This window comes from Lithobates pipiens, unplaced genomic scaffold (genome assembly GCF_037356315.1).
Source record: "Lithobates pipiens isolate NorthernLeopardFrog02 unplaced genomic scaffold, aLitPip1_a1.2 Scaffold_1, whole genome shotgun sequence".
Taxonomy (NCBI): Eukaryota; Metazoa; Chordata; class Amphibia; order Anura; family Ranidae; genus Lithobates; species Lithobates pipiens.
Genome location: NW_027507685.1, coordinates 170,699,206 through 170,987,563, shown reverse-complemented (window position 1 = coordinate 170,987,563; position 288,358 = coordinate 170,699,206). Strand labels below are relative to the sequence as shown.

Below are 288,358 nucleotides of genomic sequence, written 5' to 3'. Positions count from 1 at the left end.
GTGTTTCTCCAATTTTCTCCAAGGTTGTATCTATAGCCGTAGCACACCATGCAACTGTTAAGGGGCCTAGTAGCATAGGTGGCCCAGTTCTGTCTGCCAGTAACAATACCATTTGGCATATCTAATAGCAGTCAGTCACATTCACCTGGACTTGTTCTGTAATGTTGAAGACATTTTGTAGCTTAACAAACCAAAGAAGTGGTTTGGAGAAGCTTTGAAACATCGTCAGCATCACATAGTTACGTAGTTGGTGATGAGTTTGAAAAAAGACACCAGTTCATCCAGTTCAACCTGTCTGTATGTGTTTATATCAATAGTACATCGTATACCCCTGTATGTTGTGGTCTGAGAGTAAAGAACCCTCTACGCAGTTTAAGGTTAAACCACTTCTCTTCCAGTTTAACCACTTTCAGACCGGACCATTTTGCTGGTAAATGACCAGAGGTCTTTTTACACTTTGGCACTGCGCTGCTTTAACTGGTAATTGCGCGGTCATGCAATGTTGTACCCAAACAAAATTTGCGTCCTTTTCTTCCCACAAATAGAGCTTTCTTTTGATGGTATTTGATTGCCTCTGCGATTTTTATTTTTTGCGATATAAACGTAAAAAGACCGCAAATTTTGAAAAAAAATGATATTTTCTACTTTTTGTTATTAGAAAAATCCAATAAACTCAATTTTAGTCATACATTTAGGCCAAAATGTATTCAGCCACATGTCTTTGGTAAAAAAAAAGTCAATAATTGTATATTTATTGGTTTGCGCAAAAGTTGTCACATCTACAAACTAAGGTACGTTTTCTGGAATTTACGCAGCTTTTAGTTTACGACTGTCTATCTCATTTCTTGAGGTGCTAAAATGACAGGGCAGTACAAAACCCCCCCAAATGACCCCATTTTGGAAAGTAGACCCCCTAAGGAAATTGATAAGAGGCATGTTGAGCCCATTGAATATTTTATTTTTTTGCCTCAAGCGATTGAATAATGACAAAAAAAAAATTTTTTTTTTTTTTTTACACAAAGTTGTCACTAAATGATATATTGCTCACACATGCTATGGGCGTATGTGAAATGACACCCCAAAATAAATTCTGCTGCTTCTCCTGAGTACGGGGATACCACATATGTGGGACTTTTTGGGAGCCTAGCCGCGTACAGGGCCCCGAAAACCAAGCACCGCCTTCAGGCTTTCTAAGGGCGTAAATTTTTGATTTCACGCCTCACTACCTATTACAGTTTTGAAGGCCATAAAATGCCAAGATGGCACAAAACCCCCACAAATGACCCCATTTTAGAAAGTAGACACCCCAAGCTATTTGCTGAGAGGCATGTTGAGTCCATGGAATATTTTATATTTTGCCACAAGTTGCGGGAAAATTACAAACTTTTTTTTTTTTTTTTTTTTTTCACAAAGTTGTCACTAAATGATATATTGCTCATGCATGCCATGGGCATATGTGAAATGACACCCCAAAATAAATTCTGCTGCTTCTCCTGAGTACGGGGATACCACATATGTGGGACTTTTTGGGAGCCTAGCCGCGTACGGGGCCCCGAAAACCAAGCACCGCCTTCAGGCTTTCTAAGGGCGTAATTTTTTGAGTTCACTTCTCACTACCTATTACAGTTTTGAAGGCCATAAAATGCCAAGATGGCACAAAACCCCCACAAATGACCCCATTTTAGAAAGTAGACACCCCAAGCTATTTGCTGAGAGGCATGTTGAGTCCATGGAATATTTTATATTTTGCCACAAGTTGCGGGAAAATTACAAACTTTTTTTTTTTTTCACAAAGTTGTCACTAAATGATATATTGCTCACGCATGCCATGGGCATATGTGAAATGACACCCCAAAATAAATTCTGCTGCTTCTCCTGAGTACGGGGATACCACATATGTGGGACTTTTTGGGAGCCTAGCCGCGTACGGGGCCCCAAAAACCAAGCACCGCCTTCAGGCTTTCTAAGGGCGTTACAGTTTTGAAGGCCATAAAATGCCAAGATGGCACAAACCCCCCCCCCCAAATGACCCCATTTTAGAAAGTAGACACCCCTAAATTTAGGGGTACACTAGTGAGACTAGGTAATAAATGGCGGGTGCCCTGAAACTATAAAAAAATAACTAACCAACCAGCGTCACCTGTAACAGTTATATGGTGATCACTGGTGAAAGGGTTAACTAGGGGGCAATCAGGGGGCTTTATGCGGTAGTATATGGGGGTCCCTGGCGCTATAAAAAGCTGCGGCGAACCTAAATACCTACCTGCCTAACTAGCGTCACCTGTGACACTAATACAGCGATCAGAAAAACGATCGCTTATTAGGCTGGGTTCACACTGGAGCGATGCGGGAACGCCACGAATGCGCGGCGGGTTCCCGCATCGCATGCCTCCCGGCGGCAGTTCACACTGCCCTATGCGAACTGCTGGGAGTGTCAGTGAAATGTTAATGACACCCCCAGATCAGTTCGCATATCGCAGTGCGATCTGCAAACTTGGATCGCATGGTGTGAACACCCATGCGATCCGATTCTGCTGCGGACCAAAAAAAGGGTCCCGTGCGAGTTTGCGGCGGGTGCGGCGGGTGCGACACGAATTCAGCCATACTATCTGTATAGCTGAACTCGAATCGCACAGAGATCGGATGTGATTTGCACTGCAGTGCGGTGCGAATCACATCCGTTCTCATAAACCGCTGCAATGTGAACCCAGCCTTAGTGACACTGGCGACGGGGGGTGATCACGGGGTTAAACCTTTATTGGGGGGGTTAGGGGGGTACCTTAGAACTAAAGGGGGCTAACCCTAACTGCCCTAACAGTTATTAGTCACAAATGACACCTGCCGGGTGATCAGGGGGTTAAACCTTTATTAGGTAATAAATGGCGGGTGCCCTGAAACTATAAAAAAATAACTAACCAACCAGCGTCACCTGTAACAGTTATATGGTGATCACTGGTGAAAGGGTTAACTAGGGGGCAATCAGGGGGCTTTATGCGGTAGTATATGGGGGTCCCTAGCGCTATAAAAAGCTGCGGCGAACCTAAATACCTACCTGCCTAACTAGCGTCACCTGTGACACTAATACGGCGATCAGAAAAATGATCGCTTATTAGGCTGGGTTCACACTGGAGCGATGCGGAAACGCCGCGAATCCGCGGCGGGTTCCCGCATCGCATGCCTCCCGGCGGCAGTTCACACTGCCCTATGCGAACTGCTGGGAGTGTCAGTGAAATGTTACTGACACCCCCAGATCAGTTCGCATATCGCAGTGCGATCTGCAAACTCGGATCGCATGGTGTGAACACCCATGCGATCCGATTCTGCTGCGGGCCAAAAAAAGGGTCCCGTGCGAATTTGCGGCGGGTGCGGCGGGTGCGGCGAATGGCTGAACTCGAATCGCACAGAGATCGGATGTGATTTGCACTGCAGTGCGGTGCGAATCACATTCGTTCTCATAAACCGCTGCAATGTGAACCCAGCCTTAGTGACACTGGCGACGGGGGGTGATCACGGGGTTAAACCTTTATTGGGGGGGTTAGGGGGGTACATTAGAACTAAAGGGGGCTAACCCTAACTGCCCTAACAGTTATTACAGTCACAAATGACACCAATGCAAAAAAAAAAAAAAAAAAAAAAAAATGACATTGGTGTCACTGTGACTGGGGGGCAGGGGTAATTGGGGGGGTGATCGGGGGGTAAAGGGGGGGTGTGAGTGTGCCTGGCATGTTCTACTGTGTGTGGGATGTGTTGGTGCAACTCACTGATCCGCTCTCCTCCGTGTCGGAACGAAAAATACCGACACGGAGGAGAGAATACATCACTTCCTCTCCTGTGTTTACATTACAGGAGAGGAAGTGATGTCACCGGGGATTTCCATTCGTCGGGAGCGATCGCGAGGGGGTGGCCATGAATGAATGGCCGTCCCCTCGTCCGGGATCGCTCCTGAACGAAAACCGACCGCCGCAGGCACCGGGCGGGGGCCCGATCGGGCCCCCGACCCGCGGGAGGCAAAGCACGTACATGTACGTGCTTATGCCTGCCCGTGCCATTCTGCCGACGTACATCGGCGTGAGGCGGTCGGCAAGTGGTTAAGTGAATGGCCGCGTGTCTTTTTAAATTCCCTTTCACAGAATAGTTTTTACCCTATGTTGGGGTTCACCAGTATGGTGTTTCCTCCAGTCCCTTTATTAGCTTTGTTGCCCTTCTCAGGACCCTATCCAGTTCCAGCACATCCTTCCTGAGGAGTGGTGCCTAGAAATTGACAACATACGTAAGACAAGGCTGGTCCAGAGTCTTGTAGAGTGGAAGAATTATTGTTTTATCTCTGGAGTGAATCCTCTTTTTAATGCATGCCAATATTCTGTTGGCTTTGCTTGCAGCAGCTTGGCATTGCATGCCATTGCTGAGCCTGTCATCTACTAAGACCCCCAGGTCCTTTTCAGTCCTGGATTACCCCAGAGGTTTACCCCCCTAGTGAGTAACTTGCGTTTGTATTTGTGGCACCCAAAAGCATTACCTTACATTTTTCAACATTAAACCTCATTTGCCATGTAGTTGCCCACCACATTAATTTGTTCAGATCTTCTTGCAAGGTTTCCACATCCTGCGGAGAAGTTATTACCCTGCTTAGCTTAGTATTGTCTGCAAATACAGAGATTGAACTGTTTACCCCATCCTTCAGGTCCTTTATGAGCAAATTAAATAGGATTGGTCCCAGCACAGAACCCTGTGGGACCCCACTACCCACCTCTGACCATTTTGAGTACTGCCCATTTATCACCACCCTATGAACTCCCCCTTATAGCCAGTTTTCAATCCCGGTACTCGCCTATGGTCCATGCCTACATATCTTTGTTTGTACAGTAAACATTTGGGGGGAACTGTATTGAATGCCTTTAAAATATCCAGATACACCACATCTACAGGCCTTCCTGTATCCAGAAGGCAGCTCACTTCTTCATAGAAGGTTAAGAGATTGGTCTGGCAAGAACGATTCTTCATGAATTCATTCTGATTACTGCTAATGATACTGTTTTCATTCCTAAAATCTTGTATAAAGTCCCTTATCATCACCAACAAGAGCTTGCAGCTATTGATATTAGGCTAAGTGGCCTGTAGTTCCCAGGGATATGTCTTGGCCCTTTTTTAAATATTGGTGCCATGTTGGCTTTTCTCCAATCAGCTGCATCTAATTCTCATGTCACGACATTGTGACCGGCTCTCTATGGAAGCAGTTCACACATCTTTTGTAGTGATTCCGGAGTCCTGTTTGTCTCCTGGTCTCTTTCAGGTCCGAATTCGGCTGAAATCAGACCCGAAATGGTAAATGGTGATGCACCAGACCCCTGCTGTGAGCTCCATTCTGTGGTGGGAACTTAGCCTAAGGGTGCTTTCTGTGTCATGTTATTACAATTAAAATTACAGTCTTGGTTACTGTATACCCCTGTTTCCTTTGTGAAGACTGAGAAGAAAAATATATTCAAAACCTTTGCCTTCTCGCACAGAACACGTAAAGTTGAATTTGACAAACTACCACTAGATATACCATGGCCTAGATGAATGAGAAACTTCACAGGCAATACCATACCATTTGGCAAATCTATTTGGACAAATTGAACTTGTATATAGTTTGTGAACCTCTATAAAATGCTGTGAAAGCAAATTGGAGAGACTACCTTGAGATGGAGAGCAGAGGAAGGAGGCCACATTATATAGTTATGCCTCTGGTTATCCCAACACTTATTAAAAAATAAAGTCACATTGCAATGAGAATGCATACTTACCACCTCCATTCTTATAGCATAGATAAGGAAACCGCCACACATTGCCTAGTCCAACGGCAAACCCTATACAGGACATCATGAAATCCAAAGGCATGGCCCACGTCTCTCGATCTGGAGGGGCTTTAGTGCTCTTGGTTCCTTCATCATTCAGCCCAAAGCTGGGATCATGGTCTCTCTTTAGACTTAGTTCTTTTGAGGCATTACTACAATACGTATCCTCCAAGTTTACTTTATAACTAATAGTTTGCACCTCCATCTTGCTCTTCCCCATCTTGAAAGACACTGATGTTATCTGGAAAGGTGGCTTGTTATGAATGAATGGTTGTATTGTCACAGCAAGTTTTCCTTGTTTTTAAATAAATACCAATACTTGGCAGGGAATGCCTATTACCACACAGTGTATTGGAGCATGTTGTAATAGAGCTGGTGTCGTTCCAATTCAAGGTTGGTCAGGTACAGTACATTTTTTTCTGAACTGACGTGTGTAGGTCCAAGATGTGCTGCTACTGCTTCTACAAATATATCCTGGGACATGCGAGGAGAAGATGATCCGACACAGCTGAATGGGATTGTTGACCAACCTGTCATTTAAAGGATCGCCTGTGGGAGGTCTGCAAAGATCCACAGCCAATACGTACCTCCTAGTCACATTTCAACAAGCACTGGCCCCAAGAATAGTTCTGTAGGCAAGTAGACTATGCTGTATGAATAGACTAATTATCTTGGGTTAATCAACATACAATAGTGCCCATGCAGTGCAATTTAACATAAACAAACTGGGGGTGACTGTTTTGTGTCAACGAGACAATCACAATTTTCAACAAAATACGCATAAGGAAGGATAATTACAATTTTTTTTTCTTATTTAAAAAAATTGGGGAGATTTCAGCATTTTTTTTTTTAAAAACAATCTCAAATTTCTTTGGAATCAATGAAGAAAGGGACATTCATTTTCATTTATTTTTTTCTACAATTTGGGAGATCACTTAAAAAAGTGGAAAAAGTAAAATACAAAATGTTAGTAGGCGAGCCTACACCTATACCTATAGATTTTAAGAATGGCTGTAAGTTGAAGTGGTTGGTTGGCCTTGTGAAAGAGGACCCACTGACGTGTGTAAAGATGACAATAGATGGAACGAAACCGGACGAAATTCTATCCATCTATGGGCAGGCTGATTGTACTGATTGAAGATTTATCATAGGTGGAGGAAATTTTGAATGGGGGGCGGGACTTGTGCTTGAAAAGGTGATATGATAGAGGGTGGAAGAAGTCGTGCTAGAAGAGGACATTTTTGTTGGGGGTATTTATGCTTGAAAATATGATATGGTAGAGGGGGGGGGAAGGAATTTGTGCTAGAAGAGGACATTTTTTGGGGGAGATTTGTGCTATTATGGATGATTGGGGGGTAATCGTGCTAGGACGGGAATTTTGTGTGTGTGTGTGTGTGTGTGTGTGGGGGGGGGGTGGTATTTGTGCTGGGATGGAGAACTGGGGGAGGGAAATTTGAAGTGGGGGGCCTTTGAGGGGCAAAATATTTATCATAGGTGGAGTAAACTTTGAGGGGGGGGGATTTTTGCTTGAAAAGGTGAAATGGTAGAGGGGCAAAAGAATTTGTGCTAGAAAAGGATTTTTTTTTGGGGGGGGGGGATTTGTGCTTGAAAAGGTGATATGTTAGAGAGGGGGGAGGAATTTGTGGAGAGGACATTTTTGGAGGAGGATTTGGGCTATTATGGATGATTGGGGGGTGATCGTGCTAGGAGGAGAATTTTGGGTGGGAATTTGTGCTAGGAAGTGGAATTGGGGGAGGGGAATTTGTACTGGGAGGGGATTTGAGGGGCAAAAGATCTATCATAGGTTGAGGAAATTTTGGGGGGGAGGGGGGGTTTGTGCTGAGCGTTTAAGGAGAGAGAGTATTTTGAGTGGGAAGAGGGCGGGGGGGAGGCAAAGATTTGTGTATGTAGATTGGTTCTCAATTTTTATGGGAGTGCGTGATTTTTGCTGACACATAATGCTGATACATCTTGGGAAGGGAGGGGGTGCAATTTGGTATGTTCTCCCTTTGTTCTAAATGACCTTGTCCCGGCACTGTGTGTGATCATCCATTTGTACCTCCAATGCTTAGCAGCCCAACTAAAATGGGTATAAACACAACTATTAATTGTAAGGGCTCATTCAAACCCACCCCATTGGTCAGTGCTGCCCAATGCTGTCCAATATAGCAAAGTGTGCTAAAAAAAAAAAAAAATAGGGCAACAAAAGGGGAGCTGTAATTATTTTTTGTGCCCTATTCAAAGTATAAAAAGACACATTTTTGGGTCTAGATGTACTTTAAATTGGTGATGATGCAAAGGTGAGAAGCTGCCAGTACATGGCGTTATTGTTCTATTAAATTTACTCCAGGTGCAGACAATGACTGGCTCCCGCCTGTGTTATTTGTACTGTCCGCTCATTGTTCTGTCCATGGAATTCATTACAGATAAGCATGAGGAATCGTTATTTGATTGCAAAACTATTGATCATAGTAAAAGCCAGTCATAGGTTTCAATGTACTGGAGGGCAGAAGACAGATTGGGGATTAATCCTGGCTCCAAGCCTATCTTTACTAAACGGAGTTATTGAGTGAAAAAGATTAACCCGTGCTTACCATAGAGACTCATTTATCTGTTTGCTTAGTGTACATTGATGGAGTAATGTATTGTCCGGGAGAAATTTTCAGACTCAGAAACACATACAGTTAGTCCCCTACATACAAACCTTCAAGTTGCGAAAATCCTAAAGATACGAACATAGGTTTGCATGTCAAATTGTGAGTTAGTTCATATTTCTGTTGGTTCTGTGTACTTTGCTGTATACAGTACTGTATATATATATATTTCAGCCTTTTTTCCCATATATTACTTGTGTGAAATGTGTTATAAACCTATTACAGTAATCTATTGGGACAATTGTGTTGGTTGGATACTTGGGCTTACTTTGTTGGACTTGCAAACAAATTCAATGTAGGAACGTGCTCTCGGAGCGGAACTTGTTCGTATGTAGGAGACTTACTGTACAGTCAACTTATACAGTATGTTTGTATGTTTTAGAATTGTGCTTCACTGGACACAGCCCTTTGACCAGCCCTTGGGGAACCAGTCCTCCCACTGATGCCAAAAATGGGCTACTATTCCTCCTATTGACACTAATGATGATACACAATTCCACCCATTGAGACTAATGACAGCACAATATTTCTCCCATTGACATAAATGATAGGGTAGTATTCCTCCCACTGACACCAACAATGGAGCATTATTCCTCCCACTGATATGAGTGATGCGGAACTATTCCTCTCATTGACACGAATGACTGGACACTATTCCTCCCACTGGTACCATTGATAGGGCACTATTTCTCTCATTGACACCAATGATGGAACACTTTTCCTTCCACTGACACCAATGATGGAGCACTATTTCTTCCACCGACACCAAAAAAGGCACTATTTATTTTACTGACAGCAATAATGGTGCACTATTTCTCCTACTGACACCAAAGATCCTTCTACTGACACCAATGATGGGGCACTATTCCTCCCACTGATACAAATAACTGGTCACTATTTTCAAATATGGAACACTATTCCTCTTGTTGATACTAATGGTGGGACACTATTCCTTTCAGTGACACCAATGGTAGGGTGCTATTAGCTCTACTAACTGGGCACTCTTTTGCCACGAACACACGACCAGAATATTCGACGGACTAGGTCCGACAGTCTTTCTGATGGATTTTGCAGCGGAGGCCCGCCAGACTTTCAAACAAACAGACTTGCCCACACACGATCACTCCAAAAGTCAGACGGATTCGAGCATGATGACGTACGACCGGACTAGAATAAGAAAGTTTATATCCAGTAGCCAATAGCTGCCCTAGTGTCGGTTTTCGTCCATCGGACTAGCATACAGAAGTACGGATTTTTCGACCGAACTCGAGTACGTCGGAAAGATTTGAAACATGTTTTATTTCTAGGTCCATCTGACTTTTGTGAAAAAAAGTCAGCTGGATCCTACACCCGACGGATTCATTCTGTCGGACCTAGTCCGTCGAAAAGTCCGGTCGTGTGTATGCGGCATTTCTCTCACAAATTCCAATAAAAGGGCACTATTCCTTACCTTGACACCAATGATGGAGCACTATTCCTTCCTTTGGCACCAATGATGGAGCACTATTCCTTCCTTTGACACCAATGATGGAGCACTATTACTTCCACTGATACCATAAGAAAGTAAACTGTAAGGGCAGGGATTGAGTAGTTGTAAGAATATAGTAATGAACCAATAGAAATAGAAATGAACCAATAGAAAGATAAAAATAAAAGTAACAATAAAAGTCCATTAGTCCGTTAAAGGATCAGTCCTTAACCCTTTCGTGACTAAGCCTATTTTTGGAATTTGGTGTTTACAAGTTAAAATCCATATTTTTTGCTAGAAAATTACTTGGAACCCCCAAACATTATATATATTTTTTTAGCAGAGACTCTAGAGAATAAAACGGCGATCGTTGCAATATTTTATGTCACACAGTATTTGCGCAGCGGTGTTTTAAACGCAACTTTTTGGGAAAAGGGACACTTTCATGAATAAAAAAAAAAAAAAACAGTAAAATTAGCCCAATTTTTTTGCGTAATGTGAAAGATAATGTTACGCCGAGTAAATAGATACCAAACATGTCACACTTTATAATTGCGCGCACTTGTGGATTGACGACAAAGTACGGTACTTAAAAATCTCAATAGGCGACGCTTTAAAAATTTTTTACGGTTACCAGGTTAGCGTTACAGAGGAAGAATTATTGCTCTCGCTCTGACGATCGCGGCGATACCTCACATGTGTGATTTGAACACCATTTACATACGCGGGCGCGACTTCCGTATGCGTTTTCTTTGCTTCGCGAGCTCGCGGGGACGGCGGGCGCTTTAAAAAATTTTTTTTATTTTTTATTTATTTTATTTATTTTCAAATGACTAAATTGTTTTTAAAAAATAAATAAAAAATGGATCACTTTTTTTGCTGTCACAAGGAATGTAAACATCCCTTGTGACAGTAATAGGTGGTGACAGGTACTCTTTATGGAGGGATCGGGGGTCTAAAAGACCCCCCACCCCTCCTTTACACTTCAATGTATTCAGATCGCCGAAAACGGCGATTCTGAATACCGGATATTTTTTTAAAACCGGCGCCATTGGCAGCCGAGTAAACGGGAAGTGACGTCATGACGTCGCTTCCGTGTTTACGATGAGGAGACTGGAACGAAGCCGATTACGGCTTCATTCCAGTCCCTGCCCAGCAGCCGGAGGCAGCGGAATTTGAATCGGTGCTCCCGATCGAGCGGGAGCACCGGTAACAGCGGCGGGAGGCGGCGGGAGGGGGGGACGTCCACTCCCGCTCCTCGGGCATAACAGCCGAGCGGCTTTTAGCCGCATTGGTTGTTATGCCTGGATAGCCAATCGCCTGCTGAAAAAAACGGTACCGGGGTGATGCCTGCAGGTGCGGGCATCATCCCGGTATACCCCCCGGAAGCCGAGTACGCACATCTGCGTACGCTCGGCGGGAAGGGGTTAAAATGAATGGCGGCAGCTATCCTCAGAGAAAGCCAGCTCTGTGAACAGACAAGGAAGAAGGGAAAACACAGGAAGCGCCACACGAGTGTAGTATTTAAGCAAAGTTTTAATCACAAAGTAAATGTAACACTCACAAGAAGTAAAGGAATGTTAAGCTCATCTGCTCATCTTTGATCAGACAGATGAGCTTGACATTCATTTACTTCTTGTGAGTGTTACATTTACTTTGCAATGAAAACTTTGCTTAAATACTACACTGAGTTGGCGCTTCCTGTGTTTTCCCTTCCTCCTTCCATTGATACCAACAATGGGGCACTATTCCTCCCACTGACACCAATGATGGGGCACCATTCCTTCCACTGACACCAATGATGGGGCACCATTCCTTCCACTGACACCAAAAATAGGGCACTATTTTTTATCTACTAACACAAATGATGGGCACTATTCCTCCTACAAATAACTGGTCGCTATTTTCAACAATGGGACACTAATCAGAGTAAGGAAAAGGATGGTTGGCATTTAGGATGACATCCAAAAAATGGTATTCCTTTAAAAACAGCCTACGCAATTTGGACATTAGTCCTTAGTCATGGTCCTAAAGTAGGGTGTTTTTACAGCATTGTACATGCCTTTTCGATAAAGGAATACCATTTTTTGGATGACATCCTGAGGGCTGAACATCCCTTTCCTTACTCTGGTAAGTTGGAGGTATCGGCAACCTAGAGGTCTGAGCACCGGGTGGAGCTGCTATGTGGGAGGTTATAGTGCCTATTTTTCCCTGTTTTCCCTTAATGGGACATTAATTCTCCCGTTGATACTAATGGTGGGGCACTATTCCTCTCAATGACACCATTGGTAGGGTGCAATTAGTTCTACTAACAACAACAATGGGGCACTCTTTCTCTCACTTTTCTCCAATAATAGGGCACCAAAGATACTGTAGGTCAGCAATGGCAGCCTCCATAAACCTTCCATGGCAGGTCTACTTTAAACACCAGCGGTTTCTAGTGTTTTTTTCTACTTTCTAAAAGTTCTAATAGATAACAAAGGTTAAAAAATACACTTTTAGCCCTTGTACACACGGTCGGTGATTCCGTCAGAATGTTTCCTATCGGACCGTTTTGTCGGATATTCCGACTGTGTGTGGTCTGCATCGGACTGTTTCCGTCGGAATATCCGACGGACCAATTTTTCCAACTTGCCGGTAAAATTTTCCGACAAAATGCTCCGATCGGACATACTCCGATCATGTGTAGCCTACTCCGACTGACAAGGTGCCACGCATGCTCAGATCAAATTCCTAGACCAAAGCTATTGGCTACTAGCCTGAACGTAGTCCCGTCATAACGAAATAACGTCATCACGTTATGTACAATCGGATTTTCCGACAACTTAGTCCAACCGTGTGTATGCAACATCACTTCCGGACCTCTTCCGGAATGAATCCGTCTGAATTACTGATTTGGTTGTCGGAATCTCCGACTGTGTGTACAAAGGCTAAGAGGAATGGTGTTTAAAGCAGAAGTAAACCCATCCATAAAACAGTTTCATTTCCGGGGCATGCCAGAAATGTAACAATCCCGTTGGTTGTGATCTCAATCAAACTGTTAAACCATCCAATGGCTGGTGTCATGACTGATCACATGTGCGGCATCATGGTAAAGATGGCAGCTTCCTTGGCTGAAAACGATAGGGGAGTTTACTTCCACTTTAAAGCTGCCCATAGATAGTCTCTGCATATGCCTCAGCAAGCATTTTCAAAATCATTAATGTTGGGCTCAGCTGAGCAGTTATGATTCTGCTAAGCAGTGTGTTGGAGGGGGAGTAACATAGAAAGATGCTACTGATGTGGCCTTATAGCTGAGTAGTCACAAATAACAATAAATAATCATGTTTATGCTATGCAGAATGGTAGAGGAATGGTGATGTAGGCTGATGATACTGGTGCAGACTTGTCGGAGGCAAAACTAGGGATTGGAACAGATTCAGAAAACCTTTCCAACTGTTTCCCTCATAAGTGGTCATCAGATGGACATCTTGCTAACTATCAGAGATGGATTAAGGTTGAATGTCAACCAAGGCAAGGTAATAGCTCCCCCCCCCCCCCAATCCCTTAAACTGACATTGGTAAGGATTATATTAGTGAAGCCGCCATTTGTACTGCTTGACCTTATCAGATACCATCTCCCTATCAGTGCTGTACCTCCTCCCTTGCGAAGTAAAAGGCTGGCGCAGAGCTTTAACAATTTGCATCTCACTGGTTAACTTTAGAGAACTAAGGTTGTAGCCAGGCCCTCTGGACATTTATCTGCCCTTGGTTTCTACCTGGGTGATCTTTTGATGATTCACCTCTTCTACCCATAGGGAGGAGGCTCTAGATCCACTCAAAATCAGCCAAATACATCTACTGTCATCTCATATCCTGCTTGGAGAACACAATGGCTCCGCTGGAGGGATTCCCCTGTCAACACTGTCCGTGTTGATAGGGAAATAGAGCAATTTTGGGTTGCAGGAAAGAACATTGCTCTGTCTACGGGCGGCCTTAGTTTGACATTAGTTTGACATTATTAATCCATGATGCCTATGCCTAAGAATTCCCCTTCATTGAGGAGGAATTGTCCACTGAAGTCTACTGAGAAACAGACACTTCCAGGAGTGACAATCTGCTGTGTCCTCCCTGTGAGCTCAATGGTTCTTCCCACTGACCACCTCACTAGGGTACACAGCATGCACTTTCATAGGTTGCTGTCAGTGGCATGTTGTAGTTATTTGCTCTGAAAATGCAGCATATACAGTGCCTTGAAAAGTATTCATACCCCTTGAAATTTTCCAAATTTTGTCATGTTACAATTGAAAAACGTAAATGTATTTTATTGTGATAGACCAACACAAAGTGGCACATATAGTAATTGTAAAGTGGAAGGACAATGGTTTTCAAATTTGTTTACAAATAAATATGTGAAAAGTGTGGCGTGCATTTGTATTCAGCCCCCTTTACTCTGATACCCTAAACCAAAATCTAGTGGAATCCATTGCCTTCAGAAGTCACCTAATTAGTAAATTGTGCAATGGCACTGTCTATGGCTGGATTTACACAGGAAGTTGTAGATGGGGTAGACCACTGAAGTGTAACCTGGGGTAATCCTGGTATCTTCCGATGCTAAATATTTAAGCAATTGAAGGAAACTAGGGGTAACTATCTACTACCATGAGTAGGGAGGGGAAGGGAGCATAGGTAACCAACTTGGGAACTTGGGGATAAATAGAGGAGAATGGAGGTGATCCCATGGGTGGGCCTGGTTAGGACAGAGGTATGTGGGAAGGGTGGAAAGGTAGGGGGAAGGCAAAGGAATTAGGAAATGAGGATAGCCCACGGCCATACCTTAGATGGGGGGGGGGGGGGGTGGTGTGCGTTGGCAAGGGGGAGTGAAGGAGAGTTGGGGAAGTTAGGTTGAGGTGGGGAAAAGACAAAGAGAGGGCCAGAAGGTGAAAAAGTAGGTGGATGAAGGAGTAATTTAGGTGCTGTTTAGCGCAGAGCATATCAGGGCAGGGTTAGACAAAGTTGGACTGGAGAGAAAGTGTTTGCACTGTTCAGTAAAGAGAAATCTACTTAAATAAGCTCTGTCCTCACCCAAGATGGCCAAAAAAGTCACAAGGGGCCCCAGCGTCCAATTGAATAGGTGATCTCTTAGTTCTCACAAGATGATCTTTTAAGTTCTCACAACTTTCTTCCCCTTCTGTATACAGTTTAGTACCCCTACAGTGGGGAGTACAGACTGCATCTGCCTACACACACGTCATGTCAACCCGTACCAAAGTCATGATATTGCAATGCCTCTGTTGTTTTTCATTTCTTTCAGTAAACCTGTCTCTATGGTCATGACCATATTCAATTTCACAGTAGTTCTCTGTGTGCTTATGTGGTATTCCTCCCCTACTCTAAAAGACATGCAGGTAAGTCAACTGGCTTCCATCAAAAATGGCCCTAGTATGTGTATGTATGCATGTGTGTTAGTGATCAGAGACTGTAAGCTCCTTGAGGGCAGTGACTGATGTGAACTTACAATATATAAAGTGTTGAAAAAACTGTTGGTTCTATATAAATATCTGAAATAAATAAACTACTGTCCGACTCCAAACCATAAAGAATGAAGCTGCAGAGGGCCACTTGTTCCTGAATGATAGGATGAAGACTGATGAGAGAATGGTGTTCAGTATGAAAGGACCCCAGATAAGGACGTCTGTAAATTTGACACTTCCCTTTATATTCAGTGTTTTCGTCTTCATAGTAATTAGAAATTGTGAATTGGTAACAAGAAAATGCTAATTTGTATGTGCTTTTGTGCATTTCATTCATGAAGTCTTATCCATCCTAAAACAATGCTGTAATTAAATCATGAAAATCACATTTATTTCCATATAAGATTTGGTGAAGGGTGTTGGAGGTGCATGACACTTTACCTAGGGCTCATTGTCATAGATAAGCATCAAAAGTTTGTCTATGTATACTTTTTTTTTTTTTTCCTTGAGCAAGGCTTGATCTCTGCTTAATTTGCATAGGTCTTGGGCTTTGGCAGCAATTTAACTGGTAAGATAGACTGGTTGGCTGGAGGCCACATAGGCTTTGACGTAGGGTTCCATGGCTACCAGGGATGGCACATGTAGTGATGGTGGACTAGAATGGTAGTATTGTGTGTTTTCCCAGTCATTCATCACCTATAGTTATGTCCCTTAAATCTAAGTGACCATCATCATATTTGTGAGCCCAACCTAATGGATTGTGGGACTAATAGTTTTTCTGACCAGCGATTCCATTGCATAGCCATACACCGGGACTACACATCCCAGGGATTCTTGCTACCATGCAGGGGACTTCTGGGAGAAACTATAAAGGAGCCAGGAGATCCACCCCAAGCTCTCTTCTTCCTGGGCCTTGTGTAATGCACACCTCTCCGTGATGGGGGAGAGAGAAGTTGCGGCCTACCACGTGGTGTTCAAGGGATTCCAGTCTGGCCTCGGAGAGCCTAACCCTGTTTGCTGTTCGTCAGATATCTACACGGCACCAACTCAGCAGCTCGACACCACGTTTGTCCACACTCTGAGGGTCTTCGCTGGCGTGCTTCATTGATGGATGTCTCTTCCCAGGTCCTTGTCTGCAAGGCATCTAGTTTGGTCCAGTCGTTGATGAGAGGGCAATAGCCCATCTTCTGCAATCTTTCCCTGGTGACTTTATTGGAACACTGTGTACAGACACCTTTACCTTGGGAACACTTTACTGCACTTCCATTTGAACACTGTACATAGACACCTTTACCTACAACCATTTCAAGGAGTACTATTACCCTGTTTAAGGCAGTCAGTCTGTTAATATAACGCTGTGCCTTATTGGATATAATTTAATGAGCTCCAACTGTGAAGACCTGCACCTTGGAAGTTGCTGTTACTATTTAAAGGGCCTTACACTATCCTTATTCTGTCTGATCTCTCATTAGGATTAAAAGTTTGAAGAGGCAGGCCTGGGGTTCCCCTTTAGAGTGTAACTACCTGCATTAAACACTTAACCCTTTATTGTCCTACAGGCCATTCTTCAGGTGGTATCTCACTGTACATTATGCATATTGTATCTTCATATTGTTAAACTGTTCTTAAGCTCTTTTTGGAGAATTCCTCTATAGAGTCTGGGCTGTTATTCAGAACTTGATCTATTGCCCTCCTTTGTAAATTAATATTACTTTGCTACTCCAGAAAAAGCTGAGCTAATATAAACATATTGATCTGTGTGACATGTCATTTAAAGGTGCTTGTGGAAACATGTCTGAACCCAGAGTGTCAGGTGGGTTGGAAGGTTTACAGGGTCATGGTGATGCAGATGAGCAGGTAAATCCAAGCAGTCCTCAAGGGGACCGTGCTACACACATAGTGGCTATTTTAAAGTTATTCTGCCCATTGCTACCTGTAGATTCAAAGAGCCTTTTGGAAATTTCCTATACTGCACTTCTTTTATATAAATCTCTTATTATCTTTCTTTTGTGTACAGACTTCAAGTGGGCTACCCTCACAGGGGAGAACTCCTTGAGTTGAAAACAACGTAAGGGTTGAGCATAGGGAAACAAAAAAAATTACCCTAGGCTCACATAGCAATCCACATCTTTCCAGAGTTGGTTTAGATTTGTTTTTTCATGGGCTAGGGTATAAATCGTGGAGGTGAAAATGGTCGAAGTGGCTTTTGGGTTGGGTCCTGGATAGGGTGTTAACAGCTCATATCCACAACTGTTATGGGGTCTTCCAACCAAACAACTGTTGCAAGGTCCCAGGCCTCCTTCAGTCTAATGAGAACCTCCAGAGCCAAGAGCTGCTGATGTCCTTCCATATAGAGTGGATTGTAAGGCATTTTGGGTGTAGTGTAAAGTAGATTCATGGGTGCCAGACACTTCTTTAATGCAAAGAGATTTTATTTCTCTTGAACAGAATCTTGAGAGAGAGGGTTAGGGCCATGATACCCTTAGGCAGTTGCAATGTTAATTTGGCACACTCCGAGACTTCTAATGCCAGATATGATCAGATTATCCAGTGGACTTAGTCTGGTGGACAAACTGCCGGAAAGTCCGCCGGACTTTCCGAACGAGCGGACCTGCCCACACACAACCGGACTTTTTCCGGCGTACCGAAATGAACGGACTTGCTGTTCATTTTGAAGACGGCTCCAGGTAGTTGGGACTAGCGAAGGAAGTCAATGTCGCCGTCGAAGGCGGCGAGATTGACACGTCACTGGCCCCGTCACCTGGTATGGACGTAAAGGGGAAGCCCTACGCTGAAAAAACGGCGTGGGGGTCCCCCCAAGGTCCATATCAGACCCTTATCCGAGCACACAGCCCAGCTGGTCAGGAAAGGGGGTGGGGTCGAGCGAGTGGCCCCCCCTCCTGAGCCGTTCCAGGCCATGTGCCCTCAACATGGGGGGGTGCTTTGGGGAAGGGGGGCCGTGCAGAAGAAGACCCCCGGGCGGCGACGAAGAAGAAAGCCGGGCTCCTCCGCTAGTAAAATAGCTAGCAGTGAAGATAGTGGAGGAGTCCATCAAGAAGACCCCCCAAGACGGAAGAAGACCCCGGAGCTGTGCAATAAATTATTTTAAACCCTTGTGTGGTGTTTTTTTTACATTATTTTCACCAGGTGAATGGGTAGGGGTACATTGTACCCCGTACTCATTCACATAGGGTGGGGGGCTGGTATCTGGGGGCCCCCTTATTAAAGAGGGCTCCCAGATTCTGATAGGCCCCCCGCCCGCAGACCCCGACAACCAACAGCCAGGGTTGTCGGGAAGAGGCCCTTGTCCTCATCAACCTGGGGACAAGGTGCTTTGGGGTGGGGGGGGCCGCATGGTCCCAAAGCACCCCCCCATGTTGAGGGCACGCAGCCTGGTACAGCTCAGGAGGGGGGGCGCTCGCTCGTCCCCACCCCCTTTCCTGACCAGCCGGGCTGCGTGATCGGATAAGGGTCTGATATGGACCGTGGGGGGGGACCCCCACGCCCTTTTTTTGGCGTAGGGCTTCCCCTTTAAGTTCATACCAGGTCACATGGGCAGGGTAAACGGGGTGGGGTCAGGGGTGGAACCAATGGGGCGGGAAAATGAGGTTTCTCTTAGGGTGTCAAAAATCCTTGCACCAGCCCTGGGCAGAAGAGAAAAGTGCAGCAATTCTAGACTTAGGGTGAAATCATTTGATCCCTAACAATGAGCCAAGGTAACTACACCTGGCAGGTAAATTTAGGTGCAACCCTGCCTAAACATCCAGGTGCTACACAACTATGAGCACATAGTGTTTTAGCAGTGTATAGTGGCAGGAAATTTTAGAGGCTTTTAGTGGCAGGAAAAAAAAACACTGTATGTGCGTCCAGGAGCAGCAGAGTTAGGGCAGAAAATATGGTTGACTCTACTAAAAGCTGATAGAAGCTGCCAAAAGCGTCTAAACGCTAGTGCTTGAGCATTAAATAATTTCAATGGTTAAATGATTTATAATGGCCAATGAAATGAATTACTGCCTAAGCTCTTGATGCTTGTAAAATCTTATAAAAGTTTTGGAAACGTTTTCTGCTGGCTTCTAGGAGAGTTAAAAAAAATGTCCTGTGTTCATGAGGCATTAGGGGTGATATTCTTGCCAATGGCCACCAAAGTAAGGAGCATTCTTCCCACTGACCAGTGGCATCGCTAGGGGGTGGCTTTTGCGGCTATAACCCCAAATCTGGGGCCCATAGCCCTGAGTCTCTGCAGGGGTCCCCAAGGGGAGGGGAGGCTCTCTGGGGACCCTGATGCAAGGGGGAGGCTCTCTGTTGACCCTGATGTAAGGGGGGCTCTCTAGGGACCCTGATTTAAGTGGGGGGCTCTCTGGGGATATATACACACACGTATATTACTATATATACATGTGTATGCCCACCCAAGCGTATTACTTTCTTTACTATGTTGCTATGGGCTCTAGCCCCAGATCTTTTGTAGACCTAGCAATGCCCCTGCCATTGACCACTAATAAATTGGTTTTACCAAGCTTCCTCAAGACCTAAACATTTTTTCAAGGGCTCATCTGGGGTAAAAAGTTTGAGACATAGAGAGAGAAATACTCTCACTTCCTATTGTGCTAATGGGACAGGAAATTAAGGCAAATCTGTCTAAAAAAAAACAGACGGCAACATAAATAAACTTAAGGGGTCTTAACCCTTCCCTACACTAACCAAAACTCAGAAGAAAAGGTTTTGGCTTTACAGATATATTTTAAGTATTATTTTTTGGTGTAGAAGGGTTGCAACATATTGCTGCTGTGAATACAGCAAGTAAGTTAAATGAGGAGGTCCACCAATGCCACCAGCAATATTTATCACCATGTAGACACATGTACCGAATTTCTTCTGATTCTCAAAGTGTCCTTCTTTCCTAAAGTTGGGGGGGTTTGCTGGCTCGGTAGATTACTATTCTTTATTTCAACGGTGTATTTAGCCATCTGGCTTCAGATTTATGGTCTTCATCTCCTTGCATACACTGGTTCACTTCTGTGTCTTCTGTGCTGGCGTGCTTCGACATTGAGGTTACTCTCAAAAGCAGAGCTTGGTCATTCACAAGGCAACTCAGGTAGGAACCTAGGACTTGGGGAATGTCTAGGGGGCCAGCTACAGCCTTCAAGGGAGGCACGGAAACGCAGGCTAGACGGAGGTGCAGGGCTGGCATGACCAATGCAAGGTAGCCCCTATAGGGTTAACTTTTAGAGAGAACAAGGAAGGGGTGGAGCGGTAGGAAAGGAAGGGAGGGCGGAGCAGTATATAAAAGGGGGGAGGAGCAAAAGCAGCAAGCGTGGGGTCACAAGTTGGAAGTTGGGCTGCGGTGAGGACGCTGAGTGCAGGCACAGGACGGAGCGGCGGTAATCGCGGGCCGGAACGGGTGGGTTTTTTCCGCGGGTGGGTTTGTGCTGGACTTGTGGTGCGATGGAGGACGTGGCTGACCTGCTGGAGCGGCTCCGCGCGGCGGCGGGGACACGCGGGACAGACTGGCTGCAGGCGCAGGTAGCGGCCATTACGCGGGAAGCGGCGGGGGGGCCTGTTGCACGGGGGATGTCACACCACGCGCTCGGCGGTCCAGGCCACCTGAGCGCTTCTCGCCTGGCCCCTCCACCAGAGCCCAGCACCCTCACAGGAGCCCGATAGCGGACCCGCCGCCCCCCGCCAAACGGTCTTCAGCGGGGACTCGGGGGGGGGGGGGGGGGTCCGGGCGGAATCCTATCCGTGGGCGGGGCTCGGGGAGCGGGGGGTTGGAGCCAGATGTCACCCCCTCCCCACTGGCGCGGTCAGGCGATGGACAGAGCACGGTTCCCCTTGCTGCCGCGGTGCTGCCGCCGCAGGGGGAGACCCGGCGGAGGAGACACAGTGCCACACCTGCGCGTCAGCTACCAGATGCTGCGGGCAGGTCGGGGAGGAGCGGAAGTGGAGCCGTGCGGGTGGACAGGGGCAGGCCTACGGGGCCCGCACAGGGATGCAGTGCGGGCGCCTTGCTCAGCAGGAGGGACGGTCGGGCCTATGACGACGGCAGAGCATCTACCAGCACCGCTGACGCACCCCCGGGCCGCCCCACGACCGGAGGGTCTGCTACACCTATGCTATCCACGGCAGATGTGCGTTCCGAAGGAGAACTGTCGGGTTCAGAAGAGGAGGTCCTTGGTCGGGTAGAGGCTGCGGGAGCATCCGGAGGGACGGCTGACGGGAGGAGACCCACGCAGCCAGGTAAGGGGCTTAATTTTACTGCTACTGCTTTGCCTGATGCTTTGGGGTGTATGTCGGGGGCGGCTGGGAGCGCGGCGTGGGGCCGCGCGGGCGGTGCCGCTGGAGGCGGGCGGTCTGCCCGCCTCCGGCGGGACCCAGGAATCGTTGCAGGCGTTGTTGGGTGGTTTGAAGGATCTGCTGCAGAGGTTTGCTGACGGGGCTTCCGGGGGACCCCCGCAGGTTGCGCCCTGGGTGGGGGGCCTGGGGGCGGGGTCGGGTTTGAGTTCCCTTCCGGGGGGCGGGGTGTCCCGCGGGGGGCCTCGCAGGGGCCAAGGTTTGGGGCGGGCCCGGGGCAGGCGGCGCTAGGGTCGCTGGGTTTAGGCTCCCAATCAGTGGTTCCGGTGCAGGCGTCTGGGAGTGTGGCGGTGGAGGTAAGTTCTCAACAGGGGACGACGGTGGCTGGGGCGTCATCGGTAAGTATGGGGGACGACAAGGCGGCGAAGGAGGCTGCGGCTCGGGTCGATTTGGTTCGGCTTGCGGACGCGGCTAAGTGTGAGGTTTATGTCTGTTACGAAGGGCCCTTGGGTGCACATCTCAAGCAGGAGGTGCGGGATAAGATAAAGAAGGGTGAGTATGTGGAGATCTTTTCGTTGCTCCCCTTGGAGAAGTTCAATTTGGATAGGGTCAAGCCTGATGACTCTAAGAAAGACGATGAGGAAAAGAGGCGGTATCGGCTGATACCGCGGACTTTCCCTAATTGGCTGCAGGTGTTTGCCATTCTGGCTAGTGTGATTGGCGAGACGGCGCCGGAGCATTGCTCGGCCCTGTTTTGTTACATGGACGCCTTCGGGGAAGCGCATAGGGTGTATGGGGGTACGGCTTGGCTGCGCTATGACGAGCAGTTTCGGCAGCGGAGGGCAGTGCGGCCTGATATTCGGTGGGATCACAAGGATATCAGTCTTTGGATGCGATTGATGGCGTCGGCGCGGACGCCTTCGCAGTTTTTTCAGGGGGGGGCCGGGGGAACCCCCGCCTCAGGACTTCCGGGCGGAATAAAAAAAGGGGGTGTGCTGGCAGTTTAACGAAGGGGCCTGCAAGTTCGGGGGGTCCTGTTGATTTAAACATGCGGGTTCCGGTTGCGGCGGCAATCACTCACTCTCCCGTTGTTTTAAAAAAGGCAAGCGTGCCGGGGAACCTGCGGTCAAGAGGGACAACCCCGGTGAGGATGGAAAGGATGCGGCCTTTTCTAAATAGGTACCCGGACAAGGGGGCTGCGCGGGTGCTGGGGGAGGGGTTCGCTGTGGGTTTTCGGATTCCATGTTCCTTGCGGGTGGTTCCTCCGGTGGCCAAGATGTTGCGGTCCGCCTTGCGGAATCCGGGGGTGGTCAGCGAGAAATTGGCGAAGAAGGTTTCGTTAGGGAGGATGTGTGGCCCGTTCAAGGAACAACCGTTGCTGGATTTGGTGGTGTCTCCGTTGGGGGTGGTGCCTAAGAAGGAGCCTAACAAGTTCCGGCTTATCCATCATCTGTCCTTTCCAAAAGGGGGTTCCGTGAACGACGCCATAGACCCGGAGGCCTGCACAGTGTCATACACGTCGTTTGACGCGGCTGTGGGTTGGGTGCGGCATTACGGGAAAGGGGCCCTTATGGCGAAGTCTGACATCGAGGCGGCGTTTCGGCTGTTGCCAGTGCACCCGGAGAGCTTTTGGCTATTGGGGTGTTGTTGGCAGGACCTGTTTTACGTGGACCAGTGCTTGCCCATGGGCTGTTCCGTGTCCTGTGCCTTGTTTGAACTGTTTAGTTCATTCTTGGAATGGGTGGTGCGCGATGTGTCGGGCTGGGCGTCAGTGATTCATTACCTGGATGACTTTCTCGTCGTGGGCCCCCCGTCTTCCAATGTGTGTGCGATCCTTTTGGCCACGTTGCAGCACATTGCGGAACGATTTGGCTGCCTACAAGACGGAAGGGCCTGCCACGGTTTTGAGTTTTTTGGGCATTGAGATAGACACGGATGTCATGGAATGCCGCTTGCCGGTGGAAAAAGTCGACGGACTGAAACGGGATCTGCGGGAGTTGGTCGGCATGCGGAAAGTGCAACTGAGGAAGTTACAGTCGGTCCTGGGTAAGTTGAATTTTGCTTGCCGGATCGATCCGATGGGTCGGGTTTTTTGCCAACGGCATGTCGGCGGCTACGGCGGGAACGCAGGTTCCGACCCACTTCATTCGGTTAACTAGGGAACTTAGGGAGGACTTGCGGATTTGGCAGACTTTTTTGGAAGGCTTCAATGGACGGTCGGTGTGGATGAAGGGGCCGGTGAGTAATTTTGACGTGGAATTGGTGACGGATGCGGCAGGGTCCATGGGCTATGGGGCCTTTTTTCAGGGACAATGGAGCGCGGAGGCCTGGCCCCGGACGTGGGTGGAGGCGGGGTATACAAAGAACCTAGTGCTGCTGGAATTGTTTCCAGTGGTGCTGGCACTGGAGCTCTGGGGTGGGCCGTGCCGGGATCTGAAGATCAGGTTGCACTGCGACAACATGGGCGTGGTACAGGTGATCAATCGGATGTCGGCGTCTTCGCAACCGGTGATCCGGCTGCTGCGCCATCTGGTGCTGCGGTGTTTGCAGGCGAACATATTTTTGTATGCCGTCCATATCCCGGGGGTGGACAATAACGTTGCCGATGCCTTATCTCGATTCCAGTGGGAGAGGTTTCGGGCTTTGGCTCCGGATGCGGCGAGAGAGGGGATCCCCTGCCCAGGGTGGCTCTGGGAGGTTGCGTTGGAATCGCCACAGAATGGATCAGGAGGTCGGTGAGCAGTGCGACCTGGGCGGCATACAGTAAGGTGTGGAGGGAATGGCTGGATTTTACACGGCTGGCGGACGCTGAGCTGGGGGGGGGGGTGGGGATCAGGGGCTGTTGGTGTTGTGTTTTGTTTCTAAGGTCATGGAACACGCGGGGTCAGTGGCTTCGATTGAACGTAAGCTTGCGGCGCTGGCCTTTTGGTTTAAGTTGCGGGGGAGGTGGATCACACCAAGGGTTTTTGGGTCAAGCAGGCGGTCAAGGGGTACAAGAAGGGCAATCCGCGGAATGATATGAGGAGGCCGGTGACCTTCCATGTCTTGCAGGTCATTTGCGATCGCTTGGGAGAACAGTGCACTTCCAGCTATGAAGTGCGGTTGTTCCGAGCGGCCTTTTCATTGGCGTTCTTTGGGGCTTTTCGGGTGGGGGAGTTGGTTAGTCCGGCAAAGACCGTTGGGGGAGGCCTGTTGGGTCAGGATGTGACCCTGGGGGCCGATAGGGTGCTTTTGCGGCTGCGTAGGTCCAAGACGGACCAAACGGGGAAGGGGGTGGACATATGGTTGTTTGCTTTGCCAGGATTGGGGTTATGCCCGGTGCGGGTGGTCTCAGAGTTTCTGGGGGTTAGACCTCACGGGGTGGGCCCTTTACTGGTGCATCGGGACGGGACTTTTTTATCCCGTTTTCAATTTGTGGCCGTGTTTCGGAAGTGTTTGCGGGCGGGGGGTTTGGATTGCTCGCAGTTCGCCTCCCACTCCTTCCGCATCGGGGCAGCCACTGAGGCGGCCAGGTGCGGGTTGGACGAGGCGGTAGTCAAGAGGATTGGGCGCTGGGAATCACGGAGGTTTAGGTCGTACGTGAGGCCACATTTGATGTAGGTGGAGTTCAGGGTTTTTTGGTTCGTGTTTTACAAGTGGGGGGGGACGGATGTTTTTGGGCTGGACGGGGGGACACAGACGGGTGTTGCGCAGTTGCTTTAGTATTTTGTCTTTTCCTTTCAGATGGAGGTCCTTTCAGATGGAGGTCGCGAACGCCTCGTCTGCTATGGCCAATTTTATACTCCAAACTCCGGTGTGGTCTATTTATTGGGAAAGGGGGAAGGTAAAATGGGAATGGTAAAGGTATGGGTAGTGAAAGGGAATATTTACGGAAGGGGTAATTACCGAATGCATAGGTCATGTTCCTGCAGTAAACCAAGGGGATAAGGCATTTGGTCAAAGCTGTGCACCAGCTTGTCACTTCATAAGGGAAGATGTACTTGTAGACAATTGGTGCACGATGAGCCCAAGCTCAGCACTATGGGTGAAAGCAGGAGAGGCAGCTTCCCTTGGGTGAAGTGCCTTTATGTATGTGGGGGGACAGCACAATAATACAGCCACTAGTGCACATTGAACTAACCTGAGCGACCACCCTCACCCCTTCCATACTTTACTGACTTGCTGCCTGGGGCCTGCCAGAGGGTAAGGTTCATTGTTTGCACCAGTGGTGTATTTAAGGAAGTGTAGGTCTGCATCGGATACCAGCACTTTCAGAGTGCAAACCAGCTGCCTGACAATTTTTTTTGTTCACTTTGCGCTTGTCGGACAGGCAGAAGTGGCGCTGTAATGCTAGTATCATAGATCCCAGTTTCAGAAGATGACCAGGTGCCAATTTCAGGAGAAGGGGTGCACAATTTGGCACTGGATGACTTTCTGCTGGTACAAGTTGTGCTCCTCTTTAAATACTATAACCTCAGAGGTTTGTTAGAGAACCTTAGTGAACAAACAGCATCATGAAGGCCAAGGAACACACCAGACAGGCAGGGCTGGACTGGGACAAAAATTTGGCCCTGGACTTCATCCAGACCGGCCCACTCCAATTTTGCAAACACGCACAAAAACAGTATGCTGCGCACTTGCACGAGAGTGACGTCATCACGGCCCGGCTAGACACATAGCAGGAGTATGCAAACTCAGAAGCCGACAGCACACTGCTGGTGATCTTTTTTTTTCCACTCTCCTCTAAGGGGATCGGATGCGTACGGACCGTCTGTCCGTGTTCATCCGATCCGCTCTGCAGACGGATAGAAAAATAGGATTTTCCTCCGTCTGCAGAATCGGACTGTTGCGGAGGCGGAGGAAATCGGGTGTCTGCGGATGTTCATGTGTGAAAGGGGCCTAACACAAACCCTCAGATAAATTGAATATATAGCAAAGGATGTGATGCTAACCAAAATAACATAAAAAAAAATCCATTTGGTGCAAATAATGATTCAAATAATACAAAAAATCCAACATAGCTAAAAGTACATCAAACGTGTCAATTAATATTGAAATGTGCATAAAAAAATTTTTCAGCAAAAAATTCATATATAAACCATGCTTATAATTAAAACCATTTTATCCAAACTATGTCCTTGGTATTAAAGTGCAAAAAGAGTGCAAAAAAAAGGGGGGGTTTTAATAAGCATTTTTTATATATGATTTTTTTTTGCTGAAAATATTTTTATGCACATTTTAATATTAATTGACAGTTTTGGTGAACTTTTAGCTATGTTGGATTTTGCATATTATTTTAACCATTATTTTCACCAAATGGATTTTTTATGTTATTTTATTTAGCACCACATCATATATATATATATAGAATATGGCTGTGTGTATGATATATATATGTATATATATATATATATATATATATATATATATATATATATATATATATATATATATATATATATATATATATCATACACACAGCTATATTCTATATACAGCTATATATATATATATATATATATATATATATAGCCATGTGCTATATACAGTATTCAATGGGCCGGCCGGTTACCTGGATGGGTTCCTGCAGCACCGCCATCCTCCAGGCTCCCTCGTCTGCTCCGGGGACTTCTCTGCCTGTCGGCTGCTCTCACGGCGGCCCCCGGCTCATTTAAACTCACAGCGTCCGTTACCGCGGGGGCCGCCGGAGATAGCCGAGTTTTGTTCGCTGAAGCGCTGTCGGAGAGGAGCAGGGCGGGGGAAGCCGAGCGGTGGCGGAAAAGGACGACTGTGGGCCGGAGGTGGCCGAAGATGTGTGCAATACTAGTGTTATGAGAGCACCGAGTGGGGGCGGAAAGAGCCGAAGTGCGCCGCGCTCGGAAGTACAGCGGTGCTCAAATGAATGGCTGTGCGAGTAGCGCAGCCATTCATTTGGCTAGGCTGTCACTGAACCCGGCCCACTGAGCCATCGGCCCATCAGGAATCTCCCGGTAGTCCCGATGGCCAGTACATGCCTAAAAACAGGTAAGGGGTAAAGTTGTGGAGATGTTTAAAGCAGGGTTAGGTTAGAAAAAAAATATCCTTTGAACATCTCACAGAGCATTTTCAATCTACCATCCGAAAATGGAAAGAGTATGGCACAACTGCAAACCTACCAAGACATGGCCGTCCACCTAAACTGACAGGCCGGGCAAAGGAGAGCATTCATCCAAGAAGGAGCCCATGGTAACTCTGGAAGCATTGCAAAGATCCACAGCTCAGGTGGGAGAATCTGTCCACAGGGCAACTATGAGGTCGTGTACGCCACAAATCTGGCCTTTATGGAAAAGTGGCAAGAAGGAAGCCAATGTTGAAAGAAAGCCATAAGAAGTCCCATTTGCAGTTTGTGAGAAGCCATGTGGGGGACACAGCAAACACGCGGAAGAAGGTGCTCTGGTCAGATGAGATCAAAATCCAACTTTTTGTCCTAAAAGCAAAACGCTATGTGTGGCGGAAAACGCTATGGCGCTATGTGTGGCGGAAAACTAACACTGCACATTACTTTGGAGACACCATTCCCACCGTGAAACATGGTGGTGGCAGCATCATGTTGTAGTGATGATTTTCTTCAGCGGGGACAGGGAAGCTGGTCAGAGTTGATGGGAAGATGGATGGAGCCAAATACAGGGAAATCTTAGAAGAAAACCTCTTTTCTTAGAAGAAAACCCGAGTCTGCAAAAGACTTGAGACTGGGGCAAGGGTTCACCTTCCAACAGGACCTCAACCCTGAACATACAACCAGAGCTACAATGGAATAGTTTTGATCAAAGCATATTAATGTGTTACAATGGCCTAGTCAAAAGTGCAGACCTAAATCCAATTGAGAAGCTGTGGTAAGACTTGAAAATTTCTGTTCACAGACGCTCTCCTGTCCTGACTGGCTGGGAGGAGTAGCAGCAACACAATAACGAATGTTGATTTTCCAATGTCACAATTTTCTGGGCTCAGGGTGCAGTGCTCTGCCCCTGAGCCCAACCTTTTTGAAGCCAATTAGAGCCCCAGGCTCTAATCACTTCCTTAAAAAAATAAAATCTTGTAGAAATCTAAGTGTCCAGCACCCCGCATGGAGATTAGGAGCTGGCACATGGAGATTAGGGAGGTGGCTCCCCTTATGGACTGGCCACCGCTGACTTTGAGCAATGCTGACTTTATCACTCAAGGGATAGCAGCAGCACGCAGTCTCAGGGATCTGTCACCGCAGTCTGTACTCCCTAATGCATACATCCCAAACGTCCTGCATTTGCCGGGACTGTCCCGGGATATGATATAAGTCCCAGTGATTTAAGACTGAGTTCTGGAGTGGAGCACAGTGCCGGGACAAGTTCCAGCACTTGGCTCCAGTTGCTTGTCTGACAGAGGCAAGCTAGAATGGGCACTGGTTGCCTCTACCCCGAAACTTGTGCAAGGTGTATGGAGTACCACACACTGCGATCCAGTATTTGTATTGCAGCCAACATCTTCCCACTGGCTGCCTGTCAAAGTAACTTATTGTGACAGAAAGTGGGCAAGGAGGTGTTGGCTGCAATACAAACATTGGATCGCGGTGTGTAGTACCCCATACACCCGGTAGAAGTAGACAGGGCAGAGGCAACCAGTGCCCATGAAACGCACTGCATATGATCAGACTGAAGGAGAGAATTTCTTCCCTGCAACCTTGATTCCCCCATCAACACAGACAGCATTTACAGTTGAATCCCTCCTGTGGAGCCATTGTGTTCTCCGGGCGGGGGAAGCTGTCCCTGTAGGAAGAACAACATGATTATTGCTAGTGGCTATCAAAGCCGCTAGCAATAATCGCATGGGAAATCCGACAGGCTGGTTGTACCGAAGTTGATAGATTGATCAACTTGGGTACTTTCAGCCTGCCCATACATGGTTCTAATCTCAGCTGGTTCCTACTGAACCGGCTGAGATTCGAGCCGTCTATAGCTGGTTTAACTAAATTTACCCAACCTAGCACCTATTTAGGAGGGTGCTCCAACAAGAATGCTGGTTCTGCATTGTACATGATGACCTCAGAGTGCACTCAATGGACAGAGCGATTAATTTTGAGAAAAATTCAAAACTACTTGCATGACAGCTGGTCATGCATTATAAATGATAGCATCAATGTGTGACTGATAGACACTGAAGAGAAGAGGCTTTGGGGAACCCGTGGCATGGAGAGGAGCCTGCAATCAGGGATAGGGTAAATTAAACTGCATTTACAGGTTCCCTAAACAAAAACAAGAATTCAACCCTTGCAGTGTGCAGATAGCCCAATTGCAGGCGTAGTTTTCATTTTTTTCAGGAGTTCAGGGCTCCATCCATTGGTCACACTCAAAAACGTAAATGTACAGTGCATCTGGAAAGTATCCACAGTGCACACAGTTCACTTTTTCCACATTTTGTTATATTACAGCTTTATTCTAAAATGGATTAAATTCATTATTTTCCTCAAAATTCTACAAACAATACCCCATGATGACAACATGAAAGAAGTTTGTTTGAAATCTTTGCAAATTTACTAAAAATAAAAAAGGAAAAAATCCCATGTACATAATAAGTACAGAAGTTGCTCTAAACGTTGGTGAAGCACCTTTGGCACCAATTACAGTCTCAAGTCTTTTTGAGTATGATGCTCCAAAATTGACACACCTATTTTTGGCCATTTTCTTACATTCATCTTTGTGGGACCTCTCAAGTTCTGTCAGGTTGGATGGGGAGCGTTGGTGCACAGCCATTTTCAGATCTCTCCAGAGATGTTCAATCGGGTTCAAGTCTGGGCTCTGGCTGGACCACTCAAGGACATTCACAGAGTTGTCTCGTAGCCACTCCTTTGTTATCTTGGCTGTGTGCTTAGGGTCATTGTCCTGTTGGAAGATGTTTCTTCGCCCCAGTCTGAGGTCCAAAGTGCTCTGGAGCAGGTTTTCATCAAGGATTTCTCTGTACATTGCTGAATTCATCTTTCCCTCGACCCTGACTAGTTTTCCAGTTCCTGCTGCTGAAAAACATCTCCACAGCATGATGTTGCCACCACCATGCTTTACTGTAGGGATGGCATAATTGACCAGGTGATGAGGTGTGTCTGGTTTCTTCCAGACATGATGCTTTCCATTCAGTCCAAAGAGTTCAATCTTTGTTTCAACAGACAAGAGAATTGTATTTCCTATGATCTGAGAGTCCTTCAGGTGCCTTTTGGCAAACTCCAGGCATGCTCTTTTTACTGAGGAGTTGCTTCTGTCTGGCCAATCTACTATATTAGTGAAGTGATGCAGAGATGGGTGTTCTTCTGGAAGGTTCTCCACAGAGAAAAGCTGGATCTCCCTGACTAAGGCCCTTCTACCCCGATCGCTCATTTCGGCCAGGTGGCCTGCTCTAGGAAGAGTTGAGATGGTTCCAAACTTCTTCCACTTACGGATGATGGAGCCCACTGTGCTCATTCGGAACCTCAATGCTGCAGAAATGTTTCTCTACCCTTCCCCAGATCTGTGCCTCCATACAATTCTGTCTCGGAGATCTACAGACAATTCCTTGGACTTCATGGCTTGGTTTGTGCTCTGACATGCCCTGTTACCTGTGGGACCTTATATAGACAGGTGTGTGCCTTTCCAAATCATGTCCAATCAACTGAAGTTACCATAGGTGGACTCCAATCAAGTTGTAAAAACATCTCAAGGATAATCAGTGGAAACAGGACGCACCTGAGCTCAATTTGAGTGTCATGGCAAAGGCTGTGAATACTTATGTACATGGGATTTTTTTCCATTTTTTATTTTTAATAAATTTGCAAAGATTTCAAACAAACTTATTTCACGTTGTCGTTATGGGGGATTGTTTGTAGGATTTTAAGGGAAATAATGAATTTAATCAATTTTGGAATACGACCGCAAAATAACAAAATGTGGAAAAAGTGAATACTTTCCGTATGCACTGTACAATGCAGGACCTGTAGTTCTGCATTGTAAGTAAGAAGAAAAAAGGCCCGGTCCACAATCCAGAGCGCTGGAGGGAAAAGAAGGGATTGCCAGCTGTTGGGTCAATGAGCGGTAAGGTAAGTAAAACTGCTTTTAATGGTAGCTTAGACAAGAATGAGCATTTGTCCCTTGCAATGTAGGGACGGGGTGGCCCGAGGGGGCGGCCCCTGAGGTTGGAAGCCCCACTGCAAGGGCAGTTTTACATTTCTTCCAGAGTTTAGCCTTAAGATAGTTCTGAAAAATCCTGTTCTAGAAGCTTCTTTCCGACACGCAGGGGTGTGTAGTAAAATCTCCTTCATCCATATAGCAGCTTCATTATTCACCACCGGGGACCAAAAAAAAAAATGGAGAGATGATGTGCGATGGAAATTTGATGAATCGCCTCAGTATTATCTTCCAATAAATCCATATAATTCCAGTTAAAGAGCATTTAACATACACCCGGCATACTTCCATGCATTGTATATTTATAGTATATAATATATATATGTACATGTGTATTTCATTTTTTCATTAAGTTGGTCGAATGCCGCAAAGCATCCCCCTGCATGCTAATAACTTCGCTGTCTGTTTTTTTTTTTCCTCTGCAGAAAAACACTGCGCTTTCCACCAGTTCATCAGACGTGAGAAGAATGAGATGAATTTGAAGCCCAGTGCATTTCTGATCCATGTTCAGTCCTAGTATAGCGTGTAAAGTGGAGAAGCGCCGCCCTCTACTGGGCAGACTGAGGAACCACACCCAACGTTCCAGACTGGGATGGCAGTGAGCGATGAGCTATGGATTTGCTGCATTGTGCGTTGGGTAGAGTCGCTAACAATTTAAATTTAAAAAAAACTCTCCTAGAAGGAATTGCTATAGAGCCTGGATGTCATTCAGAGCTAAAGTCTGCACAGCGATCTGCAGATTTCCTCCCAACTTTTCAGAGTGAGGGACGTCTTTAATCACAAAGTATATTGGTAAAGGTCAAAACCACTGCCGTGCCCCCGGTTGCATGGACTGTGGTGAATTAATGCGCAACAAATGACTGGTTAAGGGCCCATTCACACACGAAACGACGCATTTCTGCATACGTATTGGTGCACGTTCGAATCACATTTATATATGTGTTTTTTTCCTAGGCGTATTTAGGGGCTTATCTGCCATTTCCTTTGAGGTCACTTACTTCTTTTCGTTCCTTCGCTACTTTGCATTTACACGCATTTTCATGTTAAGGATCCATACACATGAAATGATTGGTTCTACTGGTCTCCGAGCAAAACATGAGGAATTGTCCTACCTATCCTTGTCCATTCAAGGGTTCAACGTTCCTACAAAAAAAAATCAAAAAATGATACCTCAGAGGTGGAATTAAAGGTTTCAGGCAGTACGATATTTTTTATAGGTTACATAATGCATCTGAGCATCAGACCCCAAAGGAGGAAATCTAAAGTTTAATTAATTACAAAGGAGAGATTTGGGTTTCAAAGGAGGGACGGTCCCTCAGCCTAAATGAAGGGCACTTTGGAGCTACCAAGTCTAGTTTCCAAACCCCACTGGCATAATCTCTACACCTTAGGCTGGCCATAGACAGTTGGAATCCCGGCTGGTTCAGCAGGACCCAGCCAAGACACGAGCCGCGTATTGGCGGGCTGAATGTACGAAGGTGGTCGATTAATCAACTTGGGTACAACCAGCCTGCCGGATTTATTTAGGTACCTTATTATTAGCTAGCTATTATCGTTTGCTTCAGATTGTAGAAGGACGATTCTTTAAAATGAATTCCAATAATTTTCAAAGCCAATAGGTTGTCCTAGAGATTCAAGTATTCTTTACATTTGCTTCAACTTTAACACATATTTAAAACTCCTACCGCTTCAACTTGCATTTTTGATGTTTTAATGAAGCTTGGCAACTTCCCTGTGTGTGCTGATTTTCTGTTTGTTTTACATTAGTACCCCCCGTTCAGCAGATTCCCAGCTCATTAGTACCCCTGTTCAGCAGATCCCCAACTTATTAGTACCCATGTTCAGCAGATTTCCAGCTCATTATTACCCCCCGTTCAACAGATTCCAGCTCATTAGTACCCCGTGTTCAGCAGATCCTCAGCTCATTAGTACCCCTGTTCAGCAGATCCCCAACTCATTAGTACCCCTGTTCTGTGGGGTATCATTTTTGAAGCAAAGCAAATGCAATGTTTGACCAGGACTGAAAACTTTCAATTATATTTATTGACATAAGCTTTGATTGGCATTCAAAGTGCTTTAAAAAAGCATGTCCAGTGCTACGTTTTGAAGCAAGTGTCAACCAGGCCCCATTCACACTCTTCAATTTTGAATTGGGGGCATTCCAAAAGGTGCCACTTGAAGTCTCCATCGGAGGGGGTGGCAGAAAGTGTCTGCAAATAGACTGCAGGAGATAAGCAGCTTTAGGATGTACAGTGCCCTGAAATGTATTCCTACCCTTTGAAATTTTCTACATTTTGTCATGTTACATCCAAAAACGTAAATGTATTTTATTGGGATTTTATGTGATAGACCAACACGTGGCACAGTGGCACATAATTGTGAAGTGGAAGAAAAATTATAAATGTTTTTCCAATTTTTTTACAAATAAATATCTGAAAAGTGTGGCATGCATTTGTATTCAGATCCCTTTACTTTGATACCCCTAACTAAAATCTAGTGGAACCAATTGTCTTCAGAAGTCACCTAATTAATAGAGTCCACCTGTGTGTAATTTAATCTCAGTATAAATGCAGCTGTTCTGTGAAGCCCTCAGAGGTTTGTTAGAGAACCTTAGTGAACAAACAGCATCATGAAGGCCAAGTAACACACCAGACAGGTCAGGGATAAAAGTTGTGGAGAAGGTTAAAGCAGGGTTAGGTTATAAATAATATCCCAAGTTTTGAACATCTCATGAAGCACTGTTCAAGCCATCATCCGTAAATGTAAAGAGTATGGCACAACTGCAAACCTACCAAGACATGGTCAACTATTAGTCGTGCTCTCCACAAATCTGGCCTTTATGGAAAAGTGGCAAGAAGAAAGTCATTGTTGAAAGAGAAGCCATAAGAAGTCCTATTTGCAGTTTGAGAGAAGTCATGTGGGGGACACGGCAAACATGTGGAAGAAGGAGCTCTGGTCAGATGAGACCAAAATTGAACTTTGTGGTCTAAAAGCAAAATGCTATGTGTGGTAGAAAACTAACACTGCACATTACTTTGAACACACCATCCCCACCATGAAACATGGTGGTGGCAGCATCATATTGTGGGGATGCTTTTCTTCAGCAGGGACAAGAAAGCTGGTCAGAGTTGATGGGAAGATGGATGGAGCCAAATACAGGACAATCTTATGCTGTGTACACACGACCGGACTTTCTGGCAAAAAAGGTCAGATGGTCTTCCTGACGGAGTTCCGTCAGACTTTCAACGGAGTTACGACAGACTTCCAACCAAATGGACTTGCCCACACATGAATGGACCAAAGTCTGTTAGTTTAGAACACGATGACGTATGACGGGACTACAAAAGGAAGTTCAGTAACCAGTAGCCAATAGCTGTATTTGTAGTCGTATTTGGTCAGTTGGACCAGCATACAGACGAACGGTTTTCCCGATAGAAATTGATTCCGTCTGACAGATTTGAAACATGTTCTATTTCTAGGTCCATCTGAATTTTTGAAGAAAAAAGTCAGATGAAGCCCACACACGATAGTAATAGCTGACAGAATGATTCCGTCTGACCTTTTCTGATGGAAAGTTTGGTCGTGTGTACGCGGCATTAGAAGAAAACCTGTTAGAGTCTACAAAAGACTAGAGACTGGGACGGAGGTTCACCTTCCAGCAGGACAACAACCCCAAACACACAGCCAGAGCTACAATGGAATGATTTAGATTAAAGCATATTCATGTGTTAGAATGGCCCAGTCAAAGTCCAGACCTAAATCCAATTGAGAGTCTGTGACAGGACTTGAAAATTGCTGTTCACAGACGCTCTTTATCCAATCTGACAGAGCTTGAGATATTTTGCAAAGAAGAATGGGCAGAAATGTCCCTCTCTAGATGGGCAAAGCTGGTAGAGACACCCCCAAAAAGACTTGGAGCTGTAATTGGAGTGAAAGGGGGTTCTACAAAGTATTGACTCAGGGGGGCGCCATACAGATGTACCCCACACTTTTCACATCTTTATTTATAGAAAATGTTGAAAACCATTTATCATTTTCCTTTATGTGCCACTTTGTGTCGGTCGATCACATAAAATCCCAATAAAATACATTTACGTTGTTGGTTGTAACATGACAAAATGTGGAAAACATCAAGGGGTATGAAAACTTTCTCAAGGCACTGTAACAAAGGATGAAAAAAGAAGGTGATTTTTTTTTTTTTTACAGCAAATTAAATACCATTGAGTTAAAATAATAATAAATTTTTTCGCTGCGATTATAGTCTGACAACCCAACTCCCGTTTCACAAGGCTTTATCTGCATCCCTTGGGCCTTTTATTGTTTCATTAATTAAAGAGATGTGAATATGTATTATCACCGGGAAGGCTGCTCACGCTTCATTTCATTCTGCACATGGCACTGGTGAGCACACGCTGGCACTGTCAGGTCACCCACGTTCCCCTCCGCCTGCTTTATTTTGCTGGAAGGAGCCAGGCAATGACGTCAGGGCATCTCCTGACCTGTTTTCCTGCACCCGCCTCTCCCTGCAACCTGCCAGCCTCATTCATCTTTCAAGGCAGCGATTCATGTTTAATGCCCTCTTTAGAGCCAGGATACAGCCGAGCGACGCTTTGCCAATAATATCTTCGGCAAGGTCTCGCCATCTTGTAGGACGCAATTGGCGTACGGTGTTCCCCACATCTCTCAGCTCAGGCTCTAAAGCAGCCGTCATGACAGGTGTCACTCAATGTGTACCCGGCAAACCTTCACCGCATAAAACACCGCCGCTTGACATTTAAACCCACCCAGGAGACGCAGCCTACTCCCGGAGTCACCCTGATTTGCACCCTGGAGGCAGATCGTTCCTTCTCATGGGGTCAGAACCCCCTTTTACATCAGAGTCCACCTTAGGAATGCCCCTTTAAATCAAAATTCCCATAATAGTCCTTCATTACATCATGATCCCCATCCGAGCCCCCCTTTACATCACAGTCCCCTTATACATCACCTTATATTACCTATCAGAACCTTGGGTCTCTGTCAGAGCTGCCTTACATCTCAGGCCACCTTAGGAATCCTTCCTGATATCAGAGTCCTCATTAGAGCCCCCGTTAAACCAACCTGCCTTAGAAGTCCCTTCTTACATCAGGGTCCCGAATGAAGTCCCCCCTTACATCTGGGTCCCCATTAGAGCCTTGAGTTCACCTTAGGAGTCCCCCTTCACTAGAGTTCTCATCAGAGCCATCCTTACATCAGGGTCCCCATAAGAGTCCTCCTTACATCAAAGTCCACCTTAGGAGTGCCCCTTTAAATCAGGGTTCTCCTTACATCAAAGTCCACCTTAGGAGTGCCCCTTTAAATCAGGGTCCCCATCAGGGTTCTCCTTACATCAAAGTCCATCTTAGGAGTGCCCCTTTAAATCAGGGTCCCCATCAGAGTTCTCCTTACATCAAAGTCCACCTTAGGAGTGCCCCTTTAAATCAGAGTCCCCATCAGGGTCCTCCTTACATCAAAGTCCACCTTAGGAGTGCCCCTTTAAATCAGGGTCCCCATTAGAGTCCTCCTTACATCAAAGTCCACCTTAGGAGTGCCCCTTTAAATCAGGATCCCCATCAGGGTTCTCCTTACATCAAAGTCCACCTTAGGAGTGCCCCTTTAAATCAGAGTCCCCATCAGGGTCCTCCTTACATCAAAGTCCACCTTAGGAGTGCCCCTTTAAATCAGGGTCCCCATTAGAGTCCTCCTTACATCAAAGTCCACCTTAGGAGTGCCCCTTTAAATCAGGGTCCCCATCAGGGTTCTCCTTACTTTAAAGTCCACCTTAGGAGTGCCCCTTTAAATCAGGGTCCCCATCAGGGTTCTCCTTACATCAAAGTCCACCTTAGGAGTGCCCTTTTAAATCAGGGTCCCCATCAGAGTCCTCCTTACATCAAAGTCCACCTTAGGAGTGCCCCTTTAAATCAGGGTCCCCATCAGGGTTCTCCTTACATCAAAGTCCACCTTAGGAGTGCCCTTTTAAATCAGGGTCCCCATCAGAGTCCTCCTTACATCAAAGTCCACCTTAGGAGTGCCCCTTTAAATCAGGGTCCCCATCAGGGTTCTCCTTACATCAAAGTCCACCTTAGGAGTGCCCCTTTAAATCAGAGTCCCCATCAGGGTCCTCCTTACATCAAAGTCCACCTTAGGAGTGCCCCTTTAAATCAGGGTCCCCATTAGAGTCCTCCTTACATCAAAGTCCACCTTAGGAGTGCCCCTTTAAATCAGGGTCCCCATCAGGGTTCTCCTTACATCAAAGTCCACCTTAGGAGTGCCCTTTTAAATCAGGGTCCCCATCAGAGTCCTCCTTACATCAAAGTCCACCTTAGGAGTGCCCCTTTAAATCAGGGTCCCCATCAGAGTTCTCCTTACATCAAAGTCCACCTTAGGAGTGCCCCTTTAAATCAGAGTCCCCATCAGGGTCCTCCTTACATCAAAGTCCACCTTAGGAGTGCCCCTTTAAATCAGGGTCCCCATTAGAGTCCTCCTTACATCAAAGTCCACCTTAGGAGTGCCCCTTTAAATCAGGGTCCCCATCAGGGTTCTCCTTACATCAAAGTCCACCTTAGGAGTGCCCCTTTAAATCAGAGTCCCCATCAGGGTCCTCCTTACATCAAAGTCCACCTTAGGAGTGCCCCTTTAAATCAGGGTGCCCATTAGAGTCCTCCTTACATCAAAGTCCACCTTAGGAGTGCCCCTTTAAATCAGGGTCCCCATCAGGGTTCTCCTTACTTTAAAGTCCACCTTAGGAGTGCCCCTTTAAATCAGGGTCCCCATCAGGGTTCTCCTTACATCAAAGTCCACCTTAGGAGTGCCCTTTTAAATCAGGGTCCCCATCAGAGTCCTCCTTACATCAAAGTCCACCTTAGGAGTGCCCCTTTAAATCAGGGTCCCCATCAGGGTTCTCCTTACATCAAAGTCCACCTTAGGAGTGCCCCTTTAAATCAGGGTCCCCATCAGCGTTCTCCTTACATCAAAGTCCACCTTAGGAGTGCCCTTTTAAATCAGGGTCCCCATCAGAGTCCTCCTTACATCAAAGTCCACCCTAGGAGTGCCCCTTTAAATCAGGGTCCCCATCAGAGTTCTCCTTACATCAAAGTCCACCTTAGGAGTGCCCCTTTAAATCAGAGTCCCCATCAGGGTCCTCCTTACATCAAAGTCCACCTTAGGAGTGCCCCTTTAAATCAGGGTCCCCATTAGAGTCCTCCTTCCATCAAAGTCCACCTTAGGAGTGCCCCTTTAAATCAGGGTCCCCATCAGGGTTCTCCTTACATCAAAGTCCACCTTAGGAGTGCCCCTTTAAATCAGGGTCCCCATCAGGTTTCTCCTTACATCAAAGTCCACCTTAGGAGTGCCCCTTTAAATCAGGGTGCCCATTAGAGTCCTCCTTACATCAAAGTCCACCTTAGGAGTGCCCCTTTAAATCAGGGTCCCCATCAGGGTTCTCCTTACTTTAAAGTCCACCTTAGGAGTGCCCCTTTAAATCAGGGTCCCCATCAGGGTTCTCCTTACATCAAAGTCCACCTTAGGAGTGCCCTTTTAAATCAGGGTCCCCATCAGAGTCCTCCTTACATCAAAGTCCACCTTAGGAGTGCCCCTTTAAATCAGGGTCCCCATCAGGGTTCTCCTTACATCAAAGTCCACCTTAGGAGTGCCCCTTTAAATCAGGGTCCCCATCAGCGTTCTCCTTACATCAAAGTCCACCTTAGGAGTGCCCCTTTAAATCAGGGTCCCCATCAGCGTTCTCCTTACATCAAAGTCCACCTTAGGAGTGCCCTTTTAAATCAGGGTCCCCATCAGAGTCCTCCTTACATCAAAGTCCACCCTAGGAGTGCCCCTTTAAATCAGGGTCCCCATCAGAGTTCTCCTTACATCAAAGTCCACCTTAGGAGTGCCCCTTTAAATCAGAGTCCCCATCAGGGTCATCCTTACATCAAAGTCCACCTTAGGAGTGCCCCTTTAAATCAGGGTCCCCATTAGAGTCCTCCTTCCATCAAAGTCCACCTTAGGAGTGCCCCTTTAAATCAGGGTCCCCATCAGGGTTCTCCTTACATCAAAGTCCACCTTAGGAGTGCCCCTTTAAATCAGGGTCCCCATCAGGTTTCTCCTTACATCAAAGTCCACCTTAGGAGTGCCCCTTTAAATCAGGGTGCCCATTAGAGTCCTCCTTACATCAAAGTCCACCTTAGGAGTGCCCCTTTAAATCAGGGTCCCCATCAGGGTTCTCCTTACTTTAAAGTCCACCTTAGGAGTGCCCCTTTAAATCAGGGTCCCCATCAGGGTTCTCCTTACATCAAAGTCCACCTTAGGAGTGCCCTTTTAAATCAGGGTCCCCATCAGAGTCCTCCTTACATCAAAGTCCACCTTAGGAGTGCCCCTTTAAATCAGGGTCCCCATCAGGGTTCTCCTTACATCAAAGTCCACCTTAGGAGTGCCCCTTTAAATCAGGGTCCCCATCAGCGTTCTCCTTACATCAAAGTCCACCTTAGGAGTGCCCCTTTAAATCAGGGTCCCCATCAGCGTTCTCCTTACATAAAGTCCACCTTAGGAGTGCCCTTTTAAATCAGGGTCCCCATCAGAGTCCTCCTTACATCAAAGTCCACCCTAGGAGTGCCCCTTTAAATCAGGGTCCCCATCAGAGTTCTCCTTACATCAAAGTCCACCTTAGGAGTGCCCCTTTAAATCAGAGTCCCCATCAGGGTCCTCCTTACATCAAAGTCCACCTTAGGAGTGCCCCTTTAAATCAGGGTCCCCATTAGAGTCCTCCTTCCATCAAAGTCCACCTTAGGAGTGCCCCTTTAAATCAGGGTCCCCATCAGGGTTCTCCTTACATCAAAGTCCACCTTAGGAGTGCCCTTTTAAATCAGGGTCCCCATCAGAGTCCTCCTTACATCAAAGTCCACCTTAGGAGTGCCCCTTTAAATCAGGGTCCCCATCAGGGTTCTCCTTACATCAAAGTCCACCTTAGGAGTGCCCTTTTAAATCAGGGTCCCCATCAGAGTCCTCCTTACATCAAAGTCCACCTTAGGAGTGCCCCTTTAAATCAGGGTCCCCATCAGGGTTCTCCTTACATCAAAGTCCACCTTAGGAGTGCCCCTTTAAATCAGAGTCCCCATCAGGGTCCTCCTTACATCAAAGTCCACCTTAGGAGTGCCCCTTTAAATCAGGGTCCCCATTAGAGTCCTCCTTACATCAAAGTCCACCTTAGGAGTGCCCCTTTAAATCAGGGTCCCCATCAGGGTTCTCCTTACATCAAAGTCCACCTTAGGAGTGCCCTTTTAAATCAGGGTCCCCATCAGAGTCCTCCTTACATCAAAGTCCACCTTAGGAGTGCCCCTTTAAATCAGGGTCCCCATCAGAGTTCTCCTTACATCAAAGTCCACCTTAGGAGTGCCCCTTTAAATCAGAGTCCCCATCAGGGTCCTCCTTACATCAAAGTCCACCTTAGGAGTGCCCCTTTAAATCAGGGTCCCCATTAGAGTCCTCCTTACATCAAAGTCCACCTTAGGAGTGCCCCTTTAAATCAGGGTCCCCATCAGGGTTCTCCTTACATCAAAGTCCACCTTAGGAGTGCCCCTTTAAATCAGAGTCCCCATCAGGGTCCTCCTTACATCAAAGTCCACCTTAGGAGTGCCCCTTTAAATCAGGGTGCCCATTAGAGTCCTCCTTACATCAAAGTCCACCTTAGGAGTGCCCCTTTAAATCAGGGTCCCCATCAGGGTTCTCCTTACTTTAAAGTCCACCTTAGGAGTGCCCCTTTAAATCAGGGTCCCCATCAGGGTTCTCCTTACATCAAAGTCCACCTTAGGAGTGCCCTTTTAAATCAGGGTCCCCATCAGAGTCCTCCTTACATCAAAGTCCACCTTAGGAGTGCCCCTTTAAATCAGGGTCCCCATCAGGGTTCTCCTTACATCAAAGTCCACCTTAGGAGTGCCCCTTTAAATCAGGGTCCCCATCAGCGTTCTCCTTACATCAAAGTCCACCTTAGGAGTGCCCTTTTAAATCAGGGTCCCCATCAGAGTCCTCCTTACATCAAAGTCCACCCTAGGAGTGCCCCTTTAAATCAGGGTCCCCATCAGAGTTCTCCTTACATCAAAGTCCACCTTAGGAGTGCCCCTTTAAATCAGAGTCCCCATCAGGGTCCTCCTTACATCAAAGTCCACCTTAGGAGTGCCCCTTTAAATCAGGGTCCCCATTAGAGTCCTCCTTCCATCAAAGTCCACCTTAGGAGTGCCCCTTTAAATCAGGGTCCCCATCAGGGTTCTCCTTACATCAAAGTCCACCTTAGGAGTGCCCCTTTAAATCAGGGTCCCCATCAGGTTTCTCCTTACATCAAAGTCCACCTTAGGAGTGCCCCTTTAAATCAGGGTGCCCATTAGAGTCCTCCTTACATCAAAGTCCACCTTAGGAGTGCCCCTTTAAATCAGGGTCCCCATCAGGGTTCTCCTTACTTTAAAGTCCACCTTAGGAGTGCCCCTTTAAATCAGGGTCCCCATCAGGGTTCTCCTTACATCAAAGTCCACCTTAGGAGTGCCCTTTTAAATCAGGGTCCCCATCAGAGTCCTCCTTACATCAAAGTCCACCTTAGGAGTGCCCCTTTAAATCAGGGTCCCCATCAGGGTTCTCCTTACATCAAAGTCCACCTTAGGAGTGCCCCTTTAAATCAGGGTCCCCATCAGCGTTCTCCTTACATCAAAGTCCACCTTAGGAGTGCCCCTTTAAATCAGGGTCCCCATCAGCGTTCTCCTTACATCAAAGTCCACCTTAGGAGTGCCCTTTTAAATCAGGGTCCCCATCAGAGTCCTCCTTACATCAAAGTCCACCCTAGGAGTGCCCCTTTAAATCAGGGTCCCCATCAGAGTTCTCCTTACATCAAAGTCCACCTTAGGAGTGCCCCTTTAAATCAGAGTCCCCATCAGGGTCCTCCTTACATCAAAGTCCACCTTAGGAGTGCCCCTTTAAATCAGGGTCCCCATTAGAGTCCTCCTTCCATCAAAGTCCACCTTAGGAGTGCCCCTTTAAATCAGGGTCCCCATCAGGGTTCTCCTTACATCAAAGTCCACCTTAGGAGTGCCCCTTTAAATCAGGGTCCCCATCAGGTTTCTCCTTACATCAAAGTCCACCTTAGGAGTGCCCCTTTAAATCAGGGTGCCCATTAGAGTCCTCCTTACATCAAAGTCCACCTTAGGAGTGCCCCTTTAAATCAGGGTCCCCATCAGGGTTCTCCTTACTTTAAAGTCCACCTTAGGAGTGCCCCTTTAAATCAGGGTCCCCATCAGGGTTCTCCTTACATCAAAGTCCACCTTAGGAGTGCCCTTTTAAATCAGGGTCCCCATCAGAGTCCTCCTTACATCAAAGTCCACCTTAGGAGTGCCCCTTTAAATCAGGGTCCCCATCAGGGTTCTCCTTACATCAAAGTCCACCTTAGGAGTGCCCCTTTAAATCAGGGTCCCCATCAGCGTTCTCCTTACATCAAAGTCCACCTTAGGAGTGCCCCTTTAAATCAGGGTCCCCATCAGCGTTCTCCTTACATCAAAGTCCACCTTAGGAGTGCCCTTTTAAATCAGGGTCCCCATCAGAGTCCTCCTTACATCAAAGTCCACCCTAGGAGTGCCCCTTTAAATCAGGGTCCCCATCAGAGTTCTCCTTACATCAAAGTCCACCTTAGGAGTGCCCCTTTAAATCAGAGTCCCCATCAGGGTCCTCCTTACATCAAAGTCCACCTTAGGAGTGCCCCTTTAAATCAGGGTCCCCATTAGAGTCCTCCTTCCATCAAAGTCCACCTTAGGAGTGCCCCTTTAAATCAGGGTCCCCATCAGGGTTCTCCTTACATCAAAGTCCACCTTAGGAGTGCCCCTTTAAATCAGGGTCCCCATCAGGTTTCTCCTTACATCAAAGTCCACCTTAGGAGTGCCCCTTTAAATTAGGGTGCCCATTAGAGTCCTCCTTACATCAAAGTCCACCTTAGGAGTGCCCCTTTAAATCAGGGTCCCCATCAGGGTTCTCCTTACTTTAAAGTCCACCTTAGGAGTGCCCCTTTAAATCAGGGTCCCCATCAGGGTTCTCCTTACATCAAAGTCCACCTTAGGAGTGCCCTTTTAAATCAGGGTCCCCATCAGAGTCCTCCTTACATCAAAGTCCACCTTAGGAGTGCCCCTTTAAATCAGGGTCCCCATCAGGGTTCTCCTTACATCAAAGTCCACCTTAGGAGTGCCCCTTTAAATCAGGGTCCCCATCAGCGTTCTCCTTACATCAAAGTCCACCTTAGGAGTGCCCTTTTAAATCAGGGTCCCCATCAGAGTCCTCCTTACATCAAAGTCCACCCTAGGAGTGCCCCTTTAAATCAGGGTCCCCATCAGGTTTCTCCTTACATCAAAGTCCACCTTAGGAGTGCCCCTTTAAATCAGAGTCCCCATCAGGGTCCTCCTTACATCAAAGTCCACCTTAGGAGTGCCCCTTTAAATCAGGGTCCCCATTAGAGTCCTCCTTCCATCAAAGTCCACCTTAGGAGTGCCCCTTTAAATCAGGGTCCCCATCAGGGTTCTCCTTACATCAAAGTCCACCTTAGGAGTGCCCCTTTAAATCAGGGTCCCCATCAGGGTTCTCCTTACATCAAAGTCCACCTTAGGAGTGCCCCTTTCAATCAGAGTCCCCATCAGAGTTCTCCTTACATCAAAGTCCACCTTAGGAGCCCCTTCTTACAACAGGGTCCCAACTGAAGTCTCCCCATACATCTGGGTCCCCATCAGAGTCCCAGGTTCACCTTATGCCGCGTACACACGAGCGGACTTTTCAACATCCAAAGTCCGAAGGACCGAGTCCGTCAGACTATCCGATCGTGTGTGGGCTGCAACGGACTTTTGATTCACCAAAGTCTGACGGACTTTAGAATATGGAACATGCTTCAAATTTTCCCGAAGGAACTCCGCCGGACCCGGTCCCCTTCGAAAACTCCGCTCGTGTGTATGCTACTCCGACGGACTAAAACCGACGCTAGGGCAGCTATTGGCTACTGGCTATGAACTTCCTTATTCGAGTCGGGTCGTACGTCATCACGTTCGAATCCGTCGGAGTTTAGTGTGATCGTGTGTGGCCAAGTCCGCTCGGCCGAAAAGTCTGTCAGAACTCCGTCGGAATTCCAGCAGAACTCCGACGGAACTCCTTCGGAAGTCTGTCGGACATAAGTCCTCTCGTGTGTACGGGGCTTTAGGAGTACCCCCTTACATCAGCATTACCATCACAGCCATCCTTACATCAAGGGTCCCCATCAGAGTCCTTCTTACATCAGTCCACCTTAGACGTGTCCCTTTACATCAGAATCCCCATAAGCCCCTGTACACACGGTCGGAGATTTCGACAACCAAATCCGTCGGATTTTGTCCGTCGGATCTTGTCCGAAACTGTTGCATACACACGGTCGGACTAAGTTGTCGAAAAATCCGATCATTCAGAACGTGATGATGTAATTTCGTTACGATGGGACTACATTCAGGGTAGTAGCCAATAGCTTTGATGTAGGAATTTAATCTGAGCATGCGTGGCACTTGGTCCGATCAAAATTCTCTACACATGATCGGAGTATGTCCGATCGAACCAGTTGGTCGGAAAATATTTCCAACAAGTTGGAAAATTGGGTCCGACGGATATTCCGACGGAATCAGTCCGATGCATACCACGCACAGTCGGATTATCCGACGACACGGTCCGATAGGACACATTCCGACGGATTCTCCGACCGTGTGTACAAGGGCTTAGAGTCCTTCCTTACATCAGTGTACATTTTTGGAGTCACCCTCGCATCAGATTCACTATCAGAACCTCCCTTACATCAGTGTACTTTAGGAATCCTTCCTGACGTCTTATTTATTCCTGAGACCCCATTAGAGCCCACCCTTAAATCAGGGTCCTCACCCGAGCCTCCCCTTATATCAGAATCTGCCTTGGGAGTCTCCTCTTACATAAGGATTCCCATCAGAGCCAATCTTACATAAGGGTATTTATCAGAGCCCGCCTTACATAAGGTCCCCTATCAGAGCCCGCCTTATGTAAGGATCCCCCATCAGAGCTCGCCCTGCATAAGGATCCCCCATCAGAGCCTGCCTTACATAAGGGTCTCTATCAGAGCCCGCCTTACATAAATAAGGACCCCTATCAGAGCTCGCCTTACATAAGGACCCCTATCAGAGCCCGCCTTACATAAGGATCCCCCATCAGAGCCTGCCTTACATAATGTCTCATTACAGACCCCTTACATCATAGTCTGCCATAGGAGCCCCCCCTTACATCAGAATCCCCATAAGAGTCCCTCCTTACATCAGAGTACATCTTTAAAGTCTCCTTACATCAGAGTATCCACCAGCATCCCCCTAACATCAGGTTCCCTCTCACATTACCTCCCTTACATAGGCCAACCCATCAGAGTCCGCTCCCATATTAGGGTCCCCATCCAAAGCCTCTTTACATCAGGGTCCCCATCAGAGCCCACCCCTTACATGACAGTCCACCTTAGGAGTTCCCCCTTACATCATCATACTATCAACATCCCCCTTCAATTAGGTTCCCTATCAGGAACCTCCCTTACAATGAGGTCCCTATCAGAGCCCCCTCCCGCATCAAGGCCCTCAACAGAGTCAATCTTACATCAGGGTCCCCATCAGAGATCTCTTACATCACAGTCAATATTAGGAGTCCCGTTACATTAGAGCCCCCTCCTTACATCAGAGTCCCCATCACCTTAAATCACAATCTTCATTAGAGTCTTCCTTATATAAGAGCCTTCCCTGTGCTGTCCCACCTAAATGTATGCTTTCTATTGTTGTATTAGACAGTATCTAGTAATTAATGTTCTGTTATATGCTGACATCTAGTGGCAGTTCAGCACCATTACAATTTTTTTCATCTTTTGCTTTGGTTTCCCTCTCTGTTCCCCCCTCCTGTTTAGTGCTAGTTAGTTCATTCCTAGAAATTTTTGAATGTTCCCCCTGGTCTGTGACCAGAAAACAATAAAAGCTCCAAGCAATTGTCTTATAGTGCTCCGGTGACTTGCATTAAGTATGAGTGCCAGCTTTGAGAGAGCCTGTCTCAGCTCCGTATACACAAATAAAGGAAGGATGGAACTCCGCACTGCCAAGAAAACAACCCAGGTGTAAGGAAAGTGTAAGCGGCTTCAGCCCGACTTCTACCAGAGTACACCTCCGATGCGTTTCAACTTCTGTGTCTTATTGAGGAGTTAAGCTGCCTGTGGATGACGCCAAGTCAGCAGGTGACCATATTGTCCAGGCGGACTCGGTCTAAGGAAGCATGTTAATACCAACAAGAGAGGATGGAGGACTTGTGAATTAAGATTGATGACTAAAGCGATCAGCTGCAGCAGATTCACAGTGAGGGGATTTTAATAGATTATGGAATTTTTTTTAACTCCTTCATCCCCTCTCCTCTCCTGCACATCTTGTCTCCGTCCTACCTCTCTATGTGACCTGTATGTTATTGCCTTCACCCCACTTATCCTTCACAATAACCCCCTCATCTCCACCCTCAACTTCATCCTCCCACTGCCTGTGACCTATACATTAACCCTTTCACCTCCTTCTCCCTGTGTGTATGACCTGTCCATTAATATATCCACCAATAACAAGCTCCATGATTTAACCAACTCAATACCAATATGTTTCTTCATTAAAAAAAAAAAAAACTGTGGCAAAAATGAGATCACCTTGGGTAATTTTGGGGGTGTTTATACTTCACTGGCATTTTTATTAAGTATATTTTATAGCAAAAAAAGAAGGGGCAACAGGTTTCTTTTCAAAATGTTCAATCTCTATTAAGTATATAGTATAGAAAAAAAAAGGCAGTGTTTATTAAATACCATCGCTCTATCTGTCGCACAAAACATTTATTTGGGTACGGGTACAGTATTGCATGACGGAATGATTGTCAGTCCAGCTATCACAGCACTGAAAGCTGGTAATGAAGGGGTATATACATGTAGCACCTCCTAGCATTGCTAGGGATTTTTGTTTAGTGTAGGTCAATTTGTGCAGGCTTGGCTAGCAGCCTAGCCTGTCTGTGTTGTACCTGGGTTGGGCAGAGATCCAGGGAGAGCTGGATGACTCACATCACTGAGACCTTCCCCCTATTTCTAGAATGTGCTGGAACCTTCTAGAAAGATGGTAGGGGAGTTAAGGTGGAGCTGCCTGGAGTAGGGCCCTGGCCAATCTCCAACTTGGATGGCAGGGGGCTGGCCCCCTCAAATACCCAGTGTCAGCCCAGCTGGGGAGGAGAGTTTGGTTGGAAGCTGGAGATGGAGTGTTAGGCTGTTGTGGCCTTTGGGGGGAGCTCCAAGGTGACCTTGGGCTTGGGTTCAGGTGTTGATGGACCTTCCCAAAACCCACAGAGGTGCCCTGGCCAGGAGGCACTGGAAGCAAAGACAGGACAGCAGGAGAATACTGCCAGGCAAGTGTCCAGGAGGAACAGGAAGAGCCAAGAGGGCCGGTGAGTGACACACAGTCGGAAGTACTGGGAGGCACGCCTGGGAGGACTGGGATGCAGCAGTGTGGGATGGGTGTAGAACCAGTCAGAACTGTGGTGGCAAGGGCAGTGGAAAGGGGTAGCTGCAGCCAGGAAGGCTGGCAGGGCCGGAAGAGGTACTGGGAGCAGTAGCCACATTTAGGACAGCTAGCACTAAAGACTTCCGTTTTGCTACACCATAGGAGCCTAGGGTTGCCACTCTTTCTTCAAACCAAACCCGAACACTTTAGCGGCGCACAGTATACTTTTTTTGTTTAGTATACACTATAGGATTGTAACAGACTTGGACAGTGGCGGCTGGGTAGGGATGGCTGCGGGTTGCCCCCCCCCCCGCTTCGGTCAGTCGGGGCTCTTATCCCAATCCATGGCAGGCATCACAGCGGCGGGCATCCTTCCCCTGCTCGACGGCTTCTGTCTCCTCCCTCCTCCTCGGTGGCCAATCGGAATCCTTCTCCTTTCGGCCAATTGGGAAACGAGTCTCAGACCCGCTTCCTGATTAGTGAAGAGGAAATTCAGTGTGAGAATATTCATTCATTCATTCGCTATTCTCACACAACTGGGTGGGCTCGGTTTGCATTCTCTGCGCCCCGAGACCACCTTATTGTGAAGCCTATTAGAGCCTCTGGTGCTTAAAAAAAAACACCCCCCCCATAGGAATTTATGCATCTGGCATCCTGCAAGGGGCCAGATGCATGGATGGGGGCGGCGCCCATGTGCACTTAATGGATGGGCCACCCCTGGACCTAGGACACCTTTGGGCACTCCAAATAGAATAGTATTGCACATAGAGCCCCCTTTCCCTCCTGTCAAGTCTTGTTCTGAGCCACATTCCTGCCTGAATAACGTTTCCGGGTTTCAGGTGGACTGAAACCCAGACACATAATTCAAAACCCAGACTGTCTGGGTGAATCCCAGACAGGTGGCAACCATATAGGGGCAAACAGTCCCTGCCTGCAAAGGGCATTTGCTTTGGGTCTGACAGAGCCAGTGTCAGATCCCCACATCAGTGCTAGGTAGTGATAGTCTACAAGCAAGTGTATGTGCTGGAGGTTGAGGGGAAGAGATTATATATACTGGAGTGTATATAGTTAAGTCCATACAAATTCCTTCAATCAAGTGGGCATCTCATATGCACCCATCCAAGTTCTATTCCCCTAAAAAGAAAACAAAAAAAAACAAAGACTGCTTCTTTACTCTGTGTGACTGGAAATGCGTGTGCATGGCTTTGCAAGGTGGGAGATAAATCACATTCACTGGTGGTCCCTATGGGGGTAGCGCTACATACAGGCTGGTACTCAAGCAGTTAAATGGTGCGGCTCCACTTTGTAAGCCAAGGCATAAACTTTCCGCTGGCATACGGCTGCTGTGCCAAGCCTCAGTGTGTCAGAGCCGGCCTGCAGAGGGCTTATAGCTGCCGGTGACACAAGCATCTGTGTATTGGCAGGGGTCTTCCCAAATCATCACCGGCATGGCACAGGTCTAGCAGATGGCATGCAATGGCTACCCACGGGATCTCATTACACACTAGCGTCTTCTACTTTTGGAATTTTTTTTTTAATTGGGCATTCGACGGCAATGCTACAAAACTCCCCTAATGTGAAGATATTGGAAACAAATGCAGTGTGTAGTTACAATATTAGGAGTATGATGAGCCTATAAGGGAAATAACATTTTTGGTGAAATACAGTCATGAAAGCTTTATTGAGGTTTCTACTAATGATATGCGTTATGCACTGCACTTACGCTGATCAGCCATAACATTATGATCACCCACCTTAACCCATTGAGGCTTGGACTCCACTTGTCCTCTAAAGGTATGCTGTGGTCTTTGGCACCAAGCTGTCAGTAGCAGATCCTTTAAGTCCTGTAAGTTGTGAGGTAAGGCCTCCATGGATCACACTTATTATCCCACAGATGCTTGATTTGATTAAAATCTGGAAAATATAGAGATAATCCGAACAATTCAAATGCATTGTGTTCCTGAAACCATTCTTGAAGTCATCAGACAAGGCCCCCTTCTCACATTTCTCCGTGGTCCAATTCTCATGCTCACATGCCGATTGTAGGCACTTTTGGCTGTGGACAGGAGTTGACACCTCAAACATTGTTGGATTCCTCAATAGTGATGGACGAACTTCCGACGGGACGTTTCGCGAACGCGAAACGCGAACGGACACAAACGTTCGCGAAAACGACCGTTCGCCGCGGGCTCCATTGACTTCAATGGGAGGCGAATTTCGCAAACCTTTAGGTCGAATTTGCGGCCACGGGGTAATTATTAGGGGGTAGCACGTAGTCCCACCACCTGGACAATAGCATAATACATGTATGAGGTGAATTTGGGATCGATAACTACAAGCATTTTTTTTTTATTTGGGAAATTGTTCTGACAATTCAGGACTATGGAGCTAATGAAGGCAATGGAGGAGAGGGAAGGTCAGGGACCAGGGTAGGCAAACAAGAGGGTGCAGGAGATACAGAGCACTGACAGCAGCACCGTAATACAGAGCACTGACATCAGCACCGTGACATACAGCGCTGACAGCAGCTCCGTGACATACAGCGCTGACAGCAGCTCCGTGACATACAGCGCTGACAGCAGCTCCGTGACATACAGCGCTGACAGCAGCTCCGTGACATACAGCGCTGACAGCAGCACCGTGACATACAGCGCTGACAGCAGCTCCGTGACATACAGCGCTGACAGCAGCTCCGTGACATACAGCGCTGACAGCAGCTCCGTGACATACAGCGCTGACAGCAGCACCGTGACATACAGCGCTGACAGCAGCTCCGTGACATACAGCGCTGACAGCAGCTCCGTGACATACAGCGCTGACAGCAGCTCCGTGACATACAGCGCTGACAGCAGCACCGTGACATACAGCGCTGACAGCAGCTCCGTGACATACAGCGCTGACAGCAGCTCCGTGACATACAGCGCTGACAGCAGCTCCGTGACATACAGCGCTGACAGCAGCTCCGTGACATACAGCGCTGACAGCAGCACCGTAAGCAGCCCCAGGAGGAAGTCAGCACAGCACAGGGATGGTGTGATCCCCTCATAATAAGAACCCCCAGGAGGAAGTCAGCACAGCACAGGGATGGTGGGAGCCCCTCATAATAAGAACCCCCAGGAGGAAGTCAGCACAGCACAGGGATGGTGGGAGCCCCTCATAATAAGAACACCCAGGAGGAAGTCAGCACAGCACAGGGATGGTGGGAACCCCTCATAATAAGCAGCCCCAGTAGAAATATGACACCGCTCAACCTCTTCAAAGAGGAGGGTAGGGGCATATAGTACGGTGTGCTTTTTTGGGTCAGGGAAGTGAGCCAAATGAATTAAGAAGGTCTGTGTGCTTGATTCCAAAAATTGTTTATAGACATATACATGGTCTACTGATCACATGTGTTGAATTCCTCCGAGATCCATGCCTCATTCATTTTTAGAAATGTGAGGTAGTTAACACTGTCGTGAGCTAGGCGAGTACGCTTATCGGTCACAATCCCCCCTGCTGCGCTGAACGTCCTTTCGGACAGGACACTGGATGAGGGGCAAGCCAACAGTTCGATTGCAAATTGGGCAAGCTCTGGCCAGAGGTCAAGCCTGCCCACCCAGTAGTCTAGGGGTTCATCACTCCTCAGAGCGTCCACATCGGCCGTTAACCCAATGTAGTCGGACACCTGACGGTCTAGGCGTTCCCTGATGCTGGATCCGGATGACACCTGTCGATGGGTCGGCTGAAAGAATGACCTCATATCCGAAGTCACCAACACATCTTCAAACCGGCCTCTTCTTGCAGGCGCTGTTGGATTGGTACCCGCAAATCCTTCTCTGGGAGTGGGAATTGCTCCTCTGCCAGCGCACGCAAAAGCAGAATGCAGCATTTCTCGAAGCAAGGCCTGGAAGTGCTGCATTCTGACAGCCCTCTGCGACGGCGGTAACATTTCCGCCATTTTGTGTTTGTACCGGGGATCTAAGTACGTTGCCACCCAGTACTGGTCCTTGACCCTCATGCTTTTTATACGGGGGTCCCTATTAAAACACTGGAGCATGAAGGCCCCCATTTGCACTCAAGCGGAAGGTATGTGGTGGTGGTGGTGTTGTTGGTGGTAGTGTCTTTGGGGGTGCACATAGCAGAGAGTGAAGAAGAGGGTGCAGATCGAGAGGATGAGGAGGGTGCAGAAGAATAAGGCTGAGTGAGCCACTCAACCAAGTCTGGTGCGTCCTTTAAAGTAATTGAACGCACCTTCTGCAACTTCCCACTTTGGCTCAAGGCTGTTGCTCCTGCCCTACCCCTACCACCCCTGCGGAAGGGCCTGCCTCTTCCTCTGCCTGTCATTTTTTAAATCACCCTGTGACAAAACTCTTAGTCCCTATACCGCTGAAGGACTGCTGCAGTATAGGGCAGCGGTCAGCAGTAGTGCACGTCAACCCTATGTATTGTGGACCGATAGCGGTCCTTACAGAACAGCAGACTGTACTGCACTCAGGCCTATGTACCGTAGCACCCTATACCAAGTTACCAGTCCTTATAAGAACTTTTGTGGACCAAGCAGGTTGTGTGTTAGTGATTAGCAGACTGTACGTCAGTCCCTATACCAATGAAGGACTGCTGCAGTATAGGGCAGCGGTCAGCAGTAGTGCACGTCAACCCTATGTATTGTGGACCGATAGCGGTCCTTACAGAACAGCAGACTGTACTGCACTCAGGCCTATGTACCGTAGCACCCTATACCAAGTTACCAGTCCTTATAAAAACTTTTGTGGACCAAGCAGGTTGTGTGTTAGTGATTAGCAGACTGTACGTCAGTCCCTATACCAATGAAGGACTGCTGCAGTATAGGGCAGCGGTCAGCAGTAGTGCACGGCAACCCTATGTATTGTGGACCGATAGCGGTCCTTACAGAACAGCAGACTGTACTGCACTCAGGCCTATGTACCGTAGCACCCTATACCAAGTTACCAGTCCTTATAAAAACTTTTGTGGACCAAGCAGGTTGTGTGTTAGTGATTAGCAGACTGTACGTCAGTCCCTATACCAATGAAGGACTGCTGCAGTATAGGGCAGCGGTCAGCAGTAGTGCACGGCAACCCTATGTATTGTGGACCGATAGCGGTCCTTACAGAACAGCAGACTGTACTGCACTCAGGCCTATGTACCGTAGCACCCTATACCAAGTTACCAGTCCTTATAAAAACTTTTGTGGACCAAGCAGGTTGTGTGTTAGTGATTAGCAGACTGTACGTCAGTCCCTATACCAATGAAGGACTGCTGCAGTATAGGGCAGCGGTCAGCAGTAGTGCACGGCAACCCTATGTATTGTGGACCGATAGCGGTCCTTACAGAACAGCAGACTGTACTGCACTCAGGCCTATGTACCGTAGCACCCTATACCAAGTTACCAGTCCTTATAAAAACTTTTGTGGACCAAGCAGGTTGTGTGTTAGTGATTAGCAGACTGTACGTCAGTCCCTATACCAATGAAGGACTGCTGCAGTATAGGGCAGCGGTCAGCAGTAGTGCACGGCAACCCTATGTATTGTGGACCGATAGCGGTCCTTACAGAACAGCAGACTGTACTGCACTCAGGCCTATGTACCGTAGCACCCTATACCAAGTTACCAGTCCTTATAAGAACTTTTGTGGACCAAGCAGGTTGTGTGTTAGTGTTTAGCAGACTGTGCGTCAGTCCCTATACCGCTGAAGGACTGCTGCAGTATAGGGCAGCGGTCAGCAGTAGTGCACGGCAACCCTATGTATTGTGGACCGATAGCGGTCCTTACAGAACAGCAGACTGTAACGCACTCAGGCCTATGTACCGTAGCACCCTATACCAAGTTACCAGTCCTTATAAGAACTTTTGTGGACCAAGCAGGTTGTGTGTTAGTGATTAGCAGACTGTACGTCAGTCCCTATACCAATGAAGGACTGCTGCAGTATAGGGCAGCGGTCAGCAGTAGTGCACGGCAACCCTATGTATTGTGGACCGATAGCGGTCCTTACAGAACAGCAGACTGTAACGCACTCAGGCCTATGTACCGTAGCACCCTATACCAAGTTACCAGTCCTTATAAGAACTTTTGTGGACCAAGCAGGTTGTGTGTTAGTGATTAGCAGACTGTACGTCAGTCCCTATACCAATGAAGGACTGCTGCAGTATAGGGCAGCGGTCAGCAGTAGTGCACGGCAACCCTATGTATTGTGGACCGATAGCGGTCCTTACAGAACAGCAGACTGTACTGCACTCAGGCCTATGTACCGTAGCACCCTATACCAAGTTACCAGTCCTTATAAGAACTTTTGTGGACCAAGCAGGTTGTGTGTTAGTGTTTAGCAGACTGTGCGTCAGTCCCTATACCGCTGAAGGACTGCTGCAGTATAGGGCAGCGGTCAGCAGTAGTGCACGGCAACCCTATGTATTGTGGACCGATAGCGGTCCTTACAGAACAGCAGACTGTACTGCACTCAGGCCTATGTACCGTAGCACCCTATACCAAGTTACCAGTCCTTATAAGAACTTTTGTGGACCAAGCAGGTTGTGTGTTAGTGATTAGCAGACTGTACGTCAGTCCCTATACCAATGAAGGACTGCTGCAGTATAGGGCAGCGGTCAGCAGTAGTGCACGGCAACCCTATGTATTGTGGACCGATAGCGGTCCTTACAGAACAGCAGACTGTAACGCACTCAGGCCTATGTACCGTAGCACCCTATACCAAGTTACCAGTCCTTATAAGAACTTTTGTGGACCAAGCAGGTTGTGTATTAGTGTTTAGCAGACTGTGCGTCAGTCCCTATACCGCTGAAGGACTGCTGCAGTATAGGGCAGCGGTCAGCAGTAGTGCACGGCAACCCTATCTATTGTGGACCGATAGCGGTCCTTACAGAACAGCAGACTGTACCGCACCCAAGCCTATGTACCGTAGCACCCTAGACAGACCAAGTTACCAGTCCTGATAAAGAGCTTTGTGGAACAAGTGAGTTGTGAATGATTAGCAGACTGCAGCAGAAGGGCAGCAGTCAAGTATAATATTCTTTCTATATTTGGAAGAAAGAATATTATACGTGTACAAGCCTATTACCGTACCACTGATACCAGTCCTGAAAAGAACCTTTGTGGAACTAATAGTAACAGCAAGTCTTTAAAATTATCCTCACTGCCTGACACACTGCTTCCTGCCTGTCCCTATACAAATTGGCAAAAAAGAGTAGGCTGGAACGATTAGCTGGAACAGCTCTTTTGTGGACCTGATAGTAACAGCTAATGATGATGATGATGATGATGATGAAGAAAGACTAATCTGGCTGAGCTGTCCCTAAAATAGCAGCATACAGCGCTCTGTCCCTTTATCTAAACTGACAAAAGAAACTCAGGCTGCTGACCTAACACCTATACCAGTCCTGAAAAGAACTTTTGTGTACCAAATAGCTAGCGTTTTCTCTGTCCCTACTCCACACAGGATCCTTTCCCTACAGTGACAGAAGAAAGAATGTAAAATGGCCACCGGATCGGGTGTATTTATAGGTTAGGGGGAATGTCCAAGTGTCCATGAGCTGTCATGTCTCAATTGGTTGTCCTGTAACACATGATAAACGTGTCACGAAAGGTTAAAGTTCTTGTATACATTAAACACGTAAGTCCGCCGGGGCGAACGACGGAAAAAGGCGTTCGAACCCGCGGACGGCGAAAGTCGGAAATTCGCCGCGAAACGACCGCCGGGCGAACCGTTCGGCCATCACTATTCCTCAAACCATTCTTGAATTTATCAGACTAGGCCACCTTCTCATATTGCTCCGTGGTCCAGTTCTCATGCTCACATGACGATTTTAGGCACTTTTGACTGTGGACATCACTCAACACCTTAAATATTGTTGTATTCCTCAAATTCCTTCATTCTTGAATTCATCAGACTAGGCCACCTTCTTCCATTGCTCTGTGGTCATTTCTGGTGTACACGTGCCCATTGTAGGGCTCTTTTTGCTGTGGACATGGGTCAGCACGGGTCAGCATGGACACCCGGCTACGCAGCCCCATACACAACAAACTGAGATGCTCTCTGCGTTCTGACACCTTTCTATCGGTACCAGCATTAACTTGACTGTAGAAGCGTAAAGGTCTAGGGATAAAGCCAACCATTAACATCAGCACAACCCCTTGCCCCCCCCCCCCCCATATAAGAAACCACACTTACAACTGTTAAGTTGGAAAAAAGGGGCAAGGCCACAGCTTTATTACATTTTCCAACACAGAATATGTAAACACTTTAAACCAGTGCCAGTCACAGTTGTACTGTGAGCACACTTTAGCATTAACCAGTCAAATTCCAAAGGGGGGCCTGTCCTTACCATAAGTGTTGGACAGACAGCCTAATTCCAAATATTCATTAAGGGCATAGCCCATTACAGCAACTTTTAATAGTGGCAAGGTAAAAAAGACACGACAGACCATCCAAAAGAGGGGCGGGAGGGTGGGCAGCTTGTCTAGCACATGTTCTTCAAAAAAGGCCCAGAATTCCCTGGGGGGGGGGCAGTCCTTTTTATTGAGCTCTGCACTTCCACCAATCCTTGTTTGCCACTTCTATACCAACACTCCCAGCTCCTAGCCATGCCCCCATCAGTCAAGGCTCTCTTTCTCTAAAGGGGCTCAAGAGGCCTTCATTTTCAGCAATTTGAGCTATAGTAGCTTTTCTATTGAATTAGATTACACAGGCCAGCCTTAGCTCCACACATGCATCAATGAGCCTTGGCTTCCCATGACTCTTGAACATCCCACCAGAGCTGCTGTTTTGGAGTTTCACTGACCCAGTCATCTAGCCCAGGGGTCATCAGACTTTCTAAACAAAAGGGCAACTTACTGTCCTTTAGACTTTGGGGGGGGGGGCAGGGGGAACTGTTGCCAGCAGGAATAGGAATTTTATTCCAGCATTATTGGGAGTAAACTGTGTTCCATCTTTGGTACTAGTGGCGGGATATTGCACAATGTTGGTGTCACTGGGCAGAATAGTGTCTCGTATCAGCTGGAGGAATAGTGCCTCAAAGGCTGGATAAAGGCAAGTGAAAGGCTGTATTTGGCCTCCAGGCTGCAGTTTGGAGACCATTGGTCTAGCCATTATAATTTGGCCCTTCTCAGTTTCGTTTAAATCCTTACATTTACCCATTTTTTTCACTTATAGCACCCTAACTTCAGTGACAACATGTTCATTTACTGCCCAAAATATCCCAACCACTTTCAGGTGCCATTGTAACAAGTTAAATAATGTTATTCGCTTTACCTGTTAGTGGTTATAACGTTATGGTTAATCGGTCTATATCTGAACCCCAAAACAACAATGTAATACATTGCAGCTTACCAGTCCTTAAATGTGGTGGCTGCATTAGTTTACCTCTTTCAGACTAGGAACATTTTCAGCAACTACAGAAAATACCTTGCCAATCCTAATGGTGACCATACACGGCTCGATAAATGATTGTTTTCTTTTCCGATTAATCTCTCCTGATAGGAATAATTCATGTATAGTTGCCAACCCATTGAATCGATATGTCGCACGGCGGGGGGAGGGGGTTTGGGGGGAGGAGAATTTGTACAATAGTTAAAATATGATTGTGAATTAAGATCAAAGGTTATTGAACACACCAGGAACCAGCCAAAATTTGCTCTGTGGGTGCCAACCTGCCTGACCTCCTTCGAATGAAGAATCAAAGAAGCCAGACAGAAAATTGCGGGCTGAACAGTGCCTGTATCCAGCTAGATGGTCAGGTACATTGACAGCCAGAAGAATACAAGAGCCATAACGGGAGATTCCTCCATCCCTGCTGTTTAGCGTGGATAGAGGAATCAGTTGGACTTTTTAAAGGGATGAAAAAAATCTATGCATGCATGGCCAGCTTTAGGCTCCAGTGTTGGATGAAGGTTAGCCAGGTGGATGACGTCACCGCCATTCCCCTTCCTCCAAGACGTAGTGATTGGCTGCTCAACCTAGAAAGGTGACATTGTCTCTTTAAAGAGTTTTAAAACTCTCTGGCATCCCCAGAATTTAAAGGCTTTTTGTTAGAATAAAAACTTGTAAACACTTATAATCACTTATAATCCATGGAATGTTTACAGAGACACATCTACAAGTAGAGGATTATCCGGCTGCAAGAGGGGATAGGCTGGTGCTTGAAAAAATCTTGTGTCCTTAGATTTGGAAATGAGAAATGTTTGAATGAACATTTATCACATGAGTTACTTCTAAGCAAGATTCTGATTCACCACCAACAATGGGGATGTTGGCCAAGGGCACCTCCCAGGTGATCCTACAACAGGACCACAGGGATGCCAACCAGCACTTCGAGTTCCTCATTAGAAGTGCTGTATAACGGGCCTATCCCGAGGGCTTAGCTGCTTGGACCACTACCTTACACAATAGTGTTCTGTAGGCAACCTCTTCTCCTCAACCTCTGCCCTAAGTGCCTCTGGCCCTATATTTTAAAGTATTAAGCTAGCCCCACCCAAAGTATCCACCAAAGGCAGGGGTTTCCCTAAAAGGGATACTAACCCCTGCTTACATACTGTTGGTGCCACAAATTGTTCAGTTACAAGACCAAATACCCCCCCAGTATCTGGCCACTTGTCAGGGTTGGCTTAGCCCTTCCTTCTCTGGGCTGGCTACTCAGCTGTCAGCTAATTGCCAGCGCTCATCTCTCTCCACAGTCACCAGCTGTTCCTGATCATGCTTGTCTGACCTGCCTACTTAAAGCTGTCCAGCTCACTTCACCTCTGCCTTCGCCTTGGTCACATCACAAGAAACCATTCCCTGCGGTTCTGTTTAAAGACTGGCTTGCTGACATCCCTTCTGGCTCCTTATCCTGCTTGCTGTTGCTCTACTTGGATCCCTGACTTCTGGCCTGGCTGATTACCCGATCTGGTTATTGAACTCTGGCCTGGCTGACTACTCTATACGGTCTGGGTATGCTTTGACTACACTTTTTCTATTTACCTTTTTATTTTTATTTAATAAACAAGTGTGATTTAATTGTACTTCTGTCTCGGTCTGATTGATGGTTTCTAACACCCCCGACATCAGCAACACTGTACAGGCACTTTCAACCAGCACTCCCTGTTCCCACTGTAGGTCTCCTTAGACAGTTTCTCCAATGGGACCTGTACCAGGCCTATCTTGAAGGCTTAGTTCCTTGGACCACTACCCTACATAGTAGTGTTCTGTAGGAAACCACTTCCCATAAACCTCTGCCCTAAGCTTCCCTGGCCTTAGATTATAAAGGACTAAGCTAGCCCCATCCACAGTATCCAACCAGGGCAGGCGTTTCCCTAAAAGGGGAACTAATCCCTGCTTGCCTACTGTTGGTGCCACAAATGGTTCAGTTCCAAGACCAAACAGCCCCCTAGTATCTGGCTTGCTTAGCCAGGTCTCAGTTTAGCTGGGGCACAAACCTAGGCCCTGACTCCTCCCCACCCTTTCAGGTTTGACTCTATTTCAGCCATTGGTCTGGTCAGGAGTCACTACTTACATTTGTTCACAAGGCCTCAACTAAACAGTGGTCCAGATTAAGTCAAGGAGGATCCCATCGCACATCTAAAGCCAATTGGATTTGGGGTCTAAATGGCAGGTTTGTGTTCGGGGGGAACCTTCCTGGCCACTGCCACTAATGAACCCTCCACAAATGATTGATTGGTGCCACAAATGGTTCTAAGTGAGTTCTAAGACCAAATAGCCCCCTAGCATCCAGCTTGTTTAGCCAGGTCTGAGCTTTGCATGGGCACAAACTGAGGACCTGACTCCTCCCAGCCCTCACAGGTTTGACACTTTTTTGGCCATAGGTCCTCTCAGGAGTCACTACTTACACTTTGTTCAAGAGGCCTCATCTTCCCAGTGGTTCCCGGTTTAGTCCAGTGGGAATCCCACCCCACATGTGAGGCCCATAGGAATGGGGGCCCAGATTGTAGACGTATGTGTGTCCAGGAAACCTTTCTGGCCACTGTCATTAATAGACCCTCCATCACTAAACCACTAGTCACTCCTGACTGAACTAGCAGCTTAGTCCTTACATATTTTGGTCCACAAACAAGTAAAAACTAAGTGTACAAATATGGCATCATTTACCAAAAATATGAATATCAACCTTGGTTCCCATTGACTTCATGTTGCTCAAGATGCTTTACGGAGGTGTTCAACCAACGTACATTTGTTATCCCTTCCTGGACTACAGGCCGGAAGCCTATCTACTTGCCCATTAAGGGTAAAGTGTGCTCATGTCTACTGCTACAACTCTCTCACTGCTCAGGTGGACAGTAACCTACTGGGACAAGGGGTGGGCAGGTGGGATATCCTCTCAGGGCGCAGTGGTACTGGAGGGCACCCCCCTCACCACACACAAGCTTCAGATCAGTGGCTAGCAGCCAGTGGGCCACAGCTTCATGTCTGCTTTGACAGCTACTGCTTCCACACTGTGCTCCAACATACCTGCTCTCCACGCCATCTGGCCCACAGCTGACACAAAAACACACTGTGCACATGCAACTACCTTCTAGAAACAAGAAAGCAAGCATGGACAGCTGGAGCAAGGGGACAAAGAATGGGCACAAGGTGGTACACCCATTCTATTGCATGCATTAGAAGGGGGGGGGGGGGCACAATTCTGCATCCTTGCCCTGGGCGCTGTACAAACCTGCTTATCCTGGTACTGCTTTTAGTAGCCTACTGCCACCATATACAATTTGGGTGGATCCATCCTTAGAAAACAGCGGGCTTAACTCCTAAAAAAGTGAGACCAGCTAAGCAGGCAGTAACCTCCTGCTACAGGTGCGTTAACCCAAAGGGCATTAACATGCATTGTGTTAGGGTGGCCAATTCATTTCAGTGGGCTCCCTAGCACTCTAAATGCACCAGAAATGGTCCATGTACTGTTTGGAAAGGCAGCACATCACAGCAAGGTTTGTTTTAAGAATTAATGGCACTGCAGCATCATAAACACCCAACATGTTAGTTTTCATGTTCCCACAGCTCAAAGCTATAAATGGAGCCTATCACTTTAGATGAGATCAGTATGGTTTCCACCAGATTTCAGTGAGATTCCCCTGCCATCCAGTGCAGGTTAGAAACCAAAAGCCATTTTTTCTGAAGGACCGACAGCAGGCCAGGCCAGGCCACCACATTCCCTTGCAGTAGTTCCTGAGTTGCTGACGGCTCTTGCTGTTTAATCACAAGTTGCCTGGGAGACTTAAGTGGGATGTAGTGTATATCAGGAGTTCCGGGAATAGTTTGAGGACATTGCACAGATCTTATTGTAGCAACAACCTTAGCCAAAGCAGTAAACTGCTACCAAGACCTATGAAACAGCCTTGAGGGAGGCTTACTATGTCTATTTTTTGTTTTCCCTTTCACCACCACAGCCATAATGCTGGTATTGGTATTAGCTCGCCACTATCTGAAGTCACGCGCATTCAGGGGGTCTATTTATCAAAAACTTGCTGTGCGAATGTCTCAAACATTCACTCAACTGTCATGAATCATCATGTCTTTTGCCTAATATGTTTATTTCCTAGAATCATCAGCTCCATCTAGTGGCCATATTTTGGTATTTTGCTGATTGAGGTATTTCAGAAAAATACTGCATTATGGCCACTAGATGGAGCTGACAATCATAGAAATAAACATATTAGGCAAAATATGGGATTATTTGCAATAGCTGAGGGAATGTTTGAGACAATATATTTTTTTTTTTTTATAAATAGGCCCCTTATTATAATTGGTGAAGAATTTTAGGAGTCCATAGGTGGAACAGTCAGTGTTGATGGGGGAATGCCTCCCGCAGCGTTATTATATTCTGCCAGCCGGGGGGGGGGGGGACATGGGGAGCCTTCCTCGCCAGCAGAATACAATATAGTAATTACTGCTAGCTGCTATACAATATCAATATCAATATATATATATATATAGATAATTGTATAGAACAGCCCAGGGTGCATGTATGCCTTGTTATTTATCCTTTTATTTATTCTTATTCTTCATGCTGTGGTACCATGACCGGTTGATATAATAATAATTAGCTGCAGTGGAGGACAGAGGTGACATTAGGGGACAAATGTATCCCTGATTTCTCCACAAAGAGGACTTTTCATCTAATCTGCCCAGTGCTATCACATAGGGGGCTTGATCTGGCATGAAATATAAAAATAAAAAAGGCATTGAAAAAAAAAATTATATATATACTTAATAATATCATTACATATAATAGCTTCATTTTATTTTGAATTTTTTTTAAAAATTAAGTTAAATCCATATAAACAAAAATCAAAATATTGTAAGCCCCGCCTGCCAGCATTAGACAGTTAATCTCAACCCTGTAACTGTCATTTTTGCTGGACGGCTTGATCCATTTAGAAATAAAGCTTTGCAAAATAAAATAAAAAAATATACTGACTGAATAATATTATTATATATGTTAGCTTCATCCATATGAACAAATATCTGACCGCTGTAAACACCCTCTGCCAGCATTAGACCTTTAATCGCAACCCTGTAACTGTCATTTTTCCTGGACAGCTTGATCCGCATGAAATATAGAAATAAAGGTATGCAAAAAAAAAAGGTATATACTGTATATAATGAATAATATCATTACATATATTAGCCTCATCCATATGAACAAAAATCTGACCTCTGTCAGCATTAGAGCTTTAATTGCCGCCCTGTAACTGTCATTTTTCCTGGACAGCTTGATCCGCATGGAATATAGAAATAAAGGTATGCAAAATAAAAAAATGTAAAAAGAAAAGGAACGTACTGTATATACTGAATAATACCATTAGATACATAAGCCTCATCCATATGAACAAAAATCTGACCTCTGCCAGCATTAGTTAATCTCAATCCTGTAACTGTCATTTTTTACGTTGGACAGTTTGATCCACATGGAATATATAAATAAAGGTATATTGAAAAAAGAATATATATATATATATATATATATATATATATATATATATATATATATATATATATATATATATATATATTAGCCTCATTTTCTTTTTGGAGAAAAAAACTAATAAAATCCATATAAACAAAAATCTGACCACTGTAAGCTTCCCTGCCAGCATTAAATGGATTATCTCAACCCCTGTAACTGTCGTTACAGCTTGATTTTCCTAAAAAAAAAAAAATGTATGTGTATATATATATATATATATATATATATATATATATATATATATATATATATATATAAAAATTATGCAAAAAAATAAAATAAATAATAAAAAAACAAAGAAATGTATATACTGAATAATCTCATACAGCTACTAGAAGATTTTCACGCTCTAGAGGTCCTTTAATCCCGATAGCCACCCGCTGAGTCGAATATTCATGCCCCCCCAGGTCTTTCACACTTTCATTCATGCAACAGATGCATGCGGCGGAGGGGGGGGGGGATTTTTCTATCCACTGAGAAACCTTCCTAGGGGCTACTTGCAGCAACCAGTGATCTGCAGACATTTTTCAGCAATGTCCTTATAAGGATGGACCCCTTTAAGGGAGATGGATGATAAAGGGGTGGAGAGAATAGATGATAGGGAGGGAAGGAGAGAGAGAGAGAGCGAACGAACGGGGAGAGAGCTACAGTTTGCTGGCCTGGACTGTAGGGGATGAGAATGTTTTAAATAGCATGGAATATGTTCACACAGTCACACAGCGCTGCATCACTTTAGAAGAGACGCTTTCCTCCAGAAACACCAGGCTAATGCACTACTGATCACAGACAGGTAGGTTCCCCATTTTCTCAACCATTTAAAGGGCAGCCTTCTTTTATTTTATTGGCTTGTTTTATTGATTTCTCTCGCCCGGGATCCCCCACAACACCACAACATTTTCCTTTTTTTTTTTTTTTTTAGCCTTCTTTTTATTTTTTTTATTGGCTTGTTTCATAAATATTTTCCCTTTTTATTTTATTTTATCCTTCTTTTTTTCTTTTTTTTTTATATTGGCTTGTTTTATTGATTACTCTTGCCTGGGATCCCCCACAAAAACATTTCTCCCTTTTTTTTATTTATTTTTTATTCTTTTAGCCTTCTTTTATTTTATTAGCTTGTTTTATTGATTACTCGCCCTGGGATCCCCCACAATAATATTTTCCCTTTTTTTAGCCTTTTTTCTTTTTTTTTTTTTTTTTTTTTTAGTGGCTTGTTTTATTGAATACTTGTCCGGGATCCCCCACAACAATATTTTGCCTTTTTTTTTTTTTAGATTCCTTTTTCTTATTAGCTTGTTTTATTAAATACTCACCCGGGATCCCCCACAACAATATTTTCCCCTTTTTTTTATTGTCTTGTTTTATTGATTACTCGCCCCGGGATCCCCCACAACAATATTTTCCCCCTTTTTTTATTGTCTTGTTTTATTGATTACTCGCCTCTGGATCCTCCACAACAATATTTTCCATTTTTTTTTTTTTTTTTTGATTACTCTTCCCAGGATCCTCCACAACAATATTTTCCCTTTTTTTTTTGCCTTCTTTTTCTTTTTTTATTGGCTTGTTTCATTGATTACTCGCCCTGGGATCCCCCATGACAATATTTTCTCCCCCTCTAATTTTCTCAGTGCCCAATGGCATTCTCCTCTTGATTTAATTTTTCTGGTGAGGGGTGACCCCAGAAGCCTTTTCAGGACTCATTAATGATGGATGAATATTTCTCCTTTGACAGCAGAGATGGAAAGGAAGGAATGAGTGGGGGGGGGGGGGGGGGGGGGGGGATTAGTTGGTCTGTGTCTATGGGAAGTTGTAGCAGGGTGTAGCATGCAACACTTTTTAGTTAGGAGGACAGGCTGCCCGCCTCGCTTGCTCTTCAGTGGAATTTTGGCATGCTGGGCACACAGGCTTCTGGTGCCGGCGCTGAGCCTAGAAAGTTTCTGCAGCTTTACCTCTACCTTTAATTCTTTAAATGTTGGCAGTTGATGTGACATTCAAAGCTAAAGCCCGTTCCGCTATGCCAGTGTTTCTCAACTCCAGCCCTCAAGGTGCACCAACAGGTCATGTTTTCAGGCTCTCCATTATTTTGCACAGGTGATTTGATCAGTTTCACTGTCTTAGTAATTACCACAGCTGTTTCATCTGAGGGAAATCCTGAAAACATGACCTGTTGTGGCGCCTTGAGGACTGGGGTTGAAAAACACTGCGCTATGCCTGTGGTCCAGGAGACTCACAAAGGGTTAATTTAAAGAAATATTGGCAGTTAACGTGCTATTGGAAGGTAAAGCACATTTACCCAAGGCCAGGAGACACACAAAGGGTGTTGACATGTTGTTGAAAGCTAAAGCTGATTTCACTTTACCTGTGGGCAGGAGACACACAACGAATAAATTAAGGAAATTTGGCAGTTGAGGTGCTGTTGAAGCTAAAGCCCATACTGCTTTACCTGTGGCCAGGAGACACACCAAGGGTTAATTATAAAAATGTTGGAAGTTGAGGTGCTGTTGAAAGCTAAAGCCCAATCTGCCTTACCTGTGGCCAGGAGACACACCAATGGTTAATTATAAAAATGTTGGAGGTTAAGGTGCTGTTGAAAGCTAAAGCCCATTCTGCTTTACCCAAGGCCAGGAGACACACAAATGGTTAAATAAAGAAATATTGGCAGTTGATGTGTTGTTGAAAGCTAAAGCCCATTCCGCTTTACCTGTGGCTTGGAGACACACAAAGGGTTATTTATAAAAATGTTGCCAGTTGATATGTTTTTGAAAGCTAAAGCCCATTTTTCTCTAGCTGTGACCAGGAGATACACAAAGGGTTAATTTCAGAAATGTTGCCAGTTGACGTGCTGTTTAAAGCTAAAGCCCATTATGCTTTACCTGTAACCAACAGACACACAAAGGGTTAAATACAGAAATGTTGACTGTTGACATGTTGTTGAAAGCTAAAGCTGATTTCACTTTACCTGTGGGCAGGAGAAACCCCAAGAATAAATTAAAGAAATATGGGCAGTTAAGGGACTGTTGAAAGCTAAAGCCCATTCCGCTTTACCTGTGGCCCGGAGACACACAAAGAGTTATTTTAAAATATGTTGGCAGTTGATATGTTTTTGAAAAGCTAAAGCCCATTTTTCTCTAGCTGTGGCTAGGGGATACACAAAGGATTTCATTTCAGAAATGTTGCCAGTTGACGTGCTGTTGAAAGCTAAAGCCCATTCCAGGATTTAATCTGGATGTAACTCTTTAAGGGTAAACCTTTAGGCTGATGTCAGACAGGTGATTTTGGCCAGGAGACACACCAAGGGTTAATTATAACCATGTTGGCAGTTAACATGTTTTTGAAAGCTAAAGCCCATTCTTCTTTACCTGTGGCCGGGAGACATACATAGGGTTAATTATAGCAATGATGAGAGTTGACGCGCTGTTGAAAGCTAAAGCTGATTCTGCTTTACCTGTGGCCAGGAGACACATGAAGGGTTAATTCAAGAAATGTTGGCAGTTGACGAGCTGTTGAAAGCTAAAGCTGATTCTGCTTTACCTGTGGCCAGGAGACACACAAAGGGTTAATTAAAGAAATGTTGGCAGTTGACGAGCTGTTAAAAGCTAAAGCCCATTCCAGGACTTGATCAGGATGTACCTCTTTAGAGTTGAACCTTTAGGCTGATGTCAGACGGGAGATTTTGAGGCTGAGATTAATGAGTCTTGCAAATCGCTAATGCCGGGGATGACAGCGGGTGATTGAATTGCTAGAGTGGTTGTTGATAGCGTTACCGCATTGTGATCTGCTGACAGCCACTCTCCTTTAGTGAGTTGAGCAACATTCCATAGAAACTTGCCAGGAACTTTGCCATCATCGCAAAACTCTACTGAGAAAATTGTTTTAAAAATTTAAGGGGTGCAGTTATAAAAAAAATATATAAATTGCAGAGCTATTCGTCCTGTGACACTGCATTCCCGAACCGGGAAAAACACAGCAATATGGCCACTAGATGGCGCTGCGAATCATAGTAAATAAATCGTTTTTGCCATCTAGCTTTCATCAGCTCCATCTCGTGGGCATAATGCGTTTTTTTCCCTGAATCACCTTATTCTGTGTGAGTGATTAACATTCACCCTGGAGAGAAAATAGCCCAATAACATTCGATTTTACCCCAATTTGCACAAATGAGCATGCAGTTTCACAAGATGAATAATCTTACATTATTATATATATATATATATATATATATATATATATATATATATATATATATATACACACACACTTCTAAGAGCTAGCAATCCCATAAAAAAAAAATTATTCAAAATTTTCTTAGGAAGAAAATACTAAACTAGCAGGGAATCAAAGATCGCCCTTCTGACATCAACCTAAGGAGGACTTTCAGGGTGACTTCAAATATGCTTCATTCATGGGTGTGATCTGAATGTTGGTAGCTGTTGTGTGTGTGAGCGTGTGTGTGTATTTGTATATATATATATATATATATATATATATAGATATAGAGAGATGGATATATAGTAATTAACATAAACAAATTATATATATATATATATATGTATAATATAAATAAAATAAAGATATATATATATATATATATATATATATATATATATATATATATATATATATATATATATGTAGTAATTTACATAACAGATAGATAGATAGATAGTAATTAACAATAAAGACAATATATATATATATATATATATATATATATATATATAGTAATTAACATAAAAATATATATACTAAATAAATATATATATATTCACAACATATACACTGTGCTGTGTGTATATGTATGTGTATTTATATTCATATATATAAATGTGTAAAGTTCTTACAGCCAGACATTGATGGTAATAGTGTCCATAGTTGACTTTCAGGGTGACCTCAAATATGCTCCAGTCCCATACCAGGGGTCAGTCTACACCCATGCACATGCAGTGATGTGGGTTAATAATGCACATTATTTTGTGTCTGCTTTCAAACGTATTTATACGCCTTGACCGGGATTTTTTTTTTCTTTCTAACCTGAACATCCGACATAGACCATCTATCCATTTTTGTCTGTAGGGATTTCTTGCATCAGAAAACACGACCTGCTTCAAGTACAAAAATGATCGGAATAGGCCCCTTGACTCGAAGGAAATCACTTTTATGAGCCATTTATTTTTATCTATTTACAATACAAAATTCCATAACTGGATGAAATTCAGACTGACGCAGAGGATATTTTTATGCACGCTGCATGAAAATACAAATTGTAGAACAAGTAAAAACTAGAACACTGACTTTTTCCTACGGATATTTAATTAGATGTACAGTATCTCACAAAAGTAAGTACACCCCTCACATTTTTGTAAATATTTTATTCTACCTTTTCATGTGACAACACTGAAGAAATGACACTTTGCTACAATGTAAAGTAGTGAGTGTACAGCTTGTATAACAGTGTAAATTTGCCATCCCCTCAAAATAACTCAACACACAGCCATTAATGTCTAAACTGCTGGCAACAAAAGTGAGTACACCCCTCAATGAAAATGTCCAAATTGGGCCCAAAGTGTCAATATTTTGTGTGGCCACCATTATTTGCCAGCACTGCCTGGGAAAAATCCAAGGCCTGCTGCAAATAGTGACTGCCATAGTTGCTTTATACTCTCAGCTGAATTGTCATGTTATCAAATGGCTGGCGTCAAAACTGATCACATGTGCAGCACCATGGCAATTGCAGATCCTACAGAAGCATCTTCCTTGGCTGTAAAGGACAGGAGGGTTTAATTCTGCTGTAAGGCTGATTGCAGATCAAACAGAGGCTAAGATGGCAGCTCCTTGGCTGTAAAAGATAGGAGGGCTTAGTTTCGCTTTAAATTGACCCAGTTTGGCAAATACCAGATAGAATTTATGGTTTTCTGCTTGGAATGGTTTAAAAAATGGGCAGAATATGGCAGTATTAGCAAGTGCAGCAAAGGAACCCTGATGAAGGGGAACCTGTTTGGCTCCTGAAGCGATTCTTCAGTGAAATAATATTATTGGTAAAAACCTCTCTGTCCTGTTTGTTCTCTGCTCTCATTGGATGGTATATTCAAGGATTCTCAACTGGGCATTTCCCCCTGGTTTTCCCCTGGAGGTGCCTCCATTTTGCAGACTGTTGCCGAAACAGTAATAGTGTGCCCAGTGATGGTTCGACTGTCCCATTGAAAACCTGCATCCAATTTATAATTTCGATTTAATTCAATAGCTGGTGGTGCCAATTCCTATTGAACATGCATGGAGAAAATCAGCTGGTTTCTCTCATTCATTCTGAGGGCCAAATGAAAGGAATGTAAGTATGCATGGCTAGCCTCGGTATGACCTATTTGGCAAGCTATCAGCAGCTTTCAGCTGGGCTGAGGTTGACTACAGAACATATCGGTGAGATTACTCAACAGGAGACCTATGTTAAACTAGGAAACGCTGACCTCCATAGTATTTAAAACAATATCTCAAATCTTCTGATGGACCCACCATCCCTGCTGGATTTTTTTTACTTATGATATCATGGAGAATTCGGGTAGTGTTGGGTTCCAATTCCCCCATTGAATGCTGTGGTTCCTTCCGTTGGCCCTTATGTCAGTGTAGGAACCGGTAATAAAGTAGAGCCTGGCAGAGGGCACCACTGTGTCTAGTGGGGTAATGGAACCAGGAATCCAATACACCTGGAAGTGTGGCAGATAAGAGGATTCTCCCAGCACAGTGGATGGTTGTTGCCGGCGGGTGAGTATATTATCTGAGATTTAGGGTGTGGTGGTACGCAAAGGTCCAAAGGTATTGGTCGTAGGGGACAGGCTAAAAACCACTGGGGTAACTCGGAGTGTCCACCAGAAAAAGAAATGAGGGAGGCAAGAGAGCCCTTATAGTTTAGTTAGTTAACTTCAATGAGGTAGTTAATTTCATTTTGGAGAGAGTAATGGAGGGTTATAACCCCTGTCAGTATTATTTTCTTGCCATCTGTGTTCCATGGAGGAGATTTACCTTCACTTTCTGTCCCATAGCCAAATCAGGAAGTGAAAAGAAACCCCTGCACATTAAGGGAATCCCTTGAGGACCCCCAGGTCAGCAGAACTTGTAACCTCATTGGAATATTTCCCCTATATTACTTTTCTGGGGACAACCCAAAACTTGGGATTTTCTTTTACTTTCACTTTCAATGATAATGGTAAACAAGAAAAACAGAGAGAGTGAATCTCCCTAACAGGGGCCTTTAGTTGTACTTTAACTCAGATGTTTTGTCAATGGGAAAAGAAGGAAAATAACATAGATTTGTTAAGGCTGCAGTCACTCTATGGGGCAGAGACATGTATTTTTCCATAGACGCAAGTGGAGGAAGCTCTATCTCCATGTAGGATAAGATAGGTCGCTGTCAATCCATGTAGGATAAGATAGAAAGGATGAACCACCGCTCCAAAGTAATCCTCGAGTACTGAAACTCTGTCTCCTATTGATGAGCCCCAGGTGCTGACCATTACACACACCATGAGCAAACAAGCAAGACAAAACTCTGGATAGCCGCACACTGGAAAAAGACTCAGCTATGAGTAAGCACTGATTACGGTGCGAAACGCGTCAGTTTTCCTGTACCCTGTTATCCTTTTGCTGTGGATTTTTTTATTTTGTTTTGATGTGACCCACGTTGTTTCAATTAAAGATGGGATTTCAAGTCTTTTCCCAGTGTGCGGCTATCCAAAGTTTTGTCCTGCTTGTTTGCTCATAGGATAAGATAGGTCATTCTCAATGTCAGAGGGTCCCAATCCTCAACCCAGGAACCTCATTGGTGTTCTGAGGTGGGTGGTGAGCTGAGTCAGGAAAGCTCCAAAAAGCCTGTTGGTGACCTGATCAGCAGGCACCTGTTGTACTCTATCCTAAGGAAGGGTTGGAGTCACCTGGTTAAAGGAACATCAAAATGCTTTATTTCACAAAAAAACCCTGCTTAAAAGGACAACAGAACAACATCTCATTTTAGGTTGTTTAGGTTTGTAACAGGGCTTCTTTAATATATATCAGTGGCCTCCAAAATACAGCCCGTGGGCTGGATGTGTGGCCTTTTGCTTGCATTAATCCGGATTGGGGCACCATTCCTTCCACTGACACCAACTATGGGGCATAATTCCTGCCACTGACACCCAGTGATGGAACATTATTCTTCCCACTGATCTAAATGATGGAACACTATTTCTCCCATTGATATCAACAATAGTGCATGATTCCCTCCACTGACACCAACAACAGGGAACTATTCCATCCACTCACACTATGATTGGGCACAATTAAAATTTCCTTTACTCCCACTGATCCCTAACCCAGAGGCATTGCTTACTCCCACTTGACCGTTGTATACCAGATATGATGCTTCCAGAACCCCAACCTTACCTTATACCCCATTAACTTGAATCCACACTGGTTGGAGTAAGTGTAGCAGCCTACTTTATTTTAAACAAAATAAACAAATAAATTCCAATAGGAAAAACTCTGTAATAAAATATGCACTCTCAAAAATATAAAAATATAACAATATAACTTCTGAATAGCAACCACTGTATGGCATTGGTCTGTGCAGGCAACTATTACCAAACTTCTGAAACCATAACCAACTTGACACTGCGGTCCCTCTCCGAGCGTAATAATAGGCCTCAAGCCGACAAGCAGGCTCAAAGACAAACGCTGGCCGCAGTGCCCCATAACACTTTCCGTCTAACCTCAGTTATCCGGAAACCACCATCAGGAGCCCATCCAGCGATAGTTCCTGAACCATTTTCTGCCATATCTCCTTCGCCTGCACAGACCAAAAACCCGCCACTGCATTAGGAAGTAACCCACTTATTACCGCATGCCCCTCCACACCCGAAGTGCTCGCTCAATACCATCCTGGATCCCTACAGTCCACAGATCAATGCCCACGTCATTCAAGTGAACTCCATCCTCTCTCAGGTATTTAAAAGTCTCAAACTCGAGCTCCAGGTGCCTAATGGCCAAACCCCCGTTCCGGACCATGAAGTTACTGACTGCCCTATTCACCTTCCTCCTTGCCCTATTCACCCCATCCACGGACCTGGCCATCCGCCACGTGGTGCAAGCCACCATGTCCGACCATACTATAATCGTGTTTGGGAAATCCATGCCTAGACGCCACACATCGAACTTAATATCGCGTGTAAGGTCAATCATAGTTCTATTGCCCAGGTCATTACCTCCCACATGAATTACTAGCATCTGGAGGCCTATCTCTCTGCGAAAAACAATGTACCTCCCCCACCAATCTGCCCCATAACATTCCTAGAAAACCAAACCACTTAATACAGACCTCACTCTTTGAAAAACCTCAAATCCACATCGCCCTCCCATTAAACGACTCCAAAAAGGACTGCCAAACCCTCAAGTCCTCCTTATGCGATTTTACTAATCGCACAAAATGAGTCGGGGATCTGATACCTGCCGTGTTGAAAACTCGCCCCATCTGTAAAATCCGACAGGCAAAATTGAGTTTTCCCAAAACCGATTGCAGTCTCCTCAGCTGAACTTTTCAAACCCCCAACAACTCTGTTATCTCCTGTTAACTCTGTTATCTCCAGCTTCTGGCAACCGGCATTCCATGGCCTCGGAATCAATAACAATACCCAGAAATACGATGACCGTTCGAGGTCCCTCCGTTTTTTCCAGTGCCAAAGGAATGCCAAATATTTGCGCAATATGCTGCAGCGTCGCCAGTAATATCGCAAACACCTTGGAAGCCGCCGGCCCAATGCACAGGAAATCATCGAGGTAGTGAATTATCAAATTCACTCCCGGCACATCCCTAACTACCCATTCAACGAAAGAGCTAAATTGTTCAAATACCGCACAGGATATTGAACAACCCATTGGCAAGCATTGGTCAATGTAGAACCCATCCTCCCAGTGACACCCCAACAAACGAAAACTCTCCGGGTGCACCGGCAACAACCTAAAGACCGATTCCACATCTGCCATGGCCAACAACGCCCCTTTTCCATATCTGAGCACCCAATTTACCGGCACGTCAAACAACGTGTATGACACGGAGCAAACCTCCTGATCAATCCCATCTTTCACCGACCCACCCTTTGGGAAGGAAAGGTGGTGAATAAGCTGAAACTTGTTGGGCTCCTTTTTGGGCACTATGCCCAACGGAGAGACCACCAAGTTGTCCCAAGGAGGCGAAGGGAAAGGGCCATTTATCCTACCCAATGCAACCTCCTTCCGCAGCTTCTCAGAAACCACCTCCGGATGTTGCAGTGCCGACTTCAGATTAGGGGACAACGGGGGAACAACTGTCTATGAACAAGGAATCCTAAATCCTTCCTTGAATCCAGACTCCAGTAGCTTCGCTGCTCCCCTGTCCGGATACCTACCGAGAAATGGCTGCATCCTTGCCACCATCACCGGAGTCCTCTCTCTTGTTGCTAATGTCCCCTGGTCGGCCCTTCCCTTGCTTAAAGCGTCTGGATGCGGATGAGATCCGCCGCATCCCGTACACTCGTGCTTGAATCTGCAACCGCTGCCAAACTTACATGTTCTGGAGTTGTACTGCCAACGCACCCCTATTTTGTTTCCAGCCGGTTGACCTGGGGCCGAAGGTCCACCGGCCCTCCCTGAAAAAACTGACCCGTGCCCTCACTGTCGTCATCAAACGCATCCACAAGCTGATGTCCTTGTGGTCCCATCTCAATTCGGGCCGCACTGCTCTCCGCTGTCGGAACTGCTCATTGTAGCATAGCCACGCAGTTCCTCCATATACCCGGCATGCCTCACCAATTGAATCCTGCTAACAAAACAACACCGAACAATGTTCGGAGTGTTTCTCCCCTATGACGCTGGCCATAATGGCAAACGCTTGTAACCAATTCGCAAACATCCTGGGAATTAATCAGTATCTCCGTTTCTCTTCATCCTCCTTTTTTGAATCGTCAGGCCTCACCCAGGTTGAACTTCTACAGCGGCAACAAAGAGAATATCTCCACATACTCACCCTTCCAAAGTTTCTCCTTGACCTCCTGTCAGATGAGCCTCCAATGGTCCCTCGTAACATATTACTTCACATCTTGCCGTGTCCGTCAACCTTGTAATGTCCTGCCTACCACCTTTTTCGCAAGTTGCTGCGACCTTTTCGCCCGCCTGTGCCACACTTTTTTCTCTCAGCACTTCATCCACAACCGTCCCCCCCACCAAGGGTTCAGTAACCGGCTGTGCCGCCGAAGTGCCCGACCCTACCGTACCTCCTACCGGGGGTAACCATGCCGCCCCCGGCCCCACTGGCGCCTTCTCCCCCATTTCGAACCGGCTCACCAGTTCCTTCAACCCAGCCAAAAAACCTTGTAGTCCTGTGGAAACCCCCGCAACCCCCCCGCCCCCGGAATCTGACTGAGTCCCCCCCTTGAGCCCCCCGCTCCATGTTACCTGATGCATACATCCCTGGTAAAATAGCAGGTGACTTACTGGGCTACACAGGTGATGCCCCATCAGCTGACTGCCTGTTCGTTCCTGATGCCACCCTGCCGATTGGGAGGGCCGCCTTGTCCGCCCCTTCTGATTCCTCTACGGCTCTCTGCTCCCGCTCCTCATCCTTCGATGACAAAGACCCGCCAGACCGCTCTCCTGGCTGCCGCAGCGCTTGCTGCGATTCGCCTCTGCCTGCGTTCCGCATGTCCTCCCTCTGATTTCTGTGCGGCTTTGCCATGACCGGCGTAAGGCGCCGCGGTTCCATAGGCTCCAGCCCTGCATGCTGTGTTCCTGGATAGCTCCCTTCCCAGTCTGTGGTGATCCCCTGCCGTAGCTGCGGCTGGCCTGGGGATAGCAGATCTCCTATTCATGCTCGTTCCCCTTCACTGCTCAGCTCCTCTCTTGGGGTGGGGCCAGCGCTCTGAAGTGGCTCCATATTGTGATCCCCTGCCATCAGTAAAGCAGGCCTGGGGACATCAGCTCTCCCTCTCCTGATAGCTGCATGCTTCTCCATTCTGGGGGCGGGGCCTGTGCTCGCCGAAGCTTCTCTCCTGCCTGGTCTGTGCGCCATAGGTGTCAGGCGAAAAACACTCTGGCGGCCGGGATCTGCCTGCATGTGTGCCGCTTCTAGTCCCCCCTGCACCAACCTGCTCAGGCTGTGCCATCAAGCCCCCCAAGGAATGCAAAAGCCAGTCCTTGCCCCGGACCGCCGCCTGCTCCCTCAGCTGGGTCAGAAGCCTCTCCACAGTCTCCATGCTGGAACTTTCTCCTCTGTCTTCTGTTGAACTCCCAGCATGCCCCAGGAGACTATAATAACTTTTATAACCCCTCCCCCTAGGCACCCTAGCACTTCCCCTATTCTTTCTTCTTATCCTACTGTTAACCACGTCATGTCCGCCCTGCGCTTATTGCTTTTGCTGTTAGCTTCGGGCTCTCTGACACTGAGGAATTTTCTAGTCCTACTGGCATCAGTCAGTCCATCACACCAATATTCTAAAAGACAGTAAACTGGCCCTTAGTTTGGAAAGTTTGGTGACCCCAGATATAAATCATCATGTCTTTTCGGCATCCTCCAAACTAGAAATTCATTATAACAAAAAAGGCTCAACTTCTCCTTGGACTGCATCCGGGGCTTTCCAAAAAATGTTATTTACTGAATAAAAGTACTGACTACTGAATTAGGGACAATTTAGGACTTGGCCGGCTTGCTGCATTACTTAAAAGCATCAGAGTATTTTAAACAGGAAATACTGGATGTCCCCTATTAAACGTGAAATGTTTAATAGAGGAGGGAAAAGCATAAATAGAAACAGCCTGTATATCAAGATTAATTATACTTCCCAGTCTTCAAGACACTGACTCTTATCTCCATTCTTGTAAAGCAGCAGCCACCTCTGATAGCCTACACTTGAAGGAGCAATGATAGTTTGACCCCTTTCCAACTGGTTCCCCTGCTCAGCTCCAATTGTGTGTTGTAGTAACAAAGTTGCTGGTGGGTGGAAACAAGGAAGACAATGGGTTAAAACGTGCCTAATAGTGTTGGATACCATTGGCTGCCATAGCTCTGCAAAAGAGCAAAGACTGGAGTGACCATCCACCAGATTGGTAAGTATTTGTAACCTACTGCTTTTGTTAAGCTTTTTTTTCTTCATAGCAATAGGGTCACTTTACTTGACACTGCTCCCTAATGGGCTGACCTATACCTTCCCATGCCACAGGTTTACAAAGAGCAGGTGGCGAAGCACTGGACACTGATTTTCACAGGTTCTCAAAAGATGGAAAAAGTCATTACTTGAGCCTAAAGGCTTAGTTTCGGCAGCTCACCACACAACCGGGATCCATTCGAAAAGGAGGTTCAACTGAATTGAGAAATTCAAATGTACCAGGTCAACAAAAGCTCCAAAATCTTTAAATTGTTTAGCTGCTGACAGCAAAAAATGCAAAAAAACAACCAATGCGTTTTGAAGGCCACAAACAGGGCAGTCCTGCTGAATGAAGATTTTAAAGGCCCCCTAAATGTCTTGGATGGTCTTTGTTTTTTTTGTTTTTTTGCTGTCATCAGTTGAACATTCAAAGATTTTGGACTCTCGAGAATATTGTTTGGTGCTTTCCTTGACCTGCTACATGTAGAGTTCTCAATTCAGTTAAACCTGCTCTTCTAAGGGGTAATTGGTTGTGGTGAATTGCCGAACCCAAGCCATTAGGCTCATGTAATAACTTAACCATTAGGCTCAAGTAGTATTATTATGATAAGTAATATTGTTTTGAAATCCGGTGAAAATTGGTGTCCAGCCAACCTACTATGATGGTCAAACCTACTTAATTAAGCCACCAGAACTCTCAAGAATTTTGTTCGGTGCTTTTGTTGACCTACTACATGTGGAGTGCTCTTCTAACAGGTCCCTGGTTGTGGTGAGCTGCTGAACCCAAGTCATTAAGCTTAAGTAATGACTTTATCCATCTTTAAAAACCTAGGAAAATTGGTGTTCAGACAACCGACCATGATGGCCTCCCGAAACCTAGTTACTTTATATTGTTAAAGCTACCCAGAAATAAAATCTGCATTTTGGACCTTACAGGGTTCAGTCAAACAAGATCTGTTATAAACTTTAAGGGGCCCAGTGAAGACCTTCTTGAATTTAAAGAACACTGTAGCTGAAGAACAACATATTCAACCATATCACCAACACTTTCTTATCAAACTCAGTTAGGGCAACGTTTTTAAAGGCCCAGTCTTCCCAAGGCAGGACAGTGTTTACATCTCATGGAGTTTCTTTGAAAAACTGCCCAGACTGTAGGTTAGGTCCTGACCACAGTGAGCATGGTTTATGGGCATGGTTCACAGCAGTGCGATCAGGTGATAATAAGCATGCTAAAATCAAGGTTTTCCTTAAAGTTAAACTCCAGGGCAAATATAATAGACACAAAGCTCTGTATTCATTAATACATTTGATCTGTTATCAGTTTCTTGCAGTCCCTGTACAACAGTGAAGGCATGTGGGAGAAATAAGCAGCACAAGGAGCAAATAAGTTCAGGAGCTCACAAAAAGCATGCTGATAGGAGGAGTAAGAGGAGAGAGAAGAGCGATGAAGATGTCTTCTCCTTTTACTGTCCAGTCACAGGCTGAGGGTGGGTCCAGGATGACCTGGGCTTTAATGAAAAGTTAAATGATGGCAGTCATCAGATTAAGGACATCTAGTAGAAGAGAAAAATGTAAGTTGAGATATAATTATAAATAAAAGCATTAGAACTTTGGCATTCTTAGCTAGTGATGGACGAACTTCCGACGGGACGTTTCGCGAACGCGAAACGCGAACGGACACAAACGTTCGCGAAAACGACCGTTCGCCGCGGGCTCCATTGACTTCAATGGGAGGCGAATTTCGCAAACCTTTAGGTCGAATTTGCGGCCACGGGGTAATTATTAGGGGGTAGCACGTAGTCCCACCACCTGGACAATAGCATAATACATGTATGAGGTGAATTTGGGATCGATAACTACAAGCATTTTTTTTTTATTTGGGAAATTGTTCTGACAATTCAGGACTATGGAGCTAATGAAGGCAATGGAGGAGAGGGAAGGTCAGGGACCAGGGTAGGCAAACAAGAGGGTGCAGGAGATACAGAGCACTGACAGCAGCACCGTAATACAGAGCACTGACATCAGCACCGTGACATACAGCGCTGACAGCAGCTCCGTGACATACAGCGCTGACAGCAGCTCCGTGACATACAGCGCTGACAGCAGCTCCGTGACATACAGCGCTGACAGCAGCTCCGTGACATACAGCGCTGACAGCAGCTCCGTGACATACAGCGCTGACAGCAGCACCGTGACATACAGCGCTGACAGCAGCTCCGTGACATACAGCGCTGACAGCAGCTCCGTGACATACAGCGCTGACAGCAGCTCCGTGACATACAGCGCTGACAGCAGCTCCGTGACATACAGCGCTGACAGCAGCTCCGTGACATACAGCGCTGACAGCAGCACCGTGACATACAGCGCTGACAGCAGCTCCGTGACATACAGCGCTGACAGCAGCTCCGTGACATACAGCGCTGACAGCAGCTCCGTGACATACAGCACTGACAGCAGCTCCGTGACATACAGCGCTGACAGCAGCTCCGTGACATACAGCGCTGACAGCAGCACCGTGACATACAGCGCTGACAGCAGCTCCGTGACATACAGCGCTGACAGCAGCTCCGTGACATACAGCGCTGACAGCAGCTCCGTGACATACAGCGCTGACAGCAGCTCCGTGACATACAGCGCTGACAGCAGCTCCGTGACATACAGCGCTGACAGCAGCTCCGTGACATACAGCGCTGACAGCAGCTCCGTGACATACAGCGCTGACAGCAGCTCCGTGACATACAGCGCTGACAGCAGCTCCGTGACATACAGCGCTGACAGCAGCTCCGTGACATACAGCGCTGACAGCAGCACCGTAAGCAGCCCCAGGAGGAAGTCAGCACAGCACAGGGATGGTGTGATCCCCTCATAATAAGAACCCCCAGGAGGAAGTCAGCACAGCACAGGGATGGTGGGAGCCCCTCATAATAAGAACACCCAGGAGGAAGTCAGCACAGCACAGGGATGGTGGGAACCCCTCATAATAAGCAGCCCCAGTAGAAATATGACACCGCTCAACCTCTTCAAAGAGGAGGGTAGGGGCATATAGTACGGTGTGCTTTTTTGGGTCAGGGAAGTGAGCCAAATGAATTAAGAAGGTCTGTGTGCTTGATTCCAAAAATTGTTTATAGACATATACATGGTCTACTGATCACATGTGTTGAATTCCTCCGAGATCCATGCCTCATTCATTTTTAGAAATGTGAGGTAGTTAACACTGTGGTGAGCTAGGCGAGTACGCTTATCGGTCACAATCCCCCCTGCTGCGCTGAACGTCCTTTCGGACAGGACACTGGATGAGGGGCAAGCCAACAGTTCGATTGCAAATTGGGCAAGCTCTGGCCAGAGGTCAAGCCTGCCCACCCAGTAGTCTAGGGGTTCATCACTCCTCAGAGCGTCCACATCGGCCGTTAACCCAATGTAGTCGGACACCTGACGGTCTAGGCGTTCCCTGATGCTGGATCCGGATGACACCTGTCGATGGGTCGGCTGAAAGAATGACCTCATATCCGAAGTCACCAACACATCTTCAAACCGGCCTCTTCTTGCAGGCGCTGTTGGATTGGTACCCGCAAATCCTTCTCTGGGAGTGGGAATTGCTCCTCTGCCAGCGCACGCAAAAGCAGAATGCAGCATTTCTCGAAGCAAGGCCTGGAAGTGCTGCATTCTGACAGCCCTCTGCGACGGCGGTAACATTTCCGCCATTTTGTGTTTGTACCGGGGGTCTAAGTACGTTGCCACCCAGTACTGGTCCTTGACCCTCATGCTTTTTATACGGGGGTCCCTATTAAAACACTGGAGCATGAAGGCCCCCATTTGCACTAAAGTGGAAGCGGTGTGGTGGCCTGGCTCCTGCTCATCATCCAGGATAATGTCGTCCTCTTCATTCTCCTCTCCCCATCCTCGCACAACAGGGATCCCAGAAAGGTTTAAAGCATGCTCTTCTTGCTCCTGCTCATCCGCCCCGGCACCATCCTCCTCTGACTCCTCATCAGACTCCTGTTGTTGACTTGTCTCAGATAGAGTAGCCCCCCCTGGGAATTCATCCAGCATTGCGACTTCCTCATCTTCCCGCTCCTGCTCCTCCACAGCCTGATCAATGACACGACGCAATGCACGCTCCAGAAAGAAGGCATAAGGTACCATGTCACTGATGGCGCCATGGCTGCGACTGACCAGTTTGGTGATCTCCTCAAATGGCCGCAGAAGTCTGCATGTGTCGCGCATGAGCAGCCACTGGCGCGGTGAAAAAAAACCCAGCTCCCCAGAACCGTTTCTTTCGCAGAGTTCATACAGGTAGACGTTAACTGCACGTTTCTGCTGGAGCAGCCTATCAAGCATATAGAAGGTTGAGTTCCATCGCGTCGGGCAATCGCAAATAAGACGTCTGACCGGCAGATGGTGTCGCCGCTGAATGTCAGCAAGGCGAGCCATGGCCGTGTAAGATCTTCTGAAATGGGCCGAGATTTTCCTTGCCTGCCGCAAGATGTCCTGGACCCCAGGGTATTTGACAAGGAATCGCTGCACGACCAAGTTTAAGACGTGTGCCATGCACGGCACGTGCGTGATTTTGCCCTGTTTCAATGCGCTAAGCAGATTGGCACCGTTGTCACACACCACTTTACCAACTGTCAAATTGAGCGGTGTTAGCCACTCATCTGCCTGTGAACGCAAAGCTGAAAGGAGTGCCGGGCCAGTGTGGCTCTTTGCTTCCAGGCACAACAGACGCAGCACGGCATGGCAACGTCTCACCTGGCATGTGGAATAGGTTCTGGGGAGCTTGGGCGGTGCAGTGGAAGAGACGCTAGCAGCGGAAAAGGAGGAGGCAGCTGAGGAGGAGAGGGAGGAGGATGGAGTAGGAGGAGGAGAAGAAGAGTCAGGCCTGCATGCAATCCGTGGCGGTAAAACCAAATCTACACGGGTGCCACGGGTTACATGCTTGACGGCCGTCAGAAGGTTCACCCAGTGGGCAGTAAAACTGATATACCTTCCCTGCCCGTGTTTGCTAGACCACGTGTCTGTGGTCAGATGTATCTTGGCACCGACACTGTGTGCCAGAGATACATTCACTTGCCGCTGAACATGGCCATATAGCTCTGGGATGCCCTTCTCTGAGAAATACTTCCTTCCTGGGACCTTCCATTGTGGTGTTCCAATGGCCACAAATTTGCGAAAGGCCTCCGAGTCCACCAGTTTATATGGCAGTAGTTGGCGGGCTATGAGTTCTGACAAGCCAGCCGCCAACCGTTGGGCAAGAGGGTTATCCGGCGTCATCATTTTTTTACGCTCAAACATTAGGCCCACGGAAGCCTGCCTTTTTGCAGAAAAATGTGAGCTTGGCGTGATGGAAGGTGGAGTGGAGGACAATTGTGAGGAGAGAGGAGAAGGAGAAGTAGAAGACGAGGCTGGACGGTGAGAGCCTGCAGTGTGGCTTTGTGTGTTCCGTTGCTCCCACTGGGCTCGGTGATGGCTGCTCATGTGCCTTCTTAAGGCGGTCGTCCCTAGGTGAGTATTGGGCTTACCGCGACTAACGCGTTGACTGCAAAGATTGCAGATGGCAACGCTATTGTCAGCAGCGGACACGTTAAAAAAAGCCCACACTGCGGAGCCATGTGCCGGTGTCCTGGGAGCGCCAGATGTGACCGTACATGGTCGATGACTCGCTCCTGATACATTTGCAGTCTGCTTTGTCCCTGCTGTGCAATGTAAGTCATTGCTGCTTCTCCTCCCTATCTGCTGGTCCATATCTCCCTCTGAACTCCCCTCCTCTTCCTCTCTTGTGGGCACCCACGTGACATCACTAGACACGTCATCATCAACGTCACCTTCCCCACCGCTATAAGTAGAGTAGGCAGCAACACCGGGGACCAACCTCCTCCTTGGGCTGATCTGGGTACTGGCGTCAGACTGCTGAGTAGCGCTTGTTGCTACCTCCTCTTCCTGATCCAATACCAAGAGTGGCTGCGCATCAGAAATGTCCTCTTGATATGGATCGGAAAATAATTCCAGTGACTCAAGCGGAAGGTATGTGGTGGTGGTGGTGGTGGTCGTGTTGTTGGTGGTAGTGTCTTTGGGGGTGCACATAGCAGAGAGTGAAGAAGAGGGTGCAGATCGAGAGGATGAGGAGGGTGCAGAAGAGTAAGGCTGAGCGAGCCACTCAACCAAGTCTGGTGCATCCTTTAAAGTAATTGAACGCACCTTCTGCAACTTCCCACTTTGGCTCAAGCCTGTTGCTCCTGCCCTACCCCTACCACCCCTGCGGAAGGGCCTGCCTCTTCCTCTGCATGTCATTTTTTAAATGACCCTGTGACAAAACTCTTAGTCCCTATACCGCTGAAGGACTGCTGCAGTATAGGTGAGCGGTCAGCAGTGGTGCACGTCAACCCTATCTATTGTGGACCTATAGCGGTCCTTACAGAACAGCAGACTGTACCGCACTCAAGCCTATGTACCGTAGCACCCTATACCAAGTTACCAGTCCTTATAAGAACTTTTGTGGACCAAGCAGGTTGTGTATTAGTGTTTAGCAGACTGTACGTCAGTCCCTATACCGCTGAAGGACTGCTGCAGTATAGGGCAGCGGTCAGCAGTGGTGCACGTCAACCCTATCTATTGTGGACCGATAGCGGTCCTTACAGAACAGCAGACTGTACCGCACTCAAGCCTATGTACCGTAGCACCCTATACCAAGTTACCAGTCCTTATAAGAACTTTTGTGGACCAAGCAGGTTGTGTATTAGTGTTTAGCAGACTGTACGTCAGTCCCTATACCGCTGAAGGACTGCTGCAGTATAGGGCAGCGGTCAGCAGTGGTGCACGTCAACCCTATCTATTGTGGACCGATAGCGGTCCTTACAGAACAGCAGACTGTATCGCACTCAAGCCTATGTACCGTAGCACCCTATACCAAGTTACCAGTCCTTATAAGAACTTTTGTGGAACAAGCAGGTTGTGTGTTAGTGATTAGCAGACTGTACGTCAGTCCCTATACCGCTGAAGGACTGCTGCAGTATAGGGCAGCGGTCAGCAGTGGTGCACGTCAACCCTATCTATTGTGGACCGATAGCGGTCCTTACAGAACAGCAGACTGTACCGCACTCAAGCCTATGTACCGTAGCACCCTATACCAAGTTACCAGTCCTTATAAGAACTTTTGTGGACCAAGCAGGTTGTGTATTAGTGTTTAGCAGACTGTACGTCAGTCCCTATACCGCTGAAGGACTGCTGCAGTATAGGGCAGCGGTCAGCAGTGGTGCACGTCAACCCTATCTATTGTGGACCGATAGCGGTCCTTACAGAACAGCAGACTGTACCGCACTCAAGCCTATGTACCGTAGCACCCTATACCAAGTTACCAGTCCTTATAAGAACTTTTGTGGAACAAGCAGGTTGTGTGTTAGTGATTAGCAGACTGTACGTCAGTCCCTATACCGCTGAAGGACTGCTGCAGTATAGGGCAGCGGTCAGCAGTGGTGCACGTCAACCCTATCTATTGTGGACCGATAGCGGTCCTTACAGAACAGCAGACTGTACCGCACTCAAGCCTATGTACCGTAGCACCCTATACCAAGTTACCAGTCCTTATAAGAACTTTTGTGGAACAAGCAGGTTGTGTGTTAGTGATTAGCAGACTGTACGTCAGTCCCTATACCGCTGAAGGACTGCTGCAGTATAGGGCAGCGGTCAGCAGTGGTGCACGTCAACCCTATCTATTGTGGACCGATAGCGGTCCTTACAGAACAGCAGACTGTACCGCACTCAAGCCTATGTACCGTAGCACCCTATACCAAGTTACCAGTCCTTATAAGAACTTTTGTGGACCAAGCAGGTTGTGTATTAGTGTTTAGCAGACTGTACGTCAGTCCCTATACCGCTGAAGGACTGCTGCAGTATAGGGCAGCGGTCAGCAGTGGTGCACGTCAACCCTATCTATTGTGGACCGATAGCGGTCCTTACAGAACAGCAGACTGTACCGCACTCAAGCCTATGTACCGTAGCACCCTATACCAAGTTACCAGTCCTTATAAGAACTTTTGTGGAACAAGCAGGTTGTGTGTTAGTGATTAGCAGACTGTACGTCAGTCCCTATACCGCTGAAGGACTGCTGCAGTATAGGGCAGCGGTCAGCAGTGGTGCACGTCAACCCTATCTATTGTGGACCGATAGCGGTCCTTACAGAACAGCAGACTGTACCGCACTCAAGCCTATGTACCGTAGCACCCTATACCAAGTTACCAGTCCTTATAAGAACTTTTGTGGAACAAGCAGGTTGTGTGTTAGTGATTAGCAGACTGTACGTCAGTCCCTATACCGCTGAAGGACTGCTGCAGTATAGGTGAGCGGTCAGCAGTGGTGCACGTCAACCCTATCTATTGTGGACCGATAGCGGTCCTTACAGAACAGCAGACTGTACCGCACTCAAGCCTATGTACCGTAGCACCCTATACCAAGTTACCAGTCCTTATAAGAACTTTTGTGGACCAAGCAGGTTGTGTATTAGTGTTTAGCAGACTGTACGTCAGTCCCTATACCGCTGAAGGACTGCTGCAGTATAGGGCAGCGGTCAGCAGTGGTGCACGTCAACCCTATCTATTGTGGACCGATAGCGGTCCTTACAGAACAGCAGACTGTACCGCACTCAAGCCTATGTACCGTAGCACCCTATACCAAGTTACCAGTCCTTATAAGAACTTTTGTGGAACAAGCAGGTTGTGTGTTAGTGATTAGCAGACTGTACGTCAGTCCCTATACCGCTGAAGGACTGCTGCAGTATAGGGCAGCGGTCAGCAGTGGTGCACGTCAACCCTATCTATTGTGGACCGATAGCGGTCCTTACAGAACAGCAGACTGTACCGCACTCAAGCCTATGTACCGTAGCACCCTATACCAAGTTACCAGTCCTTATAAGAACTTTTGTGGAACAAGCAGGTTGTGTGTTAGTGATTAGCAGACTGTACGTCAGTCCCTATACCGCTGAAGGACTGCTGCAGTATAGGGCAGCGGTCAGCAGTGGTGCACGTCAACCCTATCTATTGTGGACCGATAGCGGTCCTTACAGAACAGCAGACTGTACCGCACTCAAGCCTATGTACCGTAGCACCCTATACCAAGTTACCAGTCCTTATAAGAACTTTTGTGGAACAAGCAGGTTGTGTGTTAGTGATTAGCAGACTGTACGTCAGTCCCTATACCGCTGAAGGACTGCTGCAGTATAGGGCAGCGGTCAGCAGTGGTGCACGTCAACCCTATCTATTGTGGACCGATAGCGGTCCTTACAGAACAGCAGACTGTACCGCACTCAAGCCTATGTACCGTAGCACCCTATACCAAGTTACCAGTCCTTATAAGAACTTTTGTGGACCAAGCAGGTTGTGTATTAGTGTTTAGCAGACTGTACGTCAGTCCCTATACCGCTGAAGGACTGCTGCAGTATAGGGCAGCGGTCAGCAGTGGTGCACGTCAACCCTATCTATTGTGGACCGATAGCGGTCCTTACAGAACAGCAGACTGTACCGCACTCAAGCCTATGTACCGTAGCACCCTATACCAAGTTACCAGTCCTTATAAGAACTTTTGTGGAACAAGCAGGTTGTGTGTTAGTGATTAGCAGACTGTACGTCAGTCCCTATACCGCTGAAGGACTGCTGCAGTATAGGGCAGCGGTCAGCAGTGGTGCACGTCAACCCTATCTATTGTGGACCGATAGCGGTCCTTACAGAACAGCAGACTGTACCGCACTCAAGCCTATGTACCGTAGCACCCTATACCAAGTTACCAGTCCTTATAAGAACTTTTGTGGAACAAGCAGGTTGTGTGTTAGTGATTAGCAGACTGTACGTCAGTCCCTATACCGCTGAAGGACTGCTGCAGTATAGGTGAGCGGTCAGCAGTGGTGCACGTCAACCCTATCTATTGTGGACCGATAGCGGTCCTTACAGAACAGCAGACTGTACCGCACTCAAGCCTATGTACCGTAGCACCCTATACCAAGTTACCAGTCCTTATAAGAACTTTTGTGGACCAAGCAGGTTGTGTATTAGTGTTTAGCAGACTGTACGTCAGTCCCTATACCGCTGAAGGACTGCTGCAGTATAGGGCAGCGGTCAGCAGTGGTGCACGTCAACCCTATCTATTGTGGACCGATAGCGGTCCTTACAGAACAGCAGACTGTACCGCACTCAAGCCTATGTACCGTAGCACCCTATACCAAGTTACCAGTCCTTATAAGAACTTTTGTGGACCAAGCAGGTTGTGTATTAGTGTTTAGCAGACTGTACGTCAGTCCCTATACCGCTGAAGGACTGCTGCAGTATAGGGCAGCGGTCAGCAGTGGTGCACGTCAACCCTATCTATTGTGGACCGATAGCGGTCCTTACAGAACAGCAGACTGTACCGCACTCAAGCCTATGTACCGTAGCACCCTATACCAAGTTACCAGTCCTTATAAGAACTTTTGTGGAACAAGCAGGTTGTGTGTTAGTGATTAGCAGACTGTACGTCAGTCCCTATACCGCTGAAGGACTGCTGCAGTATAGGGCAGCGGTCAGCAGTGGTGCACGTCAACCCTATCTATTGTGGACCGATAGCGGTCCTTACAGAACAGCAGACTGTACCGCACTCAAGCCTATGTACCGTAGCACCCTATACCAAGTTACCAGTCCTTATAAGAACTTTTGTGGAACAAGCAGGTTGTGTGTTAGTGATTAGCAGACTGTACGTCAGTCCCTATACCGCTGAAGGACTGCTGCAGTATAGGTGAGCGGTCAGCAGTGGTGCACGTCAACCCTATCTATTGTGGACCGATAGCGGTCCTTACAGAACAGCAGACTGTACCGCACTCAAGCCTATGTACCGTAGCACCCTATACCAAGTTACCAGTCCTTATAAGAACTTTTGTGGACCAAGCAGGTTGTGTATTAGTGTTTAGCAGACTGTACGTCAGTCCCTATACCGCTGAAGGACTGCTGCAGTATAGGGCAGCGGTCAGCAGTGGTGCACGTCAACCCTATCTATTGTGGACCGATAGCGGTCCTTACAGAACAGCAGACTGTACCGCACTCAAGCCTATGTACCGTAGCACCCTATACCAAGTTACCAGTCCTTATAAGAACTTTTGTGGACCAAGCAGGTTGTGTATTAGTGTTTAGCAGACTGTACGTCAGTCCCTATACCGCTGAAGGACTGCTGCAGTATAGGGCAGCGGTCAGCAGTGGTGCACGTCAACCCTATCTATTGTGGACCGATAGCGGTCCTTACAGAACAGCAGACTGTACCGCACTCAAGCCTATGTACCGTAGCACCCTATACCAAGTTACCAGTCCTTATAAGAACTTTTGTGGAACAAGCAGGTTGTGTGTTAGTGATTAGCAGACTGTACGTCAGTCCCTATACCGCTGAAGGACTGCTGCAGTATAGGGCAGCGGTCAGCAGTGGTGCACGTCAACCCTATCTATTGTGGACCGATAGCGGTCCTTACAGAACAGCAGACTGTACCGCACTCAAGCCTATGTACCGTAGCACCCTATACCAAGTTACCAGTCCTTATAAGAACTTTTGTGGAACAAGCAGGTTGTGTGTTAGTGATTAGCAGACTGTACGTCAGTCCCTATACCGCTGAAGGACTGCTGCAGTATAGGTGAGCGGTCAGCAGTGGTGCACGTCAACCCTATCTATTGTGGACCGATAGCGGTCCTTACAGAACAGCAGACTGTACCGCACTCAAGCCTATGTACCGTAGCACCCTATACCAAGTTACCAGTCCTTATAAGAACTTTTGTGGACCAAGCAGGTTGTGTATTAGTGTTTAGCAGACTGTACGTCAGTCCCTATACCGCTGAAGGACTGCTGCAGTATAGGGCAGCGGTCAGCAGTGGTGCACGTCAACCCTATCTATTGTGGACCGATAGCGGTCCTTACAGAACAGCAGACTGTACCGCACTCAAGCCTATGTACCGTAGCACCCTATACCAAGTTACCAGTCCTTATAAGAACTTTTGTGGACCAAGCAGGTTGTGTATTAGTGTTTAGCAGACTGTACGTCAGTCCCTATACCGCTGAAGGACTGCTGCAGTATAGGGCAGCGGTCAGCAGTGGTGCACGTCAACCCTATCTATTGTGGACCGATAGCGGTCCTTACAGAACAGCAGACTGTACCGCACTCAAGCCTATGTACCGTAGCACCCTATACCAAGTTACCAGTCCTTATAAGAACTTTTGTGGAACAAGCAGGTTGTGTGTTAGTGATTAGCAGACTGTACGTCAGTCCCTATACCGCTGAAGGACTGCTGCAGTATAGGGCAGCGGTCAGCAGTGGTGCACGTCAACCCTATCTATTGTGGACCGATAGCGGTCCTTACAGAACAGCAGACTGTACCGCACTCAAGCCTATGTACCGTAGCACCCTATACCAAGTTACCAGTCCTTATAAGAACTTTTGTGGAACAAGTGAGTTGTGAATGTTTAGCAGACTGCAGCAGAAGGGCAGCAGTCAAGTATAATATCCTTTCTATATTTGGAAGAAAGAATATTATACATGTACAAGCCTATTACTGTACCACTGATACCAGTCCTGAAAAGAACCTTTGTGGAACTAATAATAACAGCAAGTCTTTAAAATTACCCTCACTGCCTGACAACACTGCTTCCTTCCTGTCCCTATACAAATTGGCAAAAAAAGAGAACGATTAGTGGTTACTGGAACAGCTCTTTTGTGGACCTTGATAGTAACAGCTAATGATGATGATGATGATGATGATGATGAAAGACTAATCTGGCTGTCCCTGTAGCATACACCGTCCTTTCCCTTTCTCTAAACTAACAAAAGACACTCAGGCTGCTGCAAGAATCAGCAGCACAGCAAACCTATCAACACCTAACACCTATACCAGTCCTGAAAAGAACTTTTGTGTACCAAATAGCTAGTGGTTTATCTCTCCCTACTCCACACAGGAACCTGTCCCTATCTTAACAGAAGAAAGAATGTAAAATGGCCACCGGATCGGGTGTATTTATAGGTTAGGGGGAATGTACAAGTGTCCATGTGCTGTCATGTCTCAATTGGCTGTCCTGTATCACATGATAAACGTGTCACCAAAGGTTAAAGTTCTTGTATACATTAAACACGTAAGTCCGCCGCGGCGAACGACGGAAAAAGGCGTTCGAACGTGCGGACCGCGAATGTCGGAAATTCGCCGCGAAACGACCGCCGGGCGAACCGTTCGGCCATCACTATTCTTAGCGTATCTGACACCCACTCTATACAACTACTCTTAAAGTTCTGACAATACATTAACTTTTAAGCCTGGTTCACACCACTGCATTTTGCTTTTTTTCAATACACATTTTTTATCCGTTGAAGTCTATGGAACCAAAAACACAACCTGCTGGTCCCTGGCCCTCTCCATAAAATGCACAGATGTGAACGTGACCCATAGGAAGCCATATTAGATGGACTGTAGTGTTTCTGCAAAACTGAAAATGCACTAAAAATCCATAGGTGTGAACCAGGCCTAAGGAAAGGTTGGACTGTGGGCAGGGCAAAGTAAAGGCGACTTGAGTCAAAATATCACACATACGATTTCATTTACTAAGCTATAAGTCTAGGTCAGTGGTTGAAGTTATTAATGCAAAAGGGTAAGTCTGGGGTACAGATCTTTGGAAATTCCATGAGAAGGTCAGCAATGGCAGCCTCTGGGGTACAGGTCTTTGGAAATTCCATGAGAAGGTCAGCAATGGTAGCCTCCATATTTTTCTTATGACGGTTTTACTGTAAACACTGCAAAATTCATAATAGCAGTACACTGATTACTAAAATTTGGAAAACAATGATCAGTAGGTTGTAAATAAATCCAAAAAAAACATACGGTAAATGTAATATATTGTAAATTTCAGTCCTTAGATGTGTTTTTTTTCTATTATATTCACCTGGTGATCCTTCCAGTAACACACTTCTGGGCTGAGAGTGACAACACACTGTATCTTTGGAGGAGCAACGTTGTCATGCTGGGCTGCTCTCATGAAACACTTTTTGTTCTCTTTATCTCCATTACACAAATTTGTAGTTTGCAGTAGAAAGCTCAGAAAGCTGATAACATTGTTTGAGATTTCAGTCCAGTTGATCTGTATTTGCAGAAAATGCACTTGGCCTGAAAATCCACCATCTAAGGACTAGTAAGCTAAATTTTTGTTCTTGGGTTTAGATGCTCTTTGATGTTAGTGGTCACTGTAGAAAAACCCCTTTACATTGGTGATCAGTGTAGAAGTGATTTTGGATGTCATTGGGAATTTACCTCCTTACATTGGTGATCAATGGAAAATGTCCCCTCACATTAGTGATTAGTGTAGAAAAGTTCCTTTACATGTGTGACCAGTGTACAACTGACCCCTAATATTGGATGTCAGTTGGAACTTGCCTGCTTATATTGGTGGTCAGTGGAAAATGTCCCCTCATGTGGGGGTCAGTGGAGAAAAGCATCTTTACATTGGTAACCAATGTAGAGCGGACCCCTAATTTTGGATGTCAGTTGGAACTCGCTTCCTTATATTGGTGGTCAATGGAAAATGTTCCTCAACATTGATGGTCAGGGAATAAAAATCCACTTTACATTGGTGGCCAGTGTAAAACGGACCCCTAATTTTGGATGTCAGTTGGAACTTGCCTCCTTATATAGGTCGTCAATGGAAAATGTCCCTCAACATTGATGGTCACTTTAGAAAAGACCCTTTGCATTGGTGACCGGTATAGATATGAGCCCTTATATTGAATGTAATCGTGAATTTGCCTCCTTACATTGGTGGCCAATGGAAAATGTTCCTCAACATTGATGGTCAGTGAAGAAAAACCCACTTTGCATGAGATAGTGACCATTGTAGAACTGACCCCTAATATTGAATGTCAGTGGGAACTTCCCACCTTACATTGGTGGCCAATGGAAAATGTTCCTCAACATTGATGGTCAGTGGAGAAAAACCCACTTTGCATGAGACAGTGACCAGTGTAGAACTGACCCCTAATATTGAATGTCAGTGGGAACTTCCCACCTTACATTGGTGGCCTATGAAAAAATTGACAGGTAATAGTTTATATCAGTGGGAGTTTGCCTCCTTACGTTATAGAATAAGTCTCCCTCATGATTGTGGTCAGCAGAAAAAAAATCTCCTTTACAGCTAATTTGTAGATCAGTGTAGAAGTGACCCCTTGTATTGGATGTCATTGGGAAGACGCCTTCCTACATTGGTGATTAGTGTGGGTGGATGATCAATCTGCCACTGTTTACTGCTCAAGGAATTCCTAACAAACCCCTAGAGGAACCCTAGTTGAGAGTCTGTTTCATAAAGTAGGGACAGTAGGGAAGCTTTAGTATGTTTTTTTTTTGTGGCACTGGAAGTCCTATGGCAGAAATGACAGTGGTAAGCTGAACTAATGTGCTGCCTAGAGCAGCATTTTTTTCAGGAAAGGTAAGTATTTTAGCCTATCCATTATGCCCTGTACACACGACCGATTTTCGGAATTCCGCTCAAGCTGTCTTGCATATACACGGTCACACCAAAGTCCGACCGTCAAGAATGTGGTGACGTACAACACGTATAACGGGACTAGACAACTGAAGTTCGATAGCCAGTAGTCAATTTCTTTCGTCTCGTACTTGCTACAGAGCATGCGCCTTTTTTGGTACGTCAGAACAGCATACAGACGAACGTTTTTTCCGATAGAAATTGGTTCAGCGGAAAAATAGGTCTAGGTCCGTCAGAATTTTCAACGTAAAAAGTCTGATGGGGCATACACACGGTCGGAATATACAATGAAAAGCTCTCGTCTGACTTTTTCTGTTGGAAATTCTGCGCGTGTGTACGGGGAAAAACTTTTTATGTATTTAGCCTAGCAAGAATGTTACCAGAATGTTGTTAGCACTTCAGTACAGGTCCCCTTTAACAGGCACACACTGTACCTAAGAATAAACATATATCATGTGCTATAATGAACTGCATTTCCCATGGTGCTTAGCGGAGAATTGGCCGCATGACAGCTGGAATTTAATGTCTGGTTTTCTCCCCATATGAAGACCTTCAGTTCATAGAAGAGCTACAGTATACATATTTTACTTTCCCTTTGTGATGTCTCATAACGCACATACAGTGGGTGTTACTAGGAAGACACAAGCTGCTGTCTGGTAACGCTGCTCACTTCCTCACTGGAATGTTAGGCAGTTATATTTTTATCATCAGGTCTGGGAAACGCTGCAATTATTCTACCCAGATTATACAGAGGGCTAGTGATGGCCGAACGGTTCGCCCGGCGGTCGTTTCGCGGCGAATTTCCGACTTTCGCCGTCCGCGGGTTCGAACGCCTTTTTCCGTCGTTCGCCCCGGCGGACTTACGTGTTTAATGTATACAAGAACTTTAACCTTTCGTGACACGTTTATCATGTGTTACAGGACAACCAATTGAGACATGACAGCTCATGGACACTTGGACATTCCCCCTAACCTATAAATACACCCGATCCGGTGGCCATTTTACATTCTTTCTTCTGTCACTGTAGGGAAAGGATCCTGTGTGGAGTAGGGACAGAGAAAACGCTAGCTATTTGGTACACAAAAGTTCTTTTCAGGACTGGTATAGGTGTTAGGTCAGCAGCCTGAGTTTCTTTTGTCAGTTTAGATAAAGGGACAGAGCGCTGTATGCTGCTATTTTAGGGACAGCTCAGCCAGATTAGTCTTTCTTCATCATCATCATCATCATCATCATTAGCTGTTACTATCAGGTCCACAAAAGAGCTGTTCCAGCTAATCGTTCCAGCCTACTCTTTTTTGCCAATTTGTATAGGGACAGGCAGGAAGCAGTGTGTCAGGCAGTGAGGATAATTTTAAAGACTTGCTGTTACTATTAGTTCCACAAAGGTTCTTTTCAGGACTGGTATCAGTGGTACGGTAATAGGCTTGTACACGTATAATATTCTTTCTTCCAAATATAGAAAGAATATTATACTTGACTGCTGCCCTTCTGCTGCAGTCTGCTAATCATTCACAACTCACTTGTTCCACAAAGCTCTTTATCAGGACTGGTAACTTGGTCTGTCTAGGGTGCTACGGTACATAGGCTTGGGTGCGGTACAGTCTGCTGTTCTGTAAGGACCGCTATCGGTCCACAATACATAGGGTTGCCGTGCACTACTGCTGACCGCTGCCCTATACTGCAGCAGTCCTTCATTGGTATAGGGACTGACGTACAGTCTGCTAATCACTAACACACAACCTGCTTGGTCCACAAAAGTTCTTATAAGGACTGGTAACTTGGTATAGGGTGCTACGGTACATAGGCCTGAGTGCGTTACAGTCTGCTGTTCTGTAAGGACCGCTATCGGTCCACAATACATAGGGTTGCCGTGCACTACTGCTGACCGCTGCCCTATACTGCAGCAGTCCTTCAGCGGTATAGGGACTGACGCACAGTCTGCTAAACACTAACACACAACCTGCTTGGTCCACAAAAGTTTTTATAAGGACTGGTAACTTGGTATAGGGTGCTACGGTACATAGGCCTGAGTGCAGTACAGTCTGCTGTTCTGTAAGGACCGCTATCGGTCCACAATACATAGGGTTGCCGTGCACTACTGCTGACCGCTGCCCTATACTGCAGCAGTCCTTCATTGGTATAGGGACTGACGTACAGTCTGCTAATCACTAACACACAACCTGCTTGGTCCACAAAAGTTCTTATAAGGACTGGTAACTTGGTATAGGGTGCTACGGTACATAGGCCTGAGTGCGTTACAGTCTGCTGTTCTGTAAGGACCGCTATCGGTCCACAATACATAGGGTTGCCGTGCACTACTGCTGACCGCTGCCCTATACTGCAGCAGTCCTTCATTGGTATAGGGACTGACGTACAGTCTGCTAATCACTAACACACAACCTGCTTGTTCCACAAAAGTTCTTATAAGGACTGGTAACTTGGTATAGGGTGCTACGGTACATAGGCTTGAGTGCGGTACAGTCTGCTGTTCTGTAAGGACCGCTATCGGTCCACAATAGATAGGGTTGACGTGCACCACTGCTGACCGCTGCCCTATACTGCAGCAGTCCTTCAGCGGTATAGGGACTGACGTACAGTCTGCTAAACACTAATACACAACCTGCTTGGTCCACAAAAGTTCTTATAAGGACTGGTAACTTGGTATAGGGTGCTACGGTACATAGGCTTGAGTGCGGTACAGTCTGCTGTTCTGTAAGGACCGCTATCGGTCCACAATAGATAGGGTTGACGTGCACCACTGCTGACCGCTGCCCTATACTGCAGCAGTCCTTCAGCGGTATAGGGACTGACGCACAGTCTGCTAAACACTAACACACAACCTGCTTGGTCCACAAAAGTTTTTATAAGGACTGGTAACTTGGTATAGGGTGCTACGGTACATAGGCCTGAGTGCGTTACAGTCTGCTGTTCTGTAAGGACCGCTATCGGTCCACAATACATAGGGTTGCCGTGCACTACTGCTGACCGCTGCCCTATACTGCAGCAGTCCTTCATTGGTATAGGGACTGACGTACAGTCTGCTAATCACTAACACACAACCTGCTTGGTCCACAAAAGTTCTTATAAGGACTGGTAACTTGGTATAGGGTGCTACGGTACATAGGCCTGAGTGCGTTACAGTCTGCTGTTCTGTAAGGACCGCTATCGGTCCACAATACATAGGGTTGCCGTGCACTACTGCTGACCGCTGCCCTATACTGCAGCAGTCCTTCAGCGGTATAGGGACTGACGCACAGTCTGCTAAACACTAACACACAACCTGCTTGGTCCACAAAAGTTCTTATAAGGACTGGTAACTTGGTATAGGGTGCTACGGTACATAGGCCTGAGTGCAGTACAGTCTGCTGTTCTGTAAGGACCGCTATCGGTCCACAATACATAGGGTTGCCGTGCACTACTGCTGACCGCTGCCCTATACTGCAGCAGTCCTTCATTGGTATAGGGACTGACGTACAGTCTGCTAATCACTAACACACAACCTGCTTGTTCCACAAAAGTTCTTATAAGGACTGGTAACTTGGTATAGGGTGCTACGGTACATAGGCTTGAGTGCGGTACAGTCTGCTGTTCTGTAAGGACCGCTATCGGTCCACAATAGATAGGGTTGACGTGCACCACTGCTGACCGCTGCCCTATACTGCAGCAGTCCTTCAGCGGTATAGGGACTGACGTACAGTCTGCTAAACACTAATACACAACCTGCTTGGTCCACAAAAGTTCTTATAAGGACTGGTAACTTGGTATAGGGTGCTACGGTACATAGGCTTGAGTGCGGTACAGTCTGCTGTTCTGTAAGGACCGCTATCGGTCCACAATAGATAGGGTTGACGTGCACCACTGCTGACCGCTGCCCTATACTGCAGCAGTCCTTCAGCGGTATAGGGACTGACGCACAGTCTGCTAAACACTAACACACAACCTGCTTGGTCCACAAAAGTTTTTATAAGGACTGGTAACTTGGTATAGGGTGCTACGGTACATAGGCCTGAGTGCGTTACAGTCTGCTGTTCTGTAAGGACCGCTATCGGTCCACAATACATAGGGTTGCCGTGCACTACTGCTGACCGCTGCCCTATACTGCAGCAGTCCTTCATTGGTATAGGGACTGACGTACAGTCTGCTAATCACTAACACACAACCTGCTTGGTCCACAAAAGTTCTTATAAGGACTGGTAACTTGGTATAGGGTGCTACGGTACATAGGCCTGAGTGCGTTACAGTCTGCTGTTCTGTAAGGACCGCTATCGGTCCACAATACATAGGGTTGCCGTGCACTACTGCTGACCGCTGCCCTATACTGCAGCAGTCCTTCAGCGGTATAGGGACTGACGCACAGTCTGCTAAACACTAACACACAACCTGCTTGGTCCACAAAAGTTCTTATAAGGACTGGTAACTTGGTATAGGGTGCTACGGTACATAGGCTTGAGTGCGGTACAGTCTGCTGTTCTGTAAGGACCGCTATCGGTCCACAATAGATAGGGTTGACGTGCACCACTGCTGACCGCTGCCCTATACTGCAGCAGTCCTTCAGCGGTATAGGGACTGACGCACAGTCTGCTAAACACTAACACACAACCTGCTTGGTCCACAAAAGTTTTTATAAGGACTGGTAACTTGGTATAGGGTGCTACGGTACATAGGCCTGAGTGCGTTACAGTCTGCTGTTCTGTAAGGACCGCTATCGGTCCACAATACATAGGGTTGCCGTGCACTACTGCTGACCGCTGCCCTATACTGCAGCAGTCCTTCATTGGTATAGGGACTGACGTACAGTCTGCTAATCACTAACACACAACCTGCTTGGTCCACAAAAGTTCTTATAAGGACTGGTAACTTGGTATAGGGTGCTACGGTACATAGGCCTGAGTGCGTTACAGTCTGCTGTTCTGTAAGGACCGCTATCGGTCCACAATACATAGGGTTGCCGTGCACTACTGCTGACCGCTGCCCTATACTGCAGCAGTCCTTCAGCGGTATAGGGACTGACGCACAGTCTGCTAAACACTAACACACAACCTGCTTGGTCCACAAAAGTTCTTATAAGGACTGGTAACTTGGTATAGGGTGCTACGGTACATAGGCCTGAGTGCAGTACAGTCTGCTGTTCTGTAAGGACCGCTATCGGTCCACAATACATAGGGTTGCCGTGCACTACTGCTGACCGCTGCCCTATACTGCAGCAGTCCTTCATTGGTATAGGGACTGACGTACAGTCTGCTAATCACTAACACACAACCTGCTTGTTCCACAAAAGTTCTTATAAGGACTGGTAACTTGGTATAGGGTGCTACGGTACATAGGCTTGAGTGCGGTACAGTCTGCTGTTCTGTAAGGACCGCTATCGGTCCACAATAGATAGGGTTGACGTGCACCACTGCTGACCGCTGCCCTATACTGCAGCAGTCCTTCAGCGGTATAGGGACTGACGTACAGTCTGCTAAACACTAATACACAACCTGCTTGGTCCACAAAAGTTCTTATAAGGACTGGTAACTTGGTATAGGGTGCTACGGTACATAGGCTTGAGTGCGGTACAGTCTGCTGTTCTGTAAGGACCGCTATCGGTCCACAATAGATAGGGTTGACGTGCACCACTGCTGACCGCTGCCCTATACTGCAGCAGTCCTTCAGCGGTATAGGGACTGACGCACAGTCTGCTAAACACTAACACACAACCTGCTTGGTCCACAAAAGTTTTTATAAGGACTGGTAACTTGGTATAGGGTGCTACGGTACATAGGCCTGAGTGCGTTACAGTCTGCTGTTCTGTAAGGACCGCTATCGGTCCACAATACATAGGGTTGCCGTGCACTACTGCTGACCGCTGCCCTATACTGCAGCAGTCCTTCATTGGTATAGGGACTGACGTACAGTCTGCTAATCACTAACACACAACCTGCTTGGTCCACAAAAGTTCTTATAAGGACTGGTAACTTGGTATAGGGTGCTACGGTACATAGGCCTGAGTGCGTTACAGTCTGCTGTTCTGTAAGGACCGCTATCGGTCCACAATACATAGGGTTGCCGTGCACTACTGCTGACCGCTGCCCTATACTGCAGCAGTCCTTCAGCGGTATAGGGACTGACGCACAGTCTGCTAAACACTAACACACAACCTGCTTGGTCCACAAAAGTTCTTATAAGGACTGGTAACTTGGTATAGGGTGCTACGGTACATAGGCTTGAGTGCGGTACAGTCTGCTGTTCTGTAAGGACCGCTATCGGTCCACAATAGATAGGGTTGACGTGCACCACTGCTGACCGCTGCCCTATACTGCAGCAGTCCTTCAGCGGTATAGGGACTGACGTACAGTCTGCTAAACACTAATACACAACCTGCTTGGTCCACAAAAGTTCTTATAAGGACTGGTAACTTGGTATAGGGTGCTACGGTACATAGGCTTGAGTGCGGTACAGTCTGCTGTTCTGTAAGGACCGCTATAGGTCCACAATAGATAGGGTTGACGTGCACCACTGCTGACCGCTCACCTATACTGCAGCAGTCCTTCAGCGGTATAGGGACTAAGAGTTTTGTCACAGGGTCATTTAAAAAATGACATGCAGAGGAAGAGGCAGGCCCTTCCGCAGGGGTGGTAGGGGTAGGGCAGGAGCAACAGGCTTGAGCCAAAGTGGGAAGTTGCAGAAGGTGCGTTCAATTACTTTAAAGGATGCACCAGACTTGGTTGAGTGGCTCGCTCAGCCTTACTCTTCTGCACCCTCCTCATCCTCTCGATCTGCACCCTCTTCTTCACTCTCTGCTATGTGCACCCCCAAAGACACTACCACCAACAACACGACCACCACCACCACCACCACATACCTTCCGCTTGAGTCACTGGAATTATTTTCCGATCCATATCAAGAGGACATTTCTGATGCGCAGCCACTCTTGGTATTGGATCAGGAAGAGGAGGTAGCAACAAGCGCTACTCAGCAGTCTGACGCCAGTACCCAGATCAGCCCAAGGAGGAGGTTGGTCCCCGGTGTTGCTGCCTACTCTACTTATAGCGGTGGGGAAGGTGACGTTGATGATGACGTGTCTAGTGATGTCACGTGGGTGCCCACAAGAGAGGAAGAGGAGGGGAGTTCAGAGGGAGATATGGACCAGCAGATAGGGAGGAGAAGCAGCAATGACTTACATTGCACAGCAGGGACAAAGCAGACTGCAAATGTATCAGGAGCGAGTCATCGACCATGTACGGTCACATCTGGCGCTCCCAGGACACCGGCACATGGCTCCGCAGTGTGGGCTTTTTTTAACGTGTCCGCTGCTGACAATAGCGTTGCCATCTGCAATCTTTGCAGTCAACGCGTTAGTCGCGGTAAGCCCAATACTCACCTAGGGACGACCGCCTTAAGAAGGCACATGAGCAGCCATCACCGAGCCCAGTGGGAGCAACGGAACACACAAAGCCACACTGCAGGCTCTCACCGTCCAGCCTCGTCTTCTACTTCTCCTTCTCCTCTCTCCTCACAATTGTCCTCCACTCCACCTTCCATCACGCCAAGCTCACATTTTTCTGCAAAAAGGCAGGCTTCCGTGGGCCTAATGTTTGAGCGTAAAAAAATGATGACGCCGGATAACCCTCTTGCCCAACGGTTGGCGGCTGGCTTGTCAGAACTCATAGCCCGCCAACTACTGCCATATAAACTGGTGGACTCGGAGGCCTTTCGCAAATTTGTGGCCATTGGAACACCACAATGGAAGGTCCCAGGAAGGAAGTATTTCTCAGAGAAGGGCATCCCAGAGCTATATGGCCATGTTCAGCGGCAAGTGAATGTATCTCTGGCACACAGTGTCGGTGCCAAGATACATCTGACCACAGACACGTGGTCTAGCAAACACGGGCAGGGAAGGTATATCAGTTTTACTGCCCACTGGGTGAACCTTCTGACGGCCGTCAAGCATGTAACCCGTGGCACCCGTGTAGATTTGGTTTTACCGCCACGGATTGCATGCAGGCCTGACTCTTCTTCTCCTCCTCCTACTCCATCCTCCTCCCTCTCCTCCTCAGCTGCCTCCTCCTTTTCCGCTGCTAGCGTCTCTTCCACTGCACCGCCCAAGCTCCCCAGAACCTATTCCACATGCCAGGTGAGACGTTGCCATGCCGTGCTGCGTCTGTTGTGCCTGGAAGCAAAGAGCCACACTGGCCCGGCACTCCTTTCAGCTTTGCGTTCACAGGCAGATGAGTGGCTAACACCGCTCAATTTGACAGTTGGTAAAGTGGTGTGTGACAACGGTGCCAATCTGCTTAGCGCATTGAAACAGGGCAAAATCACGCACGTGCCGTGCATGGCACACGTCTTAAACTTGGTCGTGCAGCGATTCCTTGTCAAATACCCTGGGGTCCAGGACATCTTGCGGCAGGCAAGGAAAATCTCGGCCCATTTCAGAAGATCTTACACGGCCATGGCTCGCCTTGCTGACATTCAGCGGCGACACCATCTGCCGGTCAGACGTCTTATTTGCGATTGCCCGACGCGATGGAACTCAACCTTCTATATGCTTGATAGGCTGCTCCAGCAGAAACGTGCAGTTAACGTCTACCTGTATGAACTCTGCGAAAGAAACGGTTCTGGGGAGCTGGGTTTTTTTTCACCGCGCCAGTGGCTGCTCATGCGCGACACATGCAGACTTCTGCGGCCATTTGAGGAGATCACCAAACTGGTCAGTCGCAGCCATGGCGCCATCAGTGACATGGTACCTTATGCCTTCTTTCTGGAGCGTGCATTGCGTCGTGTCATTGATCAGGCTGTGGAGGAGCAGGAGCGGGAAGATGAGGAAGTCGCAATGCTGGATGAATTCCCAGGGGGGGCTACTCTATCTGAGACAAGTCAACAACAGGAGTCTGATGAGGAGTCAGAGGAGGATGGTGCCGGGGCGGATGAGCAGGAGCAAGAAGAGCATGCTTTAAACCTTTCTGGGATCCCTGTTGTGCGAGGATGGGGAGAGGAGAATGAAGAGGACGACATTATCCTGGATGATGAGCAGGAGCCAGGCCACCACACCGCTTCCACTTTAGTGCAAATGGGGGCCTTCATGCTCCAGTGTTTTAATAGGGACCCCCGTATAAAAAGCATGAGGGTCAAGGACCAGTACTGGGTGGCAACGTACTTAGACCCCCGGTACAAACACAAAATGGCGGAAATGTTACCGCCGTCGCAGAGGGCTGTCAGAATGCAGCACTTCCAGGCCTTGCTTCGAGAAATGCTGCATTCTGCTTTTGCGTGCGCTGGCAGAGGAGCAATTCCCACTCCCAGAGAAGGATTTGCGGGTACCAATCCAACAGCGCCTGCAAGAAGAGGCCGGTTTGAAGATGTGTTGGTGACTTCGGATATGAGGTCATTCTTTCAGCCGACCCATCGACAGGTGTCATCCGGATCCAGCATCAGGGAACGCCTAGACCGTCAGGTGTCCGACTACATTGGGTTAACGGCCGATGTGGACGCTCTGAGGAGTGATGAACCCCTAGACTACTGGGTGGGCAGGCTTGACCTCTGGCCAGAGCTTGCCCAATTTGCAATCGAACTGTTGGCTTGCCCCTCATCCAGTGTCCTGTCCGAAAGGACGTTCAGCGCAGCAGGGGGGATTGTGACCGATAAGCGTACTCGCCTAGCTCACCACAGTGTTAACTACCTCACATTTCTAAAAATGAATGAGGCATGGATCTCGGAGGAATTCAACACATGTGATCAGTAGACCATGTATATGTCTATAAACAATTTTTGGAATCAAGCACACAGACCTTCTTAATTCATTTGGCTCACTTCCCTGACCCAAAAAAGCACACCGTACTATATGCCCCTACCCTCCTCTTTGAAGAGGTTGAGCGGTGTCATATTTCTACTGGGGCTGCTTATTATGAGGGGTTCCCACCATCCCTGTGCTGTGCTGACTTCCTCCTGGGTGTTCTTATTATGAGGGGCTCCCACCATCCCTGTGCTGTGCTGACTTCCTCCTGGGGGTTCTTATTATGAGGGGATCACACCATCCCTGTGCTGTGCTGACTTCCTCCTGGGGCTGCTTACGGTGCTGCTGTCAGCGCTGTATGTCACGGAGCTGCTGTCAGCGCTGTATGTCACGGAGCTGCTGTCAGCGCTGTATGTCACGGAGCTGCTGTCAGCGCTGTATGTCACGGAGCTGCTGTCAGCGCTGTATGTCACGGAGCTGCTGTCAGCGCTGTATGTCACGGAGCTGCTGTCAGCGCTGTATGTCACGGAGCTGCTGTCAGCGCTGTATGTCACGGAGCTGCTGTCAGCGCTGTATGTCACGGAGCTGCTGTCAGCGCTGTATGTCACGGAGCTGCTGTCAGCGCTGTATGTCACGGTGCTGCTGTCAGCGCTGTATGTCACGGAGCTGCTGTCAGCGCTGTATGTCACGGAGCTGCTGTCAGTGCTGTATGTCACGGAGCTGCTGTCAGCGCTGTATGTCACGGAGCTGCTGTCAGCGCTGTATGTCACGGAGCTGCTGTCAGCGCTGTATGTCACGGTGCTGCTGTCAGCGCTGTATGTCACGGAGCTGCTGTCAGCGCTGTATGTCACGGAGCTGCTGTCAGCGCTGTATGTCACGGAGCTGCTGTCAGCGCTGTATGTCACGGAGCTGCTGTCAGCGCTGTATGTCACGGAGCTGCTGTCAGCGCTGTATGTCACGGTGCTGATGTCAGTGCTCTGTATTACGGTGCTGCTGTCAGTGCTCTGTATCTCCTGCACCCTCTTGTTTGCCTACCCTGGTCCCTGACCTTCCCTCTCCTCCATTGCCTTCATTAGCTCCATAGTCCTGAATTGTCAGAACAATTTCCCAAATAAAAAAAAAATGCTTGTAGTTATCGATCCCAAATTCACCTCATACATGTATTATGCTATTGTCCAGGTGGTGGGACTACGTGCTACCCCCTAATAATTACCCCGTGGCCGCAAATTCGACCTAAAGGTTTGCGAAATTCGCCTCCCATTGAAGTCAATGGAGCCCGCGGCGAACGGTCGTTTTCGCGAACGTTTGTGTCCGTTCGCGTTTCGCGTTCGCGAAACGTCCCGTCGGAAGTTCGTCCATCACTACAGAGGGCACAGGAGAAATATGAACAAGAGGTGAACACACTGAAACTGTACATACATACAGTGCCTTGAAAAAGTATTCATACCCCTTACAATTTCCCACATTTTGTCACGTTACAACTAAAAATGTAAATGTATGTTATTGAGCTTTTATGTGATAGACCAACACAAAGTGGCACATAATTGAGAAGTGGAAGGGAAATGATAAAAGGTTTTTAACATTTTTTACAAATAAATATGTGAAAAGTATGGGGTACATTTGAATGGCGCCCCCCTGAGTCAATACTTCGTAGAACCACCTTTCACTGCAATTACAGCTGCAAGTCTTTTCAGGGATGTCTCTACCAGCTTTGCACATCTAGAGAGGGGCATTTTTGCCCATCATTCTTTGCAAAATATCTCAAGCTCTGTCAGATTGGATGGAGAGCGTCTGTGAAAAGCAATTTTCAAGTCTTACCACAGATTCTCATGTGGATTTTGGTCTGGACTTTGACTGGGCCATTCTAACACATGAATATGCTTTGATATAAACCATTCCATTGTAGCTCTGGCTGTATGTTTAGGGTCGTTGTCCTGCTGGAAGGTGAACCTCCACCCCAGATTGCCCTGTATTTGGCTCCATCCATCTTCCCATCAACTCTGACCAGCTTCCCTGTCTCTGCTGAAGAAAAGCATCCCCACAACATGATGCTGCCACCACCATGTTTCACGGTGGGGATGGTGTGTTCAGGGTGATGTGTAGCGTTAATTTTCCACCACACATGGCCAACAGTGGTTTGCTTTAAGGCCAAAAAGTTTAATTTTGATCTCATCTGACCAGATCACCTTCTTCCACATGTTTGCTGTGTTCCCCACATGGCTTCTCACAAATTGTGAATGGAAATTCTTATGGATTTCGTTCAACAATGGCTTTCTTCTTGCCACTCTTCCATAAAGGCCAAATTTGTGGAGTACACGACTAATAGTTGTCTAATAATTTTCCCACCAGAGCTTTGGATCTCTGCAGCTCCTCCAGAGTTACCATGGGCCTCTTGGCTGCTTCTCTGATTAATGCTCTCCTTGCCCAGCCTTTCAGTTTAGGTGGACGGGCATGTCTTGGTAGGTTTGCAGTTGTGCCATACTCTTTCGATTTTTGGATGATGGATTGAACAGTGCTCGATGAGATGTTCAAAGCTTGGGATATTTTTTAATAACCTAACCCTGCATTAAACTTCTCCTCAACTTTATCCCTGACCTGTCTAGTATGTTCCTTGACCTTCATGATGCTCTTTGTTCACTAAGATTCTCTAACAAAATTATAAGGGCTTCACAGAACAGCTGTATATATACCGAGATTAAATTACACACAGGTGTTTATTTGTAAGTGTAAAACTTGATAAATAAAACTTTAAAAAAAATACACACAGGTGGACTCTATTTACTAATTAGGTGACTTCTGAAGGTGATTGGTTCCACTAGATTTTAGTTAGGGGTATCAGAGTAAAGGGGGCTGAATACAAATACATGCCATACTTTTCACATATTTATTTATAATACATTTTAAAAACCATTTATCATTTTCCTTCTACTTCACTTTGTGTTGGTCTATCACATAAAATCCCAATAAAATACATTTACGTTTTTGGTTGTAACATGGCAAAATGTGGAACATTTCAAGGGGTAGAATACTTTTTCAAGGCACTGTGTATGTGTATGTGTATATATATATAAATATATATATATATGTGTTGGCGCTATATATATAACCCAACTTTTTAAACTGACTACTATGTCTGAGGTTCATGAAGGAAGGTTTTCTATTGCATTGGCTGTACCGCCACCACCTCGGAATCCTGGCCCCTAGCCGCAATCCCACCAGCTCAGGAACAAACTATTGCCACCTTCTTGCCCAATGCAGCCCGATGCCTGATAGCCCATTAAAATAAAAAAAAATAAAAAATATAGCGCTCGCAAACACAATAAATAAATATCCCAATGTATATTAAACCAAATAATGTCCAAACGAAAAGTGACAAAAGGTGCTCCAATCCGAAGGTAAGCAGTGCAAAAGGCTTCAGAAATATTCAGGTGTGCAACACTCCCTCATGTGTCCTCACTCATCGGATTGAGACAACCCCCAGTTTCAGTCTGGTGGGCCACTTAGAGCTTTGTAACGGTTCCCAGGAATGATGGATGTGGTATCAGCAGTGATGTAAGTAACAGAGTTACTTAACGCCGTTACTTTAGAGGGTAACAAGTAATCTAAATGATTACTCTTCCCTTTATGGTAGCGCCGCTCCCATTACTTGGGCGGCGTTACCGCAATTACATCTACCGCCACGGGGGGTGGTAGATGTAATTGCTGTAATGCCGCAATTACATCTACCGCCACTAGGAGCGCAATGGATCATCACGTGCTGCGATCCGGAGCGCTCCGTAGCCTCGGCCTAGCTCCAGAGCGGCGGCCACCTTGGTGCACCCGTCGGCCGCTTACAATGTGATTGCTCCGTCAAATGACGGAGCGATTACTTGTAAACAAACCGGCGTCATGATGACGCCGATTCCTTTCTCCCCTCTGTGTACAGATCTGTACAGTGGAGGGGAGAAATTGGATGGCCTCCATACTCTGCCAATACTCTGCAATTCCCTGCCAATACTCTGAAATACCCTGCAATACTCTGCAGTACCCTGCCAATACTCTGCAGTACCCTGCCAATACTCTGCCGTACCATGCCAATACTCTGCCGTACCATGCAATACTCTGCAGTACCCTGCCAATGCTCTGCAATATCTTGCCAATACTCTGCAACACTCTGCAGTACCCTACAAATACCCTGCAATACCCTGCCAATACTTTGCAATACCCTGCCAATGCTCTGCAATACCCTGCCAATACTCTGCAATACCCTGCCAATACCTTGCCAATACTCTGCAATACCCTGAAAATACTCTGCCATACCCAGACAATACTCTGCCATACCCAGCCAATACTCTGCCATACCCAGCCATACTCTGCTATACTCTGCCATACCCAGCCATACTCTGCTATACTCTGCCATACTCGGTAATACCCAGCCATACTCTGCCATACTCGTTAATACCCAGCCATACTCTGTCATACTCGGTAATACCCAGCCATACTCTGCCATACTCTGCAATACTCGGTAATACCCAGCCATACTCTGCAATACTCGGTAATACCCAGCCATAATCGGCGATACCCAGCTGTACCCAGCCATTCCCAGTCATACTCAGCCAATATTACAGTGGGGAGATTGTGGATATTACAGTGGGGGCTATATGGTGGTGGAATTTTCACAGGTTTTTGCAAATTAAATTATTATCTGCTGATCCGAAAAATGATCCGATCCGTGACTCTGATCCGAGGAACGATCGAATCCGTGAGTTTGGGGGGACATATGTACAGAGGGGAAACAGATATATGTTTGTGGGGGGGGGGTGACAGGCGTGTAGTGGGGTACAGAGGGGGAACAGATATATGTGTGGGGGGGAACAGATGTGCAGGGGGTACAGAGGGGAAATAGACGTGCAGGGGGGTACAGAGGGGAAATAGGCAGAGGGGGAACGCGCCGATTGCGTACAGTAATACTAGACCCACCCCTTAGAATATTAAACAAAAAGTCACAGTTGCTTTTCTGAGTAACTAATTACGTTTCCAGTGTAGTAACTGAGTTACTAACGCAATTACTTTTTGGGAGAAGTAATTTGTAACTTAACAAATTACTTTTTTAAAGTAAGATGACCAACACTGGGTATCAGATCTTCAAATTCAAAGTTTCTTTAAGAAGTTTCTCAGCAGAACAAAACAGGCACAAAAAATACAATTGAACAGGCTTCAAATATATGTCCAGACATGTGAAAAGAACGTGGCATGTCTTACACTTGACCGGAAGTGATGTGAGTAATACCAGAAATTGCGTCAACGTTTTGCCCTCCCACAGGGCATCATCAAAGGACCATAGCTCATTATTTCCAGATAAGGAACGTACCAATACCCGAGATAGGCCCAACCTGTTCCACACCATATATTGTATATCTTCCACCATTCCGACCTTCACGAACCAGAGACCCCTGCATCTATCAACCTAAAACAATAAAATATAACATTAAACAAACAACACAGCTTAAACACACAGAGGGAGGGATGTTGCCTCTGCTCCTGCTGCCCCCTTACTGAGACTAACCCCCGCCCCCAAAGAAACGATCAGTACCCAGGCTGCACCTCCTAGCCCTGCTATTGTCCAGGAAAAATACACCCCCACCCCTTGACCTGCACATTTTTGCAGGAACTAACCTGTGCAACCTACCCAGTGACCCACCAGTTATGTGGGCCCTGCACCCAGGTTCTCTTTTTGTTCCGGGCCTGTTCTCATACATTGGGTTTGGAAGCCTGCCAATGACTATTAACTAACTCAAAAAAATACAGTTCAACTCAGATCTCTTTTCTCTTTTTGTTGAGGATAGTTTTGGAGGAAATTGTCTTCCTATTCAAACAAACGTATTATTTACAGCTCACGGAAGCTGCAGTGGGTTCAAATGTGCCCCCCTCCCCCCATATGCCAATGTGTTTATGGATATGCTGTAATATGCATTAATTTACAATTGTAAATTGTTCATTGATAATTGTACAGTTTGGTACAGATTTATTGCCGATGCATTTGCTATATGGGCCTTGAATCATTGTTATTGTTCAACACATATTTAAATTTTTTAATTCCTGGTTTGAAATTGAATGTATCTATTAACAATAGAGGAATACCATCTCTGGACACATTAACTATACAGGATGGACACATTATTAGTGACCTATACAGAAAACCCATCGATCGTAATCAATTGTTGCACTTTTCCAGCTTCCATCCCCCTGGAGTTTTTAAATCTATCCCGCGGAGTCAATTTAAACGTGTAAATAGAATTCCTAGCAATCCTAACACATGTGAAACTAGATGCGATGAAATGGGGGGCAGGATGCGACAGCGTGGATACCCAGAAATGGTTCATAAAGAACGTAGTAATTTGCATTATAATAAAGCAAGAACCACGGGTCGAAGAATGCCACTCACGTCACAATTTCATCCTTTTTCTAACCAGATATACAATACCATCAAAAAGCACTGGTTGATTTTGAATAGCAACTATACCACGGTCCCAGAATTTTACCCCCCCCCCCTTAACCTCATATCGTCAAGGGAGAATCATTCATGATAGACTAGTAAAATCTGATCAATCTTGTACATTTACCCCCCCCCCCCAACATAACGTTCTTAGGTCCACAAAATAAGGGCTCATTCCCCTGTCTTTGTTGTATACAGTGTACTAGCATGATTAAGGGTAAAAGTTTTTCTCATCCCCATAAAGGTTCTAGCATACCAATAAGAGATTACTACACTTTCTTCATTCTTTTTATGTAGTATATAGTATCAAATGTCCATGCCGGCTTTTATATGTGGGGGAAACCACACAGAAAGTTAAAGATCGCATAAATATTGTTTGGATAAATCACCTTTGGCAAGACATTTTTTAGAAAAAGGTCACACAGTATCGCAACTTAGATACATGATAATTGATGGTGTATCTAGGAACAGAAGGCAAGGCAATAGAGAACAGGAGCTGAGAAAAAGAGAGGTTAATTGGATCTATCGGCTAGATACTCTACAGCCCAAGGGGTAAAACTTAGATTTTGACTTGTATTTATTTCTTTGAGGAAGATCCTTTACCAATTTATATCCCTTTTATTTTTCCTTTTGTTATTCTTTTTCTTTTTGCTTTTTTATATAGTATTGAGAACATTCATTGTGTACATGTATATATTATTTTATAGATTTTTTTTCTTGATTTTTTTTTATCCTCTTTTTCTTTTCATTTTTTCTTTACCAGTATCTTTCTGGTGTGGGAAATTTTAAATACTTGTTGACTTTTTCGCTCCAACATTAAGTTGTATTGTGCAGTGATAATGAATTTTGTATAATCATTTAGCCATTAATTGCTTCCAGATTGTTCAATTGTCTAATTATATGATGACGTAAATGAGCTATATAATCTACCATACATGTGGTTATTTGTAGGTATTTGATCTTTGAAGAAGTGCGTTATCTGTTGAAGCCTGAAACTGTTACCATGAATACCATGTATTTTTGATTTATTTTTAATCTCTTCATTAAAGTAATTTTTGTGCAGCAATCCCATCTCCTTGCTATATATATATATATATATATATATATATATATATATATATATATATAATTATACATATATAGTGTGTATGTATACAGTGCCTTGAAAAAGTATTCATACCTCTTGAAATTTTCCACATTTTGTCATGTTACAACCAAGAATGTAAATGTATTTTATTGGGATTTTGTGTGACAGACCAACACATAGTGGCTCATAATTGTGAAGTGGAAGGAAAATGATAAATGGTTTTCAAAATGTATTACAAATAAATATGTGAAAGTGTGGCATGCATTTGTATTCAGCCCCCTTTACTCTGATACCCTAAACGAATATCTAGTGGAACCAATTGCCTTTCAGAAGTCACCTAATTAGTAAATAGAGTCCACCTGTGTGTAATTTAATCTCAGTATAAATGCAGCTGTTCTGTGAAGGCCCATAGAGCTTTGTTGGAGAACCTTAATGAACAAACAGCATCATGAAGGCCAAGGAACACACCAGACAAGCCAGGGATAAAGTTGTGGAGAATTTTAAAACAGGGTTAGGTTAAAAAAAATATCACAATCTTTGAACATCGCATGGAGCACTGTTCAATCCATCATCCGAAAGAGTATGGCACAGCTGCAAACCTACCAAGACATGGCCGTCCAGGCCGGGAGAGCATTAATCAGAGAAGGAGCCAAGAGGCCCATGGCCTTTACAGAAGATTGGCAAGAAGAAAGACATTGGTGAAAGAAATCCATAAGAAGTCCCATTTGCAGTTTGCGAGAAGCCATGTGGGGGACACAGCAAATATGTGGAAAAATTAAACATTTTGGCCTAAAAGCAAACTGCTATGTGTGGTGGAAAACTAACACTACGTATCACCCTGAACACACTATCCCCACCGTGAAACATGATGGTGGCAGCATCATGTTGTGGGGATGCTTTTCTTCAGCAGGGGCAGGGAAGCTGGTCAGAGTTGATGGGAAGATGAATGGATCCAAATACAGAGCAATCGAAAACCTGTTAGAGTCTGCAAAAGACTTGAGACTGGGGCGGAGGTTCACCTTCCAGCAGGACAACGACCCTAAACATACAGCCAGAGCTACAATGGAATGGTTTCGATCAAAGCATATTCATGTGTTAGAATGGCCCAGTCAAAGTCCAGACCTAAATCCAATTGTGAATCTGTGGTAAGACTTGAAAATTGCTTTTCACAGAAGCTCTCCATCCAATCTGACAGAGCTTGAGCTATTTTGCAAAGAAGAATGGCCAAAAATGTCCCTCTCTAGATGTACAAAGCTGGTAGAGACATCCCCAAAAACACTTGCAGCTTTAATTGCAGAGAAAAGCGGTTCTACAAAGTATTGACTCAGGGGGGCTGAATACAGATGCACGCCACACTTTTCACATATTTATTTCTAAAAAAACGTTGAAAGCCATTTATAATTTTCCTTCCACTTTGTGTTGAAATGTTGAAAACCATTGGTCTAAGCCACTCCATGACCATAATGTTCTTCTTCTTGACCCACTCCGTTGTTGCCTTGGCATTGTGTTTTGGGTCATTGTCATGCTGGAACACCAATCCATGATCCATCCTTAGTGTTCTGGCTGACGGAAGAAGGTTCTTGTCCAAGATTTTACAATACATGGCCCCTCAATGCAGCAAAGTCAGCCTCTACCTTTAGCAGAGAAACAGCCCCAAAGCATAATGTTTCCACCTCCGTGCTTTAATGTAGAGATGGTGTTCTTAGGGTCATAGTCATAATTTTTCTTCCCCCAAACAGGGCAAGTCAAGTTAATGCCAAAGAGCTCAATTTGGGTCACATCTGACCACAGCACTTTCTCCCAAGCCTTCTCTGAATCCTTTATATGTTCAACAACCCCACACCATAATCGCCCCTCCGCCAAATTATTTGGACCAGTGCCCAAAACAAGGTCCATAAAGATATGGATGAGCGTGTTTGGGGTGGAGGAACTTGAATGGCCTGCACAGCGTCCTGACCTCAACCCAATAGAACACCTTTGGGATGAATTAGAATGGAGACTGCGAGCCAGGACTTCTCATCCAACATCAGTGCCTGACCTCACAAATGCGCTTCTGGAAGAATGATCAAACATTCCCATAGACACACTCCTAAATCTTGTGAACAGCCTTCCCAGAGGAGTTGAAGCTGTTATAGCTGCAAAGGGTGGCCCAACTCAGTATTGAAGCCTACGGACTAAGACTGGGATGCTATTAAAAATTCATGTGTTGCAATATTTTTGACAAAACAGTGTATGTGCGGCAGCAAAAGGGTGGGATTTTAACGCCTTTTTTTTAATTTAAGTTTTTTAAAACAAAAAAGTTCACAGTTTTCTCTATCCGCACCAACAGCCTAGCTGGCCGTTTCCACCCGAGTAGGCTACTGTAAGGTTCCAACCATCTGACTGGATGCAGCTGCTGTTTTCCCAACAATTTTCCACCCGGTATCTTTGAATTGTCAATTGAAAGATGTTGGGAAGGAGGGGGCTGACAAGGCCACAAACTAAGGCTAGGTTCACAACTTGTGCATTTTACACACAAAATTGTGCAGTTTTTCGACATGCACAGAAATGTGCTGCCCTTTAGCAGATGAGCAACAAGGTCGCCAACCTTGTCTGGTGCCGTGTTGTGGGGTTTCTTGAATCACAAGGAAGACAGTTAATTAAACGTGTTTTCCTGCAGTTCAGATGTAAATCCCTTTTGCAATGACGGAACTCGTTGCTTTGTGGTAGAAGACTGCTGATCATTATTCAAGCATGGCCATGCCCATAGTGAATTATGGATGACATGGTGACATCAATTCAGGCAATGTTTGATCTATGGAAACATCTAAATAGCAAGTTGCTTAATGTCTATGTTTCTTCTTCTCAACAGAATCCAGTTAAGGGTTTACTATTGTTTTAAATGATGTTATAGGTTTAAAATAATTAGAGGGTGTAATGTAAAACAGATAATGAAACACCCAAAATATACATGGCCATGGCCAGTGTTCACGTCTTCCAGATCTTGATAGACTGGCCTGCAGAAGATGCGGTGGGGCAGAGGCAAGACCGCCTACCCTGCACAAGGAGAGCAGCAGTGATTGGTCTTGGAAACAGTGGCGGCTGCTCCATTAGGGGAGCTCCCCCCTAATCGATGCACCTGGCCCCTAATCTACATGTAGGATGCCGGACGTATGGATTTTAATACTTTTATTTTTTTTGAAGCACATGATTAGAGCCTGAGGCTCTAATTGGCTTCAAAAAAGGGTGGGCTTGGGGCACAGAGCACTGTGCCCAAAACCCACCCGCTGTCAGAAACCATGAAATCAGGCTGAAACAGAAGTACAGTTAAATCATGCTTGTTTAATATTAAAAGTAAAAAGAACAAACGTAGTCAAAACATAGTCAAAGTTCAGTAATCGGAACGGATAGTCAGCCAAGCCAGAAGTCAGGGATCAATGTAGTTAGTGGAACAGCAAGCAGGATCTGGAGCCAGAAGGGATTCCAGCAAAGCAAGTTTTGAACAGGATCGCAGGAGAGCATTTCTGCGATGTTGACCAAGGCAAAGGCAAAGATCCTCTGGATGGCTTAAGTAGGCAGGACTGACGAGCAGGATATCATCAACAGCTGAGTAACTGTGGAGAGATAGGAGCTGGCAATTAGCCGACAGCTGAGTGGCCAAATCAGAGAAGGAAGGGCTGAGTACAGCTCTGACACCAACTTGTGTGACAATAGCGATTTAACATTTTCTAATGTTTTTCCTGCTTCTCCTCCTAGTCAGTCAGGAAGCCGGTTCTGAGACCCGATTGGCTGAGGAGTCTTAGGACTCCTGGCTAAACGGATCTTAGGATCCACCTCCTGTTCGGTTGGGAGGAGAAGCGACGCTTGTTCGGCCGGGAGCCTGGAGCGAGGAGCAGCCTTCTAAGGTAAGGCCAGACTGATCGCTGCCTTCCCGTCTGTCTGCAGGTTGTGCGAATGAGGGGGGGGGGCAGGTTTGTTTGCCCCCCCGAATATTGAGTACCAGCCACCACTGCTTGGGAGCATTCATGCAAGCTGAATGAAATCCCACCTTCATTTTAGTAGGAGGTTTCTTCCTACTTCATCAGGTCCATCTAGTGATCAAAATGTGGTATAGTTACTCATTGAGTTATTTCAGAAAACTATACAGAATTTTGGCCACTAGATGGAGTTGACAACACAGATTTTAATCTCTTACAAAAATTACAGTTACATTTCGTTCAGCTTGCATGAATTGACATTCATGGAAAGAATGTTTATAAATGAACCCCCCCAAGAATTCATTAAGACATGTATTTAGACAATGTTTTCTTGCGAGTTTAGCTTTGATTTGTACTCATTTAGTGTAGGTCTCCTATTACGTTGCATTAAGACAAACTGTCAAATAGGAGAAATTGCATCAATGGAGATAATAAATAAGACTTTTTTTTGTTTTCATTGCTTTAGAGATGGATGTTTGTTATGGAAGCAGTCAACAATGATAAATGACTAAGTTTCACTGGGTCCCATTAATTAAACATAGAGAATTGGGACTGGGTCTCGCCATACAGAGGGAGCGTATCTGATGCAGAACACGGCTTGTTGGACAGGTACATTATCGGTGCTGTCACACTCTTCTCTGTGACAACATCTAATGGGAGGCACAGATGTAGCAGAACAGCCTTCTATCTTTACAGGCTATCAGGGGAGACTGTAATGTCTGGCATGCAGAGACATTGACTAAATGAACTACTTTTTACTGGGAGCAGATTTGGATGTGCAGAATATTCAATATGGTTTACCTAATGCTAAACTCCAGGCAGATATAAAAGGCACAAATGAATATAGCTTTGTAATCAACCAATCCAACTCAACATGTAAAAATCAAAATTTTCTGCTAGAAAATTATGTAGAACCTCCAAACATTATATGTATATTAACCTCCCCGAGCCCCGGCCCAGGGTCCCCCCCCCCCCAGACTGGGGAGCTCCTTGTGTGTCCTGACAGCCTCCACACTCTCTCAGCTCTTCCACCCAACAACCCCTCCCCAGCTGGGCTGACGCCAGGTATTTAAGAAGGCCTACCCCCTGTCAATCCAAGTTGGGGATTGGTCAAGGCTCCTCAATATACCCCAGGCAGCCCCACCTCTCCTTCTAGAAAGAAGAGGGAGGCGACAGTGATACCATCTGTGAGTCACTCAGCCCTGCCCTAGGCCACTCCCAGCCCTGAATAAAAACAAACAGGCCTAACCACCAGCTAGGCCTGCCTAAATGTTCCTACTCTCCAGAAAAACCCATCACTCTAGCACCTACCTAACTAGAGGGTGCTACACATTTGTGTCTCATTAGGGACATTTTAGTTCACTTCCTGTCTTTTCCTTAAATTCGTACATTCGGGAGGATCCAAAATACAAATTGCTATGCGTTCCGAATTCTATACGAAATACAAAAATTTGTATTTTGTATGAAATTTCGGACGCAAATTACAAATGAATTCTAATGCCCTGTAAACACGGCCAGGCTTTCCAATGGAAAATGTGCGATCGGATCTTTTTGTCGGAAAATCCGATCGTGTGTGGGCTCCATTGGACTTTTTCCGTCGGAATTTCCGACACACAAAGTTTGAGAGCTGGATGTAAAATTTTCCAACAACAAAATCCGATTGTTTAAATTCCGATCGTGTGCAGACAAAGTGCCACACATGCTCAGAATAAATTACGAGACAAAAGCTATTGGCTACTGCCCTCTTTATAGTCCCGTAGTACGTCTTCTACGCCGCCGCGTTCTGAACGATGGGATTTTTTCCGACAACTTTGTGTTACCGTGTGTATGCGAGACAAGTTTGGGCCAAAATCCGTCAGAAAAAATCCAACTGATTTTTGTCGTCGGAATGTCCTACCCTGTGCAGCTTTCAGGAAGAAGCTTCCCAGTGACCCAGTGAGATGCTCCCTGAAATCTTGCTGTAGAGGATTATATGGAACTCAGATTAGAGTAAACAAAGTGAGCTTTCTGTTTTTAGTGCAGCTACTTATTATCTAGAATTACTCTTTATAGCGAACCCTTCCATCCCAATGATAGATCATGTCTCTTTAGATACGAATGGTATTTTTCTGTGTATGCACAGAAGAATCCAGGGAAGTAGAGTTTGCATAGCTAGCTATACAGTTGCCTATGTAACTCACAGCGAAGATCTCCGAGGGGTGTGGTCATGTGAGTATAAAGCCCCATTCACACTTGTGAATGGGACCATTAGCAATTACATGTGGGAGACCCAGTGGGAGTTCCCACCGATTAGCTGCCAGCAGGAAGCCCCATTGAAAGCAATGGGAAGCTTACAGCTCCCGCAGCTAGTCACTGCCACTCGCATTACTCATAACAAAACAAGCCATACACGAGTGGATTACCTGCTAATAATCATCCATTGATGGACACAGACAGGCTACATTCAGGGCCAATCATTCGCAGGTAATCGCTGCTTGATTGATTACTTGTGAACAGACATGATTAGCTGCGGGAGCTGTTAGCCATCTGATTCTCCCGCATATTATCGCTAATGGCTCCATTCGCATGTGTGAATAGGGCCTTTTGCAGCGAATGGTAATATCAATAAGTGCTTTGCAATGCAGTTTAAGGCTCCATTCACACTCATATGTTGTGCTACTTTGGATTGCAACTTTGACGCAACTTTGAATGGGCGTTACTAGGATGTGACTTGTTGTCCCTCTGCAAAGTTGGACCCACTGTTACATGTAAAATATTCAGGTATGACTTTTATGCAACTTTCAAGGGTTAACACTGAAGCCCATGGCCCTCACGTTGCATGAAAGTCGGACCAAAGTAGTACATACTACAGAATAGAACAACACATATATGTGAGCTAGTATTGCTGCACACCCCGAAATGTTTATCAAAATGGAAAAGTTTCCCTCAAGGTGTTTTTTAGCAGCCGAAAAATTATTCAAAAGATTTTAATTCAACTATTTTATTGTATCAAAATAAAGTGGTCTTCTTCAAGAGGGCATTTTATTCTATTCAAAAAAGAAGAAATTATTTTACATTTAATGATCATTAAAATGTAAAATAATTCCTTCTTTTCTGCATAGAATAAAATGCCCACTTGAAGAAGACCAAAATTAGAAGGGTTGAAACGCGTAGTGTTCTATGTGGAAGAGTCACGTACCTAGTGATGAGCCTGGAATGCAGAAGAAGACCTCTCTTGCATCCCCGACTCGCAGCCCCTGATAGTGGAGACAGCAGGCATGGGAGTCTAAGGTAGCACGAGTGTCTGGCAGGATCAACAGCCAAAGGATTGTTCAGGCAGTCTTCAGGAAACTGTAGCTGGATAAGCAGACCTAGCAGCAGTGGACAGGAACCAGCAGACAGCAGGGAACACACAGGAACAGATAGGTCCCTCTGGAGCAGGCACACAGAAGAGTCAGGCAAGCCGGGTCAAACCAGATGGTCAGTGCAGGAACAGATGCAGAAAGCATAGACTGTATTGTGGAGCAGGCCGAGTCGGTAACAGATGAGCATGGATGGACCAGAGGATGAGGCAGATGCAGAGTCGTAGACAAGCCGGAGGTCAGAGGCAGGCAGTAGGCAGGGAAGGTCACAGGTCAGGCCGGGTCAACACAAGATCAGATCGGATCAAAAGATAAACTCAGAACGCTGTAGATCAAGCAGCAGGATCTGAAGGGAGAACTGGGTTTAAATAGCCCGTCTGGCACCGGTAACTGTGCACGCGCTCTCGCGCACGCGCCTAGGCAGACGGGTGATGGACCACTGTCCCCAGCCAGCCTTTCCTGACAGGATGATTACTCTTTGGCAACAAAATGCAATTTTATTGATTTTGATATAAATGTATTTTCATCTTGATTGGTGGTTTTGTCATTTTCACGTGAATGCCAGAGCACAATTTTTAACTCTCATGTTAACTGCCCAATTGCCTTTTTGATACAATAAAAGATTTTAATCAAAATCTTTGAATAATTTTTTGGCTGTTAAAAAACCCCACGAAGGAACCTTTCCATTTTGTAGTGCATACTACTTTGAAGCTGCTGCGACTTTATGTCACACATATACTTATGAATTGAAAAAACATGGTGTACGACTTATCATGCTACTTTGATGTACAAAGTTGCATGATAAGTTACACAAGTGTAAATGGGGTGTGGTAGCTGGTTATACACTGTGCAAATTTTATCTAGCTCCCCCAGTTGGTGGCCCTGTCGGCTGCCTCTTGCCTGATGTCCATCAAATGCAAAAATTAAAGGAGCGTCATGGAAAATAATTGGCTGAACCTCAACTGCGTCCAATGAAATGCAGGTATTTTGACAGCTGGTGGGGCCTTGAAATGTAGCAATGGTCTTTTCAATGGAAGAACGTGATCTGGTCTTGATCTTGAATCTTACCTATCTCATCACACTTTCAGTGTCACTTACAATTCCACTTCCTCTTCTCCAACTCCTCTTACCGTTGGGACCCCCCAAGGTTCTGTCCTTGGACCTCTACTATTCTCGATCTACACGTCCTCCCTGGGTCAGTTGATAGCCTCCCATGACTTTCACTACCATTTATATGCTGATGACACCCAAATCTATCTCTCTACCCCTCAGCTTACCCCATCAATCTCCTCACGCATCGCTAATCTACTAATAAGCATATCAGCCTGGATGTCACACCACTTCCTCAAACTTAATCTATCTAAAACCGAGCTCTTAATATTTCCTCCCCCATGTGCCCCTTCCTCTGACTTCTCTGTCAAGATCAATGACACATCTATCAGTCCATCCCCACATGCCAGGGTGCTAGGGGTAACCTTAGACTCCGAACTGTCCTTTCAGGCCCACATACAAGCCCTGTCCAAATCATGCCGCCTTAGCCTCCGCAACATTTCCAGAATACGCCCCTTTTTAACTAATGACACCACCAAGCTTCTAATTCACTCCCTGCTCATCTCTCGCCTCAACTACTGCAACTCCCTCCTCATTGGATTACCTTTACATAGACTATCCCCCCTTCAGTCCATAATGAATGCCGCTGCCAGACTCATCCACCTTACCAGCCATTCAGTGTCCTCCACCCCTCTCTGCCAATCCCTGCACTGGCTTCCACTCACCCAACGAATAAAATTCAAAGTACTAACAATAATTTACAAAGCCATCCATAACTCTGCCCCCAGCTACATCACTGACCTAGTCCCAAAATACCAACCAAACGGCCCTCTACGGTCATCCCAAGACCTCCTGCTCTCTAGCTCCCTTGTCACCTCCTTCCATGCTCGCCTCCAGGATTTCTCCAGAGCTTCTCCCATCCTTTGGAACTCTCTACCCCAATCTGTCCGACTGTCCCCTAATCTATCCATCTTTAGACGATCCCTGAAAACCCTTCTCTTCAAAGAAGCCTATCCTGCTTCTAACTAACACTGTTTTACTTCCTCCATCAGCTCATCCCCCACAGCTATTACCTTTTGTATCAATTGCCCCTTCCTTTTTAGATTGTAAGCTCTAACAGCCAGGGCCCTCTGATTCCTCTTGTACCAAATTGTAATGTAAATGTGATGTCTGCCCTCATGTTGTAAAGCGCTGAGCAAACTGTTGGCGCTATATAAAACCTGTATAATAATAATAATAATCTGGTGGTTTTTGTCCAGCCAATGTCTGCAACGGCATATGGAGTTGCAAGAAGAATTTAGAGAAGAGTTCTGATTTCTATAAAATCTTATTGGTGGATAACTATGCGCAGCTCTGACAGTGTCATGTTTCAGGCACCGACAGAGCATGAGTAGGTATTTTGGCAGGTTGCAGACATTTTCAGGCTCAGCCATTTAGTATTCAGGATCAGCTCATCAATGATAGCTAGACAGTGGCAATCATTGCCATGTTCTTCCTAGTATTCAGGCAGAGAATATGTGTATGGCTTGTTTTGTACTATCAGTCTGCAGTCTATGCATATGTTTCTAATAAGGTTTGCTGCTTGTACAAATTTTCATTCCATGTAATTAAATTGTTTATAAGGAAGTGTTTCCTGCCGAAAGCAGATGAAATGACTTTTTATTATATCTCTTGTGAATTGTGGGGGGCCGGATAGGGAGCAGCGGTTTTATTTTTATATAAGATTATTGAAGAGCGCAGGGATCTCCGTGGGATTAGTCTGACAATCCACGTACGGTTTTGGGAAGCTTCTCTGTTTTTCTTACTTATGTATTAATCCTTAATATTATAAAAACTAAGTTAGAGTTTCATTGAATCCCATTGAGGATAAAGCCTAAGTCAGTTTGGTTTTGCTACTGCAGGATTCTGCTTCCTAATTCCTCTTCCACTTCTCACCACTTTCTCTACTTACTAATCAGATTGTAGGAAAATTCTAGTGCAACCACATAAGTCACCCCTCCAATCAGATGGGCCTGTGTTTCTGCTTCCACCTACCCCCTATATCCCCCTCCGTCCCCACCAGGGATCCTCACTGTGCCCCTCCCAGTCCTCGGAGATCCTGTACTTCCTTGCTTGAAGGAGGAGAGGTGAAGGAGCACAAGAGAACCAGCCTATTTCTGAGCCCCAGACTGCTCCCGAGCCCTGCACCAGCCTGCTCCCGAGCCCTGCACCAGCCTGCCCCTGAGCCCCACACCAACCTGATTCTGAGCCCCGCACCAACTTGCTCCTAAGTCCCACCCCAGACTGCTTCTGAACCCTGCACCAGCCTGCTCCTGAGCCCTGCACCAAGCTGTTCCTAAGCCCTGCACCAGCCTGCCCCTGAGCACTACACTGCATCTCTTTGCCCTCACTCATCACCCATGGAAGCATACCCCCCCCCCCCTTTACACCCAATGCCCCCCCCCACCTTCATTGCAAACCCCTGCTGCCCCCATGCTCAAAGCAACCCACCCTTGCCTGCTCTGGAATGGAAACACTTTTGATAGTTCCTAGAAGGCCACACACACTTGGTATCCACCACTGTGCAGACATATGCTCTCATACATGCAGCGTCCTTCAGGACTCCCCATACATCATAGAGATAAACGAGGTCCACTCACAGCCCATGACAGCTGTCAGAGTCAATACACATCTGCAAGGTGTGAGGATCACGCATGTACATGTCTTTATAAGGGCAGTCTATGTGACTGATTATTATAGGAAACAGCAGTAATGGACGCAATAGGGCTCATCCACTAAAGAAGTCGACAGTCTTTCATCCAATAGATTGGGCAAATATTCACTTCAGTTCTCCAATCGCATGAAGATAAAATAAGTAAATCGGAATTTGCTTTTTACATAACTGATGGTTGAAGCAAATTATCACACAATTTATTATTTGAAGAAAACTTGAGTCTTGCTTACTTTAGCGGGCATTTGGCAGGCGGTGAGGAGGCCTTATGTCACCTCCTCACACCACCAATGCCGCGCCTGTGTATTGCAGGGTGGTACCCCCATGCAGGTGAAGAGATCTTGTTTGGCAGGCGAACATGACCCGTTCAACAGAAAGAGGGGGGGGATTTTTGAATGGCTGAACCCCCACCTGCTGCCTTTGTATAGTAAAGGGATCTGTATACACATAAAAACTCTGTCATCCATATTTGACTTTTTGGGCCACTCATCCTTTATGGCTAAATGCAAGAATAGCGTTTTATAGGGAATGTTTAATTTGTTTTCTTTCTTCAATGTAATGCCCCATACACACGGTCAAACATTCTGACCACAAAATCCGTCGGATTTTTTCCGACGCATCTTGGCCGAAAATTGTCTTGCATACACAGGGTCGCACAAAGTTTTCGGAAAATCCAATCGTTTGGAAGGAGGTGACGTAAAACAAGTATGACGGGACTACGTAGAGGCCAATAGCCAATAGCTTTTCTCTCCAAAATTTTTCTGCACTTTGTGTGTCGGAATTCTCTACACATGATAGGAAAAAGTCCGATCGGACTTTGTTGTTTGGAAATTTTTAGATCCTGCTCTCAAACTTTTTCCGTCGGAAATTCCGACGGAAAAAGTCAGATAGAGCCCACACACGGGATTTTTCCGACAACATAATCCGATTGGACTTTTTCCGTCAGAATTTCCGACCGTGTGTATGGGGAATTAGACTTAAAAAAGGGACTAAAAAAAAAAAGAAGTAAATATATATTTAATTTGTTTTTCTTTTTTTAGCCAAGTAAGATATATTTTAATATTAATCAATAAAATATATTCATATTATTTTATATCACTAATAAATGCCTGTATAATAAACATATTATTAAGTGTTTAGATAATAAATAAGATATATTCATATTAATATCATATGTATCACGGACACTGGCTGCAGGGCACACATTCTCCCTGTTATTTGTTATATTTCCCTTTTTGTTACATTTTTTAAATATTTTTTTCTTGTATTTACCCTGAAGACCATTCCTGGTTTGTTTTATTTCTTTTTTTTTTTCTTTCATACATTTTTTGTTTTGAACTATACATATTCATTGAATGAGCTGGTCACACTGGTCTCTGTTCCATGTACTCCTATGTAGGTGCCAAACTATCTGGGTGGCTAGCTGTTGATTAGCTTAATGTTAACCACTTCAGCTCCGGACCAATAAACACCTTAAGGACCAGAGGTCTTTTTGCAATTTCGCACTGCGCTGCTTTAACTGGTAATTGCGCGGTCATGCAATATTGCACCCAAACGAAATTTGCGTCCTTTTCTTCCCACAAATAGAGCTTTCTTTTGATGGTATTTGATTGCCTCTGCGATTTTTTTTTTTGCGATATAAATGGAAAAAGAGCGAAAATTTTGAAAAAAAAAGATATTTTCTTCTTTTTGTTATAAGAAAAATCGAATAAACTAAATTTTAGTCATACATTGAGGGCAAAATTTATTCAGCCACATGTCTTTAGTAAAAAAAATGTCAATAAGCGTATATTTTTTGGTTTGCGCAAAAGTTATAGCGTCTACAAACTAGAGTACATTTTCTGGAATTTACACAGCTTTTAATTTATGACTGCCGATCTCATTTCTTGAGGTGCTAAAATGGCAGGGCAGTACAAATCCCCCCCAAATGACCCCATTTTGGAAAGTAGACACCCCAAGGAAATTGCTGATGGGTATGTTGAGCCCATTGAATATTTATTTTTTTTGTCCTAAGGGATTGAATAATGACAAAAAAAAAAAAAGTTGTCACTAAATGATATATTGCTCACACATGCCATGGTTATATGTGGAATTGCACCCCAAAATATATTCCGCTACTTCTCCCGAGTATGGGGATACCACATGTGTGGGACTTTTTGGGAGTCTAATCGCGCACGGCACCCCGAAAACCAATCACCACCTTCAGGATTTCTAAGGGTGCAAATTTTTGATTTAACTCCTCACTACCTATCACAGTTTCGAAGGCCATAAAATGCCAAAATAGCACAAAACCCCCCCAAATGACCCCATTTTGGAAAGTAGACACCCCAAGCTATTTACTGAGAGGCATGTTGAGTCCATGGAATATTTTATATTTTGCCAAAAGTTGCGGGAATATTACAAACTTTTTTTTTTTTGCACAAAGTTGTCACTAAATGATATATTGCTCACACATGCTATGGGCAGAAGTCAAATTACACCCCAAAATAAATTCTGCTGCTTCTCCCGAGTACGGGGATACCACATGTTTTGGGAGCCTAGCCACGTACGGGACCCCGAAAACCAAGCACTGCCTTCCGGATTTGAATATAAAATGCTACCAAAAAACCTGTTAGCGATGGCAGGGATCAGGCCTGACTCTGCGATCGCTGCAGTTATGTGTTTAGTGTTTTGTAAGTGACAGTGATCGATCGATACTGCACTTGGGTGGGCTGGGCAGAGGGGCAAAACGCAGGTGCTAGCAGGTATTTGGGCTGATCCCGCTAACAATGCGTTTTTTTGGAACCCTAAACTGCTGGGGACGTATATCGGGGTACCTAGCGCTATAAAAACCTGGCGGTGAACCTAAAAAAATAACTAGCTACCTAGCGACTGTAGCGACACTAATGCAGCGATCAGAAAAACGATCGCTTAGTGACACTGGCAAAAGGGGGTGAAAGGGTTAACTAGCGGCAATCAGGGGGTTAAAACCATTATTGGGTAGTATATCGGGGTACCTAGCGATATAAAAACCTGGCGGTGAACCTAAAAAAATAACTAGCTACCTAGCGACACATGCAGCGATCAGAAAAATGATCGCTTAGTGACACTGGCAAAAGGGGGTGAAAGGGTTAACTCTAGGGGCAATCAGGGGGTTAAATCTTTATTGGGGGGTGATAGGGGGCTACCCTGGACCTAACACTAACTGTCCTGACAGTTTTTACTGTCACAACGGACACTGAATGCATTGATCAGTAAAGAAATGATCAATGCAATCAGTGACACTGTGACTGGGGGGGGAGGGGGGGGCGATCGGGGGGGGGTCGGGGGGGGGGGGGGGTTTGTGTGCCTGTGTGTACCTACATGTCAGTGTAGTGTTGGTGCACACTTACTATTAGTCTTCTCCTCGTAGTCCGGTCAAAGAGACCGCCCCGAGTAAAATGACATCACTTCCTCCTTCCTGTGTAAACAATACACAGTGGGAGGAAGCTTCTCATTGGCCAGGAGCGATCCAGAGGGGGTGGCCGAAAACCAACGGACATCCCCTCATCACGGAGCGCTCCTGGAACGAACCGGACCGCCGTAACCAGCGGGAGGGGGTCCGATCGGACCCCCCACCCGCTGGAAGGCAATCACGTACATCTACGTGATTGTGCCTGCCTGTGCCATTGTGTTGACGTACATTGGCAATACGGCGGTCCTGAAGTGGTTAATTAACTGTTAGCTGTTGACTGTTCCTTATATGTGACAATGATATCACTGTTTACAGTTTGCGTTGTTTAGGGTAACGTGATCAAGCTCTTACCTCGTCTTCTGTGGTATATATTCTGTGTGAATTTACAATAAAGTCAGTTCCGGTTTGCACCTTAGCTAGTGTCATCTAGTTCTTCGGTGCAATATTCAGGTATAATACCTGGTTATTGGGTCCAGAGTGGAGGAAGCTGTATCTTGACAGAGGCACCCATGCCGGTGTGGTCCCTCACAATATGCATATAGAAATATTTTAATATTAATAAATAAAACACATCAATATTATATTAACCATTTTCCTACCGTGCTATAGCCCGAATGGCTCTGTGATCGCAGGGTTCCCCGGACACTGACTCATCAGATGTGTCCAATCATAGCTGATCGCGGAGGTAAATAGATTATTGGCACTCCTTTCCTCATGGTGTCAGCATGAGGATTGGAGAAGAGAGACGATAACTGGCATCTCTATAAGAGACATGTACACTGATAATCAAGGCAGTTCCACCAGTGCTGCAAATCTGTGCCCACCATTGCTGCCAATTAGTGCCTACCAGTGCTGCCAAATCAGTTCCCTCCAGTGCCTCCTCATCAGTGTCACCTATCAATGACACCTATCAGTGCCCCTGTTTCGTCACATATGGCGACCCATCACATTTGGCTACCTGCAGGACTGCACATGCGCGACACCGCCATATGCGCTCCAACACTGTGGCGATCTGTGGCGATGAGCAGAATTTTGTGGCCATTCCCCTGAATCCAGGTTCAAGCCCCACCATCCAAGTGGACATAGAGTTTGGTTATCACTATTCCGAGCGAAGGAGCCCGCGAGGGGCCCTGTGGCAAAGTGGTGTCTTGCAACAGTGTTGAAACGAATATGGCAGCGTGCATGCGCACTCCAGGGGGTAGCAAAATGTGATGGGTGGCCGAATGTGACGTGACACCGCCTATCAGTGCCCATCAGTACAGCCTATCAGTTCTGCCTATCAGTGCAGCCTCATCAGTACCTCCTCATTAGTGCCCACCAGTGGTGCCTCATTAATGCTCATCAGTGAAGGAGAAAAATTACCCGTTTGCACAATTTTATAACAAACTATGAATTTTTTTTTTTTTTATTTTTTTTTTTGACTGGGGAGGAGGTTCACCTTCCAGCAGGACAACGACCCTAAAAATACAGCCAGAGCTACAATGGAATGGTTTCGATCAAAGCATATTCATGTGTTAGAATGGCCCAGTCAAAGTCCAGACCTAAATCCTATTGAGAATATGTGGCAAGACTTGAAAATTGCTGTTCACAGAAGTTCTCCATCCAATCTGACAGAGCTTGAGATATTTTGCAGAGAAGAATTAAAGAATGATGTGGTCTAAGGCACCAAAAGTAATTGACCTCCATTTCAAATTTTAGACAAAGAGAAGGGAAAGTGGTCAGCTGGACTTTAAATGTGGTCAATCACTATATAAAATAAACATGTAGGATATAGAACAGTGTTGCTTTTATGGGTTCCAACAAAGAAGGGGGAATTTGAGTAAGAGATGTATACCAAGAAGCAGTCTTAACAAAGAACATTTTATTATACCATGTGAAATCATGTATAACATATTGAATACCACAAAAATGCATTTACAGAATCGCATAAACTGCATATAAATATTGACACCATGGTAGTAAGCATAATAAAGTAAAAACAGGTCCTGTATAACGTGGGCCACTGGAAGGGCAGAATGATGTTACAAAGTCTAGAGTAAAACAAAATAAGAGACATTAAAATCATCTGTATGGACATCATGCATCTATGTAAGCCCGACGCGTTTCGTTTGGGTATACCAACTCTTCAGGGGCGGATGCAATGGTGATCTATAAGGAAACATAACCATATGATATAATATTGTAACTGAGTAATAGGAATAAATAATGTGTAAGGGACAGGATGGACATCCCTATAGGTACTCATGTCAGCTGCATAGATGTGAACAGAGGATCAGAGCCGTTAAACAGGTCTGGCGTGGGAGCTGAGGTAGAGACACGTGGACAAGCAGGGAGCATTGTAGATTCACCAGGGTGAATGTGCTATTGTGGGTGATGGTGAGCCAAAAATTCTGTGAATTGAGATCAATAATATATATTGAATTTATGGTATTGTATTGATAGAATGTGAAAAGCCCATACACCAGGTCAGATGAAGGGAAGAACTAAGCATGGGAAAACAGATACTCAAAAACCACCAAATGGGAAAGAGAAAAAAGGAAAAAAATATATCCTAAGTGAGATAGTGAAGGAACCCAAAAGAAGGAAGAACAAAGTACTGAAAGTATAAGTGAAACCTATAGTGATTTACCTTGTTGGTTCACAAGGAAACGGGCAACCAGAATCAACAGGTGAATGCTGGCATATGAGGTGTAGCCAGAAAGACAAACACCAAGTGAGGCGAATTTAAATGCTCCCAGCTGATACGTGTCGCGCCCAGCATCACGTGGGCATGACAAGGGGAGGGAGGCATCCATGCCAGAACGAAAAAATCCACCCATACAGGCTCAGGTACCTCCCCAATGTCAGCCTAGCTGGAAAGAAAAACCTGCTCTTGCGGGTGCAGAGAAGAATGGGCAAAAATGTCACTCTCTAGATGTGCAAAGCTGGTAGAGACATCCCCAAAAAGACTTGCAGCTGGAATTGCAGTGAAAGGGGGTTCTACAAAGTATTGACTCCGGGGGGCGCCATACAAATGCACACCACATTTTTAACATATTTATTTGTAAAAAATGTTGAAATCCATTTATCATTTTCCTTCCACTTCACAATTATGTGCCATTTTGTGTTGGTCTATCACATAAAATCCTAATAAAATACATTTAAATTTTTGGTTGTAACATGACAAAATGTGGGAAATTTTCAGGGGTATGAATACTTTTTCAAGGCATTGTAAAGGAAGACACTACAAAGAGCAGTACAATTGAATACAAGAAGAGAGGGATAATAATAATATTTATTCATAGTTAACGCTAAACTGATGACATGTAAAGGTTTTTAAAAAAAATTCTATAGACAATTTTAGGTACTGAAGTTTGATACTTGCTTCTTCTTTGTTTCCTTCTTTCTTTGCTTTAAAGCTGCCCTCCAGGGTAAGCAAATTTTGTGTAAGTACAAGTACTGTACTCTGTGCAGAATTCCAGTGTGAGACTTTCCCTTCCCGTAATAAAGACCACACACTGCTGGGGGACTAGTTGTGCAGGGGGACTAGTCTTGTCTCCGCCCCCCTCCTGTAGTTCTCTGTAGTGGGTGGGGCCTGATGAGCCCCTCCCATAGCTCTGTTCTTTGCACAGGCTGTGTACAGCCCTGTGATTATGTCATTGCTGCTTTTACAAGGTAGTATTTGGGTTTTCAGAGGTATTTGGCGCACACAAAGTAGATTTAAATCTGTTATGACTATTGAGGAATATATTTAACCACTTGCAATATGGCGTCAGCAAAGTGGTTGCGATATCCTGACCAGACGCCATTGTGGTGATCGGTGTTGCTGTGTGTCAGTCTGACACACCACAACTCAGATCTAGGTAAAGAGTCTCTGACAGAGACTCTTTATCATGTGATCAGCTGTGTCCAATCACAGCTGATCAAAATGTAAACAGGAAGAGCCGCTGATCGGCTTTTCCTCACTCGCGTCTGACAGACACGAGTAGAGGAGAGCCGATCGACTGCTCTCCTGACGAGGGGGGGGGTCTGTGCTGATTGTTTATCAGCACAGCCCCCCTCAGATGCCTGCCCAGGACCACCATAATGCAGCCAGGACCACCAGGTATGACTCCCTAGACCACCAGGGAAATGTTAATCTGTGCCCAGGCAGCTGCCATTCGGTGCCTTTGGAAAAATGCCTGACAGTGCCAGTGATGCCTATCAGTGAAATCCAGTGCCAGCCATCAGCACCCATCAATGACTATCAGTGCCGCCTTTCAGTGCCGCCTATCACTGCCCAGCAGTGCCATCAATCAGTGCCACCCATAAGTACCCATCAGTGCAGCCTTTCAGTGCCCATCCGTGTTGCCTATCAGTGCCCACCAATGCCACCCATGAGTGTCCATCAGTGCTGCCTATCAGTGCCATTTCATTGGGGGCCACCTCATCGGTGCCACCTTATCAGTGCCACCTCATCTGTGCCCATCAGTACTATGAGTATCCATCAGTGCCGTATATCAGTGTTGCCTATCAGTGCCCATTAGTGCCACCTCATCGGTGCTGCCTTATCAGTGCCCATCAGTGAAGAAGAAACGTACTTATTTACAAACTATTATAACAAGAACAAAGAAAAACTTTTATTTTTATTTTTTCTAAATTTTTGGTCTTTTTTTTATTCATTTAGCAAAAATTAAAAACCGCAGAAGTGATCAAATACCATCAAAAGAAAGCTCTATTTGTGAGAACAAAATTATAAAAATGTAGTTTGGGTACAGTGTAGCATGACCGCGCAATTGTTTTAATTTAAAAAGTGACAGCGCTGAAAGCTGAATATTGTCCTGGGCAGGAAGGGGGGAGAGTGCCCGGTATTGAGGTGGTTAAATTACATTTCTTTTTTGTGCCCGAAGTGGAGCTTTAACGAACAGTAGTTGTCCTTTAATTTTTCAGTCCGTTCATGGATTGGGGATGTTAGGGCTGCCCAGGGCTGTGCAATATTTAAGGGTTTACAGTCCAGATGTAATGGGTTTCTCTGTCATGTTTCTTCTCCAGGTATTCGTTAACACAGAGCTGAAGCCATGCCTCTTGGGAAAAATGGAAAGAAGAAAACCGAAGACATTAATATGGTGTACAACATCAAGGAGAAGCTGGGAGCGTGAGTATCTGAAGGAGTCAGACGGTTAAGTTTTAGATAAGTGGTTCTCGCATGTGTCCTAAAGAGAATTGTATACACTGGCTCAGATATTAAATGCTTCGGAGACCAAAACTGACCTCACATGTTACAATCAAATGGTACAATCTTCTATGTTCAGAGGGAATGCACACAAATCTGAAAAAGTATGGGCTCACTTGATTAACTAAAAGATAGTGCTAACTTTTGCATGTGAAATAAAAACTAGATCGATTTTAAGGGGCATATTTATAGATTCATCCCATGAAGCTGTGGATACATTCACTCTGTGTGCATGGGGTCAAAGTTAAATCTTACTAGGCTATTTTCCCTCCAGGTTGAATGTTATTCATACATACAGAATAGACTTGATTGCATTATGGCCACTAGAGGGAGTTGATCATAGTAAAAAAATACTTCTTAACTATGATTGTCAGCTCCATCTAGTGGCCCCAATGCTGCATTTTTTTAAAATGACTCTTCCTGGGCAAGTGATCTGCCGTCAGGTGAGAGGCCCTCCACTGTCAGAGCCAACGAGTAGGCAGCATAATAACATTCAACTTCTTCACTACACTCAGTTACTGTGCATGGCCCTCCCCTGATTGCTACCAGAGTACTGCAATGCCAGTAGGGTGGCCTTATGTCCTTGCAGTTCCTGGGATTCCTCTGGCCATTCACCTGAGCTACCAAAGCTACATTGAACTTCACTTTGAGGGATGCTATCTATGAGGATAATTGCATGTATCTGTTTATGTTCTGAAAGTGTTTATTGTGATTGGCAGTTCCATCTAGTGGCCATAATGCTGTATTTTCCTGATTTACTCAGCAAGGCTCTGTTTCTAAAGAGTCTTATAGAGGATATGTAATGCAGACACATTACCCTGATTGGGCCATAGGGACATGCTGGGGGGAGTCCATGTTGGTGCAGCTTTCATAATCAGTTTTGTGCAGCTTTCATAATCAGTTTTGTGTTGTTCTGCAGCGGATGAACGAGCTTTGCTTTTCTGACCATGCTTTGCATTATTGTTTCAACTTTGCATCTGTTTGGTAAAAGTTATAGTCACTTTCATTTAGCCGATTAACCATCCTGTTACTGTAGCTGTCATTATTTCTGCCCTCATCATTCCTTCTAAGCAGGCACAGAGATCAAATATTTTAGCCACATAGGGAGTGCATTCTTTTTAATCAATAGGGCAGGCTGAAAAACTTGCATTGAGAAAAAGGGGTAGAAAAGTAACAAAGTAGCACTACTGAACAGGAAGCACAGCCTGTCTATGTAATAAGCAAGCAAGACTGGCCTCTTGTATGCAAGATATTAACTTTACCCTGTAACCCCCCCCCCCCCCCCCCCTCCCAAACACAAACAGTACACCACCATAAGGAGCCTCTGCCTACCATGTATACAGCTAGGCATGCCATCTGCTTTCCCAGGTGATAGAGATTTACCCTGATAATAGGTAACATAGGCAGCCAAATGCATTGTGAGATGCTGTGAGTGTCTTCCAAACCTAAAAGACTATGATTTTAATAAAGGCTCCAGCAACAGATTAAAAAGGCCAGGCATGACTGCAAAGTAAATATATATGCACAAAGTCCATGCTACAGGTATGGAAACCTTCCTGGCGGTCCAATCCTTATGGAGCCAAAATGGACAGATCTTCCACCTTGAAACACCAAAATGGATCTGTCACACACTATAGCTGGCTTCTATGTTCTTCACCTTCAACAGCCCCCTTTCCCATAAGGCAAGGAGGCCAACCAGTACTCGGTTAACCCCAGGACTCATACACAATGCTATTGTGCCTGGATACCACCCCAGGGCATGCACAAACTGAGTAAAGCAAACAGGTACTTGTGGATGGCAAACAGGCAAGGTTCAAAATGGTCAGGGCCAAAATCGGAAGTCAAAGGCAGGCAGAGTTCAGAGAATAGTCGATCCGAGGTTGTCAACGAGGTAATCCAATCAAGACAAACAGGCAGCTTGATCAGGTATTACACACACTATCACATGCATGAGACTGCAGGCTTGGCCGGCTTAAATCAGGTTTGGTCTCAACCCAAGCGCTAGAGCGCTAGATGCTCCTGACAGGACCACTGTAGGTTTCCACCAACTTGAACCACAAATGTATGCACTTAAGCCTTGCTGCCTTCTTTAATTCAGGAAAAAACTAATTCTAAAACACAAACACAAGAAGAAGCACCAGCCTAGAGCATTACTTTAAAAGTCTTTAATAAATTTAAAAAGGTAAAATCCATTGTATTGTATTGTGTGCCTTATGGATATGCGTCTGGTGGTGTCTTGCCTATTGTTACATCTGTGTTATTTCTCTTTGTGTGAGTACAATGGATTTAACTTTTTTAATGTATTAAAAGTTTTATAGTAATGCACTAGGCTGGTGTACCTTCTTCTAATGTTTGTGTTTTAGCAATGGCTGCAAGTTAATAGCGGACCCATTATCCTCCTGTGTAACAGCCTTACTTTTGATGAACCCATCATAATTAGCAGTCAACAAATAATTCAGCTGCAAGGTTAAAATCCATGGGGATAACTCTCCACAGTTAATAAGTTTGGTCGCTACTATTCTTTGTTTTGGGGCCAGGCGACAGGTCTTGTCAACCCCTCCCCTTCTGTAGTTCATGCAGAGAAGTGTCGATGTCCTTACATCAGCACTGCTTGCATTGGTCCCATCATTCCCCACCCGTCCATAGCTGCAGCACTTGACTGACACTTTATGCAGTTTCTAGCATGCTAGGAACCTATTATGTGTCTGTGGTCCACTGGCCCTGACACCGACCAACAGTAAGCCACAGGAGAGAGCAGGCCAGGACTTTGGTTATCGTATGCATAGAGAGGCAAGACATTGCTTATGGTAGGCCTACAGAATCACGACTTTGTTTAACAGAAGCCTTGGGAGCCAAGAGATTGCTTATCAGAAGCCTAAGGAGCTTTGGCTTTGCTGATCGAAATCCTAGGAAGCCAAGACTTTGAATATTGGAAGCTTAGGGAGCCAGGACTTTGCTTATCAAAAGCCTAGGGAACCAGAACTTTGCATTTGGAAGCCTAGGGAGCCAGGACTTTGCTTTGCTTATCAAAAAGCTTAGGGAGCCAGGACTTTTCTTATTGGAAGCCTGGGGAGCCAGTATGTTGCTTATCCAAAGCCTAGGAAGACATGGTTTTGCTTAGTCGAAAGCATAGGGATCCAGGACTTTTTTTTAGCAGAAGTCTTGACAGCCAGGACTTTGCTTATTGGAAGCCTAGGGGGCAATGACTTTCCTTTTCGGAAGCCAAGATATTGTGTATCGGAAGCCTAGGGAGCCAGGAGATTGCGTATCGGAAACACATGGAGGCATAGTGGAGGATGGACCTGAGCCTGAGGTGCCCAAACTGGACAATCTGTTCTAAATGCATGCCCTGTGCATATTTAAGCCTGTTATTGCACAGGCTGTGTGGTTGGTCCAAGCAACCAATGACTCTGTGTGGGCCAGCCACCAGCATGCTAAGAACCAATTATGCTGGCCCTGACACTGAACAACAGTAAACTGCAGGAGAGGGCTATCAGCAAGGCCAAAATGCAGAGAGCGGTGGCTGTTGCGACTCAGCGCACACCACCCTTGAAGGTGATATAGGGGGTGGGTTGCACCAAGAGGCACAAGCCTCCAGCGGGATACCTGACTTGTGTGAAGGTCTGGAAGAGGGCTCATGCAGGATGGATCAGACCAGAAGGTAAGTAGCAAGCAAGTCTGTAAAACAGGTAAGGAAAGTCCAGAAACAGGCAGAGGGTCAAACAGAGGTATCAATCTGGGAGCCAGCAAGGCTAAGTGCAGAAGACAGAGGATAATCCAGAGGCAGGCTGAGGGTCAAACACAGGTATCAGTCCGGGAGCCAGCAAGGCTAAGAGCAGGAAGTCCGTTAAACAAGCCAGGGGTCAGGTCAGGAGAGAATCGGCGTAGTCTTCAGGCAATCCAGGTGACAACAGGAAGTGGTAAACAGGAACAGGAAGCAGAGGAACACAGGAGAGCTGAGACAAACCAGCAACTTGTCTGCCTGCTAAAGCTCCTTATATAAGCTGGTCAGGGAATTCGCGTTATGCGTGTGCTTGTGCACATGCGCCGCTCAGTAGGGCCGCGAATGTGCGCGGAATTTGTGTGCGCAAAAGGGAGATGGTGAGCTTGATCCAAATTACTTCCCTGATAAGGGCAGGCCAGGACTTTGCTTATCGGAAGCATAGTGAGTCAATACTTTGCTTATGGTAGGCCTAGGGAACCAGGACTTTTCCCATTGAAAGCTTACAAATCCAGGCCTTTGTTTACCAGAAGCCTTGGGAGCCATGTATGTTACTTATTCAAATCCTAGGGTGCCAGGATTTTGCTTATCAAAGCATAGGGATCCAGGACCTTTTAGCAAAAGCATTGGCAGCCAGGACTTTGCTTATTTGAAGCATAGGGGACCATGACTTTCCCTTTCGTAAGCCAAGATATTGTGTATCGGAAACCTAGGGAGCCAGGATATTGCATATCGGAAGCACATGGAGGCATGTTGGAGGATGTAACTGAGGTCGAAGTGCCCATACTGGACAATCTGTCCTTAATGCATGCCCTGTGCCTAGGGATATTGCGTATTGGAAGCCTACAAAGCCTTGACTTTGCTCATCTGAAGCCTGGGAAGCCAAGAATTTGCTTATGGGAAGCCTGGGGAGCCAGGACATTGTTTTTTTTTTGGAAGTCAGGACTTTGCTTATTGGAAGCCCAGGGAGCCAGTTCTATACAATACTTCTCAATCTCACAATGGAGGTCTATGAGTTACCTAACTAATTGAAAACCATAAACTCCCTGTGTGCAAATTGTGTTGGGGGTGCAGGGGTCTGATAATAAAACAAACCTTCTGTTTGTCATGAAAGGTCTGCTTTAAGTGCAGCAGATGTAGTCTGCAGTGAAGATCAGAATCAGTATCGTTTGGGGACAAAAGTGGACTTTTCATGTTATAAAAATAAAAAATAAATAACCATGGTACAATTCATTGCTATGATAACCCTTGGCATAAAATTACAAGAGTGGTATGACAATTATATCACAATACAAACATATCGGAATGTGACCGGGAACAAGGAGTTGTCCTGGAAACAGCAAGAAACATACACGCTACTCAAAACAGGCTAGAGATCCATTACTATAAAGAAAAATGTAGCATGGAGTTATTCTTTCTCAAATTAAAATTTCAAGATCAGAGATGTTTAAGAAGGAAGCGTGGTCTTTTAATATGTATATAAAAATAAAGATTTACTTAATTTTGAAAGTAGCTACAGAAAAGTCTTCCGTCAACCAGCACCTTGGCAAGAGGGAACGTCCCTTACATTCACGGTCAGTGGGAAGAATGCTCCTTACATTGGAGGACAGTGGGTATCATGCCCCTTATATTGGGGGTCAGTGGGAAGAATGTCCCTTACATTGATGGTCAGTGTGAAGAATGTTCTTTAAATTGGTGATCAGTGGGATGAATGCTCCTTACATTGGTGGTCAGTGGGAAGAATGTCACTTACATTGGTGGCCAGAGGGAATGATGCCTCTTACACTGGGGGTCATGGGAAGAATGCTTCTTACATCGGTGGCCATTGGGAAGAATGTCACTTACATTGGTGGCCAGAGGAAGGATTGGCCTTTATATTGGTGGCCTGTTGGAAGAACGTCTCTTATACTGGTAGTCAGTAGAACTCTTCTTACATTGGTGATCAGTGGGAAGAATGCCGATTACATTGGTGGCCAAAGGAAAGATTGGCCTTTACATTGGTGGCCTGTGGAAAGAATGTGTCTTGCACTGATAGTCACTACTAGGAAGAATGCCCTTTACATTGGTGGTCAGAGGGAAGAATGTTCCTTACATTGCTGATCAGTGGGAAGAATACTACTTAAATTAGTGACCAACGGGAAGAATACAGGCTACACTGGTAGTCAGTGGAAAAAGTGCCCTTACATTTGTGGTCAGTGGGGAAAAAAAGCCTCTTACACTGGTGACCAGTGTTGAAAAATAGCCCTTACATTGGTGGTCAGTGGGAAGAATGGCCCTTTTACAGTTGTGGTAAAAATGCCCTAGTTACAGATAACTAAAGCGTGTCATGCCACTGACTGTGTCAAGTGGTGTTGGCCTTGCCAAGTATACAGGAACCATCAGATTGAAGGTTAATCAGCTCCTTCTCAAGGAACCCCTAGCATCCTCTTGAGGAACCTGAGGGTTTCACAGAACCCTTATTGAGAATGGTTGTAGGCAAAATATATTTCATGGTGTTGTGCTATCAGTTTCTCTAAATGCTGCAGATGGGTCAGTTCAACAATCCATTTCATTTATAGTAGGAGGGTGAATTCTGGTGCCTTGGAATTACACTTCTGGCAATTGAGCCAGAGAGCACAGAGAGTAACTCTATACAATTTTATCTTAGTAGTTGTTAAAGCCAAACTCCAGATTGGTTTGCTTTTTTATGATTAAAAACATGTTATAAAATTTAGCAGGGGCATGTGAAGGGAGGATTGGGTAAATGGTTGAGTCTTCTGGTTTGAATCCAGGAGTTGGCCTTCAAAGTAGAAGTCCAGTCAAATACTAGCTGAATTTATACCTGATACTATCCATTCTTAGGTCTATACTAACTACCCTGTAAAGAAAAACCTACGTTAGACTTACCAGTAACAGTATTTCTACGAACCTTCCAGGACGGCACACTTGAGAGATGAGGGCTCCTCCCTACAGGAAACACAATCACTTGACAGCTTTGTTATAAGTCCCCACCCTTCCCCTTGATCCTCAGTATGTAATAAAGTGATCCTGAACTGGTTCACAAGGAGCATTGCTCTACATAGGTACTTACCACCTAGCGTTTAGCTTATCTTTCCCTCCACATAGGACGGGAAGTAGGCCTGCTGTCCTGGAATGTTCGTAGAAATACTGTTACCGGTAAGTCTAACATAGGTTTTCTCCTATCACCTTCCAGGACGGCACACCTGAGAGGATAATCAAGTAACCCCAGGCCTACCTTCAGGGTAGGACCACAGCTTGTAGGACCTTCCGACCGAAAGCCAAGTCTTGCTGTGACAACACTTCCACACAGTAGTGATTTAGGAACGTATCCTGACTAGACCAGGTGGCCGCACTGTGGCTTTATTCCCAGAAGGCTCCTGCTTTCTCAGCCCAGGACGTTGCTAGTGACCTGGTTGAATGAGCTTTAACTTTTGCTGGTGCTGGTGCTGGAACTCCAGAACTCTCATATGCTACAGAGATAGCTTCTCTGATCCATCTAGCAACTGAGGCTTTAGAAGCCTGAAGCCTCTTCCAGCCAGCGTATAGAACTAGCAGGTGACTGGACCTCCTAAAACTCTTTGTTCTTTCTAGATAGGTAAGGAGACATCTTCTTACATCTAGACAATGAAATTTATTTTCTTTCTCATTTTTTGGTTTATCACAGAAGGACGGCGATATTATATCTTGTGTCCTATGAAATAAAGACGCTACCTTTGGTAGATATAAGGGATCTGTCCTAAGGGTGACCCTATCTGGCTGTACCAATAGGAAAGGTTCCTTAATGGACAGACCTTGCAGGTCACCGACCCTCCTGGCCATAGTAACTGATAACAAAAATTATAATTTTAAGGTTAGAAACTTAGGGAACCTCTTCTCTAGGTTCAAAAGGGTGTTTAGATAACGCCTCTAATACCCTTGTTAGGTCCCATGGAGGGAAACTACTTTTAGCGACAACTTGTACAGTCGTATAACCAACAGAAATGTCGCTGACAATTCTATATTGTACCTTTCTGATTGGAAATAGTGTACAGTTATATAACAGAAGTGTCACTAACAATTCAATGTCATGAGTTTCTGATAAGCAACAGTATACAGTCACATAATCAATATTATGCATTGCTATTGAGCCATAAGATAGTTATATAACAGAAAAGACACAAAACAACTTCCCATGGTGTGCATTTCTGATGTGCAGTCAGACAATCAATTCTAGGCATAGCCTGAACTTCCGATACTAATCCTTCCCCAGGAAACAATAGGTTTCCTGGGCTTCCACCCAAAGGGTAAAAATTAAGGGGCAGGCTTTTAGGAGCCAAAAAACCTCTAAATTCACCATTGTGGAATCACCTGCTAGATTCATAGCAGCTAGCCTAGATTTAGATTACCTAGTGTGCATTTGATGACCAGGGGAAACCTGTTGTTATTCCTGGAATTTCCAGGTTCCTGTAAACCACCTCACAATCTTCCCAATAACTGTTTAGGAATGTTTAGTGGCAGGAACAGCGTGTAATAGACTGTGCCTAACAGATCACACCTCTTCACTAGATTCACCCATATTGATGTACTATATTAGGGTTTATAGTGGTAGGCTGGTAAGTTAGTTTTGCAATAACCACAGCATCCAATTTACAAAGAAGCTGTGTACATTGGTCTAGCTGAAGCTTCTGGGCTATTTGTTCCCAGACACAAGGGAAAGGATAGTAGCATCATGGATTGAAGGAGGGAGTCCTATCTCAACACCCTAAAACCACCTGGCTGTTATTAGGGATTCTGTTGCTAAGGTCCCAAGGCAAAGGGAAGTATTCGTTGCTTTGTTGTCTTTCCCCCTTTTTTGCCACAGGGCTCGCTTTTCCAACCTCAGGACACCCTGAAGAAGGAGAATAGCAGCCGAAATCACCACCTTCCAAGTTGTTGTCCCATCTGGAGAGCTGCAAATATAGGCTGTGTGATTCACACTGCACCAGCATACACATACACACACCTGTCATGGTTATGCAATAGAGTTTGTCTCTTACCTGTTTCCATGTGTTCATCTCTAGAGACCAGCCGACCCTCACCTGACTGCTTTTGTAATCCATCCTCTGGCATGACTCTACCCTAGCTCCTATCAGAGAACTCTATATTAACCTATGCACTGCAGGCCAACCCGGCTGATCAACCTTTGTGTGTTAGCTTCCTGTTACCTGCCGTGTGCTCTTCTGTTGTTTTCTGTTACCGACTTTGGCGTGTCCTTGACTATCCCTGTTTGCCTGTGATCCTGACCTTTTGGCGTGTCCCTGACTATTCCTGTCTGCTTGTGGCCCCGACCTTGGCTTTGTCTCTCACCATCCCTATCCTCCTGTTGCCTACTGTGGGTGTGAGCTGGAGGACCCTGGGGGTCGCGACCTGGAGCCAGTTGCAGCCAAGTCCATCCTCACCACTAGAGGCTCTGGTGAACACCTGCTGGTTCTTAGACTCCGCGCCCCAGGGAATCTTGCGCTCTAACCCCGGTGGGATCCATCTTGGTGTTCTGGTGGCCCTGCCTTCCTATCACCTTGAACCCCGGTCCGCAGCAGTCAGCCGTAGGGTCCACAACCTTGCGGTGCACTCCTGATCCCTACGGTGTGCATCTGTCACCTGCCCTCAAGGTGACCTGACAACACCTCTCCTGGGACCCAACTTTTTCAAAGGGAAAAGAGAAAAGCCAGGGCCAAACATTTTTTAGCCATGTTCAGATCTAGCCTGGCTATTCATATCCCCCCTATCCTTTTCAGGCCCCCGACCTGGATATGCCCACAGTAGTTGCTTTCCCTTCCTCTTGTTCCGTGAGGAGGTTAGCAGGGTCCTGGTGGGCTGCTGGTACCGCTGGTGGGGCAGGTACAGCTGGCCAACTGCTTCTCACCACCTTGCTCTGCTCTTCTCCACGCCACTCTTCATGCTTCTCCGGGTTGCGCTGTGACTCCGTGTGATGCAGGTGTGCCTCAGAGTGAGGCTTGGAAGACAGGACTTCCTGAAACTTCGGCAATGAGGAGAGCGGCTGGTGGTGGAGATTCAAACAGCCTCAGCGATGGCACGCACTCCGTGTGGCCAGAGCGCTGGTGCTAACTTGGGGGCGACCTGTGAGAGAGGACAAGCCTGCAGGTTAGATCAGCCCTCCCCGGCTTCTCCAAAACCTGTCTCAACAGGGGGCCATCAGACCCTCCCCGGTCATTCAGTCTTGCAAAAAAACCAACATGCTGCTTTGTTCGGGAGAAACACAATCAATACTGAGGATCAAGGGGAAGGGTGGGGACTTATAACAAAGCTGTCAAGTGATTGTGTTTCCTGTAGGGAGGAGCCCTCATCTCTCAGGTGCGCTGTCCTTGAAGGTTATAGGAGAAAGATGTCTATACATATTTTGAGGGTGCTCCGTTCTGGCTACATGATCGTCTCCCAGCAGTGGGCTTTAGTATAGAGGAGGGACAGCTGACAACAGATGCCTCATAGTAGGCCCACCCCCAGCTGCAAGAAAGCAAGTGAATGGCAATGCATGCGCAGGGCACTCTCCATGTCAACATTGGAGCATGGAGAAAGGGGGGCAGAGAACAGACGGCACACCAAAGCACACTGAGCAGTATGCCCCTCTACATTTAGAGATGACCACTAGGGGGAGAATTTACATATCTGTATAAGAAATGCATAACAGAAATATAGAACAGCTAGTAAATAAACATACGCAACTCATTTAAGTTTTTTCTCAAAATATGTGCTTAATAAAATAAAAAATAAAAAATCCTAGAAAACAGCCATTTACTGATAATTCCTTTCAGTCATCTGCATGTAAGCACCATGGATGTAGTCAGGATCAGAGTCAGCGTCCTCTGGGGCTGGTAAACTGGAATTGTCATGTTATAAAAAGGAAGAAAAAAAGCATTGTACAATTCAGTTTTACGATAACCCTTGGCATAATATTACATGAGTGGAATGACAATTATTTCACCATACAAACATATCGGAATGTGACTGGGAACGTTGTCCTGGCAACGGCGAGAAACATCCACGCTACGGGAAACAAGCCGGAGAGCTGTTACTATAAAGAAAAAATAAACAGTGTGGAGTTATTTTCAAATTAAAATACCAAGATCAGAGATGGTTAACTCCCTTCCGCCGATTCCTGCCTTCTGTTAAAGTGGGTCTATGTACCAGGGGTGGGACAGACTTCCCAATCTTACGAGCACTGCGATTGGCTGTCACAATGGTTACATGACTGGGAGCCCATCCTACACCGATCCCACTCATGACAAGAGACCAGGAGCTGTCTATGACAGCTTGGTTACTATGCTGGGCAGTGAGGGAATTCTAAGCACAGGAATCGCAGCCATCCTTGGATGCATATGTGCAGTTTGTGGGCATTAAAGCCCACCCTTTTTGCCACAAATATGCATTTTATGGGTGGCAAAAAGCGAAATAGATAATTTAAACCCCCCCACCCCCCGTTTTTTTCCCTCCTCTTGTATATTTTTTACCGGATTATCCGCAAAAACAAACTCACATGTCCAATGATCTGTGACGCCATCAGGAGGCAGCTATTTCTTCTGGGTTCTTGCAGCTGACTACCCGATGATGTCCCTGCACTGCTGCCAGTCATCAGGTAGCAGGCTGCAAGAACCAGGAAGAGACACCCCCCAACCACCCCATCCTGATGGCACACCACAGAGCATGCACAATAGGATTCTCCTAGGCCTCCTGGGCTACTGCATATTTCATTCTCGCCTAGGTTAAAAAATGCATTAAGAAGTGTAGCGCCGGCTCCTGAAGAGCACGCGCTATGTGTTTTGTCATTTAATATACCTGGAACCGCAGTTTGGTTTTGGGTTCAATTACACTAAATTTTGGTCTCAGTATCAGTCTAGCGGGATTGCATAGAATTCTGCTTGACCATAGGTGGCACTGTCATCTCTGGCAAGTGCCAGAACACAGTCCAGTTAGGTGCATTGAGTGCCAGTTCTCTCTTGGTACCAGCCCATTGGGAGTGTCACTTCTGCTGTGCATTCTGGGAGAGGGTACTTAAGGTGCTGACATCATGTTTTTTGGGGTTCTGGTCTGGTTCTGGCCCTCATGGCCTGGGGTGCGGATCCATCTGTTTCCGAGTCTCGGGACTGGCTAGTCCGAGGCACAGTAACTGGAAGGAGAATTTCAAGGTGGTCCAGTGCCGTCTCGGGTTTGGAGAGGCCCAGCAAATCAAAATGCAACCAGGAGAGGGCTCTTCAGAAGAGGGCCATGCACGAGGCTGGCTGCTCAGTAAGAGCCTGGAAGCTAAGCTGAAAGGACACCAAGTAAATCTGCATTCTTATGGTATCGCCGGACCGGCTGCAAGATACTGGTGCTGTAAGAAAGTTCCTAATTTCATCCTTCAGTTACACCTAAGGTTCTGTGCTAATTTAAAGTTCTACAATCAAGTCTGTGGCAGAGACTTTTCTCATTTAAAGTTCTACAACCTAGTCTGTGGCAGAGACTTTGCTAAACTTAAATCACCTGTCGGCTGCTAAATCCACAAACAGGGATTTATCCGATAGTTGAAATATCCAGTTGCGAATGGCTATTCCTTGAATCAGCTAGAGAGAGACATTTCAAGTGTCAGCAGTTCCAAAAGTACCTGAGCTTTACTACCCATACCCTCTATTCCCAACTGAGAGACTGTGTTCTGTTCAACGTTTTATGTAAATAAAATTTCCTAAAAGGGATTCAAGTGTCGGTCTGTGCAGTTTATTGGGCCATCAACCTCAGGAACCCCTAGACAAGAATGAGGTGGAGAAGGTAAACGGTAAGCCCAGCAAAACCAGCCGCTCCTTCGGGGGTTAGTGCTACACAAGTGTTCTACAACAAGTCTGTGGCAGAGACTTTGTTTTATTTAAGCAGCCTATTTGCTGCTAGGCCTGGTGAGAGAAGGACTATCCGATAAGGGTGAGGATCCAGCTGTGAATGGCTATTCTCTGGATTTCCTAATGTGAGAGATTCTTTTTCTATTTGACTTAGTTCCAAGAGTACCTGGACTTTTCTACCTAAACCCTCTAACCCTACTCTGAGAGACTGTGTTTCATTTATCCTTTTTGCAAATAAAAATCCCTTAAGCGGATCTGGTGTCGGTCTCTGCAGTTCTTGGTCCATCTACCTCGGGAAACCCCTAGACATACAGGAGATCAAGAAGGTAACGGTAAGCCCAATTAAATCAGCCGCTCCTTCGGGGGTCAGTACTACAGAAGTTACAATTGTAAGGGGGCACGTAGTAAGAGCATATTGATAGAAAATGGGTAAGGAGAGTGAAGGTCCCCTTTATGGAAGAACTGTAGTATTTTTAATTGGACATAAAAATCCCTGGTGCATGCAACTTGGCACGCTGATCTCTAAACATCTCCAAGTCCTATGCAAAATAAACAATTTATTTCTGGAGGGGTTTACACAGCCGGCTGACACATCTTTTATGAATTGTGAGGCAGTGGTTAGGGGTTATGAGCCTACAGTTTCTGTTCTTCTATAACAGTGATGGCGAACCTTGGCACCCCAGATGTTTTGAAACTACATTTCCCATGATGCTCCACTACACTGAAGAGTGCATGAGCATCATGGGAAATGTAGTTCCAAAACATCTGGGGTGCCAAGGTTCGCCATCACTGTTCTATAACAATTCAAGCTTAACAGCCCAGGGATTGCTAAAAACAGTGCTATAGTAGTTATTCTTAACCAGGGTTGTGTAGAACCCTATGGTTCCTCCAGAAGTTGATAGAGGTTCACCTAGCCCAGTGGCCATGATGTCTGCATAGGTAAGGGGTCAACACCACTTGTCAGAATTAGAGACGTGACACCACTGATCTTTTTATCAGTCTGTAAGGTTGGCCATCTGACTACTACTGAAAGGGAGGTTTACTTTTCACTGACCATCAATGCAAGTAACATCCCACTATCCACCAATGTAATGAGCATTTTTCTTACTAAATACTAATGTAAGGATCATTCTTCCCACTGTCCACCAATGTAAGGGGCATTTTTCTTACTGTATACTAATGTAAGGAAGATTCTTCTTAATGTCCACGCATACAAGGAGCATTCTTCTTACTGATCATCAATGTAGGGAGCATTTTTCTCACTGTCCATCAATGTTGGTGGTATTCTTCGAACTGAACACCAATGCAAGGAGCATTCTTCCCACTGACCACCAGTGTAAGTGACATTCTTCCTAATGGCCACCAATGTAAGGGTCATCCTTTACACTGATCACCAATGTAAGAAGCGTTCTTCTCACTGACCACCAATGTAAGGAACATTCTTCGACTGACCACAAGTGTAGGGAGCATTCTTCCCAATGGCCACCAATATAAGGAGCATTCTTCTCACGGACTCTCAATAAATTGATTTTAGCCGGGTTAGCGAAGACCTGAAAATTATTTCAAGGGTTCCTCTGGGACAAAAAGGTTAGGTAAAGCTGGCAAACGAAGAACCATTCCCATTTGCCAGAATGTCTAAATACAGTGGGGTTGATTTACTGAAGGCAAATAGACTGTGCACTCTGCAATTGCAGTTGCTCCAGAGCTCAGTAAAAGAGCAGAAGCTCTGTTGACTCCCATCATCCAATCATTTACAAGTAAAAAAGCTTTTTTTTTTTAAATGTCCCTTTCATGTGATTGGGTACTTTTCGCAAAGGGAAGCTTTACCTCAATTACTAAGCTCTGGAGCAACTGCACTTGCAGAGTGCAACGTCTGTTTTACTTAGCAGGCAGGATTCCGCTATCCACCTGTGAATGGAGGAATCTGTTCATCTGTCATCTATGGCCACCTTAAGACCCATAGATATGATTGCAGACTCTGACCAGACTCACTTCAGCAGGTAACTCTCTGCTGTTGATCTTCTTACGCCCCTTGGAGTAAATTCTCCTGATCTTAGGTTTTGGTTATATGCCAAATGTCTTTCCTACAGCTTGGAGGCTGTATGTGGCTAAGGGCTTGTATAGATGAGCAAATGCAGTCTAATTTTAGGTGCATTCAACTTGAATGTAGTAAGCTTCTGAGATTTCCCTGAACTCCTTCAGGCGAAATTTTGACTTTCTTTTAATCTCCTTCTCAGCTGCTTCAAGATACTTTTGCATTATCATTGACTTTTATGGGGAGAGAAGCCATATCAATGCCAACTGGTCCTTGTGGCAACCTGAATGAGGGGAAGTCTAAGGTGCCTATCTTTAGGACCAAAATTGTGGAAAGTTCCCTGCACACACTGTGAAATACCTAGAATAGGGCTTTAGGAATTATAACCCCTTAAGGCAGGGGTGTCAAACTAAATTTCAACGCTAGCCACATTAGCATAATGCCCCGTACACACAAGCGGAATTTCCGTCAGAAGAAACTTGGATGCTTTTTCCGATGGAATTCCGCTCAAGCTTGCCTTGCATACACCCGGTCACCCAAAAGTTCTCCGAACTTTCGACCATCAAGAACTCGGTAACGTACAACACTATGAGGAGCTGAGAAAATTAAGTGCAATGCTTCCGAGCATGCGTAGGAATTTTGCGCGTCAGAATTTGTACAGACGATTGGAATTTCCGATCGGAAATTTTTCCGACCGATAAATAGAGAACCTGCTCTCAATCTTTTGTCGGCAGGAATTAGGCCAGCAAAAGTCCGATGGAGCATACACATGGTCGCATTTTCCGACCAAAAGCTCTCATTGGTCTTTTGCTGGCCGAATTTCTGTTCGTGTGTACGGGGCATTGGAGTAGTGTAGAAAAAATGATCCACACTCCAGTTGTTGCTCTTAAAATGTCTTCATTTTATTGAATAGCCTCAGTGAACAAACGCTGATTAAATCAGTTGACGCGTTTCAGCCTATAAGGCCTTAGTCATGGTTGTGACCGAGGCCTTATAGCAGGGGTCATCAACCCCCGGTCCGCGGCCCACTGCCGGGCCGTAGACTGTTTGCAGCCGGGCCGCAAAGGCTGCACTGTCTGACGAGCGGTGGCGGAGCGAGCAGAGAGATGACATCATCTCTCACCGCCCGACCGCATCACCGCTGTTACGTGCTCACAGCGGGGCCGCTATACTGAGGCAAGCGAGCAGAGAGATGAGATCATCTCTCACCGCCCACCTGCATCGCCGCTCTTCCACACTATAACGCTGGAGGGGAGGCAAAGGAGCAGAGAGATGAGATAATCTCTCACTACCGGCTCCCCACGCCCCCCCATTACCACTGTTCTCCCTTACTACCCACTACTCCAAGCTTGCCTTAGAACTAATGCACACACCTGTGCTGTCACCACTGCCACCACTGGCAGGTGACAATCCACATCTGGTGGCAAATGACAAGCTGCATTTGATGGCAGGTGACGTGGCAAGTGACAATCCAAATCTGGTGGCAGGTGACGTGGCAAGGGACAAAATGCATCTGGTGGCAGGTGACGTGGCAAGTGACAAGCTGCATATGAAGGCAGGCAATGTGGCAAGTGACAAACTGCATCTGGTGACATGCGACGTGGCAATGTGGCAAGTGACAATCCACATCTGGTGGCAGATGACATGGCAAAGGACAAAATGCATCTGGTGACAAGCGACGTGACAATCTGCATCTGGTGACAGGCAACGTCGAAAGTGACACTCTGGCACATTCGGCATTATGGTGAGCAGAACTATTTCATTATATATTACAATGTAATAATAGAAATAATGCGCTTCAATCATCCTGACATCATATCAATGATGGTGCTGGGATGATTGAAGCGCCAACGCCAGCCATTGCCCCGATAAATTGTCCGCGAAAAGCCGCATACATCCCCGGGCCTTGGCACAATTTTCTTCAACAGCGCCGGTCCCCGCTGCCAAAAAGGTTGGGGACCACTGCCTTATAGGCTGAAACGCATCAATTGATTTAATCAGCGTTTGTTCACTGTGGCTATTCAATAAAATGAAGAAATTTTAAGAGCAACAACCGTAGTGCGGATAATTTTTTCTAGATTACTCAGCCAGCGAATGTGGATAGTGCACCTGGTTGCTCTGTTGTCTATGTGGTGTATGGGTAGTAGCACTGAGATTTCTGTTTATATGCAGTAGCATCCTCTTATTTTGTTGTGCTGGGAAGAATCTGGGGGTAGAGCTGGGAGGCAGTAAGTGCCAGGTCAGGAGGAGGACCAGAGGAGGGTGGAGTCAGCTGCTGGAGTCTGAATGAAGAGACGAGGTTGTACTGTGGCTGCACAGAGAGGTGCAGGATCTGTAGGATGAGTTCTGTCCTCTTCTCTACTGCCAACTGCTGTTCTGGGTCTGGAGGACCAGAGGAGGGTTGGAGTCTGCTGAGTGCTGAGACCAAGGAAGGTGGTGACAAGTGCTGTGGGTGCACAGAGAGGCGCAGGATCTGTGGAAGGAGTCCTGTCCTCCTCTCTGCTGCTGACTGCTGAGACGGGACAGGACAGGATGGAGGGGGCAGAGATGAGCCTCTTCACGGCTGCACAGACAAGCTTGGGATCTGGAGGAGTTCTGTCCTCATCTCTGCTGTTGCCGATGAGACCAGGTCGGGGCAGAGAAGAGGGGGGCACCGCAGCTGCAGGAGAAGTGCAATGACCGCATGAAATGAAAAAGGGGGGTCTTGTGTTTGACACATGTGCATACCTTCCAAGCTTTTGAGAAGGGAACAAGGGACACCTATTCGCAAAAGTATGTAGGCACAAGATGCACCCCCTGCCACACCCCCTTAAAGGAGAATTATACAAAAAAAAGGATTAGTTATAACCACAGGTGCTTTTTTACCACTACTATTCCTTTATACTCCCTTTTGAAATTTACAAATGCAGCAATTTAGAAATTTGATGAAGGATTTATCGCCGGGAAAAAGTGTTTTTTTATATCCAACTATATAGATCAGACCAAAATAAGGGACAAATAAAGAGGAAAGAGGGACAGAGACACTTTGTTCCAAATCAGGGGCAGTTCCTCCAAATATGGGACAGTTGGGAGCTATGCATGCGCCTTAAGGTCTCATTTACACTAGCAGCAAGGTCTACCGTTCATCTGAAAAGGGATCCACGCTCATATCATTTTTTTTTTTCAATTTAATTATATTATATTATATTATTTTTTTACCATGTTTTACTATGTTAACAGCTGTAGCCTCCTTCACAATGACAGCTGAGCCTTGTTTGTAACTGAAGCCGTGTCTCAACTGTGTGAAGCCAAGCAGACCAGGTCATCATGCTGAGAAATGTTAATATACAGATAGTGGGAGGAAGTTGTTGTGTTTTTTTTTTTTTTTCAGGCTCTTGGCTCAGCAATCAAGAAACATATAAAATGCACGGTTCTCTCTTAGGACCCAAAACACCGTTCATATATTCTGCTGGTTAAAAATTTAACTGAAGCTTTCACAAAGTGAAGATCATTGAAGTGTGAAGGATCCTCCAAGTTTTTGTGCATTGAGGAGTCGAGATCACACAAAACACATCAGGAATGCCTATTGAGCAATCCCTTTTAGCACTTGCATACATGTCAATAGGGCAACGCCAAGTGAAATCCATCAGTGAACTGCTAATGTAATTAAATATACATATATATATATATATATATATATATATATATATATATATATATATATATATATATATATATATATTTTAGTTTTGGATAGAGTGAAGAGGCATTAGAATACCTGTTGGGTTTTTATTGCTGTCTGTGCCCCCTTTTGGGAGATTCACCCTCTCTATTTCTCCTGCTGACCCCTATCACCAAGAGTGAAAGTGAAAGAAAATCCCACATTTTGGGTTGTCACCAGAACAGGACTAGAGGGGAAAATCTTCCAATGGGGACATAAGTTCTGGTGGCAACCAGGGGTTGTCCTCACTTTGGAGGAATTTCTTCTCACTTTCTGTTGGGGCTCTGGGACAGAAAGTAAAGACCTTCAACCACAATTGAAACCATTTAGAAAAAAATTCAGCCACACATGAGGACATGGGACATAGCCATTAAGCACTTGCTGACCGTAGGCTGTCATATAACATTCTTGGATTTCAGTGGTTTGCTACAGGCATTATCCCGGTATTAGCAATTTCAGCCGGTGATTCACTGTGAGGCTGAAGTGAATTGAGTGGCTGAACAACCACTTGATCACTTCTGTGGACGGTGGAAGGGAGGTCACCCCCTCCCACCGCCACCTTTTCCAGGCTCTCCTGTCTGATCATTGCGGTCGGCGGCGTTGGATGCGCAGAAAGCGAGGAACTGACATTGAAACTGGGAGCAAAGAGGATTTCATCACTTTCATTTCCGCCTCTCTGTTTTCCTGGTCATTAGCAGCCAGGAAAGCAGCCAATCAGATCGATCTGTGTGGAGGCCAGAGGGGGAGATATGAGGTCTAATAGACCCCAGATCTCTCCATAAAGAGGGCTTGTTACGGGGCCATGCTGTCACAAGGAATATTGCTCATCCCTGTGATAGCAATAAAGTTAATAGAAAAAATAATTAAAGAGACATTTAAAAAAAAATAGTTCTAGATATAATAAATAATGAAAATTATAAAAATAAAATTTAAAGCGCTCCATCCCTACGTGTTTATGTGCCAATGCGAACGCATATGTAAGCGGTGATTGCACCACACGTGAGGTATTGTCGCGAACATCTGAGCAAGAGCAATAATGCTAGTGCCAGAGCTTCTCTGTAACTCTAAACTGGAAACCTGTAAAAAAAATGTAAATGTCACCTTTGGAGAATTTCAAGTACTGTAATTTGGCACCACGGGCATACGCAATTTTTAAAGTATGACATGTTGGGTATTTATTTACTCAGCGTAACATCATATTTTACATTTCACAAAAAATTGGGTATTATATTGTGTGCAATAAAATACATTAACATGTGTTTTGGTTTTTTAAAGAATAAAAAACAAAACAAAACAAAAAAAAAAAAAAAAATATATATATATATATATATATATATATATATATATATATATATAATGTTTGGTGGTTCTAAGTAATTTTCTAGCAAAACAAATTTAGATATTTACATGTCAGAATTGTTTCAGTTGGCAAGTGGTTAATTAATACACAATTTTTGGAGCAATGTCCTATAAAGAAGAAGATGAAGGGGACAGAAGTGATCTGTATTAAGTGTGGTATGATTAGCTCAAGTGTGGTGCTTCCAAGCCACTCGCCAACACTTTATTTTAGGCCTTTCCTTGCCCATTTACAGAATATTAAAATAAAATTTCACAAAACATCTGTAGCACCCTCCTAGAGAGGTTCAGGTAAATCTAGTGCTTTATCTCCTCTGTAATCATTAGAGCGGTATGTGATTATTTTCGGCTGTTCTGGGTCTCACTGGCTGCAGGCTCTACTGCTTCCCCCCACCTTCTAGTGGATTTTAGAATGCAGTGGGTTGTAAAAGGCAGACCCTTGGCCTGAATATTTACGTGGCCTCCACCAATCCCTGTGGGAAAGCCCAGTAGATGGCCGAGGAGTGCATAAATAGCCTGGGCCCAGGCTGCTGTCCTTCTGGGAGCCCTAAACTATTGCAAACTCCCAACTCTTTAAGGCTGTAAATACATGCCCTATTAAGGTGCTGGCTATTGGAAAAATATGCACCCAAACTTAATTCCAACCAAGCCTCCAATTTCCTTTGTACCAAACACACAGCCTGCATAAATGAGAACCCTGGATACAACTTAACCCTTCTCACACCATGGCAGGGCATCGTACTGTTACACAAGGAATAGTTTGATACAAAAATACATTCTCAAGGTGAATATGAGAAGTTCTCAATGACCGTCGGGATCACCCCTGTTAGATAATTGCTCCATTCTTTGAGACCTAGTACTCCTCTCTAGCATATGACATGTCAATACAACATTCAGTCCAATATTGGGTGACAACACTTTCATCCTTATGTGGGATACTTAATTTGAGATTGATTCCTTGATACAGAATATAGATCTACTGCTACCTCATTGTTGCCTTCCTGTTTACTTTACCATTGCAGAGTATACCTGCAATTCATTTTACTCTAACTGGATGCAGCCTTTTTCTAAACACCTCAATAAGCCCACCAACATTAAAGGGCCCCAATGATGGATGGCAAAAGAAACCACAGATGGACTGCCCTGTTTACTTAATTTACCTACATTCCACCTTCTGTGCCCTATCTTTGGCCAGTCTGGCAAGGTAAAGACCTGTAGGCAGTCTTAGGCCTTGCATAGCCACCACCAATGCAATAGTAGGTAATATAACTCTGGGGGATTGGACAGCTCTACTTTCCAACTGCTCACTGCTGCATGTTGGATGGTAGTATTACTGTTTAAGCTGACTTGGGTGGCTGATAGAGGTATAGGCCCCATATTTTCATCAATTACTGTATATATAAACAGGGCTTTTTTTCTCAGGTACTCCCCCCTTCCCCCTTCACCCTTTGACTCTGCCCCCTACCCACCTCCAAACACCGGTCCCTGGTTCCCCCCCCCCCCCCCTTACTCACCTTCCAATTCCAAAGACATGCTGGTAGGTTAATTAGACCCTGTCTAAAAAAAAAAATGGCCAAAATATGTGTATCTGTTTGTATGCACGTCGGGACCCTACGGAGTAAGGACCGCACTATAATGCAGATGGACACCGGTGGCAAAAAGCACCCTGAGGCGATTCAGTTCACATAGGTAGCGCTATACAAGTCACTCATTCATTCAGTACAGCCCATTTTAGCAAATACAGAAACTAGTAGTAATTTGTATGGAATTTATTAATGATAAAAAAATACCCAGTGAAATAGATCCCCTGCAGCCAGCAACAATCGATCCCCACCCAGCAGCAATAGATCCCCCAGCAATAACAGACCCCGTCCCAGCAAGTTGCTAGGTTCCCCCTAGCAATAATAAACCCTCTGCAACAACAGACCTCATCCCAGCAAAAACAGATCCCCAAGCAATAATAGATCCACCCAGCAGCAATAGATCCCCCCAGCAATAATAGATTCCCCCAGCAACAGATGATGCCCCACACAACATAATATCCTCCCCCCAACAACAATAGACCCCCATTACAAAATACCACCCCAGTAGCAATGGACTCTCAGCAGCAACAACAGATTTCCCAGCAGCCAGCATCAATAGATCCTCCATGAGTTAACAACAATACATCTCTCCCTCAGCAGTAACTCCCTCCCAGCAACAATTGAGCCCTCAGACACATTAGACCCCCCCAGCAACAATAGACCCCACGCAACATTAGATCCCCACCAGAGACAATAAATCCCCCATCAGCCAGCATCATAGATCCTCCAGAACTCCTTGCCATTACATACAGTAAGTGCTGAAGGTGCCGGAACTGTGTTCCCTTGGGTTCCCTGTATATAAGTATATGCTGATTATATGGAAAAGGAATAAACATCCCCATATGAGTATTAAAAGCATTCTTTTCCATGCAGTGATTTTGTTGCTTGCTTTCTGTTAGGCAGTGATAGAGTACAGAGCAGACACAACCTACATGCTCAGGGCTTCTGTCTTCCACCCAGGCTTATCTGTAGTGATGTATCCATGAAAACAAGAAATCCCTTTAACAAGACTAGATATCTGCTGTGAAATCTTTGGTGCACCAGCATGTCTGCTTAGTTTAAACCTAGAAACATTTCAGCGGTGATGGAACGTGGTATTGGTAGAGGAACGAGGGGCCTCCCTGTTGAAAGGAGCACTGGCACATTGGAGGGTGTTTGCACCCTGCAGACAGAATGACAGCAGTCGGAACACGCTGTGAGGGACAGGAGCATGGAAAGGTTGACTTGCTCAGTTGGCTTGCTACTGTGACACACACACTTCCATGTTGTCTGTCACTTTCTATCTGCGCAGGCTTTGTTTTCCCGCTGAGTTTACTGATCACCCGGCTAGACAAGCTGCAGCTCAAGGGGACCTCTTGTGTATCCTTACCACCAGTGATTGGAAGAGACAACCTGTGGCCTTCTGGAAGCTATAGACATCCCGCCGTGTTTAAGTCGATCAGACAGCCCCTCTTGTCTATTAACTACACATATTTACTCTTGTCAAAGACAAGATGCAGATTTTCACTGAAGATTTGTTATAAGGGGGGGTAGGGTGGATTGGTCAGTTGCCCAAGAGGCCATACACCCTGTTTTCAACATCCATTGATACTACGAAGGCTGTACTGAAAGTAATGCAAAAGTGGGCATAATTTCTTATTAATTTACACAGATCATCAACATTTCACATGCTGGTAGAGTAAAGCTATGTACACATGATAGGATTTTCCGACAACAAAACCGTGGATTTTTTTTCCAAAGGATGTTGGCTCAAACATGTCTTGCATACACACGATCACACAAATGTTATCAGAAATTCCGAACGTCAAGAAAAGTTCAATAGCCAGTGCGGATCTTCTGCTCGATTCCGAGCATGCGGGGACTTTTGTGCGTCGGAATTGTGTACACATGCTCGGAATTTGAGAACCTGCTCTCAAGCATTTGTTGGCGGAAATTCCAAAAACAAATGTTCTATGGAGTATACACACGGTCGGACTGTCCGACAACAAGCTCACGTCCAACATTGGTTGTCGGAAAATACTATCGTGTGTACGGCCCATTACCCTTCCTCTATAGTGAGATCCAGATAAATACAGAGTGCTGCTCGAAGCTTCATTGGATTGACACGGTAATTCAAATTCAGCTGGGTGCAGCTCCCCAAGGGCTTGTTTCTCCAGATCATCAACTGTAAAATAAGGTATGATGACTATGACTAAGCCAATGAGTGGGTAAAATGCATTGATGGGACGAGGAGGCAAAACTAAGCCAATGAGTGGGTGAAACGAGGTAGAGCATGAGGAGGCAGAGCTGAATCCCTTTCGGTCACATTTGAAACCTGCTGGTTTTCCGGTGTGCATTTCCATCTTTCCTTTCTTCTTCTGTAGTAACGCCTCCACTTCTTTTTCATTGCAGGTAAATAATGTATTTTGAGAAGAAGAAACGTGACAGCGTTGAGTTTTTGACGAAGGAGGGGTGCAGGCTTTCCAACATCCAGAGAAGGCTATATAATGTTCATGGAGATCACATTATTGAAAAGCGTAACCAATGACAAGACATTGCTCTGGTCAATGGTGTAATCTCTGTAAAACATTCTATAGTCCTTGCTATGGGTTTTGGACAGCCTGCAACCCTCATTCGTCAAGAACTCAATGACGGCACATTGCATCTGCTTGGAATTCATAATTTACTTCCAATGAAAATGAAGAAGAGATACTTTAGAGTAAAGCCCCACACACACGATCAGAAATTCTGCCAGCAAAAGTCAGATGTGAGCTTTTGGGCAGAAATTCCGACCGTGTGTAAGCTCCATTGGACTTTTGCTTGCAGAATTCAAGCCAGCAAAAGATTGAGAGCAGGCTCTCTATTTTTCGGTTGGAAAAAGTTCCGAATGGAAATTCCAATCGTCTGTACAAATTCCGACGTGCAAAATTCCTAGGCATGCTCAGAAACAATTCGACACATGATCGGAAGCATTGAACTGTATTTCCTCGGCTCATCGTAGTGTTGTTCGTCACCGTGTTCTTAACGGACGAAAATTAAGAGAACTTTTATGTGACCGTGTGTAGTCAAGCCAAGCTTGAGCGGAATTCCGTCAGAAAAACCATTCAAGTTTTTTCCGATGGAAAATCTGCTTGTGTGTATGGGGCATGAGAGTTACTAATTTTTTTTTTCCTCGGTCAGCTTTAGGACCAAACCACAAGCAAACCAAAGTTGCTTGTGGTCCTAGAAGGTTGGCGATGATTAAGTCAAAGAAGATTGGCTATGATTTGTCAAAATTAACAGTGTTTGGATTGCTAAGAGGCGATTCGATAGGGACCGACAAGTAGCCCACTTACCACTGGAGATGTGTCTCCAGCAGCAGAATCACCCATTTGACATGAGACTATGGACCCTGGAAAACATTGTCCCAGTGCAGACATTTTTGAATTGCCACATGGGGAGGGGAAATCTTTCAATAAGTACACCTGTTCAAGATAACTGTATAAAGAGGGAGTATCCCCCCACTTAGAGGTATGATAATCACCACATTCATAGGTATTTGACATTTCTGCCAGCAATTGCCCATAAAGCGGAGATAAACTTCAGAACCCTGCATTTTCCATGATCGACTCTTTACAAGTCCCTACAAGTCATCAGTTTAGAGTTAACCGTGGTCTAAAAGATAACTTTAGCCCAACTTTAGCCTTCAATTTTTCTCATCACTATAGTCAAAAACAATTTGTGCCCGTTAGCCATTAGAAAACAGGATGAACGTTTAGAAAACCTCCACTGTTGAACAAAAGATCTAGCTGTGTAAGGCTAGCTTAAAACTGACCTCCAGGTAGATATAAAGGATCAACTTATTGGAGCTTTCTAAACATTAATACATCATAAATTTCTTTTTTTTTTAATCTATTGCTGCCCATGTAAAACATATGTGCTGCGGCAGAAGGGTGGGCTTTAACGCACATGCATTATGGGTGACCGAAGCATAGATACCAAGGTGCCAAAAACGTCTCTCAGTCTGAACTAGTGATTGGTAGCTGGCGGGACCAGTTTCTGATCATGGGACCACTGTGACAGCCAGTCATGGTGGTCACATGATCGCTGATCCTTCCCGTCCTTGGGCTTTCAGAAGGGACGCTGGTGGGAAGGGGTTAAATATAGTAGCGGCTCATCCATTAGGGGCACATGGGTGCTACCCACCCTGATCCATGCACCTGGCCCCTAATCTGCATGCAGGGCACCAGACGCATGGATTTCAAGGGTTTAGGACCCACTTCCTGTTCGTCCGGAAGGAGAAGCAATGGCCTCGGCTCTTCCCTCAGCAAGCTAGAGCAAAATGCAGCAAAGGCCTCCTAAGGTAAGGCCACTGATCACCGCTGTCCATCTTCCATGCAAGGGGGGGTGGGCACTGATCAGAATTTCTTTGCCACCCCCCCCCCCCCAAATATTGAGCATAAATCGCCACTCGTTAAACATAAGATGTGTAAGTACCTGGATTTGACCTGGTATCAGCCCTTTGTACTCCCTGTACAGAAGAGCTGGAGTGTGAAAGGAAAAAGCTGTACAAGGAGCCAATCAGTTCATGTGCTGGCCAGAAGCATGTAGGAAGACAGTCTATTTTCTCCACTGCAGATGGCTCTCAACTACAGCAGCATTGCAGAGGGAGATGAACTGAAGAGGAGACTAGTTCCTCTTTGGTTTCCTGGGTCACAAGAGACAGCTATCTGATTGATTGCCGGTTCCTCATGTGATTTTGGCAGCCATCTTGGGTCTGGCAGAGTCTGCTTAAGACCCTGGCTCCCTTGCTTGGCACGAATTTTACATGTAGCTAAGTAGGGACAGGTCACCCACCTGTCATAAAATCATCCTTGTGCTGCTTCTCCTTTCACTGCCCAGTTACAGGCTGGGGCGGATCTATGAGCTATGGCTAAGGCCCTCAGTGGCTGAAACACGTCAGTGGGTACTTGTATCCTGATAATTTTGTAGCCTGGAATTTGGATTAAGGAAATTTCTTGCTGCATATTTACCAGGTTGCTGTGACTGGGAGCAGATCCAGGGTGACTTGGGCTCAAAAGCAGTAGGTGGAATGATGTTGGCCATCAGGCTGAGGACATCTAGTGGCAAAAACTAGTACCGTGGGGGCAAATTTCTGGATTGAAACAGCAAAAAAAACATTTAAAAAAAATATATTTTAATGGGCTATTACATAGTAGGCGAGGTTGAAAAAAGATACCAATCTCCATCAAGTCCAACCAATGTGTGCGATTATATGTCAGTATTACATTGCATATACCTGTATGTTGTGGTCGTTCAGGTGCTTATCTAATAGTTTTTTTTAAACTATTGATGCCCCCCACTGAGACCACCACCTGTGGAAGGGAATTCCACATCCAAACTTCTCTTACAGTAAAAAACCCTCTACGTAGTTTAAGGTTAAACCTTTTCTTCTAATTTTAGTGAATGTTTTATTAAATTTCCTTTTGCAGAAAAGCTTTATCCCTATGGTGGGGTCACCAGTACGGTATTTGTACATTGAAATCATATCCCTTCTCAAGCGTCTTCTCCAGAGAGAATAAGTACAGTGCTCGCAGCCTTTCTTCATAACTAATATCCTCCAGACCCTTTATTAGCTTTGTTGTCCTTCTCTGGACTCTCTCCAGTTCCAGTACATCCTTCCTGAGGAATGGTGCCCAGAACTGGACAGCATATTCCAGGTATGGCCAGACCAGAGTCTTGTAGAGTGGGAGAATTATTGTTTTATCTCTTTAGTGACTCCCCTTTTTACTGCATGCAAATATTCTGTTTGCTTTGCTTACAGCAGCTTGGCATTGCATGCCATTGCTGAGCCAATCATCTACTAGGACCCCCAGGTCCCTTTTCATCCTAAATTCCCCCAGAGGTTCTCCCCAGTGAGTAGAAATACATTCATATTTTTGCTACCCAAATGCATTATTTAAAATTTTTCCACATTAAACCTAATTTTTCATGTAGTTGCCAACTCCATTAAATTGTTCAGGTCTTCTTGCAAGGTTTCCACATCCTGCAGAGAAGTTATTGCCCTGCTTAGCTTAGTGTAGTCCACAAATACAGAGATTCAGCTGTTTATCCCACCCTCCAGGTCATTTATGAATAAATTAAACAGGATTGGTCCCAGGACAGAACCCAAGGGAACCCCACTTTCCACCCCGGACCATTCCGAGTACTCCCCATTTATCACCACCCTCTGTACTCCCCCTTGTAGCCAGGTTTCTTGCATCTGCCCCCTTACTTTCTCCCCTCAGTCGCCCACTTTTCCCAGCGCTCATGCCGGGGGAGCGGGGGCGTTCGTCCGGCCGTCCATCCATCCTCTTTTACTATCTCCCCACAGAGCCGTAGTGCCAGCGTAGAGCCGCTGCTCATGCTGGGGGGAGCGTGGGGGGGGGCGTTCTTCTGGCCATCCTTCCTCTCCAATCTCCCCACAGCTCTGTGGGGACTGCGTGCAGCCCGCCCGTTGTTTCCCGGCGCTCATGCCAGAGGGGGGGGGGGAGCGGGGGGCCGTCCGTCTCTCAATAAGCTTCCCGGCTCCACCTGGCCAGCATGCACACCTCGTGGGGTAGGGGGGAGGGGTGTGATCGGCCGCCCGCCTGCTCCTCTCCTCATGTATGTCTGGTTCATGAGGGGGGCAGGCCGTGGGTCACTTCTGGTGCTCACTGGGGATGGGCAGTCCTCGCCAGTAACTCCTTTTTTCCCCACAAACTGGCGTCCCGCAGCAGTGTCAGTGGGTATCAGACCACCCACGGCTGCCATGGCAACGACCTGAGGCCAGGTTTGCTGTTTGTACTTGTTACTTTCTATGGTCTATGTTTTATTGCAGCCAGCGTTCTGTCCAGCATTTTTTCTGTCTAGCGTTCTGTCCAGCATTTCTGTTTAGCATTCTGTCCAGCATTTCTGTCTAGCGTTCTGTCATAGCGTTCTGTCCAGCATTTCTGTCATAGCGTTCTGTCCAGCATTTTTCTGTCATAGCGTTCTGTCCAGCATTTTTCTGTCATAGCGTTCTGTCCAGCATTTCTGTCATAGCGTTCTGTCCAGTTTTTTCGGTCTTAGCGTTTCTGTCCAGCATTTCCATCATAGCATGGTCAATGTTTATCGCAGCCAGCGATCTGTCCAGCGGTTTCTGTCATTGCAGCTTTTTTCTGTCGCAGCGTTCTGTCCAGCATTTCTGTCATAGAATTCTGTCCAGCATTTCTGTCATAGCGTTCTGTCCAGCTTTCCGTCACAGCGTTTCTGTCCAGCATTTCCGTCATAGCGTTTTCTTTCCAGCATTTCTGTCATAGCGTTCTCTGTCCAGCATTTCTGTCATAGCGTTCTCTGTCCAGCATTTCTGTCATAGCGTTCTGTCCAGCATTTTTGTCATAGCGTTCTGTCCAGCATTTCTGTCATAGCGTTCTGTCCAGCATTTCCATCTTAGCGTTCTGTCCAGCATTTCCGTCATAGCGTTCTGTCCAGCATTTCCGTCATAGCGTTCTGTCCAGCATTTCAGTCTTGGCGTTCTGTCCAGCTTTTCTGTCATAGCGTGTGGTCCAGCATTTCTGTCATAGCGTTTCTGCCCCTGGATTTCTGTTATAGCGTTCTGCTCCTGGATTCCTGTCATAGCGTTCTGCCCCTGGATTCCTGTCATAGCGTCCTGCCCCTGGATTCCTGTCATAGCGTCCTGCCCCTGGATTCCTGTCATAGCGTCCTGCCCCTGGATTCCTGTCATAGCGTCCTGCCCCTGGATTCCTGTAATAGCGTCCTGCCCCTGGATTTCTGTCATAGCGTTCTGTCCAGCATTTCTGTCATAGCGTTCTGTCCAGTTTTTTTGGTCTTAGCGTTTCTGTCCAGCATTTCCATCATAGCATGGTCAATGTTTATCGCAGCCAGCGATCTGTCCAGCGGTTTCTGTCATTGCAGCTTTTTTCTGTCGCAGCGTTCTGTCCAGCATTTCTGTCATAGAATTCTGTCCAGCATTTCTGTCATAGCGTTCTGTCCAGCTTTCCGTCACAGCGTTTCTGTCCAGCATTTCCGTCATAGCGTTTTCTTTCCAGCATTTCTGTCATAGCGTTCTCTGTCCAGCATTTCTGTCATAGCGTTCTCTGTCCAGCATTTCTGTCATAACGTTCTGTCCAGCATTTCCATCTTAGCGTTCTGTCCAGCATTTCCGTCATAGCGTTCTGTCCAGCATTTCCGTCATAGCGTTCTGTCCAGCATTTCAGTCTTGGCGTTCTGTCCAGCTTTTCTGTCATAGCGTGTGGTCCAGCATTTCTGTCATAGCGTTTCTGCCCCTGGATTTCTGTTATAGCGTTCTGCTCCTGGATTCCTGTCATAGCGTTCTGCCCCTGGATTCCTGTCATAGCGTCCTGCCCCTGGATTCCTGTCATAGCGTCCTGCCCCTGGATTCCTGTCATAGCGTCCTGCCCCTGGATTCCTGTCATAGCGTCCTGCCCCTGGATTCCTGTCATAGCGTCCTGCCCCTGGATTTCTGTCATAGCGTTCTGTCCAGCATTTCTGTCATAGCGTTCTGTCCAGTTTTTTCGGTCTTAGCGTTTCTGTCCAGCATTTCCATCATAGCATGGTCAATGTTTATCGCAGCCAGCGATCTGTCCAGCGGTTTCTGTCATTGCAGCTTTTTTCTGTCGCAGCGTTCTGTCCAGCATTTCTGTCATAGAATTCTGTCCAGCATTTCTGTCATAGCGTTCTGTCCAGCTTTCCGTCACAGCGTTTCTGTCCAGCATTTCCGTCATAGCGTTTTCTTTCCAGCATTTCTGTCATAGCGTTCTCTGTCCAGCATTTCTGTCATAGCGTTCTCTGTCCAGCATTTCTGTCATAGCGTTCTGTCCAGCATTTCTGTCATAGCGTTCTGTCCAGCATTTCTGTCATAGCGTTCTGTCCAGCATTTCCATCTTAGCGTTCTGTCCAGCATTTCCGTCATAGCGTTCTGTCCAGCATTTCCGTCATAGCGTTATGTCCAGCATTTCAGTCTTGGCGTTCTGTCCAGCTTTTCTGTCATAGCGTGTGGTCCAGCATTTCTGTCATAGCGTTTCTGCCCCTGGATTTCTGTTATAGCGTTCTGCTCCTGGATTCCTGTCATAGCGTTCTGCCCCTGGATTCCTGTCATAGCGTCCTGCCCCTGGATTCCTGTCATAGCGTCCTGCTCCTGGATTCCTGTCATAGCGTCCTGCCCCTGGATTCCTGTCATAGCGTCCTGCCCCTGGATTCCTGTCATAGCGTCCTGCCCCTGGATTTCTGTCATAGCGTCCTGCCCCTGGATTCCTGTCATAGCATCCTGCCCCTGGATTCCTGTCATAGCGTCCTGCCCCTGGATTCCTGTCATAGTGTCCTGCCCCTGGATTCCTGTCATAGCGTCCTGCCCCTGGATTCCTGTCATAGCGCCCTGCCCCTGGATTCCTGTCATAGCGTTCTGCCCCGGCATGTCTGTCTTAGCTTTCTGCCCCGGGACTTCTGTCTTAGCGTTTCTCTGCCCCAGGACTTCTGTCTTAGCGTTTTTCTGCCCCAGGACTTCTGTCATAGTGTTCTGCCCCAGGATGTCTGTCAGTGTTTCACACCAGGAATCTGTCACAGTGGTCCGCCCCAGCATTTCTGTCACAGGGGTCCGCCCCAGCATGCTGCCCAGCATTTCTTTCATAGTATTCTGCCCAAGCATTTCTGTCTTGGCATCAATACCCCAGTATTTCTGTCATAGTGTTCTGCCCCAGCATTTCTGTCATTGCGTGCTTTTCTGGCATAGTGTTCTGCCCCAGCTTTTGTCTGGCTCGGCATTCAGTCTTAGCATTTTCGATCATAGCGTTTCTGCCCCAGGATTTCTGTCTTTGCATTCCTGTCTCAGCGTTCAGTCTCAGCGTTTTTTCGGTCATTGCATTTCTGGCCAGGATTCTGCTGTGGCTTCGCTGTCTCAGTTTTCTGTTATAGCATTTTTGCCCCAGGATTCTGGCTTTGCATTTATGCCTCAGCGTTTCAGTCTTGGTTTTGCTGTCATTGCGTTCTGCTCCTGGATTTCTGTCTCTACGTTTCTGCATCAGCATTAAGTTTCAGCGTTTCTGTCATAGTATTTTTCTGTCATAGCGTTTTTCTGTCATAGCGTTTTCTGCCATAGCGTTGATGTCTTCGTGTTGCTGCCCAGCATGTCTGTCATAGTATTTCAGCCTCGATGGCATACTCTGGTAGTCCTTTGTCATTCACACACAGTGGTATTGACTTTTCTGCTCATGTTTCATTCTTAGGTAGGCGGGGGGGGGAGGCATTGTTGTTCTCCTGTCTGGTTGTCTGTCTTTTCTCTAGTTTGTGTTTCAGGTTGGGCCGTCTTGGCATCCATACCGGTAGCAACCATGCTTGCACTCACTTCCATCAGCCCGGCCGTTGTTGGGGGCTAGTTGATTGGTGCAGATGTCGTTTCTCCTCTGGGCTCACCCTTGGGTCAGAAGCAGTGGAAAAAAATTTCTTCAGTTGATGTCCTGTTGTGTTGAGGCCTGGTTACCACCCAGGGATGTATAGTCTCTCTCAGGGTGTGTGCTAAGCCACGTCCCCGTGACGGTCCGTGGGTGTTAGGTTGGGCAGACGTCATAATGATTCTGGATTCCACTCTTGGCTCTGTTCTTGTCTAATATATTGCCTGGAGTTCTACTAAGGGACGTCAGTCCAGTCGTTTTTTCCAATCCCCAGCCTGTTCCAAGTAGGGGGGGGGGGGGGCTTCAGTCACCTTGGGTATGTCTGGGTCATGCCATGGGACTATTTCCCCGGGAGGGAGTCTGGCCCTCCTTCCTTGGTTCAGGGTTCTGACTCAGCTGTTAGGTCGCAGGCTGAAGCATGACCCGATCATATCCGGTGGGATCAGGGTCCTGTGTCTGGCATGGTTTCTCCATGTTTGACAATATTATTGCCATGGTGCATGGGCCTAATCCGCTTACTCCATCACATCCATCAGGTATCCAGTTTTTCGCACTCCTGCTAGTGGTCTTTTTTTGCCACTCACCCTCTTGGGGGGGGGGGGGGGGTGTATGTCTCTGAGCTATTTCACTGGTGTTCGTTGAGGTATTTCGCCATCATTTGCAGGGGTTCTTCGGGCCAGGCCTTGTTCCTTTACCCCCCACGTATCCTCTCATTTCTCAAGCGGTTCATTCTCGGGTCTGGGTGTCTCAGGCATCAGGCTCAATTCAATCTTTCAGGGGATGTTTAGTTGGGTTCGGGGTAGTTTTGCAGGTTCTATAGGGGGTTCCTTCTCATCACCATGTCAGGAGTCGGTGTTTTCTTTTGTCACAGCGGATACTTTCCGGTTACTTGCTGGATACTTTCTGTTGCCGTCCGGGAGCACACCGTTATCTGTGATGGTTCATTACCTTCCCTTCTTCACCTAAATTTGTGTCTTTTTGCCCTCTTTTCAGGCATACTGACCAGCTAGGCCAAGGCACACCTCAGGCCTTGGTTCTTAGGAGTATTGCATTTCCCACTTGAATACTCTAACTACAAGTTGGAAGGCTGGCCGTAGGCCAGCCTGTATTTGTAGGAGGAGCCTGAGAGGGTTATTTAAACCTCCTCCTCTGTCAGGGCCAGTGTTGGCTGGATTTCTGGGTTCCCCCCACCCGTTCCCCCAGTCTTTCATACATTCTCATAGTATTTTGTTCTTATTCTTACATTCAGGGTATGCCCTCTTTTCATGCATACTGACCAGCTGGGCCAAGGCACACCTCAGGCCTAGGTTCTTAGGAGTATCGCATTTCCCGCTTGAAGACTGTGACTACAATTGATGTTAGGCCAACTGGTCTGTAATTCCCAGGGATGTATTTTTTAAATATTGGTGCTACTTTGGTTTTTCTCCAATCAGCTGGTACCATTCCAGTCAGTAGACTGTTCGGCTATTCGTTTTCTTTCTTATTTTCGGCTGAAGTTTTTCTTTATTTTTCTTGTGGTGAGAATTTTGAGTGATCTTTAATATTTCAAGCATTTGTCTGTAATATAATAAAATAAAAGAGATATGTGGATACGGTATTTCTGGATCTGACTTCTGCTGTAAGGATATGTTTTTTCTTATTCCGCCTGCTGTCTTAATTACGTGCCTGTGCCCACGACATGTCAGGGAAGGGGAGGGAGGGCCAGTCATGCGTGCCTAGGTGTAGCACCAGGACATTTACAGTAAGTAACGTGCAGCACGAGGCTGCTGTAATCAGGGGAATCAGCTGGAAGTTGTGTGTAACATCACAGCGCTGCCTGCTCCACCGACACGCAGCTGATTAATCCAATCTCTCCCCTCCTCCGCCTTATTTTCCAGCCATCATATCAGCCTGGCTGGATGCCGTTGATGCTGCCCTCCTCCTCCCACACAGTGCCATCGTCTGTGGGAGTTGATGCCAGCCTCCCCCCCCCCCGCCCCCCGTTAACTAGGAGGATTGCTAGTTAGCGAGCGACGGAAGGGGCGAGCGTGGGCTCTGAGCATGCAGTGCGTAGGTGGATGTCCCTTCGGCAGAGCAGAAAGTCACTAGCATGTAGAGGCCGAAGACTTAGAAGAAGCAGCAATGAAACAAATAGAGGGGAAATCGAGTAAATGGGACCACTTGTGTCATCTTAACTGTAGCTTAGCAGCGCTGTAGAATGAACGAGGTGCGATTCACAAAATAATTAGGTGGTGATAACACTGATCCGTATTCCGGGAGCCTTAACTCATTTATTAAAAATCTACTATAGACGTCTCTGTATTGTCTAAAAGGCAGCAAACCGATTAAAACCCTCCAACCCAACCCACATCAATACTCTCCTCTGTATGTATGGGCGAAATGTAAAAATAAATAAATAAATAAATTCATTATATAGCACCCCCTTACCCCCTGGGAGCAGTTAGGGACCCCCCCTGGTGGTTGGGTGGCTTGACACCTTAGGCCGCGTACACACGCGCGGACTGTTTGCCCAACCTTGTTCGTCAAACAGTTTCGGCAAACAGTCCGCTCAAAATTTGCATGAGCGGACTTGCCCACACACGAGCGGACTGTTTGACGAACAAGGTTGGGCAAACAGTTCGCTCAACTTTTGAAATGAACGGACTCGCCCACGTAAGGAGGAGGCAAATCCGCCCATTTCGAGCGCGTGTACAGGTAGGCGGGGCCCGCGAAGGAGACGTCGCGGGCTCCGCCGCCTGGAATGGGCTTAAAGGGGAACCCCAACGCCGAAAAAAATCGGCGTGGGGGTTCCCCCCAAGTCCACACCAGACCCTTGTCCGAGCACGCTACCCGGCCGGCCAGGAAAGGGGGGCGAGCGAGCGCGCCCCCCCTCCTGAGCCGTACCAGGCCGCGTGCCCTCAACATGGGGGGTGCCTTGGGGAAGGGGGGGCCGCGCGGCCCCCCCACCCCAAAGCACCTTGTCCCCATGTTGATGAGGACAAGGGCCTCTTCCCGACAACCCTGGCCGTTGGTTGTCGGGGTCTGCGGGCGGGGGGCTTATCGGAATCCGGGAGCCCCCTTTAAGAAGGGGGCCCCCGGATACCGGCCCCCCACCCTATGTGAATGAGTATGGGGTACAATGTACCCCTACCCATTCACCTGTGAAATAAAGTACAAAAAAAAACACAACACATGGAAAAAGTATTTTATTGCACAGCTCCGGGGGTCTTCCGTCTTCGGGGGTCTTCTCGCCGGACTCCTCCGCTATGTGTGTGTAGCTCTTTTGCTAGCGGAGGAGTCCGGCTTTCTTCCTCCCCGCCGCCGGCCTCTTCTCCCGACTTCGGGGGTCTTGTCCCCCTCTTCGGTTCTTCTGCCGGGCCACCGCGCCTTCTTGTAGCTCTTTTACAGGCGGTGGCCCGGTCTTCTGTCGCCGCTGTCGTCGTCGCCGCCACCGCCGCCTTCCGTTCTTGTTCTTCTTCTTGTTCTTCTTCTTCTTCTCCTGGAGATGTTGACTCGACGATCTCTCCGGCCGGAATGCCAGAGCCGCGCTGTGCGGTCACTTATATAGTGACAATGGGGCGGTGTCACATGGTATATGTCACATGGGTTGGTCACATGGTGACCCCGCCCCCTTACGATGTCATAGTCCCCATGTGACATCAACCCATGTGACCAACCCATGTGACATATACCATGTGACACCGCCCCATTGTCACTATATAAGTGGCAGCGGAGCGTGTCCCTGGCATTCCGGCCGGAGAGCTCGTCGAGTCAACATCTCCAGGAGAAGAAGAAGAAGAACAAGAAGAAGAACAAGAACGGAAGGCGGCGGCGGCGGCGACGACGACAGCGGCGACAGAAGACCGGGCCACCGCCTGTAAAAGAGCTACAAGAAGGCGCGGTGGCCCGGCAGAAGAACCGAAGAGGGGGACAAGACCCCCGAAGTCGGGAGAAGAGGCCGGCGGCGGGGAGGAAGAAAGCCGGACTCCTCCGCTAGCAAAAGAGCTACACACACATAGCGGAGGAGTCCGGCGAGAAGACCCCCGAAGACGGAAGACCCCCGGAGCTGTGCAATAAAATACTTTTTCCATGTGTTGTGTTTTTTTTTGTACTTTATTTCACAGGTGAATGGGTAGGGGTACATTGTACCCCATACTCATTCACATAGGGTGGGGGGCCGGTATCCGGGGGCCCCCTTCTTAAAGGGGGCTCCCGGATTCCGATAAGCCCCCCGCCCGCAGACCCCGACAACCAACGGCCAGGGTTGTCGGGAAGAGGCCCTTGTCCTCATCAACATGGGGACAAGGTGCTTTGGGGTGGGGGGGCCGCGCGGCCCCCCCTTCCCCAAGGCACCCCCCATGTTGAGGGCACGCGGCCTGGTACGGCTCAGGAGGGGGGGCGCGCTCGCTCGCCCCCCTTTCCTGGCCGGCCGGGTAGCGTGCTCGGACAAGGGTCTGGTGTGGACTTGGGGGGAACCCCCACGCCGATTTTTTTCGGCGTTGGGGTTCCCCTTTAAGCCCATTCCAGGCGGCGGAGCCCGCGACGTCTCCTTCGCGGGCCCCGCCTACCTGTACACGCGCTCGAAATGGGCGGACTTTCCGAGCGGGAACAGTCCGCTCATTTCGAAAGTACAGCGGACAGGCCCACACACGGGCGGACTGTTCGCTCAAACACAGTTTCAGCGGACAGTTTTTCGGAATTTCCGAAAGACTTTGTCCGTCCAACTGTCCGCTGAAACTGTCCGCTGAAAGCCCACACACGAGCGGACTGTCCGCCCAAACACTGTTCAGCGGACAAGGTTGGGCGAACAGTCCGCCCGTGTGTACGCGGCCTTAGAGTCCTTGATATGCAGTATAGTGGGGTTGTGAATTGATGGAAGTCAGTCACTCTAGAACCAAAATTTTGAGTTTAGAGTCCGGTGCCCAACATGCAGACTCAACATTGGTGGTCAATAGGAAGAATGTCCCTTACATTGGTGGTCATTGGGAGGAATGTTCCTTACACTGGTGGTCAGTAGGAAGAATGTTCCTTACATTGGTGGTCAGTAGGAAGAATGTTCCTTACATTGGCGGTCAGTAGGAAGAATGTTCCTTACATTGGCAGTCAGTTGGAAGAATGTTTCTTACATTGGTAGTCAGTTGGAAGAATGTTCCTTACATTGGTAGTCAGTGGGAAGAATGTTCCTTACATTGGCGGTCAGTAGGAAGAATTTTCCTTACATTGGTGGTCAGTAGGAAGAATGTTCCTTACATTGGAGGTCAGTGGGCAGAATGTTGCTTACATTGATGGTCAGTAGGAAGAATGTTCCTTACATTGGTGGTTAGTGGGAAGAATATCCCTTACATTGGTGGTCAGTGGGAAGAATGTTGCTTACAATGATGGTCCGTGGGAAGAATGTCCCTTACATTGGTGGCCAGTTGGAAGAATGTTCCTTACATTGGTGGTCAGTGGGAAGAATGCTCCTTACATTGGTGATCAGTGGGAAGAATGTTCCTTACATTGGTGGTCAGTGGGAAGAATGTTCCTTACATTGGTGGTCAGTAGGAAGAATGCTTCTTACATTAGTGGTCAGTGGGATAAATGCGCCTTAAAGTGGTTGTCATAGGGAAGAATGTTCCTTACATTGGTGGTCAGTGAGAAGAATGTTCCTTAAAAAAATTTTGCCAGTGGGAAGACGGTTCCTTACATTGGTGGCCAGTGGGAAGATGACCTTACATAATGTATCATCTATGTCCTCTTTGTATATAAATGAAACCTTTGCTTCTTGAGCATTGTGGTTATTTCTATTGCTAACATTGTTATTATATCATCACCTTTAATATTATCAGAGCTTTTATAGACTAGCTAATTATAGGAATAGACAATACATATTTTTAATAAAGAGGGGAACTTCAGAACCACCCCATAATTATTCTACTTACATTGGTGGTCATTGAGAAGAATGTCCCTTACATTGGTCAGTCAGTGGGAAGAACACCCCTCAAATTGGTGGTCAGTGGGCAGTGCGCACTGTGTCCTTGCTAATGCCCAATTCCGCCTCCATCAATCGTAGAGTCAATCACCGATCTCGTGCCAGCATTTGTCGCACTCGATCACTCATGTCTGGGGTTCTGCTTGTCAACAGCCAACCAGAACATGGCTCATCATTCTCCTTCCCATTGCGAAAGCATTTGAATCAGTCGTAAACACATGTTCTGCTCATGGCTTCAGTCCCATACACTTGCACCAACATTTCATGCGCCGCTGTTTTCCCAATTTGTAGCAGAACTTGATGTTCACTCGTTGCTCCATTGCACTGTGACCCTACCTCTCACACAGATTACGTTTAACTGCCTGCAGCGGGTTTACCCTGATGGTCACATGTACTCCACATTAGGTGGCAATTCCTGACGTGTCTCTGGATATCCATGTGCATGTGTGTGCACCTGGCCCATGTTACCATTGAGATCCAAAGATTCGCCAAACTTTTTAGACACAGCTCATATTTTTGCCGGTGGGGATCTATTTTTGCATGGGTGTCTGTTGCTTCTGGGGGGGGGAAGGGGGGTCTTATGTTGTTAAGGGGCAATAGTTGCTAAGAGGGCTGTACTGTTGAGGGAGAGGTCTATTGCTGCTGGCTCCTGGAGGATCTATTGATGCAGGCCGCTGGGACATCTGTTGTTGCTGCTGGGGGTCCGTTGTTGCTAAAGGTGGTATTTTGCAATTGAGATCCATTTTTTCCTGGGTGTCGGGGGGTATAATGTTGTATGGGGCATCTGTTGCTGGGGGAACCTTTTATTGCTGGGAGGATCTATTGTTGCTGGGGTGGAGGTCTATTGTTTTATGGGAGATCTATTGTTACTGGGTGGGTCTATTTTTTCTGGGGGGATTCATTATTCATGGGGGGAATCTATTGTTGCTTAGTGGGGTCTATTGTTGCTGGCTGCAAGGGAACTGTTTTTGCTGCTTTTCTTGTTATAGAAACATAGAGAAGTGAAGGCAAAAAAAAACTAAAAAAAAAACGAGTGGTCCATCAACGTCATTCTGTGGCCACACACATGCAGTCGTAGTGCTCTATGTGTGGTTTGCTTGAGCTGCCAAAATTCATTTTTGAAAAAGGATACAATATACCAGTCCATAGTTTTACAGATAATGGCTGGCATAATATTACTTCCCAAGATACATTTATTATTATACATTTTATATAGTTGCATTATTATTTTTTTTTTTTTTTTTTTTAAAGTAGATTTTTATTAGGTTTTCACATATTACACAAAACGCAGAAAGAACATTGTCTTAGATGTCAACTGTAGATATAACAAACAGAGTAACTAACAACATAATGCTCATTATACATAAGACTATGTAAACAGCCAGATGATGTCCTTTGGTGCGAACACCTCTTAAATGAAGAGCTATGGAGCGCGACCCACGATTTGGTGGGGAACCCCTCTCCACCTAGACACCCCTTACGGGATCAATTCTGTGTCCGGGAGGAGAGCAGTGTCCCCAGGGAGCGGCTCAGGATCCCATTCGTATCGAGATCAAATTCTTTTCAAACCAGCATTATTATTTTTTCATATATTTTTTAATATTGTTTTAATATAATTTTTGTATAGAAGAGGGCCAGGGGCAATTGCTCCTTTTGCCCCTTATAAATCCTGCCCTGGTTTCATCACAAGTCCACTACCTCAAGACATAACTTATCAGTCTTCTGTCCAGATGCCAGCCCACTCATTAATAAGGATGAGGACCTGGTCTGGTAGAGGGACAAACTGGCATTAGGAGCTGCACTTGGCAGCTTTTTTGCACATGTAACACCCTCTATGTTAAGTGTCTAGGAAGCTAGGCAAATGTAGTATTTTTGGTTCCTCTGTAGTCAATAGAGCAATTGTTGATTTGCTTTTTGGCTGGGTCCTACAGATAGTAGGTTTGATTGCTATCCCCTGCCTTCCAGAGGCTTCTGGAACATAGAGGATTGAGCAAAGCAAATCTCACTCTGAATATTTATTGTGCTCCAGCCAATCCCTGGAGAGTTGTGCTCTGAAGGTGACTGTAGAGGCAGCTAAATAATCTGAGATTTAGAGCAGTAGTGTGCCTCCTTCATCTTCTTTGGGAGGGAATCCACCCATTTGGATGGACGTGGCTACCCCCTCCTGCAGCAGCTATTTTGGTTCCAGCAGCCATTCACCGAGGTCCCAGCTGTGGCAGAGCTGGTGATCCTATTACTTAGGATCCCATTTTTGCTAGTTTCCTCACTTGGCCTGGGCTGGAGAGCTCACTGAAGAGTGCCTGAATACTGGGCGGAGGCATCCAGGGACTAATTCTAGCAGGGGCTCCTTCAGGGGTAGCACTACACACATATGCAACAACTTCAAGAAGAGGCTCAAGACCACGCATACTGTCCTGGTTCATCCTCTCCCATGGTGGTGGTCAGTTTCCGTTTTAAGCATCACAGATGCCATTGGTGGTGATGATTGGAGTTGTCCTGTATTTATATTTTTTGATTTGGTAACTTTCAATACTAATTTTGTATCTTTTTTTTTTCAGGGGAGCTTTTTCTGAAGTGGTCCTTGCACAGGAAAAAGATTCAGAGAGACTAGTAGCCCTAAAATGTATCCCAAAGAAGGCCCTGCGTGGAAAGGAGGCGGTGGTGGAAAATGAAATTGCAGTCCTTAAGAAGTAAGTTGGCCATTAAGGGACCAAGCTAATAGTAGGGACATGTTTTGAGATAAGTATAATTAGATCTTGCTACCCAAATTTCTATTACCTGTCAAACAAGGAAAAAAACAGCTGTGGAGATCATGCATCAATCCCATATTGATTTTCCTTTATTTATAGTAGAACTCTAAGCCCTTGTACACACGGTCGGACATTCCGACGGAAAATGTCCGATCGGACCGTATTGTCGGATAATCCGACCGTGTGTGGGCTCCATCGGACTGTTTCCATCGGAATATCCGACCGACAACGTTTTAGAGCTGGGCTATAAAATTTTCTGACAACATGATCCAATCGGACTTTGTCCGCTCGTTTGTAGAGAATTCCTATCGGACAAAGTGCCAGGCATGCTCAGATCAAATTCCTAGACCAAAGCTATTGGCTACTAGCCTGAACTTAGTCCCGTCCTAACGAAATAACGTCATCACGTTCCGAACTATCGGATTTTCCGACAACTTTGTCTGACCGTGTGTATGCAACACCAGTTTCGGACAAAATCCGTCGGACAAAATCTGACGGATTTGGTTGTCGGAATGTCTGACCGTGTGTACAAGGGCTTAAAATGTGAAGATTTGCTATGGTATGGGAACATTTACAAATTTTCACTAAATACCCTAAAGTTTCTCTTTTGTGTAGAATTTTTCCTGAAATTGTGAAATCCTGGGATTCAAACCAGCGACCCATTTTACTGCTAGGCAAGAGTGCTAACCACTACACCACCGTGCTGCCTAGGTACTCCTGTCACTAGAGTCTCCTTTCTGTATATGTGTAGCATCAGATCCAAGGCACTTCTGCCTTTAACACCCAGTCCCATGAGATTTGGAGTGAGATCTGATGTTATCACCATTGTTCTGCTCACTGTTCTCCTTGCTGGAGGCTGACATAGGAAAGCTAAGCTATGCATAGAAGCTTGTATCTCCAGCATTTGGTGAATCACTAGATTGATTTGTTTCTAATTTTCTGCTAAAAGGATATAGGCTGTATAGAAAAATCAATACACAAATGGTCACCATTTGAGGAATTGCTTTATATGCCGTCCTCTGGATTAGTGTGTATGCAGGTGCGGTCTATTTTCTCCACTGCAGGTGGCGCTCATAGGCAGCAGTCATGTAGGTGGAGGAAGTTGAGAGGAACTTATTTCCTCTATGGTTTTCTCGGTCACAGAGAGGCAGGATCCGTCTGGATGCTGGCACCCCATGTGACTTTGATGGCCATCTTCTGTGCCACGACCTCATTCCTTCCAGGCTTGAGCCAGCTGCAGAATCACAAATCTACCATAGTGCCTCCCAGCTCCCATAGTGCCCCTATAATCACTTCCAACTGTATTAACCTGACATACTTTGCATACAGTTGGAAGTGAATTCGGCACCTGATGTTCATAATGGGTTATTATATATAGAGCATGCTTGCATCTTTTAGTCATGCCTCTGACGATATCCCTTAGGATGAAACATGTAAGGCTGACTGATGCAAGCATGCTGGATATGAATTTCTGACGATTTTAATTGCCTTTTTCTACGCCCGTGTGAAACTTCGTTCTTGTAAGTGTACTACATTAAAGTTTTATACATTTATACAAGCTGGCTTCACTATGTTTTGTCACTTCACCTCTTGCCTTGCATGGTATGTGTAAACTATTTGGAGCGCTGGAGTCTGAAGTGTTTTGACAGCTTAATGTATGAGGATTGAGGAGGATTGACATCAATTTGAATTTACCACATTCCATTGATCATCTTTCTGTCTGAGAGGAAATAGAAGTTGTGTTGCTAAAAATAATTTTTGATGCTCCACTCTATTCTATAATCTGGCAAGCAGATTCAATACACATTGGTGCAGTGTGATCTTTCCTGCATTTCTTGGAAAAGGTGGAGGTCTCCTCATCATTTTTTTCTTACATTGGTTTCTTCAATGATGGAACGTATATAAGCTCTGCACCTTGGACTAATATAAGGGGGAAACACTTTATATCAGTGTCCCCTTACATTATCGTATTCACTCCTGCCTTACATCAGTGACCCCCCCTTGACTGGCCTGGCAGCGCTGTCACTGACCTCCTCTCAGGTGCACTGTGCAGGGCTCAGTCAGTCGGCTCCAGCTTGGTGGCTCTGGTTTTATCCTATAGTCTCCTCTCCATAGTCCACACAAGTCTGACTTCTCCCATGACCCCCATCCTGGCGGCACTCCCACTCTTGACTCCTCTCCAGACTCCCTCAGAGACTGCAGACATGATACAGGAGATAGTCAGAGACTGAAGACTTGAGGTAAGAGCTCAAGGCAGCCTCACCAGTGCCCATCAAATGCAGCCTCACTGTCCTCATCAATGCAGCCTCACAGTGCCCACCAAATGCAGCTTTACTCTGCCCGTGAATGCAGTCTCACTGTGCCCACAAATGCGGCCTCACCGTGCCCACCATTGCAGCCTCACTGTGCCCACAATTGCAGCCTCCACTGTGTTCATCAAATTCAGCTTCACTGTGCCATGAATGCGGTCTCACTGTGCCCATGAATGCAGCCTCATGTGCCCATCATTGCAGTCCCTCCTGTGCCCCATGTCAGTCTGCAGTCCCTGTCTGTGGGAAGGTGTGTTGTTGATGCTTGGTACAGTACCTTGCATGCCAGCAGGATATCCATGACGGCCAGCAGCAAGCAGGGTATGTTCTTGTGGGGAGAGCTGAAGAGCACTGGGGGGGAAACATGGGGGGAGAGCGAACAGGGAGGAGAGCACGGGGGGGGGGGGGGGCTGGAGGGTTATGAGGAGAGCTGAAGAGCACTGGGGGGAAACGGGGGGAGTGAAGAGCACTGGGGGGGGGAATGGGGGGGGGGAGAGCAGGGGGAGAGCACTGGGGGGAGTGGAGAGCAGGGCAAGGAGAGCACTGGGGGGAGTGGAGAACGGGGGGAGGGAAGAATAGGGGAGAGCACTGGGGGGGGGGGAGAACAGGGGGAGAGCACTGGGGTAAATAATAAAGAAAAGCACTTGAATACACTCAAACATCGCATTCAATTCAAAGGATAATTCCATCAATATGACAGGCTTCCTTCCCAGGAGCAAAACGTATTATAGAAGCAAACAATGAGGGAGGGCATGAGACCATAGCGGACTCACGAATGCTCAAATCGGGACAAGAAAGCTCATGAATATAATAAATGAAAAAATGGCAAACTTTATTAGAAAATTCACGCAAACATCTTAAACAGTAAAAAGAGACTCCACAGGTGAATCGCCCATCAAAACCTGTGGGGTCCTTTCTATGACAATACCAGATATACACAGGTGAAATAAATGGCTGTAGAAAAATGTGTAAAATAAAATAAAATACATCAAAACAGAAAAACAAAAAAACAAGACGTGGTATAAAAACAATGCTAAACACTGCTATTACAGATGTAGGGTCATCCCCTCCTATGCCCCCCCCCTCCCCCCCCCCCCCCGTCTTCCCTATGGACCCAGCTGAAGCTGATAGTTGATGAATGTGGGCCAGGCAAAAAATGCACACAGTTCTATCCAAAAATGTCCTTTTTGTAGCCGTATCAGGCTCAATGAACGTGTGGTCAGGAATAAGTTCCACAGATTATGGCATATAATATATAAAGTCAGATATCCAAATGATTCAGGTATATGTCCATAGCTGTAACAAATTTACCTGAAAGTGTAAATATCGTCCATCATCTGGTGGTGCAGTCATATAGGATGGCAGAGACCCAGTGTGTGCTGCTGGTGTCACGCTCTTCTTGGTCGAATATGCAGCGCTCACTGGTATGACTTCAATGGAGGTCCTGGCGGAACGATACCGCTATCAGCTCAGACACCATCCAGAGACAAATGAGCGGATTCCCAGTAGAGCAGAGCAGTTGCCGGTCACATAAAAGTATGCAGCATGGGTCTCATGGATCACACATCCTGAGTCTATCCAGGTCACAGGTGAACTCAGAGGAAGCAAGTCTCCGTTAGTATCCAGCAGAGGGAGCTCCGAGTAGGAAATGCACCAGTCTAGTGAGGACTGAACAGAAAGTCTTTATGCAAATTCCCAAAACAGGCGTAAATATGGGGGATCATGCGGGGGCGCACAGGAGGGGATGACAGCAGCGTTAGACCACGCTAGGTCAACGCGTTTCGTGCCCTCAAATGGCACTTCAACTGGACAGAGCATTGGGGGGAGCGAACAGGGGGGGAAGCACTGGTGGGAGTGAACAGGGGGGAGCACTGGTGGGAGTGAACAGGGGGGGAGTGAAGAGCACTGGGGGGAGCACTGGGGGGAGTGGAGAGCACTGGGATGATGGCTAGAGAAGGATGGGGAGAGCTGGAGGGGGGGCAGAAAGAACAGAGGTGGAGAGAACTGTGGGAGGGCGGGGGCTGGAGAGTGTGGTGGAGGAGAACACTGGGGGGCAGGGAGCACAAGGTGAACTGAGGGGGGGGGCAGTAAAATAAGTTGGATAGGAGGATCGGCAGGGGGGCTGCATATAGAGGAAATTATCTTTCTATATTCCTCCATGCAGCCGCTGAATGCTCCATTCTCCTCTCCCTCCTGCAAGCATTCAGTGGCTGCATGGAGGAATATAGATAATTAATTTCCTCTATATGCAGCCCCCCCCCCAGCCGATCCTCCTATCCAGGCACTGTGGCACACAGGGCGGGCTGTACAGGACGGCATCTCATCCTCTGAATCACAGAGCTGGCTGGGTCTGTGTTCGGCGGCTGCGCTGTAACACGGCCCCGCCCTCCAGACCGGCTCGTCATGTGATAGGCGGAACGCTGATTCTCTCTACTATCACACGAGCTGGTCTGGGGGGGGGCGGTCCTATCACACGAGCCGGTCTGGGGGGGCGGGGCCGTTTAAAAGCGTCCCCCAGGGCAGGGGGCCTACCGGGAAATCTCCTGCTATCCCGGTAGGCCAGTCCGGCCCTGATAGTCATCCCCATACAGAGCTTTCCAGCACTTCAATAAAAATTATGCAATTCCACAATGTGACTATAATTTCTATTTTTTTTTTTTACTGTTGGGGCATGGAAGGTTTTGGAAGAATTTACCAGACCCCTAGACTCAATAGGGTGGAGAACCCCATGCTCTGGTTTAGCCGAAAGTTGATATTGTTAACTATTTTTTTTAACTCAATGTCTTTTTTGACCTGATTATGTAACATTCTGCATAGCAGGAACGGTGACTAAATGGTTCTAGATTGCAGCGTTTCATTCTAAACTGAAACAAAACTTACTCCTGTAAGGCTTTGAGGCTCTTCTATCACTTCATCATATTTTCGGAGCTTGTGTGATTGATTTGAGTGTCTCCTAGGTAACTAAACTGATCGTCTGCTAATCCGTATACAGTACACTCGGGAAGCGCAATTGTGCTGTGGCAAAGGATAATTAACTTATTTTCTTTTTGTTACATTCTCATTTGAACTTTTCACCCTTTTCCACCACCTCTCTGTACATAGCTGGTAGAGTTGCTATAGATACTATTAGGAAGACAAGCTAAGATATGAACATTGGGGCAATATTGCAATGTAACTATAGTGACCAACTAATTTGATTTTGTGAGGCAATGGCGTCTCTTATACAACTTAAAAAAAAAAAAAAAAAAAAAAAAAAAAAAAAAAAATCGGGCAACAGAAGGTGTTTAGAACAAAAAGGGCAGCTCCAGTTACTATGCAATTCTTTCCAGTTCTGTTCTCTGCAGTAATTGCTTCTGCCACTAGATGTCCTCAGTCTTCCAAGTTGAATGATACCGAGCATCATTTAACACAGAAGACTGAGGACATTCTGTGAGTGCAGGGGTGGAGATCCCACCCCTGAGAAGGCATTGGCGGCAACACCATGCATTCTTTTACAATAATGCAGAGAACAAGGTGAGCACTACTGTAGATCCCCCACCATCAAGAGAAGAGCTAAAGAGGCAGAGAGAGCCCTGTAGGTCTTGAGACCAGCCATAGAGGTAGGTATTTTGGTCTCTGGTTTCAACAGAATACTATCTATATGGAGTTTTCATGTTCTCCCTGTGCTTGCATTTGTTTCTTTCGGGTACTCTGGTTTCTTTCCACACTACAAAAAAATGTTGGTAGGTTATATGGCTCCTGTCCAAATTGCTTCCACCCCTAGATGTCCTCAGTATTCCAGATTGAATGACATACGCATCATTTAACCCAGAAGGTTGAGGACATTCTGTGAGTAGGAGTAGGAGCGGTACCTGGTCACGCCTCTGATGCCATTTCCGGCTTTCTGGTTGTCGGTCTGACGGCCTGGAATACACGCCATACCAGCTTATTGCGGAAGGGATACGCTGATCGATCAGAGTGTGTTCTCTCAAGGCGAGCTGCCCCAGTGCTGGGTCAGGTACACGACCACGTAAGGAGCCATTTGGCTGTCTGTTTTATATATTTTTTTTATTAAAATCAGTATCACGCTATGGATCCTTTTGTGTTCTTTTATATATACCGCCTGAGTCTGTGAAGGGGGACGTATTATCCTGTGTTATTTCCACCAGCATCTACAGTGCCTTGCGAAAGTATTCGGCCCCCTTGAACTTTTCAACCTTTTGCCACATTTCAGGCTTCAGACATAAAGATATAACATTTTTATTTTTTGTGAAGAATCACCAACAAGTGGGACACAATTGTGAAGTGGAACGAAATCTATTGGATTTTTGAAACTTTTTTAACTAATAAAAAAATGAAAAGTGGGGCATGCAAAATTATTCGACCCCCTTGCGTTAATACTTTGTAGAGCCACCTTTTGCTGCGATTACAGCTGCAAGTCGCTTGGGGTATGTCTCTATCAGTTTTGCACATCGAGAGACTGAAATTCTTGCCCATTCTTCCTTGCAAAACAGCTCGAGCTCAGTGAGGTTGGATGAAGAGCGTTTGTGAACAGCAGTTTTCAGCTCTTTCCACAGATTCTCGATTGGATTCAGGTCTGGACTTTCACTTGGCCATTCTAACACCTGGATACGTTTATTTGTGAACCATTCCTTTGTAGATTTTGCTGTATGTTTGGGATCATTGTCTTGTTGGAAGATAAATCTCCATCCCAGTTTCAGGTCTTTTGCAGACTCCAACAGGTTTTCATCCAGAATGGTCCTGTATTTGGCTGCATCCATCTTCCCCTCAATTTTAACCATCTTCCCTGTCCCTGCTGAAGAAAAGCAGGCCCAAACCATGATGCTGCCACCACCATGTTTGACAGTGGGGATGGTGTGTTGAGGGTGATGAGCTGTTTTGCTTTTACGCAAAACATATCTTTTGCATTGTGGGCAAAAAGTTTGATTTTGGTTTCATCTGACCAGAGCACCTTCTTCCACATGTTTGGTGTGTCTCCCAGGTGGCTTGTGGCAAACTTTAGACAAGACTTTTTATGGATATCTTTGAGAAATGTGTTTCTTCTTACCACTCTTCCATAAAGGCCAGATTTGTGCAGTGTACGACTGATTGTTGTCCTATGGACAGACTCTCCCACCTCAGCTGTAGTTCTCTGCAGTTCATCCAGAGTGATCATGGGCCTCTTGGCTGCATCTCTGATCAGTCTTCTCCTTGTCTGAGATGAAAGTTTAGAGGGATGGCCAGGTCTTGGTAGATTTGCAGTGGTCTGATACTCCTTCCATTTCAAAATGATCGCTTGCACAGTGCTCCTTGGGATGTTTAAAGCTTGGGAAATCTTTTTGTATCCAAATCCAGCTTTAAACTTCTCCACAACAGTATTACGGACCTGCCTGGTGTGCTCCTTGGTCTTCATGATGCTCTCTGCGTTTTCAACAGAACCCTGAGACTATCACAGAGCAGGTGCATTTATACAGAGACTTGATTACACACAGGTGGATTCTATTTATCACCATCAGTCATTTAGGACAACATTGGATCATTCAGAGATCCTCGCTGAACTTCTGGAGTGAGTTTGCTGCACTGAAAGTAAAGGGGCCGAATAATTTTGCACGCACCACTTTTCAGTTTTTTATTTGCTAAAAAAGTTTAAAATATCCAATAGATTTTGTTCCACTTCACAATTGTGTCCTACTTGTTGGTGATTCTTCACAAAAAATAAAAATTTTATATCTTTATGTTTGAAGCTTGAAATGTGGCAAAAGGTTGAAAAGATCAAGGGGGCTGAAAACTTTCGCAAGGCACTGTATATGAGCAGGCATTACCTGTACAGGCGCTGTTTGACTTACTTTTTAAACAAAGGGGTCAAACAAATCTGGTAAGAAGTTTGGACTTGTATCCTCACGAGTGGTGCGGTGCCGTTTTCTTGGGGGAGGGAGTCGCAAGCCCTTTGGATCTGCTGCTATACCACAATTTATAATACCTTTATTTGCACTTGGGCCATCCGAGAATTTCCATCAAGGAATTTATAAAGACACTTATATTGGGACTTTTCATATGATTGAATGGCAATTAGTCCTTGGTGTAATTTACACATTTTTTCTATGGTGATTAGATCACGATTTGAAGATTTTTTTTAATGTTATTTTTGTTTTTGATTATTGATATGTTCTGAACAATTTTACACTTTTAGAGTAATTCATTCAGAGCGCTCCTAAATTATTCTCACTATTTAGTCAGGTGTTTTTTTCTCACTTGACTTGTATAGGGAGCAGCTCTTTTGCGCAGTTGAGGTTCAATTGCTTTTTCACAGTGTCATGAACCTACCCCTGCGGAGGAAGCATCACCACAACACCCTGTTTTCAGTTACAATAATGCAGAAAACAAGCAACACCACTACAGATCACCCACCATTTGGAGAAGATCTGTAGAGGCAGAGGACACTGTAAGCCCCAAGACCAGCCAGAGAGGTAAGTATTATGGTCCCTGGTTCTAAGAGGATACTATCTGCATGGAGTTTGCATTTTCTCCCTGTGCTTGCGTGGGTTTCCTCTTGGTACTTTGGTTTCTTCTTGGTACTCCGGTTTCTTCTCACACTCCAAACACATGCTGGAAGGTTAATTGGCTCCTGTCCAAATTGCTGCCACCACTAGATGCCTTCAGTCTTCCAGATTGAATGACCCCAACATCATTCAACCTAGAAGACTTGGGACATTTTGTGTGTGCAAGGTGTCATGATCCAACCCCTGAGGAGATATCTCCACAATGCCCTGTATTCATTTACAATAATGCAGAGAACAAGGCGAGCACCACTGCGAATTGCCAACCATTGGGAGAAGATCTAAAGAGGCAGAACATCCTGTAATTCTTGAGACTTGCCAAAGAGGTAAGTATTATGCCGCGTACACACTAGCGAATTGTCCGGCGTACTTAGTCCGGCAAACAATCCGGCGGATAGTGCGGATAGTACTGAACGGACTTGGCCACACACGGACACACAGAAAGTCCGGCGTTTGCTAGCGCGATGACGTACAGCATGTACGACGGGACTAGAAAAAGGAAGTTCAATAGCCAGTAGCCAATAGCTTCCTTTTTCGTACTTGCTTCTGAGCATGCGTCATTCTTAGTCCGCCGTACTAGCATACTGACGAATGTATTGTCTGCTGAAACCCAAGTCCGACGGGAAGATTGGGGTGCAAAAATACTTTCTTAGTCCGCCGGACTTCATGCTGGAAAAGTCCGCTGAAGCCCACACATGATAGAATTGTCCGCTGAAATGCGTTTCGGCGGACTAAGTACGCCGGACAATCTGATCGTGTGTATGCGGCATTAGGGTCACAAGTTCCAACAGGATACTATCTGCATAGAGTTTACATGTTCTCCATGTGCTTGTGTGGGGTTTCTCTTGGTACTCTGGTTTCCTCTTGGTACTCTGGTTTCCTCTAAAGACATGCTGGTAGTTTAATTAGCTTCTGTCCAAATTGTCCAAATTGCTACCCTCACTAGATGTCCTCAGTCTTCCATATTGAATGACACCTGCATCATTCAACCCAGAATGCATTGCAGAGAACAAGGTGGGAACTACTTCAGATCCCACGCCATCAGGAGAAGAACTGAAGAGGCAGAAAACCCTGTAAGTCAGGTGACCAGCCAGGGAGGTAAGTATTAAGGTCCCCAGTTCGAACAGGACACTATCTGCATGACGTTTGCAAGTTGTTGCTGTGCTTGCATGGGTCTCCTTTGGGTATTCTGGTTTCCTCCCACACACCAAAGGCATGGTGGTAGGGTTATTGGCTCCTGTCCCAATTGCTACCACCACTAGATGTCCTCAGTCTTCCAGATTGAATGACACCCAGGATCATTCAACCCAGAAGACTGAGGACATACTGTGAGTGCTAGGTGTCATAATCCTGCCGCTGAGGAGGTACTACCACAACACCCTGTATTCATTTACAATAATGCAGAGAAAATGTTGAGCACCATGGCAGATCACCCACCATCAGAAAAAAATCTGAAGAGGTAAAGGACCCTGTAAGGCCGCGTACACACGCGGGGACTGTTCGCCCAACTTTGTCCGCTGAACAGTGTTTCGGCGGACAGTCCGCTCGTGTGTGGGCTTTCAGCGGACAGTTTCAGCGAACAGTCCGCTGAACAAGGTTTTTCGGAAATTCCGAAAAACTGTCCGCTGAAACTTTGTTTCAGCGAACAGTCCCCTCGTGTGTAGGCTTGTTCGTCAAACTAAGTTCCGCGCATGCTCAGAAAGGATTTACACGCCGAAAGTTATAATGCAGTGTATAGGACGTCGTATTTTTCGTCCCGTCGTACGTGCCGTTCACGTCATCGCGCACGGTTTCAGCAAACTGTTCGTTCGTCGTGTGTGGCCATGTCCGTCCATGCTAATTTTGAGCGGACTGTTTGCTGAAACTGTTTGACGGACAAAGTTGGGCGAACAGTCCCCGCGTGTGTACGCGGCCTAAGGCACAAGACCAGGGGAAGAGGTAAGTATTAGGGTCCCCCATTTTCACAGGACACTAACTGCATGGAATTTGCACGTTCTATATATGCTTGCGAGGGTTTCCCTCTAGGTACTCCAGGTTGCTAACACACTCCAAAGAAATGCTGGTAGGTTAAATGGCTCTTGTCCAAACTGGCACTAGTATGTGAGATAGGAAACTTCTACTGTAAGCTCCTTGAGTGCAGGGACTGATGTAAGTGTATAATATATAAAAGCGCTGCATAAAAAAAAATTAAAGTAATAAACCAAGATACTTATAGGGAAGGTAGGAGCCACAGCTTCACCACATACTATCTGTCTGACACAACCCATTCAAGTGAACTGCCCCGCAATGCATGAGGATGCAATGCGCTAGATTCCAGCATTTAGGAGGTTGAAACAGACGATGAGGCAGTGGTGCCCGGTGCTCAAGTTTTTTTTGGGGAGGGGGGCGCAATCAAACTGAAAAAAAAAACATCAATTGCAGCCACTCTGCAATCGAACGCAGCCACTATGCCCAAGCGCAGCCACCGTGCCCATCAAGTGCAGCCACTGTGACCATAAAACGCAGCTACTGTTCCCATCAATTGCTGCCGGTGTGTATCGCCTGGCACTTACCTGTCTTGCAGCGGGTCAGCAGCGGTGTCCTGCACGCTCCTCTATGTCTTCTTCCGTCCTCTCTATCAGGCGTCCAATCACGGCTCATGATGTTTCAGCCAACCAGGTGAGAGGTAACAGACCCGAGCACCTAATTGGCTGAGAGGATGTTCAGTGTTAACAAAGCAAACTCCTTCGCTTTGCTAACACACAGTTGAGTGAACAGCGAACGCCCAGCATTGCACCCACTGTTCCCCTTTTTGGGCGCCTATTAGGTGCTTCCGAAAAACACCCCCGCCACTGTAATTCAGGTGCCGAAAAAAGGACTGGACACTGAATGGGGGGGAGGGGGCGACCATAGATAGATTCCTGCAATGCATGAATCTATCTATGGTGATAGAGCGGTGCCAGGAGAGAGGGGGCAGCGCACCTGCACCCCTTACGGATGCACCGCCACTGCGATGAGGGTGGCTGCACAGCTTTGGGAGTGCAGACTGCGAGCCAGGTCTTCTCATCCAACATCAGTGCCTGACCTCACAAATGCGCTTCTGGAAGAACGGTCAAGCATTCCCATAGACACACTCCTAAACATAGGTGTGCGCAGCCTATTGTATTAGGGTGTGCACCCCAAAGCTCAAACACACGTGTGTGTATGTATATGGCCCGGCACATTGCTTCCCCTGCCGTCACAGGGAAAGAAGTGCATAAGCTCTTCTATTATGGCAGAGCTGGTAAAAGGGAGATCTTTCCCATCTCCCGGCTGCTACACAGAGCGATAATGCTAATGCACACTAGGTGATTAGGGTGTGCCCAGACACACCCAGCACACCCTGTGCGCACGCCTATGCTCTTAAACCTTGTGGACAGCCTTCCCAGAAGAGTTGAAGCTGTTATAGCTGCAAAGAGTGGGCCAACTCAATATTGAACCCTACGGACTTATGCCCCGTACACACAATCTGAATTTTGGTCGGAAAAAGCTCTGATGGTTTTCTTGACAGAATTCCGATGGGATTTCGCTCAAGCTGTCTTGCGTACACGCGATCACACCAAATTCCGACCGTCAAGAACGTGCTGACGCACAACACGACGGGACAAGAAAAAGGAAGTTCAATAGCCAGTAGCTTCCATCTCATAATTGAATCTTAGCATGCGTGAGTTTTTGTGCGTCGGAATTGCTTACACATGATCGGAATTTCCTTCTGAAAATTTGAGAACCTGCTCAATCTTTTTCTGGCCGAAATTCAGCCAGAAAAATTCAGATGGAGCCTACACACGGTCGCATTTTCCAATGAAAAGCTCTCATCGGTCTTTTGCTGGCCGAAATTCCGTATGTATGCTGTGTCCCAATACTTTTGGTGATATAGTGTACATTTTAACAAACATGTGCATGAGCTCCTTTCACTGGTGTAGGGCAGCCCATTGAAATGAATGGACTGCCCGACGCTCGCACCAGGAAAACGCACATAGGCGTGGCGTCATTTTGGGTTTAATACTACTTTGATTATTGCATACCACAAAACTCTGCTTGGCTCTGCTCAGCTCTCCATTGGTTGAGCTCAGAGGCTGATATCAGTCAGCGTTCCCTATACTGTAATAATAATAGGGGCTGTGACTACATCACAGCAAGCCTACGGAATGGGGGGAGGGGTGGGTTTATCTTGCAGCGCAGGCGGCTCAGCAGATAAATGGCGTGTTTAAACATTAAATTAAATTCTTTACAGACAAGAAGCTCAATACTCATAACAAGGCCGGATTATACCGCATCCAGGAGCAGCGGTAGAGTCGCTAAATTAGAAGAACGATGGCGAGATATCGTTTTATTAAAAGTCGGAGCCTACAAAGGTTCGGAGCGTCGGAAGAGATTATAAATACGTTGCCCTTTTTTTTTTTTTGTTAGTTAGTAGCCGTGACGGGCCCTTTAACCCCTTGCTGATGGAAGGTAAAATAAACCGTAACGCCTGAATGGAGCACCTTAAAAAAAAACTGCAACGATTGAAGCTCCATTCACACCTAAATGTGTTAAAAGCTGCATGGGTTACATTGTCAGGCGTATAATTCACCTGGAGATGTTCACACCTAGGCATATTGAGAATGCGCGCAAAATCGCGCCTCGCTTGTGCACGTTCTCACGCTACGTGAGCAAGGCAGCCCATTCTGGTTGCCCATCAAGTGCAGCCACTGTGACCATAAAGAGCAATTTTGTGCGCATTCTCAATATGCCTAGGTGTGAACATCTCCAGGTGAATTATACCTGGATAAATTGAGTCTTCATTAGGTGGTAAATGGTAAAAAAAAAAAAATTTAAATCATTTTTGAGCCCGTTTCAATTTGATTATATAAAAAAAAAAATAATTAAGAATTTTTTTTTAAATGTAGTGTTATATTTCTTGCCACTACCATGACCTACCTCCAATAAACACCAAAACCAATTCCCCGACTCTTGATGTTCACAGGGATATTATATATATATACACACACACATTTTGTTTGTACCCATAGAGGATTGCCTAAAACTGGAGCGCACACAATCTGATGCGGCTGTGCATAGTAACCAATCAGCTTCACAATTAAGTTTTACCCATAAAACCTGGAAAGCTGAATGGTTACTATGCATAGCAGCACCAGATTCTCTGTGCACCAGTTTTAGTTAATATTCCCAGCCCCCACCCCGTGAAGGGCCAAAGGAACATAATCGTGTATTTTGTCTTTTAACCACTTCCCGCCCGCCATATAACAGAATGACGTGCGCAAACTGGTTAAGTTGTCCTGACTGGACCTCATGTGGATAAGCCGCAATTGCGCGCCCGCTTGTGGTAAAGAGCCTATGAAGTGGGCTTTTTACCACTTGATCAGCTGTGACCAATCACAGTGTTTTAACCATGAAGTCCCAGTAAATGGCTTTTCTTGGTTCTGCGCTGATAATCAGAGCATTGATTATCAGCTCAGCCTCCATCAGAGGTGCTCACCACATCTGAAAGTCAGTGCCCATCAGTAACGCTTGTCAGTGCCATTCACAGATGCCAATCATTGCCCATCAGTAATGACTGTCAGTACCTCATCATCAGTCATCTGTCAGTGCCACCTATCAGTGTCCATCAATGCTACATATTAGTGCCAACTCATTAGTGCCCATTAATTCTACGTATTAGTGCCTGCTCATCAGTGCCCATCAATTCTACATATTAGTGCATCCTTATCAGTGCAACTCAGCGCTGCCCTTTAATTCTACATATTATGCCTCATCAGTGCCAACTCAGCAGTGCCACATATTAGTGCCTCCTTAACAGTGCCAACTCAGCAGTACCCATTAATTCTACATATTATGCCTCCTCATCAGTGCCACCTCCAGCTGTGCCCATCAATTCTACATAGTAGTGCCTCCTTATCAGTGCCCATTAAGTCGCAGCGTTATTAGAAAGGTTCATGCACTACTTTGATCTGACTTTTATGTGACTTGAGTGCAATGTAAACCCTCTAAAGTCGCATGAACGTCACACCTGAATGTTATACATGCGACCGTTGTACAACAGTTATCACTGGTAAAAGCCAAAGTCGTACCCATCCAAAGTTGCACAAGTGTGAATTGAGCCTAAAGCATACTGACCCAGGCCTTTAACCCCCCCCCCCCCCAACCCTGACCTTTGATCTGGGCCTATCCCTGACACCAAGGACTTATTTAGACGGGTGGCAAGGAAGGGGTAAAAAGAGGGTTTTGAGCTTTGGTTTTATGGCCTCTGAACCGTCCATCTGAAAGCCGGAGGGGGTTGTACGCATAATACTGAAACCAACAAATTTAACTCGGCTTGCCGAGTTTGACAGCTGACACTAACTTCTAAAATCACCATTTGCCTAAAATTCAATTCCAGTCCTCAAGAAGCATCAACAGGTCATGTTTCCAGGATTTCCCTCAGTTGAAATGGCTGTGGTAATTACTAAGGCAGTGGAACTGATCAAATCACCTGTGCAAAATAACGGAGAGCCTGAAAATATGATCTGTTGGTGCGCCTTGAGGACTGGAATTGAGAAACACTGGCCAAAAAATAGGCAAAAAATAAATTAACGGCATTCATAATTTGTTTTTCACAGTTAGAAATGAGTTTTGTTCTCGAAAAATTTTCCATCCTCCTCCTTCGATTTTTCCTATCACTATAGTCAAAATGAAATGTCGATTTATCCTCACTAACCATTGGAGGATAGAAGGAATGTTCTAATAAAGAAAATTTTCAAAAGAAATTCTGTTGGTCAGCTTTGTTCCCAGGATTCCAGAATTTCCAATGGTGCTCACGGAATCCTTGCCAAGACTTCCAGGGTTCCCAAAAACATTGTTGGGCGTGTCCTTTGACCCAAAGTGTATTTAAGCTCCATCTACAGAAGTGACTGGTGATTTGTCTCCTGGTTGTTTTGTGCTACCCTACTACTAATTGCCTTGTTCATTGGTTGCCCAGATTGACTTTGCAACTCTCTTGTCTGCCCATGACTTCTGATGGGTTCAGACTACTTCTTTGCTTAATATTTTTAAACAGTCATAACACCATAGCCTCCTTGTCCTTGCTCACCCCTTGGTTAGGTGATCCTGAGGGCCATGACCTGGTACCAGACTGCAGCAAAGAACTCCGAGGGCTACTAGGGCTCTTGGTCTATCTTGACCAGCTGGTGCTTAGACTTCGTGCCTCAGGTGAGCCAAAAACGGGTGTGTGTTTTCAATGCATTTCAATAGGGAGGTGTCATTTTTTTAACTGATAAAAATTCTGCTTGCTGCATTTTTGACCCCCCCCCCCCTATCTAATTTAATACAATAATATAAATTAAAATATATATATATTTTATTTAAACTGTCAATTTTGGTTTCAGTCCAGGGAATCCTGAATTTTTGGTTTTGGTTTTGGTGCACTGCTAGAAAAGACATCCTTTCCTGGAATCTGTATGGAATCAAACATATAGTATCTGGGAGAAGGCAAGCTTCAGCAGTTGAATCTTGGTGAAGTCAGTTACTGGCCATTAACCTTAAGGACCTATTCGCTCTTTTGTGTGGGTCCAGTCTTGCCATCCAGTTACCTGGGTGCATGTTCAGTCTAGTGGTTCTCTGCGCAATTACGTGGGTGCATGTCCAGCTTAGTGGTCCTCTACACAGTTATCTGGTTGCTCGTTCAGCCTAGTAGTCTTCTACACAGTTATCTGGGTGCACGTTCAGCCTAGTGGTCCCCTACACTGTTATCTGGGTGCACGTTCAGCCTAGTGGTCCTCCACACAGTTATCTGGGTGCATGTTTAGCCGTGTGGTCCTCTCAATATGGATTGCAACACTTAGGGCTTGCTCATACAGGTGGCTGGAGGTGGTAAAAATAGGCAGTTGAGACTTGGTTTTACCTCTTTACACCCACCCCCCCCTTTTTAGCTTCAATGACGGCCAGACAGGGTTGTACATATGCCCCAGCAAAAATTATGGTACATTCTCTAGGCTGGTGGTCATCAACCTTGTCCTCAGGGCCCACTAACAGGCCAAGTTTTATGTATTACCTTGGCAAGATGCAAACTAGAATACTGCAATCACTGAGCAGAAAATTCTATCACCTGTGATGTATTTCAGTTATCTTGCAAACCTGGCCTGTTAGTGGGCCCTGAGGACACTGCTATAGGCAGTACCACCACTGATTGCAACCCGCTCAAATGGGTGGTGCAGGTTTTTTAGGTTTAAAACAGACAGTGAAGAGGCAACATATCGCCTCTCAGCTATCTGTCACCTGCCCACTGAAAAAGTAATATGGCGCAGTTTGCTTTTTAGAGAGGCGGCAAAAGCTTCCTCAAGTGTGAATGAGCCCCTGCTGAAGCTTGCCGCCTAAATATTTCATTGTGCTTTACCAATTTTTATAGGAGGCATAACACAGCAAACTCTGGCACTTAATAGCACTTACTTAGGCCCCATTCACACTTGGCGATTCCAAATCGCAAAGGTATTCTGCTACATGTCTTTGGTGTCGGACTTACTAATGATCCTAGCTACACGTTTAAATTGACCATATCATTTATTTTTTTTCACAAAATTGTCATACTTACAAGTTTATTTCTCACACACAGCATATACATGCTTGCAATTACACCCCAAAACACATTCTGCTACGCCTGAGTATGACAATACCACATGTGTGAGGCTTTTCCACAGCCAGGCCACATACAGGCCCAACATTGAAGTAGCACCTTTAGGCGTTCTAGGAGCATAAAGTACACATCTAATGTCATGACTATCTATCTCACTTTTGAAGGTCCTGGAGCACCAGGACAATGGAAACGCCCACAAAAGGACCCCATTTTGGAAAGCAAACACCCCATATTCTATGAGGCATAATGAGTCTTTTAAACATGCCATTTTTTTCCACAAGTTTTTGGAAAATGTGGAAAGAAAATGAAAACGCATTTTTCTTTTACACAAAGTTGTCAAGTTTATAAGTTTTTTTTTTAACACATAGCATGTACGTACCAAAATACATTCTGCTACTCCTACAGAGTATGGTGATGCCACATACACAACCTGTGAAAATTACACATCTAATTTTCTGACTACTTATTACATTTAGAAGGACCTAGAGCACCAGGACAATGGAATTACCCACAAAATGACCATATTTAACAGATGTTAATTACTGGGACAGACGTGCGCAGATGTTGATTACTGGGGCAGATGACATGTTGTTTACTGGGACAGATGTATGCAGATGACAGATGTTGATTACTGGGACAGATGTGCGCAGATGACAGATGTTGATTACTGGGACAGCTGTGCGCAGATGTTGATTACTGGAACAGATGTTGATTACTGGGACAGCTGTGCGCAGATGTTGATTACTGGGACAGCTGTGCGCAGACGTTGATTACTGGGACAGCTGTGCGCAGACGTTGATTACTGGGACAGCTGTGCGCAGACGTTGATTACTGGGACAGCTGTGCGCAGACGTTGATTACTGGGACAGCTGTGCGCAGATGTTTATTACTGGGACAGATGTGCGCAGGTGACAGATGTTGATCACTGGGACAGATGTGCGCAGGTGTTGATCACTGGGACAGATGTGCGCAGATGAGATGATTACAGGGACAGATGTATGCAGATGACAGATGTTGATCACTGGGACAGATGTGCGCAGATGACAGATGTTGATTGCTGGAACAGATGTTGATCACTGGGACAGATGTGTGCAGGTTTTGATCACTGGGACAGATGTGCGCAGGTGTTCACTGGGACAGATGTGCACAGATGACAGGTGTGGATCACTGGGACAGATGTCCGCAGGTGTTGATCACTGGGACAGATGTCCGCAGATGGCAGGTGTTGATTACTGGGACAGATGTGCGCAGATGTTGATCACTGGGACAGATGTGTTTTACTGTGTGGGGACACTTGTGTGATCAGAGAGTGTAGAGTGCTGTACAGTCACTGATCCCCGCCGGCAACACATACTGGCTCTCCTTCTCACTGACAGGCTTCATGTGAGGAGAAGCAGAGTTGATCAACTGAAAGCCGGCTCTGTTTACATCACATGATGGCTGTGATTGGACACAGCCTTCATGTGGTCAGAAGGGCCAGTCATAGAGCCCTTCTGCCGATCGGAGATGCTCCGTATCTGGGGGATGCAAGCTCATCAGGATTGCGCCGTGCGGCCTCATTCTGAGGGACATCCGCTCAGAACGGCGAAGTGCCCACCCAGCCATTTATGTGCAGTGGCCAGGTGGGAAAAAGTTAAATGTAATAAAAAAACAAAACAAAACATAATTTTGTGCACATAACATGAATCAATAAATTAAAAGTTATAAAAAAAATAAAAATGTTTAAAGCACTGCTGTTCAATTTACTTCAGAACATCAAAGAAAGCGAATGCCATTTTTTATTTTTTTTTGATAGGGTAAGGGGGATTGTAACCCCTGTCAGGATTTGTATGCCATCAGTCTACCCTTGGGGAGATTTCTGTTCACTTCCTGTCCCATAGCCACAACAGAAAGTGAGGCCGCGTACACACGCGGGGACTGTTCGCTCAACTTTGTCCGTCAAACAGTTTCAGCGGACAGTCCGCTCAAAATTAGCATGGACGGACTTGCCCACACACGACGAACAAACAGTCCGCTGAAACCGTGCGCGATGACGTGAACGGCACGTACGACGGGACTAGAAAACGACGTCCTATACACTGCAATGCAACCTTCGGCGTGTAAATTCTTTCTGAGCATGCGCGAGACTTAGTTTGACGAACAAGCCTACACACGGGTGGACTGTCCGTTCAAACCAAGTTTCAGCGGACAGTTTTTCCGGAATTTCCGAAAAACTTTGTTCGTCAGACTGTCCGCTGAAACTGTCCGCTGAAAGCCCACACACGAGGGGACTGTCCGCCGAAACACTGTTCAGCGGACAAAGTTGAGCGAACAGTCCCCGCGTGTGTACGCGGCCTAAGAGGAAATCCCTGCAAGGGAATTGTTGGTCATCACCAGAACAAGTGTCCATATTGAAAGATTCCTGTTTTGGTGACAACCCAACATTTTCAATTTGGTGATAACAGTAAACGGGACAAAAGATTTGTGAATCTCCTTAACTGGGGGGCACAGGCCACAATAAAAACATGAAAGGGGTTCTAATCCCTCTCCACTCTATCCAAAACTTAAAAAAAAAAGTTTTACCCTTTTATTTATACTTTTTTCCCCATTTAATTGACATAATTAAAGTGTGGAGGGGTAGGAGAGCCTTATAACACGACCTTTCCAACAGTACACAAAGAAGGCTCCTTGGGACACTGCAAGCTACAGTCTTTATTTTACTTGAAATATCTGCACCTGTATGGCAAGCACACTCTGCCCCTGTTATACATCTGTGCTCTTATGGGGCCTATGAGTGTTTTACCACATAATTCACATAATTAAGAAAAATGGGGGTGCTAGCCCACTAACGTAACCATATAAAGAAATAAGAATCAAGAAATGATATAAACATAACTCAAAAAAGTGTAAAAAAAAAATATATATATTGTAGGGGATCAGAGGGGTGAAGAGCTGGCTCAGGGGCAGTCCAGTAAAATAAAAGTGGCCTTATTCAGCAAAACAGCAAAAAAACATAAGACCAGACAGACTTATCTTATCGCATGGATGTGCACACAGGTACAGCTCACAGTTCATCAGCACACAGGTACAGGTAACAGTTCATGGCTCCAATCAGAGCTACAGTCTTTAGCGGTTAAGCTCACCCAGCAGGTACACCATCCAGCAGTGGACATTTCCACACAGCGTGCTGCTGTGTCTCTCTCTCCTACTCAACAGCCCCACACTGACACTTTCAGCACACCTGATAATAAGCAGGTCTGAAGGGGAAGTACCTGCATTCTTCGATTAACCCCCTCTTAACCCTGCCCCAGGCTGACCCTCTACATATCCCCCCCCTTCTGTTCCAGGCCAGGGGTCTGGACACCATGACTCCAGTGGCAGTAGACCCGGGAAAGGGCATCCGCATTCTGATGTACCTTTCCTGGTCTATGTACCACTACAAACCTGAAGTCCTGTAGAGCAAGGAATCACTGGGTGATTCTGGAGTTTTTAATCTTTATTTTGGGCCATCCACTTAAGGGGTGCATGATCTGAAACTAACTTGAAGGGTCGGCCCAACAAGTAGTAGCGGAGTGTCTCCAAAGCCCATTTTATTGTGAGACACTCCCTTTCCACAATGGAATAATTCCTCTTAGCTGGCGTAAGCTTCCGGCTCAAGTACACAACAGGGTGCTCACCCCCCCAATCATCTGGGACAAACCCAATTTTGAGGCATCTGTTTATACCAGGAACTCTTTTTGGAAGTCGGGAGCTACCAACACTGGTTCCTAGCACAAAGCTTGCTTCAACCAGCAGAACGCTGCTTCTGCACTCCACTGAACAATAGTTGCGTTCTTTCCCTTTTTGAGATCAGTCAGTGGTGCTGCTAGACTGGCAAAGTTGGGGAAAAACCTCCTATAATAGCCCACAATGCCAAGGAAAGAACGCATTTGTTTCTTTGTGAGTGGACGGGGCCATTTCTGAATAGCCTCCACCTTGTTTAGTTGGGGCTTAATCACACCCCTGCCTACAACATACCCCAGGTAGCGGGCCTCCTCCAACCCAATCTTGCTCTTTTCTGGGTTCACTGTTAACCCCGCCCTTCGGATGGCATCCAAGACCAACTGGACCTTCGGTAAGTGACTCTCCCAGTCCTTACTAATGATGACAATGTCATCAAGATAGGCTGCTGAGAATTAATTATGAGGTCTCAGGATGAAGTCCATGGCCCTCTGGAAAGTGGCTGGGGCCCCATGTAACCCGAATGGCATTCGGGCATACTGCCATAAGCCCTCGGGTGTGGCAAATGCAGTTTTTTCTTTAGCCTCTGGGGAAAGAGGGATCTGCCAGTATCCCTTGGTCAAGTCAAGAGTGGTGATGTACCGGGCCGGTCCTAATCTCTCGATTAATTAATCGACCCGGGGCATGGGATATGCGTCTGGCTTGGAGACTTAATTTAACTTGCGAAAGTCATTGCAGAACCGCCAGGTTCCATTCGGCTTGGGTACAAGGACTATAGGGCTATACCAGCTACTTGAAGACTCCTCAATGACCCCAAGGTCCAACATGCTCTTAACCTCAGCCGAGACAATATTCCGGCAAGCTTCGGGTATGCGGTAGGGTTTAAGGTTTACTTGAACGCTAGGATCTGTAATGACATTATGTTCAATTACAGAGGTTAGGCCTGGTAGGTATGAAAAAATGTCTCGATTCCTCTGCAAAAACTCCCAGGACACCTGTTTTTGAGAAGGGGAGAGAGCAGGGCCGGTGCTTCCACTAGGCAAACTAGGCAGCCGCCTAGGGCGCACTGCCGCCGAGGGGCGCACTGCTGCCTAGCCTAGCGAGGGTGCAAGGCAGCTCGGATGGATTGTGGATCACTTATATGGTTCGCCTGCCCAGCGGCGGCCAGCGCGGTTTCCGCCGGAATAGTGCTGCTGACTGTGTCACTCACACTGTGCAGGCCTGGACCATGGCGGCGCAGCAGGCACAGCGGGAGCAGTGAGATGCGAGTGCCTGGGAGGGAGAAGAGCTCCCTGACCACCAGAGAGGTGAGGACAAACAGCATCAGCAACCCGACGTAGCAGCGCCACCAAGAGGCTGGATTCCTCAAAACCTCCTCTCCGGTCTCCACTTCCAGCTATGACAGCGGCCGAATGACGAGCGGATCGTCCCCCCCCCCCCCAAGGACCGGCAAAGGGCGCATGCAACCAGAGACTGCTAACCAGAGCACCCCATCCTCACCAGCCAGAAGAATGGCTTGCTGCTGGCCAGCGTGAACGTCTATGGAAGGAGGTACACACTTACCCACAGACTGGGACAAGGGGTGAACAGAAGGGACTGCAGACACTGCTAGGGCCCCCCCTCTCATCCTCAACCCCCCCCCATTCCCCCAAACCACACTCTCTCTATCATCCTCCCCCCTTCTTACCCCCCCATCATCCCCAATCCACACTCTCTCTATAATCCTCCCCCCTCTCACCCCCCCTCTATCATCCCCAATCCACACTCTCTCTATCATCCTCCCCCCTTCTTACCCCCCCATCATCCCCAATCCACACTCTCTCTATAATCCTCCCCCCCTCTCACCCCCCCTCTATCATCCCCCTCTCATCCCCAATCCACACTCTCTCTAACATCCTCCCCCCTCTCATCCTTCCCCCTCTCACCCCCCTCTATCACCCCCCTCTCATCCCCAATCCACACTCTCTCTATCATCCTACACCCTTTCTCATCGTCACCCTCCCCTCTATCATCCCCCTCTCATCCCCAATCCACACTCTCTTTATCATCCTCCCCCCTCTCATCCTTCCCCCCCCTCTCACCCCCCCTCTATCATCCCCCTCTCATCCCCAATCCACACTCTCTCTATCATCCTACACCCTTTCTCATCGTCACCCTCCCCTCTATCGTCCCCCTCTCATCCCCAATCCACACTCTCTCTATCATCCTCCCCCCTCTCACCCCCCCCTCTATCATCCCCCTCTCATCCCCAATCCACACTCTCTCTATCATCCTACACCCTTTCTCATCGTCACCCTCCCCTCTATCATCCCACTCTCATCCCCATCCACACTCTCTCTATCATCCTACCCCCTCTCACCCCCCCTCTATCATCCCCAATCCACACTCTATTATCCTACCCCCTCTCTCATCCTTCCCCTTCTATCATCCCCCTCTCATCCCCAAGCCACACTCTCTCTATCATCCTACCCCCTCTCTCATCCTTACCCTCCCCTCTATCAGCCCCCTCTCATCCCCCCTCTATCATCCCCCTCTCATTCCCAATCCACACACTCTCTATCATCCTACCCCCTCTCTCATCCTCCCCTCTCTCACCCACCTCTATCATCCCCCTCTCATCCACCCCCTCTCTCATCCCCAATCCACTCTATTATCCTACCCCCTCTCTTATCCACCCCCTCTCTCATCCCCAATCCACACTCTCTCTATCATCCTCCTCCCCCTCTCTCACCCCCTCTATCATTCCCCCTCCCCCTCCCTCTCTCTCTCTCATCCTCCCCCTCTCTCTCTCTCTCTCTCATCCTCCCCTCTCTCTCTCTGTCATCCTCCCCCTCTCTCACCCCCCCTCTATCATCCCCCCTCTCTCTCATCCTCCCCCCTCTCTCTCTCTAATCCTCCCCCCCTCTCTCTCGTCCTCCCTCTCTCTCTCTCTCTCATCCTCCCCCCCTCTCTCTCATCCTCCCCCTCTCTCTCTCTCTCTCTCTCTCATCCTCCCTCCCTCTCTCTCTCTCTCTCATCCTCCCTCTCTCTCTCTCATCCTTCTCCCCCTCTCTCATCCCCCTCCCCCTCTCATCCTCCCCCTCTCTCATGCCCAATCCACAATCTCTCTCTCCCCTCTCTCTCTCTGTCATCCTCCCCTCTCTCACCCCCCCCCCATCATCCCCCCTCTCTCTCATCCTCCCCCCTCTCTCTCTCTCTCATCCTCCCCCTCTCTCTCTCGTCCTCCCTCTCTCTCTCTCGTCCTCCCTCTCTCTCTATCTCGTCCTCCCCCTCTCTCTCTCTCGTCCTCCCCCTCTCTCTCTCTCATCCTCCCCCTCTCTCTCTCTCATCCTCCCCCTCTCTCTCTCTCTCTCATCCTCCTCCCTCTCTCTCTCTCTCTCTCTCTCTCTCTCATCCTCCCTCCCTCTCTCTCTCTCTCTCTCTCTCTCATCCTCCCTCTCTCTCTCTCTCATCCTTCCCCCCTCTCTCACCCCCCTCTATCATTCCCCCTCCTCTCCCCCTCTTATCCTCCCCCTCTCATCCTCCCCCTCTCTCACACCCCTCCCCCTCTCATATCCCCAATCCACACTCTCTCTATCATCCTCCTCCCCCTCCCCCTCTCATCCTCCCCCTCTCATTCTCCCCCTCTCTCATCCTCAATCCACACTCTCTCCATCATCCTCCTCCCCTCTCTCACCCCCCGCTATCATTCCCACTCCCCCTCTCTTATCCCCAATCCACACTCTCTGTATCATCCTCCCCCCTCTCTCCCCCTCTCTATCATCCCTGCCTCTCATCCTCCCCCTCTCTCATATCCCCAATCCCTCTCTCTCATGTAGATAGTATATGGGCAAATATTGTATACTTTTTTTTTCAGGGGGGGGGGGCGCAAGTAGCTGGTCCTGCCTAGGGTGCAAAATAGTTTAGCACCGGCCCTGGGAGAGAGCCTCTGCAATCCCTACCTTCTTAATCTGAGCATCAGGGTCTTCCGAGACTTTCAGACTGACTGTCAAAACCTGTCTTTCCATGGTTTGATCAAGTTGACGTGGTAAATCTGGTAGGGTTTACGTTTGGTGGGCTGATGGACTTTATAGTTGACCTTGCCCACCCTCTCAACTATCTCAAAGGGTCCTTGCCACTTGGTGAGAAACTTACTCTCAACGTTAGGCACTAAGACCAGAACCCGATCGCTAGGTTTAAACTCTCTAATCTTGGCAGCTTGGTTGTATACACGACTCTGGGCGTTTTGCGCAGCCTGCAAATGTTCCCGTACTATGGGCATAACTTTTGTTATTCGGTCCTACATTTGAGACATGTGTTCTACCACACTCTGATACGGGGAAGCTTCTTGTTCCCACATCTCTTTAATTATATCCAGTAGTCCACAGGGGGTGTCTCCCATAAACCAGCTCAAAGGGGGAGAACCCCGTGGAGGCCTGGGTTACCTCTCTTATGGCAAACAACAAGGGAGGCAACAAGCAATTCCAATCCCAACCATCCTCCTCAACTGCTTTCTTTAGCATTCCCTTTAAGGTTTTGTTGAACCGCTCCACTAACCCATCAGTTTGTGGGTGATACACTGAAGTCCGCAAGCGTTTAATCTTAAACAGGTTACAGAGTTCCTTCACTTTTGACATGAACGGGGTACCTTGGTCTGTCAAGATCTCGGATGGGAGCCCTGTTCTCATGAACATCTGAAACAACTCCCGTGCAATGACCTTGGATGAGCAATTTCTTAAAGGGACCGCTTCCGGATACCTGGTGGCATAGTTGAGGACAACTAAAATGTATTGGTGTCCCCTAGCTGACTTAGGTAAGGGGTCCACCAAGTCCATGGCTATGTGATCAAAGGGAACCTCGATAATTGGAAGCGGTACCAGCGGACTGCAAAAATGGGGTATTGGAGCTGTTCTTTGACAGGTAGGGCAGGACTCACAGTAGTCCTTAATTTCTCGATATACACCGGGCCAAAAAAAAACGCTGTAAAACCCGTTCCTGAGTTTTAGCCGCTCCAAGGTGACCCCCAAGTACATGACTATGAGCCAAATGCAACACCTTAGACCTAAAAGGTTTGGGTACCACCAGTTGTTCCAACACTTCTTGATTGACCTTAGTTACTCGGTACAACAAGTCATGATTCACAGCAAAATGGGGGAACTTCAAGTTCACCCCAGGGTGCTCTGGTTCACCGTTTAAGACCGTGGCCTGTTCCCTGGCGGGGATCAAAGTGGGGTCCCTCATCTGAGCACTAAGGAAATCTTCCCGGGAGCCCCCGAGATCTGACATGTCTGGCTCAGAGGAGGTACTTTCCTCTTCCAATGCCACAAACACCTCCAGGGGACCGGGCTCACTTTCTGCAAGTTCAGCAACCTGGTACTGATCCTTAGTAACAACCTCCTGCAACACAGTATTATTCACCACCTCTGTGGGTTCTTGCTTTTTGGGGGAACCCCCGAACCTTTGAGCTTTTGCTCATACAAGTCCCAAAACACGGGGCAATCTCGCCGATTAGTAAATCATGAGGTAGTTCCGGGACCACCCCCACTTTTAGTTTAGCCGTTCCTGCTGGTGTACACAGGGTCACACAGGCCACCGGATAGTTTTTAACATCACCATGCACACAGATGACCCCAACCTGTTCCCTTGGTACCAGCTTTCTTGGCAACCCGTCCGATTGGAGCAGGGTAATGACACTCCTAGAGTCAACGAGTGCTACCACCTCCTGTCCATTGACCCTGCACCACACACTCATGCGGATTTAGGTTGGTTGCAGCACATAATGCATGGATATACATGGAGCGACGGCGACCCATGTCGCACTCCATTGGTTCTTCCCGACTTGGGTACTGGGCCGCCAGATGACCCAGTTGATGGCAGGACCAACAGCGAATCTCACAGGGTTCCCCCTGTCGGTTCCCTGGAAGCTTAGGTCCTGGGGTGCTCCTGGTAGTTGTATTATATCTCCGAGCAGCCCCTATACGATCACCGGGAGGAACACTGGTGCTGGAATGCACTTCTTTGAAATGGGCCAGCTCTCTTGTGACAGAGGGACTCTCCTGGAACTTTTCCGCACAACTGTAGCGCTCAACAGCTGTAACCATCTCATCCAGTGACTGAGGCTCGGACTGAGCCACCCATCGGTGGAGCTCCCTGGGTAGTCCATGCAGGAAACAATCGAGTGCGACTCTTTCCACAATCTGAGTGGGTGTCTTTTCCTCAGGTTTCAGCCAAACTTGGAACAAGTGCATCAGGTTGTAGAGCTGCGCACGGGCAGGCTTAGCCTTGTCAAACCTCCAGCCATGGACTCGGTTCGCCCTTAAAGCGACAGTCATTCCCAGCCTTGCTAGGATTTCTGCTTTCAGGAGCTTATAATCGCGTGCTGATTCAGGGGCCAAGTCACAGTACGCTTGTTGGGGGTCTGCGATCAGGAAAGGAGTCAGTACATCTGCCCAGTCTTTATCAGCAGACCCTCCCTTGCTGCAACCCGCTCAAGCATAGCTAGGTATGCTTCCACGTTGTCTAAGGCTGTCATCTTTTGCAGGGTCCACTGCACAGCCTTTCCGGGGGTCACTCTTTACAGCGGGGTAACCTTTCGTCATTTCAGCCTGCTGGGTCACCATCTTTTGTAATCCCACTATCTGTTCACTCAGTAAACGATTTGTTTCCTGTTGTACAGCGACTGTCTGCATCAGGATCTGCTCCTGCCGAGCCAGGGTCTCCTGCGCTTGTGTATTAGCCAGTACCAGCTGCTTAGCCACACCCCTCCATGGCTTGTTCAGAAGATTTCACTGTCTGTGCAGCTTTAACCCAGGACATGGGATTAGACTGGACCCCTCAAACTGCCCGCATTCTCCACCAATTGTAGGGGATCAGAGGGGTAAAGAGCTGGCTCAGAGGCAGTCCAGTAAAATAAACGTGGCTTTATTCAGCAAAAAAAATAAGACCAGATAGACTTGTCTTATCACACGGATGTGCACACAGGTACAGCTCACAGTTCATCAGCACACAGGTACAGGTAACAATAACATTGGTTCATGGCTCCAATCAGAGCTACAGTCTTTTTGTGGTTAAGCTCACCCAGCAGGTACACCATCCAGCAATGGACATTTCCACACAGAGTGCTGCTGTGTCTCTCTCTCCTACTCAACAGCTCCACACTGACACTTTCAGCACACCTGATAATAAGCAGGTCTGAAGGGGAAGTACCTGCCTTCTTCGATTAACCCTGCCCCAGGCTATATATATATATTATAGTGCAATAGCATTTTAAATAAATATATATATATATAAAACCAAGTCACAAACAATCCCAAAAATATATGTAATCAAATGTGTAATAAAAAGTGCAGAAGGTATACAACTCAAATCACAAAAATTAAATGAATCAAAAAATGATTAAACTTGTATCTAACATAGTCCACAAAAATAAATCCATTAAAAGTGGTCCAGTGCATGAGTGAAACCAGACATGCAACGCTGATTACCAAATAGAATTGATCTCAGCTCTAAATGCGCTCATAAAAAAGGTAGCGTTTTGGTATCTTGCTCAAACGACCATCCATCCAGCATGGATCATCAGTGCAGACCGTCATGTCTAGTAAAAAAACTCCGCTCAAAGGGTCATCCACCCAGCATGAATTGTCAGCATCAGTGGAGACCTGTAATGTAGGGCGCAGGGGTGACGCCCCCCCCCAACCATGTGTCTGGCTCCCTAATCTACATGTAGGGCACCAGACGCATGGATTCCAATGGGATTTTTATGATTTTTGAAACACGTGATTAGAGCCAGAGGCTCTGATTGGCTTCAAAAAAGGATAGGCTCGGGGAACAGAGCACTGTGCCCCGAGCCCACCCAGTTGTGTGACAATACCGAATGAATATTCACTATTATCACACTGGTTCTCCTCCTGGCCAATCAGGAGATTTGTTTCCCGATTGACCAAAAGGAGAAGCATCCAATGACACAGCTCTTTAACCAGGTGATCAGCTGTGTCCAATCACAGCCAGTCAGATATAAATGCAGAAGTGCCGTTTATCGTCTCTCTTCGCCTCACACTGACAGGAGTGTGTGGTGAGGAGAGACGATCAGCGGCATCAACTCGCAGGGAAGACCAGGACAGGTAATCAGTGACACCAATCAGTGCTAAAGTATATTGGGTGCCCATTAATGCTGCCAGCCAGTGCTGCCTTTCAGTGCTTATCAGTGCAGCATATTAGTGTTTCCTCATCATTGCAGCCTATCAGTGCCACCTCATCAGCATACATCAGTAAAGGAGAAAAATTACTTATTTACAAAACTTTTGACAGAAATGAAAAAAAAACATTTTTTTTTCAAAATTTTTGGTCTTCTTTTTCTTTTTTTTTGTAAAAAATAAAAAACAGCAGTGATTAAATACCACCAAAAGAAAGCTCTATATGTGTGAAAAAAAAGTCATATGTGTGCAGTGTTGCATGGCCGCGCAATTGTCATTCAAAGTATAACAGCGCTGAAAGCTGAAGATTGGCCTGGGCAAGAAGGGGGCGAAAGTGCCCTGTAGGCAAGTGGTCAGCACAGAGAACAAGGGTGCACTATTTACATCTGGAGGAAAATATATTTTCTTGTCAAATGTGCTTATTGTTTTCAATAAAATAAAGAAGAGCAACTTGAATTTTACAAAGATTGTGGTACATATTCGAAGGGTACATAACTAACTAGTTAATTATTCAATTGGAAAGAGACAAATAAAAATTCAATATTGGACTATGTACGAATCAAATTAGACCATCAAAGTCGGGGGGGGGAAAGAGATTTCATCTTCAAATACGGAAAGGTTTCTTCTTCACAGTTCTGCCCCATACACACGATCGGAAATTCCGACGGAAAAAGTCCGATCTGATTATGTGGCCGGAAAATCCAATCGTTTGTGGGCTCTATCGGACTTATTCCATCTGAATTTCTGCCGGAAAAAGTTTTGAGAGCTGGATCAAAAATTTTCCGACAACAAAATCCGATCTGACTTTTTCCGATCGTGTGTAGAGAATTCCGGCGCACAAAGTGCCACGCATGCTCAAGAAAGCTATTGGCAATGGCTACTGCCCTCTATGTAGTCCCATCGTATGTTTTGTACTTCACCTCGTTCCGAACTATTGGATTTTCCACCAACTTTGTGCGACTGTGTGTATGCAACACAAGTTTCGGCCAAAATCCATCTGAAAAATTTGACCGATTTTGTGATCAGAATGTCCGACCGTGTGTATGTGGCATAAGAGCTGTGAAAATGTGGAATAGACTTCCTCCACAGATTGTTCTGGCCAGATCAGTAGATTGCTTAAAGTCCTGGATTCTTTCCTAAATGTACATAATATAACTGGGTACTGACATTTATAGGCAACGTTGATCCAGGGAAATCGGATTGCCTCTCAGGAGCTCAGGAAGGAATTTTATCCCTTGCTGGAGAAAATTGGATCATGCTTTGATGTTTGTTTTTTTTGCCTTCCACTGGATAAAATGTGGGTATAGGATTGTAAAAAAAAAATGTTTTCCCCTTTTATTGGTTAAACTAGATGGACTTTTGGGTCTTTTTTCAACCTAACTGTGATTAGTGTGTACTGCCTATTGTTAGGAGAGCTAAGGAATATTTCACACCATTTCATGAATGAATTGGCTCCGTAATACAGAGAACACTCAATGAGTGGTCTCTGTATTACGGGAGAGGACAATTCGAAGTGATTTTAAAATACTTTTTTTCCTTGCGAAATGACATTTTGTGCAGGGATAGTTCTAAGCACGGAAAACATGCTCCCCTTCACAGGCATACTATAGACACCCCCCAGGTACGAAATTTAAAGGAATATTACACTTTTATTGTTTCACTTTAATCATTATTAACCACTTGCTTACTGGGCACTTAAACCCCCCTCAGTCCCAGACCAATTTTCAGCTTTCAGCGCTGATGCACTTTGAATGACAATTGCGCGGGCATACAACACTGTACCCAAATGAAATTTTTATCATTTTTTTCCCACAAATAGAGCGTTCTTTTGGTGGTATTTAGTTACAGCTCGGAGTTTTATTTTTTGCTAAACAAACAAAAAAAGATGCAAAAAAATAAAATAAAAAAATCATGTTTTAATAGTTTGTTATAAAATTTTGCAAACGGGTCATTTTTCTCCTTCATTGAAGTGCGCTGATAAGGCGGCACTGATAGGCTGCATTGGTGGGCACTGATGGGCTGCATTGGTGGGCACTGATAGGCTGCATTGGTGGGCACTGATAGGCATAGTTAAGGCGGCACTAATAGGCACAGATAAGGCGGCACCGATGGGCACAGATAAGGCGGCACTGATGGGCAAAGATGGGCACAGATAAGATGGCACGGATGGGTGGCACGGATAAGTGGCACGGATGGGTGGCACGGATGGGCACTGATAGGTACCACAGATAGATGGGACTGATGGGCACTGATAGGTGGCTCTGATAGGTGGCACTGCTGGGCACTGATGGGCGGCACTGCTGGGCACTGATGGGCGGCACTGCTGGGCACTGATGGGCGGCACTGGGGTGCAGCACCTTTAAGGCAGATTGGGTGGCACTGTGGGTGGCACTGTGGGTGGCACTGTGGGGTGGCACTGTGGGTGGCACTGTGGGCACTATGGGCACAGACGGGGGGCACTTACTTTTACTTTTAGTTATAGTTCAGGATGGCACTGCGGGAGGCAGGTGAGCACTGGCAGGTGGCATGTGGTGCCTTGCATTGCTGGCCGTGATCGGGACTGATGTCCCGATCACGGCCGCCGGTGATCGGCTTTTTTTTTTCTCCTCGCGCTGTCAGCGCGAGGAGGAATAATAGCCGATTACCGGCTCCGTTCTATCACATGATCAGCTGTCATTGGCTGACAGCTGATCACGTGATAAGGGGTCGGGATCGACCCCTTACACGGATCGGTGATCAGGCGAGTCTCACGGACTCGCCGATCACAGAGCGCGCCCCGCGCGCCCCTCAGGGGGCGCGCAGGCCGCTCGTAACCGGGATGACGTCAATAGACGTAGTCCCGGAAATCTAGGTCCGCGCTAATGCCGTCATTCGGCAATAGCGCGGTACCCAAGTGGTTAAAATCACTGCTCCTGAAAAAACAGCCATTTTTAAAACTTTTTTTTTGCATTGATCCATGTCCTCTGGGGCAGGACCCCAAACACTTTTTAGGACAGTAACTTGCATATTAGCCTTTAAAATTAGCACTTTAGATTTCTCCCATAGACTTGTACAGAGTGTTCCGGCTTTTCGAATTTGCAGCAAACACCCCAAATTGTTCACTGTTCGCTGAACAGGCGAACAGGCGAACAGGCAATGTTCGAGTCGAACATGAGTTTGACTCGAACTCGAAGCTCATCCCTACTTGCAAGGTATAATGAAGGTCAGAATATCATCATCCAAAGGTGGGCCTTGTTAACCTGACCGGTTTTGCCAATCTCTGTTGGCTGCTTCAGAGGCTCATTGCTGTTGCAGTCCCTTTTTTTTGTACAAGCTTACCCTTCACAAAAAAAAGTTGTTTTTTTTTGCATTTCTGAAATGTGGCCTTGTAATCTGTTATCTGATCGAAAAATGTATCTTTTTCGGAAGTTCTATAGCTTCTTTATACTTGAGCCCAAAAGCAGAACTTTCCCGGTTGCTACGGAAACCCCAGAACTCTGTGTGCTTGGTCTCCCAGGAAAGATGAAATTATTCAAAGCAACGTCCATCTTTTTTTTTTTTTTTTCCTTTTTTTTCCCGCCCACCGAATAATTATGTACGTGAGATTTCACAGATCGGGGGAATAAAGATGTCTCTTAAAATGTCATAAAAAGCACAAACAAACCGTATATTACTCAACAGCACTCAGAATAATTCTGCAGATCACGAGAGGAACCTGCACAGTCTCCATCCTTATATAAAACTTTTCCTTGTTATGCATCAACCAAAATACTTCCAAAGTACATGAAAAATATATATGAAATACATTTTCTGTACATTGTGTAATGTTTAAAAGCTGAAATACTCATATGTGATCTGTTATGCCTGCCGAAGGATTTGTAATTCTATTCAGCCAGTCTTATAAGGCCATCTAGGCATATTTGGCCATTGACATGACAAGCTCCAATCAACTCTCAGAGCTCTGCTCACTGAGCACTGCAGAGTGTAGCTTCAGCTCCCCACCCCATTTTTTTTCTGACAGCTTAGACAAGCTTTAAAAAATTCTGGCCTTTGAATGGACGTAGAGGAGTGAAGACAAAAAGGTACAACTTACATAATGGGGATTTGTTTTATCTCTGAGTATCACCTGAGGCCAGTCACTTCACTGGGTATATGCAAGGGTTTACAACCACTTGCCTACTGGGCACATTTACCCCCTTCCTGCCCAGGCCAAGTTTTAGCTTTCGGCACTGTCGCACATTTTGCGTGGTCATGCTACACCGTACCCATATGACATTTTTATAATTTTTTTCACACAAATAGAGCTTTCTTTTGGTGGTTTTTAATCACCATTGAGTTTTTTATTTTTTTTGCTAAGTAAATAAAAAAAAATACCAACATTTTTTTTTTAATTTTTTTTTCATAGTTTGTTATAAAATTTTGCAAACAAGTAATTTTTTCCTCCTTCACTGATGGGCGCTAATAGGCTGCACTGATAGGCGCTGATAGGCTGGACTGATGGGCTCTGATGAGTGCTGATAAGCTGAACTGATGGGCTCTGATAAGCTGCACTAATGGGCTCTGATAGGCTGTACTTATGGGCACTGATGAGCACTGATAGGCTGAACTGATGGGCTCTAATAGGCTGCACTGATGGGCTCTAATAGGCTGCACTGATGGGCTCTGATGGGCTCTAATAGGCTGCACTGATAGGCTGAACTGATGGGCTGTACTAATGGGCACTGATGAGCACTGATAGGCGGGACTAATGGGCACTGGTGGGCACTGTTGCTACTGCACTGATAATTGGTGCCGACGTCCTTTTTCCACAAGCCGGTTACCAACTCTCCTTGCGTATGCCGATAACCAGCTTGTGCTTTCATCCTGATCAGCTGTGATTGGACACAACTGATCAAGTGGTAAAAGGTCACTGTGATTGGCCCTTCACCCTGATCTGTGATCAGCTGTGTCCTGAGGACACAACAATCAGAGCGCGCCGCCTGCAATCGCGGGAGGACGTTCTATGACACCATTCCAGAACGCTGTACCCGTTCGGGAAATGGTTAAGTTAGCTACTTTACCTGGCAAAAGACTTTGTGTTTCTGCCCATTTAATACTGGGATTTACACAACTCTGTCAGTGTCGGATTACCAAATATGCAGAGAAGGCACCGGCTTATGAGTCCCACACCATTGAAGGGCCCTGCAACAAAATAATATTTGTTTGATCTTGAAAATTACAATGAAGCTTTCTTGTTTTACAAAAGATAGAAAAAATGTATCAACTCAAAGTAACGAAAACTTTTTATATGAAAGACTCTATAGAGAAAACACTGTAACAATGTAATATACCCAATAACGTACGTAAACGGCAGACATCAGATTCACAATGGCTGCTTGTGCTTCTCCTTCTTCCCCTAATCTGAGCCTTGCTGTGCAGCAATTGCAGAAAGCTGATATCAAGTCAACTTCAGGTACCTACAATGCAACCATTTGTTACTACCCTAGTCATAAAAATGTACACACATTATGGGCAACTGGGGTCAGAAACCTGTTAGTCTACTAGTAAGTAACTAGCTGGTGTAAGGAATCTGCAAGTTGGCTAATAAAGCAGCAGAGAACTGGTAACCTTTTGAGCTCGGAGGTAAACACAAACAAGTGGCCCTTTCATTGTGGGCTAAAGACAGCGTACAACACAAAATATTGATTGGAGGGCATGATGAAAGGTGGGTGGTTGTAAAGCACCAGGTTTTTTTGTATCACCTTTCTTCACTTTCCAATTTTCCAGTATTGGCTTCAATTGCAGTTCTCAACATTTCAGTCTCATGACATCCCAGGAAATGGGAGCTGAAAGACTTCCCTGTGCCAGATTCTATGATCACAGGTCTGAATGGGGATTGGTAAACTATATATATATATATATATATATATTGCCCAACATATGTCATTGACTGTCAAATGTTTGAATTGTAAAGTATCTCAACTTAGGGCCCATCAACCCACCATGCCTTAGAAGGCTTGTTCTAGAGGCAAATGCCCCCCTGGCCTCAGCTTGGTCCTCTCCTGCTAACAAGTCTTGTTCATTTACTTCTGTTTTAATTTTGAATGCTGTTGCTGTTTTTGACAAAAAAAAAAAAAACCTTATTCCAAGTAATTTAATTTATTTCCTTTCTTATTTTTGTAGGATTGAGCATAAAAATATTGTTGCCCTGCAAGATATTTATGAGAGCCCCACTCATCTTTACTTGGCAATGGAACTGTAAGTACCTCTTGTTTTAAATAAAGAGCCATGTATATATGTTTTTTTGTAATTCGGATCCTAATGCAATATTTGTAGAACTCCCCTTTCTTTGATCCTCCTGAAGAAGCCAAAGTGTAAATCACTCAAGAAAAAGCTTCTCCCCAGTAACCAGTGAAAACTGTCTTTTGGACTAGTTGATGGACAAATATCCATTAATGTGATGGATAGTAAATGGGGTGTGTTTTAGAGGAGAAGTTGTGATTGTAATCCTTGTAAAAAAATATTGTACAAATCTCTTTTCCCTGATCTCCTGAAGAAGTGTTACTAGTGGAAACAATCCTTTGGACTAGTTAATAAAAAATATCAGTAATATAGTGGGTGGTGAATAGGGAGTGAACACCTAGGGATGGAGTTGTGATTTTATTGTCTTTGTATCCTAATACAATATTGTAGAAATGTAATTTTTGTGATCTGATGAAGCCAAAGTATGAAATGCATAGAAAAAAGACTTCTCACCCATCACTAGTGAAAACCTTTGGACTATTTAATGGACAAATATCAATGTATTGGGTGATAAAAGGCCTCTCATCACCAGTGGAAACTATCTTTTGGACTTTCTAATGAAAAAATAGCAACTCATGTGGAGGGTGGTATGGTGTCTATCCAGGGAAGGAGTTGTGTTTCTAATATCCTTGTATATTAATAGTTACATAGTTAGGTTGAAAAAAGACACAAGTCGATATAATTCAACCAATAAAATGGGGGGGGGGGGGGGGGTCATACAATCCTATACTCACAGTTGATCCAGAGGAAGGCAAAAAAAAAAACAACAGCAAAGCATGATCCAATTTGCTACAGCAGGGGAAAAATCCTTCCTGATGCCCTGAGAGGCAATCGGATATTCCCTGGATCAACTTTAGCTACAAATGTTAGTATCCAGTTATATTATGTACATTTAGGGAAGTAATAGTTACATAGTTAATACTAGATACTTCCCCCCAATCTCCTGTAGAAGCCATAGTGTGAAACGTGTTGAGACAAGTCTTCTTCCTCATCACCAGTAGAAACTATCCTTTGGACTACTTAAGGGATGGAATTGTTGTGATCTTAAAGTGGGGTACCCCCTAAAAAAAAAAATTAAAAGTCAGCAGCTACAAATATTGCAGCTGCTGACTTTTAATAATCGGACACTTACCTGTCCCAGGGTCCAGCGATGCGGGGGAACAAAGCCCCCCCTCGTTCCCCGCTCCACTGGCGGTGCTGTCATGCGTACTGTGGGCACCCGGCTGTGGCTTCACAGCTGGGCACCCACTGCGCATGCGCGAGCGCCTCAGGGCGCCGTGATACGCCGTACAGTCACCTGGGACATGTGACAGGTCCCAGGTGAATGTGCGGCGCGAGGGGAAGTGATGTCACCAGCCCGGGCAAGGAAGAAGGTAGACTACGAGGGACCCCCTAGCAACAGGTATTTAGAGGTGAGTAAAAAAATTTTTTTTTTTTACAATTATTATTTTATTTTTTTTTAAAGATTTTTAAGCAACTTTTTTTTTTTTTGGTGGCAACACCACTTTAATGTCTTTGTATCTTCATACAATATTGTAGAAACCTCATTATTTCTCTGACTACTGAAGAAGCAAATGCATGAAACGAATTGAGAAAAAGTTTCTCGCCTATCACCATTGGAAATTATCCTTTGGCTACTTCAAGGAAAAATGTAAATTAATGTAGTGGGTGATAAATAGGGAATGTCTATCTAGGGAAGGAGTTGTGATTTTAATATCCTTGTATCTTAATGCAAGATACTTCCCTCTGTGAAACATGTTGAGAAAATAATTCTCCCTCATCACCAGGTGAAAATAACCTTTGCAATTAATGAAGTGGATGATAAATGGGGAGAGTCTACCTAGGGAAGGAGTTGTGATTTTAATATCTTTGTAACTTAATACAAGATACTTCCCTCTGATTTCCTGAAGAAGCAAAAGTGTGAAACATGTTGAGAAAAGGCTTCTCCTTCATCAACAGTGGAAACTATCATTTCCCATTAATGTAGTGGATGGTAAATGCGGAGAGTCTACCTAGGGAAAGAGTTGTGATTTTTATATCAAATATATTTTGTAATATTGTATGGATTTAATGACATTCTTTATTATGTGTAATTTTATGGTGAAAATATTTAATTTATTGATATTTTATGTACTGGATTTCATAGACATTTTTTATCCCCTAAAAGTCCTACTTTTGTGCTAAACAATGTCTTCAAGAATAATATGGAGCTATCAAATAGTACCCACTGAATGTTAGAAAGCGACATAATATAGTTACAATTGTGTATCCTGACCAAATATGGCATTGTGATAACACTTTGGTATGTCAAAGGACACAGTTGTTGGATGATTAAGGTTGTCAACAGTCCCAAGGTCACAGTGCTATTATCTGTCACAGCGTGTCATCTGCCACTATGTCAGAATACAGTGTTTTAGGACACATCTAACCTCTTGGTGTATCTAACTTATGCACAAAAATGTTATATATTGCAGCTTAACAATCCTTGGATGTGGCGGCTGCATTCGTTTTCTTTATTCCAGCTTTTTTGCCTTGATTATCACCTGGCCGGTAACACACTTTCCACCATCAATCAGGACTACAGAAACCTCTCCCTCTCCTTAACACAGAGGGGTGGAGGGGTCTGTAGTCATCAAAGAGCTTTGAACAATGTAAATAAGAGTGCAGCTTAGGCAGAGAGCCCAGGAATATAACAAAATGCTTTCATTATAATATTTAGCAGACCAAAAGGGACCAAGCAACTTGATTGTTAGGGTTTCCAAACTCTTAAACCCAAAACCATAAAATGCAACATATTGCAGCATACCTGTCCTTGGTGGGTGGCTGCATTTGTTATATTTTTTCAAGCTTCTTTCACTTTATTTTCACCTGGTGATCCTGCGAATAACACACTTTCTGACCTTGAGTGATTGTCACACCTCCACTGTGTCTGTGGTGGGAACCATAGTGGTCACCTCGGGCTGCTCTTCTGAAGATAACCTTTAGGGCAGCTCACAGGAAGTGACAAGGGAACTACATTTCTGGCAGAATCAACTACTTAGCTTGAAAACTGATGCAGCCACCACACCTAAGAACTACAAGCTGAACTATATTGCATTTTTGTTCTTGGGTTTAGTTATCCTTTACTATCAAAATGTTAGGTGGGGGTTGTACATGATCAGATTGTGGGTGTTGTAATGAAACGTCCCACACTCTGCTTGAGTGCTTTCATCATATACCGCTTCCTCCCTGTCTGAATATAAATATCAGATATTCCAAATCGCTCACAATACTCGTTTGTTTGCTGAACTTGGACTATTTATTGAAAACACAGGTAATACTCTGGACAATCCCCTCACCTTTGCATTCTGGGTGGGGTAGATCCCCCCATCTTTGCATTCTGGGCAGGGTAGCCTGTCCAGTCAGCAGTGAGAGCTGTTGGAGGAATTCGACGCCACCTATCTCACAGCTAATCTACATACACATCCCATAATATCCAAGGCAGACTGTCACAATAGAACATTGGAATACAGCCACACCCCAAATGGCAGAGACCATCATGGCCTTCTTAATAATGTCCTTTTGCATTATATAACCAAATATCTTTCTAAATGCTTGTAGCGTTCTCAAATGCCAGGGCGAATAGTCGGTAGGCTAGAGGCTAGCATTCAGTCCCCTCCAAAAGCCTCTGTCACAGGTGTTGTCAACTATTGAGTGGTGTATGGCAGGTGTGGAAGGTTATGAGCCTAGAAGGTGGTATAGGTCATGGTTGCTCGGGTGTTCAGAGGGGGTGGTGAGTGCCTGTTGGTGTACAGTAGATTGTGGTCATTAATCTAAAGAGAATTTCATTGTTTGGGTTTCCATATGCTTTGATATCAAGATGTTAGGTAGGGTTTGCATATGATCAAATTATGGGTGTTGTCAGCTATTAAGTGGTGCATAGCAGGTATGGAAGGTTATATATCTAGGAGACGGCATAGGTCATGACTGCTCAGGTGCTAAGAGGGGATGGTGTGTGCCTGTCTGTTGGTCTAGATGGTGGTCATTAATCCATAAAGATGTTCATTGTTAGGGTTTCCATACCCTTTAATATCAAGATGTAGGGTAGTGTTTGCAGATTATCCGACTCTGGGTGTTGATAGTTACTGAGTGGTGTTGTGACTGGTGTAGAAGGTAATAAGCCAAAGTAGTGGTATAGTGGTATAGGTCGTGGTTGCGCATGAGTTCAGAGTGCACGGTAGGTGCTTCTCAGCTGGTGTAGAAGGTGATCCATAGTAAAGTGAAGTTCACTGTTACCCTTTAATATCAAGATGTTAGGAAGTAGTTGCAGATTATCAGATTATGGATGTTTTACAGATTGGCACTGTGGCTGGTGTAGAAGATTAAGAGTCTAGGAGGTGGTATAGGTCATGGTTGCTTATAAGTTCTGAGAAAATGGTAGGTGCCATCAGCTGTTGTAGGAGGTGGTCATTAATTAGACCAGAAATTCATTGTTACGGTTTTTACCTTTTAATATCAAGATGTAGTGGTTGCAGATTATAGGTGTTTGACAGTTACCCTTTAATATTAAGATGTCAGGTATGGGTTGCAGAGCAGAACAGGTGTGAGTTACTGAGTGGTGTTGTGGCTGGTATGGATGATTAGGAGTCTAGGAGGTAGTATTGGTCATAGTTGGTAAAGATTTAAGTGAGAGTGGGGGATACTTCTCGGCTGGTTTAGAAGGGATTCCTTAACCTAAAGTGAAGTTCATTGTTACCGTATAATATCAAGATTATAATTAGAGGTTGCAGATTATCAGATTCTGGGTGTTGTCAGTTACTAACTAGTATTGTGGCTGGTGTGGAAGGTTATTGGTCTAGGAGGTGGTATAGGTCATGGTTGCTCAAGAGTTCAGAGGAGGTGGTCATTAATCAAAAATAAGTTCTTGTTAGGGTTATCCTTTAATATCAAGATGTTGGATTGGGTTGGCAGTTACTGAGTGGTGTTGTGGCTGGTATGAAAGGTAATAAGCCTAGGTGGTGGCATAAGTCATGATCTTAGAAGGGGTGGTGGGTGCCTCTCAGCTGTTGTAGAAGATGGTCCTAATTCTAACGTGAAGTGCATGGTTACCCTTCAATATTAAGATGTTAGTACAGGGTTTCTTAACCAGGGTTCTTTGTAACTCCAAGGATCCTGCAGAAGTTGGTAGGGGTTCTGTGATCAATTTCTGCCTCTCAGATAAATTCCCACTGACACCATTGATCTTTCTAGCAATCTGTAAGGGGTTAATTCTTTCCAATGACCACAAGTGTAAGAAGTGTTCTTCCCAATGACCATCACACTAATGTATCATAATTTGTAGATAGTAATTTTTTAGCAGGGGGTTCCCCTAAGACAGAAAGAAAGTTATTTCAACGGTTCCTCTGTCGAAAAGGTTGAGAAAGGCAGCATTAGGTTGTAGATTATCAGAATATGGGTGTTGCCACTTATAGATTGTTACTGTGGCTGGTGTGGAAGATTATGAGTCTAGGAGGTGGTATATGTCATGGTTGCTCATGAGATCAGTGATGGTGGTGAATGTCTCCCAGCTGCTGTAGGAGGTGGTCATTATAATAAAGTGGGTTTGGGTGAGCAGTAGGTGTCAAAAAATACTATAATGTGATTGTTTTTCCTTAGGTAAGGTGATGAGTCAGAGGCGGGAGTAATTATGTGGATTTTCATTGGTATAGGAAATACAGGTAGCTGTGAGTCTAGAGAAGGATGAGGGTGACCATTTTCATTGTGGGAAAAGATAGTACGGCTTCTATGCATGGAGCATGGGGGCAGGAAGGGTGACCATAGTCGGCACTTGATGAGTGCCTATCACAGGTGCAGTTATTAACCCTTGCAGCACTAGAAGATCACCTCTGTGGGGGCAGAACTTTAGTTTTAAACCCAACACAATGGCAACCAGCACACAGGACTCCTTTTTCATAGCAAGTACCATCCCTGGTGACGTTAATTAAAAAAGATCATTAAACTTCAGCATTATTCTAGCATCTATTTCTATTACTAGAACTTTAAAATACAGCAGTCTGGAACTGGATTAACTAAAGCAACCCAAACTTGCAAAAATATAAATTAATAATACCAAAACCATGACAAGACGTGTAACATACATATGAAAATAAAAACTGCTTAGTATATGCAATACATATCACCGCTTTTTCATGAATAACCATCAAACTTGGTATAATTGACAATATAGCTATTTTTCCACTACTCATTGGTCAACGCATTTGACATGTTTCCATGCTTCTTCAGGACAGCTTTATTCTACTAAGTGCTGCAACTCCTGTGCTGGCAGATGTCTTAAAAGGCTTACAGCACTGCTCAAAGCCAGAGATGTGAGTGACTCCCCGCCGGGGGGTCAGTGCATGGGAGTAATGCCGCGTACACACGGTCGAACTGTATGACGTACTTAGTCCGTTGAAACACATTTCAGCGGACAATCCGCTCGTGTGTGGGCTTCAGCTGACTTTTTCAGCGTGCAGTCCGGAGTACTAAGAATTTCGGTTTTTCCAAAAATCTTTCCGTCGTACTTTGGTTTCAGCGGACAATACGGTCGTCAGTATGCTAGTCCGACGGACTAAGAATGGCGCATGCCCAGAAAGGATTTACAGGGCTTTGCTGTGTCTTGGACTTCCTATTTCTAGTCCTGTCGTATGTGCTGTACGTCATCGCGCAAGCTTTCGTCGGACTGTTTGTGTATCCGTGTGTGGTCAAGTCCGTTCAGTGGAAAGTACGCTGGATTGTCCGTCGGATTGTATGACGGACTAAGTACGTCATACAGTTCGACCGTGTGTACGCGGCATAAGAGACCAACATCACTAATCCAAGAGTGTCAGCATGAGGAGGGTAGGATGTCACTCCACCTAGTATAAAGTGAATGGCCTCAGTCAGCACTGCCCTTGCAGCCACGTGCTGACGCATTTTCCTGTTTTGTGACAGAGGTGGGGAATATGAGCAGGACAAGAGTTTATGAGCACATCATTGGCCGTGATAGAGGAAAAAGAAACGTGTTCAATGTAAACAAAAGAAGTGTTTAAGATATGTGCTAGGAGAGTCAGACTCCTTTTCACAAAAGTAGCAGTCCAGCTTTCCAACATGTCCCATTAAACACTGCTCTAATCAACAGCTCTGCTCTGGGCTGGAGAGAGCAATATATGTTGATTAGAGCAGTGTTCAGTGCAACATGTCGGGCCGCAGGAGAGCCGAGTGTTTGAGAGCTTAGGATCCGACTCTCCTAAGTATAGGCAGCGCAGCGATTTTTAAGTGTGCAACACTTAGCTGATAACTTGTCCCACTGAACACTGTTCTAATCAACATGGCTGCCCAGGGTGAAGGAGAGAAAGCTATGTTGAGTGGAGCAGTGTTTATTGGAACATGTCAGGCCGCAGGAGAGCCAAGTATCTGAGCGCTGTAGTCTGACTCTCCTATGTACTGGCATCACAGGGGTTTTTAATCCTTGCTATAACACTTAGCTGATTAGTTCCTTTTGGTTTTTCACACCAGAATTATAAAGATGTATAGTCATGGTGGATCAGAAAGAATTCACCAATCTGTTGTCACAAGCTTGGAAGTCCATAATTGTCTAAAATGTCTTTGTATGCTGTAGCATTAGCAGTAGCCTTTACTGGAAAATCCTGAACTAAGTTGTTGAGAGCGTTATCTGCATATGTTTGGCTATATAGTGTAATATCTACAGCCGCTTACCTGAAAATAAAGTGAGGCTGATGTTCAAATTAAAGTACCAACCCAACCAAATATCCAACTTCACCCCTTTTCTCTGTGTTATATACAAATATAGGATATCTTCTTTTTCGAGGTGCAGCTGAAATGTTATCTCAGATTCAGAACACAGCGGATTAGGTGACCCAGGCAGCTTTGATTATCTGCTACCTTCAGGTAGAGAGCTGAAACACATTTAATCCACATGCACGCTCGCTCTGGAGTCCAACTTGCCTAATCCCCCATATTTTCTGATTGACATTGTAATACATTGAATGTTGCTTGGATAGCACACTGATTCATGACATCTCTCTTGCAGAGTCACGGGTGGCGAGCTCTTCGATCGCATCATTGAGCGAGGATATTACACAGAAAAGGATGCCAGTCAGCTCATCCGACAGGTCCTGGACGCTGTGCAGTACTTGCACAATATGGGAATTGTGCACCGTGATCTCAAGGTATTGTGGACTCGAATTGAGCTAAGAAACTGCTGTGCTATTTAGGATACCAATTACTGTATACAGCTTTTTTTTAAATGTTTGCAAAGCGTAAAGAACCTTTAAAGGAAACCATACTGAGTAATTATGGATGCTGCTATTGCAGACATTTCCTTCTGAAAATGCTACTTCCCTGGCTGTCATACTGATCTGGTGGGTACAGTACTATCAGAGCCATTGAACCAGCACAGGTATGCAGAGTGGGACTTCTGTTGTCTCTCTGACCTTCCTAATCTGCATGCTTGTTCTGGACTAGTGTACTCAGAAAATACTAAAGTAGGCAGCTAGCACTTTCAGAAGATGGTTAGCAAGCCTCTTATCCCCAATGCCTCATACTGCCTCCCAGCTACCCCGAGAACTTCACCCTTCACCAGTATGTCCTGTCTTCATTTTGTATGGAAAAATAAATATTTGGTGGTCCTCTATGACTAAACCTCTGTTGGGCTGAAATGGAGGTGATGGAGCAATGTCTGACATAGAGCTTAGTTGTTTGGCTTGTGGTGTATGTATCCAAGTGATAATAAAGCTTTTTGAAGCATTGATTTAACAAATAAAAAAAAGTATAGATGGGGCTTTCCTTTGTCTTCGAAGAACAATGGGCTTGATCGAGCCAGCTCCCAATATCAAAGAGTTAATCAGTATCCCGTGTGGAGCAGTATCCTTTTCAAACATTTGGTGGTCATAGATAGCTCAGTAAAAGCAAACAATGTTTCTAATTTTGCATACCTCTTATGCCGCGTACACACGATCAAACAAGCGGGTGGAAAAGTCCGGCAAACTGAAGTCCGCCAGACAATCCCCCCGTGTGTAGCCTCCGGCATACTTTTTTGACCCGAAAGTACGGCGGACTTAGAAAGTAGTTTTGCACTCCAATCTTCCCGCTGGACTCGCTTTTCGGCAGACAATCCGGCCGTATGTGTGCCAGTCCGCTGTACTTTTGAAATGAGCGGACTTTTCCCGCCCGGAGAAAAGTCCGCTCATTTCGAGCAGGTCTCCAGGTAGGCGGGGCCCGCGAAAGAGACGTCGCAGGCCCCGCCACCTGGTATGGACTTAAAGGGGAACCCCAACGCCGAAAAAAATCGGCGTGGGGGTCCCCTCAGGTCCACATCAGACCCTTGTTCAAGCATGCTACCCGGCCGGCCAGGAAAGGGGGGGACGAGCGAGCGCCCCCCCCCCCCCCCTCCTGAGCCGTACCAGGCCACCTGCCCTCAACATGGGGGGTGCCTTGGGGAAGGGGGGGCCGCGCGCCCCCCCCCACCCCAAAGCACCTTGTCCCCATGTTGATGAGGACAAGGGCCTCTTCCCGACAACCCTGGCCGTTGGTTGTCGGGGTCTGCGGGCGGGAGGCTTATCGGAATCCGGGAGCCCCCTTTAATAAGGGGGCCCCCAGATACCGGCCCCCCACCCTATGTGAATGAGTATGGGGTACAATGTACCCCTACCCATTCACCTGTAAAATAAAGTACAAAAAAAACCACTTCTGTCTTCGGGGGTCTTCTCGCCGGACTCCTCCGCTATCTTCTTCTAGCTCTTTTGCTAGCGGAGGAGCACGGCTTTCTTCCTCACCGCCGCCTCTTCTTCCGACTTCGGGGGGTCTTGTTCCCCTCTTCGGTTATTCTGCCGGGCCACCGCGCCTTCTTATAGCTCTTTTACAGGCGGTGGCCCGGTCTTCTGTTGCTGCCGCCGCCGCCTTCCGTTCTTCTTCTTCTTCTCCTGGAGATGTTGACTCGACGCTCTCTCCGGCCGCAATGCCAGGGACGCGCTGCGCGGCGACTTATATAGGGACAAGGGGCTGGGTCATCGGTTGATGTCACATGGGTTGATGTCACATGGTGACCCCCGCCCCCTTACGATGTCACAGTCCCAGAGGATGCTGGGACTGTCGCCATGTGACATCAACCCATGTGACATCAACCGATGACCCCACCCCTTGTCCCTAAATAAGTCGCCACGCAGCGCGTCCCTGGCATTGCGGCCAGAGAGAGCGTCGAGTCAACATCTCCAGGAGAAGAAGACGAAGAACGGAAGGCGGCGGCAGCGGCAACAGAAGACCGGGCCACCGCCTGTAAAAGAGCTATAAGAAGGCGCGGTGGCCCGGCAGAAGAACCGAAGAGGGAGACAAGACCCCCGAAGTCGGAAGAAGAGGCGGCGGCGAGGAAGAAAGCCGGGCTCCTCCGCTAGCAAAAGAGCTAGAAGAAGATAGTGGAGGAGTCCGGTGAGAAGACCCCCGAAGACGGAAGACCCCCGGAGCTGTGCGATAAACTATTTTATCTTGTGTGTTGGCTTTTTTTTTTGTACTTTATTTTACAGGTGAATGGGTAGGGGTACATTGTACCCCATACTCATTCACATAGGGTGGGGGGCCGGTATCCGGGGGCCCCCTTATTAAAGGGGGCTCCCGGATTCCGATAAGCCCCCGCCCGCAGACCCCTTTCCTCGCCGGCCGGGTAGCGTGCTTGAACAAGGGTCTGATGTGGACCTGGGGGACCCCCACGCCGATTTTTTTCGGCGTTGGGGTTCCCCTTTAAGTCCATACCAGGTGGCGGGGCCAGCGACGTCTCCTTCGCGGGCCCCGTCTACCTGGAGACGCGCTCGAAATGAGCGGACTTTCCTCCGCGTGTGTGGGCGAGTCCGTTCATTTCAAAAGTAGGGTGGATAGTACGGCGGCCTTAGTACGCCGTATTAGTCTGCTGAAAAAGTGCCGTGTGTGGGCAAGTAGCTTGTTCGGAAAGTCCGACGGACAGTCTGGCAGGAAGTCCGCCAGGCTAAGTCCGTCAGATAGTCCGCTACGTGTGTACGCGGCATTACAATTCAGCTGTTTCTAGGTATATAAGCAAATAATTAGTGCCTGAGGAGTCTGAAGGCTTTCATTGTTACTCCCAACCTGTTGGAAGATCACCCCATGAGTGGGTCTTTGAGTCTTTTCTCCTGTAGAATAGAAAGAAGGATCAGAATTACTGAGTATGCATTGTTGGCATCGAGTAAGTCTTCAGGCCGGTCCTGATTCTTGTTAGGTGCAAGGACAGGTCAATAGCTTGTAACTTAGGGTTACTTTCTGAAGAGCAGCTAACCCCCTTGGGGCACAGATCACCTATCCTCTTCAATCCAGGGCAATCTGAGATCTGCCTACTGAATAATGGGCTCTCCCTTCCACACAAGTCACTGGGCGAGCTTCAACCGAGGACTTCACTGAGGCTTAATACTAATTTTGCTGGGACCCCATGATACCATACACAGGGACCCAGATTTCCAAAATACCCAGGGGGCACCAGAGGGTGTGAAGAACATCAATCCAACGGGAACTCTGGGTAGCAACCAGCCTGGCAGAGCCAGGTTATCTAGAGTTACTACAGAGCCTTTACTGGTACCTGTCCTTGTTCCTCCATACACAAGTTCTTCCATCAAGAAAATTGCCCAAAGCAAATAAATGATTGCTTATTTAGGAAGGTGAATTCCAATGTTTCACAAATGCTACATCGTACAAAGGTAGCTGGTTTTCACTTCTTCTCTTCCAAAGTCCAAATGGAGCAATTCAGTGTTCACGCAGTTCAAAATAAGCATCAGAAAACGTCTTCTCCCAAAAGACAGAGCAAATGTTCTCCTTCCTTCTCATCTGCACCAGAGACCAGTCCCAACTTTGCCCTGAAGGAATAGGATAGGGCACAGCCCTTTTCTACAATTTCTCACATGATGGATTTCAAAGTGCTTCCTATGCAAGTGGAGTTCCTCTTCAACTTCTTTCCCTGGCTGACCCAACTGAACCAACCCGATCCCACCCTTACATCCTTAAAACGTTGGTTTTAATGGAAATACAATGCACCGTCTTTCTTCAAGGGAGCTGATCCATAACAAAGGAATAGTGTGGGTGGACCTTGTTCTGGTCCTAAGCTGCTACCTCTCTGACTGCAACACAAAGAGTGCCCAGCAGATAATAAACTCAAGAGAGGGTATTGAGGAGCGCCTAGCACAAAAGTTCATATCACTTAGAGATCTTTTTAAAATATTTATTGGTAATGAGCAGTGGTCTCCAAACTGTGGCCGAGCCAGTTTGCTTGCCTCTATCTGTCCCTTGGGGCACTATTCCTCCCACTGACACCAACAATTGGGCACCACTGACACCAAGAATGCGGGACTATTCCTCCCCCTGGTATCAAAGATGGGGCATTGTTTACTCCCACTGTCAGAACATATTTACCCCCACTAGCCACAGTCTGGTCCCCTAAACTCTGAAGGACAGTAAACTGCTCTTTGTTTAAAAAGTTGGGAGACCCTTGGTGAAGAGCATCAAATACAGCCAAGACATTTAGGGGAAAGGTTTCCTCCTTCCTCAGAGCTGTCAAATATTAACTGCACTATGATCAGTTTATAGTGCTGCTAAAATTTGACAGCCCTGAAACAAGTTGGCTGTGTTTGATATCTTATCCAAGGAAGATTGACAAAAAACATTGGTCAGGACCCCTGGTTAAAGGACCATACACTCCTCAACAAGATCCCTTGTTCCTGATAAGGTATTTATGTGCACATTTAGTGTCTGCCCTTATAATAAGCAGTCCTGGTTTACTTGCTTGAGTACTGACTTACAATATTTGTTCTTCTTTCACTTCAAGCATCTCTATACACTGTTCCCCAACATCAGGCATTTGGAGCTTCACACATGACACACATAGTCTATATTAGAGTTTCTCAACCAGGGTTCCTCCAGAGTTTGCTAGGGGTTCCTTAAGCAATAACCCATTTTGCCTCTCAGATAAGTTCCCACTGACACCATTTTTCTTTTTAGCTATTTGTAAAGGAGTAATTCTTCCCAATGTCCATAAGTGTAAGGGAGCATTCTTCCCACTAACCATCAGACTAATGTATCATGAGTTGTAGATATAGTAAGTTTTAGTTGTTCCCTGAGACCAGAAAGTTATTTTAAGGGTTCCTTTGTGTTGAGAAAGGCTGGTCTATATCTTTCTTTTTTTCAGTTTATTCTTTATGCTTTCAGCCAGAAAACCTCCTCTATGCAACTCCTTTTGAAGACTCCAAAATCATGATCAGTGACTTTGGCCTCTCCAAGATTGAAGACGGTGGAATGATGGCCACAGCTTGTGGGACACCAGGCTATGTGGGTAAGGACTGTACACATTTAGGACTGGTTACCATTTAGTTCTAAAGGAGGAGTAAAGGAGGATAAGAGTTATCAGTTAAAACAGTTGAACTTGAGCTTTTTATTGTGTCTGCAGCCCCTGAACTCCTGGAGCAGAAGCCATACGGGAAAGCTGTTGATGTATGGGCCTTAGGTGTCATCTCGTACATTCTGTAGGTATTGCACAGGACTGATTACGATTGAATGTGTCACATATATATTTCAGGTGATTTAGGGGAAAAAATTTAGTAAAGCATAGGCTATTGCCCAAATAAACCAAAAAACTTTTAAGAAAAAAGGTTTATTATACAAAAATTACTCCAAAATATAAAATAATCCCTAGGACTACCCAGTGAAAACACTTAAGAACTTTAAAAGGAAAGCAATTAAAAATGTTTAAATGTTTTACCTGGGCAGTCCTAGGAATTACATTTTTTGTTTTTTTCATGTAATTTATTTGAGCAACACCATATGATTTTGCTCAAAAATTTCACCTATATCATATTCAGTCTTGAAATCTAGGTGTACATTTATTGTGTGTTTGCTCTCTTTTTTTTATGCTCTCGTTTTTTTTTTAAGACCCTGATGCCTCCCGTTTAGCCTCATATGTCTCAATCTCCTTATGATATATTTTATTACATTTACGATGCAAATTCTAGGCAAACATATCATTTTTTACAGAACTGAAGCCTCTGTAAGTAACTTTGACAGCGTCACGTTTCAGGGACAGGTGGTAATTGAGTGATATTTAAGCAATATATAGACTGCAGGCATATTCAAATAGTTAAACTTAAATAAGAACTAGCATATTTTTTTTTCTGTCTCCAGTTGGTGCTTCCCACCCTATGAGGTCCGATATGCCCTCCCCCCTCCTTCCTGCCACAGCTGAACCAACAACAACTAGGAAGGAGACGACTGCTTCAAAACAGCAGCTTATCTCGACTTTATTGAGACAAGCAACAGGAATGCAGATGCTCAGGTGCTGACATGTGCCCCCTCCCTCTGCATTTCTCTTGCCACTGGGAAAGTGCTCAGAGCCAAGGCAAGCTGTTGTTATGAAACATCCATCTCCTTCCTAGCTGTTGTTGGATCAACTGCAGCAGGAGGAGGGGGGCAGATCAGACTTCATAGGCTAGGTTTAGGAAGTACCTAGCAACATGAGGCAAACTACTGCATGCACTTTGTCCAATGGGGAAAGAGCAGCAAAAAATTAGAAATATTGATAGCTCTTCTTTAAGTAAGCCTCTCACTTTGTAAGACAGGCGAAGGCAATGTCAAAGCTCCTGGAGGTGCTTATATCTACAATTATTAGTCATCCAGAGAGCCAGAGCAGCCAATAAATGCGAGGCACCCAGTATGCAAATATTGAATTTCATCTCTGAAGTCAGAGCTCTGCTATGGTTTCCACTCATCCCACCTCTCCGGCAGTGTCCAGTTTAGCAGGCAGTACTGCTGCTAAATGCAGCCCATTCATGTCAACGGGAGCCTGTCACAACCTCCCTGCAAATTTGTGTAATGCACAAGTTTGCACAGTGGTTCTGCGGGCTTTCAAGGGTTAAAACCGGTGTCCAAGTGGAGATACAATGCCTCCTAACCACTTGTTAAATGTGGTGGATCACTTTCCACAGGGGCATTGGCAACCACAAGTGTAAACGAGCCCTAACGGCGTGGAACAGGGTTAGTTGAGATGCTAGGGCACTGATGGAAAGGGGAGTGAGTTGAGCTGAGCTGGCAAATCATTCCTGATGGGGAGGAATGGCGATCTGAGCTGCTGTTGTAATAGTAATCGCTGTTGTGTAAAAGTAATTGAACAACTTCAGTGCTTCGGATGGAAACTGAAAGGATGAACTGCTCCACAGTTATTTTAGCTACAGTGGTCAGTTGGCTTGTTTTAAAGCACTGCTTGTTAAAAATACATAATTACTTGAACCTCTGTAGTCTGGCCATAGTACAAAGGTGCATTTTAAAGTGACTTGTAACTAAATGGATGAACAGATCTTATCAAGTTGTTACTATTTTATAGACTGTGTGGATATCCGCCTTTCTATGATGAAAATGACTCGGAACTTTTCAATCAAATCATAAAAGCAGAGTATGAATTTGATTCGCCATACTGGGACGATATATCTGAATCAGGTACGGTGTGTATCCTAGCCTATCTGTTCCAATATTTAGCTGGACTTTCCTGGGTTTTGTACAGTGAAAGAGGTGGGGCTCATCTCAGTGAACGCCATTTAAACTAAATATGGAAATATGGAGTGTGGTTTGGTAGATTGGAAGGGTGGAGAAGCTGATGAGGGGAACAAGGCTTAAGGACCATGATCACTCACAAAAAGAAAACATGCCATAGGGGGGACTGCTCTAGATTTACTAAAATTACAGCACCTTACAAATTCATTCTTCACCATTTGTACCTCTTACAGCCCCATAAATATAAGATCAGAGTAAAAAAATACATTAAAAAAAGAAAGGGACTAGCACAATAAAAAGCATAAACTGTGAACATAATAAAACAAGCGAAATGACTAAAGAAAGTCAAATTTAATACATTTCTTTAACAGGACTATGTAAACACCATATTTGAACTTGGTTTGGTTGGAACCAAGAAGTTATCTCCCATTGCTGACCAATTAACTGGGGGTGGGAGATTCCTGCCCTGTAGCTACACATATACAGAGAGAAAGGGATTCTAGTGACTTCATTGACTTAATATGGCCATGTGCCCATATTAGGTCAATGATGTCACAAGCATCCCCCCGCCCTTTCATGTACATCAGCTGTGTGGTGGGAATCCTCCCCCCACGGCTCATTGGACTAGCAAAGACAATTAACTTAGGGGTTCCAACCGAACCAAGCTCAATCAAGGTTCAGACAAACTTGAGTTTGGACCAAATCCAAGCTCATCAATGCTAGGCTAACTTTTGGGGGCCTATGAGCTCAACAAAAAAAGCACCAATGGGCCACAGGTTGGGCACCAGGGGCCTAAATAGAAAGTGCACATGTTACTTATGTTCTAAAATGGATAAGGTAATACATTTTCTTGCCCAGGTGGTGGGTTGCACAAAGGAATTTGGGAGTATCTGTTTTTTCCCTTACAAAGAAGAGGTCCATTTTTACTTGATATAATAATGGTAGCAGTAATTCTGACATCTGTGCTACTAATTATTTTGATGTGTAATATTTAACCACTTAAGGACCGAGCTTCTTTCTGAGATTTGTTGTTTACAAGTTAAAAAAACTGTTTGTTTTTTTTTTGCTAGAGAACCCCAAACATTATATATTTTTTTTCTAACACCCTAGAGCAGTGGTCATCAACGCTGTCCTCAGGGCCCACTAACAGGCCAGGTTTGCAAGATAACTGAAATACATCACAGGTGATATAATTTGCTGCTCAGTGATTGCAGTATTCTAGTCTGCATCTCCCAAAGGTAATACATAAAACTTGGCCTGTCAGTGGGCCCTGAAGACAAGGTTGATGACCACTGCCCTAGAGAATAAAATGGCGGTCTTTTTTAATACTTTTTGTCACATTGTATTTGCGCAGCGGTCTTACAAGTGCACTTTTTTTGGAAAAAATAAACTTTTTTTAATTAAAAAATAAGACAACAGTAAAGTTAGCCCAATTATTATATTATGAATCATAATGTTACGCCGAGTAAATTGATAACCAACATGTCACACTTCAAAATTGCGTCCGCTCGTGGAATGGCGACACACTTTGACCCTTAAAAATCTCCATAGGCGACATTTAAAAAATTCTACAGGTTGCATTTTGAGTTACAGAGGAGGTCTAGGGCTAGAATTATTGCACTTGCTCTACCGATTGCGGCGATACCTCTGTTTTCATATGGGACGCTACTCACGTATGTGTTCGCTTCTGTGCACAACCTTGGCAGGAAGGGGCGCGTTTCAAAAAAAATGTTTATTTTATTTATTTTACCTTTTATTTTTACACTGTTCTTTAAAAAAAAAAATTGTGTCACTTTTATTCCTATTACAAGGAATGTAAACATCCCTTGTAATAAAAAAAAGCATGACAGGACCTCTTAAATATGAGATTTTGGGTGAAAAAGACCTCATATCTGATATTTACACTAAAATGCAATAAAAAATTCTAAATAAAAATGAAATGGCCCTTTAAGAGCTATGGTGGAAGTGGCGTTTTGACATCACTTCCACCCTGCATTGATATAGGGACGGGTGGGGGCCATCTTCCCCTTGCTTGTCTCCATGCCTAGCAGGAAGAAGGATCCGATCGCCTCGCTGCTACCGATGGCTCCAGCAAGCGGCGGAGGGCGCCGGGACGCAGCGGGAGGGGGGACCTCTCCCAATGTTGATAAGTGATCTTGCGCCGCAGAGACCACTTCTGAAAGCGGACCGCCCTCTGAAGAAGAGGATGCCAGGGTTATGGCAGCTAGCTCCTGCCATAACTACAATATTTCTCTTCAAAGTAGCGACATAAACCTGCGGCCTCAGTCCATAAGTGGTTAAAGATAGGTCCACTTTAAAGGGTAAGTTCACCTCTCTGGACCCCTCTTCACATAGCAGGCCCCTGCTCCTGGTGTAGTGCTTGGTCCACCACAATACACAGGTCCAAAGTGAGTATTCATCATAGTATTTACAATGGCAATAATTCATTGGCCAACCAACCACGCTGACCAACAAGAAGCCCTTCTTTTTTTCTGGGACATCTTACTGGGAGAAGCCACCTCAGATGCACTTCTCATTGGTCAATATGGTTATGCTGACCAATAAGCATTTGCCATTGCGAGCATTATAATGGATACTCACTCCGGGGCTGTGTATGGAATCTACACTGGCAGCATGGGACATCATGACAGCTATAGGCAGTGGGGTCTAAAGCGGTGGCCAGGGTATTTGGAGTTAGTTAACCTTTTCATTTTTTGTTATAAGGTAAAATGATCCTTTAAAGTGTAAGCATTGGCTATGCTGTGGCGCTCTCCCCTCTTATACTGATGCCCTAGATCTGGGTTTTTTAACTAGGGTTCCTCAAGATGTTCCTTGAGCAATGAGCAATCTTTTCCTCTCAGATAAGTTTCCACTGACACCATTGGTCTTTTTAGCTATCTGTAAGGGGGTCATTTTGTCCAACAACCACAAGTGTAAGGAGCATTATTCTGACTGATCATCAGACAAATGTATCATGAGTTGCAAATATAGTATTTTTTAGCAGGGGTTTCCTCTTTCATGAGACTAGAAATGTACTGTATGTTCAAGGTTCCTCTGTGTTGAAAAGATTGAGAAAGGCTGCCCTAGGCAGAGGCCCTCAAAGATCCTCCGGTTCATTATGGCATGGGTATGGAGATGCACATACTGTATATCTGTCATGCATCCAGATGATCTCGCTGTCTCTTTCTCTGTCTGTGTGAGAAATGAATAAAGAAAGATCCTCCTGTCATCTTCGCTCTGTATGACTTCACTGGATGTTCCTTTCATCACATTTCACCGACACTTTTTAAGCCAAACGGTTTAAATTCACGAAATGCTTGTAAAACTAAAATATATCTCTGTTTCCAGAGCCACAAAAAACCCTTCTAATAAAGACAGGAAAAAGGATCTTCACAAGAAAAAAAAATGAAATAATAAGGTCCCTGGGGAATAGAGGTGTCCTAGCTCATAGCTGTCAGCCATTAGCGATACATTGAGAAGGTACACAGGAAACCAGTCCATAGAGAACTAGATACCGCTACCGACACAATGCTACTGATAATTTAAATTGCAGCAGAAATTTTTTACTTTTGATGTTTTTTTTTGTCTATCTTTTGTGGTTGTGTAACATTTAAAATGGGTGTCCTATCTAATGAAAGCCAGTAAGGGTTGAGGACAATAGAGACCTTGTGGCTTGATTGGGCTACCTGCCCAATTAAAGTATTTGAAGCCGAATATTCCGATTTTTACAAAGTTCAGCCATGACTTGTTCTCTATTAGTGACGGTATAGCAGGTTCTTAATGCTCAGCCACCCATCAGGGTAACCCAGAACTTTGGCCGAGCTGTCACCAACAGCTGATGATCACAAACTTACAGGTATCTGGTAACAAACTTCAGATGATATCAACACAGTGGAAAGATCAGGAGCCCCCTCCTACAGGATTGAACACTTGCTATTCGAACATTCCTCTGAACTCGAACATTTAGGGCAGGGGGTCTCAAACTGGTGGCCCTCCAGCTGTTACAAAATGACAAGTCCCATTAAGGCATTGCAAGGTTGACAGTTACAAGCATGACTCCTACAGGCAGAGGCATGATGGGACTTGTAGTTTCGCAACAGTTGGAGGGCCACCAGTTTGAGATCCCTGATTTAGGGCATTTGGAGGGGAAGAGTGTGACAGCTGGCTGTCAATTGTTGCTAGGAAGTAACAGGTGCTGGCACCTGCTTTGTCCTTACCGACCACTGATGTCATCTGATCCTTTCACTTATATGACCAGGAGTCCCTAATCACGTCTGCAAAGGGGATGGGGGATAGGGGGTGAAACAATTGCCTAAATATAACAAATGGCCATATTTGGGAAATAATGTTTACCACTAACCCCCACCCCTTTCCTTATACTGCACGTCAGACAGCTATCATTTGCCAAGTTGTCTGGTTTTCTTTCGATAGCGCATCTTGATTGACATAGATGTCCTCCTTTCCTGGTCTGCATGCTTTGATAAGGGTCTGGTATGGAATTTTGTGGAGGGGGGGGGGGCTCATTCTTTTTATGTTGTATGTGGTTCCCCTGTAAAATCCACATTGTTTGTTTTTCTTTTTTTTTCTGTGAGGCCCCACCTTAAAATACACATCAGACCTAAAAGATACTAGAATACATTAGGTGGGAACCCCATGCTTTTATTTGTTGTGTGGGTCCCCCATTAACATCTGTGTGAGATCCTCATTATGGAGAGGCACTTGGTATAGATGAACAGAATCCCTCGCCATTTGCCTACAAACAGAACGAAGCATCGGGGAACTGTAATTTTGCCAGTAATTTAAAGCGGGATTCCACCCTAAAGTGGAACCTCCGCTGATCGGATCCCTCCCCCCCTCCGGTGTCACAATTGACACCTTTCAGGGGGGAGGGGGGTGGAGATACCTGTCAAAGACAGGTATTTACACCCACTTCCGGGCATAGACTCCCGTGGGAGTCTACGCCATTTCCTGCCCTGCCGCGCTGTCTGCTGGGACACACACGGGTCCCAGTGACAGCGCGGAGATTTCCTATTGCGCGGCGCAACTCGCGCATGCGCAGTAGGGAACCGGGAAGTGAAGCCGATTCGCTTCACTTCCTGATTCCCTCACCTAGAATGGTGGCGGCAGCAGCCGAGGGCCGAGCGATCGATCAGCCTCAGCTGCCGGCATCGCTGGAACCCGGGACAGGTGAGTGTCCATTTATTAAAAGTCAGCAGCTGTAGTATTTATAGCTGCTGGCTTTTAATATTTTTTTTTTTGGTGGAATCCCTCTTTAAGCACACCCTTCTCTTTGTAAATGTTAGTGTTGCTGTAGTAGGTTATATACATTGCACAGATGCACCGCCTCACAGGCAAGGTCAGGGCATCCCCAAGGCATGTTATTTTACATTACATTACATATATTACATTTTAATGTATTTTTTTGCTTTGGTACATCTCCCCCAGGGCAGTGCCCACTTCCCAATGCCCATTGTTTGACAATCCATTCCCTATTAGCCCAGAAAATGGCCAGAACGTTTTTACCATTCTGTTCCCATTGACATCAGTTTTTTCACTCAAAATGTATACATGTTCGGTGAACCCAGGTGTGTTCAGCTCATCACTACTAACCTCTAAATCGCTATGCATTGTGGTCCACAGGGTAGTGAGTAAAGGCTAGTTATAGCTGTAGCAAGCTGTATATTGGGATCTCTAAAGTACATCCACTGTCTAGTGATATTTTGTCCTGCAGAACAGTAGGTCCCCAACCTCAAACTCTTTAAGTACCCCTAAAAGGTCATGTTTTGGAAATTTCCTTTCGTTACAATAGCTGTCCTAAATATGGGGGCTGTACGGTAAGTAATGCAAAAGTAGTCCTAACTTTTTTATTAAGTTACATAGGTCATTTAAATTTCACATGTTGGTAGAGAAAATTGAGTACTGTCTGTGATACTTTTTTTATTTGCACATTAACATACAATTTTTCAGGACAAGCTTTTGTGGTATGTCCCCTTCTTCAAGGTCCAAGCAGTGCAACTTTACAAATCAATGTAATAAAGCTAGCAGTTGAGTAAGTGAGATAAGCCAGAGGAAGAGCTATAGACTTGGGGAGCGGGTGACAGTCAGAGGGGGTCATAAAACGATAGGTATAATGGGTAATGAAACCAATATCTAAATTGAGGGTGTTATTTTCTGTGTCAAAAAGAAGTATCATTCTTAGTTCAAACATTTTCCTTTCCTGGATAGTTCTGAAATTCCCTTTGAGGTCTTCTATAGTGATCTGGTTGTGAGAAGTGATGCCCCACTTCTCACAACTGGACCACGCTATAGAAATCTTCTTCCTTTCTGCCTTCCTTTGTCTTCTGCCTTCCTTTGTCTTCTGCCTTCCTTTGTCTTCTGCCTTCCTTTGTCTTCTGCCTTCTTTTGTCTTCTGCCTTCTTTTGTCTTCTGCCTTCTTTCGTCTTCTGCCTTCTTCTTCTGTCTTCTGCCTTCTTCTTCTGTCTTCTGCCTTCTTCTTCCATCATCTTCTTCCGTCTTCTGCCTTCTTCTTCCGTCTTCCATCATCTTTTTCCGTCTTCCATCATCGTCTTCTGTCTTCTTCTTCCGTCTTCCGCCTTTTTCTTCCGTCTTCTGCCTTCTTCTTCTTCCGTCTTCTGCCTTCTTCTTCTTCCGTCTTCTGCCTTCTTCTTCTGTCTTCTTCCTTCCTCCCTTCTTCCTTCTTCCTCCTTCAATGGATTCCAACAGAAGCAATAAGCGGCCATTGAGTTCTGGATGAAGGAGAGATGCAGGCTGTCCGACCTACACAGAAGGCTACAGAGTGTTTATAGAAATGATACCATTTACAAAACCAATGTGCCAAGATGGATGAAGACGTTTAAAAAAGGGCAAACCAACATTGAAGACAAACGACGCAGTGGGAGAAGATCAATGTTCAACAGCCTGCATCAAGACCTCAATGATGGCACATTGCTTCTCCTTGAAATGCATTATTTACCTAACCAACCAAACTGCTGGTTGTGGGCCAAACTGCTGGTTGTAAGCTAAACAGTGGAGCCTTGAGTGGAGTGTGAACAAGTATTGCTTTTTGACTGCTGGTGACTGCTGGGTTGCATTTTTAGGTTCTTTTTGGGGCTTTTCCTTGTAGCTTTTTAAAACCCTTTTCTGACACTTTTTAAATAGTTTTTTTTTCTTTACTTCCTTCAGCCTACTAATTAAGGGGAGTGGTTAATTGGGCACAGGTGCTTGAGGTCTATATAACTTTGTGTAGAACTCATTGTGAGCCTGGTCATCTTGAGTCTGTGGGAACTCTGTCCAAGTGGAACTGGTCAAAGTGGTGAGTTAAAAACCAGAGTTTATAACGGGGGTCATAGTACCTGTGTAGTGTGAGTACCTGAGTGTTGTCTGAGTAGTGTGTGTGGATCATTAGTACTTGTGTATTGTGGGTGCACGCTGGTCTGTGAGTACCTTTGTACTGTCTTGTAGAGTATCAGTGTCAGGAAGCTAGTTGTTAGGTAATTTGGACTGGGTATAATCTCTAATCCTCATTAAATTAATAGGTACGATGACTGGCAGGTGTGGAGAGGTGACTCGGTGTACATCTTGCAGCATGTATGCGTTCCTTGATCATCTGATCGAGGGCAAATACTGCTGTGCAAAATGTAAGCACGTTGTTTCCCTGGAAGCCCAGTTTCTGAATCTGGGGAAGCAACTGTCAGCACTGAGAGGACCCTCCACCCTAAATGAGAGCCAGGAACGTATACGGCAGGTGCCGGCAGGGGCCAGCACAGAGGTGGGTGGAGACAAAGAGGTGCAGGCATTAGCAAAGAATAGATGGGTGACAGTCAGGAAGGGTAGAGGGGCAAGTGCCAGGGAGGCCGATCCAGGGCTGGAGCATCCCAATAAGTACGCTCCATTGAGTGACATTGGTGATCCCAGTCAGGGACCAGCACTGCTGGAGCTGAGGGATTCTCCTAGCTGCCAGTGGAAGAACTCCCCCAGTGAGAATGAGGGGGGAGCGAAGGGAAAGTAAAGACAGATTCTGGTGGTAGGGGACTCAATTCTTAGGAGGACAGAGAGGGCAATCTGTAACAAAGACCTGAAGTGCCGAACTGTATGTCGTCTACTGGGCGCTCGGGTTTGGCACATCACGGATCTGGTGGACAGATTACTGGGAAGGGCTGGGGAAGACCCAGCTGTCATGGTGCACATTGGCACCAATGACAAAGTCAGAGGCAGATGGAGTGTCCTAAAGAATGATTTTAGGGACTTGGGAGCTAAATTGAGGAAAAGGACCTCCAAGGTAGTATTCTCAGGAATACTACCGGTACATCGAACCACACCCGAAAGGCAGAGGGAGATTAGGGAAGTAAACAAGTGGCTCAAGAGCTGGTGTAGTAAGGAGGGGTTTGGATTCCTGGAGGACTGGGACGACTTCTCAGTCGATAACCGGTACTATAGAAGGGACGGACTGCACCTAAATGAGGAGGGTGCAGATCAGCTGGGATTAAGGATGGCCAAAAAGTTAGAGGGGTTTTTAAACTAGGCGATGGGGGGGAGGGTCCAGAGATAGAGATAGTCAGTCAGCGTGGAGCATATTCCAGAGGGTAATATTAGGGGCATTAGTGGTAGGGTAACCAAAGCACATAAACCCAAGGTAAGTATAGTAGCAAGTCCTAGTTGTAATCTCGGAACACCCAAGAGGATAGTATGTGACCGGTCAAAATATATTAATGCATTCAAATGTTTGTTCACCAATGCCAGAAGTCTGCCAAGCAAAATAGGTGAGTTGGAAGCTCTGGTGCATCAGGTGAGCTATGATGTAATTGGTATTGCTGAAACTTGCCTTCATTCCTCACATGGCTGGGCTATTAATATTCCTGGCTATGTACTCTTTCGGAAAGACAGAGTAAAAAGGAAAGGTGGAGGGGTCTGTCTATATGTGAGAAGTACTCTCAAAGCGAGTGAGAAAGAGGACCTGGTGGGCGGAGAGTGTGATGAGTCTGAAGCGTTATGGGTGGAACTGCATACAGATGTGCGTAGTTCAAAGTTAATCATTGGAGTTTGTTATAGACCACCCAATGTTAATGAAGAGGTGGAGACTCAGCTCCTTACACACATAGAAAGGGCTGCAAGGGCTGGGACAGTGATAATAATGGGGGATTTTAACTACCCAGAAATTGACTGGAGTAATGGCACTGCTAGGACAGTTAAAGGGCAAAAATGTATAAACCTATTACAGGACAATTTTATGGTCCAGTTTATTGAGGCCCCAACTAGGAATGATGCTCTGTTGGACCTGGTAATCTCAAACCATGCAGAGCTTATTACTAATGTCCAGATAAAGGAATACCTGGGTAGCAGTGACCATAAAATAATTTCATTTGATGTTAGCCGTAAGAAAGAATCACATACAGGAAAGATAAAAACACTTAATTTCAAGAGATCAATTTTTCCAACGATGAGGGCTGCTCTCCAGGACCTAGACTGGGAGAGAATATTGGCAGCAATGGGTAAAGAACAGAAATGGGAATTCTTCAAAAAGACTGTTTGTGATCTCACTGCAAAGTATATTCCCATGGGCAATACGTTTAAAAGGCTAAAAATAAAACCTATGTGGCTCACGGCCAAAGTTAAAAAAGCTATAAAGTATAAGAAAAGAGCTTTTAAAAAATATAAAAAAGAAGGAACTCTAGTGTCATTTAAATGTTACAAAGAATATAACAGAATATGCAAAAATTCTAAATGAAAGACAGATTGCAAAAGATAATAAGACAAACCCCACAAAATTCTTCAAATATATTAATAGTAAAAAGGTCAAGTCTGTAGGCCCTTTACAAAATAATCTGGAGTGGGTGACTGGGGACAAAGAGAAGGCTAACTGTTTAAATACTTTCTTCAGCTCTGTGTATACAAAGGAGCATGGGGGAGCTCATGTCCATAATGGGGGTGGTAGTGACACAGCCCCAAATCCACAATGGCTTAAAAGTGATACGGTCCAGAAATATTTGGACAGAATAAAGGTGGATAAAGCACCTGGACCACCCACGGATCCTAAAAGAATTGAGCTCTGTAATTTTAAAGCCATCGTATCAAATTTTTAGGCACTCATTAATGACAGGAATAGTACCACTGAATTGGTGCAGGGCCAATGTGTTGCCTATATTTGAAAAGGGAACAAAGTCTTTACCAAGTAACTATAGACCTGTTAGTTTAACTTCTATAGTTGGGAAGATACTGGAGAGATTAATAAAAGACCACATAGACAAGTTCTTGCAGGAAAAAAACATTTTAACCACTTGCAGACCGGACCAATTTGCTGGTCAAAGACCAGACCCCTTTTTGCGATTTGGCACTGCGTTGCTTTAACTGACAATTGCGCGGTCCTGCGACGTGGCTCCCAAACAAAATTGACATCCTTTTTTTCCCACAAATAGAGCTTTCTTTTGGTGGTATTTGATCACCCCTGCAGTTTTTATTTTTTGTGCTATAACCAAAAATAGAGCGACAATTTTGAAAAAACGCATTATTTTTTACTTTTTGTTATAATAAATATCCCCCAAAAATATATAAAAAAACATTTTTTCCCTCAGTTTAGGCCGATACGTATTCTTCTACATATTTTTGGTAAAAAAAAAATCGCAATAAGCGATTATTGATTGGTTTGCGCAAAAGTTATAGCGTTTACAAAATAGGGATAGTTTTATAGCATTTTTATTAATAATTTTTTATTATTTTTTTTTTTACTAGTAATGGCGATTTTTATTGTGACTGCGACATTGTGGGGGACCCATCGGACATTTTTGACACATTTTTGGGACCATTGTCATTTATACAGTAATCACTGCTATATAAATGCAGTGATTCCTGTGTAAATGACACTGGCAGTGAAAGGGTTAACCAGTGGGTGGCAGTGCAGGGGTTAAGTGTTCCTAGGGGTGTGTTACTAACTGTGGGGGGGTTGGGCTTTCATTTAGTAAACACTGATCTCTGCTCCAATCACATGGAGCAGAGATCAGCGTCACTAGTTGCTAGGCAGAATGGAGAAATGTTGTTTACACAGCATTTCCTCCATTCGGCCGCTCCGTGAGACGATCGCGGGGATGCCCGCGGCGATCGAGTCCGCGGGTCCCGCGACCGGACTCACGGGGGTCCCGGCCAGCGCGGGAGCGCGCCGGCGGCGGCGTGCCCCCGATGGCAGGGCGGCATTGAATATTGGACGTACCTGTACGCCAATATGCCTGCCCGTGCCATTCTGTCGACGTACATCGTCGTGCGCTGGTCGGGAAGTGGTTAAGCAACAAACAGCATGGATTCATGAAAGACAGAAGTTGTCAGACAAACCTGATTTCTTTTTATGAGGAGGTAAGTAAAACCTTGGACAGAGGGGTGGCGGTGGACGTGGTATACTAGGATTTTGCAAAAGCGTTCGATACAGTTCCGCACACGCGGCTCATGTGTAAGGTAAAGTCTACAGGTTTGGAAATATCAGTTTGAAAATGGATAGAAAACTGGCTAAAAGACAGAATTCAGAGAGTCGTGGTTAATGATTCTTACTCTGAATGGTCTAAGGTTATCAATGGTGTACCCCAAGGTTCAGTGCTGGGACCCTTACTTTTTAATATCTTTATAAATGATATTGGGTCTGGGATCAAAAGTAACATTTCTGTCTTTGCAGAGGACACCAAGCTATGCAGTGGAATAACGTCCTTACAGGATGTCTCCAATTTACAAGCTGACCTCAATGCTCTGTCTAATTGGGTGACTATGTGGCAGATGAGGTTTAATGTTGAAAAATGTTAAGTTGTGCACTTGTGGGCTAAGAATATACATGCATCATACATACTAGGGGGAGTACAACTGGGGGGATCCATAGTGGAGAAGGTTCTGAGGGTTTTGGTAGATCATAAGCTCAATAATAGCATTCAATGCCAAGCTGCGGTTTCCAAAGTGAGCAAAGTCCTTTCTTGTATTAAGAGAGGTATGGACCCCAGAGTGAGAGAGAGATATCATTTTGCCCCTGTTCAAATCATTAGTAAGACCTCATCTGGAATATGCAGTTCAGTTTTGGGCACCAGTTCTCAAAAAGGATATCGGGGAACTGGAGAAAGTGCAGAGAAGGGCAACCCAACTGATAAGAGGCATGGAGGAACTCAGCTATGAGAAAAGATTAGAGGAACTGAATTTATTCACACTTGATGAGGGGAGATTAAGGGGGGATATGATCAACGTGTACAAATATATAAAGGGTCCATATAGTGAACTTGGTGTCGAGTTATTCACTTTACAGTCAACAAAGAGGACAAGGGGGCACTCTTTACGTCTAGAGGAAAAGAGATTTCATCTCCAAATACGGAAAGGTTTCTTCACAGTAAGAGCTGTGAAAATGTGGAATAGACTCCCTGCAGAGGTGGTTCTGGCCTGCTCAGTGGATTGCTTTAAGAAGGGCCTGGATTATTTACTAAGTGTACATAATATAACTGAGTACTAACATTTATAGGTAAAGTTGATCCGGGGAAAATCCGATTGCTTCACGTGGGATCGGGAAGGAATTTTTTCCCCTGCTTTAGCAAATTGGATCATGCTCTGCTGTTTTTTTTTGCCTTCCTCTGGATCAACTGTGGGTATAAAATTGGGTAGTTGGGATTGTATGATATTATTATTATTATTTTGTGGTTGAACTGGATGGACATGTGTCTTTTTTCAACCTGACTAACTATGTAACTATATGTAACTATGTAACCTGAAATGAAAAAGAAGAGTTATTCTAAGAACATGTGAAATTTGGACAACCTATGTAAGTTAACCACTTCAGCCCTGAGCCTATTTTTCAAGCTTGTTGTTTACAAGTTAAAATCATTTTTTTTTGTTTTGTTTTTTAAATATGTTTTTATCTTGATGTGGACTGCCCCCTGAAGAGCAGAATACCGGGGTTATGGTAGCTAGCTGCTGCCATAACAACGATATTCCTCTTCAAAGATAGGACATAAGTGGTTAAAGTGTTACTAAACCCACATCAGTCTGTATATGCAGTAAAGCATGCTTGATATACTCGCTATGGAACCCAAGAGATTAATCCTCTGCATTGTATAAAAAGGCTGTTTGTTCTTGTCTTCTCCGTTCCTCCCCTTCTTCCACAGTCCCCAAACCATCAAAAGATAGAACAGAGGCTAGGGGAGAAGTTGCGCATGCTCAGTTTGGTGTGTATTGCTGGAGAGTGCATGTGATCAGCACAGGGTCAATCAGCACTGTCTAGACAGAGGGTCAGGGGTCAGGCAGCCTCATAGGACAGTTAGAGCAGAATGAAAACTCCTCCTACAAGCTTTAACCAGACACTGATAGAATTCACAAGACTGCTATATACTGCTGATTAGAAAGGGTATTTAGCAGTCTATATTTACTAAAATATTGCCTTTCCATGGTCTGTGTACTGTGGGAGACCAGATATAGTGAATGTAGGGTCCGGGGTTTAGTAACTTATTTTATTAAAAAGTTATGCCCACTTTTGCATTACTTTCAGTACAAGCCATGGACATTGATTTAAACCACCTGTGCAAAACATGACCTGTTGGGGTACTTGAAGACTGAGGTTGGGAACCACTGTGGTAGAACCATGTGGTAATGGAGTACCTGAGGAGACAAATGAGAATTTTTGATGGTTGTGGACTTCCTGTTACAGCAGAAATTTGGGTCTTTCAGATGTGTCTGCTACAATTTGACTGTTTGTTGCCAGTCAGTGATACATTTTGGTCCTCATATTTTTTCATCTGTCTACTTAGCTAAAGACTTTATCCGACACTTGCTGGAGAGGGAGCCCGAGAAAAGGCTGACATGTGAACAAGCTCTGCAGCATCCATGGTAAGATTACCAATCTGACCGCCCATTTCAATGCAAGAAAAGCGTACTGTCTATTTTTAAACAGGCATCATTTTTACGCAGCGTGTAGGTGCAAACAAGACCAATTGAAGACCATGTTATTTCCCTTGCTATTGCGTTGCAGTTGGATTGGCCAACATTTCCCATTATGAGCACAAACCAAAGCAATCTATTGAATTAGTATCAAGTCGTACAGGCCCTTGCATTTCATAGTTGACGGTAGAGAACTACAGGAGTTCAAACAATCAGTTGTACAGTATATGGTGAACTATGGGGATCCTGGGATCAGCAACCAGCCATCTGTAGAAGTAAATAGTCTTTATTGTCTGCCCAAAACCAGGCAAACAAAACAGCTGCCTTCAGCAAAACAAATGGAAAACAGTCCATATTTCTGGTATTAAGATGAAAAGAACAAATTGGCTCACCACTAGTATACCAATCCCACACCAGGGTTTAGGGTTCCCTTCATGTGGAAAGGCCGCAGGAGTTCAGCAAACAGATGCCAGACAGTCCACGCCTTTGCAATCACTTTTGGTGGCACAGTTGTGTAGTGTTTAGCACTCTTGCCTTGCAGTAAAAAGGGTCGCTGGCTTGAATCCCAACCATAGCACTACTTGCCTGGAGTTTGTATGCTCTCCCTGTGCCTGCATGGTCTTCCTCCAGGTTCCTCCCACACTCCAAAGACTGGTAGGTTAATTGGCTTCTGTCCAAAAATTGGCCCTAGTATATAAATGGGGACCTTGGATTGTGGGCTCCTTGAGGGTAGGGACCGATGTGAGTGTGCAATGTACAGGGATAGGGACAATTGTAGACACTCACTCAGGTTGGACTGGTGTCTTTATTCAACCTTACTAACTATGTAACTTTAAGGCCTCAGCATACTAAGACATTTTTGTGGGAACAGTTTGGGGATGGCCCCTTCCTATTCCAACATGGCTGCACTCCAGTGCACAAAGCAAGGTCCATAAAGACATGGACGAGCGAGTTTGTGGTGGAGGAACTTGACTGGCTTGACCTCAACCCGATAGAACAACTTTGGAATGAATTAGAAAAGAGACACCGTGGATGCGCTGAGTTAGGAACACATTTCCACATTTGGTGGTCATGTCCCAAAGCTCAAATTTATTGGAATGAGATCTTTACTATAGCATCTAAAATGTTAGGAATATCCATTACCCCAGATCCCTCAATGGCACTCATCAATCGAAAGCCAGACTTTCTAACACGCACCCAATTAAAATGAATTGTTAATTTATTCACCGCAGCAAAACAAACACTTGCAAGAGCCTGGAAATCCCATTCATTGATTGTGGATGAGGTAGTGAATAGGATGAACAACACTATGACGCAAGCCAAAATGGCAGCTCTTGAAGCTGACACGCTTATCAAATTTGAAAAAGTATGGCATCCGTGGATAAAAAATTATTTACCGTACCATCAAATTTTAACAAAGAAGTTCTATTTCCATGGTAGCTGACCCAATGGGTAAGTGATTACAGTATATGGATTCTGAGTGATATGGCGGCCCTCGACTGGACCCTGCGGACCTCTCTTCTTCCCTTCCTAGTTTCTTCTCTTCCTATCTTTCCTTTCTTCTCTATCTATTCCTATTATGATTTTGAAGCTCTTTCCTACTTAAGAAGCTAATTCCTCTAATAAACCATACCATTAATATGCATTATTGTTATAGTAGTAATTATAGTTGAATGTATTATTTACATTGTATTGAATATATAACTCAGAGCTTCATTACTTCTGTTGTATATTATGTACTTAACCTATTGTCAAATACTCTATTGTATATTCAATAAAATCTTTTTGACAAGGAATTAGAACAGAGACTGTGAGCCAGGCCTTCTTGTCCAACATCAGTGCCTGACCTCACAAATGCGCTTTTGGAAGAATGGTCAAACATTCCTGTAGACGTAAACCTTGTGGACAGCCCTCCCAGAAGAGTTGAAGCTTTTATAGCTCCAAAGGGTGGGCGTCTTTCGCAATATGATAGCCAGGGAAGCAGGTCTGGAAGATGCGCATATTAAGCGTTGCCCAGACAGCACGGGGTACACGTTTAAACGAGGCAGTTGTGAGAGCAGGATAGATAGGTTTTTTTTTTAAGGGGGACTCTGCCTTTTCGGCTCCTGAGTGTCGTATGGTGGAGTTCTCTGATCACCTTTTGCTGTCTGTTATTCTCAATGCTTCAGATATGCCACCTAAAGGAAAGGGTATTTGGAGGATGAATTCGGCATGGCTGGATGATGAGGAGGTAAGACAATCCTTTGAGGCTTTTTTTCAGGCTCAGGTAACCGTCCTGGATTTCTGCAGCAGTAAGTCGGAGTGGTGGGAGCTTGCCAAAAGCCGGATTAGTGGGTTTTTCAAGGCCATAGGAAAAAGGAAACAGCTTGGTAAGTACATTGCCTACCAGCAGCTGCGGAGAAAACTTGATCGCCTTGTCTCGAGTGGTGGAGATTCAGGGGCAATCTCTGAGGTGAAACTTCTCCTTAGGAAATATCAGTATGACCGGCACGCTTCTTTGGTTCTGGAAAGGGACTATGGGAAATATCACTCGCCCGACCCTTATCAGAACTGCAAACAAAGCGCAGCAGTTAAGACGGTTGTTGGGCTAAGGGACAGTATGGGCTCTTTGACAAAATCCAGGTCAGGGATCCTGGAGGTCTCAAGGTCTTTTTATGTAGATCTTCTGGGAGAGAAGTACCTCGATCGGGCAAGGATGTCGAGTTTTCTGGATTCTACACCAGGTCTGGGAAATAACATTCCGCTGGCAAGTTTGACAGGGGAAATCACAGCAGAAGAGGTAGTCAAAGCTATAGATGGTCTGGCTATTAAGAAAACCCCGGGGCCAGACGGATTGACGGCTGAATTTTATAAGACATTCAAATCCAGCTTGGTACCTTATCTTGTGGAGATATTTAATGGCTGTCTGCAGGAGGGTTCACTCCCTCCCTCCATGAGACAATCTGCTGTGATTCTGTTGTCAAAAGGCAAGGATCCCTCGATGATTGAGAATTGGCGCCCCATTAGCCTTCTCAATGTCGATAGAAAGATTCTGGCAAAAATAATTTTCTGGCGCTTGTCGTCAGTAGCAGACAAACTTCTTTCTCGTCAGCAGCACTGTTCGGTCCAGGGCAGAAGCACTTTTTCAGCGGTGTTAGCTGTCCGGGAGGCTCTGGAACATTGCAGGGCTGAAGGCTGGGGAAAGTATTTGCTGGCATTGGATCAGGCAAAGGCTTTTGATCGTGTCAATCATGAGTACCTCTGGCTTCTCCTTGACAAGTATGGCCTGGAGGGTGGGTTTATTGGATGGCTTAAGACTTTATACAGAGAGGCAGAGAGCTTCATGCTTGTTAACGGTTAGGTTGGACGGCCCTTCAGGGTTGGATCGGGGGTGCGCCAGGGGTGTCCACTGAGCCCTTTGCTATACGTGTTCACAATCGACCCCTTCATCAGAAGGCTAGAGAGCGGACCGTTGTGCGGGGTGTCGGTGGGCATTACTGGTGAGCCACCCTTGAGGGTTGAAGCCTATGCTGATGACGTTTCTGTCTTTATCTCTGGGACAGAGGAGGCGCAAGAGGTTGTCTCAGTTATAGAGCAGTATTCTGAGGCATCAGGCTCCAAGGTCAACTATGATAAGAGTGAAGTTTTTTGGATGAGCGAGGGAGGTGAGAGCTTTGCACTTCCGGACACCTTCCCCAGGGCTCAGCAGAAAGTCAAAGTATTAGGCATCGAGTTTGGCCCTGATGATTACAGTAAGTCAAATTGGGAAGCCAGGCTGAATGATGCTGATGTCAAGGTGAAATGCTGGAAGGGGTGGCGGCTCTCCTTGGGGGAAAGGGTGGACTTGATTAAGACCTACCTGATTCCTACCTTTCTGTATGTCAGCTTTGTTTGCATCTTGCCAGAGTCCTGCTATACCAGGATTTATAGTTGTTTCTTCCAGTTATTATGGGGGAACAGGCTGAATCTTGTGAAACGGAATGTGACTTACCTATCTAGGCGGAAGGGTGGCCTAGGGATGGTCAACCCGGTTGTATTCTTCTCTCTGATGTTTTTGAAGCACAATTTTGGTAACATGCTAGCAGAGAGACCGCCTGGATGGGTAGGTATTTTCCAGATCTGGTTTAGACCTTTTCTGGACTGTTGGGAGAGTGGCGGACCAGTGAAAAGCCTAAGGATTAAGCATGGTAAGCTCCCGGCTTATGTTGCCCCGTGCCTGAAAATTCTTAGACGGTGGCATGTGACAGCAGAGGATATCAGGTCTCTTCCTAGGAGACTCCTGGGTGAGAAGATCGTGGGTACTGTCTTTCATGCGCCACTGGCCTTAAGGGATTGCCCAGCTCATATTATGAGGGAGGGTTTACGTTTAATAAATTCTGAGCGGATTCCCTTGAAATTTAGGGACCAGGCCTGGCTCGCTTTTCACGGTAGGCTCTATGTGAGGGGGAACGTGAAGTGCCTCTCTTTGGATAATCGTGGTTGTCCAAGAGCGGAGTGTCAGGGTGAGGTGGAAACCATGGACCACTTCTTGCTTCAGTGCCCTTTCAATATAGAAGTCTATAAAAAGGTGGGGAGGGCTCTGAATATTCCTTTCCTGCCTAGCATGTCTTATGCTGAGTGGGTGTATGGAGCATTGCAGAATCGCAAGGGATTTGATTTGGACACTCTTTTTTTAGTCAGCTTAGTAGTCCGATATTACACCTGGAATGCACGGTGTCAGGTATCCCTTCGGCAGAAAGTCCTTCCTGTTCCGGTGGTGGTGTGTGAGATTCTTGATGAGGTAGGGAAAATTCGGGGGCCCCAAGAAAGACAGATGGCGGCAAAGGGTCTGGATAAAGGCGTGGAGGAATATCAGGCCTGTAGCTGCTGTTTGTTGATCTCTGGGTGTTGGGTTCTTTCCCTGTTTTCTCTCTGGACACTCCCTTAGATTTTCAAAGTTAAACATATTTTTTTTTTGAAGAAAGGCTACATACACATGATAATCTATGTTTCTTGGTCTGAATGGTAATCAAGTTGAGTAATGGGTATGTATGTGTGTATATGTATATATAATGTGTATGTGTATATATGGTATAATACAGAGATATTTCTCTTGGTTGGGAAAAACCTTTTTATTTCCCATATTATAGGTTGAAGTAAGCCTTTATTATTATGTTTGGTCGTGTATACAAGATGTTATGCATATGTGTGTGTGTATATATATATATATATATATATATATATATATATATATAAAAAATGTATATATAATATTTATTTATTTTTGTATTTTTGTATAAAAAGTTGGAATGTGTTTCTTGTTTGCAAGATTCTCAAAATAAAAAATTGCCAACTCAATATTGAACCTTACGGACTAAGACTGGGATGCCATTAAAGTTCATGTGCGTGTAAAGGCAGGCGTCCCAATACTTTTGGTAATATAGTGTAACTCCTGTCCTGACACATCCCTAGCATCCTGTACAATGGTCAGCCTTAATTCGGAACTCCAGACGGATATAAAATACACATGTAGCACCCTCTATCTAGGTAGGTGCTAGAGGTGAGATTTTTGGTGAGTGCAGGTAAATTTAAGGACCAAGCCTCTTTCTGAGATTTGGGGTTTATCAGTTAAAAACATTTTTTTTTTTGCTAGAAAATGAATTAGAACCCCCAAAAATTATATTCTAACACCCTAGAGAATAAAATGGTGGTCGTTTTTGTCACACCATATTTGCACAGCGGTGTTATCTTTTTTTTAGACAACAGTAAAGTTGGCACAATTTATTTTTTTTATGTTGTGAAAGATAATGTTACGTCACGTAAATTGATACCCAGCATGTCATGCTTCAAAATTGCGCCCGATCGTGTAATGGCAACAAACTTTGACCCTTAAAAATCTCCATAGGCCATGTTTAAAAAATTGTACAGGTTGCATGTTTTGAGTTACAGGGAGGTCTATGACTAGAATTATTGCTCTCGCTCTACCGATCCCAGGATCGTGGGACTGGGCGCGTTTAAATTTTTTTTCCTTATTTATTTTACCTTTTTATTTTTTAATGTAACATTCCTTGTAATAGAAAAAAAGCATGACAGGACCTCTTAAATATGAGATCTGGAGTCAAAAAGACCTCAGATCTCATATTTACACTAAAATGCAATGAAAAAATAAAAAAAATGTAATTAAAAAAAAAAGTCCCTTTAAGAGCTATGGGCGGAAGTGACGGTTTGACGTCGCTTCCGCCCTGCAATGGTATGGAGACAGGTGGGGGCCATCTTCCCCTCATTCTTCTCCATACCAAGCCAGGGAGCAGATCCGATCGCCACTACCGACTGCTCCGGTAAGGGGCAGAGGACGCTGGCCCCTCCCACCGCTGATTAAATTGATCTTGCAGCGAATCCGCCACAGAGACCACTTTTATCGGAAACTGGACCGCTCACAGAAGAAGAGGATACCGGGGTTATGGTAGCTAGCTGCTGCCATAACAACAATATCCCTCCTCAAAATGCCAACGTATATCGGTGTTAGCCAGTCCAGAAGTGGTTAAGCAGGCCTAGCCTGGAAGCTAGACCTGTTTGTTTTGATCTGTGGGGGCTGGGAGTGGCTTATGTCCTGTACACACGGTCGGATTTTCGGATGGAAAATGTGCGATCAGATCATGTTGCTGGAAAATCTGATTGTGTGTGGGCTCCATCTGACTTTTTTGTCGGCATTTCCGACACACAAAGTTTGAGAGCAGGATCTAAATTTTCCGACAACAAAATCCGATCGCATAAATTCCGATCGTGTGTAGACAATTCCGACGGACAAAATGCCACGCATGCTCGGAATAAACTAAGAGACGAAAGCTATTGGCTACTGGCCCCGTCGTACGTGTTTGACGTCACCTCATTCAGGACGATCGGATTTTCCGACAACTTTGTGTGACCGTGTGTATTCAACACAAGTTTTGGCCAAAATCCATCAGAAAAAATCTGATGGATTTTGTGGACGGAATGTCCGACCGTGTGTACAGGGCATAAGAGTAGGCTGGTGACTCACAGATAGCATCACTTCTCAGCTACCTCTCTCTGGCTTCTAGAGGATTCTAGAAGAAAGGAGGGGAAGAGAGGTGGAGCTCTGACCAATCCCCAATTTGGATTGGCAGGGGGCAGGCCTCCTTGAATACCATGAGTCACCCCAGCTGGGAAGGAGTTGTCGGTGGAAGAAATGGGGATGTGCCAGAAACCATGTTTATAAGGTAGAGACAGAAGTACAGTTAAATCACACTTGTTTAATAATAAAAGTAAAAAGGACAAACGTAGTCAAAACATAGCCAAAGTTCAGTAACAACGGAAAGTCAGCCAAGCCAGAAGTCAGTGATCAATGTAGTGGAACAGCAAGCAGGATCTGGAGCCAGAAGGGATGTCAGCAAAGCAAGTCTTGAACGGGATCGCAGGAGATAGTCTCTGTGATGTTGACCAAGGCAAAGGCAGAGATCCACTGGGCTGAATGGGTTAAGTACACAGGACTGACGAGCAGGATATCATCAACAGCTAAGTAACTGTCGAGAGATAGCTGGCAATTAGCCGACAGCTGAGTGGCCAACTCAGAGAAGGAAGGGCTGAGCCCAGCCCTGACAGAATAGAGTGCTGGGCTGTGGGGGCCATTGAGGGCATTCCCCATTCTGGGGGGGGGGGGGTGACCTTGGGCCTGGGATTTGGGTGTAGGAAGTATAATTTCAAGAACGCATTGAGGATCTGGACAGGAGGCACAAAGAGGAATCAGAGAGGACAGCAGGAGCTAGTGCTGACGGGCATGTCTTCTGGAGGGAACCACCAGTGTGTGCATCCAGGAGGGTTGGCAGGGCCTGAAGAAGGATTGCTGGGGGCAGTAATCCACCATAGGACAGCTAGCACTAAAAGTCTTCCTAATTCTATTTTTGCTACATCAAAGGGACCCACAGCCCCTGCAACTTCTAAGGCCTGACAAAGTCAGTGTTGGGCCCAACCGTGTGCTATCTGTACCTGGAGTCAAGTGTGCAGGAGAGAGGGAGTGATAGTCTGCAAGCAAGTGTTGTGCAGGAGGAGTTTGAAGAAATGTCGGGTACAAGGAGAGTACATAGGTCTGTCCCAATTTGACCGTTCTAGATTTCTACTGGGCATCCCGTATATTCCCATCCCTATCCAAGTTCAAATCCCTCAATAAAAATACAAAAAACAAGCATATGGACTGTTCATTGACCCAAGGTGATAGAGAAGTGAATGCCGGGCTGGGCAGGGTGACAGGTGGGCCACAACTTTCAGCAGCCCTTACGGGGTTAAAGCTGCACACAAATAAATGCAGCTCGGTACTCATTGTATTTAGACTGGGAGAGGTAGGAGTTGGAGGTGTGGTGAGACCAGGAGCCAATCAGGTGACTGCATGCAAATATGTGAACATGCTACCAGGACATGAGAGCAGAGTGAGCAGAAGGTTGACTCCCTGGTCTGCTGCTGCTCTTTCACTATCCAACTATCCAAGGCTGAGACTGGAGAGGGGACCCCACTTTTTTTTCCTTAGCTATAAATGGTGTCAACCACCTGGCTGCGCTGCGTGGTAGAGCTATGTAAATCTCAGAACTTGATGGACAGTAATACAAATCCTTTAGGCGGGAAAAACAAGTCCCGTCTATGTAGTTCATCTTGTATTTCAATCTTTTCCAGCAGTTAGAATTTCAATGCAAAGCAAAATAATATCTTTGCTGGATGAGTCTGCTACAGGCAGGACAATGTCTACAAGCAGCGCGTTCACAATTTCTCAGACCTTCCTTTTCCAATCTGGTTTTTTTCCCCCTCCCTGCGTTTCCTCCAGCTTGTACTTTAGTTTCTTTAAAACGCCAACAGAAAAAAAATACATCTTCATTCCTCCTAATAAACCAGCATCCCATAGCCCCGCAGTGCTTGGCAGAGCTCCCAGCCGTTCCCCATTGCATTCTGGGAGCATTTCAGGAGTCCTGATAATGGAGTGCAGTTTTTCTTATGTGATGAATAAACGGCAAAACATTTAATAGAGTAAATGATACTTGTGTACCCATTCCGCGTGATGGATGCCGCAGTGTTGGTGCTCCCAGCAAAGGCAATCTCTTTGGTTAGATAGAAAAATGACCTGATCGGCGCTCAGCGGTCCCCGAAGGAGAGGCGGGAGTCAGCTCCTCCAAATCAAAGGAAGAAATACAGAGTTGGAGCCGATCTCCGGGCAAAATGTCTAAATACGATGACGAAATTAAAGGCAAGGGGAAATTTTCCCTGCCAAAGGATTTGTATTTCTGTCCATCCAGCCCTGGAGATTTACGCAGCTCTGCCACACAGCACAGCTTTGTCTGACTTCAAAGGAGACCTGATTTTTCTCAGCTGCAGTTAGGTAATAGAAGACGGATGCTCTTGTCCCTCCCCCAACCCGTGACTGGACAGTGAAGGAGAAGCAGCAGAATGATGAGCTCATCTCTCTGTCCTATTAAATACATTGTATTACCTATTAATTAATACAGATCTACAGTAATAACCGTTGTTTATCTGTCTAGTGGTAAGATTTACAGAACACCTGTCACCTGGGTCAAACCAAACATCTACTGTATCTATCTACAGTGTCTATTTATCCATATCTATCCATCCATTATTTATCAACATCCATCCATCCATCACCCCCACTCTTGACAGTGCCCATTAACCCATCCTTCCCTCCCATGATGGTGTCAGTCCATCCAACTCCCCTGCTTTCCTCAGCAGTGCCCATCCATACCTCCATCCCTCGACAATGTCCATCAATTCATCAACCATCCATCCCCCATGTCCATACATCCATCTCTTCCTCCCTACCTTAACAATGTCTATCAATTCATCTACCATCCACACCAACCCTTGACAGTGTCCATCCATCTATTTCTCCATACTTCGACAGTATCTATCAATCAGTCCATCCCAAGACTGTGATTGGAAATGGCCTCAGAGAAAAATATCAATGTAATAAAATCAATTAAAGGTTGTACCATCATCCACAAATTTGAGAGATAAAGGGGTTGGGAGTCTGGTTCCCAGCCAGATACTCACCAAGGAGCTATAGGGGACAATTGGACTATCTTGGTACAGTGTGGTAAAAGTAAATTCACATATAAGAACAATCATGTAAAAAAATTGAATACAAAACTTTATTAGTACATAATATATAACAAAAATAGCAATAACGAATTAAAACATAGGTGACGTTCCATGTATTTATCACCAAGATAATACTCCCCTAATCTGGAAAATCTCTTCTACTAGTTTCGCAGACTCACCACTTCATCAAGATATATATATATCTGCAATTTAATTAACACATTATCAAAAATAATGCATTAAAAATCATATATAGGGACAGATGCAAGACCGCTTACCCAGCTCCTTGGTGAGTATCTGGCTGGGAACCAGACTCTCAAACCCTTTATCATCCCACGACTGTGCCCATCACTCCATCCCTCCCGCCCTCCCTCGACATTGCTTATCCATCCATCCCTCCTCCTTCAACAGTGCCCATCCATCCAATTCAAGCTAAACACGTTATCTATCTGTAGCGGCATCCCCGACCTCCAAAGGCCTAATGGTGACCTCCAGAGTTAGGGAGAGCTGACAACCTTCTTCTCAGCATGGGTTACTAGGCACGGTGGGTGTAATGCAAGTTGAAAACATGAGCGGCAGTCACTTTTTGGAATGCAAGAAAAGAGATTTATTGTCTCTTAAAACAGAACTGAGGGAGATGGGGGTTTAGGGCCAAGCCACCCTTGGGCAGATGCAATAGCACTTGGCAGACTCCGAGACAAAAATGGGCAGAATGCTATACAGGTAGCCTTTAAGCTGGATGCAGTAACTGTATTTGGTAGAACTGCTGTCTCCTATGGCAACTGAACATTGAACAGTCAATAGAGATCCATACACGTAACTCACAGCAACCTAGTATAGATCTTTTGTCACATCTTATGCCCCGTACACACGAGCTGACTTTTCAACATCCAAAGTCCGAAGGACCGAGTCCGTCAGACTATCCGATCGTGTGTGGGCTGCAACGGACTTTTGATTCACCAAAGTCTGACGGACTTTAGAATATGGAACATGCTTCAAATTTTCCCGAAGGAACTCCGCCGGACCCGGTCCCCTTCGAAAACTCCGCTCGTGTGTATGCTACTCCGACGGACTAAAACCGACGCTAGGGCAGCTATTGGCTACTGGCTATGAACTTCCTTATTCGAGTCGGGTCGTACGTCATCACGTTCGAATCCGTCGGAGTTTAGTGTGATTGTGTGTGGCCAAGTTCGTTCGGCCGAAAAGTCTGTCAGAACTCCGTCGGAATTCCAGCAGAACTCCGACGGAACTCCTTTGGAAGTCTGTCGGACTTAAGTCCGCTCGTGTGTACGGGGCATTAGAGTATCCAACTGTAGATCTTCACTCACTGAGCTCCCGGCCTCTCACTAGAATTCAAGATCTCAGTCATCACTGGATCCCCTGAGCTCTTCCACAGCTAACCTGCTGTATTATCCTCAAGTGCCAGCCCTGCTAACCCGCTGGGTACTGTGCTAAAGCTTTCCCACTTGTTCACAGTCTCCTGCAGGTGAATGAGGCTGCTCTGGTACTTCTTCAGACTTCCATAACTGGCCTCTGATAACCGGAGTGGTTGTCCCTTAATTGCGACTGTGTCTCCTTTATCTCTGACCTTGATCCTTATTTGCCTCTGGTAACAGGAGTGGTCGTCCCATGTGGCAACTGCTTCTCCCTCACCGCTAGCAACAATGTGATTCCTTGTCCAGTGGAACCTCTGCAACTTGGGCTTCTGGCCGGAAACCCCAACCCCACGCTGCTTTGCTCAAACCTGGATAGGCCACAGACAGCCGAAGCAGCCAGGTGCTCCCAGGATAGGGCTCAGGCTTATGGCCTAGCAACCTGGAGCCTAGTAACACACGTCCACCCAGACCCCCGATCACCTGGCTCTTCCCATATAATTAGGCTCTCCCAGCAGGCCAAGGAGCCAAAGAAAACCCCTGCCAATTGGCTGAGACAACCTATCCACTCCTAGTCTGAATTCACTATGCCCCAATTCCAGTAACACAGGTAACAATGCCACCTAGTGACAGAAGAGAGAGGTACATCAAATCCAGAGTTAGGGGGAAAAAAAAAGTTAATCCCCTATCAATCAGCTAGGCTAGTTGGCTAGTTACCACCTAGCAAGCTACATTTATTAGCAACTCTGCCTATTATCAGGATGCTACATATCTATCTATCTATCCCTTTCCCAACAGTATCTTTCAATCCATCCATCTATAAATCCCTCCCTTCCTCCCTTGACAGTGTCCATCACTCCATCAAACCCTCCATTGGCAGCATCCATCCATCCCTCGACAAACTTCATTCATTCTTTGCTCCTTTGACAGTGTTCAGTCATCCCTCCCTTTATCAGTCCCTCTCTCCCTCAACAGTGTCTATCCATTCATCCATGCCTCCCTCCCTATTTATGATTTCTTTGTATAACAAGGAACAGTAAGAATCATGCCGTGTTCTATGATCAGATTTAATATTTCTAATCCCACATGCTGCTCTCTCTGCTCCTGGCAGGATCTCTGGAGATACGGCTCTAGAACGAGACATCCACGGTTCTGTCAGTGAGCAAATCCAGAAGAATTTTGCACGGACTCAGTGGAAGGTGAGATGGTCATTGTATTATGAATGGTCTGCAACTCTTTGGGGTTTGTGTGTATAAAAGATTCACTAGACAACTGTGAAAAACATCCGCACGGCCCCAACAAAACTTGCCATGGTTTGTGTAATAATTAGCCATCTACTGGCTACATACATCCACCCTCCCACTGTACCAACCATCCCACTGCAGTGTCCCCCCCCCCCCTACTGCAAAGCCTCCAGCCCCCCATAATGCCCCCAACCTCCAACAATGTCCCACCATGCCCCCTTAACCTCCCAGCCTACTGCAGAGCCTCCAAACCTCATAATGCCCCCAACCTCCCACAATGCCCTTTTAACCACCCACTGTGTCACCCAGCCCACTGCAGTACCCACCCTTAGCCTACTGCAGAGCCACCAGCCCCCCATAGTGTTCCCAACTTCCAAAAATGTCCCACAATGCCCTCTTAACTCTTCCACTGTATCACCCAACCCATTAAGGTGCCCCCCCCCCCCCCAGCCTACTGCAGAGCCACCCATAGTGTACGCAACTTCCAAAAATGTCCCACACTGCCACCTCAACCTCACACTGTGCTAACCAGCCCCCTGCAGTGCCCTCCAGCCTACTACAGAGCCTCCAGCCCTTCATAATGCCCCCAATCTCCAACAATGTCTCACAATGCCCCCTTAACCCCCCACTGTGTCACCCAGCCTGCTGCAGTGCCCCCCAGCCTACTGCAGAGCTACCAGCTCCCTATAGTGCCCCCAATCTCCAACAATGTCTCATAATGCCCCCTTAACCCCCCACTGTGTCACCCAGCCTGCTGCAGTGCTTCCAGCCCTCCACAATGTGTCCAACAATGTCTCATAATGCTCCCTTAACCCCCCACTGTGTCAGCCAGCCCGCTGCAGTGCCCTCCAGCGTACTGCAGAGCTACCAGCCCCCCATAGTGCCCCCAACTTCCAACAATGTCTCACAATGCCCCCTTAATCCCCCACTGTCACCCAGCCTGCTACAGTACCCCCCTCCAGCCTACTGCAGAGCCACTAGCCCCCACAGTGCCTCTGACAATGTCCCACAGTGTCCCCCACCCCCTCCAGTTCCCCCAGAGTACCCATAAAAAAGACGCCAACCTTCACAGTTTATTTTTCCAGTCCCCTCCAGAAATCTTATATCTCTATGGAGCCGCTAAGTCTGCTGCAGAGGCCCCTAACGCCCTCCGAACCCCCCCCCCCCCCTTAGTAACTCCACCCCATCTAGAACCCCTCTAACATTTCAATCCAAATTTTTCAATCCCATACGTTCCTTGTGAGTATATAGCATACTTTTTTTTTTTTTTTTTTTTTACCGTTTGGGCATGGAAAGCTTTCAGGGTCTCAATGCATTTCTGCAAAGATCAAACTATAGCATGATAATCAGTCATGTGATGGGAGTCAAAAATGTTGGTTCCTCAATGCATTCCTCTGTATTTAAACTTTTTATACGGGATCTGGCTACTGGGATCCCTATGGGTGTTTCATGTCAGTAGATACCGAAAAGAGCATATTGTTTGAGAAAAACCTTGTCTGAAAGATTTGCAGCGGATGATCAAGGCACCATCAACGATGCAAACAATGCATAGAAATTAGGGTTTTAAAACATATATTGATGAGAAAATTGTATTACAGCTTTATTTTTTATTTATTTTTTTAGCGGGCTTTTAATGCAACGTCCTTCTTGCGCCATATCACTAAAATGGGTCAAAGTGCTGAAGTAGATACTGATGATAACGCAGGGGAGGCGGTCCAGGAGGAGAAAGATAAATGGTGATTGGAGGTAAGAAACGGATACAAGAATTAATATTTTCACCTTTAGACCCCTTTCACACTGGGGCGCTTTGCAGGCGCTATAACGCTAAAAATATCGTCTCCAAAGTGCTCTGCTGTCTTTCACACTGGAGCGGTGCGCTGGCAGGACGCAAAAAAAAAAGACCTGCTAGCAGCATCTTTGTAGGAGCGGTGTATATGTTTCCCATATGCTGAAAGTATGGTCAATAATTACAATGCGCGAAGGGAGCGGGCCAAGTGAAGTGTTTTTATTGAAAAGTTTCTGCAATGACACAAACACATGATCTATAGATTGGGTAGCAACTGCTATTGTGTTCATACAAAATAATACACATCTATATCTATGATAACATTCACATATACAGGAATAATGTCCTCATAGAAAATAATAAACAATTGTACATTTTACTTTCTCCATTAGCCGAACTATAATCCTTTTTTATATGGGGTACCTGATTTTGACATCCCTTACACTCTCCCCCACAAAATGTTATGTCGTCCCAGACATACGCAGATTAGAGTATAAGAACCATTCCTTTCCCCATCTCACACTAATCATAGGGAGCCAAGGTTAAGTAGTAATCTAATTACTGGAGGGACCATCCTCCCTGCGACATCTACTCCCAGTTATGTCACAGCTTCCCACTAGGTCCAGAGCGCTCATGTACCTGGTGAGATAATGTTGCATATAGCCAACTACGGTAAGTAGTAAGCCTCTACAACACAGGTTTGTGCAGGTTATTGAAAAGATGAAGTGTGATGGGGCAATACGGGACACCTTACTTCTGTTCTTTTTCCAATAAGCTAGAATACCCATGGTACCAATTCAATACAGTGTAACCACCCAATACTCTCTACCCATTTGTTGTTGGCCGACTTTATCTTAACTACCTAGTCCCATCACTTAAAGCTATTTTTGCTTTACCTGGAATCTCTGCAGTGAGAGTGCAAGACATTTTGAAAACACAGAAAATAACACCTAACATCTTTGACATAAGTAAACAGGTCGAACATAGTAAACATTATTTGGCCGTTGCATAATAGACATGACTACTTTTTTACCAGCTTCAGCAAAACAATCTGGGCTTAAATACTAGCTAGGGCAAACAGGTGGGGTATGAATAATGTATATGACCTGTACAGCTACATTTCGGGCAACACTACTGGTTTGACCCAAAGTGTCATACATCAGAACCTTTGGTTGTCTCCTGTTCCTGCTGGACTGGATCCTGCATAGAGGAAGGGCATCTGAAACGTCCTCATGCTTGCCTTTTACGGTCAGCTGTCTCTGTTGGCTTTCCTGGTGAAGGACTTTCTTCTTCTATATCCCCTGGTGAACATACAGTTTGTTCGGGCTGATCCACAGGCTTGTCCTCTGTAGTTTCATCTGTAACTTCCACTGTAGCTTCTTCTGTACTTTCCTCTGTATCTTCCTTACTCGTTTCAAGCTGACAAGGGTAAAACTCTGCTGCTTCTGGAAGACGCTATGTCTTCCCTTGTGTAGTCTCTCTGAGTTACAAGAATAAACGATCTCCATTGTTCATGTTCATGGTCAGATTCATCTTCTGATACTCCCTCAGATATCTGCTGTGCAGATAGTTGAGTAGTCTTTTGAACTCTGCCTTGTGTTATGGCACTGGGTCTGTCGGGTATCTTCTGACCTTGGTCGACGGGTAGGTAATCACATGGCAATAGCAAATTGTGGTGTAGAATCCTTGTTCGGCCTTTCCCAATTTCTGTCTTGACCTTGTACACTGCACTGCATCGTCACATTTTCTCCTAAGTACAACATGTATGGCATCTCCCCAGAATGATCTGTTTTCCTAGTCCTCTTCTTTCAGTAAGTTTTCTTGCAAGAACTCTGCTGCCAGGTGAGAGTTTAACTCCATGAGTCTTCTTGTTATAGTGTTCTTTTCCTTTTTGTGCAGCTTGAGTAGCTACCTTTGAAGCAACCTGATAGGCCTTAGTCATCCTATCTGTCCACATTTTCACATACTCGGAGTGAGTCTTGTATTTTTCCGTTACTGGAGTGTCAAACATGATATCTATGCTGCATCTATGGGTAATCTTGGGGACCTTTCCGAACAGTAGAAAGAATGGAGAATATCCCGTAGCTTCACTCTTGGTGCAACTGTATGCATGTACTATCTGTGCAAGTGAACTTTTCCAGTCTTTCTTGGAAGCTGGCGACATGGTCCGAAGCATAGACAACAGGGTACGATTAAATCTTTCACGTTGTCTTCTGGATGATATGGAGTTGTGTGAGAGTTCTGGATGTGGCAGTCCTTCCCTAATGCCAAGAACAATTGGTTTTCAAATTCCTTACCCATGTCATGGTGAATTCTGGTAGGAAATCCAAACTTCAAGACAAAGTCACTGAATATCTTGTCGGCAACAGTCTTTGCTGACTTGTTTTTGGTTGTGTAGGCCTGAGAAAAATTGGTGAAATGGTCGATTACCACTAATATGTACTCATAACCTCCTTTACAAGTCTTGAGATGGAGAAAATCGATACAGACCAACTCAAAAGTGTAAGTGGTGGCAATGTTGTTCAATGGAGCTCTAGTACGCTTATGTGTGCATTTGTCATTCAGACAAGTGCTCTGGCGGTTGATGTATTGCTCAGCGTCCCTCTTCATATGTGGCCAAAATAATCTTTCTCTGATCAAGTTTGCAGTCCTTTCAACTCCTAAGTGTCCCATTTCTTTGTGTAATTCTTTCAACACCAATTGATGATACAACTTGGGAAATACTAGTTGAGAACCTGATGTTTCATCTTCATCGAGGTATAATTTGGTCCATTTTTTCATTAGTATGAGGAGATCGATCGGTCCACCTTGTCATTCCTGTTTTGATGGGAACCTGTTTTGGCTCTTGTACTTCCACACTGGGCCAATCACAGAGTCTTTTCTTTGGGCTGTCCTTATGGTCCCTTTGGGTTTTTGAGCTACCTTCTTTTCGGTACCATCTATTGTTGACGTTATATTGGCAATGGTTATTGGACACATCCAAGGCATTTCTTCTTTCTGATGTACTTGAAGTGTTTGGGTTATGCACCCGATAATTTGGGGGTCCACTTCTTGCGAACACTGAGGCATTTATTGTTCAGGACTTAATGGCATACATGAAAGTACATCCCCATCTGCATTTCTCTTTCCTGGACCACACTTGATGGTGAAATTAAAATCAGCTAATTCTGCAACCCATCGATGGCCTGTTGTATTTAGTTTAACCGTAGTGAGGACATAAGTTACAGGGTTATTGTCATAAATACTACAAAGGATGGACAGTAGTATAGGTAGTCTCGAAACCTATCACATATGGCCCACTTCATCGCTAGGAACTCTAGTTTCCCAGAATGCATTTGATAGTTCTTCTCGGCAGGTGTTAGCGTTCTAGATCCATAAGCAACTACCTTTTAACTTTTTCTCCTGCTCTTGGTACAACACAGCTCCTAGTCCTTCGGTGCAGAACAAAGGATTTGCTGTAGTCAGGATAACCCATCATTGGAGGATGAGATAACACCTCAATAAGCTGGTTTAGCACTACCTGATGTTGGTCAGTCTAGACTATAGACCGATGGGAGGGTAGTTGACCTCTTAGCTTTGGTGGCTTCTTCTTCCTGGACTGGCTAGTTTGTGCTGATGTTGTGTCCACTGACAGGAATTCATAGAGGGGTTTTGCAACTCTGGAAAAGTTTGGACGTAAGGGCAATAGTAGCAAATGAATCCTAGTAGTTTCCATGCTGTATTGAAATTCAGCTGGTGCAGAGCTAAGGCCAAAGGGTATTCGGATCCACTCATACAGACCCCAGGGTGTGATGAAGGCAGTCAGTGGCTGACTGGATTCTTCCACAAGTCCTTGATAGTAGGCTTTCCCTTGGTCTAGCACAGAAAACCATGAACTTCCTCCTAGGCTGTCCAGCATGTCTGGAATACTAGGGATTGGATGGGGGTCAGGGATGGACTTCTGGTTCAATTCCCTGTAGTCGCAACACAGCCTTAAACTACCGTCCTTTCTTACGCACACAATGGGTGATGAGTATGAAGATTTTTACTCTGCAATCCACCCGCGGTTCAGCAGATCCAGCAGGTACTCTCTCACTTCTTGGTGCAGTGGTTTCGGTCAAGACATGTAAGTTCTCCTAACTGGTGTGTTGTCTATGAGGCGAAGTTGAAATTGTAGTGAAGGAATACATCCTACCTCAGAGTCATCTTTGGCAAAAGCATTGCATTCCTCCCTTAACATTGTCTTTACTACCTGTTGATCCTCTTCTGGTAGGTGTTCGATAGGCACTGGTGGATCAGAGTGTTCCCGATTTAGCATTGCTTACCAGTGACTGACTGGTGTTTAGGTTATCCACTCGACCTTCCGGTCCTGGTCTGGATGTCTGTAGCTGATGAGTTACTGAGTGAGTGGCCACACTCACTGATTGTTTCAGTTTCACCTGAGCTGAGTATGTTGTCTTTATGGGCTCGAGGCACCCCATCGTAGTCTGACCTGGTAAAATAATGTCCCCCTTAGTTGTGTTCCAAACTGGGATGGATAGTTTGTAAAATTGTCACTTTTGGAGTGATATTAATGTCTCACTGATATGGAGTCCATCAGGCAAATGATAGGCCTAATCAGGTGTAAACAAAACTGTTTGTTCTGGCAATACTGGTTTGGCATGAGCTCTACACCTGAGATATGTCAGTGTTTGCTGGAATTCTTTGGCTCTTAGTACCAGTCTTTAGTGTAGTACCACCGGATTCTCTGTGATTTACTTGTAGTAGATTTACAAGGATCACCTATTTCACAGTTCACAATGCACCTTCTTCCAACGAGACTCAGTAACTTGCTGTTTTGTCTCATGGTAACTCTATCCACGTGAGTTGGTACTTTCTCAGCCACCTGGTAGGACATTTGGTTATGGCGGTTGGGTATCCTTTGAAAGAGATCTGGGTTCACCCTTCCAGCCGTGGCACTGGTGGTGATTTGAGAGCTTGTTGATTTGCTACTGACAAGTTCTAGCACAGGTTACTGTCGGTCCCTTGACAGCAACCCTCTCCCGTTTAACTGGTTGGTTCTGGTCGTTTTGCAGTATCTCGCTAAGTGTCCAGATTGACCACAGTTAAAACAATGGTCACAGGCCGTTCTCTGACCAATTCTTTTACAAGATTATCTGTACACATATATAGTAATAATATTCCAACCGAAGTCACAAACAATACCACTATATTAACAGCGCTACTAGTAAATCCGATAATCCACAGTAGTATAAAATAAAACTTTATAACCATAAATTTAAAAGAAATAGAAAAAGTCCATAAAGTCCCAAAGCAGGTAATTCTTGAAGTGCAGAATAGTGCTGCATGAAGTCCCCCTAGCGCTGTTAATATAGTGGTATTGTTTGTGACTTTGGTTGGAATATTATTACTATATATGTGTACAGATAATATTTATGATTATAACAGCAGCTTCATTAGGTAGTTCTCCACTGAGCGCATGGATCAGTGATATATATATATTGATATACTATATCAGTGATATTTGTATTATTCTTTTACAAGATTGACAACATCCATTGCTCCTGCCCACTGTTACCTGAGGTCCTCTGAATTCACGATCTCTTCGAGTTCTCAAACCTTGGAGGAGTGTTTTCATCTCTATCATCTCTTTTTGCATCTGGAGCATCAGCATTTCCTGTTCTGATTTGTTCTTTGACAGCTTTTGGATAGTTGGGCTACTTGCTTGTGGTGGGGACCAAGATATGGTGTTGGCAGTTGTTGTCAGGACATCTGGTCCCTGAGGACACTGTAAAACATTGGACTGACACTTTTTCCCTTTCATCAAATTGCTGAGCTGAGCTTTCTTTTGCTTCTGTTCCCTTTCCATCTCCATATTAGTGGCTTCATACATTTTCTCTATGAGCACCTCATCTGGAATGGAAGGAATGTCTAAATACTGCTTTAATTGAAACTTGATGTGGTCACTTCTCCAGTCCAGTACCCACTGGCCTTAGGAATTTCTTTTGTATCAGCTCAGTCCTGAAGTGTCCTTCCGAGCCTTCTCCTTCTGAGACAAAAAACAGGTGGTCCTTCAACTAAATAGCTCTGAACAGAAAATTCCTTATTATTCTGTGAGATGTTTATCAGTTGTTGGTACAATTTAGAAGCATTTTCCTCCTTGTAATGGCTTTTTAGGATTCTCCTAAGTTGCACTAGGGTTAGTCCATTCTTCATTTCCAGCATACCTCTGAAACTTAGGCCGGGACTAATGGCTTTTACCACAGCTTCCACAATCTCGGGCTCGGGATACCCTTTTTGTAGTCCCATGTCGATCTGGTGCATGAGGTTTGTATAAGACAGTTTGTCTTTCTGTTCCTTTTCACCTATCTGACCAGCAACCTTAAAGTCCTTCCTGATTGTCACCTCTGGCAAGTTACCATGGTGAAGTCTCTGAGTATCTGGAATATGTTCTTGTTTTAGATGACTGTCACTCGACTCCTTGCCTTTAATGCTCAGCTCTTTTATCTGTTCCACGATCATTCTGGAGGTTTCCTAGAACTTCTCTTGCATAGTATGATATTGTCGTTTCAAATCGGTTAATTGCTGTTCCGGTTGGGGGGGCCTTTTTCACTGATGTTTGGTGCTTCAGTATTTTCCCTCTTCTTTTCTAGCTCACAGATGAATCTCTTCGTTGCTTGGAGAAATTGTGTCACTGCCTCTTCACTTTCAGTCTCGACCAGTTCATCTATCACCTCATTGACTATCCGCATGTAGTGGCACCAGGTTTTTCCTTTCGCCATACTTGCTTTGGAGGCCTTGATAAACTGGCAAGTCTCAATGAGATTACCGACTGTCATGTGAATTAGGTGCCCACTGATTTTGTCTTGCAACTTTTCTATATCCATCTGTATACGATTCCTGTGCAGCAACTGTTAATATCCTAATCTCCTTTCAGCTTTCGCTATGGACAGTGTAACTGCTCTTTTCCACTTCCGTGACCCTTTTGCATTTTCTTCACCTGGCCCCACATTGGGCACCAATTTTATTGCATATATGCTGAAAATATGGTCAATAATTCCAATGTGCGAAGGGAGCAGGCTGGGTGAAACCAGAAGTGTTTTTATTGAAAAGTTTCTGCAATGACACAAACACATGACCTTCAGACTGATAGACTGGGTAGCTACTGCTATTATGTTCATACAAAATAATACACATATCTATAATAATAATAACATTCACATATACAGGAATAATGTTCTCATAGAAAATAATAAACAATTGTACGTGTTGCGATGTTAATCACACAGCAGCCTTTACTGAACAAATGGATGTCAATTAAATCACTTTCACCCTGTTTATAGCCTTAAACATGTTCCCTCTTACCTGCAATGACACAAACACATAACCTTCAGACTGATAGACTGGGTAGTAACTACTATTGTGTTCCCATCAGAAACAAAGGTCAGTCTTTTGGTTCCACTTCTTATTAGCAAAGGTCCCATTAGAATGTGCATTATGTCATTCAGGCTTTTCACTCTATGCTGCCATCTACTGGTGATTTAATAGAAATGCCATGAGTTTTACTTTCTCCATTAGCAGAACTATAATCCTTTTTTATATGGGGTACCTGATTTTGACATCCCTTACATATACACAGCTCCTAAACTGCTCCTGCCCATTGAAATCAATGGGGGAGCGTGGCTATACCGCTGGAATAGCACTTTGCAGTGTTTTTAACCCTTTCTCGTCCGCTAGCGGGGAGGGTAAAAGCGGCCCGCTAACGGTGCGAAATTGACGGTAAATCGCCGCTAAAAATAGCTGCGTTTTACCGCCGATGCACCCAGTGTGAACGTAGCCTAAAACTGCCAATGCCTCTGATGTGATCTGCTACACTGTTGTTAGCTATCTCTGATGACTACGCAACACCTCCCCCCCTGATTTGATGGATAAGAGGAGAGAGGGGGTGTTTGTAGTTCTGTCCTAGAGGGACAATGCTGCTGGCAATTTTGTTTACAAAACAGTATTTTTTTACTAGAAAATTACTTGTAACCCCCAAACAGTATATATATATTTTTTTTAGCAGACTCTAGGGAAAAAAATGTTGATTGTTGCAATCTTTTAATGTCACACGGTATTTGCGCAGCAGTTTTTCAAAAGCTATTTTTCTGGGGAAAAAATACACTTTAACCACTTCAATACAGGGCACCCCCCTCCTGCCCAGGCCAATTATAAGCTTTCAGCTCTGTTGCTGTTTAAATGACAATTGCGCTGTCATACTACACTGTATCCAAACAACATTTGTATCATTTGTTCCCACAAATAGAGCTTTATTTTGATGGTATTTGATCACCTCTGTGGTTTTTATTTTTTGCTAAACAAAAAAAAAAAAGACCAAAAATTTGGCAACAAATTTTTTTTTCTTTGTTTCTCTTAGAACATTTTGTAAATAAGTATGTTTTCTCCTTGACTGATGAGGCTGCACTAATGAGCACAAATGACGTGACACCAACGAGGAGGCACTGATGATGGGCACTGATATGCGACATTGATGGGCACTGATGAGCACGGATGAGGTGACACCAATGAGGTGGCACTGATGGGCACGGATAGGTGGCACTCATAGGCGGCACAGTTGGACACTCATAGGAGGCACGGATGGGCACTCATAGGCAGCACAGATGGGCACTAAAAGGAGGCACCGATAGGTGGCACTGATAGGTAGCACTGATTTACACTGATAGATGGCACTGATTGGCATCACTGATTATTAAGCACTGGTAGGTATTGCTGGCGGGCACTGATTGGCATTATGTGTGGGCACACATTGGCATTATGTGTGGGCACACATTGCCACCCATGGCCACCAAGGATGCCTTACCTGGTGGTCATCTTCCTTTTCCTGTTTACATTGTGATCAGCCGTGATTGGACACGGCTGATCATGTTGTAAAGTGTCTCCATCAGAGACTCTTTACCTAGAACGGAGTTGCGGTGTGTCAGACTGACATGCCGCCACAACAATAATCGGCGCGATGTGTGCCCCCGGGGGCGCGCAGCGTCTTGTTATCCTGACCATATCATATGACGTCCGGTCAGGATATCGCAACCACTTTGCCAGTGTCATTTTGCTATATAGCGGGCGGCAAGTGGTTAATGAATTAGAAAAAAAACACCATATATATACCCCATTTTTTATTTATTTTTTAATATGAAAGTTTATATTACGCCGAGTAAATAGATACCTAACATGTCATGCTTTAAAATTGTGCACGCTCGTAGAATGGTGAAAAACTGCTGGACTTACAAATCTCCATAGTTGTTGCTTTAACTATGGACTTAACCACTTGCCGCCCGCCCTATTACAAATAGACGGCGGCAAAGTGGTTTCATAATCTTAACCGGACGTCATATGACGTGATCAGGATTATGAGCCGCTGTGCGCCCCCGGGGGCGCGCATCGCGGCGATCGTTGTTGCGGGGTGTCAGTCTGACACCCGGCAACTACGATCACGGTAAAGAGTCTCCGACGGAGACTCTTTACCACGTGATCAGCCGTGTCCAATCACGGCTGATCACAGTGTAAATGGGAAGAGCCGGTGATCGACTTTTCCTCACTCGCGTCTGTCAGACGTGAGTAGAGAAGAGCCGATCGGCTGCTCCTCTGACAGGGGGGGTCTGTGCTGATCGATTATCAGCACAGCCCCCCCGAGGATGCCCACACTGGACCACCAGGGACGCCACCAGACCACCAGGGATGCCCAGCAGAGGTAATCCTCCCTAGACCACCAGGGATGCCAGTCAGGCACAATGGATGCCAATCAGTGCCCATAATGGATGGCAATCAGTGCCCACAATGGGCATCACTGATTGGCATGCATTATTGTTTGGCACTGATTGGCATCCATTAGTACAGTATAACACCTGTGTTGCTAATGAGTGCCCACCTGTGTTGCTAATGAGTGCCCACCTGTGCTGCTAATGAGTGCCCACCTGTGCCGCTAATGAGTGCCCACCTGTGCCACCTATCAGTGCCCACCTGTGCCGCCTATCAGTGCCCACCCATGCCCATCTGTGCCGCCTACCAATGCCCATCTGTGCCGCCTACCCATGCCCATCTGTGCCGCCCATCCATGCCAATCCGTGCCAGCTATCAGTGCCAATTTGTGCCACCTATCAGTGTCCATCCGTGTCGCCCATCCGTGTCGCCTATCCGTGTCGCCTATCAGTGTCGCCTATCAGTGTCGCCTATCAGTGCCGCCTATCAGTGCCGCCTATCAGTGTCCATCAATGCCACCTCATCAGTGCCACTTCATTGGTGCCCATCAGTGCCGCCTTATCAGTGCCCATCAGTGTAGCCCCATCAGTGCCCATCCGTGAAGGAGAAAACGTACTTATTTACAAAGTTTTGAAACTGAAACAAAAAAAAAACATTTTTTTTTTCAAAATTTTCGGTATTTTTTTATTTGTAGCACAAAAAATAAAAACCGCAGAGGTGATCAAATACCACCAAAAAAAAGCTCTATTTGTGGGAAAAAAATGATAAAAATGTCATTTGGGTACAGTGTAGCATGACCGCGCAATTGTCATTCAAAGTGCGACAGCGCTGAAAGCTCAAAATTGGTCTGGGCAGGAAGGTGTTTAAGTGCCCTGTATTGAAGTGGTTAAGGACCAGGCCTATTTTTCAAACTTGGTGTTTACAAGTTAAAATCATTTTTTTTGCTAGAAAATAACTTGGAACCCCCAAACATTTTATCTATATATCTATATATCTATATATATCTATATATATATATATATATATATATATATATATATATATATATATATATATATATATATATTATTTAATTTTTATTTTTCAGACACCTTAGAAAATAAAATGGCGGTAAAATGGAAAATATATATATATATTTTTTTTAATTAAAAAATGGGATAGCAGTAAAGTTAGCCCAATTTTTTTTTATATTGTAAAAGATAATGTTAAACCAAGTAAATTAATACCCAACATGTTACGCTTCAAAATTGCGCCCGCTCATGGAATGGCGACACAAATTTTGACTCTTAAAAATCTCTATAGGCGACATTTAAAAATGTCCACAGGTTACCAGTTTTGAGTTAGAGTTCCTCACATGTGTGGTTTAAACACCGTTTTCATATGCGGGTGCGACTTACATATGCGTTCGCTTCTGCGCACGAGCTTGGCAGGACGAGGTGCTTTAAATTATTATTATTTTTTATTATTATTTATTTTCATTTTTATTTTTACACTGTGCATGATACAGGAGATGGCCAGAGACTGCACACATGATACAGGAGACTTTTGGAGACTGTGAACATTCTATAGGAGTTATTGGGCAGTGGGACATGCTTCAAGAGATGCAGACTTGGAGGCACATTCCATGAGATTGCTAGAGATCACTGCTACAAGAGGGAAATGGGGAGACACATATGAATGAGGCCTTACAAATAGTTCCAGAGGGCCTCAAATTGGACATCAGGGGTTTAGATATACTTTAATTAGGTCTGGCAATTACGTGCTTGATTCACGTGTCGGTCTCTTGTAGAGCCTTAATGAGTCTCTGCGAGCATATGGGGGTTGCTGAGCCTCTTTCAGACAAGATTCATGAACCGACACAATCCACGGTAGCCTACACACAATCGGGAAATGGGTTGGCTGCAGTTCCAATACATAAACATGAATGCTTCATGAGGTTTATTGAGATCTTTCATGTGCACAAATATAAACTAGCATGCTTTATATGCCAAGCCTTGTTTTTACTTCCTTTCTGGCCCAGAGATCATCTATCATTGATGAGACTGAAGCCTATCCATTCATTGTGGCGCTGGCATGACGCTGGCTCATAGTGTACTAATGAGCCTTCTCATTATGAATGTTGAAACCAAATATTACTGCGCTATGGGAAACCTGATAGAATTAAGGGGAACGCCAGCACCCCCCTTATATCCAAAAGGATATAATAATGCAGATAAATATACACTATATTGTCAAGGATATTGGGACGCCTGCCTTTACACACACATGAACTTTAATGGCATCCCAGTCTTAGTCCGTAGGGTTCAATATTGAGTTGGCCCACCCTTTCCAGCTATAACAGGTTCAGCTCTTCTGGGAAGGCTGTCCACAAGGTTTAGGAGTGTGTCTATGGTAATTTTTGACCATTCTTCCAGAAGCGCATTTATGAGGTCAGGCACTGATGTTGGACGAGAAGGCCTGGCTCGCAGTCACCATTCTAATTCATACTAAAGGTGTTCTATTGGGTTGAGGCTAGTCAAGTTCCTCCACCACAAACTCGTTCATCCGGGTCTCTTGTGTATAATGACACGGTTTGACCAGTTTCAGTGCAGGGTATGGAGTAACTGTACAGCAGAAAACTACTTGGTTATTTTCAATGTTTTGTTCCTTACTATAGTGATCATATAGAAGATATTATGTAAAGAATGTGAGTTTTGTCCTTTGTCCACATTGTATTGCCTTTAGGTTCTTTAATGACTTTGCTGACTTTAATTCCTCTTTCTATTAACAGCTGGAAAATGAAGACTTGACTTCTGGAGTCCCCCCATATCAGGGATCTCCATGTCAGGCACTACACCCTTGCATGAGCTTGTGGTGACACCTGTCTGCATGATGCCTAAAGCGGCCAATGGCTGTTCTTCCCTTAGCCCACCACGGCCCCACTTCAAACCCTCCTCCCCGTTCCTCCAGCTGGCCACGGTTCATTGAGAAGTTCTTGAGATGGAGTACAAAAGGCTGCTTCCATATGGTTCGTCCCCCACTACCTCCTCATTCAAAGGGCCATAAACAGACATGGACTTAGATGATCGCTCACTGGTTGTGTTGTGTTGAAGTCCTCTGTCGTAATGAATAATGCTGAGGATGGCCATGGGATGCAAAACCTGAGGATAATACGTTGGCCCATTAGAGTTACACCATTGTCCTTTTTCACACACCAACATATTTTTCCACCTCATTTTCTTAAAACTTTTACATTTATATAGATATGAAAATTATGTTCTTTAACGCTATTGTTTTGTTTTTATTGCCCTCGCGTTAATGGGGCATTATGAGATCTTGTGCAAGTATGAGCCATATCAGTTGTCCCAGAGATTTCATTTCCAATTTTGCCTAAACTCCACCACTTATTTGGACCTTATGTTATCACCTTCTACAACTCCATGTCCATACTTAAGTTGTTTTTAAGTCAACCATCCCATCAGTCAAAAATAAATAAATAAAGTATATCCTCTAAGTTTGGAGGTTGCAGAAGATGATGTATATCCCAGTACGGGAAATCTTTGTCCCAAGGGCAAGCGAAAGTTATGTTCTTAAGTGGCTGACTGGAAGGTGGAAGAAAAGATGCCACGAGAATGGTGGATTGGGACCTGGAAGGCTGGGAAGACCCTGAGCTGAATTGTATTTGGATTTGGATGTATTGGCTGTTTACCTTCTAGTGGAAATATGTCTCACTTCATTGTGAACCCTTGGATCTTTGTGACAAATCACGGACCTTGTGCTCCTCCTGTTGTCAATATGATGTAACGATGCTGCTGACGTTCGGTTGGAGGAGACACTGTTATAAAAAAAAAAAGAACAAATGATAACAGTCAAAGGATAGTTTGTGGACTCACCGACACTCATCAAATTCCCCTTTCCCTTGTGGAGATGTGCCAAAATTTTGAAAGTGTGCTTAGGCTTCTGGTGTCATTATGAAACAAAACTAGTTATCAGTGTATTAGGACCGTGGTTTATTTTCTCAAAGAGTGTACTCTTGTGATTTAACTGTATTACATTAAATACAATTGCTGACCAGAAGATCTTGCATGGAAATGTCTTTAGTTTGTTCTTAATATTCTCTTAAATTCTAAACCTCCAAGCTAACCTGTCAAGTTGAGTGAAACAGGATGGCTCTGGTTGCGTCTACGTCATTACTATATAAGGGCTGTCTATAAGAACGCTACCATATATAAGTGTACATATGATGGACCTTTGTTATTATTTAAGAATAACAAAAGATAAGAAAAACCACTGAGCATTGAGAGTAATTGCTATAAAATTAAATATATGTATAGTGAAGTGTGACCTTGTTAGGATGGTGTACTTTTGCAGAATTTTGCAAACAAAAGCTGGTTAGTTTAAAAGCTCCTCAAGACAAAATGGTAACTTGTATGCCATTTTTCAGAAGCGGGGGGGGTTACATCTGTACTTATAGCCCCCCAATTCCCCCCCAAACACACACACACACACACACACGTGTCTGTAGACAGATGTAGTTTGGCCTCCCAAGGGTAGCACATCATAAGGAGGCTTAAGCATCAGCTTTAGGGTGCTAAGATAGACATAGCTCCCAACTGTCCCTGATTTCGAGGGATTGTCCCTGATTTGGAGCAATGTCCCTTGTACATTTTAAGAGCCAATATAAAGGAATAGTAGTGGTAAAAAAAAAGCACTTGTGGATTTAATTAACCTTTTTTTGGTTATGTCCCCTTTAAGGGGTGTGGCAGAGGGCATGCCCTATGCCTACATATGTTTGCTAGGAGGTGTCCCTCATTCCCATCTCAAGATGTTAGGAGGTATGGGATAGGGCCAGGCAGCAGTGATGGATGGTGCTCAATATTTGGGGAGGGGGGCGGCAAACTAATGGCACCCACCATGTCCTAAGACTCCCTGGCCAATCCGGTCTCAGGACCCGCTTCCCGATTGGCCGGGAGGAGAATATTAATTTGCTATTGTCACACAACTGGGTGAGCTTGGGGCACAGAGCTTTGTGCCCAAAGCCCACCCTTTTTTGAAGCCAATTAGAGCCTCAGGCTCTAATCCTGTGCTTAAAAAAAACAACTCATAGAAATCCAAGCATCCATGGATTAGGGGGCAGCCACTGGTGGGCCATAAAATCTCAATCCCCTGCCTTGCTGGGCATTCAGATTTTTACAGTGCTGCAGCCATTTGCATTATTACACATAGTGTGTCGGCTTTCATGTGGAAGTGATACAAGCGGCTGTGAAGTAGTCTATCAATTCCACGACCACTGCCGCGATGTGCCACCTTTTCCCTCGCCATGTTCACCGGCCTTCGCTGTCCCACCTGTGTGCCCAGTGTTGTCATGGCAGGTGTCGCTGGGAAGGGGCGGCATGAGCTCAGAAGACCTCCATACCCTCAGCCTCCCTCTTGTACACAGACCAGGAAGTGACTTGTATGACGTCACTTCCTGGAATGGAGATGTCATTCTCCAGGATCGTGCTGGGGGAAGCAGCTGATGGAACAAGGGTCTGTGTTACATCAGCTGCAGTGGATTAGAGGAGAGACATCAAGGGTCTAATAGAACCTGGGTGTCTCAATAAAGAGAACCTATCTCCTATTTTACATAGGGGGCTATTGGTCCCCTATGTCAGTGTTTCTCAACCTTTTTTCAGTTAAGGCCTTTAAAAATTATGGACAGTCTCGAGGCACCCCATTCTAAAATGTAAAAACTATTCTAATGCCCCATACACACAGTCGGATTTTCCGAAGGAAAATGTTCGATGGGAGCTTGCTGTCGGAAATTCTGCCCGCGTGTAGGCTCCATCAGACATTTTCCATCAGAATTTCTGTCACACAAAATTTGAGATCTGGATCTCAAATTTTTCAACAACAAAATCTGTTGTCGTAAATTCCGATCATTGTACACAATTCCGACGCACAAAGTTCCATGTAGAAGAGCCACACTTGCTATGGAACTTAATTTTTCTCAGCTTGTCATACGTGTTGTACGTTACTGCGTTCTTGACGTTCGGAATTTCCGAAAAGATTTGTGTGACTGTGTGTATGCAAGACCAGTTTGAGCCAACATCCGTCTGAAAAAATCCATGGATTTTGTTGTCGGAATGTCCGATCAATATCCGATTGTGTGTACGGGGCAAAATAGTTTTACATAACGTAGCAACATCCACACAAGTAGGACACCCAACATTAGAGGTGATTTATTCTTCTGAAGCAAACTTTTGCAAACTGGTACTGACTAGTATTCCAATGTTTCTCTGCCTCAGTTTTTCACCATCACTCAGTTAATGTGACCCCAACTGACATTCTCCATATCAACTGATGATATAATTGGTCGTTAGGACACCAGCAGCTAGAAGGTTGTAATGGTGCACAATGAAAACCCGTGGCTTTGTGTAACTAAAAGGCAGGTTTTATTCACACGTCGGCTTGAATACAATTTTTGGGCAATTTTAGGCATTTTGCCAAGGCACTTCTGTTGAAAAAGGCCGCTAATTTATTTTAAAAAAAATTTATGAGCCCCCCTACAAACACACCTGCAAAAAAAAGCATACATTGGGTCACCTACATATTAAAATGACGATTGCCGTGCACACCAGAGTGAGAGCCAAGAGTTAAACTGCATGCAATTTTAAGGTTTGACTTGGGTATCTACTTGGCACAACCTCATCTTTTATATTTTACCCCAAAAAAATTGGGTAATAAATTGCATTCATGTGCCCAGAAATAAATGTATTTTTTACTGAAATGTTGCCTTTCATAAACAGTTGCGTTAATATTGTGCAAATATAAAAAAAACTACCAACATTTTATTCTCTAGAGTGTCTGCTTTCAAAAAAATAAAAATAATATTTTGAGGGTTTTATAATCTTCAGGGGTAAAATGATTTTTAAAACACGTAAACAAAAAATTCAAAAATTTAATAAATGGCCCCAGGACTGCTCCAGGACTGCTGTTGTGGAGGGGGTAGCGGCAAAATGCACATTCGCCTAAAACAAAAAACCTTGCAATGGCCCTGCTGTGCAGAGGACATGGGGAGCCTATGGTCCTCTGAGACCTCATAGGTGTCATCAGGGGAGCCACTGTCCAATTGGACACCGCTGCTCTGGTTGACCCCCAAAATCATCTTTAGTGTGAGCAGTGCTTATAAATAACACTGCCATCTTCTTCGATTGGCGTGCATTTTGTGAGTGGTTAGGTCGGAGACAGAACCCCCGCTGGTTAGGGGCAGCATAGGGACAAGTTCCTGTAGAGGAGAGACCAATTAAGAACTGGCACTGTGCCTTGGATAGTAGCCCTTCCTGTTCCATGTGCCTGTAGCAGTCTGCCTTCCAGTCACCTGCTCTGTCAGGTATCAACCTAGTGCACGGACCTCTGCTATGTTATTTAAAGTAAGTGCTCTGGCCATTGTAGTCATGCATGCAACCTCTGTGTTGGACTTCTTCAGTGCTTATTCATTACTTTACGTTGCTGCAATGCCTGGTCTCTGTGTGAGTTCTCTTCCACGGTAGGCACTGGGCACTGCTGATTCCCGGTAGGCACTTGTCACTTCTAATCACTGCTTACATAACTAATGCCCTCCAGACCCTTTATTAGCTTAGTTGCCCTTCTTTGTACTCGCTGCATTTCCAGTACATCCTTCCTGAGGGCTGGTGCCCAGAACTGGACAGCATACTCCATTATCATTTTATCTCTGGAGGTAATCCCCTTTTTAATGCATGCTAATATTATGTTTGCTTTGTCAGCAGCAGATTGGCATTGCATGCCACTGCTGAGCCTATCATCTACTAAGACCCCCAGGTCCTTTTCCATCCTAGATTCCCCCAGAGGTTCTCACCCAGTGTATAGCTTGCATTCATATTTTTGCCACCCAAATGCATTATTTTACATTTTTCTACATTAAACCATTTTTCATGTAGTTGCCCACCCCATTAATTTGTTCAGATCTTTTTGCAAGGTTTCCACATCCTGCAGAGAAGTTATTGCCCTGCTCAGCTTAGTGTCGTCTGCAAATACAGAGATTGAACAGTTTACCCCATCCTCCAGGTCGTTTATGAACAAATTAAATAGGATTGGTCCTATCACAGAACCCAATCTGCAGACCAGGACTGGCATGCATATATGACTTCTGGCTTCTGCTGTCACTTTTGAAGACAGCCATGGCCAGAAAAGAAGCAAATAGAGCACAATCTGCACTCCATTAGCCTCAATGGAGGGGACCCTGTCACAGCAATATAGTATCACATAGGTGACTTTTGGTAATGGTAGTGAAAAATAAAGTTTTAGTGAAAATACAAAATTATAAACAATTAAGGTTACACCCAAGCACATAAAAGCCCCCCCCAAAAATGCTGACCTCCTCCCCACCCATATATACATACATATCAAACGCAAACACACGCACAGACACACACAACAGAAGCACTTATTGACGAAATAGTTGATTGTGCTACACATGTTACATATTGCTGCACAAGTCAAAGTGAGTAAAATAATTCTATTATTCAGTCAACCACAGACACCATTCCAGTGCACTGATTGAGATTTATGTTTCTGTTGTCTCTGGCATCCATCACCTATACAGAAAATGAAGAGATGCCCACCCAATGGGTACACAGACAGCAGTACAATTCTGACAAAGGTTCTAATTCTTCCCTTATCTGATAGAGCAATTCCGTAAAACCCTAGGGTTTCTCAAGGGGTTACTAGGGGTTCCTTGACCTGTGGCTAATTGACCTACCATTTGAAGGTGCCTGCATAGTTGCAGGGCCAATGCAATGCTGTCTTTAAGCCTGGCCTTAGCAATATAAGTTGCGTTCCTTCCACTGAGCACCAATGTAAGGAACATTCTTTCCACTGAGCGCCAATGTAACAGGCATTGTCAGGGCCGTCTTTAATATTGATTGGACCCTGGGCAAAAAATTTCTTAGGGCCCCCCTTCCCCCATGCAATTTCGCTCTCCACCTTCTCTGAGACATACAATAAATAGCAGCTAGACTTAAAATCAGTTTACTGTATCAGATCAGGCAGCAATTGCGATTGGTTGCCAGAGGTTACAGCATATCATTACTGCTTACTGACTGGTTGCTAGAGGTTACAGCACTCCTTAAGGCTCACTGATTAGTTGCTAGAGGTTACAGCACCTTTCTGCTTGTTGATTGGCTGCTAGAGATTGCTATACAGTAATACTGCTCACTGGTTGCTATAGGTTACAGCACATCTCCTCACTGCAGGGGGCATGATATACCTATGAATGCTGCCTTTATTTACATATTAATGCAGTTGGCCTCAGCTATTTACATATGCATGTCACTGCTACCGTGTTTCCCCGAAAGTAAGACAGTGTCTTACTTTCTTTTTATCCCCAAAAGCCCCACTATGTCTTACTTTCGGGGTATGTCTTATATTGGAATAAAAATTGTCGAATTGGACCTGATGGACCACGGAAAACATTACTGCTGCTCCCGCGGCCTCCACATCCCTCCGCTCATCCCGCTCTAACCGTCCGCATCCCACAGTTAAAGGGGCACTGACAGCTAAAAAAAACTGTGTAAAATGTGTTTTTTAGTGTATATGCATTTTATGCACTACAGAAGAGGACTACAAGTCCCAGCAAGCAAGGCTGCACTGCATTACAGAGGAGGCCTACAAGTCCCAGCATGCAAGGCTGCACTATGGAGGACTACAAGTCCAAGCATACAAAGCTGCTATGCTCAGCAGAGGAGAACTGTAAGCACACACAGCCCGGTATGTTGGGACTTGTAGTCCTCCTCAGCTGCATCTTGCGGTTACAAGAGCTGCAGAGAATCTCTTCACACCCCCCCTCCCCCTCCCCCTCCTTGGTCTCTCTCTGTATGCACTGACCTTTTTCCGGGAGGGCACAGAGCCAGTGACACCTGTCAGCAGTGATCCGGGACTTGGCACAATAATCCGCTTCTCTGTGGTTGCGTCGCGCCGTTCTGATCAGTCTCGGGCAGCGGCTGTCACTCACAGCCGAGCAGAGTGAAGCCGCCTCCCCCTCCTCTTGTATGGCTACACAGTGCTGTCCATGAAGGAGAAGGAGGGGGAGGCGGCTTCACTGAAGCCGCCTCCCCCTCCTCCTCCTCCATACACAGCACTGTGTAGCCATACAAGAGGAGGGGGAGGCGGCTTCACTCTGCTCGGCCGAGACTGATCAAAACGGCGCTGTCTCTTCAGTCGGAGGGGGAGGGCGCTGGCCTGGCACCCCCCCCAGGGTGCGGCCCGCACCCCCCGCCCCACTCTTAGTACCGTACGTCACTGGAGGCGGCAATACCCCCGTGTTTCCCCGAAAGTAAGACATACGTCTTACTTTCGGGGTACGGCTTATATTAGCCGACCCCTCTGAAACTCCCGATACGTCTTACAATCGGGGGTGTCTTACTATCGGGGAAACACGGTATTTACATATGAATGCCAGTATTTACATGTAAACACCGGGTCTGCAGGTGAGTCATCTGTACACAACAATAGGGCAGAGCTGGGCAGCATTAGTAGCAGCACAGGACTAAAACTTCAAGGGACAAGGGAATGCAAACTGGCATAGTTGGCACGTATGAGGCAGCTGCTTTGGGCCCCACAACAATGACAGGGCCCAGGGCAGCTGCCCCTTTTGCCCTGCCTTAAAGACGGCCCTGGGCATTGTTCTCAATCACCATCGATATAAGGAGCACATTCTTCCCACTGGTCACCACTGTAAGGATTGCATTCTTCATACTTACCACCAATGTAGTGGGTATTTTTCCAATTGACCCTTGATGAATTGGTTTTAGTAAGGGTTATATGAGACCTGAATGGTAGGGGTTCATCTTGGGTAAGAAATTTGGGACAAGATGTTGGGACAAGTATGCTTTTATTGCTGCCATTATCCCTTAAAGGGGATTTCCTCTCTGTTCCTCTTCTGACACCTATCATATAGACAGGACGTAAAGAGAAATCTCACATGACCACTCAGACAGCAATTAAAGCCTAATAGAGTTTCTTACCCCTCACTGTTGTATCCAAAATTAAGGGAAAAAATGTCTGGAGTTGGGCTTTAACCCAAGGTTCAGGATCTGGAAAAGGTATGCTTGTGTTTCTTCATTCCAGCTACGTTTCCCAGGAGGAAAGTAGAAAACATCCATCCCTTTGGCAGCAGTTTCTATGCTTCAGTTATCATAATACCTCTTCTCATTACTACTTTCAGATTTACAGAGTCAGTTGGCCAGAGAACAGTTATAAAAGAAAAATGCTAGTTCCACTATGTAAAGCTGTCTCCTCCTTTTTAGCCTGGAGGAACTCTTGAAAATATGTTCACATCTTGGGGATTCCCTGAAATCATTTTCATATCTACAGTTCACTGTATTTTGGCATCAATAATTTGCTTTGGTGCTCAATAGCTAAAGTACACTTGCGTTCATTTTCAGAGGGAAACATATCCTATGCAATACTACATACCTAAGAGACTAGAGCTGCTCCACTCATCCCTCCAAGTGGTTTTAAACCCTTACAAACCACTTTGACCTACAGGTAAGCCTAGATTAAGGCTTACCTGTAGGTCCAAGAAATATCTCCTAAACCTACACGGTTTAGGAGATATTTACTAAAAGACAGTCACCGCTGTCTACGGCGCATGCGCCCTAGACAGCGGCGTGCAGGCACACTATCGGCGTTACCAGCATGACGCTGCTAACGACGATATGCCGTTAGTGGCGGCTTCCATGTGCGATGTATAGTAGTCTATTATGCTTTACCTTTGCCAAAGAAGAGACAAAGAAGAAGTTAACCCATCAGGGTTTACTTCCTCTTCAATGCTGTCACTTGCTAGAGACCAGAAGCCTAAAGATACCATCAAGTGCACATAAATCTGCTCCAATGGTGGCCAGTGGCATGACCCCTGAGGACCTCTTGCAGAACCCCAATTGAGAAACCCTGATGTACACAGTTGTCATAGGATGGCACAAACCTTTTCTAAATGCACTTTATCTGTAAGCCAAAGTAAACTCTTAAAGTACACCAAAGGTCACTTCAATCACAGTCTGATCAAGTACCAAATCCATTGATTATGAGATGCACAAGCCTCAAAGGAAATAAAAATCTTTTTTTATCTTCTATGACTGAGCCAAATCTGCCTTCTCTTGTGTCACACTCCCCCCCCCCCCCCCCCCCCCCAGTCTGCTCTTAATTCAGGAGAAGTGCAGCATTGTTACCACCCCATCACATAAAGCTGAATTCAGGAGCAGTGCAGCATTGTTACCACCTCATTACAGGAAGCTGAATTCAGGAGAAGTGCAGCATTTTTACCACCACATCAAAGGGTAGCTGCATTCAGGAGCAGTGCAGCATTGTTACCATTACACCACAGGAAGATGAATTCAGGAGCAGTGCAGCATTGTTACCATCACACCACAGGAAGAGGAATTCAGGAGCAGTGCAGCATTGTTATCACCACATCAAAGGTAGCTGCATTCAGCAGCGGTGCTAGCCTTGTTACCACCACATCACATGAAGCTGAATTCAGGAGCAGTGCAGCATTGTTACCACCCCATTACAGGAAGCTAAATTCAGGAGAAGTGCAGCATTTTTACCACCACATCAAAAGGTAGCTGCATTCAGGAGCAGTGCAGCATTGTTACCACCACACCACAGGAAGATGAATTCAGGAGCAGTGAAGCATTGTTATCACCACATCAAAGGTAGCTGAATTCAGCAGCAGTGCAGCCTTGTTACCACCCCATCACATGAAGCTGAATTCAGGAGCAGTGCAGCATTGTTACCACCCCATTACAGGAAGCTAAATTCAGGAGAAGTGCAGCATTTTTACCACCACATCAAAAGGTAGCTGCATTCAGGAGCAGTGCAGCATTGTTACCACCACACCACAGGAAGATGAATTCAGGAGCAGTGAAGCATTGTTATCACCACATCAAAGGTAGCTGAATTCAGCAGCAGTGCAGCCTTGTTACCACCCCATCACATGAAGCTGAATTCAGGAGCAGTGCAGCATTGTTACCACCATATCACAGGAAGCTGAATTCAGGAGCAGTGCAGCCTTGTTACCACCCCATCACATGAAGCTGAATTCAGGAGTAGGGCACATTGCTACCACCCCATCACATGAAGCTGAATTCAGGAGTAGGGCACATTGCTACCACCCCATCACAGGTAGCTGAATTCAGGAACAGTGCAGCATTGTTACCACCACTTCACAAGAAGCTGCATCACTGGTACCCATTAAATTGAATAGCTAAGTTAACCCCATTAACTTGCTAAACTTGCCACTGCATGTGAACATCTTCCCTTGGCTGTATTTTAGACTTCAGGTGGGCTGTAAAACCACTGCTCAGCTGCCTGCTTTTACCCCCCCCCCCCCCCCACCACCCATGTGAAAGAGGCCTGAGATAAGCACAAATGATTTACTTTCTGTCTGTTTACATGTGTTATGAATGGAACGGTTAATTTGTCCTAAAACCTGAAAATCCCCTCTAAGCAGTTTATTTAAAGTCGTTTTTGTCTATGTTGAGTTATGTCTTAAATATTAGCTTGAGACTAATGTTAGCCGTGACATTATGGCGTGTGGGATGGAGCCAGGAGATTCCCACCGTCAGATGAGCGTTCGACTTGGAGCCAAGCGAAATGACTCATATCACCCAGTCATCACCAGGAACTGGGGAACAAGCTATTAAGAAGAAAATGATAAAAGCATAGGGGATAAACAATGTTTGCCATTTATTACATCTGGTGTATTTATGGCAGGGAACAGCTCCGTCTTCTCAGCTGGCAGTTTGACAATTTCATCTTCTGCTAGATGAGCTGATCTGAGAGTCTTTGTTGATGTTTGTTAGAGTTGTTAAAGTCAAACTTCATGGAGATGTAAAAAACACAAACTAATGAGTTCTGTGTTCATTAAAAAAATATCATTAAAGGGATCCTGTCTCTTGAATGAAAAAAAAAAAAAAGGAATCGCAAAAACTCTGTAAATGAACATTTAACACTTACCTGAGGATGAATAAAGTCTTGGCTGTGTTCAAAAGCCTGCTGCTACCCATTGCTTTCAGATTAGACGGATGCCAGGCCCCGCAGTGCTCTGTGGTTCCTTGCTCTGACCACTATATCACAGAATACATCCACAGGAGGCACTAGATTTCCAATAACTAGGGTTGTCACTTTTTCTTCAAGCCAAACCCGAACACTTTAGCTATTTCTATTTTTTTTAATATACTCTATAGCAGTGGTCTCCAAACTGTGGCACGGGGCCAGATGTGGCCCTTTTCTTGCCTTTATCCAGCCCTTGGAACTATATTCCTCCCACTGATATGAGACACTATTCTGCCAACTGACACCAACAATGGGGCACTATTTCTTCCACTGATACCAACATAATACAGTTCCTGAAAATGATACCAACGATGGGGCACTATTCCTCCCTCTAATACCAATTGTGGTAAAGCTTACTCCCACTGATCAGAGCTGTCTTTAAGGCCGGGCAAATTAGGCAGCTGCCCTGGGCCCCATCATTGTTGTGGGGCCCAAAGCAGCTGCCTCATACTTGCCAACTATCCCAGTTTAAATTCCCTTGTCCCTTGAAGTTTAGTCCTGTGCTGTGTCCCTATATCTCAATATGAACTTCTGTTACTAATGCTGCCCATCTCTGCCCTATTGCGGTGTACAGATGACTCACCTGCAGACCCTGTGTTTATATGTAAATAACCTGCATTGATATGTATATAGAGATGCTATTCATATGTATATCATGCCCCCCTGAGTTAATATCCACCATCACCTCTGCTGAATGTTGCCCACTAGGGAGGTAAAGGGTCATGCTTGAAAGTCCTGCCTACAACTGTGGTCATTAAGCTGAACATCAACCTGTTCTGCAAAGGAAACAAAATTGGAGGTGGAACCCTTTTATAAAAGAACATGGTGCCACAGCACAGTGAATTTTGGTGCATATGAATTTAGGGCTGTGAAAATTAAAGATTAATTCCTCGATTAATCGTTAATTTTTTTGATCGATCAAAACTTTTTGATCGATCAAAATTCTTTTGACTGGTACTCACCTCTCCGCCGACTTCCCGGGTCTTCAGGGAGTTCCGCCGGAGATCCGGTGACGTCACAGGACTCCTCCCCCCTTCCCCAAGTGCCTCCGTCTGCTAACGAAGGGAAGGGGGGAGGAGTCCGGTGAAGTTGAAGTTTCTGATTGAACGCAACGTGTACGGGGGAGGAGCTACGCATTACGCCACCCGCTGCTGCCCTACGGAACTAACACGATTGTCGGCTTGACATGCTGTGTTTTTATCATCTTTGTGTGAGTAGTTTGTGTTTGAACACAAAAATGTAATCTTATACTTAAGCCGTGAGCTCTTTAATCTTTTCTTTCTACCCATGACCTGAGATTGTGAGAGAAGTTTATGGTCCGTGTTAACCCTTTTGATACCCGCATGCATGATCACCTGTTTGCACAGGGGTCCATGCCATAAAGTGAGAGTGATTAGCTAGACCGGAGGTGCAGGGATTGTCACGCTACTGTGGGGAAAATTACTTACGTCAGTGCTACAGTTTGAATTTAAAACATATTTGTGTGAACTGGGAAGTTAAGTCATAGATTGTGGAAACTAACTAGTGTCAAGTGATTGTATATAGTGTATACCACATTTTTCCACTGACTTATGCAGAGTTGCAATGCAAGGAGATCAGCTAAAAGTAGTTGGATCTGTATGTGCGTTATAATTAATCGAAATTAGTCGATTAATCGATTAAAAAAAAAATCGATTAATCGAACACAAACTTTTTAATCAGTAACAGCCATAATGAATATGTACATCTCAGCAGATGCATGAAGGGTGTCATTAACAATTAATGACACTGCTGTGTATCTGCTAAAGGGCAGCACGTTTCTGTGGTGTCAGGAAAGCGATTTTGCATGCGGTCCCGACAGACACAAATGTGAATGCCGGCTAAGTGTCTCAGTTACATTGGTGGTCAGTGTAAATCTTCTCATTACATTGGGACTTGGTGTACAATCCTTTCATTCACACTGGTGGCCAGTGTGAAGATCCCCCTTACATTGGTGGTCAGTGTAGAAGTGTCACCTTACATTGGTGATGTAGCAGAGCGTCCCAGAGAGAGCCAGGAAAAGTCCTGTTCGGGGTTTATACCTCTCCCAGGCTCCTCTCATACACCTTCAGGAATCTGTGATCCATGATCCAGTTCGGGTCTTGGTCCTCTTCCCCAGGCTAATTTAAGCTCACCTGGGCAGACAGCCTTTGCTCTCTGCCTGGGACATTCACACAAAGTTGGTCTGTGAAGAGAGTAAGGTTGGTAAAACCTGTTAAGCAGTTCTTTGTAGAGACTGACAAGCGTTAGGCTTGTTGAGCCTGGTAGTGAGGGCCTGCAGATTGTATAGCTAGAGCCGTGACACGGCTAGGGTTTTTGTGCTTTGCTACTTTGCCCTTTATTTTGTTTTCTGGAGCACTGTACAGCACCTGTATATGGACTTGTATATACCACAAATAAACGCAGCACTGTTGGTCACTTCATCTCTGGATATGGTATCTGTGCCTGAGAAACTGCTCATCCCAGGGAGCTTTATACCTGCTACCTGTCCCCCAGGTTACAGTGGTCAGAACAAATCTCCTTGACAGTGGTTGTCAGTGTAAATTCCCCCTTACATGGAGTTCTTTGTATATTTCCCCTTACACTGGTGGTTGGTGTAAATGCTCTTATTAAATTGGTGTCAGTGCAGAAATCCCTCTTTATATTGGTGGGTGGCGTAAAATCTCTGCCAGTGTAAATCCCCCTCACATTGGTGGTCAGTATAAATCCCCCCCTACATTGGTGGCGTCACATACCTGGTGATGGAGCCTGATATGCAGAGGACGGCCTCTCTTACAACTCTGACTTGGAGCCCCTGATAGAGCTGACAGGAAGCTCCGAGATGCAGAGTCGCATGAGTGCCTGGCGAGATCGCTGAACCTGGAGCTGGATCGGAGCACTCAGCCGGGCTGTAGAGGTGTCTGTAGGAATCCCAGAGCAGTGGTAGGCAGGTAGCTGGAGCGAGTAGACAACTGATCCCCACAGGCAGGAGTGCAGATGCAGCAGAAGGTATGGTGGCACCCTCAAGGCTGAAGAGAAGGCAGGTACAGGCAGGCCAGGTCATACACAAGGGGCACGTCAGGAACAGGGGCTGAAGCAGAAGCAGAATCAGATTACAGGTCGGGTTGTCAACAGGCTGGCAGCGGAGTGGCAGAAAGAGCAGGCAGGTGCGGAGTGGGGGACAAGCCGGGGTCGGATGCAGGCAGGAAACAGCATCGTCAGGAAGCAAGCCGGGTCACAACAGGAACAGAAGTCAGGTAAGTAATTTAAGGTTACACAGGGAACTCTGTAGAGCAGACAGCACTGAGTCTGGAAACTGGCTGAGTTTAAATAGCTTTCTGCAGCCATCTTGGGTGCTGGCATGCCTTTGCTGACATGAAGAGGTAACAGGTAGTCTTCTTCGGCAGCCATCTTGGGTGCTGGCATGCCCTTCCTGACACTGCCCCTCCCCAAAGGGCAGCCTTCGGATGCCCAACTTGGCCCACTTGTCAGGATGGGAGTTCTTAAAAGCTTGAATCAAATTTTGGGCATTGATATTACCTTCAGGTTTCCAGGAGTTGTCCTCTGGCCCATACCCTTTCCATTTTATCAGGAACTGGATCTGATTTCTTCTCTTCCTGCAGTCTAAGATTGTTTCCACCTCAAACTCTTCCTCCGCGTCAATAATTACAGGTTCAGGCCGAAACTTCGTCCTGGAAAGGGGTCAGGAATGGCAGGTTTCAACAAGGTTATGTGGAACACAGGGTGGATTCTAAATGACCCAGGCAACTCTAATTCACACGCTACCTCATTGATCCATCTCTTCACCGGAAAGGGTCCTATACATTTTGGGCCCAGTTTCTTCGAGGGACAGGCCAGTTTAAAATTAGTAGTTGCTAGCCACACTTGGTCACCAGGGTTCAAGATCAATTCTCCCCTTCTTTTCCTGTCAAAAACTTCCTTATAGGGAGACCCGGAAATAAGCTAAAAGCTGGGTGGAGGGCCGGGCATGACAGATGCTAGGGGAAAGAGCATAGGGGGTTAATAAGAAAGAGAATCTAGGGGTGGAGGAAAGAGATGAATGGAAGGGGGCGGAGCGGTATAAAAGGAAGGGGAGGGGCTTAGAAAGCAAGCGTGGAGCAGAAGGTGCAGAGAGTTGGAACGGTGTGGACGTGAGGCGAACGTTGGGCAGCTTAGGTATTGCGGGGGGAGGTTGTGTGCTACGGGTGGGTTTCCCAGCGTTGGGGTACAGCTAGAGAAGAATGGTATGTCGGATTTGGACTCTTTATTTGAGCGGCTGCGGGCCGCGGCGGCGTCACGTGGGACGGACTGGCTGCGGAGTCAGGTGGCGGCCATCACAAGCAAGGCTGGGGGGGGGCGATAGCGGGGGGGAGGTCACTCCACGCACTCGGCGGTCCAGGCCGCCGGAGCGTTTTTCCCCAGGCCCCTCCACCAGAGCCCAGCGCCTCCCTAGGAGCCCGGTAATGGACCCGCCGCCCCCCCCCCGGCAAAACGAGCGGGTGCAACAGTGCCAGGGGGTCCGGGCGGAATCCTCAACAATGGCGGGGCTCGGGGAGCGGGGCAGGAGGTCGGGATAGAGCATGCTCCCCACCGGCGAGTGCAGTTGAGAGGGGGAGGATGGTTCCCCGGGTCCACGCGGCGTCTCTGCCGCAGGGGGGGACCCAGCGTAGGAGAAGCAGCGTCACGCCTGTGCACCAGCCACCAGAAACTGCGGGCAGGTCCGGACGGTCGGAGGGGAGAAGCTCGGCTGAAGAAGAGAGGGGACGAGCTCAGAGGCCGGTACGGAGACAGACAGCAGCAGCCACGCGGAGCGGAGCCAGGTTGGGACGGGACGACAGTGACGGTGGCGTTGCACGCAGAGGACGATCCACGGCCGCTGGGGCGGCATCGCCTGGAGGGCTGAGTACGATTCTGCTACCTACGGCAGGAGTGCGTTCCGAGGGAGAGCTGTCAGGTTCGGAAGAGGAGGTCCAGGACAACGCCGCGGCAGCTGGAGCATTCAGAACGGCGGCTAACGGGAGCAGACCCAGGCAGCCAGGTAAGACTTTTGGTCTCTCTCATGGTGACTTTAATGCTGCATTGTGTAGGATTGTTGAGGGGGAGGTACGGGGTGCAGGGGGTGGTGTTGGGCCTGAAGCAGTGGGGCCGCGGGGGGCAGGCTGTCAGCCCGCCACCGGCGGGTCACAGGATCCTTTGCAATCCTTTTTGGGAGGGTTGAAGGATTTGATTCAACGCTTCGCGGACGGGGCCTCAAGGTTCACCCGCAGGCGGCGCCATCGGTTGGGGGCCTGGGGGGGCAGTGCGCGCTGGGGTCGCAGGTGTCAGCGGGGACCCTGGGGGGTTCCCTGCCGGGGGGGTTATCGGGGATTGTGGGGGCCTCACAGATTCAGGGTGCTACGGTGGTGGCCGGTGCCCAACCGGAGGCGTAACAGGTGGCGGGGACTCCGCAGCAGAGGGCTCCGCGGTTGCCCTGCCGGCGGGGGACACTTTGGTGAGTACGCCCGGGGTGGAAAAGAAGGGGGACACTTCGGCAGCGGCTAGGGTCGATGCGGTCAGGATAGCGGACGCCGCGAAGTGTGAGGTGTATGTGTGCTACGAGGGACCGTTGGGCGCGCATCTGAAACAGGAGGTGCAGGATAAGATAACCAAGGGTGAGTATGTGGAAATATTTTCCTTGCTGCCCCTGGAAAAATTCAACCTGGATAGGGTTAAGCCTGATGACTCCAAAAAGGATGACGAGGAGAAGAGGAGGCATAGGCTTATACCACGGACTTTTGCGAACTGGCTGCAAGCGTTCGCCATCATGGCCAGCGTGATCGGAGAGAAGTCCCTGGAGCACTGCTCGGCTCTTTTTTGCTATATAGACGCCATTGGGGAGGCACATAGGGTCTATGGGGGCTCGGCGTGGCTGCAAAATGCGGAACAGTTCAGGCAGTGGAGGGCGGTTCGGCCGGATATCAGGTGGGATCATAAGGATATCAGCCTGTGGATGCGCTTGATGTCATCGGCGAGGGCTCCATCGCAGTTTTTTCAGTGGGGGCCGGGGGAACTCCTGCCTCTGGACTTCCGGCCGGAAAGAAATTGGGGGTGTGCTGGCAATTTAACGAAGGGTCCTGCAAGTTTGGAGGGTCCTGTCGTTTCCGGCATGAGTGCTTTGGATGTGGGGGAGCCACGCACTGTCCCATTGTTTTAAAAGAGGCAAACGTGCCAGCGACTCTGCGTTCAAGAGGGACAACGCTAGTGAGGGTGGAAAGGATGCAGCCTTAAATAGGTACCCGGATAGGAAGGCGGTGCGGGCGTTGGGGGAAGGTTTTGCGGTGGGTTTCAAAATTCCATGTTCCTTGGCCGAGACTCCGCTGATGGCACGAAACTTGCGATCCGCACTGCAGAATCTGGGGGTCGTTTCGGAGAAATTGGCCAAGGAAGTGGCCTTGGGGCGGATGTGTGGCCCTTTCTCGGAACGGCTGTTGCTGGACTTGGTGGTGTCCCCGTTAGGGGTGGTGCCTAAGAAAGAACCTAACAAGTTTCGGCTTATTCACCACCTCTCTTTTCCAAAAGGGGGTTCTGTGAATGACGCCATAGACCCGGAAGCCTGCACGGTGTCGCACACTTCTTTTGACGCTGCTGTGGGTTGGGTGCGTCATTTCGGGCAGGGGGCGCTCATGGCGAAATCTGATGTCGAGTCGGCATTTAGGCTGCTGCCGGTACACCCGGAAAGCTTTCGCCTTTTGGCGTGCTGTTGGCAGGACCAATTTTATGTGTATCGATGTTTGCCTAGGGGCTGCTCCATTTCCTGCACCCTGTTCGAGCTCTTTAGCTATTTTATGGAGTGGGTAGTGTGCGATGTGTCTGGATGGGGTTCGGTTATCCATTATCTGGATGACTTCCTCGTGGTGGGCCCCCCAGCTTCCAATGTGTGTGCGATCCTTTTGGCCACGTTGCAGCACATTGCAGAGAAGTTAGGGGTCCCACTGGCGCCGGACAAAATGGAAAGGCCGGTAGAGGTGTTGAGTTTTTTGGGCATTGAGATCGACACGGTCATGATGGAATGCCGGCTACCGCAAGATAAAGTGGAAGGACTCCGGACGGATATTAAGGAAATGGTGGGGCTGCGGAAGGTGCAACTCAGAAAACTGCAGTCAGTTTTGGGTAAGTTGAACTTTGCTTGCCGCATTATCCCGATGAGGCGGGTGTTTTGCCGACGGCGGGCGCAAAAGTGCTGACTCACTTTATTAGATTGACGAAGGAGCACAGGGAGGATTTGCGGGTTTGGCATGCGTTCTTGGAGGACTACAACGGACGTTCGGTTTGGATGGAGGGGCCGGTGAGTAACTTCGACCTGGAGCTGATGACGGATGCGACAGGGTTGACAGGCTACGGGGCATATTTTCAGGGTCAGTTTAGTGCGGAGGCATGGCCACAGACGTGGGTGGATGGGGGGGTTGACGCGGAACCTGGTGCTGCTGGAGCTGTTTCCAGTGGTTCTGGCGGTAGAATTATGGGGCGTGGCCTGTAGGGACCTGAAGATCAGGTTGAATTGCGATAATATGGGAGTTGTGCAGGTGATTAACCGGGTGTCGGCTTCTTCTCCACCGGTGATCAGGCTGCTGCGCCATCTGGTGCTGCGGTGCTTGCAGATGAACATATGTTTGTATGCCGTCCATATTCCGGGTGTGGAGAATAACGTGGCCGATGCCTTGTCTCGATTTCAGTGGCAGAGGTTTCGGGACTTGGCGCCGGACGCGGCGAGAGGAGGGATCCCCTGCCCGGGGTGGCTTTGGAAAATTGCTTTGGAGTTGTCGCGGGATGGATCAGGAGGTCGGTGAGCGAATCGACTTGGTCGGCGTACAGTAGAGTATGGAGGGAATGGCTGGCTTTTTCACAGCTGGCGGACGCCGAGCTGGGGGGCGGTGGGACAGACAGCGGTTTGTTGGTGTTGTATTTTGTGGCTAGGCAGATGGAAGGGCTGGGGTCGGTTTCTGCGATCGAACGGAAGCTGGCGGCCCTGGCGTTTTGGTTTAAATTACGGGGCGAAGTGGATGTGACAAAAGGTTTCTGGGTACGGCAGGCCTTGAAGGGATACCGGAAGGGAAATCAGAGGAAGGACGGGAGGAGGCCGGTGACTTTTCCTATTTTGCAGGCGATTTGTGAACAGTTGGGGGGTTTATCTGAGTCGGGTTACGAGGCACAGCTGTTTCAAACAGCGTTCTCCTTGGCTTTTTTCGGTGCTTTCAGGGTGGGAGAACTGGTCAGTCCAACGAAGACAGTTGGGGGGGGGGTTTATTGGGTCAGGACATGGCATTGTGGGAGGATTGCGTGTGTTTGAAACTTTGCAGGTCCAAGACGGACCAGCGGGGGAAGGGTGTGGACATTGCCGGGTTCTGAGATCTGTCCAGTAAGGGCGGTGATGGAGTTCATGAGGATTCAGCCAAAGGGGAGGGTCCACTGCTGGTACATGGGGATGGGACCTTCCTGTCCAAATTCCAATTTGTGGCAGTGTTTAGGAAGTGTTTGAGGGCGGGGGGGTTTGACGGGGCACAATTTGCTTCGCACTCCTTCCGCATCGGGCGGCCACTGAGGCTGCCAGATGCGGGTTGGACGAGGCTGCGGTGAAAAGGATTGGGTGGTGGGAGTCCAGGCGTATCAGGTCCTATGTTAGGCCGCATTTGGTGTAGACTGTTTTATTTTCAAAAGGGTTGGTTTTGATGTTAGGTTGTTGATATTTGGCTGTGTCATTTCAGATGGAGGTCTACCACGCCTCGTCTGGATTCTCGGGCACTCGTACGTTTTTTGGGGTGCCAGGAGAGCAGATGTCAGACCGGAAGGAAGACAACTGGGGATTTCACGTAGTGAGGCTTGTATCAGGTGGTTGGGGATCCCGGGGATGAAGTGGAGTAGAGTAGTTCCTGAGATACACCGGTACGCCAGCCTGGATAGACCCCCTGACGTGCTGGTGCTCCATGTTGGGGGGAATGACTTAGGGGTTAGATCTACCCGGGATATAATTGCAGATGTTAAATGCGATTTTTTTTTTTTTTTTTTTTTATGCTACGCAGGGATTTCCCGGGGATGGTACTGGTGTGGTCTGACACCGGTACGCCAGCCTAGATAGTCCCCCTGACGTGCTGGTGCTCCATGTTGGGGGGAATGACTTAGGGGTTAGATCTACCCGGGATATAATTGCAGATGTTAAATGCGATTTTTTAAAAAAATGTTATGCTACGCAGGGATTTCCCGGGGATGGTACTGGTGTGGTCTGACATAGTTGCGCGGACTGCATGGCGCCAGGTACGCCAGCCTGGATAGACCCCCTGACGTGCTGGTGCTCCATGTTGTGAGGAATGACTTAGGGGTTAGATCTACCCGGGATATAATTGCAGGCGTTAAATGTGATTTTTTTTTTTTTTTATGCTACGCAGGGATTTCCCAGGGATGGTACTGGTGTGGTCTGACACCGGTACGCCAGCCTAGATAGTCCCCCTGACGTGCTTGTGCTCCATGTTGGGGGGAATGACTTAGGGGTTAGATCTACCCGGGATATAATTGCAGATGTTAAATGCGATTTTTTTTTTTTTTTTTTTTTTTTTAATGCTACGCAGGGATTTCCCGGGGATGGTACTGGTGTGGTCTGACATAGTTGCGCGGACTGCATGGCGCCAGGTACGCCAGCCTGGATAGACCCCCTGACGTGCTGGTGCTCCATGTTGGGAGGAATGACTTAGGGGTTAGATCTACCCGGGATATAATTGCAGGCGTTAAATGCGATTTTTTTTTTTTTTGATGCTACGCAGGGATTTCCCGGGGATGGTACTGGTGTGGTTTGACATAATTGCGCGGACTGCATGGTGGATGGCACGGTCTGTAGTCAGACTCAATAAAGCCCAGATAAAGGTTAACAAGGCTTTGGGACGTTTTGTTAAAAGGAATGGGGGCTTGGTAGTGCGCCACATGGATTTGGAGGTCAACGTGGGTATGTACTTACGGGGGGATGGGGTACATTTGTCGGCAGTAGGCATTGACCTGTGGGCGTTGGGCTTGCAGGACGGGATTGAACGGGCCCTGAGGGTGTGGAGGGGCCCTTAAGGATAAGGGGGTCATCCTTGCGGGCTGTGGCGGTGTCTTTTGGTCTTTGATGGGGCAAAAGGAAACAGATGATGGAAGTGGGGGGGGGGAGCTCATAGGTATATGGGCCCCCTTTTGGTGTATCCCAGCGGAAGGGTAGGCTGGAATACAAGATTTGGTGGCACTGCGGGAAAGGTGGTTGTCTCCGGGCTGATAAAAACGGCCGGAGGCCTGGTATGGTAACTGTGGTCCCGCAGTGTAATGGTGGAGAGTGTTAAGGTTGAGCATGGTACCGTCAAAGACCAACTGACTGGGAGCTTCAAATTGCCGTTGCTAAAACACTGGTTATATATATAGATATATTTAAGTTATTGGTTGAAGAGTTGTTAATAAAAGGCTACTATGGCCATTTATACTCCAAAACTCCTGTGTGGCCTATTTATTGGGGAAAGGGGGGGGGCATTATATAGAGTTAAAAGCTAACAGGGAAAAGGAGAAGGTGAGGAGGTAAAGGTAAGGCCCAGGGTAAAAAGTATGGAGAGGTTATGTCCCGAATGCATTGGTCATGTATGCCTGTGTCTTGGCCATTGTTTCCTGTAGCAGTTTGCTATTGGCGTTGAAGACATTTATAGTTTTCAGAAACAGCTGGTACAGGGGAATCTGGAATTGTATTAGACAAAAAAGGGTGGAAACCGTAGTTTGCAAAAAATGGAGATTGCTTTGTAGCAGAGTGTACTGAATTGTAATAAGATAACTCAGCCAGGGGAAGCAGAAAAGCCCAATCGTCTTTAGAAAATGAGGAGAAACATCGCAGGTACTGTTCAAGGGTTTGGTTAGTCTCTCTGTCTGCTCATTCGTTTGTGGGTGATATGCAGAAGAAAATGAAAGTTCAAAACCAAGTGAATCACATAAGGCTCTCCAGAATCTGAATGTAAACTGCACCCCACGGTCGGACACAATATTGTCCGGAATCCCGTGAAGCCTTACAATCTCCTTGACAAAGGTTTGAGCTATGTCTCGAGCAGATAGTGTGCCCTTCGTGGGCAGGAAGTGTGCCATCTTAGATAGCCTATCGACAACTACAAAAATGGTGTTGTGGCCCTCTGATGGGGGGAGTTCTACAATAAAATCTATTGAGATCATCTTCCTAGGTCTACTGGGGACAGGTAAGGGTTTTAGCAGACCCCAGGCTCTGGATCTGCTGGTTTTATTGCGGATGCAAGTGGTGCAAGATTCCACATATTTCCTACAATCTTTTTCCACCCCGGCCACCAAAACGTCCGTTGTACTAATTCAGTTGTCTTGCCAATGCCAAAGTGACCTGCCAGCACATGATCATGGCATCGCCCCAGGATGGCCATTTAGAGGTCTTCTGGCACAAAGACCTTGTCTTTGTGCCAAAGTAGCCCATCCTTTGCCAGTAGAGAAACCCCGGCTGGTGAAGGGTTCCTTACTAGAGTTTGTATAATTTGTTTTATTAACTCTCCTTGAAGTAACAGGAAGTTCCCAGGGGATAGAATGGTATCTGGAGATGAGATTTCTTCAGATTTGCTGAACATGTGTGACAGCGCATCAGGTTTTGTATTCTTGGATCCGGGCCTGAACGTTAAGTGAAAAATGAATCTAGAAAAGGCCGTAGCTCCCTGCCTCTGAAATAATATTGCTCCAACCGCTGTTTCTGAGGTGTCTACTTCCAAGACATAGGGCAGGGCTGGGTCAAGGTGTTTCAGGACAGATGCAGATGTGAAAAGTCTTTTTAGGGTGTCAAAAGCTTTCTGAGCTTCCGGAGACCAAGAGAATCTTGCACCTTGTTTGGTTAAACTTGTAATGGGGGATATGATTGCAGAAAAATTTCTGATGAATTTTCGATAAAAATTTGTGAACCCCACGAAACGCTTGACACCCTTCTTATCGCTGGGAGCAGGCCAATTCAGGATGGCCGTAACCTTCTGGGGATCCATCTGGATTCCTTCGGTGGAAATGATTAAACCCAGGAATTGGATGCTTTGGCGTTCAAATACACATTTCTCTGGTTTTGCATAAAGTCTGTGTTGTCGAAGGCGACTCAATACATTCTTGACGTGACTACGGTGGTCATCTAGAGAGGGAAAGAAGATTAGTATATCATCAAGATAAACAACAACAAAAAGATCCAGGAAATCTCAGAAGACATCGTTGATGAAGTGCTAAAAAGTAGCGGAGCATTGCAAAATCCAAAGGGCATCACGAGGTATTCGAAATGCCCAAACCGTGTGCAGAATGCCGTCTTCCATTCATCCCCCCTCTCTTTTGCGAACCATGTTATAAGCACCCCCGAAGATCCAATTTTGTGAAAATAGTGGATGTACCGAGTCGCTAGAATAATTCAGGCACAAGTGGAAGAGGGTAACGTTTTTTTTTTACAGTGACCTTATTAAGTCCACGGTAGTCCACACAGGGGCGTAATGAGTGGTCCTTTTTTTCTACAAAGAAGATCCCCTCATCGGCAGGAGACACGGAAGGGCGAATGAACCCCTTTTTAAGGTTGTCATCAATGTAGTCTTTCAAAGCAACAAGTTCAGATTCAGATAGAGGAAAGATCCTGCCAAAAGGAACTTCAAACCCAGGGAGGAGTTCAATTGAACAGTCATAGGCCCTGTGATGAGGAAGCGTTTCTGCCCCTTTTTTTGCTGAAAACGTCCAAAAAGTCTTGATATGCTACAGGAACAACTTGGCGGGGTTCAGACTCCACATCGATGCACAGCAGGGGAGATTGGTTCTGATGACTCTCTTGCCAGCAATGCTGAAGGCAATAGGGGGAAAGAAACTTGATTTCTTCTGTAACCCAGTTAATGTGAGGGTTATGAGCTTTTAACCAAGGCATTCCCAGAATGATTGGGAATACAGGGGAGGCGATGGCATCTAGGCGTAGAAGCTCTTGATGGTTCTTGGCAATGGTGGTGGATAACGGGATGGTTTCGTGAGTAACCAATCCAGATTTAATGGTGGATCCGTCTACCAGATGTACAGAAAGTCTCTGAGCCTTGGGTAGTAGAGGAATGTGATGTTTGGCAGCAAAAGCTAAGTCTATGAAACAGCTGCAAGTTCTAGAGTCAATTATTGCAGGGGTCTGGATAATTCCTCCTTGGAGCTGCAAGAAAATGGAAAGAGCAAGATGAGCAGAGTTATTGGGTAGAGATGGAGGAGAAGCGGATGTAACTGAGAGGCACTTACGGATTTTGACCGGGCAAGACCTCACATAATGTCCTGATTCTCCACAGTACAGGCAAAGATTTAGCTGGCGTCTGCGCTGGCGTTCTTCCATAGTCAAAGAAGGGCGGAGGAGGCCAAGCTGCATGGGTTAAGATGCATTTGAAGTGGATGGAGCAGGAGCAGGTGAAGCGGGACTGAAAGAACCAGGAACTCATGGAAGCATCCATACTGGGCGTGACTGATCGGTGGCTCGTTCCGAACTACGTTCCCTTAGGCAACAGTCAATCTGGATTGACAAATTTATAAGTGTCTCCAAAGTGAAAGGGACACCTGTTCGTGCTAGCTCATCCTTGAGATGATCAGAAAGGCCCATGCGGAACTGGTAACGTAGGGCAGCATCGTTCCAGCTGGTGTTGGAACTCCAGCGCCTAAATTCAGAAACATAGTCCTCCACGGCCCTGCGACCCTGCTGAAGCGTGTGAAAAGCAGCTTCCACAGTAGCGACTTGCTGGGGGTCTTCATATAACTGAGCCATGGCTCCAAAAAAAGGCTAAGTCCATCAGAGATGTGGCCTTTTGTTCAAGGAGCCAGTGGGCCCAGGCCCGCGGTTCCTCCTGAAGCAAGGAAATTACAATCCTGACCTTGGTGGCTTCCAGGGAAAAGGTGCGTGGTTGTAGCGCAAAATAGAGTTCACATGCATTGCGGAAGGCTCTGAACTTGTTGCGTTCTCTGTGGAACTTTTCAGGAGTTGGGACTCTGGGTTCAGGTGATAGCATAATGACTGCGGGGGCTGCTGGTATCCCAGAAGTTGAAGGTGCTTGAGCAGGAGCAGAGGCAGACAAGGTCTGTATTTGGCCTTCCAGCTGTGTATAACCCTGTTGTAAGTCCTTTACGGCTTGGGTTAATCCGGCTAGGTTTTGGCAGAGTTCCTCCATAGGAGAGGGTCCTCGCACAGGCTCAGACATGGCTGTCTGCTACTGTTACATACCTGGTGATGGAGCCTGATAAGCAGAGGACGGCCTCTCTTACAACTCTGACTAGGAGCCCCTGATAGAGCTGACAGGAAGCACCGAGATGCATGATCGCTGAACCTGGAGCTGGATCGGAGCACTCGACCGAGGTGTAGAGGTGTCTGTAGGAATCCCAGAGCAGTGGTAGGCAGGTAGCTGGAGCGAGTAGACAACCGGTCCCCACAGGCAGGAGTGCAGATGCAGCAGAAGGGATGGTGGCACCCTCAAGGGTGAAGAGAAGGCAGGTACAGGCAGGCCGGGTCATACACAATGGGCACGTCAGGAACAGGGGCTGAAGCTGAAGCGGAATCAGATTACAGGTCGGGTTGTCAACAGGCTGGCAGCGGAGTGGCAGAAAGAGCAGGCAGGTGCGGAGTGGGGGACAAGCCGGGGTCGGATGCAGGCAGGAAACAGGAACGTCAGGAAGCAAGCCGGGTCACAACAGGAACAGAAGGCAGGTAAGTAATTGCAGGTTACACAGGGGATGCTGTAGACAGACAGCACTGAGTCTGGAAACTGGCTGAGTTTAAATAGCCTGTTTGGGCGGCAAAAGCTGTCACATGGTGCATGCGCACCAATGGCATCTTGACATGGGCAGAGGTAACAGGTCATCTTCTTCTGCAGCCATCTTGGGTGCTGGCATGCCCTTGCTGACATGAAGAGGTAACAGGTTGTCTTCTTCAGCAGCCATCTTGGGTGCTGGCATGCCCTTCCTGACAGGTGGTCAGTGTAAATCCCCTCTCACATTGGTGGTCAGTGTGAATCCCCCCCTCACATTGGTGGTCAGTGTAAATTCCCCCTCACATTGGTGGTCTTTGTGAATTTCCTCATTAGACTGGTGGTCAGTGTAGAATCCCCCACTATATATTTGACAAATATTTCCAGCTTTGCTCTACATGATTCAGAATTTACCACAGTGTTCTGCCTCCTAACTAATCCCATATACTCGACAGCATTGCCACTGATCCCAGGAGTCCTAGGATCCCCAGGAGTTTTCTGTCTATTGGTGGGTCCCCTCACCTCCCAAGTCCATGATGTGCAGGCAGTAAGAAGATGATGTCCTGTAACCTTTAGCAACCAATCAGTGATCAGTAATGATGTGCACTAACCTCTTGCTGCCTATAATTGAGCAGTAAGGATATGCACTAACCTCTAGCAACCAATCAGTAATAATGTACAGTAACCTCTAGCTACCAATTAGTGAGTGGTAAGGATGTCCAGTAATCTCTAGCAACCAATCAGTGAGTTATATTGATGTACAGTAATCTCTAGCAACCAATCAACAAGCAGAAGTCATGTACTGTAACTTCTAACAGCCAGTCAGTAAGCAGTAATGATACACCGTAATCTCTGGCAACCAATCACAATCACTGCCTGATCTGATTCAGTAAACTGATTTTGAGTCTAGCTGCTATTTCGTGTATGACTCAGAGCAGGTGGAGAATGAAATTGCATGGAAGGGAGGGGCCCAAGAAAATGTTTGCCC

General features: G+C 45.9%; 2 protein-coding genes across 2 annotated transcripts in view; one reads left to right on the top strand and one right to left on the bottom strand.

The window, feature by feature from the left end:
* SLC6A8 (solute carrier family 6 member 8) overlaps positions 1 to 6,307 on the bottom strand; it is a 179,104-nt gene extending 172,797 nt beyond the window's left edge. Inside the window, exon 1 of the mRNA XM_077478878.1 lies at positions 5,784 to 6,307. Coding sequence (XP_077335004.1) covers positions 5,784 to 6,054 — 271 coding nt within the window. The 5' untranslated portion in view covers positions 6,055 to 6,307. The remainder of the gene's footprint in view (positions 1 to 5,783) is intronic.
* Positions 6,308 to 63,983: 57,676 nt separating this feature from the next.
* Positions 63,984 to 262,573, top strand: PNCK (pregnancy up-regulated nonubiquitous CaM kinase). Its single transcript, XM_077478876.1, has 12 exons — positions 63,984 to 64,147; positions 128,779 to 128,881; positions 169,088 to 169,219; positions 204,762 to 204,836; positions 212,929 to 213,067; positions 218,094 to 218,217; positions 218,332 to 218,407; positions 220,258 to 220,370; positions 234,179 to 234,257; positions 246,864 to 246,951; positions 248,620 to 248,742; positions 261,288 to 262,573. The coding sequence occupies exons 2-11, from the start codon at positions 128,805 to 128,807 to the stop codon at positions 248,734 to 248,736; spliced, it is 1,020 nt and encodes a 339-aa protein (XP_077335002.1). The 5' UTR covers positions 63,984 to 64,147; positions 128,779 to 128,804; the 3' UTR covers positions 248,737 to 248,742; positions 261,288 to 262,573.
* The last annotated feature ends 25,785 nt before the right edge of the window (positions 262,574 to 288,358 follow it).

Coding starts and splice junctions, on each gene's coding strand:
- PNCK (XM_077478876.1), top strand. CDS start 128,805: ATGCCTCTTGGGAAAAATGGAAAGAAGAAAACCGAAGACATTAATATG. Junction 204,837..212,928: donor CTTTACTTGGCAATGGAACT/GTAAGTACCTCT, acceptor TCTCTCTTGCAG/AGTCACGGGTGGCGAGCTCT. Junction 220,371..234,178: donor GGACGATATATCTGAATCAG/GTACGGTGTGTA, acceptor CTGTCTACTTAG/CTAAAGACTTTATCCGACAC.